Raw genomic sequence first — 280,835 nt, forward strand, 5'->3', positions numbered from 1 at the left:
AATTATCTTATTATAATTCTATTTACTATTTCGAAATATTGAATAGTATGAAAGCTGCCCAAAGAAATGTCTAAACCTTACACTGAAAAGTATAGTTCAGTTTGGTGGCATGTTTGGAAACAAACATTCCGTAACATATCTTCATTTCCTTGTTGTTCTACAAGTGACTTCAAAATTCTCGTATCATCAACGGCATTATGAAGTGAAAACTTTTCCGCTGGTAAATAAAATGAAGCGAGGTCCTTTAACTTGTGATTTCTTAGAGCTGGTTTGATTTTTTTAAACATCACACAAGTGTCTGCAAAACCTGTCACGACAGAAGAAAAAAGCTCCCATAGTTGAAAATCAACTAACTGCTTATACAAAATCTGTGCATCATATTTGTGACAATAGTGTGCAGCTAAAATGATTGGTCTTCTGAGGGATTTTAAAAAGTGTATAAAATCATTCAAGGCTTCAGGTGGCTCCTTGCTTGTAACTTCTTGTCCTCTATAACATAATGTTGATGACTTCCTGTCATATTTGAGGTACGTGTTTTCCAAAGCCCATGTCATCAGACTGTGCAGCAATCTGGGTCAACGATTCTGTCTTGACATCTATACACAGAAAATGAAATTAAAGATAAATTACACTGTGAAGATTTGTAATTCAAAATATGAAGGAAGAAAATCCTATGAAGTATGAGTTTTACAATAAACTTATTCTGAAATACTAAATTCCATGACACACAGCTCATAAACTTGGCAATTAAACACATGACGTCAGTAAAGTGGAGATAAGCGATTACCTTACTTCAGATGTTGCTCAAATTACATGCCATGTGATCACTTTGCTTACATTTTATTTTATAATATTTTAGAGCAACGGGTTTACTACTAGGTGTAACTTTGTGTAGGTTGGAGAAGATAGGACGAAGTTAAAAAAAAATATTCATTTGGCCAAATACATTTGGAGTAATGTATATATTTTTAATTATGGTCGAATTTCCAAAAAAAATCAAATATAAGGTTATTCACGCTTCTCAAATAGTATATTTCAATGTCGCTTTGTGGAATCTTGTATATTCGAAGAAAGGTGCTGTAAATATTGATCCACATCGTTACGTCTGTTCGTCCGTTTATCTGTCTTATAGAATAGTGTGTATTATCGTCTTTATTAGTGACGTGTTTACATTAATTGTCAATTGCAATGAATTGAGTATTCTTATATTTAAACTTCATTAAAACCATCATCATCATCACCATTGTATATTTTGTTTGTTCATTTAATATACATGTTTCACCTCTCTCTAATTTCAGGGTGAGGGTTTGGCGCCAACAAACAAGTTTAGTCCCACCACATGTCTGTCCCAAGTCAAGAGCGTGTAATTCAATGGTTGTCATTTGTTGCTGTATATCACATTTATTTTCCGTTTACTGTTTTGTAAATAAATAATACTGTTAGTTTCTCAATTGACTTGTTATACACTTGTCTTTTTTTAGCCTTTTATAGCAGACTATATGGTATAGGCTTGGTCATTGTAGAAGGCCGTACGGTGATCTAAACTTGTAAACTTCTTTTGTCATTTGGTCTCTTGTGGAGAATTGTCTTATTGTCTCATTGTCAATCATATCTCATTTTCTTATTTTTATACAATCTTCCTTTTTCGTCTTTTTATTCCTATTCTGTAGGTATCTGCTATTTTGGTTTGACAATTTGTTTTTGACATTTCCGTTTTGTATTCAGATATGAACATCCCAAATTTTAATGAGCCAGATGTGCATTTCGACTATAAATGCTTCTCCAGTTATGCTCGAGGCTAAAATATTTAAAAATCCAAAACTCATTGAAACACTGAACTGCTTATAAACTAAAAGGACAAACGGTTTACCCTGTAAATATCGTATTGTAATGTTAATGAGAGTTCATTTAACTATCTTTCTTATCCTAGAGGATACATACCTAAACCTGTTGTTTCAAGGTCAAAGTACACAATGATTGGTGGTTCGTCTGTTTTTCTTTTCTTTTCTTAAGTGTAAAAATATAGTTAATTGCAAAAATCCTATCATAAAATATCGATGACATTTTCACATATTCTTAATGCTATCCAATGGTAATTAAAACGATTGAATAAACGAATAAAAGGTGTTTGTTATAATCACATGACTTCAAAGGCATTAATACCTTATCATATACCATGACGAAAAGTATATAGACATTATGTACGCTATTGGTGTCACATTTCGTAACGCCGTTTGCTAACGTCAAAACCGTTCATGTTCTATTGACGTGTTGTAATATTACATTCAAAATCGCCAATAACCTACACTCAGGCGAAGTTTTCATAAACAAATTAAGTTGTTATGAGTAAGTTAATACTTTGTTATTGCTATATATGCAAAAGAATGCATCGCATTCTGAATTATTTATGAGAAATACGTTAATATACAAAATACAAATAACCAAAAAAATCGGGCAATAATTAAATATTTACTCATGCATGATAATATTTACCTTGTGTGTTTTTTTAATTACCGATTTGTCACTATCAGGACGATTGGAATCCATTTATGTTAGGAATAAACGCAAATTTCAATCAAATTGAACAAATGTACATAAAAAAGAAAAAAACGTAATAATGACTTGAATTCTTTATTGACATAGCAATATATAGTGTTCTATGAACGCAATTTCTCAAAAATGTATTTTTATTTTCAGTTTCCAGTTTGATTAAGATAACCTAATTGTAACCCGTACATTCAAAAATAAAGTTATCAATTTACAGTACAAAGGTTTGGTCGTGTTCATTTAAGTACAAATGTAAAGTATTCCAGTCATTTAAAATAAAAATTGGTTATCTCATGGTTTTTTTATTTACATATTTATGTTAATTCGTAACAAAATGTTCTGAAAAGTAATGGAAAAACAAAGACATCGGAAAACCTTAAAAACGATGATACAAAGCCATGTGTAAAAAGTACAATTCAAGTTTCTAGTCAATTTTGGAAACCGGCCAAGGTACACAATCGTGAATCTGTTTGTTTGTTGAATGTTCATAAGGTAACGACCGTAAATTTTCATATATTCCAAAAACAATAACACAAACATTGTATTGAACACGTTATGTGAGTTGCAAGTTCATGGGACAACAACTGTATGATTAACAATCTTGAAACAAAACTTTTACACAATGCATTTACGTGTTCAGCTAAGAACACAATCTGAAAAAAACCTTAACTAAGCATATATATTTTTCAAACGTAGTAGGTGGGTTTCACGATTTATATGATTTTTTTTTATCAAATCGTCCAATTTTGTTTTTCGCATTGCTTTGTACAGTGGTATCTCATCCATTTATGCAATTTCGCCCGCCTCCTTTTCCAAAATCCCTGGTTTTCTAATTTATCACATTGACGTGAACAAAGACTGCATGTTCTAGCATTTAAATTTCAAAACTAATGCAAACCCAAATGTCTGCCTAAATCAGGACAGACAAACGGTCGGACAAACGGATTTACACATACCCAAAAAGATCCAAAACTTAATACTCTATACTTTCGTAGGGCTGAGCATACAAATATTTCAAGCAGACACAATTTAGCAATGTTTATTCAAATACACAATGTACTAACATTTAGCCAAAAATGTACCGCTTTTTATGAAGCCCATGCACATTTACAAATATTGATTAATTAAATGAGTCAATATATTTGCATTACATAGATGTTCATAACAAAACGCCATCATTTTGATTGGGAGATAACCATTACTCGGTACTTTAAAATGAAACCGAAATCATCAAATCATTGATATAACTCAGATAATCCCAAAACTGGTGGTTAACGAATTAAAGATAGAGCTTAAAATTTCACAGATGAACCAATAGCATAAATTGGTCGATTTAGAAGTAACAATTGATCTGCCCAGTAAGCAATGCACCACTAGAAAGGATCACATTCAGTGGGAACTTGCGGAAATTGCGGTTTGTACTTTGAACCAAAAGTTGCCTTTTGTACAGGACAATTTAAAAGACAAGAAAAACATGTTTTAAATGAATAGCTCATTTTGGTGGTTTTCATGTAAAAAATAAAATCAAGGTCCTGGGTAAACAAAATAATACGAGAACAAAAAAAGGAATATATATATAACAAAATCACCAACTATTTTTGTATGAGTTTTTTCTTTATAGTTTTGTGTAATGAAATATACAAGATATAGTTCATAAACAAGATTTTTTGTAAACATAGCATTTTATTTTCTGTTTCGATCCATGTAACCTGGTTATTTAAAAGTTATATATCAATGTATGTCATCAACATCTTTGAAGGACAAGGTACAAACTATGTTTGAAGGGCAACCTACAAATAAGAGAAAACATGGATACTAAATAATATTTCATAATGCCTAATAATAAAGGAAATATTGACTAATTGTATAACTTTTAGTGTAGTCATGGACAGCATTCGCTGATCCTATCTTGTCCTTTACAATGACTATATAGCCGTAGTTTCAGTGACAGTTAATTGAAAAAACGACAATTGTGTTCTTTTCCAAGTGCTTTTGGTCTAATACATGGTCTTGTTGATGATCATTGTTACTGACGTTGTTAATCATCTTGATTACGTGTTATAGTCCTCTTTAATTTGTCTTTGTAATTATTAACCTTTACTGTTTTGTTCATTTTTGGCAATATCCTTTTGTCATGGTCGGTACTTATACGTCCTTCCATTGTATCATTTTGTTGAGGTCATTATGTTGATTAAAACACAATGTTGACTGCCGTACCCCTTTTTTTTTACATTTTAACCTATTATTTCTGTTAATTTTGTTATTAGATTATTGTCAATACAATGGAATTTTATGAAACTGTCACACAAGTGAGAGTTTTACCTAGCTATAAAACTAGGTAAAACCGTAATTTTCTACACAAGGAAATACATGTACCAAGCCAGGAGAATGACATTGGTTTCCATTTTTTTTATTTGTTGAACTTTTGATTTTGCCTTTGGTAAGTAACATTTTGAAATTTCCTTGGAGTTTGATATTTTTGTTATTCTACTTCATACGTATGATCTCCATGTTTGCATCCGATCAGATTCATTGTGTATATTTTATTAAATTTACCAATTCTACATATTAGATTGTTTGCAAATGCACTTTACTCTGCGAATAGAGCAAAATGTCACATCATTATACTTCACATTACGAATAGTGTATTTATCTATTTTCAATTTTGGATAAGGTTGATGTTCGAGTTTCTGACAACAGATCATGAACCATGCCATTTTTAAATATGGGATAAAGTCCATGTTAATTAAAGATCACATCTAACACTAATATTTTGCCTCCTATCAATCAGGAAGAAATGAGCATCGATTGTAATACCTCTCATAAATCATTCTCACTAAATTTGGGTAAATTCGACAAACACTTCTAAATTATAATCCTGGTACCTTTGATAACTATTCAAAGAAGGAAATGTGATTTTCTCTTGGAAATCTCTTTGCCAAAAATAACAGCAAATGAGGATCATTCACAGTGGAAATTTTCAATAATTTTAAGCCTTATAGATTTTTTAAAATGAACAATCAAATTGATATGATGTATCTGGTAGCCCTGGTTTAAGAGGAGACCATGGTTATTGTCTGCATCAATTGGAGGATAACTGACAACAGCTCACATTGTCCTTAGAACAAGCTAGGGTAACTTAAAACTACTTGAAATCAATCAATGACTTAGGAACCATGAGATTTCAATTTTAATTGGACACAATAAGAAACTGACATTGAGGATACTCAATGTATTATTCTTGCATAGTTGGGATTAATGATTTTCTAGAATATACAAAAGTCTCTATGCAACATAAACTCACATGTAACTTTACCAGAAATGAAATTCAACGATCAAATATAGGTTTTGTGTGAAATCAATTGTCATTCAACAGTTCGAACTCCCCAATAGACATTATAAAAAGGACTTTCATATTTCACTATGTTTCACACATAATTAAGTTGAGGCTTTTCCACTACTTTGGGAGAAGATGAAGCATTAAAAGTGATAGAATTCTTATCTTTGGTTGGGTTGTTGTCTCTTTGACACATTTCCCATTTATATAAGCTCAGAATAATGCTTTATGTCTCTGGAGTCATAAGAAATATATATCTGATTTTAAAATAAAACAAACAAATTTGAATACACATTTTATTATTGTTCTTTCAATGAAATAAATAACCTAATCTGTCATCATGTGGTTTCTCACTCACCACCGATAATATATCATCAATAAAAATTAAATCGCCTTCAATTTGTATATCACACAAACAGCAACCCCAGAAAAATGGCATAAAAAACAAACTTTACATCATCATATAGCTTACAATAAGATGGGTCTGTTCTTTCACATGGACTTTTGATTATAATTTTGTCTACCAATAACCTAGTGATTAAGTCCTGGATATAATTTACCAAGTCTGTTAGGGAAATAACTATAAAACAACAATACTTTTTTTTAATGTAGTTTAAGTATAAAGTAATCTAAGCTTTTGACTATAATATGGAGACGAAGTCCCCAATAACAGTAGAAAAATCAATAAAAAAAAAAAAAAACAATCGGGGAAACTCACCCGAAATTTTCATTGTACTAATGAACTCAAAATCGTTCAATTTTTTGGATGTCATGTTTTGAATTCCTGCATCTGCGCAGAAATGTACAATGTACTTCCTTTTTCCGGTCTCGTTTGTATGAAACTTTGAGTAAAATATATATTTATCAGTCTAGTATAAAATAGAAAGGAACGCAATACCAATTTCATTTTTAATAATTTCTTGATATGAAAAAACGTACCTGATGATAGCGTTTCTTTGTTTATATTGCATATGACGTCATAACTTAAATAATATCACAACTAAAATCCTAACAACAGAATCAAAATTGGAAACGTTACGGTATTTCCGTTTCTTTTTTTTAACAAATATTTAAGTTACAAAAAACTAATTCATACAGACTTGTCCCCATTTACAGGTAATGCCTGCCTCATATTATAATCTTATGAGGTTTACAGCTTATTTTCAGTGTTTGAAACAAGTCAGAATGATTCTTTTAAATATTTCAATTCTATTAGATGCATACATTTTTAACATTTCTTTTTCTTATTTTAAATGTCGGATGATTTTGATATGGATTGAAAGAAGAATCTGCACAGGAAGGTGTAGCTTATCTTATACTGAAGTTTGACATAACTTTTACCAGAAACAGGCATTGAAAATGTTTCAATATTACAAAAATATTATGTAATTATATGTTATTTAACATCATGTCTATTTTATTTTTAAAAGAAAATACATTTCCTGTATTCAAATATAAATGTACAAATACTTTAAGCTTTTAAATGGAAAAATAAATTATAAGTTAATTTGAATACATGCTAAAGAGTAGAAAATAACATATAGCATAAAGTATCTGAGAAAATGTTCAATCATGAACAGATACTTATCTAAAAAAATCCATTCTTCACAATTTATTCAGATATGATTGATTGTTGGTTGCTTAAAATCCAGACGCATTAGGATTTGATATTTCATTGTTAAATAACTTCAGTAAATCATATACAACAATGCTTATCAAGTCAATATATGTAAAATCTCTAACTTCATCTACATTGTAGTTTAAAAAATCCTCATAAATTAACATCATATATTTACAACTGAGTATGAGATAAAAGAGTCTAACAAAAATGTCAGGTAACTGTTCACTCGTCATATCTATACATCCATATAAATAACCTATCCTAGTTGATACCAGAGTGTTAGGAAGGATTCAGTTTCTTTCTCCCCCTTCCTTGACCTTTGACAGGACTACTTTTAGTTGGACTGTTTTCAGTGGCCTTTCTTTTAGTTGGACTGTTTTCAGTGGCCTTTCTTTTCTTTGGACTTCGTCTTTTCTTCTTTGGACTTTTTCTCATGTTCTTCATTGTAAAGGTAATACACTTAAATGGATTAAACAACATTTATAATACATTAATTATTTTACATTTCAAATTTTCAGGTAATTTTAATACCTTGTTTTAAACTTAATTGTGAACAACAGAAAACCACTGGATAGAAATCTTTCATATTGCACATCTCTGTAACTTCATTTCCCATTCAGTCAGACTTTCATATCCAGCAATCTCTAAAAGCCTTTGAAATCAAGCAAAGATGTAACCCTACAGGAGGGACCATAATTAATTCAAACAATGTAATCAGTATATTTTTCAATACCGATCTGTTCCATGAATAAGGCCTTTAGTTTTTTCGTTTGATTTGTTTTACATTGTCATTTTGGGGCCTTTCATAGCAGACTATGTGGTGTGGGCTTTGCTCATTGTTGAAGGGCCTACAGTGACCTATAGTTGTTAATTTCTGTGTCATTTTGGTCTCTTTTGGAGAGTTGTCTCATTGGCTATCATACCACATGTTCTTTTATATAAATATGCATTTTCTGTTTATCAATCTTGACAACTAAATAGTTAACTCGAAGATTTGAGTTTGCAATGAATCTAAACTTTGCATTTGCTAAGAGAAGACAACTAACAAAATCAAGCTAAATTCATCCTGATCATAAAATACTTTCATCAAGGTCAAAAGTATAAAATATTTAAATCTTTTCTAAAACTCATTCTTAAGACATTTTGTAAATATAATTCATGTCTTAATCAAATTTTTCCATATTTTAACTATATTCTCATGAATGGGAATTAGAAAAGAACTCACAAATCATTTTGATTTCTTATATTTAAATATAATCTGCATATTTCCATTTAAGAATAGTTTAGGATACACTCCAGTTAGTATCAATTCTAAATTAATCTTCTAACCTTATCATCTAAGAACTCTTTCAGCTTTTCCATAGAACATTTTATCTCTGCCTCAGTAATCTTCTGTTTCAATACATCCAACTCTAAGGGCTAAAAACATAATATTAAACATTGTTTATCTTTTTACTTAAAACATTCAACATACACATTAACAATACATATATCACTGAGTAATATTGAATTTTAAATTGAAGATTTAATACAAACCTACGTACAAATAAAACAATTGATTTCACTATAAAATCTCAAGACATAAACTACTGGTAGGTATAACTTACAATTAATTTTATTTTTGAAATATTTTTTTCAGTTAAAAGAACCCTTTATTTTGTGTTGTTTGTGCAGTTTATTTTATAGATAAATAATGTAAAAGGTGTCCAAATCTTAAATTTTACAACTTGTTTAAGTTACTTCTCTATAAAGGACAGCAACTCAATGGATTTCAATTAAAAAATTATAGCAATTCCAATTTTATGCGACTGTCATACAAGTGGAAGTTTAGCTAGCTATAAAACCAGGTTTAATCCACAATTTTCTAAATAAAAAAATGCCAGTACCGAGTCAGGAATATGACAGTTGTTATCTATTCCTTTGATGTCTCTGAGCTTTTGATGTTGCCATTTGATTACCGACTCTGTTTTAAATTTTCTTCAGAGTTTGGTATTTTCCTTATATATCTTTTCAGTAGTGGTCTTTTGTTACTGTATATCAAATTCATATTTCTTTTTTTGATTTGTTCATTTATCAGGCTTTGTTTGACTTGTTTTACATTTTGTTCTGTTTTTCCTTTATAGTTTTGACAACTATTTGAATAAAAAAATAAAGTATGAGACACAATATGACATTACATAGCACGTATTCTACAACATTCAATAAACCATGTCAGCAGTTTAAAAGTTGGGGTTCCAAGCGCCTTAATTCATTTTGTACACGAAGACTTTCAGTGGGGAAACACCAAAAACCATTTAGATATAAACAATTCACCAAAGTTTTATGCTAATTGGTTAAAGTGTTTTAACCTAAGTGAACAACATGTTGACGATGGACACATGGATGAATGTACAATGGTAAACCATAACAAATCCTATAAACAGGCATACAAACCAGTTGAACTAACAACAACAAAAATACAGAAAGTGCAAAATACAATTTGATACCATTCAGATTTTAGAGAGTTTTGTTAGAATTCAATTACTGATTTAGCCGAAAGTGTTACTGCCAAAATGAAAGTATATAATGGTACATTATTACCCTGCTGCTGTAAGTGTTGGTATATATATAATAATAACATATTACCTCATACATAAGTATTCTGACTTGTATGTCAGGTTGTTTTCTGATAAATTCCATCAATTTGTCATTTAAACTCTGCTCCCCAGGCTGAAATACAAAGTATTATTATATATAAAAAGTGTATTTATATGAACTTTTAAATCTTAAAACATAAAAACAATTATTATACTGGAGTTAATTATCTGGGTCCTGTGTTTGGTTACTTTAACAGAGTATATGAGCCCATATAACCTGTGAACTATAGTAAAGATCAACATAGCAATTTATTAAATATCAGAACACTCTTATAATTGTTATTCTGGCTTTACAAAAGATTAAAGGGGTTTAAAGTCCCTGCAGGTGCCCCATCTCCTCTTTGATAGTTGGCTGAGGGGATATGAAAAACATAGAGGGAATATGAGCTCAAATGTGAATAATATAGAATTGCATAAAGTGAATTCATTTATTTTCGTGGATACCAATTTTCATGGATTAAGGAAAACTTACATATTCATGGATATTTAATTTCATGGTTTTGCCCAAGTCTGCATTGAAGCCTTTAGAAAATTTACGTTTTGTTTAACATTTAATTTTGTTGTTCATCTGTCAAATCCATGAAATCCACAAAAACTGGTATCCAACAAATAATAATGAATCCACAGTATTGACACTGTCCTCCACATTATTATTAAATATAATGGAAGATAGTTATTTAAAAGACCATACTGTTGATGCTACTTCATAATAAAATGATTTAAATTTTCTATAAATATCTTTCTTTTAATATTTTGATTTATTATTATTTGTAGGGTACTAGTTTTTGTGGATTTTGCAGGTCTAGGTGGATTACAAATTTAAATAGTCAAAAAATATCAATACACTCTAGGAGTGCAGACTTTAGAAATTTTGTCTAAACTACAAATTTAAGTATCCACAAAGATACAACTTTCTCTCAAACCAAGAAAATTGGTACCCATGAAAATAAACAAATCAACAGCATACATGAAAATAAATGAACAGTGGCGGATCCAGGGGGAGGTTTCCGGGGGTTGGACCCCCTTTTTTTTTTGGACGGTCAATGCATTTGAATGGGGACATAGAGTTGGAAACCCCCCCCCCTTGTCCTGGGTTGGGAACCCCCTTTTTTTAAATGGCTGGATCCGCCCCTGAATGAATCAACAGCATACAGATTAATTAGTAATCATCTTTAATGTAAACTAGTATCCCAAAAAAATGAATAGGAATTAAATCCATTTATATTTTAAATTTTTTAAAGCTACCATATAGCTTGTTATTTTTCGCAGTGTTGGAACAAAATCTCCAAAATAAATTCCACCAATATGAAAGTGCACATGCACATAGGTATTGAAAAAGTTTGAATCTGCCAAAATAAAAACTGTCAAAATATTTCGTTTACCTTTTTCAATGACAATGGTGAAATTTTAGACCCACAAAAATAACCCGCTATACAGTATGTTTTTATCTATATTAAAATACCTCTAGAGGTTGAGTTTCTTCTTCTGTACAAATCATTATACTCTCCTCTACTAAATCACTGAAATATTTATAAAACATTTGATAGTTCTTTCCAGATATTAATTGCCATCCTAAAATTTCAAATGCTTATTTCAAAATATGAAAAATTGATTACTATCAGAGAATAAACTGTCATTGCCACTTATATAATATGAGGCAGGTGATACTTGTAAAAGGGAACGAAGTCTGTATCAATAATTTGTTTTTTAATTCTAACATTTTAATGTTCAAAAAGAAATGGAAATACCATAACGTTTCCGATGTTGGTCCTGTTGTTAGGAATACTCAAAGTCTCACCACAAACGAAACTGGACGAAAGAAAGATTTCTGAGCAAATACAGGAAAATATAAAAGTTAGCAAAAAAACGATTTTGAGTTCATTAGTACATTGGAAATTATATGTATATTTTATTGTTTTTAGAAGAATCAAGAACGTGTACAAAGTTTTAAGTTGATTGGAATTTAACTCGATCAAAAACTATCTTGACCAAAAACTTTAACCTTAAGTGGGACAGACAGACAATCCGAGGAATAGACGGTTGCACAGACCAAAAAAACAATGCACCCTCTACTATTGTATGTGATGCATAAAAATGAAGAATGAGTCTCCCTTTAGCATATCAGGTTAAAACAGGACAGAATTAGAAAACAGCAAAATCGACACCATCATTCAAACTTAATCTGTGAATTATGGTAATAAGCTTTGTGTACAAGTTTCAAAACATTTGATGAAGGCAAACTAAAGTTATAGAACAGAAACTAATTTTGGGATGTATGTAAGGATGGAGAGACAAACAAAGGTAAAACTTAATGTCCCTTCAACTCCGTCAGGGGCATGAAAATTGGTAATAAAACCAGAGAATGACAGAAATTGATAGCAATATAGATTAGAACAATATAATTTGTTCTGGTAATATCATATATATACCTGTTCTGTGATTCCTGGCTGTCATTCAAACTGTCTTCTAATTCATCCTCGTCGTCATCATCATCATTATCATCTACATTATTATCAGTGTCAGCCTTTCTAATATCTGTATTTTCATCAACCTCATCTTCAAATTCACTGTCTGTTTCATCTAATTATTACAATAAAACTTTATAAATTGGACCTACATAATAATTATTTTGATATTTCTAATCCAACTATTGTAGGTTATCCCTATATAATCTGCAAGGGGAACTTTGAATAATTTGATTTTTAGAGAGAAAAATTGTGTCGTATAAATATAAATTTTCAATAGATTTATGATGTATTTGTGGTATATATCCTTTTTTGTAGCATTATACCTATAATAATGTGTTTGGTGGTAGATATTTTTTTACAGTATTCTTACATTAGTGCGTTTTACGGTAGATGTTTAACAGTAGACCTGGGTTGCGTTCAATATCTTAGCGGCTGCATAGATTTATGACTATTGAACTTCTAGCTAGCCTATAGCTTCTACATAGATATTGATAGCAGCTAGGTCAAAATCTATGTAGCACTACGTAGCCACTACGATATTGAAAGCAACCCTGGTATATGGGAGAAAACTCTTACACATGTATTAAAGTCATTTGTGCGTTTAAACATAGCAGTAATTTAAACAGTGATCAATCATATTCATGTTGTTTACATTTAAACAGTATACTAACATTGATGTGTTTTGTGGTAGATATCCTTTAGTTAAACAGTATATTTACATTGACGTGTTTTGTAGTAGATACTAGTTAAACAGTATACTTACATTGATGTGTTTTGTGGTAGATATCCTTTAGTTAAACAGTATACTTACATTGATGTGTTTTGTGGTAGATATCCTTAGTTAAACAGTATACTTACATTGACATGTTTTATAGTAGATATCCTTTAGTTAAGCAGTATACTTACATTGACGTGTTTTGTGGTAGATATCCTTAGTTAAACAGTATACTTAAATTGACGTGTTTTGTAGTAGATACTAGTTAAGCAGTATACTTACATTGACGTGTTTTATGGTAGATATCCTTAGTTAAGCAGTATACTTACATTAACATGTTTTATAGTAGATATCCTTAGTTAAGCAGTAGACTTACATTGACGTGTTTTGTAGTAGATATCCTTTAGTTAAACAGTATACTTACATTGATGTGTTTTGTGGTAGATATCCTTTAGTTAAGCAGTATACTTACATTGATGTGTTTTATGGTAGATATCCTTAGTTAAGCAGTATACTTACATTAACATGTTTTATAGTAGATATCCTTAGTTAAGCAGTATACTTACATTGACGTGTTTTGTGGTAGATATCCTTAGTTAAACAGTATACTTACATTGACGTGTTTTGTGGTAGATATCCTTAGTTAAACAGTATACTTACATTGACGTGTTTTGTGGTAGATATCCTTAGTTAAACAGTATACTTACATTGACATGTTTTGTAGTAGATACTAGTTAAGCAGTATACTTACATTGATGTGTTTTGTGGTAAATATCCTTAGTTAAACAATATACTTACATTGACGTGTTTTGTAGTAGATACTAGTTAAGCAGTCTACTTACATTGATGTGTTTTGTGGTTGATATCCTTAGTTAAACAGTATACTTACATTGATGTGTTTTATGGTAGATATCCTTAGTTAAGCAGTATACTTACATTAACATGTTTTATAGTAGATATCCTTTAGTTAAGCAGTATACTTACATTGACGTGTTTTGTGGTAGATATCCTTTAGTTAAACAGTATACTTACATTGATGCGTTTTGTGGTAGATATCCTTAGTTAAGCACTATACTTACATTGATGCGTTTTATGGTAGATATCCTTAGTTAAGCAGTAGACTTACATTGACGTGTTTTGTGGTAGATATCCTTTAGTTAAGCAGTATACTTACATTGATGTGTTTTGTGGTAGATATCCTTTAGTTAAACAGTATACTTACATTGATGCGTTTTATGGTAGATATCCTTTAGTTAAGCAGTATACTTACATTGATGTGTTTTGTGGTAGATATCCTTCAGTAACTTTATCATTCTCTTCTTGCCCACAGGTTTTACTCCATAGTTTTGTACTTTTTTCTATAACAACATTGATAAACTAATGACTTTCGATTTTTTTTTAAATTCGGAATTCAGTATTTTTGTGATTTCACTTTTAACAAATCAGATATATCAGTATATTTGAAAAATTGCATCTACAATACAATTATTGAGACAATCTGTGATGCCAGTGAAACGTTTGGTGAGAGATTTACAAGTTACAAATCATTATGTTAAAAAAATTTAAATATCAAAATTTTCAAATATAAAAACTTAATTTACATGAACAAATAGATGAAAGAATTAGTTTTTATATTTTAGTACTCTACTATATGCATTTGAGAAATTTTACACTTCAGAAATTTAAAACCAATAAATGTCAAGATAATTAGTAGGATTATACAAGTAAGAGTAGGAATAGCCTACCTTTATATGAGGCGTTGCCATTGCATCATAATTTGGCATAGGAGTAAATGGTGACGGCTCCTTCCATGTTTGTTTAGTTCTCTGTCTTTCTTTACTCATAACTGGAGTCTTGAAAGAGCGCTGAAATTAAATAACATTAGGATTTTCAGAAAACAAAATCATATATTCTTTTGAAATTGAAAGTATATCTTCTTAATCTAATAATTGAATATCACAAATTAAAAATATCTGTATACGGTAATAAAATCAATATAATTGCATAGACACTCACTTTATAGCATGAAAGTGTTCTCGAGTTCATTGTTTTCTTAATCTGGAAACTCTTTATCAGTTACTTTATGCATATATCTATAAATATACATAAACACATATATTTTATGTGTGTTGTCTTTAGCATTAACAATCTAAATAGTTGTTTGGTGCCCTTGGATCAAGCATGCACATGACTAAATGAATTAAAATGGTACCATACGAATAGCAATAGATAAGTACCTGTACTGATGTAGATGTAAATGTGTTCTCATCAATTGCAAAACTTTCATCACAAAAAGTCAGGTTTTCTGTCTCTTCAATCTGATCAACTGGCTCTTCAAAGTCTTTATTCTGATCATGGTTATCTTGATGTTTGTTTCTGTCAAACATGGCAGAACTCTCATTTCCTATTGCATTCGCACTTGGCAGAATTTCCTTTTGCTGTTTTAAAAGATTTCAATAGGATTTTTATATCAAATGAATTTATACAGATATAAGAAATAAAAGGGATTGTACTATGTTGCAATTTTAAATTACAACCCATAAACATACTTCTAGAATTAAAAGGTCTTTCTTTATCATGTTTATTGTTTTGACATATTTTGGAAATACTAAGATATTCCATATGCTAATTATGAAATATAATTTTCCATTGTAAAATGCAAAAAAAGAGCAAAAGACAAACATTTTGTTTAAAATGAACGGAATAGGGCGAAGAACTCTTTTTAAGATTTGCCAATAAACCTGATATTTCAATTTAAAAACCTTTGACTTGATTAAAAACTCAGCCAGAAAATGTGTTAAAAATTCAAAAGTGCTCTGACACAAGTATGTTTTACTGTTCTACATGTTTTATGTACCTGTCACAAACTAGAAATCTGTTATCCAGTTGTTAGTTTCTTTTTATGATTGTTTGATCTTAAATGGATAGTTGTATGAATGGCAATCATATCATATCACCTTATTTCAATTCAGATTCCAAGTTATTATACAGCTGGTTATTCAAACTCTTTTAATTCAGAAATTTTTGTGTGCATTTATTATTGCAATTTTTTTTTATCAAAATATAAAATGCAAGATTAGTGTTGTTGTGTTTTCAAAAATTGTAACTTAAAAATAATGCTATCAAACTCGATATGTTTTACAAAACCTTTCCCATTGCAATTTTAGCAATAATAAAAAAACATCTTCAAAATTTCTAAATTTACAGTGTATTTTTGCATTGAACAACATTTATTATGTTTATAAGATCAACTAATGAAAAAAATAACTTTTCCCTCCATACCTGATTAGTGACGGGCTTACATGGTGTTTTACATGCTATGATTCCATCAAAATCGTCCCCACCACAATCATCAAAATCTTCCCAAACATCGTCACATGACACACCATCTGTTTCTATGGCAACATTCATATCATATTCCAAGGTCACATTAGTATCCTTCCTCTCAATGTCAGATTCTCCACCGGTGATAAGACTCACTTCATCTTCCTTCTCATCATCAGAGGATTTGTGCTTGTCATCTATATCCCCATGGAACTGAGATTTGGTTAAATTCATTTCAAATCCACTATCATTCAAATTATCAGTAGTATAAGTTACTTCTACTGTTGTGGGATGCTGTGCTGAAGAACTGCTATTCAAGTCTTGTTTATTGGGCAAATCTTCATGATTTTTCAATATATCATTAGATTTAACTGGACCAGAAAAAGTAATATCTTGACTTTTCATAAAATTTGACCTAGAACTGAATTTCCATTTCTTCTCTCTTGCTTTACATTTTGGGGATTCCGATTCTTGAGAAGATAATTGGTCAAAATTATCTCCAATAATTGAAATATCATTATCCTCCATGTTGGTTCTAATCTTTTTGGTTAATGGAGATTTCTTTGTCGGTGTTTCCATTTCAGTAGTTTTTCTTTTGGATTTTCTAAAAGAAGGAGACGTTATTGTTTCCAAATCTGAATTTGTAATTGCAGAACTAGTCTCACCTGGATCATTGAGCACCTCCTGGGATAACTTCAGTCTACTATGGCATGTTTTTGTTCTCTGAATAGTCGGAGAAGGACTGGCAAACAAATCACCACCAGAAATATTTAAACTAGAATTTAAACCCTTGTCATTGTCTTTGTAGCTTTGATCATGAGGGAAATAACTATCATTCTCATTGGTCAGGGCAAATATCAACTCATTGTTACTATGGTTACTATCCTCTGGATCAACAACAATTAAACTACCATTACTGTTATCAAAACTATCATGCATAGTTTTATTAACATCTGTACTGTTATCAGGCAGAATGATTTTGTTTCCATATTTTAGGGCAATGTCTTTGTCAGTTGCAGCATTTTTGTTGTTAGTAAGAGATGCTGTTCCACTGTTATCATCATCTTTTTCATTGCTATTTTTTCTTACTTTTTCCTTCAAAATGTTGCTAGTTTTATTTGAACTTTTTGCTTCTTCTGTATCTATTTTCTGACTCTGATGTTTCTGTTCTTGCCTGCTATCTTTTCCTTGAATATTTAAATTAATATTTTTAATAGTATTTTCTCTAGTTTGCCTTGAAAGTCTTGATTTTCGTGGACTTTCTATTAGAGGTAAATCCTCTAGCAAATCTTCAGAGTTCACACAATCATTATGTATGTATTTAGTCACATGACTATTATCAGAGACTGCAGAAAGAGATTTCTTTAGATCTGACTTCTCTGTGATGTTCTGAGAGCTCTGAATAAAAGGGATTTCTGGTGAATATGCCTGATCAATGTCCGCTATTACTGTAGGACTAAATGATCTTTTTTCTGGACTTTTATTTTTAGAATTTTCACATTCCAATTCCAAATTTTTTACCGGATGATTTTTCTCTGGTGATTTCTCAAATGAAGAACTCACATTATATATGTATGTATTTTTTACATTTATAGCTTCTGATTTTCTGGGACTATAATCACAATTTTCCTGCACATATTTCAAAGATGAATTTAATGCTGATTCAGTATCTAAATTTCCAATACTTGTTTTATTCTCATATCTAGTAATCTGATTCAAAAGAGAATGTTTAATTACATCTGACATTTGACTTGACATTACAGGGGATTTCTGTTTTTCACTACTAGAACTCTGGGAGCAGACAAGTTCTTGTTCCATCCCAGAATCCTCTCCTGACTTCCTGTGACCTTGACCATCATCTTCTTCCTCATCATCAGAATCACTCCACAGCTGTTTTAGCAAACTCTCCACAGATGTTTTATTTGGTGAAGCAGACTCTGATTTTATAGGACTATTAGCCTCTGTTGACCGTGGACTGGAATGTAACATTTTCAGAATTTCTTGTAATTCTGTTATCTTAAATCTGTAAATTATATAAAATCATTTTTATCATTATTTCTGCTTTGATAAGACTGTTTTTTTGTAATAAATTTTTATAAGTGAAAAGTTGGGGTACAGGAAGAAAACATATCTCATAAAAAAGCCTGAATATACAAAGTAAAAACTGTACATTAACTTCTATGATCACTTGGTAATCTAAACCCAAAATATCTAAAGATTAACAATTTTCCTACGACCTATCATACTGATACCGTCCAATTTTTTTGTCACTATTCTAATTTTACTTAATTATTTTGTTTCTTCTCTTAGACATAGATATACTGCTTTACATAGAAAAACTCCTATTTCTGCATGAGATTTCACCAATAGAGTCTTGGACAGTTGAAACGCAAGTCTACATAAATATAGTAACCTGATGTATACTGTATAGTATACTGTATACTGTGGATTTATTCTTATTCGTGGTATACCAATTTTCGTAGGTTTCGTGGGTCACAGCGAACCACGAATTTAAGAATTCAACGAAGAATCATCCCGAGAAATGTGTATGGAGTCGGTTGTTTATTTCCGGTTATGTTATGCAGTTTTAGTATAGTGTTGACCAGCGATAAACATTGTAACATAACACATGTTCTTTATTGAAAGGAGATACAAGTATTTTGATTAAATCTATAATAAATATATCGAATATCAGTGATAATTTACTTTTTAAAATTGATTAAAACTGTTTATGGAAAATAACTGCAAGTTGTTAATTACCGTGTCATAGTTTCCATTCTCAATTTTATTTGGTTTACCAGTGATTAAAAATCAATAGGATTAAGTACGGGGATATTGCCCGTAGGTAATATTGTTTATGACAGGAACATTTATTTTCACACCTTATACTTATATCACTGTTTATTATATCGTGATTAGGGAAATGAGCTTTCAATCATAAAGTTTTGAATGCCTTATAGAATTCAGACATGAATTTATAAATTGTAAAACAACAAATAATTAGTTGTCTCTGTCCATTATTGTAATCGAAGTTATCAATGAACACTTTAACCTAGAATGACCAAGCGAGGATTTTGACAATTCACAACTTTTTCAATGAATTCCTTCTTTTTTGTTTTGTTTTATTATTGATCAAACCAAGGAGGTTATATGATCTCCTAAATCAAAAAGAAATCCAAGAATTACGTATCTATTTTTTTTTTTTAATCAGCGATCCACGAATTTAATATAAGTATACCTCGAAACGTCTTTTTTTCTCTATCCACGAAAATTGATACCCACGAAAATAAATGAATCCACAGTACCTTACAACAAAATTATTTTCATTTACCTGTGTACATTATTGTTTTTGGGGGCATTTTGTTCAAGAAATGGTTGTCTTTCTGAAATTGTTTAACATCTCACCCCTTATTTTATTGATTTTCTATTTAAGTTTTGTCATGGAACATTTTTTTTCCTTCAATGTATGTTCACCTGTGTTTATATGTCTTTTGATTAAGTTAAACCATTTTAATTGATATTTTATAGTGTGTCTTTCTATGGTGTGATGTTACACTGTTGTTTTAGGTAAGGGTGATGGTTGGTACCTATCAAAACATTTAAATCAGCTGCATTTGATTGAGCCTGTCGTAAGTCAGGAACCTGATGTTCAGTGGTTGTTGTTTGTTAATGTGGTTCATAAGTTTTTTTCTTTTCTTATACAGATTTCTCCACTGGTTTTCCTGTTACAATGGAGTCATTCAATATTGCAATTCTGTCATTTCAGACTAAAATGCTATTTTAATTTTTGTGATATTTAGAAGAAAAAATTTGGGAGTTCAAATTATTGCGATTATTGTCGCATTAGCATCAATTATAACCTATTGCATACCTATCAGCTAGCTTAACAACATCAGACAAACAGCTCTGTGTCACAGATACATGTCCACCATAGACATATTTCATTATACTGATCACAGCATCACTGGCCATGTCCTCCATGTAAATATGACCACCTTCCTCATACTGTAATTACAATGTATATGTTCAAGTAATTATAAATCAAGACTGATAAATAAAAAGTAAAATCACAAAAATACTGAACTTAGAGGAAGATCAATTGGGAAAGTCCATAATCACATGGCAAAATCAAATAACAAAACGCATCAAAAACGAATGGACAAGAACTGTCATATTCCTGACTTGGTACAGGCATTTTCAAATGTAGAAAATGGTGGATTAAACCTGGTTCTATAGCGCTAACCCTCTCACTTTAATGACAGTCTCATCAATTTCCGATATGTTTACATTGATGCGTTAAATAAACAGACACAATAAATATAATAGCCAAAATATGGGTACATCAGTCATCATCGTTTAACAATTTTAAAAGGAACAATTTAACAGAACACAAAAACATCTACTATCTACGAACACATTTATTGATTTGAGTGTCTGACGTCAGAAAATTTTATACGTCACATAAATTTGTCGTTCAATGTGCGTACAAACAGTTTTAAAATTTTCCTGGGAATGTTAGCATACAGGGTTAAAAAATCAAAAGTATGTAAGAATAAATTTAAGAAATAGACCGAGATTTAAACTAGTCCAAAAGTTATATATAGAATTAATAAGAATCCAAAAATAGTTAATTTCACTACGCGATTGAATGATTTTGACGTTTGTGGTTCAACGTATATTGTAATTCATAATAGAACTATATCATAATGACATATAATAGAACAATATCATACTGACGGGATCTTTTAAAGTACAGAGTCACGTTATAAAACATTGCCTACTCCCAACAAAGCAGTTAAGTTTTTAAGTTGTTTTTTAAGCAATAGTAAAAGAGATTTGACCTAATTCAAGTTTGCTTTCTACCAGAATGTCTTGGTTCTCTTTAAAGTTCTCAAACAATTACTTCTCCACTATATATAGTCTATTGATTATTTACAAATAAAGCACATGTCTACTTAGGTTTTGCAGAAAATGTTTTCTTGAAATATTTATGACCAACGAAATGATTCCATAAGTATTGCAACTAAAACTGCCATGTGTTATCAATAGATACATTTGTAGAAAATTTGGTTACCCCACTTTTACAGTACATACCTTCAGAATGCTCTGACATCTACAGCTAAGTATGACTTTATGACAGAAAACTATATCTCCCCCTATGGTATGGATCTGTACATCAGCATGGCTAGAAATGTTTACTAAGGACAACATAGATTTCTGTAAACCTCCTAACAAGTCTGTATTCTTTATAGGCTGGGTAAAAGACAGGGAATTGTGTTTATCTAATATTATCAAAAATGTTTGTTCTTTGGCTGAACATAAAAAAATAAGTTAGGTAAAACAATACCAGCTTTTTAAGTACACAGGATAAATCACTAAGTTCAATTTTATAGCATAAAATATTTTTTGATATATTGAGCTCAAAAGTAAAAATCTAGAACATTTTTGCATGCTCTCCAATTACTTTTATTTTTTGAAATCGTAATATCCCCAAAAAGACGATGTATATTTGTATATAATGCAAGTAAAATCAGAGACATTGTCATTATATTGATAGTTATTTAACAGTGCAGGAAAAAGTCCTTGATTTACCTGTATATTGATTGGCTGTTCTGGACAGAACCCACTACAATCAAAATCAGGGACAGATAACTGTGAAGAATCAGCTGCTAGCTCTGCCAGTACTACAGCGGTTTGTGTAGATGCCACTAACATTTCCTCTTGGGTATCCCCAGATTCTGATATAGTGTTATTTCTTGATATCTTAAAGAAGATAATTTCAGCATTTAAAGGCAATTTCTAATGCAACACTGTTTGAAACATTTATTTTGATTGGATAATGTTAAGATGCAAGCGCAGGTAACATATGACGGGTTTTGAATATGATTTGACATTGTTTTCGGTCTGACAGTATTATTAGAATGGATATATAACAATATTGTATTTTAAGCTAATGAAAGCATCAATTGGTGATTTGACGCATCGCCAGTTAACTTTCTTTGCAACCTTAAAATCACCAATTGATGCAATTTGAGCTTTTAAAGATACAATATAGTTGTCTTCTAAATGTGCAAATGTATAAACAAAACAAAATCAATTTGTCAGTACATATTTTCCAACACCAGACTTTCACTCCAAGAAATAACCTAAATTTTTTTTATATCTAAGAACTGAACATAGATGTAAAGTGAGAAATATATGTGAACACGTAAACCCATACAGACGCTGGAGGTTTGAAAAAATACCCATCAACTACTTCAGCAAATAGACATCAATTTAATAAATACACTTTTTAAGACTTAAATTTATTTATTTTCTTAAATAACGTTGTTTTTTTTTGCATTTTAGGAATATCATCCCTTGACAATTTCAGTGAAAATTGACCATGAATACTTTTAAAATGTTTAAAAAACCTGAGAATATATTTATTTTGGTTTATTTTCTTAATCTTAAACAAGTTTTTACTATTGCTGGTGGAGTGTTAGTCTTTTCTGGTATTATAAGTTCAGTAGTCAGTGCGTAAAGCTCAACTGGTTGCATGAAATGTATAAAGTGTTATTTTCATTTTCCTAGTAAATGCATGTTATTTTGATGAATTTAGAATTGTTTAGGGTTTTCTTCCCATTTTGATATTTCATTTTTATGTTTACTAATGGTAACAAAAGTTTATTCTTTATTTTTTATTTGGAAAATATCTTATTTCATTATCTTCCCAGCTGATAAAATCATTCACTAACTTACCCTTGAAACTGGTGTTTTTATTGGAGTCTTTGGTCGTAGAAATGAAGTATCCCTGCCTGGAATTTCAGACATTCTTTTGAGCTTTGAACCTGCTTTGACCTTGCTGACCTCTAAAGGAGGGACTAAACAATCAACATAATAAGTTTCTTTTTTCCAATTTTCTTTATTTTCTGACTGTAAACTACATTTGTTCCATACGCTTGGTATCTGGAATTAAAAAATAGTATCTTATATTAAATATTTCAAAGTTGTCTCCCTTTAGTATATGTGCAAATTCCTATAGCAATATAAACTATAAAGGAGGTTTTACCTAATAATGTTTAGGCCTTGAAAAAAAACAATATATTTTAGTGCCTGTTCTAAATAAAGAACTGGCCCAATAACTATGGTCATATCTATATGTTAATGTGATATAAAGGCTCGGTAAATTATTTCAAAGGTATTGTAGACTGTGGCAATATAAATGCTTTTAATTATATGTTGGTTTCAAGATGTCTTTTGGATTGTTGTCTCATTTCTTTTTTTTTATCTTCATCTGAATAAATTCAAATCATAGCGCTGAAAACACAATGTCACTTGGACTTTCTGTGTGAACAATTTTTAATTAGATATGCAAAGACTGAATTCTTCATTTGACATTTGTAATTATTTGTTGTTATTGACAAAACTGGTGACACTTTTTGATTAACAACATATAATAAATAAAAGCCCTTACATAAAAGAATTAGATCAATATGAAGTAACAATTCCACTTAAACTTATCCCTATAAATTTAAAAAGAGTATACATTGTTTGGCCTATTTCTCTAAATCTAACACAAAACATGGACAATGTTACATTGCCCATGTTTTAGTTTCTACCTGTTCTGTCTGTGAAAGATATTTATCTTCTATACCACTCCTGGCAAACTCTGGTGTTAGATCAATGTCACAACATTCCTCTTCCTACATAAAGATACACATTAATGTGGTGTAATACATTAAAACATATATTGTTGTGATAGTAATAGTGTTATAGTCACCAAACAACATAGAATATCCAAAAATAAGTACATTACATTATGCTTGTAACTCCCAAGTGGTTAGATAACCCAACTACAGTTGTTAAGTGCTATACAAATGCACATCAAAACAAAATTAAGTGAACTCTGAATAATTAAAATTTCTCAAGATCTGCCTATTTTTAATAATAATACAAATATCAGAAAAAAATATATATCTTCTATGTTGGCATGAGGTGTAGAAGGAGGTTTGAGATCTCAAAAACATGTTTAAACCCTCCTTCATTTTTGCGCCTGTCTCAAAGTCATGAGCATTTGGCCTTTGCTAGTCGTTTATGGTTTCTTTTATATATTTCGGAGTCAAGTAAGACATCCATTATCACTGAACTAGTAAATATTTTTCGTTAGGGGCCAGCTGAAGCACACCTTTCAATTGGTTGTGGGATTTTCTCGTTGTATTGAAGACCCATTTATCTTTTCCCCCTTTGGTCGGATGTTGTCTGTTTGACACATTCCCATTTGAATACAGATCATTTACACTGAACTAGTACACATCTATTATTTAGAGGCCAGCTGAGGCTCAACTCTGGGTCCAGGATTTTCTCACTGCGTTGAAGACCTATTGGTGGCTTTCTGCTGGTATTTGCTTTTTCATCTGTTGTTATCTCTTTGACATATCCCCCATTTCCATTCTCAACTTTACCACTCATGCTACTATATGCTGAAAATTCAGAAATTATTGTGATGTTTTTATAAATGCAAAATCTAGTTTGCAAAAATTAAAACTCGCAATTACAATTTCCAAAAACCCTTCATCAAAGTTATGTAATTGTATTTATTAAATTTCCACTCTTGCAAGAGGTAAAGGAGTAGCAATAATAAATGTTTTTATTAATTTTTGAATATACAGTATACAACACTAATTTTGAACTTATGTACCTCAGGAACTAACATGTTAGTAACTCTCATTGACAATCTTCTTTTCTTCTCCTCCTTGGTCATAGCTACTAACATAGTCGGATCTCCTGGTCTGTAGAAGATCATTGAAAAAAATAAGTATATTGTTTATAAATTCAAACGAAGTTATGAAATATTCTTCCTAATTATATCATATAAAATTTGAATACTTTTAAATTATAAAATATGAATATGAATATCTATTTAAAAATTTTTTTTGTTTATTGACACATATTTTATATTAAGATATTATTGAGTGCATTGTTTATTGATTTTGACTGCCAAAGGCAAGATGTCAAATCATTTTCAAAGACATATTCCATATTAATTAAATGAATGGGGGTGCAGTTTGGAAGCACAATTTTCACCAAGATCCCATATATGTAAACAGCTTTAATTAAAAATTTGTTGCACTAATATGTGAAATGTGTTTCAAAGACCTCCACATATAACCCCTATACATAGCATTGATATAATTTCTGGAAATTGATTAGGTTATCAAAATGCTTTTCCTGTGATGTCTTTACTGTTATTTTTTCCCCACAATAGGAATATTGCCTTAATTTCATAATTTACAAACTTTCATCTAACAGATTTTTAAATGATATATTTCCTAGTCTTGCAGTTCTTTACTTTTACACCAATTTCTGTACACATAAATACTTTTGAACCTAAAAATGATATATGTACCAACCCTTTCTTTTTCTTGTTTTTCTTTGGTTCAGGTTTGTCCACAGGTTTACTTTCTGATATGGATATAGCCATGGCCATTTGTAAGTCTGCATCAAACTGGCTAAAAATAGAATATGTTAAACTTTAAATAAGAAAACTTAAAAAATTATTGGGATGTTTTTAATGATACCAAAAATGGGACAGTATCAAGTCTGCAATAATAGAAACTAGCAGTCTTTATCTAATTTATCATCTTCCTTCACAAATTTGTTACAATTGCAGTAACAACATTATACAGTTAAGCATTTTCATTTGGCGAAGTATGTATGGTTTAACTTATCTTACATCAAACATAGAGTTTTGAATAATAATAGCTGACAAAAGCCAAAGTTAAGGTGGATCGGGACTATTTGACTGAGTATAATTCCATGCATAAATTACCATGAACATGAAAAGTTTGTGTCGTAAATTCACTATTATTTTTTTAATATTTTGATTGATTAAAAATGTTAAATAATGGTATTTTTTTCACTTAAATGACATTTCAACCAATTTCACCATTTTCCCACCAAAATTTTTGATTTTAGGGCGAAATATTTGTTTTTCCTTATCAGTGACCTATTTTTTTATTTGCTTATTCTTTGATGTGATATTTCAGCTTTTTATAGTAAGGTTTTGGACCAAGTGTCACAGACAGTTTTTTTTATATTCGGATAAAAATATGTCAACACCTTTATTTTCCCTATCATTTCATTGAAAAATGGTCCCTTTCACATACCTGTTTAAAAGTAATATTTTGAGCTTAAGTGGTCTGTGACCCCCTATTTTTTTCCGACCAATTTGATTCACTCTCTGTAAAGATTGAAAAAACAAAAATTATGGCACCCCAATAAATCTATTCTGTAACAATCCTTTCTAATAATAAATATTTTCCTCATTAATCCTATCATATAGAAATTTTACCTTTTAGGCTCTTTTGGAGTTTTTTTAGTTTTAGTTGAAATTGAACTTGATCTTTCTTTACCTTTCAGTTTACTGAAATATACAACATACAATGAGTTATTAATATATCTTAAAATATTAGTTTGTCATCAATTAATCTGTTTATTATTAGTCTACATCAGTCTAATTCTTTAAATTTGATTGCAACATGGAAACAACAATTCATGAAAATACATTTTTTGCTCATCCACAGTTGGTTTTCATGAGACAAAAATCTAGTGCCTCCTGGTACTTCTATTAATATTTATTTCTGAGTGAACTTCGATCAGGAGTTCATTAGTTTTCATAGTTGGCTGTCTCTCATATCTGATTTTTGGTTTATTGTTTTGTACATACATTTTAGGACATTGGTTTTGGTTTTCTTGTTTTTAACTTGTTCTACAATTTTCTGTGTAAGTTCTTGTACAGCTTACTATTGAGTAGGGTTTCACTTATGTTGAAGGTGTATACATGTAGTTGCTTAGGTCTACATCGTTTGGTCTCTAGCAGATAATTGTCTCATTCACAATTATACTTAATCTTCATATTTTTACATTAGGTAGTACACCATAGTTAATATTAACATCTGGTGTCCATATTTATTTTTATAGTAGAAATACATAGGATGAGATTTCAGCAGGATACCAGCTGCTTTCAACATCTGGTGTCCTTATCAATATCCACCTTATAGAGCAATTACCTGAGCGTAGATTTGGGCAGAATACCAGCTGCTATTAACATCTTGTGTTCTTCCTCTTGTTTTTTCATCAGTTTTAACACCTGATCTGTTGATACTTTCAGTTGTTGGCCACATTTCTTTACATGTACTTTCCTGGCCTGTTTAAAAATATTGTTGCCATGAGATAAATGTACAGAATTAATCATGACATCATTCAAAATCCTTTCACTAGGTTTGTTTTAAGTACCTTACAGTTCACATTGATACTTTTTCATAAGGACATTCTCCTTTTTCACCCTTTAGGAAAAAGGTGGTAAAGAAGTAGATCTTCTCCTGGATTTTGAACTTAACATGTATGAAATTTTTTATGGGTATTACCATTTCGCTACTGAATTTGTTTTTTTTGCTGGATTCCCGGCGCCAAAATTTATTTGCACAAGCCATTTGTCATAAATTAAATTTACTTGAAAAATATCATAGACTTAGGACAATTTAGAGTGTGACATATTATATAGGCACCTGTGCATTGCTGCCCTGTTCATTATTTTATTTGGTGGTTGCTGTCTCATGCTTTCCTTGAGTGTGGGAAGTTGGTGTTTTAATTGAGAACCAGATAAAACTAAAGACTTGAAAATTTGTATTTCCCTTATTTTCTGCTAAGCTTATTTAGGATTAAGAACAAATACTGTTCAGCTTGAAGAAATGCTGTGTTCCATGGGATTACCTTGTGAATTAACAGGTCTAGAACAAAGCAGGGTTCATATCTAAATCACATACACATGTTCTTGTCTTGTTATGCATGTAATATTTGTCACTGTACATCACAGATCCATCATTACTTATGTATACTCTACATCTCATTTACTCTTACATTAGACTTACATTTTCAGTTTTACAAGGTTTACCACACATAGGACAATCCAGTACTGCAGTTTTAGCATGTTCTAAAGCTTTTTTCTCTAAATATTTTATATTCTGTTCCTCTTCATCCTACAATTTAAAACATACACAATTTACAAAATACCTAGACTGCTGGAATGTAGAAATGGTAATTCTCTTGTTTCACAATAATTATTTTCTTCAACTTTTCAACTGTAATTAGTTTTTTAATGTAAAATTATTTTTTAAGGAAAACTTTTTGCTGTCTGTCAAATATCATATGATCTACAATTGATACCCTTACACAAGTTAAAAAACAAACCCCTGAATGTAATTATATGTTACCTTATCAATACACCTATTTAGATGCTGGGTGCGTCTGTTAGAGTTCATCTTAGACAAATCTTTTTGACAAATCTGACAAAAGAAACATTCTTCTTGTTCTACTTTAGGATCAGCTGATTTTACTCCCTGTTCAGCAACCTCTTCTTCTGATTCTTAAAAAGAAAATAAGATAAAATAATGTTTTTTATAAAGACCTTCCTGCATCACTGAATTACCAACATAACAAAACTATATATTTGTCAGTAAATACTGTGGATTCATCATTATTCTTTGGATACCAATTTTCGTTGGTACATGTGAACCACGAATTCAATTATTCAATGAATTACAAAGTTTATATAGCATGTATAGGCTTTGTATGCAGAGATTGGTAAAACCACAAAATCAAATATCCACAAAAAATGCAAGTTCTCCACATTCCACAAAAACTGATACCACCAAAATAAATGAATCCACAGTAACTAATATCTATTAAAAATTATTATTTACTTTATTAGTATATCAAATCATTCTGTTACAGCTATTCTGTTTAAAATCCTAGATATTTTCCATAGTGTGGGTTGTGAATGTGACTTGATTCACTTTTTATTTTGCAATAAGTTATCACATTTCACTTTAAAACATATGTTCTCATTACTAGTATATGGTCTCCTTCGTTGATTGGTGAATGCTATAAGTAACAATATGAAGAACAGCAATAAAGCCCTTCAGTGTGTGCATATGTAAATTTTAAAGTCTCATCTATCTTCATCAATAGAGATTTTTCAGAGCATTTCTTTTCCAGTGGTTAAGTCATTTTCACAATGGTCCCTTTTTATACGACCGCAAAAATTTTAATTTTTCGTCGTATATTGCTATCACGTTGGCGTCGTCGTCGTCGTCATCCTGCGTCGTCTTGCGGTGGAAAAAAGGAAGGTTGGGATTGATTTTGGGAGTTTTGGTTCTAACAGTTTAGGAATTAGGGGCCAAAAAAGGGCCCAAATAAGCATTATTCTTGGTTTTCGCACAATAACTTTAGTATAAGTAAATAGAAATCAGTGAAATTTAAACACAAGGTTTATGACCACAAAAGGAAGGTTGGGATTGATTTTGGGAGTTGAGGTTTTAACAGTTTAGGAATAAGGGGCCAAAAAGGGGCCCAAATAAGCATTATTCTTGGTTTTCGCACCATAACTTCAGTATAAGTAAATAGAAATCTATGAAATTTAAACACATGGTTTATGACCATAAAAGGAAGGTTGGGTTTGATTTTGGGAGTTTTGGTCCCAACAGTTTAAGAATAAGGGGCCCAAAGGGTCCAAAATTGAACTTTGTTTGATTTCATCAAAAATTGAATAATTGGGGTTCTTTGATATGCCAAATCTAACTGTGTATGTAGATTCTTAATTTTTGGTCCCGTTTTCAAATTGGTCTACATTAAGGTCCAAAGGGTCCAAAATTAAACTTAGTTTGATTTTAACAAAAATTGAATTCTTGGGCTTTTTTGATATGCTGAATCTAAACATGTACTTAGATTTTTGATTATGGGCCCAGTTTTCAAGTTGGTTCAAATCAGGATCCAAAATTATTATATTAAGTTTTGTGCAATAGCAAGAAATTTTCAATTGCACAGTATTCAGCAATAGCAAGAAATCTTCAATTGCACAGTATTGTGCAGTAGCAAGAAATTTTCAATTGCACAGTAGTGTGCAGTAGCAAGAAATTTTTAATTGCACAGTATTGCGCAATAGCAAGAAATCTTCAATTGCACAGTATTGTGCAATAGCAAATATTTTCAATTGCACAGTATTGTGCAATAGCAAGAAATTTCTAATTGCACAATATCGTGCAATAGCAAAATATTTTCAATTGGAGTTATCTTTCTTTGTCCAGAATAGTAGTTGAATCAACTTAAATCATTGTTTTATACAATGTACAGTGTATATTCACTTTTACTACCGACTGATAAATTAAAACAATCTTTACCATTCAGTGATAACAAGCACTTTATTTTACATTTTAATATTTTATGATGTATTTAAATGAGTAGTTATTGTTGCAAACTTCATTAGAAATTTAAATTGAGATCAGTTTTGGAAAAAGGGAAAGGGGGATGTGAAAAAAAAAGGGGGGGGGGAATTTTTCTCATTTCAGATTTCATAAATAAAAGAAAATTTCTTCAAACATTTTTTTGAGAGGATTAATATTCAACAGCATAGTGAATTGCTCAAAGGCAAAAACAAACTTTTAAATTCATTAGACCACATTCATTCTGTGTCAGAAACCTATGCTGTGTCAACTATTTAATCACAATCCAAATTTAGAGCTGAATCCAGCTTGAATGTTGTGTCCGTACTTGCCCCAACTGTTCAGGGTTCAACCTCTGCGGTCATATAAAGCTGCGCCCTGTGGAGCATCTGGTTATTCTTTGGAATGCTTGTCCCATTTATGAGTTCCTAAATAAATATGTGTTTGTGTGTACAAGTGGCCCACTTGGACTGCTTTAATATAGAAGATTTGTTTCTGTTCAGACAAATAACTTTCCATACACACCAAAGCTACTACATGTATTAGTATTTGTATGTGGGTACTGTAAATTTGTTTATAACCTCCACCATCTCACTAAGTTTTTACACTAGATGTGTACCTGTATGATTGGTCAAACATGTATATATATATATGCACATGCATGATTGGTTAAAATTTAACTTGCAGATTTAATGAATTACCTGCTTGAGTTTTTCCTCTTTGAAACCTTGATTTCAGGCAAGTTTGTAGATGTGAAGCCATGTCTTGGGAATCTATGTCGTCTTTACCACACGCCAAACATTTCCCTTTACTTCCTGGTTTGTCATCCTCTTCACAATCTATCTCAATTACATTGGGATCATCAGCTTCATTTTGGTTTTTAGTTTTCTCAGTCTTATTTTCAATTTTTACAGTATCCTCTATGTCCTCTGTACCTTTGTTATTTAATGTTGAACAAGATGGTTGATTTAAAAGCACTGCATTAGAGCTCTCAGTATCTTTTAACATTTCAGTTTTGATCTGAACTTTCTTTTTAGATTTTTCATTTTTGGGGGCTTTGGCAGAATTTTTATTGATTAAATTTCTCCTTGTTGACTTTCCTTTTCTCATCCCATCTTCCTTACTTTGAGATTCACTACTGCTAAAAAACTTTTGCATCTTTTCTACAGATCTGAATTCACAGGTTTCATTCAAAGAGGGTTGTTTTATAATTTCTACAAGATCTGTGCATGGTTTGTTAACCTTCCTCTGAAGAGAAAGTTTGGTTTTCTGGCTTTTTGAAATTTCACCAGAGGTACTCATTGTTAAAAGATTGATAGTGTGCTAATTTTTATTTTTTCAAATAACAAAATAACAAAATTTCACAGAAAAGTAAGACACACAAGTGTTAAATGTTTTTCTCATCATCCACACCTAATCCAAAATATAAACTAACAAAAACAATTCATATAATCATCTATTACAATCTCTATAGATATGAAAGTCAAATGTAAGTCAAAAAGTTTGTTTACTAATCAACACAATTTTAGATTTTAGACAGATTTGATTGTTTTTTTATCCCTTGATTTCTCAAGAGCTTTTAACTGACTTATTTGTTGTTGTCTTCTTAGTGTTTCATCTCTCCATTCCTGGTTTTTCTTTATCTGAACGAACAGCCTAGATTTTTCTACATCCACAAAATAACTGAAATGGATAAACATAATTACAAATGTATTACCATTCTCTGGGAGTGAGAAATGAAATGATGATATAAGACAATAACCCTGTGAAATATGTAGCGTGTAGTTTTCCCGAACATGTTTTAAAAGGTCGAGCGTAATGTGAAATATGTAGCGTGTAGTTTTCCCGAACATGTTTTAAAAGGTTGAGCGGAATGTGAAATATGTAGTGTGTAGTTTTCCCGAACATGTTTTAAAAGGTCGAGCGGAATGGCAAAATTTCAATTGTAAATCCACTGTCAGATCTTTTTTGAAGTAAACAAAATGAGAACAGTTTTAGATACTATGCCTCTACATTATGAAATGAGCTGCCAAATTAAATGCAAACCAGCCGTTTTCACAATTATTTTCTAAATGAAAAGGTCATGATGACAGCTCATACATCATGTACATGACGTACATGTCATACGAATGCTATGCCTGAAGATTCATTTATTGAAACATGTACATGTACATGTACATGTACAAAAAAATGATGTAGTTTATGTTTAATTTTGTGATGCCATTTAGAATGATCTGCTGATTTTGAAAATTACACTTAGTTTATATATTTAGTGCATATATGTTATTATGATAGATTTGGCTATTTTTGCATGTTTTGAGCATTTTTATTTTGATTCTTATAAATCGTTGGGTTTTGAAAATTTTGCTTTGAGCGTTCCTGATGAACATGATGAAGGTGAATCCAGAAAAGGGCTTCAGATGCATGAAATTTATAGAGCGTGTTGTTTTCAGTTTTATTTTCTATTTTTGTGAAAGTATGTTGTTATCCTTATCATGCTTAACAGCTCTAAGCATTAATGTTATATTTAATTTTTAAACTGCATGTGTAAAATTGAGAATGAAAATGGGAAATGTGTCAAAGAGACAACAATAAAATTGAGAATGGAAATGGGGAATGTATCAAAGAGACAACAACCCGACCATAGAAAAAACAACAGCAGAAGGTCACCAACAGGTCTTCAATGTAACGAGGAATTCCCGCACCCAGAGGCGTCCTTCAGCTGGCCCCTAAACAAATATATACTATTCAGTGATAATGAACGCCATAGTAATTTCCAAATTGTACACAAGAAACTAAAATAAAAATAATACAAGACTAACAAAGATCAGAGGCTCCTAACTTGGGACAACCCAACTTATGAACAGAAAACAGTCAAAGGGCGGCCAATGATATATATATATATATATATATGTTCTGTACAAGATGTTAAGTTTGTACAATTTGTTATTTGTACAGGGTTCTTGTACAAGTTAGAGGTTTTTTTGACACATAACATTATGAACCAGGTCATAAAAGTTTATCTTCTTAAATGAACCAGTTTAATGTCTTTAAATTAAGATTTTATACTTCAAACTAACAATTGATGCTATTCTCCTTGTCGTCAAACTGGAAATAAGGATAACAGAATGGTATAAATTCTACTTTTATTTTTCTCTTTTTATATCATTGTTTATACCAAAATCATATTCATAAAAAGTCTTTTTGTGTTCTTAAAATGTGTGTGTATACATATCGAATGCTCAGTATTTGACTGTATCGTGTACATGTAGTTGTGGAAGCATGACAGGAATTTAAAGAATTTAATATGCGAAACAAAAAATTGTGTTTGCATTATCCATTTGTGTTAAGCAATTCATAAAACACTAATAATTTGTACAAAAAATCTGTACAAATTATAATTTGCACATCATTACAACTTGTATACAACATATATATATATATATTTTTTTCTGAAGAGAATTCTTTAATTTTTCAAAATTCTGTAAAATCCAGTAAAATTGCAAGCCAAAGTTGGGAGAAAGACCACCTTCCAAAGAGAGATTTTAACAACAACCCTCTGACTAGACGTACATAGTGCTGTGGTCCAGAATCAACAGACAGGTCATTCTTGTAGAGCTTACAGTGCCATGGAAAACAAGACTAGAAGAAGCCCATAAGAGAAAGCTTGCCATGTATCAGGAATTGGAAACAGACATCAACAAGAAGAATTGGAGGACATGGTCTTTCCCAGTGGAGGTAGATGTATCAGGAATTGGTAACAGACATCAACAAGAAGAATTGGAGGACATGGTATTTTCCAGTGAAGGTAGGCTGTACAGACTTTGTTTCTCAAACATTTTGGAGAGCCTTCAGGGGTCCCTAGGACTAACTGGACCAGTAAGAAGAAGCTTGGTTGGAAAAGTTGGGAAACAGGTAGAGGAAGCTTCTGGTTGGGTATGGAGGAAGAGAGAAGAGAATGTACATGTAGCTGGTTCCTAGTGGAGGATTATTAACTCAGTCCGTGTACCCCCTGGAGATTGTCGTGGACAGCGCTGCAACAGCCATGGAGAGGGGATCCAACTAATGATGTAACCAACTGAGCAGTGCACTGTACATGTATTTAAGGTATTTATAATTTGTCCAAATTTTGTAAATCCAGAAAAGTTCTTACATTTTTATTTTCCAAAACATAAAATATATTTGAATTTTATTTATCTAGGGCATGCTTACATTGAAGTCCAGAAAAGCATGCAATCTGCTGTGGGTATTTTTGCAATTTTGACTTTTTTATCCAACATTGACATAAAAGGTGTCAATGCAAAAATCTAAAATAACCTTCCTAAGTTCCTAGACATCATGATTATTTAAACTTTTCCAGATGCACAATTGTGTAGGTACTCAGAGTAAATTTTGATATAATGTTATCAATTTGTCATTTTGGGGTAACACGAATTACCGAATAACAGTGTTATTATCCGAATAACTCATGTAATTACCGAATAACTCTTCAAATATCAATATTAACACATTTAAGTGACTTTTAAACATATATTATTGAATAAAATTATAATAGAAGTGTATTTTATAACCTAAAAATAAAAAAAAAGTTGCAGGTAAGTTAATATTGATCATTATAAAATTATGGATATCGGTGTGTACTTCCAAGATGGCGACCAAGGAAAACGTAAGAAATGAAGAAAAGAAAGATTGCATACAACCCTCAACGTGTTCATCTTAGACCACCAAAGTGGAGCCCTCACGCCACGTCACGGCAATGAACAATGTGAGGGTGGGCATTTTTTAAAATAAAATATGGAATAGTAAACTATTTAAATTAGTTTTTGTTTTAATTTTAGTTATAAAAAAAATATTATCTTTATCATATTTTTATATTTGTGATTTAGAAATGGATGTTAACTAAGCCCCTTTAAATCTATAAAATTACAACTATTAAGATATCCTGCACAAGGCACGGGCTTATCTGTCATAGTCCGCGGAAATACTTTATTTAGAATTTATTGTAAAAAATTTATAACTACTAAGATATCCTGCACAAGGCACGGGCTTATCTGTCATAGTCCGCGGAAATACTTTATTTAGAATTTATTGTAAAAAATTTATAACTACTAAGATATCCTGCACAAGGCACGGGCTTATCTGTCATAGTCCGCGGAAATACTTTATTTAGAATTTATTGTAAAAAATTTATAACTACTAAGATATCCTGCACAAGGCACGGGCTTATCTGTCATAGTCCGCGGAAATACTTTATTTAGAATTTCAACCTGAAAACATGCGAAACAATACTATACATGCATTATGTATCAAGTGCATAAAACAGCAGTGGGGAAACAACAAAAGAAAAATGCATTAAACAGAATAAAAATAAATTGCATAAACAAAACTGTATACTTACTTAAACACTAAAATAATTGAAAAAAGATAATTGAACCTGCATTGGTTGCAACGTAAACATGTACTTACCAGTATAACTACATACGAAATATACACAATAAAATTGAACATGAACAATATACGAAAATGTATAACTTTATTAAAATATCTTTTTTTAATAATTTTTTATTTTAAATAATCAAAAATTATTGGTGAAACATTGAACATTATTACCCTTTGACAGAAAACTAACATAGGATGTACATATTGTATATAGTTGTAAATATTTATTTGTGTTCTATTTTTCATTATTATAATTATTGGTGTTGGTAATGCAGCCTTGGTATACCAAGACAGTCACAAGCCTGTTTAATGCAGAGTGTCCATACTGTAATATAATTTCATTATCTCTTAATGATTAATTATGTAATGGGCACGTGTCAGTAAACAACAACCCAATTAACAATCTAACAGAAGTGTGAGGTAATGATTATTTTGTTTATTGGAACTAATTAACTCATTATCACTTTCAAATTATTCAATGTATGAAAATAAATAAAAGTAGCAATAAAAAAAACGTAAATACTAATTTTAGAAGAATATTAATTGAGTATTATTTTATTATTTTTAATTCTGATTTTTTAGTAATTTAAATTAAGTAAATTAAATACATTTTAAATGAAATAAGAAATAAATGAAATATAATAAACTAGGTGAAAGATTGTCTTCTTTGAAATTAAATATTTTATTTTATTTTTCTTGTACCATGTTTCACTCTCTATTAATAATATAAAAAAAAAACCAATTTCGCATTTGTATAGCTTATAATAAAAGGTATGTATGAAAATTACTTACCTTTCTAACGCCTTGGCCATGTCATACTTGTTGTCTGTAAAGCAACAGTCCTTACAAAGGAACTTTAGAGACGCATCTGACCAGGCCAATAACAATGCATCATCCATTGGGACACAAGCACTGTGAACCCAACGATCACAACAACTGCATTGAATGGTGCAATCAACACATTCTTCATCACATTGAACACACGGATATAAAGCCATTTTGAAAATGGAAGACAGCACACATGTATTCATGGCTTTTTATACAAAATTAAAGTGACTTGTAAAAACATTTATATTTGCCAATGAAAATCTTATATTTAGTTTTGAGAAAATTTTATTAGAATAAACATAAAAATCATCCATTCAGAAGCTTTGATTTTATTAAACAATCATTAGACAATTCTCTGTATATACAGTAAATTATTTAATACTATATTTTCATGGCGTTTTCCTTTGAAGGCATGTATGCAATCTTTCTTTTCTTCATTTCTTACGTTTTCCTTGGTCGCCATCTTGGAAGTACACACCGATATCCATAATTTTATAATGATCAATATTAACTTACCTGCAACTTTTTTTTTATTTTTAGGTTATAAAATACACTTCTATTATAATTTTATTCAATAATATATGTTTAAAAGTCACTTAAATGTGTTAATATTGATATTTGAAGAGTTATTCGGTAATTACATGAGTTATTCGGATAATAACACTGTTATTCGGTAATTCGAGGTACCGGTCATTTTGGGCATGTTGGGGTCTGTACGGCTTTTTAAAGATGAGTATGCGCTAGGCCTAGGGCTTTGTTCATTGTTGAAGGACTTCCGGGATCTTAAGTTGTTTAAAATTTCTTTGTCATTTTGGTCTCTTGTGGAAAAGTTCAAGTTATCGCAATGGCAATCATATGATATCAAATCTTTTTAAAATTTTAGATGTGATTATGGTTGATTTTCTTACTTCATTACAGCTCCTAATCCCAGGCCAAAAGCAACAACTCCGAATACGAATCTGTTTCGAAATTTATAAGCTGCTGTTCCCCGCATATATTTTGATCGCTTTATTTCTTGCCCGTCCATATCAATGCACTTATTTTTATAATTTTCATGTTTTTGTGGAGGCTGCCATCTTTGCAAGGTCTTTACATGCGGAATTTGGACAACTCGGACCAACGACATCTCGGACCAATATTTGATTCAAGATTCACGAATTGGCCAAATTATCTACGACCCTTAAGGACAGAGGCGGATTTAGATGGGGGGTTTTTTAGGGGGCCGGGTCCCCCATTTTCTGAGAAAAGTTGGTTGATTCATACAAATATTTTATTGGCACAAACGCAATTACAATAATTGGCAAAGGCCATATTTCAGTGCATTACAACAACGAATACAGCATACTAGTAGTTAAATATGTTATAATTAGGAAGCTAAAATCTCGTTTCTATGCACCAGACATTTATATATATAAGAACTAGTCACTTTCAGGACTTTTAAAGAATTACTATTAATGCAACTATTAATATTTAGCTGATTTTCACTACAACATGCAGAAAGTATATTTAATATTATATTTTTAAAGTTAATTCTATAGTTGAAAAAAACTTTCTCATTTCAGTAAAAAGTGATTTTCATCTTCTACCTCAGCTGATTTACATACATTACAAACTCGTTCATCGGTGGGTAAACCTAAATATCGCCCTTTTTCAATAGCAAGATTGTGTGCACTCAATCTAATTTTACACACAGATGACCTTTCTAATCTATTACTTAGAACATCAACATAAGAACTACGCTGATTTGAATTATGAAATTGTTGGTAAAATTTTAGTTTTGATGAATCTTGAATTTTTGATGATTGATCCTGTGTGCACTGATCAATCACTCGTTGTTTAATACTTGGTAGATATTTTTTAATAGAAAAGTTTCCCCCAGCTAGGTTTGAAAATCCTAGATTGGGCCATAAAAAAGAATAGGTTTGTTTGCCCAAACGCTACCTACCCAGAAAAGGGCTGCCTACTCAAATTCTTTTATTGTCCTGATTTGAAGACATTTTTTTTAATCAGATTATGAAGACTAATAAACACTCGATACTTCAATTTCTCTTTTTGAAAAAAGAAAAAGAAAATGCCTACCTACCTGCCCACTGTCTCAACCTTTGGGTAGGGTTTGGGCAAACCAATTTTTTTTTAATTGTGGCCTTGTTTAAAATAGAATAAAGTTTCCTTGTCCAGGGGTTATTTTTTCAGTTGCCAGAAAAACTATGGATACAAGTGTGTTTTCAGACCTTAAAATATGATCAAATAACTTAATACAAGAATTGTCTACCGAATTATCAAAAACACCCCAAACCCACTACAATACAGCAATATGGGGCTTACTAATGAATCAAATAATTTTTCTAAAAGTTTACAAGGATTATCTTCAATTATATAGGGAATTACTGAAACATGACTGGAACGGGGCCCCTTTTAGTAAGTCAATATGGGCCCCACTTATGAAAATTTCTACACTCAAATATAAAATGGTAAAGAAAGACAAACTATAATGCAAATAATTTTTTTTTAAAAGACTCACATTTTGATCAGGGTGCCGATATACCTGAAAATCTCATATGGTCATTTGCGACAATTTGTTTCAAGTTTATCATATCACATGTATGTATAATTTTGTCTTTGAAATACTCATTCAGGTATGGTATTCGACAATTGATTGATACAACAACATATAATTTGTTAGAGTCGCACCTCTTTAACTGAAACCTTTGATATAAAACACAATCAAATATTAACAGATTCATCATAAAAGAGCCCCTGTTAAAAGAGTGATGAGAGACTGTAAAACACACAGGAAAATACTTTTATATTAAATCTATAACAGATATCAATATATCTTACCATTTAAAAACACTATAATATTAAAAACGTTACAATTACACAATAAGCAAACAACATTATATTATAAACTTATTACGAGTCAGCTGTATAAAATACACTTTCTCTTAAAAAGTACTTCATCATGGCAGATTTTGATTGCAAAATAACAAACTCTGTCATCAATTCAATTCTATGGTCTGCGATTGACTATGGTGCCTCTATTTGGAGTACTATGGAATTTTCATGTATAAATGCTGCTAAACATAATTAAGGCTATGAGATTTTTTAGAGGGGGTAGATATACCCCTAAAAGAGGGACGAAATATATCAGAGGGACAGTCAAACTCATAAATCGAAAATAAACTGACAGTGCCTGGCTAAAAATGAAAGAAGGCAAACAGACAAACAATAGAACACATGACACAACATAGAAAACTAAAGAATAAGCAACTCGAACCCCACCAAAAACTATATATAGGGGTGATCTCAGGTGCTCCGGGAGGGCTACTTAGCACTTTATTGAGATACGGGATTGAAACACAGGCATTTGTCTCAGAATTGGTTTTTCCTATATATATTGTTTTATTATATTGTTTTATTAAGATATGTAGTATTTTTTTCTGAAACAAGTGTCTGTGGATTGAAACAATGTATTGTTATACACTGAGTGGCCTACTATATTTAGGACATGGTCACGATGTACAATAAGATGTCTAATTGTAGACTTAATATTAAATTAAGAAACCTCAGTGTGATGTAACATTTATAAAACAGTCTTACTTGCTGGCTCATGCATTTTCACCCTGATAAATGCACATTCTCATGAGTGTAATACAAACACGAAAACTCTTAGACTTTTCTTACAAATTACACAATCACTCTCTCGAAAAAGTTGACTCTACAAAATATTACGATTTAACTCTTCAATTAAACTAAAACTGAGATAAACATATTGATAATATGACATCAAAAGTACACAAGTCTCTTGGATTTATTCGTATAAATCTTGGAATAGCCTCACATGTAGTAAAATATTAAGCATTTGAAAAAGCTTATTTACTGCTCAACTATTTGGGATCCGTATCAAATTTCACAAATTGAAAAAAAGTTACAAAAGTGCAGCCTACTTCACAAGCAACCGCTTCCATAACACACGACCTGTTACTGAAATGGCGACAGAATTAAACTGATACCAACTTGAAATTAGGCGTTTAAGGTACAGACTTGTTTTGTTTTTTTACAAAACTATATTCAAAATTGTTGCTGTCCCTACATTTTACCTTATGAGTTAGACAATAGAACCTGACAAAGCTATCCACACTTATTTAGACAAATACAAACATCTTTTAAGACAGTTATAAATATTAATTTTATCCACGTACAGTTATGGACTGGAGTTATCTGCAACAACAAATAGTGTCGTGCAGTACAAGAGTATGATCTCAGAATCTGCTCGCATCCCTATTTGCTATCACTAGTTATTATTGTAATCAAATGTATATAGTAGAAAACTTTTATTTAAATGTTGTTTTTTCAAATGTACATAAATTATTTGTTGTTTGATTTGGTTTCTTTTTTTTTCTAGTTTCCTTGTTAATTATAAACAAATTTCATAGTCGACGTCTGGCGAATAATCTTCAATAAATCGGAAGGATCGCTAGACACTTTAAGAAGAAGTGTCTGTGCTGAGTTTGCCGGGTTATAAACTGTGATTTATAATAGTACAAGAACAATGAAGTAATGAGAATAAAGGGGCGCAATTGATGCCCATAGGAAAACCTACAACATATCGATAAACTTTATTGCCGAAACGTACATAAATATTATCAAGGAGAACATTAACAGCTCCAATCTTCTAAAGAGCCTGTGTCGCTCAACTGCATATTCAACAATGACAAAGATGTAACTTACAATTTCAGTCATCATAGTGTTTTCAAGATAACAGGCAAAAATCCATAAAAATACGTAACAATTATCATTTAATGGCAAACATCCAATAACGAGTCGAATGAAGGTTTCAGACATTATGGCTATTTAATTGTTGATCTTGTCTTGCCCCTGCTAGAGTTCACTATTCATTGCGGTTTTCAAGATAATAGACAAAACTTGCATTGTCTCCCTCTGTTATATTTTTAGCCATGGTGCCCATGTTTATTGGAAGGAACAGTCATTGGACACATTTAAAAAAAAAAAAATACCCCCATATCGATTGTGACCAAGTTTGGTTAGATTTGGCACATTGGGCCATATTAGCTGAATATCGTCATTAATGGGTATATCGATAACTCAAATAAAGGTTGTTAAACGATTGCAACCTTATTGACGCATTTGTAAATCTTGTCTTGCTGATCTTAATTCAAGTGCTGAGAATTGAACAATTTATAACAAAAGATATGAATACCAGGTAACTATTTTAAAATGGTGAAAAAGCTTGTTCTTGCGACAAATTATTTCATTTTGATAAGAATTTGCATGAAAAATCAATTTGATAATAATGTTTCCGAGGCAAATTCATCTCATGAAAACAAAGTATAACAATAATATAAAATCATAATAAATTCTTTATTTAAAGAGGGGAACTTAATTAGAACTACTCTAATTTCCATTGGGCCCTCAAACAAAATACACATATATACGGTTAACACTCATACATCAAAAGACAAATATTAATACACACAAACCAAACTTTTTAACATTTAAATGGCAACAGTTTATAAAGTTTTCAAATTGTCTCCATAAAAGTTTTTAATTTACATATATATATTAGTTTCAAAGAGAATGATTATACATTTTATAACAAAGATTCTTGCAACATCTTTTTTTTTTTATTGTGAATGGTAATTTATTTCATACCTTGCATGGTTGCAAAATAATGAACATAATTTTTTTGCATAAAAATTGGTTTGGTCTTGGACCAAAAAGATCGTTATTACAGACACACCGTAATTCGTAGTTTTTTTAACAATATTATTATTTAGTTTCGATTAGTCGGTGTCAATCCAATTATATTTTTTCACATGAAAAGTGACTGTTGGTATTCTACGCTTCTATGCCATTCTAATAGTTGTATAAGTTTTTGTTTTGAACTCAATTTCATACCGTAATTGGTCGATATCCATAAACTTAAACACTTATTTTCTATTTGCATATACTAACGGTTTTATGTATGAGATTATAGATAATAGATATAAAACTAATATTTACTTCCTACATCAACGAAACAACTCTTGTTTTGACGAACAACTGATTTATAAAAAAAACATGTTCATGTTTCAAGAATTTTTTTTTTCACTTTTATATTTTTATTAGAAAAATGGGGAAAAAAACAATAATACTACTAAGAAATTAAATTAAAAATGATATATTCACTTCTTGCCAAATGCATTAATCAATTGAGATAAACCAGAGTTAATGTTTGTCTGTGTTTTGGTAATATCAGTTTGATGTCCAAATGCCCACGTGGAAATCTGCTCACTGCAGTTCTTTGAAATTTCCATGACTTCTCCGACAACTCTAGTAAAAGAAAAATAATTCATTATAATAGTCTCAGTGAAACTGCAAAAAGAAGCACTCACTTTTAATTATTCACCAGCATTTAAAGTAAAGGTATTCAATGAAGAGAAAAAAAATCTCATTACATTTGTTGTTATCTATTTTTATCTTGTGTCGTTGGAAATGATTTTTCTCACATACAAAGTACAGAATATTCAACTCAGTTTATACTAAATAAACAATAATTATCCCGAGTAATAACTACCTGAGAGCTTATTTTATAGTAGCTGTATACAGAAGATATTCTGTTAAATACACATAAAAATAACTCATTCACAGACAATGAAATTTGCTGGACTATAGTATAAAAGTCGAACAGAACATATGATGCTCGACTACATCATTGGAACCAAAGGCGAAGAGATCTTTTCGTCATTTACGGACAATGTGAAGTTCATCAATTTTATAGCATGGGAAAGAAAGACAAAAAGAAAACATGTTCATCATTCACGGATAATGGAATCTTCATCATTCACGGACAATGGACAATTTCTCAACTATAAAAACGAAACGAGAGGCGAACAGAGCATTAGCTCATCTTACTGAAAACTGCTTCAATAACAATTGATCGAATTGTAACTTTTTTTTTTAATACACTCTTAAAGTTATAGACTAATTTTAGTCCCATCATGGACCTCAATATATGATAAATATACATAGAATTATTCCCAGTTCCCATTCAAAACAATGTCTCACAAGTCCCTCTTTTTTTCAAAATCCTAAATCCACACCTAAAACAGATCTCATGCTAGTACATTAATGTCACAAACAGTGAGGGGGGATAGGAGGGGTCTTGATCCCGAAATCCCGGACTTAAAAAAACGAAATCCCGAGGTCCCGAATTTAAATAAAGCAAATCCCGACATCCCGAAATCCGAAAAAAAGGATTCCCGGATCCCGAAAGGGTCAATCCCGAAATCCCGAGCTTAAAAACACCCGATCCCGGAGTCCCGATAAAGGTCCTATCCCCCCTCAACAGTCCATTCAGAAAAAAAAACCATATTGTGCATAACCAATGTAACTTGTGTACAAAATTCCAATACAGTAAATTTGAAATTAACAGGCAAATAAACATTTATTTTGAAACAAACACGCGACAAGACACGTGCACGCATACTCACTTTGGATTTTTGAGGATTTTCTTAACATTGTAGACGGACCACAATGCGTTTCTGTTCTCCATCAAAATATCACAAAAACCACTGCTGATGAAACATTCTGTTACTTTTTCTTCCATTTGATGTTTGACCACATCACAACTTAGTCTGTCCAATCGGTATAAAGATTTCATAAACAGTGTCAGACACTTACCAGCGTCTAATACAAACTGCTGTCCCTAAAATACAACATTTTATGTTACAGATTTTACAACAGAACTTCAAATCAGTAATATTTTATCGTTTTTAACAACATGAGAAAATTAAACGAACGACTTGTGTATAAGGAAACTTTGACATACATTTAGTGCATGTAGACCCCAGTAACCCATAGTGATCTAGCGCAGAAGACATATACTAACCGACACGAGTAACGATCTAAAGTTTGATTTGAAATCTATCGCAAAAGATCATGTTACTTATGAAAAACTGTCATCCCATTATCCCATGAAAAATATTAACTTGCAACGAGAGTGCATATGGTTAAAAAAATCTTAAGATGTCAAAATATAAACAGACAGTTATTGGAAAAGGAGATCAAATTTCTTTTGCGAAAAATGATGACAAAAATCGACACTTAATTGAAAATAAGGACTTTTAATTGCCCATAAAAGGAATACACGGATGATGAAATTGCTTAAAACACTGAAATAATTATTTTCCGTACGCTTAAAATGGTCTCTATAAGATTCGGATCCATAAAAAAAGAAAACTGAAAATTTCAAATAATCTAACGCCAATACAAATTGAATAAGCAAATAATTTCCTATTAAGCCTGGTTTGATTTTACACAACCAAGTTTTCTTAAAGTAAAGTTTTAATATTGTAAATTAATTATCTTCTCTAACCTGTGGAGTAAAACTATCTAAATACAAAGGCATATGCATTTTTTCACAGTTGTATAGGTCATATGTTTTAGGAAAGCCACACAGTCCACATGCATATCTGTCTTCGAAACAATCATAGAAAGTACAGTCTCCCAAATCTGCTTTGGCCTCACACATAGGATCTGTAGCTGTAACATTAAAAACACGCTTTGGATTATTACATATTCAATATAAGACATTTAGCTACCAAGAAAACATAAATTTTGATTATCACAAATTTGGCATATAGCTATGAACAACGAAAACATTTCAGTTCTTTCGATTATCAAACATAAGGTTTGTAGCCACAATGAAAATCATTTCGATTATGAAATCTGTGATTTGATGATTTGATAACACTAGCCATGGGTCTTAAAACATACTATTTAAATTACACAATATTGGGTCTGTATAGTTTCATCGAAAAATATATTTACTCTGTCGCCTAGTTTCAGAAAACCAAGGAAATTCCGACAGCATCTTCTACGTATATATAGCTCAATTGTATTGATATTTAACTGTTCAGTGTCCATTGACAAATATTACATGCGCATTCAGAACGATAGCATGTAAATGAGGTATGCAAATACCAATCTTTGTATTATACACAGATACAGAGTCGGATTTAAACAGCAAGCTCCATATGCACCACTACTGTTAGTTGATCCGGTCCGTTACCGGCATCGTCCTGCACTCTTAGCGCGAGGACCCACCCAAGCAAGTTATAGTTTTAAATGTATAACTTTCAGCATTACAACTTTTCACGTTTAAATATATAACTTTCAGCATAGCAACCTTTCAAGTTGCATGTGTACAATCAATATACTTACCAATCAATGGATCTTTGAAGCTTGGAGCAGTACTGCATTGCCCTTTTGTTCCCGTTATTTTGGTTAGTAAATCCCACAGAGAAGCATTAGAAAAGGCAAAACAAGAACAAAGTAAAAATAAAGCCTTCATGTTGATATTTTGAAGTAAACAACGTATTCATATGTGAGGAATGTTTTTATATGATCATGATGATGTCAATGAATCATTTGTTTTTCAGACAGTTTTATGTTATTAATCGGCTGATTAATTAGCATTTACTTCGTCATCTCCATAAAAAAAAACAAAGAAAAAATTATAATCACAACAAATGACAGGTATATATTTGGGTACATTGACAATCGACATAATGTTGTTTGTTATCTTTGTGTCCTGTGGCAATTTGTAAATTCAGTAAAAAGATGTTTCATAACTATTAAACAAATGTGTATGTATATGTATGTACATTTTATTGATTAAATAATGCAAACATATCCCAGGTATAAAACAGATAGTTTTCAATATGGGACAAAAAATAAAGATGAATACAAAGGTACACTGCAAGATACAATAAAACAGATTATGTTCACAGGATTTCGATTGCAATATATTTTGGGTAGGCACTTAAAGTTAACCATCGAGGGACGTTAACTACCGAGGGTAGTAATGAATATTCATCTTTACCGGATGATTGACAGCGATGTAAATAAAAACATGAGAGTGATTACCGTGTGTCAACGTCATATCAAATTAATTCAATTTAATTGTTAGAAATACTGTTTTCTGCTGAAAATTAAAAAATAAATAAAATGGAATGGAATGGAATGGAATTGAGCTATGTACAATACAGTAAATATTAGCAATTAGAATTAGACGGTAGACAAGCATATTTTGCCTATTGATTCTTTTTTGCATGCCTATTTGGTTATATTATAATGCACTAATTGTTTTGATACTGTTTAATTTTTAAATAAGACCCATATGTGAACCATTTATGCACTTTTAATATAAAGATCAGATTCACACAGGATCATACAGTTCGAGCTAACTATTTTATGTACAAGAGCTATTACTGAAGAAACGGTGATGCTTAGATAACCTCCCTTTGCTAGAATATGGGATGACGCAAAATGAACTATATCACTGTGCAAGAACGGAATAGCAAAGTGAATATATAAATCAAACTGTATTGGGATGATTTGGTAAACGTTTATCCAACTTACTGGATATTTTATGAAAGATTTTGCCATTTGTATAGATGAATTATACCTTTTCAAATAAAGTTGGGAGAATAATACACTAATTATAGATTTTTTGGCAACTTAAACGAACTAATCTTGTCAAATATACATCAAATTTTTGAATGTAAATTTGTTGCGTGCAATTGTTAAATAGTTAATGCGATGAGTGTCATTATAGCCTGAAATGAGATTTTGATTGATTAATTCAAACGCAATACTTCAAAATGCGAGTCTTAATTATTGTCGCAATAATAAAAACCTCGCATTAATTTCTGAATTTACAGACATCTGTACCGTCAGCGTACCGTGATCTGTTAAAGGTTTCTTTTAATAGTTAATTCCGGTGTCACTTTGTCTCTTTTAGAGAGTTGTCTCATTGGCAATCATGCCATATCTTCTTTTTTTATATAATAAAACAAAAACCTGAACGACTTTACATTATAAATTAAAATGCATCCTAGTCGTGATGGAGACAGAGTCAAATGAACAAATGGACTAGATGAAACTGAACGAAAAAAAGAAAGAAAACACCAATTTGATCTGATAGGGGTGAATTCTATTCTATTCTTTATTCAAACTCGAGTTTGGTTTGGAACCGTATCTATTGCGATTATTACCCAAGGACAGATATTACATATCTAAACTTCGATGCTCCAATTTGAAGTTACCTATTGAGACGGGTAGATGGGCGGGGATCGCGAGGGAAAATAGAATATGTACATTATGTAATGAGGGAATAGGGGATGAGTTTCATATATTGTTTACCTGTAAAAATGCTGATGTTTCTGCTCTTAGATCAAAGTTTGTACCAAATTACTATGTAATGAATCCAAGCAAGAAGAAATTCACTGGCTTGTTGTCTATATGTAACGTACAAGTTCAAAGGAAATTATCAATTTTCGTGAAGAAAATTATAAAATACTTAATCTAATTATACCAATTGTCTTTTAAAATATACTATGTATTTGTGTTTCGTTTGTCCTGTCTCGCTATATATTATTTTAAGATGGTTGTATATATTATTGTCCTCTTGTACACAAGTATGTGTCTGAGGTTATGAATAAAATCTTGAAATCTTGATACGAGAAAAGATTATATTTGCTTCGGCTTTTTCCATTTGCGCCAATCTGCACTTAATTAGCGCCTATTTTTTTATTTCTTTGCGCCAAATTTATTTTCTTCATTTGCACAAATTAACAGGTAAACACAAGTCATGAGGCATATAAGATGTATAGAATTTATTTATATAATAACAAAAATATTCCTTCTGGCCTTTTGCCACCTGCCACTTGCTCACACGTGACGGGGAGGAGGAGGGGGATTGAAAGCAGGACAAGTTTATTGCAAGTGTACATCACACTTGAAGTAGCACTTTATAAAATAAGATTGTAACTGTTTGACATAAAAAGCACATTTGCATATGCACAAATCTTTTTTAACTGAGTATTGTCATGCAACACTTCTGTTGAACTGCAACCTTGTGATATCTTCCCTACAATAAAGCATCCCCTTTTTTATCAAAATTTTTATAAGTTAAAGCCTGTTTTTTTCTTTATGGCATCGGTTCCATATATGAAAGTAAATGTTCGGGTACCAGAAGTGTGATTAAATTATGATACCCATGAGCTCAACATGTGTCTATACACACATTTATCTATATTGTAGCTTGTGTTCATTGAATTGCTGCGTTTGGTTAAACAAGTTTAATTTTATCATCTAAATTTATCAGACCTAACCTTTCGAATCAATTTGGCGCAAATTAAAAAATGTCAATGTGCGCAAATGAAAAAAAAATATGCTTTTTCAAAATTGGCGTAATTGTCATACGTACATTCACCGATCACATATTACTGGTTAGATTAAAAAATAATATATGATTTAGATTAAGAAGTACTTTAAGAAATTGATTGATTGTTGTTTGCCATCAGTACAGCCGCAAATATTTCAGACAAGTTCAGGGAGAAAACTAAATAATGAATACAATAGGGAATGTTACTGGTCAAATAAATGTCATCGGTCATTCAGAGTGAACTATAGATACGAAACTTTGGACTGTCGATTGAAAATAGTTTGTTTTGATAACAACCGCCGGTAGGTATAGACAAATACGGTTGATAGACGGTATATAGGAGCACTAAATTCTATGTTAACCACCGACAGTAGGTATAAAGAAATATTATTGAAAGACCGTATATAAAGGAGCACTATATTTTACGTTAACCACCGACGGTAGGTATAAAGAAATACTGTTAATAGACGGTATATAGGAGCACTATATTGTATGTTAACCACCGACGGTAGGTAAATTCAGATACTTCTGAGAGACGGTATATATGAGCACTATATGCGGACCATATAATACGTTATATTGACCATCGACGGTAGGTATAAATGAAAACTGTTGATAGACGGTTTATAGAAGCACTTTATTGTATGTTAACCACCGACAGTATGTATAGACACATAATTTTGATAGACAGCACTATATTTTACGTTAACCACCGACGGTAGGTATAGACAAATACTTTTGATATACAGTATATAGGAGTACTGTATTGCTTGTTAACCACCGATGGTAGGTATAAACAGGTACTGTTGATATACGGTATATAGGAGTACTATATGTCATGTTAACCACCGACGGTAGGTATAGACTAAATACTGTTGATAGACAGTATATAGGACTATATTGCATGTTAACCACCGACGATAGGTATAGACAAATACTGTTGATATACGGTATATAGGTGCACTGTATTGCATGTTAACCACCGACGGTGGGTATAGAAACAGGTTAGAAACAGTGTTGATAGACGGTATATAGGAGCACTATATTGCATGTTAACCACCGATGGTAGGTTTAGAATAATACTGATAATAGACGGTATATAGGTGCACTGTATTATATGTTAACCACCGACGGTAGGTAGAGAAAATAGTATTGATAGACGGTATATAGGAGTACTGTAATGCTTGTTAACCACCGATGGTAGGTATAGACAGGTACTGTTTATATACGGTATATAGGAGTACTGTATGGCATGTTAACCACCGACGGTAGGTACAGACAAATACTATTGATAGACGATATATAGGAGTACTGTATGGCATGTTAACCACCAACGGTAGGTATAGACAAATACTGTTGATAGACAGTATATAGGAGGACTATATTGCATGTTAATCACCGACGGTAGGTATAGACAAATACTGTTGATAGACGGTATATAGGAGCACTATATTGTATGTTAACTACCAACAGTAGGTATAGACTAAAACTCTTGATAGACGGTATATAGGAGCACTATATTGTATGTTAACCACCGACGGTAGGTATAGACAAATACTGTTGATAGACGGTATATACACATGTAGGAGCACTATATTGTATGTTAACTACCGACAGTAGATATAGACAAATACTGTTGATAGACGGTATATAGGAGCAATATATTGTATGTTAACTACCAACAGTATGTAAAGACTAAAACTCTTGATAGACGATATATGTAATAGCACTATATCGTATGTTAATCACCGACGGTAGGTATAGACAAATACTGGTGATAGACGGTATATAGGATCACTATATTGTATGTTAACTACCGACAGTAGGTATAGACAAATACTGGTGATAGACGGTATATAGGAGCACTATATTGTATGTTAACCACCGACGGTAGGTATAGACAAATACTGCTGATAGACGGTATATAGGAGCACTAAATTGTATGTTAACCACCGACGGTAGGTATAGACAAATACTGTTGATAGACGGTATATAGGTGCAATATATTGTATGTTACCTTCCGACAGTAGGTATAGACAAATACTGTTGATAGACGGTATATAGGAACACTATATTGTATGTTAACTACTGACAGTAGGTATAGACAAATACTGGTGATAGACAGTATATAGGAGCACTATATTGTATGTTAACTACCGACAGTAGGTATAGACTAATACTGTTGATAGACGGTATATAGGAGCACTACATTGTACGTTAACTACCAACAGTAGGTATAGACTAAAACTCTTGATAGACGGTATATAGGAGCACTATATTGTATGTTAACCACCGACGGTAGGTATAAAAAAAATACTGTTGATAGACGGTATATAGAAGCACTATATTGTATGTTAACTACCGACAGTAGGTATAGACACATACTGTTGATAGACGGTATATAGGAGCACTATATTGTATGTTAGCTACCAACAGTAGGTATAGACTAAAACTCTTGATAGACGGTATATATAATAGCACTATATCGTATGTTAATCATCGACGGTAGGTATAGACAAATACTGTTGATAGACGGTATATAGGAGCACTATATTGTATGTTAAATACCGACATTAGGTATAGACAAATACTGGTGATAGACGGTATATAGGAGCACTATATTGTATGTTAACTACCGATAGAAGGTATAGACAAATACTGTTGATAGACTGTATATAGGAGCACTATATTGTATGTTAACTACCGACGGTAGGTATAGACAAATACTGGTGATAGACGGTATATAGGAGCACTATATTGTATGTTAACTACCGACAGTAGGTATAGACAAATACTGTTGATAGACGGTAGATAGGAGCACTATATTGTATGTTAACCACCGACGGTAGGTATAGACAAATACTGTTAATAGACGGTATATAGGAGCACTATATTGTATGTTAATCACCGACGGTAGGTAAATTCAGATACTTCTGACAGACGGTATATATGAGCACTATATACGGACCATATAATACGTTATATTGACCATCGATGGTAGGTATAAATGAAAACTGTTGATAGACGGTTTATAGGAGCACTTTATTGTATGTTAACCACCGACGGTAGGTATAGACTAAATATTGTTGATAGACAGTATATAGGAGGACTATATTGCATGTTAACCACCGACGATAGGTATAGACAAATACTGTTGATATACGGTATATAGGTGCACTGTATTGCATGTTAACCACCGACGGTGGGTATAGAAACAGGTTAGAAACATAGTGTTGATAAGACGGTATATAGGAGCACTATATTGCATGTTAACCACCGATGGTAGGTTTAGAATAATACTGATAATAGACGGTATATAGGTGCACTGTATTATATGTTAACCACCGACGGTAGGTAGAGAAAAATAGTATTGATAGACGGTATATAGGAGTACTGTAATGCTTGTTAACCACCGATGGTAGGTATAGACAGGTACTGTTGATATACGGTATATAGGAGTACTGTATGGCATGTTAACCACCGACGGTAGGTACAGACAAATACTGTTGATAGACGATATATAGGAGTACTGTATGGCATGTTAACCACCAACGGTAGGTATAGACAAATACTGTTGATAGACAGTATATAGGAGGACTATATTGCATGTTAACCACCGACGGTAGGTATAGACAAATACTGTTGATAGACGGTATATAGGAGCACTATATTGTATGTTAACTACCAACAGTAGGTATAGACTAAAACTCTTGATAGACGGTATATAGGAGCACTATATTGTATGTTAACCATCGACGGTAGGTATAGACAAATACTGTTGATAGACTGTATATACACATGTAGGAGCACTATATTGTATGTTAACTACCGACAGTAGGTATAGACAAATACTGTTGATAGACGGTATATAGGAGCACTATATTGTATGTTAACTACCAACAGTAGGTACAGACTAAAACACTTGATAGACGATATATGTAATATCACTATATCGTATGTTAATCACCGACGGTAGGTATAGACAAATACTGGTGACAGACGGTATATAGGAGCACTATATTGTATGTTAATCACCGACAGTAGGTATAAACAAATACTGGTGATAGACGGTATATAGGGGCACTATATTGTATGTTAACCACCGACGGTAGGTATAGACTAAATATTGTTGATATACAGTATATAGGAGGACTATATTGCATGTTAACCACCGACGATAGGTATAGACAAATACTGTTGATATACGGTATATAGGTGCACTGTATTGCATGTTAACCACCGACGGTGGGTATAGAAACAGGTTAGAAACATAGTGTTGATAAGACGGTATATAGGAGCACTATATTGCATGTTAACCACCGATGGTAGGTTTAGAATAATACTGATAATAGACGGTATATAGGTGCACTGTATTATATGTTAACCACCGACGGTAGGTAGAGAAAAATAGTATTGATAGACGGTATATAGGGGTACTGTAATGCTTGTTAACCACCGATGGTAGGTATAGACAGGTACTGTTGATATACGGTATATAGGAGTACTGTATGGCATGTTAACCACCGACGGTAGGTACAGACAAATACTGTTGATAGACGATATATAGGAGTACTGTATGGCATGTTAACCACCAACGGTAGGTATAGACAAATACTGTTGATAGACAGTATATAGGAGGACTATATTGCATGTTAACCACCGACGGTAGGTATAGACAAATACTGTTGATAGACGGTATATAGGAGCACTATATTGTATGTTAACTACCAACAGTAGGTATAGACTAAAACTCTTGATAGACGGTATATAGGAGCACTATATTGTATGTTAACCATCGACGGTAGGTATAGACAAATACTGTTGATAGACGGTATATACACATGTAGGAGCACTATATTGTATGTTAACTACCGACAGTAGGTATAGACAAATACTGTTGATAGACGGTATATAGGAGCACTATATTGTATGTTAACTACCGACGGTAGGTATAGACAAATACTGCTGATAGATGGTATATAGGAGCACTATATTGTATGTTAACTACCGACGGTAGGTATAGACACATACTGTTGATAGACGGTATATAGGAACACTATATTGTATGTTAACTACCGACAGTAGGTATTAGACAAATACTGTTGATAGACGGTATATAGGAGCACTATATTGTATGTTAACTACCGACAGTAGGTATAGACAAATACTGTTGATAGACGGTATATAGGAGCACTATATTGTATGTTAACCACCGACGGTAGGTATAGACAAATACTGTTGATATACGGTAAATAGGAGTACTGTATTGCATGTTAACCACCGACGGTAGGTATAGATAAATAATGTTGGTAGACGGTATATAGGAGCACTATATCGCATGTAAACTACCGACGGTAGGTTTAGAAAAATACTGATAATAGACGGTATATAGGAGCATTATATTGCATGTTAACCACCAACGGTAGGTATAGACAAATACTGTTGATAGACGGTGTAAAGGAGTACTAATTCGTATGTTAACCACCGACGGTAGGTATAGACAAATACTGTTGATATACGGTGAATAGGAGTACTGTATTGCATGTTAACCACCGACGGTAGGTATAGATAGAATGAAATTCAAAACAGTGTGGCTGTGGCCATTGATTGACACATTAAATTCATCCATTGACTGGGACAATTTACATGAACGTTTGTCTGTAACGACCACTGTTAACGACGTACCTACGATAGACATTTAAACTGTGGGGTCACCAAAGGTTTCTTAACGCCTTTAATTATAAAATAATTCAAAAAATTAATCAGGAATAACCTTTATGTTTTGATTTACATAATTGATATAAATCAAAACATCGTGTTATTTCTGATTAGTTTTTCGAATTACTTTATTAAGTTGTTGAGAACCTTTGGTGACCCCATAGTTTAAGTGTCTTTAAAAAGTACATAGTGAGCAATGGTAGTTACATACAAACGTTCACCTTAATTGTCCCAGTCAATGGATGAAGTTAATGTGTCAATCAATGGCCACAGCCACACTGTTTTGAATTTCATTATAAATACTGTTTGTAGACGGTATATAGGAGCACTATATCGCATGTTAACTACCGAAGGTAGGTTTAGAAAAATACTGATAATAGACGGTATATAGGAGCATTATATTGCATGTTAACTACCGACAGTAGGTATAGACAAATAATGTTGATAGACGGTATATAGGAGCACTATATTGTATGTTAACATGCAATATAGTCCTCCTATATACTGTCTATCAACAGTATTTGTCTATACCTACCGTTGGTGGTTAACATGCCATACAGTACTCCTATATATCGTCTATCAACAGTATTTGTCTGTACCTACCGTCGGTGGTTAACATGCCATACAGTACTCCTATATACCGTATATAAACAGTACCTGTTTAATTAAACCATATTCTTTATGTGTTTGTCCGAAGTCGGGTGCATGGTGTTGTATAGATTGTTGTTATTATATAGGTTTTTTTTACGTTTATTGTTTTAGCATAGATCTGACCGATGGTTTTCTGTTTTGAATTGTTTTGTTATTTAAGTTTTCATATCTTCTTTTTTTAACATATACTCGTCTAATCTGATTAATATCTACATTTATCGATGTCGTAACTCGTTAACAATCAAAGATATTGGCATTATATGATTGGTGTCTCAGGTTGTTGCTGAAAAAGCCATACTTTTTACATCTTATTATATTATAATTATCTTAAAGTACTATTATAAAGATGTTTTTCCCCCGAGACTTGTTTGTAATATCGATATTGTGATGTTAGGAGTTTGTTAAACACCTTTAATTTCAACTTGACTGATATAGATATCATCATGACACTCAGTCTTATTGATTGTACTACACATTTGGTGAACTTATATTAATACTTAGTAAACAATAAAACTGATTATTATTGGTTTCATGTAAAGAATACTATTTTCTATCATTTTTGACACATTTTATATCCGTTACTATTTAGATGCAAAGAATGTTAAAATATTTGTCATCTTTGGTCTAAAAATAAACACTGCATGTGTTTAGATGCATGAAAATGTAGACAAAAATTTCTTATTACTTCTCTACATTAAGAACAAGTCACTCTACATATATGTTACCAGATACCATTTCGTCAAACTGAAAACTTTAAATGTCGTTACTCCTCTAAATTAGATCATTGTAGATTCATGCTAATGTCGTTACTCCTCTAAATTAGATCATTGTAGATTGATGCTATGATCATGTTATGCTTTGCATGGGCAGAAGTCAAAAGTCAACATGGTCAACTTGGTTTGTCAAATTTAGATCATTATCAAAACTACTGTTGACCCCCCACTTGAAATGTAATCAATTGTGTCCTCGACACATGAGTTTGGATATCTGTTGGTATATTCGTCTTTTCTTTTATAATATCTTAAGTGTTTAAACAACTTTTAAAATAACAAAAACTGATCACTCTTTTTTTTTTAATGTTTCAAGTGGTGAAGTCGGCAAATCCATCCTTTCGTTAATGTTACCCGAATGTGACCTACCAAATTAGACTTATTACCGATTTGTATTAACATGAGTAACACGACAGGTGCCTTATGCGGAGTAGGATCTGCTTAGAACCTTCTGGTGCAACTAAGATCACTCATACTCTTTGTTGGGTTCGTGTTGATCAGTATTTAGTTTGCTATGTTGTCTTTTGTGTACCCAGCTGTATCAGTGTGTATTGTCTGTTGGTCTAAGCAGGAACAGATATACTGTTCCCAGGTCTAAGTTTTCTAATTTAAATTTGCCATTGCGTTGTCAGTTAATTTTCGACTTCAATGAGTTTGAATGTCACTTTGGTATCTTTTGTCCTTCTTTGTTTCAACTTAATCATGTTAATGTTTCATCTCAAATTGTTTCATACACAAGAATGATTGACATTTATTTTTTTACATTAATCAGGACACGTGATATGTTATTGATAAATCGTATAAATAGTTATCATTGATTTAAACGGAAAACACTAAATACCCTGTTATTATTTGTAATATATCTCTTTTACCTTAAATGTGATAAAAAAAATCCACAGCAAGTGAACTTTTAGAAGGATTTCCAAATATAATTCTTCAAAAAAAAAAAAAAAAAATATTAAGTCAGCGTTTACTGTTGTCAATGGCCATTTGAAAATAGCATACACATTTTTTCTTTTCCTTCTATGTTTCTATAGTGGTTATTGTACCTTTGACTTTTAAAAAAATCATAACAATTTCATTTTTCGTCGCAGTTAATTTTTCCATAGCAGTTAAAGATTGAAAAATGATGAAACAATCTAATATCAAGAAATTTCTTTTTTAAATCAATGATTTCTGTTGTCAACTGCATTTTGAAATGCATACTCCAAACCTCCGTTCGACAGATGTCTTGTGTACAGTTTACAAATGAATCGACATAATAGAAAGGTTGACGTTATAAAAGTTTCTGCTTTGCCCACTTTCATTATTTAGAAATAAAAAGTTGTAATTGTTTTTGAAATTTTTATCGAATTTTAAGAGATTTGATACAAAAAAATGTATCAAAATGACGGTTTTTTTTTTATGAATTTGATATACCGTGGCCATGATATATTTCGATAAAAAAAATGAACAATAGAATAACACAGATACATTCAAAACCGAGGTTATGTCAATTTCTTAAACTTATGATGATTTTTTTTAAACTTGGGTTATCTCGCTTGGAAATTTCCAATATTCTTGAACATGATGTGATGAACGGTTATTGTCATGTCAAATCATCGAATCATGTCCATAAAAACCCTTAATTGGAAATAAAAGTCAATTTCATCTCTTTTGTAGAAAGTTTAGTCTTCAACAAAACCTTTTTATCTTTAAATGTTAATCGATATGGAGTATAGCCATTATAATTAGTTGTATATATGTGGTTATTATTTATAGTCGGCATGTTAGTAATTTTAGATTGATATACGTATGTTATTCTGAATTGATAATTAATAGAACCCACTTGGACTAAAATTACATAAAAGAAATTGACATAACCTCGGTTTTGAATGTATCTGTGTTATTCTATTGTTCATTTTTTTATCGAAATATATCATGGCCATGCACGGTATATCAAATTCATAAAAAAAAAATGAGTTGCCAAACCACTTTAGAACTGAAACATCTTTTACCCAATTCAAGAGTCTAATAAACTCATGGAATGGCAACTCATGCCATTGCAATGCATGTGCTTAGTTTTATTTATTTTATGTTACAGCTTGAAATATAATAGTGCTGCTTTTTGTGAATGTTTGCTTAGCTTTTTATAATTTGTGAATGCTGTGCTTTATTTTTTATGTTTGCTTTTAGTGCTTATTCTTATGCATGTATAGAATATAGTATTTAAATAGTGTAGCCTAAATGTGCATGAAATGTATGTTCTCTACTTACAATGTCTTTTATATTTTATGTTTTAATATTTGTATTGTGTATGTTTGTTATGTAAATGTATTCATTTGTCGGTTATAAAAGCTTATGTAACATGCCGACTATAAATAAAGCTTTGAATTGAATTGAATTGTGGTGACGTTTGTTAAAGTACAAAGATAAAAGTGAAATCCGGAAAGTTTTGCCCGTTACTAAACTAAAATTACTCATACCACGAACTGGATTTTGGGACAATCGGAACAACTCGGCCTTTCTGGTTGCACGAAGAAATAACTGCGTAGCGAGAATGGCCGAGTAGTTACGATTGGATTTTGGGATTCTGATCTTACATTGCTCTTGGAAAAAACTACAGACTGGTATCCAGTTGTAAACATCACACGTGCGAAAATCTCCTTGAAATTGAGTAAGAATTCTTATTGTTTGTAGATTTATAGCATATCATGTATATCCAAAGTAAACATGTCACAATCGTTTTAGTGATAGCCTTTTCGGACATTCGACATTAAAAAAAAGAGAAGAAAAACCGCTTCCACCCGCAAATCCAAATAGGAGTAAGAATTCTTATTGTTTGTAGATTTATAGCATATCATGTATTATATCCAAAGTAAACATGTCACAATCGTTTTAGTAATAGCATTGTATAAGTTTTCTAATAACTTCAAAAAAAGGTCAGCACACCTGTCACTTTGAAGGGATTCTTATTTGGGGGGTTCTGATCCCGGATCCCGCTTACTGTTTTTGGTCGGATTCCCGTATCCCACTTACTCTATGTACGTAAGCAATTCTCATTTTTTTTGTAATTTCCCATGTCCCGCTAGACCTCATTTCCCATGACTTTCCCGTGTCACACTTACAAAAAATCGGCAATCCTGCGTCACGCTTAGACCCCAATGAGACCCACTTTGAAGTAATTACTAAATTAATGTTGATGTACCATTAGTTCAAATAATTAGGACGTCTTGGAAGGGTATTTAAAATTTTTACTTTGACACCTTCCTGCAATGATGTAAGGCATCAACGAAAAAAATATAATTGCCTTTCAAGACGTCATAATTATTTGGACTAGGGTACCATATGATGATATTGAACTGACCTCATACTCAATAGACAATACTTTTGATAAGTAAAATATACATCAACAGACAACATGCAGACATCTTATACGTTCAGGTATTTCACATCCAATCTTTTATAGTAATGTTCTTTACAAAGCCCAAAAATGTCAGCATTCACCATGTTTGCCTCAAAAGCTATCCAAACATTTAAACAGACTTATTCGGAAGGGATTTACTATAGGTTGTCAGGTTATTAAGGTTAAAGCTTGATAAGTCAGAACGGATACATGTCAACTCGTACTTTCGGCAACTCGTACTCAACCAACTCGTACCCTTTTTTTACCAACTCTTACCTCTACCAACTCGTACTTCTACCGAGTTGTACCCAATATTTTTTAACATTATAATGCTTCATTTTTTATTATTTTGTAGTTGATCTACTGATAGGATTTATTTTTAAAAAAAATCCTCAAGTGTCACATTGTGCTTGATCCATAGAATATTTGAAAATGATAATTTTTACAGAATATTGCGATGGACACGTTGTTTGTTGATGTGTTACATATGGACCATAATTTGCTATTGGGCTCCGTTTCCTATAACTATAGAAAAGTGATAAAATTTGAATTACTGTAAGAAAAGTTGTAACTACATCTAAAGATGCCATTATTTTTATTAACATACAAGTGTATGCTACTCTTCCCTAGAAAAAAAATTGAAATATACGAATTTCAAAGATTCTACAACCGTATTTTTGTGTCGTTTCTCGCGTTACTTTTTGCTTCCGAAGAGCATAACGCTGACTGATTTATAGATAATCGTCACCGGCAAATTCGTAACTTTTGCTTTCAAATAACAAAGAACATCGACCAATAAGAATAGTGAGAAGAAAATGCCGAGAACTATAAGTATTTATGTAGCAGATGTAAGAACAGTGGCGTGATTTTTGTGTCCGATTTCGTAACGCAAATTTTAGATGATGTAATCTGCTTTGTTGTAATAGAATTCTTAAAAACAATATGCAAATATGAACTCTCGCGAGATGTTCAAACAGGTAAATCAGAGATGATTTACATTCTTGTTTTGATCTTCGTAATAATTAAGTAAGAAAATGACGTTATCGTTATGCGTTACATTTCACACGAAACAGAAGTCCAGTTATTTATTAAAATTGTTTTTGTCCTTAAGTTCTAATCATTTCCGGTCATACGTGAAACATGTGACTAACATGTGATCACGCCCTTACAGCCGGACATACGATATACTAGTTCTAAACATTGTTTTTGTTTCCAACGGGATGTTAGCAAACATAATCTGTAGACTTGTTTCGACTTGTTTAAAAAAGGAAAATACAATTTTCAAAGAGATTGCGCCGGGGGTCTATTATTATTCCTAAGTGCATAATGTTACATACGATCTTGTGTGAAAATAAATGCCCAATGACTTGACAAAATCGATTTCAAATTTGACAGACGTTTAAACACACTACGTTTCCCAATAACGATGTAAAGAGTCCTTGGAAAATTCAATCGAAATTACGTCTCTTATCATGTTGCCGATGTTCGTTGGATTGATTTTGCTTCAGCAGTAAATATTACTGGATATTTTAGGTGAATAAAGATAATTAAATGAAAAATGCATGTTAATATACCGTTACACTAGGAATGTACAAAGTTGGTAACTTTGTCACAATTTTTAATTATTTTTTTTTATTCATGTTCTGCAAACACTTTTCAGAAACTCAATAAACTTGTCAAAGGAAAAGTAAACTTTTACCAGGCATGACTTGAAAGGAAGTACTTTATTGATTTTAGCCCACTAAAGTAGGTTAAAATGTGGAAACCATGTAGATGGTGTACAGGTCACAAATATCACATGGTGCCTATTTTAAAGATTTTAATTCAAAGTTAAAAGTTTTTTTCTTTACTGGATTTAAAGAAGTTTACATTGCCAATGATTTGGAATAAATTTTATATAACTGGAATTTCAAAACCAAATATAAATATATTTTTTTGGCCAAAACATCAAGATACAACGATTATGGTATCCTGTATCAATGAAGAAAATATGGAAAATTCTGAATAAATTGTACTAATTGTTTTCAAAACAAGCACATATTTAGGAGTTTTATAATACTGTTAAATTTAAGATGGATTTTAAGAAAAAGTATACTGTTCAGATTATTTTAAGCAGATTTTGCAATAAAATAAAACTAAAAAAATGCTTTCGGTTTCTTATGGTTTCCTGTCACGTTTAAAAAAAACTTTAATATAACATTGAAAATAGATTTTAAATATTAACATGAAGCAAGTAACACTAGTAATGGTGTTTATTTATGCCTTTTGAATTATATTGTGCAAAATAAAGAAAATAAAGATTGGTTTCCTGTTTGGTTTCCTGTCACGTAAACGGTGAATCAAAATGTATTAATTTTTTCTCGAAAAACTCAATTGTTCCATTCATACTATTCTAACACCAACACAACCCACAAAATAAAAGTTAAAATTTTAGAACTTATAAAAAAGGATACAAAAAGAAACCAAAGGCCGAATACCAAATTATGGTCCATATATTGTTTTTCATTCATTTTTAGCTCACCTGGCCCAAAGGGCCAAGTGAGCTTTTCCCATCACTTGGCGTCCGTCGTCCGTCGTCCGTCGTCTGTCGTCCGGCGTCGTTAACTTTTACAAAAATCTTCTCCTCTGAAACTACTGGGCCAAATTACACCAAACTTGGCCAAAATCATCATTGGGGTATCTAGTTTAAAAAATGTGTCCGGTGACCCGGCCAACCATCCAAGATGGCCGCCATGGCTAAAAATAGAACATAGGGGTAAAATGCAGTTTTTGGCTTATAACTCAAAAACCAAAGCATTTAGAGCAAATCTGACATGGGGTAAACTTGTGTAACAGGTCAAGATCTATCTGCCCTGAAATTTTCAGATAAATCGGATAACCTGTTGTTGGGTTGCTGCCCCTGAATTAGTAATTTTAAGGAAATTTTGCTGTTTTTGGTTATTATCTTGAATATTATTATAGATAGAGATAAACTGTAAACAGCAATAATGTTCAGCAAAGTAATATTTACAAATAAGTCAACATGACCGAAATGGTCAGTTGACCCCTTTAGGAGTTATTGCCCTTTATAGTCAATTTTTTACCATTTTTCGTAAATCTTAGTAATCTTTTACAAAAATCTTCTCCTCTGAAACTACTTGGCCAAATCAATCCAAACTTGGCCACAACCATCTTTGGGGTATGTAGTTTGAAAAATGTGTCCATTGACCCAGCCATCCAATCAAGATGGCCGCCATGGCTAAAAATAGAACCTTGGGTAAAATGCAGTTTTTGGCTTATAACTCAAAAACCAAAGCATTTAGAGTAAATCTGACATGAGGTAAATTTGTTTATCAGGTCAAGATCTACCTGCCCTGAAATTTTCAGATGAATTGGACAACCCGGTTTCGGGTTGCTGCCCCAGAATAAGTAATTTTAATGAAATTTTGCTGTTTTTGGTTATTATCTTGAATATTATTATAGATAGAGATAAACTGTAAACAGCAATAATGTTCAGCAAAAAAAGATTTACAAATAAGTCAACATGACCGAAATGGTCAGTTGACCCCTTTAGGAGTTATTGCCCTTAATAGGCAATTTTTAACCATTTCGTAAATCTTAGTAATCTTTTACATCTTCTCCTCTGAAACTACTTGGCCAAATTACACCAAACTTGGCCAAAATCATCATTGGGGTATCTTGTTTAAAAAATGTGTCCGGTGACCCGGCCAACCATCCAAGATGGCCGCCATGGCTAAAAATAGAACATAGGGGTAAAATGCAGTTTTGGGCTTATAACTCAAAAACCAAAGCATTTAGAGCAAATCTGACAGGGGTAAAATTGTGTAACAGGTCAAGATCTATCTGCCCTGAAATTTTCAGATAAATCGGATAACCTGTTGTTGGGTTGCTGCCCCTGAATTAGTAATTTTAAGGAAATTTTGCTGTTTTTGGTTATTATCTTGAATATTGTTATAGATAGAGATAACTTGTAAACAGCAATAATGTTCAGCTAAGTAAGATCTAGAAATAAGTCAACATGACCAAAATCGTCAGTTGACCCCTTAAGGAGTTGTTGCCCATTTTATTCAATTTTTAACAATTTTCACTAATTTGGTAAATTTTTGTAAATTTTTACAAAATATTTTTCACTGTATCTAAAGGTCCAAGTTTATTATAGATAGAGAAAATTCTAAGTACCAAGAATGTTCAGTAAAGTAAGATCTACAAACACATCACTATCAGCAAAACACAATTTTGTCATGAATCCATCTGTGTCCTTTGTTTAATATGCACATAGACCAAGGTGAGCGACACAGGCTCTTTAGAGCCTCTAGTTTTATATAAATAAGGCCGTTAGTTTTGAATTGTTTTAAATTGTCATTTTGGGGCCTTTTATTAACTGACTATGCTGTATGGGCTTTGCTCATTGTTAAAGGCCGTATGGTAACCTATAATTGTTAATTTCTGTGCCATTTTGGTCTCTTGTGGACAGTTGTCTCATTGGCAATCATACCACATCTTCTTTTTTGTATGTCTTTTTTTCGTATATTTTATATATATAATAAATGCCTTTCTAATCCTTTTGAAACCATAAAGCAATGAGAGCACTGTATGTATAAAGCAAATTGCAAAAGATTTATAATATTCTTTTATTAGATACTGTAATCAATAACAGATAAGAATAACAATACATTAAATCATTCAATTTATCTGAATCAAATTTCATTTGATAACTGTTCATCACATAATTTCATATAATCAAAAAGTCTAAGGACTATAAATGATTATAATGATTAGCATTTGATAAGCTTACAATTATGATTGCATCTTATTAATAAAATCAGAAAGTTTTTTTTATGCCCCATTTATGGGCATTATGTTTTCTGGTCTGTGTGTCTGTCTGTTCGTTCGTTTGTTTGTCCGTCCGTCCCGCTTCAGGTTAAAGTTTTGGGTCGAGGTAGTTTTTGATGAAGTTGAAGTCCAATCAACTTGAAACATAGTACACATATTCCCTATGATATGATCTTTCTAATTTTAATGCCAAATTAGAGATTTCCCCCTATTTTCACAGTCCACTGAACATAGAAAATGATAGTGCGCAGTGTTCTCCACAGGCCGATATGACGCTGCGGTGCCGCAGCGCCTTCATAATATTTTCGTAAATCCCGCAGCGTCTTAATTGGCCGCTGTTCCTTGATACTTGATCCCTGAGTATGTATATTTTCACATTTTCATAGTAAATGTTGGTTGTTAAGTTGCTAATCATCGCTGAGAGGTCGGTCAGTGTTACGCAATATCTGATAATTAGTTTTACCTGAGCCACCCTTATCTCAGCCTTATCGGACTATGTTATTATGTAATAGCGTAAATGATCATCAAGAAGATAGATATTTTCAGAAGAAAATTTAAAAATTTAAAAACTTTAGTGCAGAAATTGAAGAAATAGATCGCAAATACATTGTATTTACACATTGTATGTGTGATTACTTGACCATTTAATTAAATAACGAATTTTTTCATTGGTCGAGAAGAAGAATCTATTTAAACACGACCAATGAGCGTGTTCAATACACGTGATAAATGTGAATACACATTGCGAAAGATATTTACGATGAAAATTATGAATGAGAGTATTTGTAGTTGAAAAAATTAAAATAAACTTTGATTAACGATAACAAGAAGTGATTTATTTTAATTGAAAGTGAAAAATGTTGCTTGCAAGATAAATTGGTCTCAAACTGTCATATTTTTAGAACTAAAATGATCTTTGAACATCGATCGTGAATCCTTGTGGGAAATATGTGACAATTAACACGGGTATGGAATCGTCGCAGCTTAATTCTGTATAATGTCACCAGTAAATACTTTGAATGGTCTTAACTTTAACGAAGTTTCGTTTATATCTACTTGCCAAAGATAGGTTTTAACAATAATGCACACAGAAGCGTAAATAAATGTCAAACTACGGAAAATGGTCAGCTGTTCATTAAAATATTTTTGTTTTAAAAAGTTGTATACCAAATATTAACCATATTCGATTTTTTAATTCTGAATGAACATGCTCTCTGCAAATAACAAAGGGGTGAATTCTAAGCAAAAGGCAGATGATGAAAGTAGAAGTATTTTTTCAGACCAATGACTTCTAATGAAAAGGGAATTACACCTCCGATCCGTCTTCACTCAGCTGTCAGTATACGCAGATATTATTGCTTCCCCTAATCCCAACCGAGCTAAAGTTTTACGAAGTGATAAAAGCAAGCACCATGTTTCTGGTTTCAGTGACAAGTGGCTGACTGAGTTTTCATGGCTTAGAAATGTTAAAGGGGGTATAAGCAAAAGTTATTGTGAGAGGGGGTTTTCAACCCCTAAAGAGGATAAAGACAAAGTTGAGGAACAGACTGTCCAACAAAATAGCATTATCTTGAAACAATATCCCTAGAAGGAGTAGAGAGTACAGAGATGAATATTTGTATTTTGACATCTTTAATGGACTGAATATAAATAACTTTTGTGTTTAAATCAATTTATTTCATATATATTCTTGTAATTCATTAAAGGACACCTCCGGGTGCTGGAATTTCTCGCTACATTGAAGACCTGTTGGTGACCCTCTGCTGTTGTTTTTTATTTGGTCGGGTTGTTGTCTCTTTCACACATTCCCCATTTCCATTCTCAATTTTATTTGCATTATTAAACACAACACAAAAGATTATAACTCATATTGCATGTCATGATTTATGACTGATTAATTCAGATCACAAAAGTTCAGTATAAAAAAGAGTTACGCGCCCTTGAATTTTGCGCCTTAGAAAAATCCTGGGGTTGAACACTGGTGCGGATAGGGCATCCTTGTACTGGGGACACATTCTTGTTTATTTATATGTTGCTATATAATGATATACGAAAAAAGAAAGTTACAACAACTATGCATACAAATAATATAAAATAAAGCATGTGTACGAGTTGGTAAAAATAGGGTATGAGTTGGTCGAGTACGGGTTGACGAAAGTATGAGTTGTTGTGTACCCGTCAGAACTAAGTAATGAAGTATATACATATTTAAGTAATGACATTCACAGTTTAACTGAAATTCTCGGTGGGAATGTAAATGTTTTGTTGGTCTTAATTTTTTTTTGGAAAGATGCAAATAATATGTATTATTTCTACTACTGAAAATTTACACAATTGATTTTTGTCGTATTTTTTATAGGAATGTTCTATTAACAAATGATTAATTTGCAATTTATAAGCTATGTTTTCATAGATTATTCTTTATCAAATTTTATATCCCATAAAATAACATATAAATAGCATGCAACTAATTTAATAAAAAATAAAAAAATAAAATCAAATTATTGTGTTTTTGATCAAAATGTTGCAATTCTTAAAAATGTATTTTAAATGTTAGATTAAATAAGGACAAATAAAACATAAAGTTTGCATCTTTCTTTCCAGGTTTTAAAACTCAATTGTGAAGAGGGACAGAGGAGTTTAAAACTATTAACAAGAATGAATATTCCGTGCATGAAACCTAGTAAATTTCACCAAGCTTTATCACACATCGACAATGAGTTTAGAGATCCTAAGATTCTATTAGAACAATACCCAACAGATATTCCAACAACCCATGAATTAATTTATCTTATACAATCACAGTATGGAGACATTGAAGGGAAGATGATAGCTGACCTAGGATGTGGGGTTGGTGTGTTAGGTATAGGGACAGCACTTTTAGGAGCCAGTTATGTCCTTGGAATAGATATAGATCAAGATGCATTAGAATTATGTCAAGAAAATATTGAGACATTAGACTTGGAGAACATTGATTTACTTCAGTTAGATGTTACAAATTTAACAAGTGAACACAGCAGTTCTACTGTAAAAGGTGAATCTAGTGAAAGTGGGAAAGATTGCAGTTCAATCTCGGGAAAATTTCATAAATGTTTTGATACAGTTATAATGAATCCACCTTTTGGAACCAAAAACAATGAAGGAATTGATATGAAATTTGTGCAAATAGCGCTTGATATGGCAAATAATTCAGTTTATTCATTTCATAAAACATCAACGCGGACATTTATACAGAGGAAAGCTAAAAAATGGAATGTAGGAATGGAAACACTTGGAGAAGTCAGATTTCTGATTCCACAGATGTATAAATGTCATAAAACTAAATCTGTCGATATTCAAGTAGACTTTATAAGATTTTCTCATAAATAAATAATTACAAGTTTACTTGTGACTTAGTTTTAACCCCAGAATTTTCAATGACAATTGTGTTTTCCTGGTAGTTTTAGAGGAACCTAGGTCATGTACATGTAGGTCAAGGTCAAACTCTCAAAGGTCTTATAAATAAAAATGTCAGTAAAATACTAAAAATGTAATGATTTTGGTGAAATCAGTATAATAGTAACCTCTGAGGCTCTGACCAAGTTATTGTCAGGAGAAAGTCAGAGTTAAGTTCCTTCTGCTGAACATGCTGAAATATCTGGATAAGTTAGAAGATAGACGGATAGATTACTGGTATCTAAAATCAAACACAGAATTATTTTGATGGTAAAAGTTTAAAAAAGAACAGAGAGATAGGATAGCATAAATAACTAGTGTTTTTGATGATCAGATCTGAAGTTGAACGTTTATAGTTGTAAACTTGGTAAACATAACTATCGATCAAAAAATTAAAAAAAGAGCATATATATTGATAAACATTTTGTAATGGAATCACAAATCATTTAATTTATATGTATTTCATGTATGTACATCATGTATAACAATTTTAATTGAGTAAATTGTATGAAAAATAACACTTTTTTTTAATTAAAACAAGGACTTTTTTTAAAGCATTTCTTTTGATTAATCATTTACACCTGCTTGCAATCTTTATCTTTTTAATTATTATAGTCATATTTTTATTAACAAGAAAGCTATACACCCCTTTCCTCCTTTTTAAAACAAGATTAGTTGTCACATGCATTGAATGTCATACAATGACAGGGTTCAAAGTTTAGTCTGAAAATTCAAATCAGAGGCTGATTTAGAGGTGAGCCACAGGTTTTGGTGAAAGCAAATGTTGAATTTGTTACCATGATTGTTATCTTTTTTTGTGTTGTGGTCTTGCTGTATGTATATTGAATAATGAATGGCTTTTATACCATTCAAGATGTCAGTTTTCATTAACTTCATCTGGTATCCTGCAAAAAGTTTGAGGCTTAAATATCCGATGAACCATGGAGGCTTGGTACCAGGCACCATAATCAAGATATGCACCGTAAGTAAAACAGTGGGCAGTACTAGTTGATACCAATGATGGCAAGGGGACAGTCCAAACCTTTCAATGTTGAAAAGGAACAAATTTGGCAAAAAATCAAATATGGAACAGATAAATAAAAAACAGATAACTACATGTAAATATACTAAGTGTTCAACACAGACAATAAGGGTGTTCTTTATAATGGTCATTTGTTTACCATTTTTTACAGCAAATACAAAAGCAAAAAATTATGTTTTCTGGGTATTACAGTATGAAAAAGAATAATGGTACAACAACAATAAGAAATCTTTGCTTCATATTATTTATAAATTAAACAGCAATATGCAGTAAACATAGTCCGAGTACACAGTTATCGTCCTTTGATTTTCGTTGTCCACAAATATAGTCCTTAATGTGGACAGTGTGTTACTTGCCAATTTTTGTTATACCCCTTCCAAATTTAATTCTCCATGTTTTATGCCTCATATAACAAGTTGGGGGGTGAAATGACACTGTAAAAAAATTTGGGTCATAAATATTTAGGTAAAGTAGTGATTAGGTCCAGCTGAAAAAGGTCAAAAATTAGCACTTCGGAAGCTGTCAAAAGATTTCAAGACCCCCTTAACACAAAATTGTCCATATTTTGAGTTAGAGCTGATGAAGTTTTCTATAATTTTAAAACTAATATGATATGTTATTTGTATGTTTTCTTTCCATTTAAAGTACAATAAGTACATATGTAAGGATTATTTATAATCAAAAAGCTTCACAAATTTAAAATTGCTGGAAAATATTACATCTTCATGTAAGGCTCCCCTTCATTGGAAAACCTCCATTTTTAGTCACAGGCTCATATAAATTTGACTTTTGAAAAAGTATGCTAAGTCTGATATATCAAATGAGTACTCTATTGCTTTAAATACATGATGTATTATATATTAAGGCATTTTAAAAGTATTTTTTTGCAATATTTTAATTTTAAAAGCCCCAAATGTTGATAGTTGAAATTTCTCAATTTTAACGTTTAAATTTATCACGTAAAGTTGAATATAGAATTAATCATAGTGTCTATAATATATATCCTATTGTTATGAAACTTTGTAAGCAGTCTTATAATATATTAAGCTTATGTCATACCAAGTTTTATAAAGATTGGTCAACTTTTTCTATCCTATTAGGTCCGAGTACACAGTTATCGTCCTTTGATTTTCGTTGTCCACAAATATAGTCCTTAATGTGGACAGTGTGTTACTTGCCAATTTTTGTTATACCCCTTCCAAATTTAATTCTCCATGTTTTATGCCTCATATAACAAGTTGGGGGGTGAAATGACACTGTAAAAAAATTTGGGTCATAAATATTTAGGTAAAGTAGTGATTAGGTCCAGCTGAAAAAGGTCAAAAATTAGCACTTCGGAAGCTGTCAAAAGATTTCAAGACCCCCTTAACACAAAATTGTCCATATTTTGAGTTAGAGCTGATGAAGTTTTCTATAATTTTGATATAATTTGTCCCAAAAGTAGTACAACATACTGTAAAAATGTTATTGAGAAAGCGCAGGTGGGATTTTTTTTATTTACATTTATTGTCTAAAAGAAATGCACTACGAAATAACTGTGTACTCGGACCTAAGACATAAGAAATAATCACAGAAGACTATCCAATATAGTGAATATATATACATAATAGGTATCTAGAAGATTCTAAACAGCCTTCTTATACCATTATGTACAGAAACTTTGCAGTTTGTCATTTGAAATAAAGTTATTTCCCTTTGACTATTTAAGAATAGTATATATCAATTCTTAAAAAATGGTCATTAAAATAACATTGCAGACAGCAATGCCTTTAACATGTTCACAGTTATGACAGTATGCTCTTACCAAAATGGTTACATTCAACCGTCATGACCGTATTTTCTGATGACAACATTAAAATATCTAGTCAATGAGTGTCAACCAATCATTTTGAATTACCTTAAGATTCACTTATGTTGAACTGTTTCTTCATTTCCTTGCTCTTCAAGATGACATTATTTCAATGTATCAAAGACACATTGGTGTCCTTTGGCTGTTTTCTGCTCTTTGGTTAGGTTTTTGTTACTTTGGCCTATTCCCCATTACTATTCTCAATTTTATCACTTGAAATCTTGGATTTGTATTTTGCCAGTCTCTACCGTTAAACACTAGTCTGATGACCCCAAATAGTAAAAATTTATTAGCACTATTAAGTTTTTGCCAATCACATACTAACATAGGAAAAATAGGAAGTATTGGTCTTCAGACTAGTTGTCTGAAAAGATTTGGTGCAAACTGGTGTGTTTTAATTGTATAAAGAGTTCAGGCCCTTGTAACTTTGAAAGATGGGTTATAGACCTTATAGTTATATACAATGTGACTACAGACGCAGTTGCTATTAATTAAATGTATTTTTTTCAAATCTGATTCCCTTGTACCCCTATAGGTTTTTCATTTGTACATTTAATATATTTTCAGACTTTACAATGAAACCATGGAAACGGATATTTGGTATTATTTGATGTTGTTGCCTAGTACCCTGATTGTCTTGGTTATTTGTATGTTTATTAGATGGTTAGGACTGAAGTTTTATCAGCATAATTAGTGTTTGGTAGAGAATTATACACTTGTTATACAACTACAGTATATCAAACTTAAGTAAGGTATGTTTTGGTAGAGAATTATACACTTGTAATACAACTACAGTATATCAAACTTAAGTAAGTTATGTTTTGGTAGAGAATTATACACTTGTAATACAACTACAGTATATCAAACTTAAGTAAGGTATGTTGAAATTTTTAGTAAATATTAGGATAAAAGGTTCTATCATGTTATGCATATCCATGGCTGTGTGAAATCAGACTTTTTTTTCTTTGAAAAATTTCTGCATGAAAAAAAGTATATAACTGGATACATATAATATGGTTTTCACCAGGAAATGGTTTCCTTTACCAATAAAAAATGACCTCCACATAATTATAATAGCACAATAGTGTTGAAAGTGGCGTTATACACTAATCAATCAATCAATCAATCAATCAATACATGTATTAAGAGGACCATTATGATGGTCTTCAGTAACAAAAGTTAAAAGCTTTAAAAAATATGTCACACCAGATAGATACATGTATTTTCAGTAACAATTAACATGATTAACAAATATTTTGTTTTCTTCCACCTAGATTTACAGAATGGACTTTGACTTATCAGATTGGACGGTGGATAGCAGTGCAGTACAGTTGAATAAACAATTATTTGATTCTACTGGAGGTCCCTTAATAAATGACTTATTTCAAAAGGTAAGAACAAGGTGTAAAAAGTGCTTTCACATGTTTTCACTTGTATCTTTTTGACATTGTAAATTTTATTTGACGGATCATCAACTGTCCTATAATTTTTTTTACAGCATCAACTTACTCTCTCGTCTGTTGTGAAGGTGAAAAAGAAAAAAAGAAAAAGCATATTACAAGTTGATGAAGATATACCAGTAAAACAAAGGAAGATTGATGAGGATAATAAAATAAATAATGGCATAACAGATATTAAATCTAAACAGTTGAAAACTGAAAAAAAGCTAGGAAAGCTGGAACAATTTAAAAGTGAAGGGAAGAATATCGTAGAAAAGAAACCAAGTGAAACACTGAAAAAATTGAAAAGGAAACATGATCCAGAAAATCAAGTTGATACAGTTAGTCCTGAAACAATTGAAAAAGGTAAAAAGAAAAGGATGAAAAAAATGAAGAAAGAAAATTCTGAAAATGACAATGATGTTGAACAGTCTGTTGGTGAAAAGGTTTCGAATTCAGAAACTTCTGAAATAGAAGCAAAAAAGAAAAGAAGAAAAAAGAAAAAGAATTCAAACAAGAAAAATAAGTATAAACATTTGGATGAAATGAGGAAAGCAAAAACATTAAGTTCAACTGATGAAATAGTTCATGCTGAACAAACTACAGGTGCTTGTTCTGAACATCTTAAAACATGTAAAGGAAAAAGTTCACAGAAGAAGTCAAAAGATGAATTAGTTCATTCTGAACAAACAAGTGGTACTGATCATATTAAAATAAGTAAGGCAAAAAGTTCCAAAAAGAGGTCAAAAGATGAAATAGTTCATTCCGAACAAACAAGTGGTACTGATAATATTACAACAATTAAGGGGAAAAGTTCCAAGAAGTCAAAAGATGAAATAGTTCATTCAGAACAAACAACCAATACATCATCTAAAGATATAAAATCACATTTACATAAGAAAAATAGTTCACAAAAGTCAAATGATGTGTTAAAAATTCCACAAAGCAGTAAAAAGGTTAAAGAATTAAACAAGACAGAGGAGTCTGTGAAAACAGTTCCAGAAGGAAAAAAAACATTAAGTGACTTTGAAAAGTTTAAAGCTCATAAGACTGAAAAGCATAACTTCAGAGATGATAAAGAAAGTAAAAAGTTACCTTTTAAGGTGTCAACCCTACAAAAAGTTCTAGGTGAAAGTATCAGTTCAAAGGATAACTCTAGCAGTACAGGGAAAACAGAGACTGGTTCCCAGTCTACTGGTAATCAGGTGGACAAGAAAGAAAAACATGAACACAACCCAGAGAAAGAAGAGAAAAAGTCAGGAAAAGACAAACATAAGCCTCCAGTATCATTACGTGAAAGAATGATGGACCAACTGAAATCTGCTAGGTTTAGGTGAGTTATTTAGGCAATGGTAGTTGTATAGGCAATGTTGGTTAAGTAGGCAATGGTAGTGGTATAGACAATGTTAGTTATATAGGCAATGGGCAAAATGATGGTAGTTATATTGGCAATGGTCAAAATGATGGTAGTTATATAGGCAATGGTAGTTATATAGGCAATGGTATTTTTATAAGCAATGGTATTTATATAGGCAATGGTATTTATATAGGCAATGTAAGTTATATAGGCAATGTTAGTTATAATGGATATGTTAATAATATAACATAAACAATATATATATAATAAAACAAAAAAGAAAATCAATTATGACAGCTATAGTACGCATGATATTTTTTTGGTTAAACAATTTTATTATCATATAATTTAGAGAACCAAAGACAAAAATAATATTATATACTCGACTCATTTTAAAAGAAAAACTTTATTCTGTAAATTTCGTTTGAACAATAATTTGCTAATTCATTGAATTGTAATTGCATGATAAATAAAGTTATACTGCAATCAGCTATTTTACTATACAGATAAAGCTATACGTATAAACGTTAGCTTTAAACGTCAATGACCTCAACTCACCTATAACGCCCCGCCTACTTACAGCGTCACGTCACAACCATGACAATGTGTAGTAGCAATGGTCAAACTTTTATGAATTTAAACCTGTTATGTCTTCAAATTGGTAATTTATATACCATGTTTATCAAATGTTATTAATTAAATTCATTTTCCCTTTCTAATTCCTTAAATTGTCAATGCTTACCGCCTAGACTACGCTCATAGGGAAATACCCCAAAATGGTATCCCAAGGGGGAAATTCCTAACACTTTTTTTTAATAATATTTGTTTCATATTTTTATTATTTTTTTATTTTTTTTATCGATTTCAGTATAAAAACAATATACGTATAGTGTCTTGAAATATGAAATTTATTTGTATTCGGCACAAACGGGAAAATGCTCGATAGAACCTCGCATTTTCCCGTTTCTAAGCCTCATACAAATAAATTTCATATTTCAAGACACTATACGTATATTGTCTAATTGTTAGAAATTTGAAACACCAAAATATTTTGAGAATAATTAAAAAGGAAATGCATGGTATCGAAACAGTGGTTTAAACACCATATATAAGTAATGGGAGATAACTCTTTATTTTAGATTTATTAATGAACAGCTGTATACCCAGACAGGATCTATAGCAGTACAGTTGTTCAAGGGTGATACAGAAGTAATGGGAGATAACTCTTTTTTTTAGGTTTATTAATGAGCAGCTGTATACCCAGACAGGATCTGAAGCAGTACAGTTGTTCAAGGGAGATACAGAAGCATTTAATTGTTACCATGAAGGTTTCCAGAACCAGGTGAACAAATGGCCAACTAATCCAGTAGATCTTATCATCAAACAGATCAAAGCAGAGTCAGTGTCTACTCTTTTTTCTTGTAAATACTGAATACATGTATACACACATATATATGCTTAAGTTTTGTATTATGAGGCACAGAAGGCCTTTTTTATTTATAAAGGAAGTAGGCTTGATCTTTTATTTTTGCAGACATTCAGTATTGGGCCTTTTTTGTGGGAATTTTTTATTTACATTATATCATGTACATATAAACTATGGAATAAATGATGATATTTTTGGGGAAACCTGATAGAGAGTTATATTTTTTCAGGAATTCTGGAGATGACACCCCTTTCTATCAAACTTGTACTTGTCTCATCTTTTGTTGTTTGATTATTGATTGTTGTTATTAAACATCACTTTCAAACCTATTAGCAATATTGTGGTGGTTATTTTTTATTGGTTTGGGGAAACTGGAGTGCCAAACAACAACCACTGAATAACAGGTTTCTGACCTGATTAATACCTATGTTTTCCTATATTATTGCTATGAAGATCCCAGCACAAAATCAAGATATCCAAGTTACAAAATGATGGGTATGTGTTTATCCATACTTGAAACAGTTATCAATATACATGATAAATCCTTTTAAGTGTAAAATCTGTGACAGACCACATATTTTTGTAAGAAAGATCCTTTCCTTCTTTTTCAGTGCCAGTACAGCAGTCATAGGAGATTTTGGGTGTGGTGATGCTAAGATAGCCAGAAATGTACCTAACAAAGTGCACTCCTTTGATCTTGTGGCTTTGAATGAACATGTGACAGTGTGTAATATTGAAAAGGTACCAGATTAGTTGATGGTTAGGAACCCAGTTAAAACTAATACTGGGGATTTAGATACTTGAGCAATGTTAATCTTACAAGTATCTGTTGGTTCTGGTTTCATAAATTTGTGTCCAATGTTTATTTATTCATATTGACAAACATAAAGGAAGATATTTTTATGCCCCACCTACGATAGTAGAGGGGCATTATGTTTTCTGGTCTGTGCCTCCGTTCGTCCGTCCGTCCGTCCGGTTAAAGTTTTTGGTCGAGATAGTTTTTGATGAAGCTGAAGTCCAATCAACTTGAAACTTAATACACATGTTCCCCATGATATGATCTTTCTAATTTTAATGCCAAATTATAGTTTTGACCCCAATTTCATAGTCCACTGAACATAGAAAATGATAGTGCAAAGTTCAGGTTAAAGTTTTTGGTCAAGGTAGTTTTTGATGAAGTTAAAGTTACATCAACTTGAAACTTAGTACACATGTTCCCTATGATATGATCTTTCTAATTTTAATTCCAAATTAAAGTTTTGACCCCAATTTCACGGTCCACTGAACATAGAAAATGATAGTGGGAGTGGGGCATCCGTGTACTATGGACACATTCTTGTTTCTTCAATTTTTAATTAAACTTTATATAACCAATGATAACTGTACATGCATGCATAATTTATTCTTAAGTACTTTGGAAATTAACAAAAATATAAAAAAAACAAACAGAAAAAAATTAATAAAAACCTATGTTATTGCTTTATTGAAATTAAACTACTTGACAACATTTCAAATGTACACTTTTCTTTGTTAGTTAGTGTAGGCAGTTTTACCTTTTTAAAAAATACTAAAAATTAAGAAAACAAAGATGCTTATATGAAATAAAATTGAGAAAGGAAATGGTGAATATGTCAAAGCGACAACCACCCGACCATAGAGCAAACAACAGCCGAAGGCAACCAATGGGTCTTCAATGTAGCGAGAATTCCCGCACCCGTAGGTGTCCTTCAGCTGGCCCCTAAAATATGCATAATAGTACAGTGATAGTGGACGTCATACTAAACTCCGAATTATACACAAGAAACTAAAATTTAAAATCATACAAGACTAACAAAGGCCAGAGGCTCCTGACTTGGGACAGGCGCAAAATTGCGGCGGGGTTAAACATGTTTATGAGATCTCAACCCTCCCCCTATACCTCTAGCCAATGTAGAAAAGTAAAAGAATAACAATACGCACATTAAAATTCAGTTCAAGAGAGGTCCGAGTCTGATGTCAAAAGATGTAACAAAAGAAAATAAATAAAATGACAATAATACATAAATAACAACAGACTACTAGCAGTTAACTGACATGCAAGCTCCAGACCTCAATTAAACAAAACACATATTCAACTATCCTGTTATACATTTTTTTTTTGTAATTCATTATACTCATTTAAATATTTATAGTTTAATATTGAAAGATGTATACATAAAATATGTGTATTTATATATTTTTTTGTGTTCCACAGCTTATGCACTTCTGTTGTCAACAATTTACTTCACTAATCCAGCATCTAGGGAAAGGTCCCTTGTGTATTTAAATGACATTATCAACGGAAGCGTCATTATTTTTTCCAGATTCCATTGAAAGACAGCTCATTAGATATTGCTGTGTTTTGTTTGTCATTAATGGGGACAAATTTGGTAGACTATTTGACGGAAGCTAACAGAGTGTTGAAGAAAGGGTATAAATAATTTAATGTAGACATCAATATCCAAATACTGAATAATCTCTAAATGTTGTAACATTCTTTATTGTCATGATTGTAGATTAGCAGAACACAATGAGTCGGCTTTTATTTTGCATATTTTGATACATAATGCAATTTAGCAATAAAAAGTAAAATCACAAAAATACTGAACTCCGAGGAAAATTCAATCGGAAAGTCCCTAATCAGATGGCAAAAATCAAAGGATAAAAAACGTCAAACATGTCAAACAAATGGACAACAACTGTCATATTCCCCGACTTGGTACAGGCATTTTCAAATGTAGAAAATGGTGGATTGAACCTGGTTTTATAGCGCTAAACCTCTCACTTGTACTACAGTTGCATAAATGTGATTTAATCTTAAAATCGTAATCTTAATATATTTACAAAGATAGAATATATTTTGCTTGATATTTAATTATTACATCTTTACATATATATAGGGAAGATAACTTTTTCTCTTTGGATTTATAAGTGGAATGTAGGACAGAAAGTCGCAGGATAAAAAGTCATGGACAAAAAGTCACAGACAAAAAGTCACGGACAAAAAGTCACAGGACAAAAAGTTACAACTCAGTTTTGAAATTATTTTTTTTTGGACAAGAAAACACTAATTTTGAAAAAAAAAAAAAAATTTCTTTTAACAATAATATATAAAGCAACTTTCTATTAAAATTTATTTCATCAACATCAATAATGATGAAATAATTGTTAAATATGAAAATAAGGTGTCAAACTAGCCACTTAAATGGCTTCATGGTGCCAATAGATATATCATTTACCTGATTAAAATTTAATAAATTTGCATTTATCAAAGCTTATGTACAATTTTCTAAACTTTAAAATTAATTATATATAATAAAAACAAAATATTTCAATATTTTTCTCTTGTATATTAGAAAAATTGTCATTTTATTATTTTTGACTTTTTATCCTGACTTTCTGTCCGTTTACCTACAAGTGCTACCTGTTAGTAATGTGTTTTAAATTCTAATTTTTTTTTAACTATGAAGTTTTGGTCACATCAAACTGAAACTTCGGACAATTGTACATATTTTTTTTTAATAATATAAGCCAGGTAAGGCTCTTGACCCAGATTTTCTGTTTTGTAGAACATGTACGCGGTATATGTGATTTTTGAATAGGATATTATGTACTATTGGAACATATTCTCGTTATTATTTATTTTAAAATTCAGAATGCAACCAACTCTAAAAAAATATTTGTGAAAATGTGACAAAACAGAACTATAGAATAGAATAGAATAGAATATTTTTATTTCCCAAATTACAGGGCCCATAAAGGGCATAAAATCAGATACAATTGATTTACATAATTGGTAACAACAACAATAGAGGCATATACATATATATTTGGAATATAAGCATTGGTCAGAATCAAGCTAAAAACCACATACATTGTATATATTGTGAATAAAAGAATAATAAAATTACATTATACATGTATATGTATTTATTCTCAAATTATTTACTTGACTTAGTGTCAGTGTTCATACCTGATCTCCTTAATTAAAAACAGTCACAAATATAACAGCCCAGTTTTTCCATAAGAGTAACATTTTCTTGGGTCAAGAGCCATAAAAATTTAGAAGATTTATTTAAATTTATAAAATTACAACAATTGTTAGAAATGTCTTTAAAAAAATCGTCCCTTTGAATATCATAAAGAGGGCATTCTAATAAGAAATGAAGCTCATCTTCAACTTTACCAAGTGAGCAATTAGAACAAAGACACTGAGATTTTTCTATATGCTTTTTTGAATATCTGTCTGTCTCAATTTTTAAAGAGTGAGCACTTATTCTTAATTTACAAATTGACTGTCTTTTTTTGAAGTCCTGCAATTCTAAATATTTTTCTTTTTTAAAACAATTTTTGATAGAAAAATAAGTACCAAGCTTCCCTTTTTGGGAGCTAATTGTTTGATACTTAAGTTTATTCCAAAATGTGAAATAACTTTTACATAGTTTATTTTTAACATACTGACATAAAGAACCAATTGATTGGTCAAAATTTGGTAATTCAATCTCTCTCTGAATATAATCTATACTAGAATACCATGTATTTACATTAGAGCTATGTAACTGTTTACAACATATAAATGCATCAAATAGTAATCCTTCTTTCAAATGTTCCAGTCTATGACAATATTTTAACATTGATAAAATTATAGTAAAATACATAGGAAATCTACCAAGCTCTGACATTACAGCAATATTACTTGAATTTCTATTTACACCAAGAATATATTTCATAAATTTGGTATGAGCTTTTTCAGAAGAATCCTGACCAAAGACTTTTTCCAATATATAATCATTATCTTTTTTACAAGCAGCTGAATCCGTTCTAAACATTCCCCATTTTTCACTGCCATATAATAGTATGGGTTTAATTGTATGATCATTAAGATGTAAAAAAGTGGCAATACTAGGGTTAGATGATGACAAGCATCTCTGTAGCTTAAAACAAGCTTTTAAAGATTTGTTGTATAATTCATCTTTACACTGCTTAAATATACCACTAGAAGTAAATGTGATTCCAAGATATCTGTATAATTTTGCACTTTCAATCTCTTTACCTCCAAAATGTAAGCAGCATTTTAAAAATTTTCCTGGCTTGTTAAAAATTATACTTTTTGTCTTTTTTAAATTTACATCAAAACACCATTCTAAACAATATTCATGTAACATATTAATTCTCTTTTGCAAGCCTTCCTGTGTTTCTGAAAAAATTACTACATCATCAGCATACATAAGACAATCTACTCTACGGTTATTAATATTTACTGGATCAGGACAAGATAAAAACTTGTCAGGTAGATTATTGATAAATATTTTAAAAATATTTGGGCTTAAAACATCACCTTGTCTAACCCCTATAAATGATTTAAAACATGGAGTCATTTCATTATCAATTTTAACACAGAGGTCACTTTTATTATACATATCTTTAATGATAGAATAAAACTTTCCAGTAATATTGTTTGTTAAAAGCTTATATCTGATACCCTCATGGATCACTTTATCAAAAGCCTGTTTAAAATCTACAAAACAGGCAAATAGTTTACCCCCCTTTTTACTTATATATTTATCGATAATGGTTTTTAAAACAAAAACATGATCAGATGGTCTACATTTTTTTGAAAATCCAATTTGACATGGATTAATCACTGATTCTTTTACCAAAAATTTATCTAGTCTGTTATTCAAAACAGAGTTAAACAATTTACCAACACAAGAGTTAATGGCAATGCCACGATAATTATCTGGTTTACTTGGATCACCAGACTTAAAAACAGCAGATAAATAGACTGATGACCATTGCATTGGATAAATACCAGATGAAAAAACATGATTAAACAGTTTCTGAATTAAAGGATTTAGAACTAAACTTCCTGCCTTTAGCATCTTGTTAGGTATACCATCCAGACCTGAGGCTTAAACACTTTTGAGTTTAGATATTGATTCAAATATTTCTTTAGTAGAGAATCTATAATCTAATTCACAAAAAGTTTTATTTTTTTCCATATTTTCTATTTTAGAGTTAATTTCTTTAATTCTTGTCTCACTAATTGAAGGAGATTTATTCAAATCTGAAAAATGATTAAACCAGACTTCTGGTTCTACTGACTTTCCTTTACTATCATCTGTAGACTCCTTTAAAGAATTAATAAGTTTCCAGTATTGTTTTGGATCAGAATCTCTTAAATTGTCAAGGCTATTCAGGATGGACTGTTTAAATGTGTGCATTTTCTATTTACGCAATTTATTATACTCTTTGTAGCATTTATAATATGAACCTCTGACAATAGGATCATACGGAAATTTTGACAATAATTCTCCTTTAGATACTAGAATTTTCCTCTTTACACCTAAATCAGAATCAAACCATTTACAATTAGGTTTTCTTTTTTTAGATGATTTATGGCGAAAAATATTTGCCTTTGTAGCAGCAACATTTATTATGTTTAAAAAATCAGGAACTGATCTCTCTGAATCTTCACAAAAAAACTTAGCCTTGAGCATCTGTTTTATCAAAATCTATTTAAACATGACAGTTGTGTTACAGCTATTAGACCATGACTGAGCTTTTGATGATTTAATGAATCATATCTTCCACACAGCATAGACTTAAAATGATGACAATGCATGATATTATCTTTCATGTCGTAACTTCCCTTGTGGAAAAAACAAGTTTACATAGAAAGAGCAGTGATATGATTTTGTTTTAAACTGATATAATCATTCCTCCCAATATGATTTGAAGAAATATACAGATGTTTTTTTTTTTTATTAATTTACACACATGAAACAAATATACACATTGCATTGTAAATACAAATTCATAAATCAAGTATCTAATTGTAACACTACATTTTTTGACTTTACATGAGGTTATAGTGGTGTTAATTGGTATGTTATTTATTTACAGCGGAGTTTTAATGATAGCAGAGGTAACCAGTAGAATACAGAAAACAGGAAAATTTATAAGGAATATTGAAAAGATGGGTTTCCAGTTTAGCAGCAAGGTAATGTCAGCAAGGCACCTTAAATAGATGTTTTATTTTCTGTATCATATTAGAGTCCTGGCACATCAAGGTAATGTCAGCAATGCATGTTAAATAGATGTTTTATTTTCTGTATCATATTAGAATGGGGAGTTTAAATCTGATGCTTTGTGTAAAAATAGTGTTAATTTGTTCTCATCCTGAACATATGAAGTATTAGATTCTGAATGTTGGGCAATCAATAATCAATTAATCAATCTGTCAGTTTTTCATCCTTCTGTCTGTCTGTCTGTCTGTCTTGTCTTGTCTTGTCTTGTCTTGTCTTGTCTTGTCTTGTCTTGTCTTGTCTCTTGTCTTGTCTTGTCTTGTCTTGTCTTGTCTTGTCTTGTCTTGTCTTGTCTTGTCTTGTCTTGTCTTGTCTTGTCTTGTCTTGTCTTGTCTTGTCTTGTCTTGTCTTGTCTTGTCTTGTCTTGTCTTGTCTTGTCTTATCTTATCTGTCTGTCTGTCTGTCTGTCTGTCTGTCTGTCTGTCTGTCTGTCTGTCTGTCTGTTGTCTGTCTGCTGTCTGTCTGTCTGTCTGTCTGTCTGTCTGTCTGTCTGTCTGTCTGTCTGCCTGTCTGTCGTTCTTGCAAACAAAAAACAAAAACTGGAAAGAAAAAAAGGTAGAACTGGGATGAGTTTTGAACTGTTGTTATGCATTATACGTAGATCTATATATAAGAATCAAGAAGTTCACTGTACAACCTTGAACAATCTGCAAAACCAATACTCTATATTAAGGTATACTATGCTAAACATAAAAAACAAATGTTCAAAGTAGCAAACATATGATGCACCGATTTATGTACAAAATCATTAAAAAAAATTGAAAATAATATAGAACAACAAAAGACAACCTCTGAATTACATGCCTATAATTATATGCTGCTTGGGACTGGCATACATGTATATCAAAGTTAAGATAAAATATATTTTGGAATAAATTCATGTTTTCTGTAAAAAAAATTACATAAAATCATAAAAATACCAAACTCTGACAAAAATTCAAATGAAAAAAGTCCCTAATCATATCTCACAAAACTTGAGAAAAATATTTTATACAAACAAAATCTCTGTAAGGTACAGTAGGAAAGAAGAACATTTTTGGGAAGGTTTCAATGAAAAATAATAAATAGACATTACTTAAAGGGAAACTTCGCAAAAAAATCAAAAATTGATATTATGTCCATTCTGTATAAAAATTCTTAAATTTATAGATATTAAAGTTTTATTCCGCTAGATAAGAGATCACCATGGATTTTAAATTTTGAGTATCAATTCTCTGCGGTCCGCCATTTTGTCATCTTCTACGATAATAATCACGATATGTCTATAAACCACAAAGGACCAAAACTACAGTAACCGATGTAGTCGTAATTGCGTGTCGATATCTTGTCAATCGTACGGTTGTTTTATCTGACAAACTAACTTGATACGGAAAATGTTCTTATTTTTTTTAAATAACCATAGTCTGTTATTTTTAAACTGTTGATATTGGAATTAGTGAAAAAGTCAAAGTTAAAATCTTAAATAAGTGTTCCGTGAAAATTGTTTTCGAAAATCTAATTCGTTCATAATTCTTTAAAGTAATAAATTTTATTCAAATAAATTCGGATCTTCGCTCATCTGATCACCAGCATGGCTAAAGGTATTACTCCCAAAGGTATTGTGAGGGGTGTGAGGTGACACGTCCAGGTATTCAAGCGATTTCCTGTCGGGCTTGCAAGTTCATGCATCGTTTCACTTCTGTAGGTATTGGTCAGTGTACAAGGCCGATAACTTATAACTTTCTATTTTGAACTATCAGGTATATAATATACATCTCTGTCTTGCGTGTCCGAAAGTGAGATAATATACTAGTCATTACTTAACTCATACGCTTGTTTATAAATAACATTTCTGGTGTAAAGAATATTATTTATAAAATATAAATAATACCCCAAAAAAAAGATTTAAAGAAATAAAAATCTATTTACATATTTTTTCCAAGGGTGAATTTAGGAAAATGTAATATATACTCGTTGTCAATAGTAAAGGACAGATTGAAACATACCAGAAATATTGATTTAAAAAATGTACGCACTTGTTGAAGATTCGTTTATACGCCTGGATAGAAAGTTACGGAACTATAACGCAATTTAAAATATATACATATATACATTGAACATAAGAAAGAAACATACATTTTGTGTAAATTGGGGTAAAAGATTTGTAAATAGACTAGTCCACGTATGCCAACAGTATTTAATCAACGAATTCGATAGACTATTGTATACCAAAAGAAGAAAAAGAAGAAGAGAACCAATTTGATTTTAATACAGGTCGATATATAACTTGCTTTGGTTCATCGAAGTTATGAACATAGTAAAATCACAGATTTATATATCAATTAGATTGTTCTCGAATAAAGGAAGACATTCGTCATTATCACAATTGTTCCGACATTCATGTAATAATAAATATATATGCAACTGGACGTACACTAATAATCCCAAATGGATGTGAATATTTTCTAGGAAAACTATTGAGTATTAAAGTTTCCGAAATAAATTTCGGGATTTATTTTCTTGATATTCAATGACAGCAATTTAAAGATTAAACTGCTTGTCCGCTTTAGGGGTATTCTTGTCAGTTGAACAGACTTATCATTACATTCAAAAATAGGGAAAGATGACATTAAATTCGTTGTCTTTTGTTTTTAAACATCGTTGGTCAAATAGCTAAAGTATTATACGTTGTGAGACGAAGACTATTTTAATAAGGACGTTCCCGATTATGAATAAATTTGGTTGACGTTTTTCACACTTGAAAAGAATATCTATTCGTAATTTTTCGATACCATTCCAAGAAGATCCTTAAATTTCCTGTCAATTTTTTAAAATATCTTTTTTTTTCAAATAGCTAAAGTATTCATGCGTTGTGAGATTTAAAATATTTTGATGAGAACATTAAGTAAATGATGTATCAAACGTTCAAGAATACGCATGTAATATGTGTCACTGGATAAAAAAAAAATCATTCTCAACACCTACTTCCGTATGGGACTTCCCCTTTCAGTGACCTGCAAATTTAACAGATGATGCACTTTCTAAGATTTATATGTCCAACAACGACCCACTGCTCTACATGTGTTACTAACAGCCTAAGATAGCAGTTCTTTTGTTAGGTCAATTCTCTTTCGTACAATACCAGAAAACATGGAAAATAAGTTCTTTAAATTTTGTATAATTCAACTAAATGTGAACATGAAAGAATTAAAGCAGACATATATATTTTATCTATACATATACAAAAGAATATTTTGAGCCTCAAATCTAGCATATGTCTATTTTACAACTATTCTGAGTCTGACGTGTCACTTTCACATTCGTTGAAGCCTTCATAAACACCATTTTGTGACGGAAATGCTTCCCTAATAATGTTAACAACACAAGCTGGAATAGTCACTCTGTTTCTCTTGCCATGTGGTTGCCCTTTTCTGACCCAACAAACAAACTGACGATAAGCCATTAGTCGGCTTTGGCTGTGAGTTAGTACGTCTGGAGCTCTCCCTCTATGGCGCTTGTACCTCAAAAAAAATATATAGCTGCCTTTTGTCCAATCCCTTTGTTTAAATGTACATTTGATATTTGAACAATAAAATATTTTGAATTGAATATAGCTGGTTTCAAGAACAACTGGGTTCAGGCAAACTGTTATGAAATCGATATTGTCCCTAATGCATTCACCCAATTCAATATTACCATCAAAGAGAGTAAATTCGTGGCAACAAAGACATTCCGTCAATAACGGCATAACTATGCATTTAGTACACGAACACAAATCTGTCGGTTAAAATGGCGAGGGTTGCTAAGGATATCTTGATTTCGGGAACTTTCTGCAGCTTCCATTTCATGGAGCTCTTCTTCGGTATACTCTGGCTCTAGTGCGTACCCAAATTGACCATACTCGTCAAAAGCTACCTCTCTTGACGGACTGGAACAACTGTTAGTACTATCATTCTCCGAACAAGACATTTTTAGTTATGATCTTATTTTTTGGACCATATATACACTGTCCTATAGAAACAAGCACGCACAAATCATAAGAGAAAAATATGTGAATAAGTTAATTGAATTATCAAAGTTAATATCCTTTGGTCTCGAATGTATGTTAACTAATTAATTAAGGCTAGCTCAAATCCTCATCCAAATAATATAATCTATATGTAATAATCGTTTCCTACCACACCGAGATTAAATGCCAAGCGGTAGACATATTTTAGGTACTAATTAAGTAATTAAATGAACAATAGATAACAATAATTAATCATTAATGTGCAAAGATTTAAAAACAAAAGTATTTTTTCTTTATTCGTACATATTATATTCCGCTTCGGTAGAGTTATCTTCAGATAGTTTCAGATATTAATTAATAGTTTAATACATTGGTTTCAAAGTCTAAATGTAAGTGTTCTCGTACATTTTTTGGCATGATAAAGACAATCAAAATGCTTTGGTAAAGCTATTTCTAATTTCTAAGTTCCCCTTTTTATGAGACATAAATCAAGGACAAGAGATGTATATCATTTCATTCTGACACATGAATTAAGTTTTTCCCGTCTTTAACCGAAAATTGTTTATTTCTTAGTAAATTAATTTATTTGAATTCAAATAAATAATAGCACCAAATATAATTAAATAATTCCACGGCGATCTATTTTCATTTCTCACCAACTTGAATATGTAGTTTAAATGTGTGTATTAAATGCTCCCTTGTTTTATAACCCACTAATCCCAATAGACAGTCACACCTGGCAAGGTGTGCCCTAGAGGCGTGGTTAAATATCGAAGTGCAAATAACAATTTACCTTTCAACAAGTCATCTACGAGTATTGCCACAGAACCGTGAATACACACATCGTATAAACCTAGTCATAGCAGAGACAGTAAAAGGTCAATAAGAGTACACTAACATATTGTCTTTACAGATTATTGTACTTTAATTTGTTCACCTTATCAGTCCGAAAATGCATTAATCAAAAATAAATTTATAACTTTTTGTGTTGTCTAAAAAATTAATTCGGATATATACGTTTAACATAGAAAATTTATCTCATGAATATGTACATTGGATGTCTGTGCGTTTTATCTTCTTATTATCGGCTGGTTATAAGATGAAGCATAAGTCATCGGCGCGCTTACGATTACGTTAAAATATCATTAAAAACCAAGACTTTTATTGATTGTATTTTAAATCCCAGCATGCAAAAACCAGGAGAAAACGTCACGGAAGTTGTTAATATTTTTTCATTAATTATTGAATTTCTCCTTTATTACTGCACATATAGCGATAAAACTTTGTAAATATATATATTATGTCATAATGAACATATTTAAACCATAAGTAAAAAATCGTGAATTTTCCCTTTAATCTATGATATATAAAGGATATATCATATATCAACATACATCGAGGAAAAAATATTAATTGAATTTTAAGAATTTTTTCAGCAAATATATTAAAGTCCAATGGACAATAGTTCTATTTGATTTGATTGCTTTCCCTCAGAACTGACTGTTCACTTACATACAAAATACTGCCATCTTGTAATGTGATTAACTTGACGGGTGTTGATGATAATGTTAAGATTTGATGTCATCAACAGTCTTCACGCTGAACTGCTAAATCTACAGGCCCGCAGCTCAATTTTTGAAAATATTTAGTTAGATTCTGTTGGCCTGTAGGTATGATTTTTACAGGCCAGAGAGTAATTTCACCAGCCTGGGCTGCCTGGGCTGCCACTCGTCGTGAAGACTGCATCAATATAACCATGACATTGTAGACACCTCACATTCCTTTTCAATGTACAAATGTACTCAAAAATATTATATCTAACTTAATTGACATCAATATAATGATAATAATCATTGAGTTTAACAAATACTTCAATATCAGAATAAAATTATTAATATATTTGATTACAGTTCATTGAAGATTTTAATAAGTTTATTATCTAAGAATACCAGTTTTCTTTGTATGAGATTATAATGAATCACATAATGCAAACCTGGAGTGGATTGAAATGTCTTCACTGGTTTATACTGTTTACCATCAACTGACACATGTTGTACTGATCCATCAATACACAACACATACAGACTGCCATCTTGTAGTGTAGTCATACTCAAGGGTTTTGATGGTAATGTTAGGGTGTGATGTCTGTCATCAGTATAACTGTACCAGTGCAGCTTGTTGTTGTTGCATCTATCACTGTAGAATAATCTGTCACCAGAACCATGTAACCTGCCAGGATAATGCTCATTGTGTATTGTCTGCACCACCTCTCCTGTCTGATGATCTATGATATGTAGGCAGTTCTCACCACTTACAACTAACTTGTTGTGTATAGTTGTAATACCACCCACCCAATACAGTCCAGGAACTTTTATTGATTTAAGTTTGAGTTTGTTGTGTATGTCATACATCCCTATACACAAACTCAGTGTAACAGCTACTGTAGAGTTGTTTACTGCTGTAACTCTGAATGGTCTACCCTGTTCATATATACTGTCTACCTGTGATCCATCTGTATTACAGATCAGTAGTCCCCTCTGTTCATGTAAACACATCACCAGTCTACCATCATCCATCATCACTATATCTGTTACTCCACTACTCCAGTCATCACCAACTACTGATGTCAGGTATATCTCATGGTGTTGTGTGAAGATAGAATGTCCTAGTTTGTAGGGTTTTATGCTCTCTTTGACTTGTTTTACTGCAATATAGGTATGATACTAAAAATAACAGAAACATTTTTTTTATAAATAAATACACAAATAGTAGATTTATGCTGATTCAGTTGTGTACCATGAACATATGAATAGCCTTATATAAAAAAAACAGATTGATTGTATGATTTGTTCTTACAATTTATATATTTTTTTAGATGAATTAATATTTGATAATATTAAAGTAGAAGAAACATTTATCTTTTACACAGGCAAATTTCACTCACATCAATTTCATGTGAATATAAATTCATGTGAATCTCACGTGAAATTCACATCAATTTCACCTCAAACGAGCCTATACGTGAAACTCGCGTGAAATAGTTTTTGTGAGTTTCACATGATTCTCATGTGAAACTCATGTGAATTTCATGTGAAAATCACGTATTTTTTTTTTCATGTGAAATTCACATGAATTTTTAAAATAGATTAATTCAAATAACATTAATTTTCAAATTTAATCAAAATCATGAAAAATATAAAAAGAAATTGTTGTAAATTTCACGTGAAATTTATGTAAAAAATTTCACATCAGATTCTCAATTCACGCGAAATTCACATGAAAGTTTTCACGTGAGTTTCATGTATAAGCTCGATTGAGGTGAGTCTCACGTGAAATTTTTCATGTGAATTTCACGCGAGATTCATGTGAAATTCATGTGAGGAAATTTTGGCTGTGTACCCTTTTAATAATAAAATTATCGATATTCTTTTTTGAGTGGAAATTAATTACACAAGGGTCAATTTTGTAGCTTAATCATATCAGTTACTTGTTCTTTATAAACATCACTATACAATATTTTTAGCTCACCTGGCCCGAAGGGCCAAGTGAGCTTTTCTCATCACTTGGCGTCCGGCGTCCGGCGTCGTCCGGCGTCGTCCGTCGTCGTTAACTTTTACAAAAATCTTCTCCTCTGAAACTACTGGGCCAAATTTAACCAAACTTGGTCACAATAATCATTGGGGTATCTAGTTTAAAAAATGTGTTCGGTTACCCGGCCAACCAACCAAGATGGCCACCATGGCTAAAAATAGAACATAGGGGTCAAATGCAGTTTTTGGCTTATAACTCTGAAACCGAAGCATTTAGAGCAAATCTGACATGGGGTTAAATTGTTTATTAAGTCAAGATCTATCTGCCCTGAAATTTTCAGACGAATCGGACAACCCGTTGTTGGGTTGCTGCCCCTGAATTGGCAATTTTAAGGAAATTTTGCCGTTATATGGTTATTATCTTGAATATTATTATAGATAGAGATAAACTGTAAACAGCAATAATGTTCAGCAAAGTAAGATTTACAAATAAGTCAACATGACCGAAATGGTCAGTTGACCCATATAGGAGTTATTGCCCTTTATAGTCAATTTTTAACCATTTTTCATAAATCTTAGTAATCTTTTACAAAAATCTTCTCCTCTGAAACTACTGGGCCAAATTTATCCAAACTTGGCCACAATTATCTTTGGGGTATCTAGTTTAAAAAATGTGTCCGGTGACCCGGCCAACCAACCAAGATGGCCGCCACGGCTAAAAATAGAACATAAGGGTAAAATGCAGTTTTTTGCTTATAACTTAAAAACCAAAGCATTTAGAGCAAATCTGACATTTGGTAAAATTGTTTATCAGGTGAAGATCTATCTACCCTGAAATTTTCAGATGAATCTGACAACCTGTTGTTGGGTTGCTGCCCCTGAATTAGTAATTTTAAGGAAATTTTGCTGTTTTTGGTTATTATCTTGTATATTATTATAGATAGAGATAAACTGTAAACAGCCATTATGTTCAGCAAAGTAAGATTTACAAATAAGTCAACATGACCGAAATGGTCAGTTGACCCCTTTAGGAGTTATTGCCCTTTATAGTCAATTTTTAACCATTTTTCGTAAATCTTAGTAATCTTTTACAAAAATCTTCTCCTCTGAAACTACTGGGCCAAATTAATCCAAACTTATCTACAATCATCTTTGTTGTATCTAGTTTAAAAAATGTGTTCGATGACCCGGCCATCCAACCAAGATGGCCGCCATGGCTAAAAATAGAACATAGGGGTAAAATGCAGTTTTTGGCTTATAACTCAAAAACCAAAGCGTTTAGAGCAAATCTGACATGGGGTTAAATTGTTTATCAGGTCAAGATCTATCTGCCCCGAAATTTTCAGATGAATTGGACAACCCGTTGTTGGGTTGCTGCCCCTGAATTGGTAATTTTAAGGAAATTTTGCTGTTTTTGGTTATTGTCTTGAATATTATTATAGATAGAGATAAACTGTAAACAGCAATAATGTTCAGCAAAGTAAGATTTACAAATAAGTCAACATGACCGAAATGGTCAATTGACCCCCTAAGGAGTTATTGTCCTTTATAGTCAATTTTCAACAATTTTTATAAAATTTGTAAATTTTTACTAACATTTTCCACTGAAACTACTGGGCCAAGTTCATTATAGATAGAGATAATTGTAAGCAGCAAGGATGTTCAGTAAAGTAAGATGTACAAACACACCAACATCACCAAAATACAATTTTGTCATGAATCCATCTGCTTCTTTTGTTTAATAGTCACATAGACCAAGGTGAGCGACACAGGCTCTTTAGAGCCTCTAGTTTAATTTCTTTCTTTAGTGAATTTCTTATTATAGTGTGTTTTTTTTTTATAAGTTCAATTTATGTGCCAATCAATCAAATTATGACTAAAGCCAAAATATCCCAAATTTAACTGTATCCCTTGATTCAAATGGTTATTATCTAAACAGCTCTCTAATTCAATAGGTGATAAACAAATAAAATGTTGATTTTATGATTCACTTAGCAACCAAACTATGTGAATAAACATACATTAAAATGTTTATATATATGTCACTATACTTTCACAGTAAGGCACTTTTAAGAAGTATTTCATTTATTGCTGTTGTTGGATTGCTATGTGATTGAATTTTATCCATATCTAAGGATCTGGATTTGGGTTGACAGAATAGAAAATATAGTCCCCCCAAAATAATGGAAAGAGATAAATGAGCACAAAAGAATAAAAAAAAATTAGATATTTGTGGTTCAAAGTATAAAAAATTAACTGCCAAAAAAATTATGAGAAAAAAAAATAATTGTTTTATAATTTTCACAAGAATTTTAATAAATAAGTGTTATTTTTTTTAAAATAAAAAAATCCAGAAATTTAGGACCCCTCCATTCAGTTGACCATCATATCAATATTTGCATATTCATTGGAGATAATTGTCCATAAAACATAGACATAAAAATAAATACCTTGTTGTTGACACTTGTCTATAGAACATTGACATGTTATTCCTCTTTTTGCATAATATAACAATTCCTGTGAAAAGTAAACAGGAGATATATCAGGGTGCTATAAACAGTTTCGTATAAAAAAAAAAACTAGAGGTAATTCCCAAACTAAAAATAACCATGGAGGGAAACCCCTGTTTATTTACTTAATTGGTGAAAAAGTATCATGTTTTTTGTATTTGATTGTAAAAAAAATTAGTTAATTAGCTTTCAATTAAAACAGGTTGAATAATTGAAATCATTTAAAATAATATTAATATACATGTTTTAAGGGGAGACAACACTGTAAACATCCTGTTTTTTGGCAGTGAAAATTGAAAACTTATTTTCAGCCGCTGAAGCTGTTTTCAAAGCAGGAGAGCGAACACTGGAACAAGATTTTTTTTAAAGGCCAGGTAAAAACCTATAAATTTCATACAGTTTTGATTATGTAAAATATGCATGGATCATGTCTTAATGGGTGTGCACATGACCTGATTTCAGTTTGTATGCCCCACCTACGAAAGTTTTCTGGTCTGTGCTTCTGTTCGTCCCGCTTCAGGTTAAAGTTTTTGGTCAATGTAGTTTTTGATGAAGTTGAAGTTCAATCAACTTGAAACTTAGTACATATGTTCTCCATGATATGTTTCTTTCTAATTTTAATGCCAAATTATAGTTTTTACACTTAATTTCATGGTCCACTGAAAATAGAAAATGATAGTTCAAAGGGTCCGAAGGGAAGTGTAAGAATTATATTTGTTTATATTCTTATTTTTAATATTTGATAGAAGATACATTTATATATAAGCACTAATAGTGTATAGATCGTCACTTGGCTGTCACTTTTTAATCTATAGGTAAGCTTTTTGTAAAAGCTATTTTTTCTTTGTAATAATTGACGTTTACGGCGCTAAATATATTTGCTGTATTTGTTGTCCGTCTTTATGACGTTATGTTTTCCTATGAATGTTATTTCAATTTGTTTACGGCAGTTTATTATTTGGATTTTATTTGGACACACAAGATGTTTTTTATAAGAGAGCATAATCGGTAAGAATATATTTAATCCGACTTTATCATTCATTTCTTTAGCAAGAATTGTAACAATGTTCCGTAAATGAAATATATTGATTTAATCATTTGTGCAAACTTTGTACTTTTATCAAGAAACATGTTTCTTTATATTTTTATGATTGAGAAGTAATTAATGCGCTGTATATTATTTTTATGGATAACGGAATTTAGTTTCACTGTTATTTATGATTTATAATTTATGTATTTGCAGAGAATCGTATCGTATACAACGAAATTGAAGAACTGATTTGATACGCATACTTGACTTTGTTTTTGATTTACTGTGTGGTCCAAACAGGAAGGGCCAGGTGAGCTTTTCTCATCACTTAGCGGTTGTTGTTGTCCGTCGTCCTTAACTTTTAAAAAAATCTTCTACTATGAAACTACTGGGCCAAATAATCAAACTTAGCCACAATAATTGGGGTATTCAGTTTAAAAATGTGTTTGTTGACCCTGCCAACCAACCAAGATGGCCGCCATGGCTAAAAATAGAACATATGGGGTAAAATATAGATTTTGGCTTATAACTCTGAAACCAAAGCATTTAGAGCAAATCTGAGGAGGTAAATTTGTTTATCAGGTCAAGATCTATATTCCCTGAAGTTTTCAGATGAATCAGACAACCTGTTGTTGGGTTGCTGCCCCTGAATTGGTAATTTTAAGTAATTTTTGCTGTTTTTGGTTATTATCTTGAATATATTACAGATAGAGATAAACTGTAAACAGCAATAATGTTCAGCAAAGTAAGATCTACAAATAAGTCAACATGATCAAAATGGTCAGTTGACCACTTTAGGAGTTATTGCCCTTTATAGTCAATTTTTAACCATTTTTCGTAAATCTTAGTAATCTTTTAGAAAAATCTTCTCCTCTGAAACTACTGGGTCAAATTTAACCAAACTTGGCCATAATCATCATTGGGGTATCTAGTTTAAAAAGTGTGTCCGGTGCCTCGCCCAACCAACCAAGATGGCCGCCATGGCTAAAAATAGAACATAGGGGTTAAATGCAGTTTTTGGCTTATAACTCAAAAACCAAAGCATTTAGAGCAAATCTGACACATATAGTAAAATTGTTCATCAGGTCAAGATCTATCTGCCCTGAAATTTTCAGATGAATCGGACATTCCGTTGTTTGGTTGCTGCCCCTGAAATGGTAATTTTAAGGAAATTTTGCTGTTTTTGGTTATTATCTTGAATATTATTATAGATAGAGATAAACTGTAAACAGCAATAATGTTCAGCAAAGTAAGATCTACAAATAAGTCAACATGACCAAAATGGTCAGTTGACCACTTAAGGAGTTATTGCCCTTTATAGTCAATTTTTTAACCATTTTTCGTAAATCTTAGTAATCTTTTAGAAAAATCTTCTCCTCTGAAACTACTGGGCCAAATTTAACCAAACTTGGCCATAATCATCATTGTGGTATCTAGATTTAAAAATGTGTCCGGTGACCCGGCCAACCAACCAAGATGGCCGCCATGGCTAAAAATAGAACATAGGGGTAAAATGCAGTTTTTGGCTTATAACTCAAGAACCAAAGCATTTAGAGCAAATCTGACATGAAGACAATTGTTCATCAGGTCAAGATCTGTCTGCCCTGAAATTTTCAGATGAATTGGACATTCCGTTGTTGGGTTGCTGCCCCTGAAATGGTAATTTTAAGGAAATTTTACTGTTTTTGGTTATTATCTTGAATATTATTATAGATAGAGATAAACTGTAAACAGCAATAATGTTCAGCAAAGTAAGATCTACAAATACGATTACATGACCAAAATGGTCAGTTGACCACTTTAGGAGTTATTGCCCTTTATAGTTAATTTTTAACCATTTTTCGTAAATCTTAGTAATCTTTTAGAAAAATCTTCTGCTCTGAAACTACTGTGCCAAATTTAACCAAACTTAGCCATAATCATCATTGGGTATCTAGTTAAAAAAATGTGTCCGGTAACTCGGCCAACAAACCAAGATGGCCACCTTGGCTAAAAATAGAACATGGGGGTAAAATGCAGTTTTTGGCTTATAACTCAAAAACCAAAGCATTAAGAGCAAATCTGAGAGGAAGTAAAATTGTTGATCAGGTCACGATCTATCTGCCCTGAAATGTTCAGATGAATCGGATAATCGGTTGTTAGGTTGCTGCCCCTGAATTGGTAATTTTGAGGAAATTTTGCTGTTTTTTTGTTATTATCTTGAATATTATTATAGATAGAGATAAACTGTAAACAGCAATAATGTACAGCAAAGTAAGAACTAAAAATAAGTCAGTCTGACCAAAATAGTCAATTGACCCCCTAAGGAGTTATTGCCCTTCATAGTCAATTTTTAACAATTTTCTTAAAATTTGAAGATTTTCAATAACATTTTCCACAGAAAGTACTGTTATAGATAGAGGTAATTGTAAGCAGCAAGAATGTTTAGTAAAGTAAGATCTACAAACACATCACCATCACCAAAACACAATTTTGTCATGAATCCATCTGTGTCCATTGTTTAATATTCACATGGACCAAGGTGAGCGACACAGGCTCTTTAGAGCCTCTAGTTAACAATTTTCATTAATTTGGTAAATTTTTGTAAATTTTCTGTCTGAAAATATTTTCCTCTGTATCTATAGAGAAAATTAGTTTCTTAAAATACCCTGTACCGAGTCAGGAAAATTGCCATTGTTATATTACCGGTATAGTTCGTTCTTGTGTGTGTAACATTTTAATGTTGTGTTTCTGTTGTGTCGTAGTTCTCTTATATTTGATACGTTTCCCTCAGTTTTAGATTGTAACCCCGGATTTGTTTTTTCTCTATCGATTTATGAATTTTGAACAGCTGTAAACCACTGCTGCCTTTATTTTCCATGAAATTAATATGCAAATTTTGTTCATGTAACATAACATTATTACTTCATTGTTACCATTATTTTTTTACACCAATGAGTTTGTTTATGAAGGATGAATAATTTGCATAGTATAGAATATAAATATAAAAGTCAGTCATGAAGCAGGTAATCAGACAACAAAGATAACAAAGAGAAATATATAGTTATTTCAAAAGATTTTTCTTTAACAATTTACCTCCATGGTAGCTTGTATTCCCATTACTGCTGTATTAGTTCCTGTGACAGTCTGGTCTATTCTATTTACAGCAGTTTCATTTCTCTGAACTGTTCTACATATTGCATTAGTGGTGGTGTCAATTCTTTGAATGGTTTCATCAACTCCTTGGATTGATGCACCAATCTAAAATTAGTTAAATGTGACATTTTTATCAGATGAAATAGAGGAATGATAAATGAATTCAATTGCAAAAGGAAAGTATGATCGTTTTGCTGTCACTGGGTATTCTAGGTGTCACTCATACATACATATTCTTGAAGAATCTTGCATGTTACATATGTCCATATAAATTACAGTCTTAAGCCGCCGCAGGTTCATTATACGTTGTGATTGGTTAAAAGTTGTCATGTGGTGACCCCCTTAGGATCAGTAGATTTCATAGGGGGGTTCACGTCTACTATTAATGGTGACGTCATCTATTTATGTTGTTGTACTTCATTGTTTTTTCTACAAAACCCAGCAGAAAAAGTCTTGCATGCGATAAATACAGTTCACTACTGAAGCCCTACAAATCCATAGGGGACTCGATCTTCGGCCTCATCCCGTATGGATTTTCTATTTCCGGCAGAATATAAAAATAAGGAGATTGCAATGAAGTAACTATCCTCTAAATCAATAATATTCAACCCTAAATCATTCATCAATGCGAAATAGATATAGGAAGATGTGGTGTGAGTGCCAATGAGACATCTCTCCATCCAAATAACAATTTTAAAAAAGTACACCATTATAGGTAAATGTACTGACTTTAACACAGAGCCTTGGCTCACACCGAACAACAAGCTACAAAGGGCCCGAAATTGACTAGTGTAAAACAATTCAAGCAGGAAAACCAACAGTCTAATCTAATTAATTTTTAAGCGTTTTTAAAGGCGAAGTGAAAATAATTTGATATATATATATTTTTGCGAAAAATCCAATATAACATCCTCCACAATACACAAAACATTGTCATGTAAATGTTGTGTGACTCCTGATCATGTGGTTTTCATTTGATTGATAAAGTTTTTTTCAAATCCTGAATTATAAATTCACCTGAGGGCTCTGTAGTCAGTAGCACATCATAATTCCATTACAAATGCTTGTGTAAAAATCACTTTCTTAACAACAATTGCAAAAGTTACTGTTATTATTTAACTATTTATTTTTCCATAGAAATTTCTGCAAACTTAAATAAATTCTTTTTAAAGGATTTATTAGTTGGTGATTCAGTTATGGTTCATATTTATATCTGAAGACACAACATAGCGTTCTATGACTGAAGGAGAAAATGACGTCCATTATTTTACTAGTATACATATTTTTTAGGGGCCAGCTGAAGGACACCTACGGGTGTGGGAATTCTCGTTTCATTGAAGACCCATTGGTAGCCTTCGGCTGTTGTCTGCTCTATGGCCGGGTTGTTGTTGCATTTACACATTCCCCATTTCCTTTCTCAATTTTATGATATCTATGTATATGTATCATTTTAATTTATATGAAAAGACACATTTTTAAAATAAGAGCATCTAATAATAGAAGATGATGACCAAAAAAAAGATATCTTATACTTTCATTGAGCAAATGTTTTCAAAACTAACCTCGTCAAGTTTTTGGTGAATATCTAGTAGTATAGCATTATATTTATGACAGAGTGCTTCGTCCAGTGGTCTATTCTCTATCCTAATTAGGATGTCCTCCTTTGTATAATCAAGCTGTAAAACATAAGCTGTCAGGTCTGGCCATACTGATTTGTACTCATCAGCTGTTATTGCACCTTCAGTGTTGTGACTCAGAAAATTATTTTTCATCTGTCGTAAGTTCTGAATAGTGTTATATTCATTTGATGTAAGGTTACAACAGTTAAGTAAGATTACACAGCACAAGCTGATGTCAGGGTCATTAAGCTCGACAGCATTAGCTGTGTATTTACAATGACAGTTGTGGGGACATGGACCTGGTGTCTTACTGTACAGGGTATTCCACTGCCTGTAATTCAATGGAAGGGATCCAATATGTACACAGTTATTGGTATCGTTACAGCACCAAACATTGTTATGTCTTAGATGAAATAGGATATGTTTGATCTGTGAGTTATTGAGGTAGTCTTGTAGAGTGCCAAACGCACGGAATGATTGGTCGTCCTTTATACGTTGTTGTAGTATTGGTGTGACCACTTCTATGATGACAGATCCCACCACAAAGTAACGTCTACGGTCTTCTCTGTCCATCCTGGAAACATGTTTAATTGTTATCAGTATAAGTTATTTCATGTTTTTTCAACAGAATCTTTAAAGATTTTTATTAGTATTTTTTTATATAGACCAATCTTTCTCAATTAGTTGCATTTTTAAACCAGAGATTAAATAAATTTGTCACTATCCTTATCAGACACAAAATTAATCAAGGACAAGGGAAAGGATCATATGAAGTTTAAAACGCTGAGGGATACAAAAAAGAAACCACTTAAAAATTTTCATTGATGTTTGCCTTTATTTAGAATTTTTGCCAATACAATGGATGTATAATTCAAGGTAATGTTTTGTATGGTCAAACAACTATTGATACAAACTGGTTGATATACCAGTCCCTCAAAAAGCAGAATTATCACTTATGTACCGAAGGAGGGTAAAACAAGACAGTTCATAAAAAACTGTATTGACCTTTTATCTTGTAATCATGGTTCTAGATTTAATACAGCCAGAACAAATAAAGGTTGTCTTATCAATTCTAATAATGATATAACAGGTATTTTTATGCTCCTAAGTGTTTTGAAAAGACATTTTGACTTCATTTCTTATACATGTACTCAATTTTGGTTGCTAAAACTGCAGTATTTTGTATAAATTTATTCCTAATGACTTTGTGTTTTTGGGGACCTAGTTTTTCTTGCTATTATAATATTTTTACTGGCCCCTTATTGAGCATCGATCATTGTAAGACCATGGCATTGTATATTTAAAACAGACCTATTTATGATACTTAATATATATTATGTATAGTCTTCTCAGTAAATGTCTAATTACAAAAAAAAGGGATAAACGTTTTTGTTCAAAATTAATACTTTATATGACAAATTATTATATATTATATTTATGAACCACCATTTTGGAAGATAAATGTGTGTGTATAATCAAAAGAAAATTTATAAGAACAAATACAGGCTTACAAAACGTTATAAACTTTTAAGCTTAGTACTGCACATCATCGCCATATTTGAAGATTGAAGTCTTCAGCATTACATTACAGTTAATTTGATGAAAAATGTGTTTACCTTATTTGTATGAAAAGTGAAAGTAAATCTGTCATTGAAAATTGTAAGGAATCTTATGTAGTTAGTTAACTATATGAAGACATAAAGTCTAAAGACATTAAGTCTTGAAAGATGAATTTTATATATTGAAATCATGTTTCCTTTACCTGATTTTTCCAGTTATTTGGTTGAGCAGTAAATTCTTAACAATGTAATTTAATGGAAATCCCCTTTTCTATAAAAAGTAACATTACATACCTAACAAATATATACATGTATATGTATGTTAAGAAAGACAACTCTTAATGATATAGCACATCATAAAAGTACAAACCAAGAAAGAAATAGAGTTTGTACCTAATTATGGGTTGTCATATATTCACATGTTAAAGGCAACTCACAGTATGTATCAGTCTGGATAGTTTGTGTTTGATAAATAACTACCAAATTTATTTTAAATGGAAAATGATTTTTAACTGGAATGTTTCATTTGTAAATGTGTTAAATTGAGATAAATCTTTATGCTATATATACCGGTACTGCATGTACAATGGATTTAACCTATAAAACACAGGCACTCGTGCCTGTGCTATAAAGAGTTTTAATTAGCCATAAAATATAGAATTTTTTAATCTGGCCAAATTTATACAAATTTCACATAGAAATAGTTGTAATATAACTATAAATACTAAACAAACTGTTTGTGAATTTATCACATGTACATTATAAATGATAAAGAAATGACACCTCAATTATGCATTATTTTTTTTGAAACGCGTTTGTCTTGGTAAAATTTTCAATATTTTTTTTGTATCATAATTTACTGATCCCTGTGTCTAGGGTTTATATTATCATCATTGGCAAATTTTGGATACAGAACATTTCAGATCCTGGGTTTTACATGTTTTATCAAGCCACGAAGTCAAGAATGCAAGCAAATGACAATACATGTATATTTAAATGTGCTAATTTGGCAAACTAGAACATACTCTAATTAAGAGATTTGTTTAACCTAGTAGCTTTTGAAATATATCAAAAGAACCAAATTATTGCCATTTTAAAATTTTAACATGACAAGTTGAAAGTCGAACAACTTTTGACTTAAAGTGAATCTTTTATTTTTTTTCTAACAGTGCTTCAGAGTGATATGAACTGGAGCCACATGACTGGTATCTTCTAAATATTTTGCATGTGGTTTTAAAATAAAGTCGATTGATATCAAGGGAAATTAAAAATCCTAAGTCCAAAAAAAAAATGACTGATCTTATAAGCAGATCCTGCTCCATGTATATCACCTTTGATGTTGCTCAATTTTAGTAAAAAAAGGTCTTTAGTTAGTAGGTGGAGTTTGGGGTAAAGGGGTCCATATTGTAGGTACAACATTTGGAACATATCTGCTATCATTTTTGAAACGGATATTCCATAACAGTCAACCATTCAACTTGTGATGACAAATTTATGAAGGAATGATTTCTACTTCACCACTTCGAGTTCTTGATTGAATAGCTTTCTGTGAGCAGCAAGCCTCTTGTTTATGTGTATCTTAAGAAAAGGAAATAAGATATTGTTTCAATAGAATTTTCATATGAAAATTAAAGAAAGACATGATAAGATAGACTTATAAAATCAAACTAAAATGATTAATTAATTGATGTGATTTTTTTGTTTATTTTAGGACACAAGCAATGCAATGTTTATACTGGCAGACTTTAAGAAGATTGGTTCACCAGAAGAACTAACACCTAACATACAGTTAGACCCATGTGTTTACAAGAAAAGATAATGTCACACATATACAACATGACAATAAATATGAAATAAATGTGATGATAAGACTATAGAGATCTTATAAAAAAAGTTAGCAGGCCTATGACGTTTTAAGGAATCTTTTTTATAATGTTGTTGATATAACATTGATGCACTACATTTTAAAGGTCATTATCTTAAAGTTGCTCAAATTATGCAATCAAATTGCAATCATGGCATGTATTAATGTTTTGTATTAATGCTTTATTTTACAAATATGGAATCTTAATAAGAATTTATGCAATTTCATTATTTACAATAGTTGCTTTTGTCCAAATAAAAGTACAGTAATACTACATTTTAATCCACATGTACTTGTTCTTGTTATTTTAATATTGTTATTTTAATATTTTTATTTTGATGCTTTTGAATTTTTGTGTACATATTCAATGTTAAAAAAAACTGTTTAAACATGGAAAATGACACAAGTGACTCATATTTCTTGAATATTTACTACAGCGGTACTCAAAATGTTTAAAAGAGCTAGTAAAAATACTAGAAGCACTAATGAAGTAGTTCTAGTATTACCAGATGTATTCTCATTAGTGATATTGGCAGGTGTAGTGGATTATTTTTTACTTAAAGAGTATTAAAACACTTGGGTATACTTTTCTGTTCTTTTAAAATACTACGGTAGGCAATAACCATCTGATGTTAACCATGTTGACCAGAGATTTCATAAAACATGTCAAGTCTTGTAGTATTTTCAATTTTAGTTTCTTTTATATATTTTCAGAGTTGAGTATGATGTCCATTATCACTGAACTAGTACACATTTTTGTTTAGGGGCCAGCTGAAGCACTCCTCCTAATAATGCTGTATTTAAGACCCATTGTTGGTCTTCAGCTGTTTGTCTGCTCTTTTGTTGGGTTATTGTCTTGTTGACACATTCCCCATTTCCATTTTCAATTTTATGATATAAAGTTGGGTACATTGAATACCTTTAATTCCTCAAATTACCGAAATCCATAATAAGGTATCGAAATCTAAAATTTATAGTGCATCAGATATTGCCAATAAAGACTCATTATTTTTTAAAGGGTCATGTATAATTGTATTCACTTCATTCACATTTAATATAAGCAAACTGTTTTATCAATCATCTGTTTCAATATGTATGCTAGTTCCTTGTGTAGAAAAATGGCAGCTTTAATTATGCAAAAGACAAAACTTTTCATCTCAATTAATTTATTTTATTAGTTCGGTACTTTATATTTATCAGAGATAACTACAATAACCTTAAATGATAGTGGCTGTGTTTATTGGTTTTTTTTTCATTATAGTTTTTTTGAATTTGATGTACTCCATAAAGTTATTTATCTGATGTGCCTATACTTCCCATGTAACCCTTACTTCAAAATTTGGTTACTATGTTGAAGGTGTCTATCCCATTGAATTAGAGATAAAGGATACAACAGATACAGTTAAGTCGGCCTCATATCTTGACTTACATCTAGAAATTGACAATGAGGGTCGAATAAAAAAAAACTTTAAAACAAAAGAGATGATTTCTGCTTCCCAATAGTGAACTTTTCATTTCTATGTGGCAACATTCCATCAGGGCCTGCATATGGAGTATATATCTTCCAATTGATACGATATTCCCGGGCTTGTATTTCCAATCATGATTTATATGTGGCGACATTCCATCAGGGCCTGCATACAGAGTATATATCTTCCAATTGATACGATATTCCCGGGCTTGTATTTCCAATCATGATTTCTATGTGGCAACATTCCATCAGGGCCTGCATACGGAGTATATATCTTCCAATTGATATGATATTCCTGGGCTTGTATTTCCTATCATGATTTCCTTGATAGGATTGTGCTGCTCACAATGAAGCCATCAAACCAAGAGTTCCAAATGGTGAAGTTTAAATCATATCTTCATAAATTTTACCAACGCCATCACCAGTTGGTTGACCGTTACAATTATTAGTTTCACAGATGATAGTAGATATGTTTGGTTTGTTGGAACTATAATTCCGTTCCTTTTTCATGAATATGACCTACCGAATAAAACTAACTACGGGGTTTGTACTAACATGAGCAACACGACGGGTGTCACTTTTGGAGCAATTCAGAGGGGTTGTTTGCAAAGTCTTTGTTTTTCTATGTTGTGTTTTGTGTACAATTGTTTTTGTGTTTCGTCTTTTTTAGCCATGGCAATGTCAGTTTATTTTTATGCCCCACCTACGATAGTAGAGGGGCATTATGTTTTCTGGTCTGTGTGTCCGTTCGTCCTTCTGTCTGTCTGTCTGTCCGCTCGTTTGTCCGTCTGTCCCGCTTCAGGTTAAAGTTTTTGGTCAAGGTAGTTTTTGATGAAGTTGAAGTCCAATCAACTTGAAACTTAGTACACATGTTCCTTATGATATTATCTTTCTAATTTTAATGCCTAATGATATTTTTTATCCAATTTCACAGTCCATTGAACATGGAAAATGATATTGCGAGTGGGGCATTCGTGTACTTTGGACACATTCTTGTTTATTTATGATTTTGAATGTCCTTCTGATATCTTTCGGCCCTCTTTTATGTGTAAGCCTTGTATTATGTGCATCTTTCAAATCCATGAAGTAACATTTTAACATATACATTTAAAAAAAAAGATTAATAATTTCTTGTGGATACGCACATCTAAATAGTGTGTCATTATTATGTACAAAGTTCAAATTCTGTAGTTTGGTTTCAGAGGAGTTGCAATGAAAAACAGGACTGACAGATGGGTAAAAAAAATTATACCCTACATAACTTTTTTTATGCCCTACCTACGATAGTAGAGGGGCATTATGTTTTCTGGTCTGTGCGTCCTTCCGTCTGTTCGTCCCACTTCAGGTTAAAGTTTTTGGTCAAGGTAGTTTTTGATGAAGCGGAAGTCCAATCAACTTGAAACTTAGTACACATGTTCCTTATGATATGATCTTTCTTATTTTAAAACAAAATTAAACTTTTGACCCCATTTTCATGGTCCACTGAACATAGATATTAAAAGTGCGAGTCTCAGGTTAAAGTTTTTGGTCAAGGTAGTTTTTGATGAAGCTGAAGTCCAATCAACTTGAAACTTAGTACACATGTTCGCTTTTGGTTGATCTTTTTACTTTTTAGGCCAAATTAGATTTTTTACCCAATTTCATTGTCCATTGAACATGGAAAATGATAATGCGAGTGGAGTCTCAGGTTAAAGTTTTTGGTCAAGGTAGTTTTTATACGCCCGGGACGGGAGGTATTATGGTATACCGTTGTCCGTCCGTCCGTCCGTCTGTCCGTCCGTCTGGCCGTCCGTCGTCCACACTTCGGACAATAACTCAAAAACACCTTCACCAATTTCCATGAAACTTAAGTGAATTGTTTATATCTATTGACGTAAGCTCCTTTTCGTTTTTTTTTAATTTCAGATTTTAAGTTTTGGATTTATGGGGCTTTATTCATGAAAAAAGGGGGAATTTTCAACACTTCGGACAATAACTCAAAAAGGCTTTCACCAATGTCCATGAAACTTTGGTGAATTGTTTATATCTATTGATGTAAGCTCCCTTTCAATTTGTATAAATTTCAGATTTTAAGTTTTGGATTTATGGGGCTTTATTCATAAAAAAGGGGGGATTTTCAACACTTCGGACAATAACTCAAAAAGGCTTTCACCAATGTCCATGAAACTTTGGTGAATTGTTTATATCTATTGATGTAAGCTCCCTTTCGTTTTTTTTTAATTTCAGATTTTAAGTTTTGGATTTATGGGGCTTTATTCATAAATAAAGGGGGATGTTTAACACTACGGACAATAACTCAAAAAGGCTTTCACCAATGTCCATGAAACTTTGGTGAATTGTTTATATCTATTGATGTAAGCTCCCTTTCGTTTTTTTTTTAATTTCAGATTTTAAGTTTTGGATTTATGGGGCTTTATTCATAAATAAAGGGGGATTTTTAACACTTCGGACAATTACTCAAAAAGGCTTTCACCAATGTCCATGAAACTTTGGTGAATTGTTTATATCTATTGATGTAAGCTCCCTTTCAATTTTTATAAATTTCAGATTTTAAGTTTTGGATTTATGGAGCTTTATTCATAAAAAAAGGGGGATTTTTAACACTTCGGACAATAACTCAAAAAGGCTTTCACCAATGTCCATGAAACTTTGGTGAATTGTTTATATCTATTGATGTAAGCTCCCTTTCAATTTGTATAAATTTCAGATTTTAAGTTTTGGATTAATGGGGCTTTATTCATAAAAAAAAAGGGTGATTTTTAACACTTTGGACAATAACTCAAAAAGGCTTTCACCAATGTCCACGAAACTTTAGTGAATTGTTTATATCTATTAATGTAAGCTCCCTTTCAATTTTTATAAATTTCAGATTTTACATTTCCGTGTTATGAATTTTTATGCTGAAAAAAGGGGGATTTTTCCAATTTTGGGACAATAACTAACACTTTCACAAAATTTTATATATGGATGAAAAATTAAGAAAACAAACTTAGTTAAATTTGAGGTAGCCTTAATAGTGCCAATTTTTTTGTGCATTTTTATTTATTATTTTTGGGGGGAGGGTATTTGACGGGGCTCACACTATTTCTAGTTGATCATATAAATTCATTTAAAGCATAAAAGACAAGTTAAAAGAGCAACGGGCGTATCATGCGCCTAAGCGCAGCCCTTTATTGATGAAGCTGAAGTCCAATCAACTTGAAACTTAGTACACATGTTCGCTTTTGCTTGATCTTTTTACTTTTCATGCCAAATAAGATTTTTTACCCAATTTCATGGTCCATTGAACATGGAAAATGATAATGCGAGTGGGGCATCCGTGTACTTTGGACACATTCTTGTTGTTAGGGTATTACATATAGTTGACCTATTGCTAAAAGCATCTGAGAAATAGATCAAACCACAAAATATTAAGTGTTTAGTACACCATGTATTATAAGGCCATGGTCAGATGAAATCCGTCAATCAGACAAGTACACCTTGTAATCATTCTGTGCACCGTGTATAGTTGACCTATTGCTTATAGTTTCTGAGATGTGGACTTGACCAAGAAATATTAACCTTGATGACTGATCCAGAACATAATATGAAGTCCATTCAATCGTGCATTAAATGGATCCTGAATACCAAACATAGTTATCATTTTACTCATATTATGTCAGCATTTCCCATGACAAAAAAAAATATGTGATTTTTTCAGGCAGTTTCTTAATGAAAATGAGGTTAAGGATCATGGATTCTGTACCATCTGGCATCTAAAATATAAAGATTATAACAAAAGCGTATGACTAAGCTTGATAGTACTGGTAATCCCAATGTCGGGGAATTGAAGTATGCACAAAAAGACACTCTTTTCACATATCAAGCTTATCGCACCTGCTATAGTGTAATGCCACATTGCATAGAATAAACAAAAAATATAGTAGAGAATTACAAAATATTAAAATAAAACACAAGAAAAAACAGTAAAAAAACAGTAAAAAAACATATCTTTTTTCTGACTTGAGAGGGAAATGACACAAGAAATAAATAGCACAACAGTATAATTTCTTTGTACTGAAATTTATTGTATTCTTAAAAATTATGACTTCATATTTACACAAATATAAACAAATAACAAAAACAACAGATATGACAAACCACTTCAGTTATATTTTCAAATGGTACCCAACATTGTAATGTTACATATGAAAATCGACAGTTTTATATTTATATATAGGGCAATATACATTCATATTGTTGCTTGGAAAACTAGATAAATTTAAGAAAATTTCAAACTTGTGAAAAGTTGAATATAAATTCTATTCATCATATCATTTCTTTTTCTTAAACCATAACATCTGGACATTGTGACAATAATATTATATACCTTGATTTCTATTTTTTAATTGCTCAATAGGTAGTTTATACAATTTTAGTTCATTTGTAAATATTTAATATGCTCATCAAATACTTTGCAGTTAGATCCAACTAAAAATGTGTCTTCAGGACATATTTCTGAAGCTTAATGTGTTGTTCATAAGTGTTGGTATTATTTGTATATCTACAGAGCTGTCTGTTTCATGGGTGGTGTGGTCTGTTTTCCTTCAATTTTTGGCAATTCCTATTGTCTTTTTATGCATTAATTTATAAATTACAGTTCAATAAAAATAAGAATATAAAATATGTCTTTTTACCAAAAATAAGTATATTCTTTATACTATGTTTTCAAACAATTGTAAAATACTAACATATGTTACAAGTCTGCTAATGTAAGCAGATCCCAAAAGAAAAGAAATATGTACCAAGTTAAAAAAAAGTTACATTAAAATATTTCACAATGATATTAAAGATGATGTCAAAATTGGAAACAAAAACAGTTTACATTATAAGATGTAATGCATTTCAATGCTGCTTATGTAATGCATTGTTAAAATGACAAAACAGTTCACACAGAATAATATAAACTTCAAAAATGTATGGCTTGAGAAAATAAGGACTGCTAAAAAGCTGCTATGCCAAAAAATCAAAATTACATGATTTCAGTTTAGAGGGGGTGGGGTTGATCTCTCTCTTTGAAGGTTTCAGAGGTTGGCAGGTATGGTAGATCTGAATAATTAAGGGTTGTATTACCAGACAAAAGGATGGTTGAAAATATGCTGATCCTACAGTATCCAGGAAACATTTAAAAAATATACAATTGGAAAAGACAAATATACCATCATGAATATTGCAGTAACAATTTAAACATATATTTATAAAAAAAATTATGATGACAATGTATTAGAAAGAAAACCCACAGGCATTGCAAAATATATCAATGACTGGTTAAGGGGAAATAACTCCTGCATTATCCAGATCTTCAAAATGCATTGGTAATATATTTTTTTCAGTGTTTATAAGTAAAAAAAATCTGTTTATGTCTATCTAAATAATTCTGGTTTTATGTTAATTATCTACAATAATAATAAATAAAGTTCTTAACAAAATATCTTAAGGAATGAAAGACTTAGGAATATACAGATTCTGGTATAGGGTTGTGGCTTTTTCAAAATTAAATGGATGGAGGGATGGATTAAAAGACACTTTTACTGAAGATCACCACCCATACAAATTAAATTAGAAATGTAATGCAATATAGTAGAGTTGTTTTTAACCTCACTACTGCTTTAATTTATTATTAAAATTAGGTACATTCAACTTTTCCAGCCCCCCATACAATTAATTATTAGTCTAAATATATTTCAAACTGTTTTACTGGTGGTCCTATCAGAATTCTTATTGGAAAGCAGTTTAAATCAAAATTCTATATACAGAATGAAATGTATTTCTTCTATATCTAATAAGTTCTAGCAGATTTTTAAGAAGTGCAAGACTTAATGTTTTGCACAAAATCTAAAATTGCACATTCTATAGTGTATGAAAATATTTCTTTTTTTTCTACAAAAAAGGAGGCATGATTTAACAATTTGAATTTGAGTACCTTCAGAAATATACAAGACAGAATAGAAGTCTCTCCTATATCTGTTACATGTACTGTAAATTCAGAATTTTTAAGATTATATTATTGTTGAATTTTAGATCCAATAGCTTCAGAAAAACTATAAACTCTGCATTTTAATTTTTGAAGACATTTTTGTCTTCAACGTTACCTGGAATAGCAATTATACATCTCTTGTATTTGTTCATTGTTCATTTATCACAATAAAGAATACATGGAAAGATTTCTGAATTTACAGTACAGTATCTTGTATCTGAAATTTTCCAACGTATAAACTTCCTACATGCTAGAAATAACTTCAATCCTATTGATTCATATGTTATAGATATTTTTTCCATATTTGAATATGAGAAACAACACGACTTAAAACAGATTCAAAACACAAGACCATGCTGATGTCAGTCAAACATTTATATTTCACTTAAACACATGCAGAAAACAAAATGTAATGTTTACTTTGGTCCAATATCAGTAATGACATCACTGTGGGGTATCAACACAATTGGGTCCAGATTATATCATGATTTAACTCTATTTTTTTTAAGGATAACTTTTTGTTCTATTTTACAAATTTCAATTCCATGAGATTTTATATTTGTATGTACATCACATAAATAGAAAGTGGAAAATATCAGAGAAAAAGAAAATAGAGGGTGTTTCATATTATATCTATCAGACAATGAGAGTTAACGTGAAATAAATAATTGTTTTATAGATCATTTATTGCAATTTTAATATCATTGCAAGAAATAAATCCCCAATATTCCTACTAACAGGAATACAGTAACATTTTTCACTGTGTTGAATCAGCATTATTTTCATCCAAATAAGTTATTTCTAATTGCAGTATAGGAGTTAGTCCAAGTTACAGGTGAATTTTAAACACAGATCGTTTCATTCATTAAAAGTTGTTAGAATCTCTACAAGAATGTATTGACTTATTCATTCTCTTGATTGATAAAACAAAATATATCCTGTCTCTGAATTTTTCTGTAGATCTGAGGGCAGTCCATAAAAGTCTTCTATTGTAGAGGGGTCAATTTTCTGTAATGAAAACAAATTCAAAATTAAGAATTTCATTGGACAACAGGAAACCTGTGAATCTAAGTGGATTGAGAATATAACTGTAGTGCTGTATTTTGAGAATATAATTGTAATGCTGTATTTTGAGAATATAACTGTAATGCTGCATTTTGAGAATATAACTGTAATGCTGTATTTTGAGAATATAATTGTTATGCTGTATTTTGACCAATTTTAGTGAATGTGCTATAGAATAAATGCAAAATTGAGATTTACAAAAAAAGAAAAGCAGTTGTTAAATGTATTTTTCTGTGACTACAGAACAGTTTTCAAATATTGCATGGCATAAAGTATGCTTGACTTGGAGCAAGATACTTATTCTAATGAAAAATGACTGTGTTTTGTTTCTAAGAATTATAAAGTCCTGATTCCTGCTATCTTATTACTTGCAGTTTTGAAAATGGTTAAGTACTGTATATACACAATATTTTGTAGTGAAATAATTCTCATGCAGAGCTAGAATACCTTGAATGTAATGTAAGTACCAGTAACATTAGTTAACCATCCTAAATCAACAAATTCATTTCTAATACATATTGCTTCTATAAAGTAAGAAAGAGAATAACTCCATACATATTTGTTTGTAAGACAGTTGCTATGGTAACCAATACTTACATCAACAATATCATCATCAAACAATAACCAGAATCCATCACTTTTAACAATACTGATATAATGACCTCTGTTTAAACTGCTACCTATGTGTATCACCACGGCAACAAGGTCATACATTCTATCAGGGTTAAAAGCATCATCTGACTGAAAGAACAGAAAAAGGAATTAAATACTTGAAACACCTAAGTTCATGCTGCTTTGAGACCTATGAGTTGATATCATATATGTAAATTGTATTACCAGATCAGTTTTCACATCCATTTTTAGGGATAGGAAAAGACGTATCTTAGTTTCCACAAAACTACAAAAGAATCTTCAACTGATAACTAAAATCAAGTTAAATATATTAACATTAATGTATAGTTGGGAGTAAATCCATTTAATCAATGTCTTACTCTCTTTATAAAGAATTAAAGACCAATTTATTTGTTTCACACCGTTAGTATCTCACTAAAAATACAAAATACAAAATACAATTTCTTTCTACATCTGATCATTGTACCCTGAATGGTAATTTTTCCTAAATATTCTTCGGGTTAGTAAATTTCATTTGTTTTAGATGTAAGCTATGGTTTACAACAATTATACTTACTGTATTAAATAATCGTAATTCTAAAGGAAAGACAACTCTGTATGAAAGTTTTGTAAATCTGTTCATCTGTTCCATGTATTTAAAGCGTTTTAAATGTAAGGCTAATATCTGTGGCAGTTTTTTTACCCTCATTCTGAAAATGCAATGTAAAATTGAGAATGGAAATAAGAAATATATATCAATGAGACAACAACCCAAAGCAGACAACAGCCAAAGGCCACCAATTGGTCTTCCACATAGCAAGAAATCCTGCACCAGAAAGGTGGTCCTCAGCTGGCTTGCTTTCTTAAGAATCAGTATAAAGTGCTGTGTATTAACAAAATATCAGCAACCATTTTGTGCATGTTGACTGTTTCAGTTTCCTTCGACTGTACATTTCATTACTGTCACCACAATATTTATAGATTATCAATGGGTTTTCAAACAAGAGGGTGTTTCTCAGCTACAATCTCATCAAAGGGGGACAACCCTGAGATGTTTTCAAACAAGAGGCTGTTTCTCAGCTACAATCTCATCAAAGGGGGACAACCCTGAGATGTTTTCAAACAAGAGGGTGTTTCTCAGCTACAATCTCATCAAAGGGGGACAACCCTGAGATGTTTTCAAACAAGAGGGTGTTTCTCAGCTACAATCTCATCAAAGGGGGACAACCCTGAGATGTTTTCAAACAAGAGGGTGTTTCTCAGCTACAATCTCATCAAAGGGGGACAACCCTGAGATGTTTTCAAACAAGAGGGTGTTTCTCAGCTACAATCTCATCAAAGGGGGACAACCCTGAGATGTTTTCAAACAAGAGGGTGTTTCTCAGCTACAATCTCATCAAAGGGGGACAACCCTGAGATGTTTTCAAACAAGAGGGTGTTTCTCAGCTACAATCTCATCAAAGGGGGACAACCCTGAGATGTTTTCAAACAAGAGGGTGTTTCTCAGCTACAATCTCATCAAAGGGGGACAACCCTGAGATGTTTTCAAACAAGAGGGTGTTTCTCAGCTACAATCTCATCAAAGGGGGACAACCCTGAGATGTTTTCAAACAAGAGGGTGTTTCTCAGCTACAATCTCATCAAAGGGGACAACCATGAGATGTGGCCAAGAAACATCCCAGAGTTTGAAAGACCATTGATAATCTATTTATCACTATTTTACCTACGAAAACATTAATGTTTACATTGACAACTACATGTGAGCTCTTTTCTGACGATGATTTACTATCTCAAGCATGCAGCATGATATGAAAAATAATCACAAGAAAAGAGCTGCTGAGGAAGAATGCACAAAATGGCATTAAATTTCATTATTAATCTCTATATATCAAGTTGTGTTGACAAGTAACAATATCTGCATAATTAAGGTAATTATATCTAGGCCAAGAAACTTATGAAGATGAAAATTTAAATCCTATTTAATATTAATCAATAATAAATGGCAAAAGTGTGTATGGGACATATATGATGCCCCCCACTTGCATATTATCAGATAAATCAATAAAGAACATAACTGAAGAACGCCAAAGTTGCGCTATCCCAATTTGTACTTAAATGGTTTACTTTTACAAATTGTGACTTGGACGGAGAGTTGTCTCATACCAAATCTTCTTATATCTAATATCTAATAACACTAGAACAGACATAGTGAAGCCACCAAAATTCAAACTTGATCTGCATTTTGTGGTAATAAGTATTGTGTGTAAGTTTCATAACATTTGGTTAAGGCAAACTAAAGTTAGATAATGGAAACCAACTTTTGGACATACATACAGATGGACAGACAGATGTTCAGACACAGGTAAAACTTAATGCCCCCTTCGCTACAACAGGGGCATTAAAATGTTGTACTTTTAAAATACCATGTATTTCTAGACACTGAACACTTGCCAAAATGTTTTTAATACAAATGAATTTAATCTTTTCAGCAAGAGCTGATGCATTTAAAATATATCACAGAGAATGTTAATACTGACCTTTTCTGGGCTTCCTGTTTACTACAGCATACTTCACAGTAATACTTCTGTTCAGCACACAGTGTCTCAGTACTACTGAATCCTCTAAGACAATGGGTAATTGAGGTATTTTGTTCTACATCTACAGAAAGATCTAAAAAGTCTTCATCTTTGCTGCTTACCTGTAAAAAATCAAGACACCCTGCTGATAATTTCCCTTTAAAACTTTTTATCTAAAAAAAGATTTTCAGGAAAAACGTAAAAAATATATAAAATTGTTCATTAAAAGACAATATCTGTATAAATAAGGATTCAACTGATGATTTCAGCCATGTTGACTTATTTGTTGATCTTGTCTTGCTCCCTATATATATGTTTGATGTTTATAAGTTTATGTCTGTCTATTAGAATTTTTGAGATAATAGGCACAAATTTGAAAAATAAATAAATGGTAAAAAGTGTGATAGCTCGTCTGACAGTTTTGATTAAACGAACAACAGGAAGAGCTCAACATTATTAACAATTTAGCACTCCCTGTTAGGCCACACCAATTTAATTTCTTGTTCTACGGATTTTTGGACTCCAAAATATGGGGCGAGCGAGCGATTTGAAAATTTTAATAAAAAAAATATTAAATTTGCAAATTTTTGAGGTGAAGCTTGAAAAGTAAAGGCGAGCGATTATAATTTTTTTTGTTGTAAACGTTAAAAAGTAGATTTTGACAATATTAAAACTTGATTTATCACTTGTACGTTGACATTTCTTTAATTTCTGATGTATTTTTTCCCTGTTCACCAAGAAATAGTTACATCTGGTCTATGTGACAGTGTGTGTGACTGACAATGAGACAATTCTCCATTCAAGTCATAATCAGTTTGGGGGCAACCCCTTAATGTTATAAATATCCCTTTTACCTGTTTTATGAGGGACCAATATAAGTTATAATATATTTGTTTGTATAAAAGAGCTCATATTTTCTCAAAGAACTATATATCTATCTGGTATTAAATGGTCAAAACATGTCCAAGAATTTTGTAATATTCCTGGACTTTAACCATGTTAACACATTTACTTTAACAGTTTAATATTATTCAAAATAAGTGGACCCCTCTTTTAGAAAAAGTTGTTTAAAATATGATGCAACTCTCCTCTATTTGAGTACAAAATTCTAAGTTTTCAAAGGTTTTGTATAGAAGAACTATACAAATCCTTGGTATTTCTGTTTTCTTTTCTACATCAATAAAATGACCCCTTATCTGAGGAAGGGTTGTTCTCAACCTGATAATAACAAACACAGGTCAAAGTACGGCCTTTTACACAGGGCTTTGATACAGACCAAACAGCAAGCTATAAAGGACCCAAAAATTATTAGTGTACACAATTGGAACAGGAAAACCAACGGTCTAATTTATATATATATCCAAACAGGAAAATACCAAATTATGAACAACATCAACAAACGATAACTGCTGAACGACAGGCCCCTGAATCAATCAGGACAGGTGCATAAACCTGCAGTGGCTATAGATAGTTTTGTTTCGCCAGCATACAATATTATTGCAGTTGAAGGCAAATCCTTCAGAAGTTCTTCGTACTTTATTCTAACAACGAACATGTTTTGATAGGGAATATAAGTAAGGGGGAAAGAAACCAATTGTTTGTTCTTTACAGGTATTTCCGCGCTGTTATAAATTTATATCGGAGCACTCCCTCTTTGGATAAATAGGTTTCATGCTGAAGCAAATATTCTCACAGATATTTACACCTTGTGGTGGGGTGATTTTATGTTTAAAGTCGTTATATACAGGTTAGACTGTGATTTTAAAACAAATGTTGATATCTTTTTATAATATTTACAAAAACAACGGTGCGGAAAATGGACATGATTACATTTCCAGATGCGGGAAGCAAGAATAAAAAAAATAAAAAAATTATGTTTTGAAAAAAATACCGGTAGGTGCGGGTGGGTCCGTCGAACAAAGTATCGAATTGGTGTGGCCTTAGATTTTCTATTTTTGTAGCGGTTTTCAAAATAATAGGCAAAACTTGCATTTTATCCCTATGTTCTATTTTACCCTTGTTGGCCATCTTTATTGGCTGGCTTGGTCATCGAATGCAATATCAAAAACAAATACCTCAAATGTTTGGTTAAATTTGGCCTAGAACTTTCAGAGGGGAAGATTTTTGTAAAAGTTGACAGACAAAGCCATTTGCCAAGTGATGAGACATGCTTGCTTGGTTTTTTAAGGCTAGGTGAGCTTAAAATAACTTACTGTTTCACAATTAAGACATCTAGTTTCGTTTGTAAAGGTGCCCTGGAATAATTCCTCCACCCAGGTAGGTTCTGGTTTACTTTGGATCTCAGGGTTATTCACAGACTTTGGTTTGTTGCCTTGTTTTTCTGCTAATAGCATAAATAAATAAAAGAAAATTGAGTCGACATTAATCACAATTTACATAAATATTTTTTAACATGAGCTGCAAATAAATATCAGTACATCTGTTTACATATTTTGAGTCAAGAAAATCTTTGCAGAAATTCTGTAACTTTTGAAAATTGAGTTGTTATAAGAATCCTACAAAACACCATAATTCATCTTTTTCTTCATATTTGAACATTACAAAATCAAATGATTTTAATATGTTTCTTTATTTGTAACAAACTGTTTTAACAATAGTAAGTAATGTGTCTCATGATGTATGTTTTTTAATAACAGACGCTATTATTTATTTTCAACTACATAACTAACCTGCAAAAGCAGAAAGCTTTTAGTGTATTTTAGTAAGGTGTAGACTAATTTACCAAAGAGTAGATGTATGAACATAATAATTCATAGAAAATTTACTATTCTTTTAAGCTGATTCATAGAAAATAAACACATTTTCTACCATGATCTTTTATGTTTGTCTTATTCTAAGACGAAACTTGAGTTTTCCTATGAAAGAAGTCATACAGGATACATTGTGCAGTCCCCACTAATATGGCTTACCTTGTAACAGCTCTGATACTCTATTTAACAAGTAATTCAAGAATTCATGTGCATCCTGCTGCATATAATTATCAAATAATTCTGAAAAAAACAAAATGAATATTGACCAAAAATTTATGAAGCATTTGAATTAAAGTACTGACTAATCATGCTTACAATATCATTACTGTAACTCATTATATATTCCATTTAGAATATGGGTGATGACTTATTTTGCATAAATAACACATAAATGAGTCAAAAGAAGTCCATATAACAAAGATCATCATACATTTAAATTGTGGATATGTTGCTAAAAGATAATGGTTAAACTCATTCTAGAAAGACTTGAAAATACTGGATAGAATGAGTTGATCTTCAATTGTTAGGTACATACATGTACTTCTGATATATCATCATGATCATGTATATCTGGTATTCAGCTTTTTGACAAATGAAAATATGTGTTTTGGTTTATTTGTTGTTATCAAACTAAAGAGATGACAAAAACCAATGATTGATTGTTGCTTGCTTAATGGCAATTATAACTCACATACTAATAATTAAGGATAAACTTAATAAATAGAATTCTTTGAAAAAGGAAACAAGATTTTATATGCATTGAAACTTCTTGCAGCTACGTCGACGATGGACGTGTTTAACGACCTTGACTGGCTATAGAGCCCTTGCATGCAGCTGATCTGTTTAGTTCCTTTTTAAAGTTTGTATAATACTGAATTTTCTATGTAGTGTTTAGTTAAATGTTGTTTTAATTTCTTCTTTTTCTTTCACTGTTGTCTGTTCTTTTTAAACTTAAATTAGAATTGCCCCTTAATTTCTTCTTTTTTGTGATTTTTTTATTTTTAATTTAATTTTTGTTTATCTCTATTTTGTTCAATTCCTCCAACTTAAAGTACATGTAGCTAACCTAAAAGTTGTGGTAAATAAATTTGCAGAATAGAATAAGATAGAGGTACACAAAATTTAAAAGACATTATTTTAATAGTAGTTCCCACATCCTTAGTTAGCATATAATGTGTGATCACATACCATACTCTTTTCTCAGTCTTGTGATAAATTTCTTCGGGGCAATGGTTCCCACTTTTTTCTTCTGTGTAGCTATACTATAGAAAAGATCAGCCAGGCAAGTCAATAATGTCTCTTTCTTATTATTCTTCTGGTGTTGTTTAAATTGTAAAACTTTCTCTCTGAATGGTCGACAAAAATACAAAGCTTGCAGCACAGAGTTACCATAACATGTGTTACCAAACTGCAAACAAAAAATAAGCAAGAATGTAAAAAAACGTTTATTTGTATTGTTTTGATAATTGATATGGTCATAATATTAATAAATCAAACTAGAGGCTCTAAAGAGCCTGTGTCGCTCACCTTGGTCTATGTGCATATTAAACAAAGGACACAAATGGATTCATGACAAAATTGTATTTTGGTGATGGTGATGTGTTTGAAGTTCTTCCTTTACTGAACGATTTTGCTTCTTACAATTATATCTATAATGAACTTTGCCCATTAGTAACAGAGAACTATATTTGGTAAAAATTTACATATATTTACCAAATTAATGAAAATTGTTAAAAATTGACTATAAAGGGCAATAACTCCTTAAGGGGTCAATTGACCATTTAGGTCATGTTGACTTATTTGTAGATCTTACTTTGCTGAACATTATTGCTGTTTACAGTTTATCGCTATCTATAATAGTATTCAAGAAAACCAAAAACGGCAAAATTTCTTTAAAAATTACCAATTGGAGGGCAGCAACCCAACAACCAGTTGTCTAATTCATCTGAAAAATTCAGGGCAGATAGATATTGACTTGATTAACAATTTAACTTCTTGTCAGATTTGCTCTAGATGCTTTGAATCATAGTTATAAGCCAAAAACTGCATTTTACCCCTATGTTCTATTTTTAGCCGTGGCGGCCATCTTGGTTGAATGGCCAGGTCTTCGGACACATTTTTCAAACTAGATACCCCAAAGATGGTTGTGGCCTAGTAGTTTCAGTGGAGATTTTGTAAAAGATTACTTAGATTTATGAAAAATGGTTAAAGATTGACTATAAAGGGCAATAACTCTAAAGGGGTCAACTGACCATTTTGGTCATGTTGACTTATTTGTAGATCTTACTTTGCTGAACATTATTGCTGTTTACAATTTATCTCTATCTATAATAATATTCAAGATAATAACCAAAAACAGCAAAATTTCCTCAAAATTACCAATTCAGGGGCAGCAACCCAACAACCGATTGACCGATTCATCTGAAAATTTCAGGGCAGATAGATCTTGACCTGATAAACATTTTTATCCCCATGTCAGATTTCCTCAAAATGCTTTGGTTTTTGAGTTATAAGCCAAAAACTGCATTTTACCCCTATGTTCTATTTTTAGCGGTGGCGGCCATCTTGGTTGGTTGACCAGGTCACGCCACACATTTTTTAAACTAGATACCCCAAAGATGATTGTGGCCAAGTTTGGATTAATTTGGCCCAGTAGTTTCAGAGGAGAAGACTTTTGTAAAAGATTAATTTAATTTATGAAAAATGGTTAAAATTGACTATAAAGGGCAATAACTCCTAAACGGGTCAACTGACCATTTTGGTCATGTTGACTTATTTGTAGATCTTACTTTGCTGAACATTATTGCTGTTTACAGTTTATCTCTATCTATAATAATATTCAAGATAATAACCAAAAACAGCAAAATTTCCTCAAAATTACCAATTCAGGGGCAGCAACCCAACAACCGATTGACTGATTCATCTGAAAATTTCAGGGCAGATAGATCTTGACCTGATAAACATTTTTATCCCGTCAAATTTCCTCAAAATGCTTTGGTTTTAGAGTTATAAGCCAAAAACTGCATTTTACCCCTTTGTTCTATTTTTAGCCGTGGCGGCCATCTTGGTTGGTTGACCAGGTCACGCCACACATTTTTTAAACTAGATACCCCAAAGATGATTGTGGCCAAGTTTGGATTAATTTGGCCCAGTAGTTTCAGAGGAGAAGATTTTTGTAAAAGATTACTTTAATTAACGAAAAATGGTTAAAAATTGACTATAAAGGGCAATAACTCCTAAACGGGTCAACTGACCATTTTGGTCATGTTGACTTATTTGTAGATCTTACTTTGCTGAACATTATTGCTGTTTACAGTTTATCTCTATCTATAATAATATTCAAGATAATAACCAAAAACAGCAAAATTTCCTCAAAATTACCAATTCAGGGGCAGCAACCCATCAACCGATTGACCGATTCATCTGAAAATTTCAGGGCAGATAGATCTTGACCTGATAAACATTTTTACCCCTGTCAGATTTGCTCTAAATGCTTTGGTTTTTGAGTTATAAGCCAAAAACTGCATTTTACCCCTATGTTCTATTTTTAGCCGTGGCGACCATCTTGGTTGGTTGACCGGGTCACGCCACACATTTTTTAAACTAGATACCCCAATGATGATTGTGGCCAAGTTTGGTTTGATTTGGCCCAGTAGTTTCAGAGGAGAAGATTTTTGTAAAAGTTAACGACGACGGACGACGACGACGACGGACGACGGACGACAAGTGATGAGAAAAGCTCACTTGGCCCTTTGGGCCAGGTGAGCTAAAAAAAATTACATGTTTGAACAAGATACATGTACAACTTTAACATGTTCATGATGTTATTGTATATTTAATTATATCTTATACATGTTCATGAAAACTAATGACAGAAGCAGGGGTTCAAAATTCTGCAGAAGGAAGAACAAATGAAGAATAAAAATCTGATGATAAAAATATGCAGATCTAACATTGTGTGGCTAAATTTGAGATGAATTTAATATTTATCATATTTACAAATAATACTCTGAAGTCAGGAAGTGTATTCCCTTGAAAAAGTGTGATTTAATTTGCTTTTTTTAAATAACATCTCAACCTCCAACCTCTTGATTACGTAGTTGACAACTGTAAAAGCTTCTCTTTTCTTGTTGGTCGTGCAAAGATGTTTAATAAATTTAAGAAAAACAATGCAATACCAAGATAATTTATGCATACATGTAAGTGAGTATTATGCTGATTTTATTTTTATGTATTTTGACATAATAGAGGTCATAAAAAAAATATGCATTTTGTCTACAATGTGTCAACAAGGTAGAGTGGTTTCTTATGGATATGCATGAGTTTGAAGACCATAAATGGATAGATATTTCTTGTCCAAGTGATATCTATTTCTCACTTATTACTAAAATTATAAATTATAAATATTAAAAATATTTCTAAAGTGATAGTTATAATTCATGCAATAACACGTATGTTACTTGTAAATTGTTTCATATCAGCATTAACCTATAATATTACTTGATAATTTCTAAATTTGTTATCACTTATATTGACCAGACCAAAGTAATGTTCATTAGTGGGTAACTGTTTTGTACCTATTTCTATATTTATCCCTTACATTGACCAGACCAAAGTAATGTTCATTGGCGGGTAACTGTTCTGTACCTATTTCTATATTTATCACTTACATTGACCAGACCAAAGTAATGTTCATTGGCGGGTAACTGTTCTGTACCTATTTCTTTCTCCAGCTGTGAAGGATTATTCCCCTGCAAACAGAAAATAATGGAAACATACATGTACATGTACAAGTCAATACATTTTCCATGTGCATTACTACACTGAAATTCTAAAATTTGAAATATCCTTACAAAAATAATTACTGGTAATTTGTTTATTCAGTTTTGTGTTTCCTAACATTCTATACATTGTTACTACTGAAACTACCATGTATCCCATCCATCTTCATTTTTTAAAATCCTTTACGTATTGAACATTGTACATGTACATTTTATTTGCATGAGCAGATACATGTCTAAAAGGAGGGTGTGGCTTGTTTCCGAGTTTGTAATGTATGCAACATTTTCAATGATGTTTACTTGTCCTGATCAATTAGTTAAAATAAAATTGGGATTGCTTATTGAATATTGGTAAAACCCTTTGAACAGAACACTGAAATTGACTGAATGACTGATAATTTGCTATTTTAAATAAATCTAAAGTGTCCAAAAATAAAAAAAAGTGACATACATGTGTGCTAAAAATGTAGTGTCTCATATGCAAACAGACATGACAGATAGCTTGATCATGTTAACAGATGAAAAAAAGTAGTAGAAAATTAATGTGCTTGCTGGATTTAGAGTATTTTGGGGTTGTAAAAAGCTTTTTCAAAATGTAGAACTTTATGTTCATTTCCTTCAAGAAACAAAAAGGCAAAAGGGAGATGTCCCTTAATTTCCTGTTTTAACCCGTTTTTAATCATACCCAACATGCCAGAATATTCATTATGTTGAATGTGGGCAGTATTTGGAAGAAGAGTCCCAGAAAGCGTCAATGCCCATTTGTCGAATGGCGTAAATTCCTGATAGAATTTTTATATGGGGACAAAGTCTCCAATAAAGGTAGAAAAATCAATAATAAAAAAAAAATTCCGAATTTTTCATTTTACTAATGAACTCAAAATCGTTACCTTTTTTTTCCAGATCTACTTCCTGTTACGGTCTTGTTTGCATGAGACTTTGAATAAAATGTATATTCATCAACATATCAACAAATATAGGACGGAATTCAACACCCAACCATTTTAAATAATTGTGTGACGGGATTGCTTCCCTTAGAAAAACTTAGTAGATACTCAGTCAGCCGTAAGTGGTTGAGCTAAGGAAGTACTTCTTTAGCTCAGTCGGTATACACGCTGCCTTGTAACACAGAGGTACCAAGTTCGAGTCCCGGTGGAGACAAGCAATTTTGTAATGAAATTCGTGCTCTCCAGTTACAATTGTTTGATATGAAAAAAACGTTACCTGATAACAGCGTTTCTCTGTTTACATTGAATATGCTTCACAACTAAATCCCTAACAACAGAACCAATATCAGAAATGTTACAGTATTTCCGTTTCTTTTATCAACATGTTTGAATTAGAAAAAAATGAATACAGACTTCGTCCCCATTTACAGGTAATGCCTGCCTCATATTATTTTAATTTCAACTATGACTATAGTATGAGAGCATTAGAGCAAATGTCTTGAAATCCTCAGATGTTTATTCATTGAAATTTGATACCTATTATGGGTTATCAAGTAAATATTTATGAGGATCTGAGTGATTCTCCTTAACCTGTTTTATTCAGAACGACAGACATAATTTACAGAAGGCTTGCAGTTAATCACAACATCAGTTGTGACGTCTTGTACGGCTTTTTTGTTTTCATTTTCCCTGAACACCATCCTTCTACGTCAAAAAACATTAATATGAGTGTGTTTAAGAATTTATAATTTCAATTTACCATCTTCATTCGGGAAAAATCGTATAATTTAAACTTGCAGGCTCAAGTCAATAAATCTGACGTCCATTTTGAAATCTAAATTATTCTAAACTTAAACCAATAGTCGGATAGGAAATTAGCATATATTTCGGAATTTCGAATACTAGTTTCGGCCTTCTACATTTCGGTCCTAGTTGGTCCATCTGATTTTTTTTTTTTTTTACTTTTTGCAAATGATTATGTTGCTAAAACATCGCTGACAACAACATATATGTGAATGACAAGTGCTCAAGGAAGCTATTACTAATAGATACTCAAATGGGTCAGCATTAAATAAATTTATTGTTTGGCACTGATTCTATATTAAAATGAAGAATTTGTTTCTAAAAGAATTGTTAAAATAAATGTAAAAAATCAACTGGTAAAGATGGTTTATCACACAAAAATTTACACGTTGTTAAGTAAACCTGTTGTGAGTAAACCTATCACACAGCTTGTTGATTTATCATTATCCACTTGTCAGCTCAAGTTCACTGATTTCCACCATTTCCTTTCGGCTTTTCGATCACGCTATGACAACATTACTTAACATTTTGGAAGATTGGGAAAAGTCACTGGACAATAATGAATACTTAGCCGCAACATTAATGAATCTCAGTAATGCTTTTGACTGTCGTCCTCGTGATCTACTTCTTTGTAAACTGGGAAAATAAGGTCTTAGTCCATCTGCACTTGAATTACTCAAAAATTATCTGACTATACAAGAAAACAGTTTGTAAAATAGGTAAGAGTATCAGTCAAATGCAATATATTTATAAAGGTGTTCCTCAGGGATCTATACAGTAGGCCCTATATTATTTAATGTATTAGAATAGAATAGAATAGAATATTTTTATTTCCCAAATTACAGGGCCCATAAAGGGCATAAAATCAGATACAATTGATTTACATAATTGGTAACAACAACAATAGCGGCATATACATATATATTTGGAATATAAGCATTGGTCAGAATCAAGCTAAAAACCACATACATTGTATATATTGTGAATAAAAGAATAATAAAATTACATTATACATGTATATGTATTTATTCTCAAATTATTTACTTGACTTAGTGTCAGTGTTCATACCTGATCTCCTTAATTCAAAACAGTCACAAATATAACAGCCCAGTTTTTCCATAAGAGTAACATTTTCTTGGGTCAAGAGCCATAAAAATTTAGAAGATTTATTTAGATTTATAAAATTACAACAATTGTTAAAAATGTCTTTAAAAAAATCGTCCCTTTGAATATCATAAAGAGGGCATTCTAATAAGAAATGAAGCTCATCTTCAACTTTACCAAGTGAGCAATTAGAACAAAGACGCTGAGATCTTTCTATATGCTTTTTTGAATATCTGTCCGTCTCAATTTTTAAAGAGTGAGCACTTATTCTTAATTTACAAATTGACTGTCTTTTTTTGAAGTCCTGCAATTCTAAATATTTTTCTTTTTTAAAACAATTTTTTATAGAAAAATAAGTACCAAGCTTCCCTTTTTGGGAGTTAATTGTTTGATACTTAAGTTTATTCCAAAATGTGAAATAACTTTTACAAAGTTTATTTTTAACATACTGACATAAAGAACCAATTGATTGGTCAAAATTTGGTAATTCAATCTCTCTCTGAATATAATCTATACTAGAATACCATGTATTTACATTAGAGTTATGTAACTGTTTACAACATATAAATGCATCAAATAGTAATCCTTCTTTCAAATGTTCCAGTCTATGACAATATTTTAACATTGATAAAATTATAGTGAAATACATAGGAAATCTACCAAGCTCTGACATTACAGCAATATTACTTGACTTTCTGTTTACACCAAGAATATATTTCATAAATTTGGTATGAGCTTTTTCAGAAGAATCCTGACCAAAGACTTTTTCTAATATATAATCATTATCTTTTTTACAAGAAGCTGAATCCGTTCTAAACATTCCCCATATTTCACTGCCATATAATAGTATGGGTTTAATTGTATGATCATAAAGATGTAAAAAAGTGGCAATACTAGGGTTAGATGATGACAAGCATCTCTGTAGCTTAAAACAAGCTTTTAAAGATTTGTTGTATAATTCATCTTTACACTGCTTAAATATACCACTAGAAGTAAATGTGATTCCAAGATATCTATATAATTTTGCACTTTCAATCTCTTTACCTCCAAAATGTAAACAGCATTTTAAAAATTTTCCTGGCTTGTTAAAAATTATACTTTTTGTCTTTTTTAAATTTACATCAAAACACCATTCTAAACAATAATCATGTAACATATTAATTCTCTTTTGCAAGCCTTCCTGTGTTTCTGAAAAAATTACTACATCATCAGCATACATAAGACAATCTACTCTACGGTTATTAATATTTACTGGATCAGGACAAGATAAAAACTTGTCAGGTAGATCATTGATAAATATTTTAAAAATATTTGGGCTTAAAACATCACCTTGTCTAACCCCTATAAATGATTTAAAACATGGAGTCATTTCATTATCAATTTTAACACAGAGGTCACTTTTATTATACATATCTTTAATGATAGAATAAAACTTTCCAGTAGTATTGTTTGTTAAAAGCTTATATCTGATACCCTCATGGATCACTTTATCAAAAGCCTGTTTAAAATCTACAAAACAGGCAAATAGTTTACCCCCCTTTTTACTTATATATTTATCGATAATGGTTTTTAAAATAAAAACATGATCAGATGGTCTACATTTTTTTTGAAAATCCAATTTGACATGGATTAATCACTGATTCTTTTACCAAAAATTTATCTAGTCTGTTATTCAAAACAGAGTTAAACAATTTACCAACACAAGAGTTAATGGCAATGCCACGATAATTATCTGGTTTACTTGGATCACCAGACTTAAAAACAGCAGATCAATAGACTGATGACCATTGCATTGGATAAATACCAGATGAAAAAACATGATTAAACAGTTTCTGAATTAAAGGATTTAGAACTAAACTTCCTGCCTTTAGCATCTCGTTAGGTATACCATCCAGACCGGAGGCTTTACCACTTTTGAGTTTAGATATTGATTCAAATATTTCTTTTGTAGAGAATCTATAATCTAATTCACAAAAAGTTTTATTTTTTTTCCATATTTTCTATTTTAGAGTTAATTTCTTTAATTCTTGTCTCACTAATTGAAGGAGATTTATTCAAATCTGAAAAATGATTAAACCAGACTTCTGGTTCTACTGACTTTCCTTTGCTATCACCTGTAGACTCCTTTAAAGAATTAATAAGTTTCCAGTATTGTTTTGGATCAGAATCTCTTAAATTGTCAAGGCTATTCAGGATGGACTGTTTAAATGTGCGCATTTTATATTTACGCAATTTATTATACTCTCTGTAGCATTTATAATATGAACCTCTGACAATAGGATCATACGGAAATTTTGACAATAATTCTCCTTTAGATACTAGAGTTTTCCTCTTTACACCTAAATCAGAATCAAACCATTTACAATTAGGTTTTCTTTTTTTAGATGATTTATGGCGAAAAATATTTGCCTTTGTAGCAGCAACATTTATTATGTTTAAAAAATCAGGAACTGCTCTCTCTGAATCTTCATTGTCATATTCATGATTCATGAAATTATTTTAAAGAGATTTGAAAACAGGGTGGCAAAGTGCATCTTGAAATTGACTTGTTGATGATTTTGTCCACTTATAACCACCTGGAAATGCATTCATTTTAAATTTATTAATAGATAAATGTGAAGAATAAGTTGCTAAAATTCCAAAAGACAACTTACAATGACAATTTGAAAAATTTGGGATGTATTCATAATGACATCTTTCTTTTGTCAAACCGAGTGGGATTGATATAACTATACTGATGATAACAATTTCTCAAAATAAAGTACAACTTTGGAATCAACCATTTAACCCTTAGATGAAGACGGTAACTCCCTAATATCGTGGTTGAATTCATGGTTCTCTTTCAACAAAATGCAGGCAAACCCAGAAAAATTTCAGGCAATTCTCATAGGTAAAAACACACACTCAAAACATGGTCTTCAACCTAAATGGATTCAATATAAAATGTGACGACGAGGTTAAACTTCTTGGTGTAACATTAGACTTTAAGGTGGTATATGGGAGTCTAAAATAAAAATGATAGAATTTGTTCATACTTTGCCAAAAACGTTGCCGTATCTATTGATACATGTTGAAAAATATAATAAAAATGATAGGTCACCGCGCATTTTCTCAAGCTACAGGACGGGACAAAATGACACATTTTGTATGGATTATACAGGAAAAAACACCATTTTGTGATTAGAAACTAAACAAAATGATAGAATTGTTAAATACTTCAGGAAAAGATAGCTTTCAGACATTGCTTTGAGAATATCAAAAGAAAAGATAGGGTCACCGTACGTTTTTTCCGGCTAAAATACAAAATAGGAAAATTCCATACAGAATCCTTCAGAAAATGCACTTTTTTAGAGTTACCTCCCCTTAAAATGCCAATTTAAAAAAAAAACCAACAAATTCAAGAATTAAAGAGTAGTCATGGCCATTTATATATATTGTAGGAAAGCCAATTGTAACTGATATTTTACATTTTTTTATTTTTTTTTTTCGTTGTGCTGTCCTAGGTTGGGTTCATTGGGGAGAGTTGAGTTTATGGCCACCACATTCATGACATCAGTGTTTATGTTCCAATGCCCATTCTAAAGCCAGGAACATGCAGTACAGTGGTTGTTGTTCATGGTTCATGTCTGTCAAGTTTTTTTTTTTTTTCGTAAATTATTTTGTTATCAATTAATAAGGATGTTAGTTTTGTTTGAATTGTTTTCAAATTTTTATTGTCGGGGCATTTAATAGCGGACTATATGTTTTTTTCATTGTTGGAGGCCGTACGGTGGCCTTTAATTACTTACTACCACGTCAGTGTAACACAGATGGATATTTGTATCATTAGTGCTGGATCGTGGTCAACCCGGCCTTAGCACATTTAGGACAGACGGGATAATTTGTAGATCTTGTACAGCTCACACTAATGGGGGTAGTTCCTGTACTTTAATTCCACGTCTCCCATGCCTGTTGGAGAGGGTTTACATATCTTCTTTAGGTTTGATGAAGTGTCATCCGTATCGGACTTCTCCATGTAAAGTCATTTCACCATTGTATGTCGGAGACATCATAGACGTCTGTCCAGGTAACAATCATCAAATCGACAAGACGTGGTTTAAGTAATTGGGTTCATTTAGTCATGGATACCAAGGGTTCACGAAAAAGAATGGATGTGATCATCACATCAGCATGTACTTCGTGTGTATGAATATAAAATGTATCACGGTACATGTATATATAAATATATATCAAATGTATACTAACACGACTCCGTAAAGCTTTGGTACCGCTAAACTAATAAAAAAAAATGTTTTATTAGGATAAATATTTCTAACTGACGTCACCGACGTTATATATTACAAGGGGAAAACTATCTTCTTATGCCGCAAAGGGGAAAAGGGGGGTGGCCTGATCCTTGTTTCCCCCCTATAACGCTGAGAGGGAAAGTTGGATTATGCCAATTTTTCCGGGGGGAAATATTGGATCGATCCAGATTCCCCCCCCCTCGGAAAAATTGGCATGGGGGAAGAATGGCTATAGGACACCGGCACACAGTGTCACCGAAATTTGAAAGGCATCATGCTGCAAGATTAATGATATAAGTTTAAGTGAAATGTTGTACATGAAAGCCTTTATATATTTACTGTTTATAAGTGTATTATTTCAGAAGAATATAGAAGAAAGCATTAAAATTTTAAAATGATATTGCATTAAAAATTGTATCATGGAAAAATGAAGGCCGAAATGATATCTTGGGCCGAAATATTGAGGACAGAAATTTAGTTGATTTGCGCATGTCTCTTCCTTTTTCTTCCGGTCAGAAATCAGAAAGGTTGTTGCACGTGTTTGTCGGAATATTTTTTCCATTTTTACCCTTTTAAACCGTTTTGTTTTGTCAATAAATATTCACTTCGACAAATATTTATCACAATTATACAAATGCTAAATGTATATCACAATAAAATCCTGTGTTCTACCAGATAGGCACGATTTTTTTCTCCGCTTTGGCTTTGACCACATGCAATTATCACATTATCATGATTATGTTTGAAGTACATTGTACTAATTTCAAAAATGTCATTGCAATATTTCCATTTGGAATTTGATTAAATCATTTTAACATAGAATTTTTAAAGTTTTCGTATTGAGCTGTTGTGTGCATGGTTAGCCCAATAGTTGTGGAACTGTAGTTCTTCCTCTTACTCTTAGGGGCTTGTTTTATACAAATGTATTCTTGTAACAACTAACAATTAAGAAAAAAATATCAAAATTTACCCTCTTAGAAATTGCCTTCCCCCTTTCAAAGCTTACTGATTGTGTCATATGTTCACAGGTACCTGTGTAATCAGAATCTTCTAAAAATTTTATATGAAGTAGTCAAAATGGTAAAATATAATTTTTTTTTTGGTCTATGGCAGCAATCGGCATATTTGTGTTAAAAATTGCAAAAAGGGTGAAAAAGACGTCTCATATTTCCCAAAATATTTACCAGAAGTAGAATTTCAATCCATAGCTTTTCTGAAACTGTTTACATATGTAACGTAACGGCACAGGGGCTTGTTACAATTGCCGGGTTTACTATCCATACGAACCCCTAAAAAACACAAGGGAGGAAGCTCATTTGCGACAATGCTTCAAATTATTGCTGTAAAATTTTTCTAAGACTTTCACTTACTTTGTGACCTGGATAAATCTGTTCCCACTTGAATTATCTCTTCAATGACATATATTTATTACCTTAAGTAACCTCTATAACTATTGTAATCCTTAAAACAAACTCGACATTTCTGAAATAGAACGAATCGAGGCCCTAGATTTGAAAATGAAAGTACAAAAGCGACACCTACCGGAAAATATATTTTTGGCTCTATCGGGAGTTTACCACAATATGAAGATGAAAGACAGTGTGTACCTAATAATTCCCGCCAATTTTTACATTATTGAAATCTAAAATACAGAAGACTTCCGAAAAACATAACATTTATGGTACCACCCGAGAGTGCCGAAAATATATTTTCCGGTAGGTGTCGCTTTAGTACTTTCATTTTCAAATCTAGGGCCTCGATTCGTTCTATTTCAGAAATGTCGAGTTTGTTTTAAGGATTACAATAGTTATAGAGGTTACTTAAGGTAATAAATATATGTCATTGAAGAGATAATTCAAGTGGGAACAGATTTATCCAGGTCACAAAGTAAGTGAAAGTCTTAGAAAAATTTTACAGCAATAATTTGAAGCATTGTCGCAAATGAGCTTCCTCCCTTGTGTTTTTTTAGGGGTTCTATGGATAGTAAACCCGGCAATTGTAACAAGCCCCTGTGGTAACGGTACCCAAATTGCACAGAGTACCCAAATTGCACCTATTTAGCAAAACTAGCAGCGAAAATCTTACAAGATTTCATAGAGACTAAACAATTTGTATTTTTATGATTTGATACTAATCACATCTTTCAACATAGGTAAAACTATTTAGATATGCACAAAACGTTCACAGTATTTATCAACAGATGAAGTATTTACTGAAAAAGCAAAATGTACTGAAACGACGTCATCAAAACGTCATCTTTTTAAAATGAGCAAATACAATATGTTACATATATCCATTTAAAAAATAATGAAGAGTAAGCATGGACTAATATCCAATTGTTCAAAATATTTGAAGAAATTAAACAAAAGCTGTGTTATTAGACTTTTGACATTGTGAATTTAAGCATGGATGCAATTTGGGTACTCCTCATTTCAGAATTATTGATGGTTTGGAGGTCAGTTTAGACCAATTTTTCTATGATTCCATAAGGAATAAAAATCAAATTGGTGTACCTTTATAATAAAGAATGATACGGCTACAAAATAAACACAGAATAGACATTTTTGTCGAATTATAAAAAAAAAAACGTAGATGAAAAAACTGTCAAAATAGGTGCAATTTGGGTACCGTCACGTTACATTTATATCCATCAAGAAATCACTCAAAATTAAGTCTTGTCTCATTTTTTTTGGGGGGGTATAATTGCATATTCTTATAAACCATCTTAGATTGCTCAAAATTTAGTACTCCACTGTCTAAAAATTAATTTGATTGCACAATAACTATTATATTTGAAAAATCCACCAGGCCGAAATGCGAACACCAAACCTTATTGTGATCTTTGCTCAATCAGTTTATTTTTGACAAAAATGAGATGAAACATAAAACTCGAAATAAAAAAATTTGAGCTAACCACAGAAAAATTGTTAAAGGCATGTTTATACATCTCAAAACTTTTTGTGGGATTGTGATTTCTTTTTCTTAAACGGTATCAGGTCCGTTCGCGCCCAATATACTTTCGCACCCTACACCTCGCACGTTCGCACCCAAGGTCCGTTCGCACTCTACACATCACGCCCAATTTTAATTCAAATTCCAGTTGAATAATTGGAAAATCATGATTGTTGTTTTAAATCGTTTTGGTGTAAATACTGAATGAGTAAAACATTGAAGATTTTAAATGAAAAACACACAGCTTGGTCCCTTTGATCTGAAACAATGAAACAATAAAATATAGCAATACACTATTATAACCAAAACATGATAAAATTTAATCAACACACAAAAAAAACGTAGTCAGCTATGTCACTTTATTTTGAAACAAGTCAATGAAACAAAGTAATAGTTATAGCAAAAGTACACTAACCAAAGCATGATTAAGAGTACTGTTATTCAACACAAAATAAAACTTTGACAGAATCCCACTTTATTAAGAAAGGATTATCAGGCGTGGATCCGGGGGGGGGGGTTCTGGGGGTTGGAATCCCCCCTTTTTTTTGGACGATCAATGCATTTGAATGGGGACATGTAATTGAAACCCCCCTTTGTCCTGGGTTAGGAACCCCCCCCCCCCCCTTTTTTTAAATGGCTGGATCCGCCCCTGATTATCATTTTTTTTAACAATAAACACTATCCAAAACATCATGATTCAACACATAAAAATGCTGTCTCACTTTATTTTGAGACAATGACAACAATTATACTTATAAGAATACACTTGCAAAAACTTGATTACAAAGTTATTAAACACAAAACCAATTTAATTTGGCACGAACATGTAGCGGGGTACGAAAGAAATTTGGGTGCGAACATGTAGGGTGCGAACGTGAAAGGGGGCGAATATGGGTGGGCGCGAACAGACCCGGATTCTTCTTAAACAAGTAAATTTTTGAGAAAATTAAGGGTGAGATTTTTCAAACATTAAAATTACTTAGGCCACGGTTTTTTAATTTGATGGTTTACGGATTTTCCCCATGAAAAAGTCGGGTCGGTCGGTCGGGGAAAAAAAGAAGAAAAAAAATCATCTTTGAAGACAGAAAAATATGCAAAATCAATATATATTTCACCTTTCTAACAATATGTTTGTTATGCTATTTTATCATCATTTCTTAAATTTTAGTTCGATGAAATATTATTGCTCAAATGTTATAAACATCGCATGACATTGTCTAATAAATTACAGTAAAAAAAGGGGGGTGCATGGACAAAGACGAAATTAAATCGTCATATCAGAAACAAGAAAAATAAATTCGCGTAGCTCTTTATCAATTCCAGAAAACTTGGTGAATAATGATCTTCAAGCACGAAAACTGATGAAGATAAAAATGTAAAAACGTCGTACGAAAATAAGTTTCAACACGCATGTTAAAAACCTAATAGACTCGTCCACTGGAAAACGAATTATCGGGTTAATCTGTTGTCTAGCATTCTCTTTTTTTATCCAAATGGACGATATTTTTTTTATTATCTATGAAACAAGAAAATTCCAAATGATTTGTTAATATTCAGTACTTCAACTTGATGCCTTTACCCTGTCCACATTTGGACAAGTCTATTTTTATGAGATGATGATCTTACGGACTGATGACAAATAAGGGAAACAAACTTATTGTGTAATTGGTTTTAAAAACAAGTTTCGTTCCGCAATATTATTTGCGCAAACGACATTTCAAGGTCAGTTATAATTGATTTGTCTATTTTTAGAAAAAAAAGTGTTATCAATTTTGTTGGTGATTAATGCATTTCATTTCATAAAAAAAAATTATTTAATTATTTTTCAGGGATAATGCATTTGTTAGGGTCGGCGGGAATAAAAAAGCATGAAAAGTCAATTTTATTTTTATTCTGGAAATCGGAAAAATCGGGTCGGCGGATCCGTAAACCAACAAATTAAAAAATCCTGGCCTTATGCATTTATATTTTATTTACTTCTTCAAGTGAATAAAGATTTTCTTGTTCAAGTACAAATATCATATCATTTGTTTTATTCACTACAATATAAACTTGGTGTGACTGACACTGAGACTATGATTTGAATTTTGGCACACAATTTTTTCCAAATTTTACTATCAGTGATTTTGATCACTTTTGAATTAATTGTTGAAGATTCTCAATAGACTTTAGCTGGAAGTTAAAAATTGAAAAAAAATAACACTAGAAATTTTAAATTTGTAGAAAAAATGATGAAAACAATGTTCTACTTTTGAGCCTGGTCTTTTTTGTTTCTGCTTTTAATTTAGATTGTGACTGTTTATTAATTTACTTTTTGAGCCATAATCACTTACCCTTAACTTTGATGGCGGTGTTAAAATTATTTACAAAATTTATATAATGTATTAAAAATGTGCAGATGATTTAGAAAAAATGTTTCCTACAAGCTTTAAAAATTGGTTGGATTACTGCAGAGAAAATGCTTTGATATCTGTATTTTACTAATATAAGATAAACTTGGATTTTTGCAGTCCATGTTAACTTTTACACAGCAGTGACATGGTTCTCTCTAACCATGATTGAAGTTTTTCAGTACATGATTATATGATCCATGGCAATCCATACATGTATATATAATAATTTATTATCTGGCATTTATAGACTTCATCATGACCAACACAAAGGGATATAGGCGTGGTACACGTTATATGTTCTCAAGACCATTCAAGAAGCATGGTGTTATTCCACTGTCTACGTACATGAAAATATACAAACGAGGAGACATCGTCGATATTAAGGTTTGTTACAGTAATATTAAAAAAAGGATACATGTACCATTAAAGAAGCAAGTAACAATAGGCACTGATTATACTAGTTGAGTGTTGAAAGTATATCTAATAAAGTGGCCCAGCCGAATTTTATTTCTGTTCAACCTTCTAGTGGCTAACTGGGTTGTCTAAAGATAGTTTATTAAATAATGAATATTAGATGGTGACAAAGGAGAAAATTTAAATTGAATAACTACAATGAATGGATGAATGGAACCCTTTGATGATCAAGGTTTACCAGTTTATATCGTGTATCATTATTTTTGATAAAAAAAAAATGCACAGGTTTATTTTGAAATGCTTAGACTTGAGTTTTCTTCAAATCTTTATCCATCAATTTGAAAAATTTTTAACTAATGTATGAATTATTTTCAGGGTCATGGTGCAGTGCAAAAGGGTATGCCCCACAAAATATACCATGGGAAAACTGGTCGTATCTTCAATGTTACACCTCATGCTGTCGGTGTTGTTGTAAACAAAAGAGTAAGGTAAGTCTACTTACATGTGACCACTGGTCATTGTAGGGTAGGATTCACATCCATTATTTAATATTTACATTTTATGTCTACTATCTTTAGTTTTCTCAAGAGCCTATTAAGTGGTGAAAATTATAATTTTATATACTGAGTATACAAATGTAAAATGACAGGTCAAGCTACTTTTGATAATATGGGGGGGGGGGGGGAAAGAGATTAAAGTCGCAAAAATACTGAACTTGGAGGAAAATTCAAAACAGGAAGTCCCTAATCAAATGGGAAAATCAAAAGCTCAAACACATCATACGAATGGATAACAACTGTCATGTTCCTGACTTAGTACAGGCACTTTCTTATGTAGGAAATGGTTTAACTAAGAAGTATTTCATACTCGAGGGATCTTTGATTTGCTGATTTTAGCAATGTACTTATATTTTGGATATTGGACCATAATAGGTAAATGCTCAACTTCAAAATTTTTAGTTCTGACCACATTTAATTTGTGTCACAAACCCATGCTGAATCAAATATCCAATCACAATTCAAATTCAAGGATTTCGGTAAATAAGTTTTGAGCGGGAAATACAAATATAAGATTTTCGATAGGAACGAATAAAATAAATTAAATATTGCTGGGAAATTCAAATAAAAGATTTTCAGTCGAAACAAATTTATAGGGTCGGTCAGTAAAGGGCAAACAAACAATATTTTAATTTAAGCCTGAACTAATAAAAATTGACGTTAAAATTCCAATTATTTTCAGAGAACGAATTCTACCCAAGAGAATCAATGTAAGAATTGAGCACATCAAGCACTCAAACTGCAGATTGGATTTCTTGAAGAGAGTCCAAGAAAATGGTGAAAAGAAGAAGGAAGCCAAGGCTCAGGGTGTCAGATTCAACCTTAAAAGACAGGTAGGTCAAGGGTTAGAGGCATAACAATGACCTCATATATCTTTAAAACAGCAACACAGAACATCATGCAGGGGTTTGATTTCCACCCAGGGCAAACCAAAACTTGAAATTGGTATTTTCTGCTTTTACTTTTAACTGCACAGCATTTTGAAGTAATAACAAAAAGGAGTTGTCTTAGGAGCCAGAGTCATATTAGAATCACATCAGCATGTAGATATACTGAAGGTCTTTTAACTGTAAACAGAGGCATTTCAAATCTTGTGATTATTCTGTGCTGATTTGATTAATTGTTAGTTCCTGAATTAATTTGTCCCAAGTATTTCCTGATTTATAAGGACAAGTTTTACAATAAATTAGTTAGGTTGGGTCACTAAGGATGATGTGAAAAATTGGATAGCTACTTCAAATTTCTAATCCATTTTGTAAGTTTTGGGGAATTTGTAAGATTTATATTTGTATGAAGGGGAGTAGACGGACATGTCTGGGAAAAAAATTACAATTTAGGAAACACTTCCACCCTGCAAGTGCTATTTTATGTTATGGCTCTTCATGTACAGTCCTGATAATTGTCTCAAAGTTTATATTGCATGTGCTTGTATTGACCCTTATGTATCTGTTATTTCATAATATTTTCATACGACTGCAAAAAATATTTCGTTGTATATTAGTATCACATCCTTGTCAGTGTCATCCAAAGACATTTGGTTTCTGGACAATAACTTTAGTATAAGTAAATAGAAATCTTTAAAATTTATACACCAGGTTTAAAACCACAAAAGGAAGGTTTGGAATGATTTTTGGAGCTATGGTCCAACAGTTTAGGAAAAAGGGGCCCAAATAAGCATTTTTCTAGTTTTCAGACAATAATTGTTGAACAGTGTATGAATCTGTTTGAAATTATACCATTAGTTTCAATAAACAACATTTTATTTTTTTCTTTATTTAATTGTGCTTGTTTTGTTTCTTTTCAGCCCAAACAACCAATGGGAGCCAGATTTGTGAGGACAAAATATAACAAGCCACAGATCTTAGAACCTATACCCTATGAATTTATTGCATAAGGACTTATAATAAAGTGGTCTGATATGATATTGGTTCATTTTCTGTGTCTTTCTAATATGATATTGGTTCATTTTCTGTGTCTTTCTAATATGAAATTTTGAAACAGCATATGCAATGCTATAATAGTTTTGCAAAAGAAAAAAATTGTTAAGACCCCGGCTACCACTTTGTCTAGTACTTTTAAATATGAGTAGGTAAATGCTTAGCAGGACAATGCCTGCATTCTATTTTCACTTTGAACAATTAAATAGAACAATATTCATGATTTAACCATTTAAATGTTCAGAGGATTAAACTTTCAATAACAAAGGTTTCTATATAGTAATGCCTAGAGAACAAGTCAAAATACATTATTATCATATTGTGAATGTTTTTATAAAGATATCTGTTTAAGTCACCTATCGACAAATTCAAAGAGGTCTTTAGGTTTGCATATCTGTCTGTCCATCAGTCCAACAAATCAGTTTTCCAAACTTTTTTTCTTTGTACTTGAAGATATTGATTTGATATTTGGTGTACAGCTGGTGAATCATGACAAGTTACTGACAAAGTTCAAATTTTGTTCGTCTGATGATTTTGTGCAGAGTTATGGTCCTTGAACTTTACTTAGAATATTGACTCGAATACTCAATTTCCACATTTCATTTGTAATGCTAGAAGAAATTGATTTGATAATTAGTTTAATGTTTTAGTATGACAAGTTACTGATCAAGTTCAAATTTTGTTCTTGTCTGATTGTCTTGATTTTGCGCAGAGCTAAAAATGTATGGTCCTTGAACTCGCTCTGACACTCAAATTGTTTTGGTAAGGTTGAATATCTAGATATTGACTTTATAATAGTTATATAGCTTTACACAATGACGTTATCATTTTGTTGAAGTTCAATGAATTTTGATCTGGTAGGGGACTATTTATTACCAGGCAATTCTCACAGAATGCTATTTTAAATGTTTTAATTGTGCTTTGCTTTCCCTCTTTGACGAGCTAAATAGATGCTGGTACTGGTGTAGCAGTATTTAAACTTAAAATAGAAGAATAAGGAGATGTTGTACGATTGACAATGAAACAAATATCCACCAATGTTTAAATGAAGTGGATGTAAGCAAATGTACGGCCTTCAACAATGATAAAAACACATAACCTATTGTGTCCTGTATTAGGCTTACACAATGAAAAATATAAAACCATTCAATTTAGAAAAATAATGTTCAAATTATAACCATTTAAGACAAAAAAAAACAAGACACCTGAAGCAATGGGACTATAGGACAGGCACTTAAAGAATGTGGCAGAGTTTAATATGTTTGTGAGCGCTAAACCCTCTCATAACCTTGGACCGTGTTCAGAGTGGTGTAACAGTACAACATAAAACAAACACTAAAAATCAATTAGAACATGAATGTGTCCATAGCACACGGATGCCCCATTAGTTAGCACTTTCATTTTATATGTTCAATGAAACTGGGATCGAAACTTAATTTGGCATTAAAATTAGAAAGATCATATCATAGGGAACATGTGAACTTAGTTTCAAGTTGATTGGATCTCAACTTCATCAAAACCATAATGCCAGTACAAGGGGCATAAAAATGTTTTGAATAACAAAGTTTGCTAAGTTCTGCACTATTTCTGAAAGATATAATGTCACAAATTATAGGTCAAAGTGACTAATATTTGCAAGTTAATGCTAAACTACTCCCAAGATAGTGCGGTGACAGAAGTGTAAAAAGTCGTCTAGATCGCGAGTTTAATCTCCCCAAATAACACACGGCTAAAAATGGTCTTAACTTAAAGACAAATATGTCTTCTTTAGTTTTTGCCCTGTCGTCAGAATTTCGTACGGTCACTTTTTTCTAAAAAGTCGTTTTAATGACTGGTAGTATATTGGAGAGTTTCAACCCCCTTTTTCAAAATGAAAAAATGTGTATGTTTGCTTACATTTAATTGAAATAGTTTTTCCTAAAGCTATTTTTATATGTCAAAGTATTCCATTCAGTATTTTATTTTCTTCTAATCTATAAAATTTGCGAAGTTTAGACTATTTGAAATTGAGGTAATTTTAATTGCAAATTCAGACTCAAACTTTAGTTTCCTCTTCATAGTAGTAATAAAAATTATCCCATAATATTTTAAGCATATAATATTTAAGTAAACTAATTAGTGATAAAAATTTCGGAACCAAAATATGAAAAAAACCTTAAGAAATCAATGGAAAAAGAATGGAGTAAATATCTTCAATTTCAACACGGAACTCAATCACATACCTTCCGTCACATTTTGTGTATTAGTCAATAATTTGCTCTCAAATGATATATGAAATTACTACCTTTTTCGCTATTATATACACACATTTTCAATTACAGTGCACTGATATATGCCACATACTTTGTTTGTATATGTTTATATTCTATGTTTTTTCGTTATAAAACATCAAATATACTTTGTCAGAAAAGTCTTATTGTAAAATCAAAATAATTGACGGATAGTTTCAGTAAATACTCCGTGATATGTCAAGTCCTTTGCAACTTGCTCCATTAAGTTCAAAGAAAAGACAAAAGTCGTTGCATTTTATGCAGTGCATAATATGCCAAATAAAAAAAAAACCTCGATTGAAATTTTGAGTCAATTTACCAGTTTAGGGAAGTCGATTTTTGTATCTGCATTGCATACAAGATTGGATGAGGTGAACACCAAGCTGTTTCATGCAATAGCTGTTAATTTGAAAAACTCCGTACAGGCAGTTATTCATCGTTCATGCTACAAAACTTACACAAGTAAACATATTTGTTCCCCCTTTTAGAGCGAGGAAACTTCTTGTCTAATATTTAATGACGACATACAATTATCTGACTGTTGTCCCGCAGTTTCGGGTATTTGTACACGTTCTAGAATGCAGTCGTTCAACTGGAGCGCTTGTATATTTTGTTGCAACAAAACATTTTAGAAAGTAGAAAATTACTCAAGTTTGAATCAGATGAGCGTATTAAAAATGTTTTATCCGTGTCAGATAAAGTTAAAGTTGAAATAGTTTCCCGTCCATCTTTTAAACTTCAATCACTCTGTCATTTTTGTTGCATTACAAATTATTTGCTTAAAACGTAAAAAAAAATCCAAACCCGTGGAAGCAGATATCTCAAAACACGATACTGCTTTTAGTAATTTTATTTTGGCTATTGACAACGATTCCTCATTGGTCATTCCTCATGACACCGTTACTCGATAAATATAGATCATTTCTTCCGGCTGATTCTAAGTTAAAATATTCTACATGTAAAATGCAGTCTAAACTAATTTATTTCTATAGGAATTCAGTTGTTAAACAATTTCAACAAGTTCAAGGCAAATGTAACATAATATCTAATAGCAAAATAACTATTTAAGATGCCATATAAGCTTCTAGTCAATTGAAAACTGACCTTAAAATCTCAATGTCAACTGTAATAGACACAAATAACGGACAGATATTTCATTCCGCTGCAAGTTTACTTAGAAAAGACATCGAAACTTTAAAGAAGACTACCCAATTTCGGATGAATTGTCTCTTCGTTCTTAATTCAGCCAATGGCTTCGTATTTATTGTAATTCATGGTTACTCAATGAAAATGCATACAGCCAAGACTATTCTCAGGAAATGGCACCAGAGAAATTGTGGAAATGCTTAAGCAATTGTTGAGGCAATCGTTTTTGTTTTACTCCTTTTCATTTAGGATTGGCTTTACAAATGTACCATGAGTTTGGTTCAAAACATCTTGTTGAAACATTGAATGCCAATGGATTTTATGCTTCTTAAAGTAAAGTGCGACGCTAGCTAATGTGTTGCCAACCATGAAATTGAGCGAATTCAAGATAGTGCGTACGTCTCGTATAATGTTTCCCCAGTATCTTTGCAGACAAGCATATGGATGTCATCACACCTTCCAGGGCCGTAACTACATTGAGGCAAATGAGGCAAATGCCTCATGTTGGAAATTTCAAAAAAAAAAAAAAAAAAAAAAATGAAATAAAAGATTGTCTTCATATCAAATTGTTTTCATGGAAAGGGTCTTGCAATAAGCAAGTTTTTTTCACTCTCTGATGTCGCCCGTGCATGTTTTCGTAATCCATGTTTCTGTTTTACTTTTAGTTTTCAGAGATGATGGTCTATTGTATGTACTTCAGTGTCCCGGATTTGTCTTTTGTTCATTTAATGTCCTATTTTATGTCTATAGTAAAAGTGTTGATTTTCATTTGTAAATGTGTGGTTTTGCAATGTTGCATGTTACAAGCACAATACAAGACAAGAACAGATATACATATCCGGTTTTAATGATTATGAGAATTACGATTTTTGCTTTATCCTACATATCGGTCTATTAATGTTGGCCCTACAACCTTCAAGTCTTAAATTACAATGAATCTATGATTTTGCTTTGAGACCAGAATAATGTCGAAAAAAAAAGCTAAAATCAATTGGGTTTCAAAGTAAAAAATAGTCTTTGAAACGCTCAGAATGCACGATTTTGCGTTATTTTTCTTAGAGCTTCTGGGGGCCTTGACGCCCCCCAAGACCCCTCGCCAGAACTTTTTCGCCTCGCTTCGCTCGGCAAACATATTTTGCCTCACTATAAAAAGAGGCTAGTTACGGCCCTGCCTTCCTAAACCCCCTTTTAGATCTATTTTAAAATATTGGATGAATTGATAGGGATGGTATGAAGCTGGTGTTCGGACTTCCTACAATACCTTGTCTGTGCTTGTAAAGAAAAACTCAAAATAAAGTGTTTGCTTTGAGCAGAACCTTTCATGTGCAGACCTGTGGCCATGAGTGAAATGTGTAGAAATATTAAAACATGTCTTGTGACGGTTGATGAAAATGAAGATGATGGAGATAACGGTTGGTTTGGTATAAAGCTTGTTGCACTGGTACACACGGTTCCAGTCCGAGGTTAGGGGTGTGTTGACGTGCCCTTAAAAAAGTTAAACCCCGCCAATATCTGTATGTGTCTGTTTCAAGTCACGAGACAGTAATGCAGTGTTTCTATATACTATATTTGTTTCTTTCTTATTTATTTTGTACATTAATCAGGTCGTTAGAGTTTTTGTTTGTTTTACATTATTCATTTCGGGAATTGAAGACTATGCAGTATGAATTTTACTCATTGTTGAAGCCCGTACGGGACCTATAATTGTTTTATGTCTCATTTGGTCTCATTTGGAGAGTTGTCTCATTTGCAATCATATCACATCTTCTTTTTTTTATATGGAATACTTTTGAAGTTTGGGGTACGTTGCAAAGGATAAAAGGGGGGATATAGTTAAAAAAAACCTATAATGTAATCGATATTAACCAGAGTTAAATACACAACAAAAGATAATACTATGGTAGCAGTAATAATTGTGAAAAAAAAACCAAAAGCAACGAGTAGTCTATAAAAAAAAACTGAAGTATCCGCAAATTCAATTTGAGGTCATATTTGACTGTAGTGTTCTATGGCTTTGTTTTGATGACTCACCCACTATGATAGTTTAAAAAATAATTTTAAAGTATTGTCCTGCATGACACTTGATTTTTACCTGAAATTGATATTTTTCATAAGGTTAAGGTGCTTTAAACATTTTATAGGTTGAAAACTTGATTTTTGAAGTTTTGTTTATAAAACGTCGTTTTAGGATTTTTTTTGATAAAAAAAATCTTATGATTAAGGTTTATGTATAAAAACAAACATTACTAAAGCCAAAACAGTATCATTTATATATAGGTAGAGTTTAGAAATAGAAAAAAATGTCAAAATTGAAACCCTCCCAAACTTTCACAGATTTTTACATATGACCTTTGACCTCAATTTAAAAAAAATGTGACCACATCAAGTCCTGACGACAGGCATATTATTATAGTACACGATTTCCTCTTTCCAATGATATATTATGTAGGTGTGTGTTCGGTGGGGAGATTAAATTCCAAAAAATCTGCCTTCAGTCACCGCACTAAGATACCTTTCACTAAAAATTAATTCAGCTGGCCCCTTAAATTTTTTTATACTAGTACAGTGATAATGGACGTCATATTAAACTCCAAATTATACACAAGATACTAAATTTAAAAATCAAACAAGACTAACAAAGGCCAGAGGCTCCCGACTTGGGACAGGCGCAAAATTACGGCGGGGTTAATATAAAAAAGGAGATCTGGTATGATTGCCAATGAGACAACTGTCCACAAGAGACCAAAATGACAGACATTAACAACTATAGGTCACCGTACGGCTTTCAACAATGAGCAAAGCCCATACCGCATAGTCAGCTATAAAAGGCCCCGATAAGACGATGTAAAACAATTCAAACGAGAAAACTAACGGCCTTATTTATATAAAAAAAATGAACGAAAAAAAAATATGTAACACATGAACAAACGACAACCACTGAATTACAGGCTCCTGACTTAGGACAGGCACATACATAAATAATGTGGCGGGGTTAAACATGTTTATGAGATCTCAACCCTCCCCCTATACCTCTAGCAAAAGTAGAAAAGTAAACGCATGACAATACGCACATAAAAATTCAGTTCAAGAGAAGTCAAATGTCAGAAGATGTAACAAAAGAAAATAAATAAAATGACAATAATACCAGGGGCGTAGCTAGGTATTCTGTCAACTGTAGGCACCAATCGGCAGGGGGTCTGGGGGTGGCTAAAGGCCTCCAGTAGGTCCAGGGCAGAGCCCTGGTAGGGGGTTGAGGGGGGCTTGGCCCCCCGACGGAAAACGGTTTTCAGCATTTTATCTGCAAAATTTTATGTACAAAAATATTATATTTACTGGTTATTTTATAATCATGATAATTATAATATACATGATGAAAAGTTCGAAAAATTATGAATAATTCACTATAACATCTGACTGGTGAATTAGATAACGCGCAGTATAATCGAAAATATGAAGACAAAAATATTTACAATATCCCTTTAATTAAGCAGTTCACCCTGTTTGGTATTTTCATATCTATACCGTTCTGATTGATATAGATATAGGAAGATGTGGTGTGAGTGCCAATCAGACAACTCTCTATCCAAATAACAATTTATAAAAGTAAACCATTATAGTTCAATGTACGGCCTTCAACACGGAGCCTTGGCTCACACCGAACAACAAGCTATATGTACGATTGTGACGATCCTTCATTAAAAAAAAATAGGCGCGTAAACACTGATATTACTACATAATAAAACTATCCTTTTAGCTAGACAAAAACCATCAATCTTTTGATTCTTAAACCTTCACCCTAGCCACACATACACACATAGTCGATGCCTAATGCAAAAGTTCTGTTCTGTTCATACTATCGTAACAAAATTCAAGAAATTCGTATTGCTTTATATCCTCTACTGTTAAATTCCTACCTGCTTAGGAATTTGAATAATTGTGGTCATTGCACGCAGATCTGAGAGTACTCAAAATTACTGGAAGCTAGTTGATTGATTGATTTTTAAACATCCAGTGTCAAATATTTATGCAAGTTCAGGACAAAAAAAATATTACAATAAATACAAGAAGGAGCTAGGTCCTGTAATAGGTGTCGTCCAGGACGAAGGTCTGGAAATTTGAAAATGCCATGCATTGTCAGGCATAGATTACCTTAGCTGTATTTGGCAAAACTTTTAGGAATTTTGGTTCTCAATGCTCTTCAACTTCGTACTTTATTTGGCCTTTTTAACTTTTTTGGATTCGAGCGTCACTGATGAGTCTTTTGTAGACGAAACGCTCGTCTGGCGTATATACTAAATTTAGTCCTGGTATCTATGATGAGTTAATTTGGAAAATGAGGGACTATTGGATAGGAGCAGAAATTTCGCCTTTCAGTAGCCATCTACGAACTCCTCAAAGAGTGGCATTCTCTCTACAATTAGGCATCGGATTTAATGTCCCCACTCTGACCAGACGTGACTGCATAGTTATACATCCTGTACAGCCAAACGGACGACCAACATTGGCAAGTCCGGTGAAGACAAAGCGGAAAACTAGTTGAACACTAACAACAACTTATTAAAAAAATCATGTTTCTAAGTTGAGGTTAATTCAAGTTTTTGTTGATAGAAGTGAAATGATCTGAACCAAAGTTCTAGTTTATAGTTTCTATATAAGGTAAAATCATAAAAAACATTCAATTCTATCCAATATTTTATTCACTAAGAACGAGAGACTGGCGTTCATCTACATATAACGTTGTTTATTATTTTTTTTCATAAAAAAACAAAATTGTGAAAAAATTATGTGTAGGCACGTGCCTAAAGTGCCTAACGGCAGCTACGCCCCTGAATACATAAATAACAACACACTACTAGCAGTTTACTTACATGCCAGCTCTAGACCTCAATTAAACTGATTGAAAGATGAATATGAATATCAGGCACAATCCCTCACCTGAAGTGGTGATTGTACGGTAGGGTATCATAGAGAACATACGTACTAAGTTTCAAGTTGATTGAACTTCAACTTCATTAAAAACTACCTTGACCAAAAAGTTTAACCTGGAGCGGAACTAACAAACGGACAGACGGAAGCGCAGACCAGAAGACATAATTCCCCTCTACAATTATAGGTGGGGCATAATGAAAAGGCTAAATTCGTCAGATCGAAGCAGAGAAATACATCTACCAAGGTAAGCAAAACACCGTGGACCGGTTCTTTTACACCCCAAAAAACAAAAAGATTGAAGTACAAATCTGAGAGTTATCACAGTTACTGAACTATCTCAAAGCCAATAACTATTAGTTTAAAAAATCTTGTATCTAGCACTCAACCAACATACGATAGATTTAGTGCAAACCAGTCATTGGTAGTTGGAGAAAAACACGACCTTTTAGGCTTCTACAATTCTAAACTATTATAGGTATCGACAGATTATGGTACCGTCAGTACTGTCCTTGAATTACACTTGTGTAAAAATTAGTAATGTTCAAATTTACTGATAACAAAATCAATATTTATACCAATAAAAAAAATATTCAAAGATGTAATTACAGTGTTGAATCGGTAACCTTTTAGAATAAGATTATTCGAAGAATCGACGGCATTGCGAACGAGTTGGGACACGGGCGCTCGTGATTTCTTTCCATTGGAAGGTCGACTGTCCATATGTAATTGGTCCCCTTCCGACGAAGTCAAAGGTGACTAGGTGTACACTCCCTCCCTCTGTCTGTCCATCTGTCAGCCCGGGAAATCAGTTTTCCACATTTTTTTCTTAATATTTGAAAATATTGATTTGATATTTCAAATTGGTATATTGTTTTATCATGACAAGTTACAGATCAAGTTTTAGTTATGGTCATTGGGCTTTGAAAATTCAATCAAATATTTTAGTTTTCTTCATTTTATTCGTCATGATTGGAAGATATTGATTTAATAATTGGTAAATAGTTGTCAGACAAGTTTCAGATCAAGTTTTAGTTATGGTCATTGGGCTTTGAAAATTCAATCAAATATTTAGTTTTCTTCATTTTATTCGTCATGATTGGAAGATATTGATTTAATAATTGGCAAATAGTTGTCTGACAAGTTTCAGATAATGTTCGAACTTTGTGTCGGTCTGATGATTTCGTGCAGAGTTATGTTCCTTGGATTTAGAACATCATGAGTTATTCACATTTTTTCGACATGCTTCGAGATATTGATTTGATTTTGTTATATAGTTTACACAATGAACAGTCAAAGATCAAGAACGCATTTTGTTCCAACGCAGTTAATTATTTCAACTGGTGATATAAGCGGGGACTATGAATTGCCATGCAATACTCTCAGAATGCTTTTTACATAGTCGACCTTCACACGGATAGAAACAAATGCCTGTGAGTTGGAATATATAAACTTCTAATCCTCAGAATTCACCTAATGAAGGTGTTTTCCTGGAACATGTGATGTGTGCATGGAAATCACCATACAATGTATAACTTTTCACCATCAGTTTAAAGATCTGGACATTGTTAAATATGATTAAGATATTTCATAAATAGTATGGCTACTGTAAAGATATTTTTTTGCCATATGTTGGGCTGTTTACTTTTTTTTTTTATATTTCTGATACATAAACTGTTTGAAATGATCATCACATGATAACTCATCATTGACAAAACAAAATGGTCACATTTGCTATAAATATGCTTACTTTTACTTCAATTTACATCTTATGATCCATGATTGCAATCAGTATGATTGGTAAAATTAAATAGAACCGCGAGCCTCTAAATGAAAGGGTTAAAAAGTCGGAGGGAATTGGAATCTTAATTTTTCTGAATTTATTAACGAACACGTTTGTTACAAATCATGTCCCTAACAAAGACTTGACTACTAAGGTGATGAATAGCCAACCAGCAGATTTTACACTATTTTGTACTATATATGACCCATGCGAAAAGGTACAAAAACGAAAAATTTACGAAATTCTAAAAAGTGTGCATAATAATTGTAAGTAGACTTGTGATTTATAAAACACATTTACTTTTCCTCATATCATCAAGTTGTGAGCTACATGCACCTGCAAGTGTTGAGACCCTCCCCCTTTAGTTTTATCAAGATTTTTAATGAACTATTTCATATATCTCAATCATTTTCAAAGTACAGTTTAAATGGCTTGATTTGCCAATTGATAATGTTAACCCCGGTAGCAGTGGGGATAAGGCTCTCGCTTACAATGCTGATATCAATGCAATGATACCGGGCAACGGTTCGAATCCCGTGCAAATAAGGTTGATTTATATATAAATATTAAAGAACTTAACTTAACTTCAATTTCAATTTCTAAAACACAAAATGTCTTAGTTTTTGTATTTTCCCTCATGTTTTAATGTTGTCTTACTTTCTTTAAACCTGTAGAACTGACGGAAATGATTGACCCTTGTCTCTGCAGTGTCGTAAATTTTTAAGTTTCTGGTCGGTATAGCATTAGTCCGGGGAACAAATGATTTTACACTTGCTCAAATACCAAAAATTCAGATATTTCTATGTCTTTTTCTGTTTTAATTGACAAATTTGGGATAGAATTGACAATCTTATGAATGTTTACATTAATGTAATTTTTTTACGGATAAAATCGTTTTTCAAAAATATTATAACTAACTTTGATAACGTGTCCTGTAAAGTTTATCAAAAGGACTTTTTGTACCTTTTCGCATGGACTGGCTCATATGTCATTGTAACTCTAAATACTTGTAAAATTTTATTTATTTAAACTGAGTTATGTCCCTTTTACCAGTATTTTGAGAAAAATGTTGTATCAGTTCTAAATTCGACTCTACAGACGTCACAGTCTCAATTTATTGAAATTTATATTGCTTGTTGATATTCTATGATAATATAAAACTTGTTCAGATGTTAATATTTGGTATAAAGACAGACACTCATCACTATTATACTAGGCGCAGACCTACTCAGTTCAGCATTACAGAATATTTTTTTAATTATGAGTTCTGTCCCTTTTCTAAATATGTTCAGAAAAAGGCAGCATCAGTAAATGCATCTTGTCTCAGTGTAAAACAATTTCCTCAATGATATGACAGTCGGGACCCATTTACCAAAAATTGTAACATATATAAGTGAGAAGATATGGTATGATTTCCAATGAAATCACTCTCCACAAAAGACAGAAATTAACTATAGCTAGGTCATCGTAAGTCCTTCGACAATGAATAAAAACCATAACACAAAGTCTGCTATAAAAGGTACTAGAATGAAAATCAAATATCATGTACATCACAAATAACAACCACATAATTAATGGCTCATGACTCGGGATAGTAAAATAGGGTTAGGGTTAGGGTTATTAGGGTTTGGGTTAGGGTTAGGAACCCGTGGTAGCCCGCTAAAGGCCGGCCACGTACCGACCCGCGGTTGGGGTTAGGGTTAGGGTTAGGGTTAGGCATTGGGGGGAAAAATACAAGTCGTGCTTATGTCCTGACACGAAAGGGTTAGGCTTTTGAAATTGGGGAAAAAAATTACAAGTCATGCTTATGTCCTGACACGAAAGGGTTAGGCTTAGCACATACTGTAACCCTAGCTTATGTCCTGACAACCCTAGTTCAAACCTTCGCGAAGGTGTCGGACGCAAGCACACGGCCGATCGAGAGGGTGTACGATGCCTGCCTTCGTTACATGAAATTTTATCTTATCATCGAGAGACCTGCTGTAATATTCTTACGTGCGGCTTCCCGATGACAAAAAATTGTCACCATGTAAGAAATACTTTTTGACTGGGGTATTGTTGGCCGGCCTTCGATGGTCGAGACACTTACGTTCGGCTTCCAAATGAAAAGTTCCCAAGGGTCAACATTTTTTACCGACGATAAAGTTGGCCGGCCTCGATGGTCGAGAGACCCGCGGTAGCCCGCCCGCGTATAACGTGCGACACCTCGATGAAAATTTCACCCACGTAAAAAAAATTTACCGAGGGTAAAGTAATAATAATAATAATAATAATAATAATATCTTTATTTAGAGAGAGTAACTTATTTGGATTACACCAATTTTCAATAAGGCTCTCTTAAAACAATAATAATTACATTACAAATAAACAATGCATCAATAATAATGGTAAATAAAGATTATGTACAATTTAAAATACAATAAACAATTATGATATGGCATTACAGTAAAAATATGATGGTAATGTTAAAAGTACATAGATTTGTATTTATGTTTAAATTCGGATACTGTATTTGATTTTTTTTTTATTGAATTAGGAAGAGCATTCCACACTTTTGGTTCATTGTACGAGAAACTAGACTTATACAACTCTGTATTTGGTTTTGGAATAATAAAATTATCTGAGGATGGAAATCTCGTATTATATTTTTGGTTTGCAGAAGTTGATACAATAAGACTGGACATATATTCTGGAGCTAAGCCATGTTTTGCCTTATACATTAGTAATGATTTGTGATAAAGTATTCTTTGTGTGATAGGCACAATGTTACATTCGTGAAATAATTCTCTTGAAGGTTTGGTGTAATCAGTTAGCCGGCTTCGATGGTCGAGAGACCCGTGGTAGCCCGTCCGCGTCTAACGTGCGACACCTCGATGAAAATTTCACCCACGTAAGATTTTTTTACCGAGGGTATAGTTTGCCGGCTTCGATGGTCGAGAGACCCGCGGTAGCCCGTCCGGGTCTAACGTGCGACACCTCGATGAAAATTTCACCCACGTAAAAAAAAATTCCCGAGGGTATAGTTTGCCGGCTTCGATGGTCGAGAGACCCGCGGTAGCCCGTCCGCGTCTAACGTGCGACACCTCGATGAAAATTGCACCCACGTAAAAAAAAAATTACCGAGGGTATAGTTTGCCGGTCTCGATGGTCGAGACACCCGCGGTAGCCCGTCCGCGTCTAACGTGCGACACCTCGATGAAAATTTCACCCACGTAAAAAAAAATTTACCAAGGGTATAGTTTGCCGGTCTCGATGGTCGAGATACCCGCGGCAGCTCGCCTGCGTCTTACGGGCGACTGACTCCTCGATGGCCAAATGTAAGCAAGGGTAACACTAGTTCGAAGGCACTCGCCTTTAACAGTGGTGTCCCAGTGCAACATAAGAAACAATTAAAAAAAAATCAGTTGAAAAGATCTCAACTCATCTCATAGATAAGAAATCAGTATACATCTTACAATAACAGGGTGGACGCGACTCGATTGCTAATGAGAAATTCTCAATCATAAACCAAAATGACAGAAAAAGAGAAACAAGAGATAACAAATAAGAGACATTCAAACTCATATAAGTCATAAATAAACTGGACAACTTCTTTTCTTCGTAGATTTAGGTCATCGTACGTAGTTTATGATATAACATGTGTTCAGATGATTATATTTTATATTTTAATATATACATGGTGCCTACAGTTTTCCACCCCGACCACCCGTGAGGTTTACAATCTAAATTATAATACAATTAGCAGAGACCACTGCTACTGTGTTGATTACACTGCGATTCAAATACAACTTATTTTCATGTATTAGTAGATTTTCGTGAAATTCATTTTCGACACCTGACCAAAATAAAAAGTTCTACACATATCGGTCATACATTTATAGGGCATTATAGTATAACGTTTCAATATTCTGACTTGTGTTTTTGAAGATGATTTTGACATCAGTACTACAGACATAACAAAAATAGCTATGAAACACAACACCGCCGCTTCGTTTATAATTTAAGTGAATCGTGTATGTTGCTGATGAAATTTATCTTTATTCTGATGTCCTATAAGTATTTTGTCGAACCTGCGACATTTATGTCGTGAAAGCTATACAACGACCTTAGATTTTTTCTATTAGACATCAGATACCATCTAACCTACATGAAATTTTATGTAAATTGGACACAAGCCTTTATGTAACCAAAAATTTAGTATCCAGAGTAAAATTTAGAAAATATTTATTTAGATTATTCTGTAATTTACTGATAACTGAGTTTTGTTTACAGTCTTTACAGTTATTAGATTCAGACTGAGGTTTAGGTTTATCAGTCATCTATAACTTTGTCAAAACTACATGGAATTTTATGAAATTTGGACAGCTAGGGTGAACATTAACGAATTTAGAAAAAAATCTTTCTTCATTTGAATTTTCGTATTTCACTTAAAAGTGAACAGTTTGGGGGTTTAAGTTTGTTGCACATCTATTGCTTTGTCAATGCTTCATAGAATTTTAGACAGCCGATTCGTGGACTCACTTTTTAAGTCAACATTACACTTTTACACTGACAGCAGCAATCACAGGCATTTCCCTTTCTTAAAAAAAAAAACCCACACACGAGTCCCTTGAGAAAATAAAAGTACATTTAATAACAATCTTGACATAATTAAGTGATTGTTAAGCATCAGTTTAAGATAATTTATCATACATTAAGTATATATATATATCTCACTAGTAGTCCTGACAGACATATCAAACAGGCTGGTTATGTAACTGATCTGGTAAAATCAATCATCACGTCAAATGTTCTGTACTCTCCAAGGAAGAAGAATAAGGTTGTTGTTATTTCATCTTCAGCTGGTTTATTTAACGTTCTGTAAACTGTTAACTCTTTCGATGCAGCGCAGAAGAGTTTTGGATACATACATTTATACATTTCGTTTTTTATCGACAGTGGAACACCCGTTTGAGCTAGAAAGAATGTTCTATAGTCGCCGTCACGTAAAATTGGCACCATGATTTTTGTCAAAATTTTCTAAAATATCGACCGCGTTTACTCGAGATCATGTTTTTCAATTAGCGGGATAAAAATCCAATCCAAATATATACTACTGTCCTACCTTTTATTGTGTTTGCACAGTATAATCCTGACCTTCACAAAATCCAGGATTATTTTGTATGGTGGAATCCGACATTGTTATTACCGGAAGTGTTGCCGTGGAGTCCACGTGCTCTCAATTTTCTTGTGTCTCTCGGAGCTGTGCGTCATCTCTATGTAAAAAGCGCGGGAAATCGTATCATCAATGACAATGATATTACCTGGAGAGTAACGAATGTTATGTAGTAAGGGATCCTCATAGAAACCAAGATGGCGGTTTTACAATGAAAACAATCTTGAAAAATGTGAAGGTCAGGATTATACAGTGCAAACACAATAAAAGGTAGGACAGTAGTATATATTTGGATTGGATTTTTATCCCGCTAATTGAAAAACATGATCTCGAGTAAACGCGGTCGATATTTTAGAAAATTTTGACAAAAATCATGGTGCCAATTTTACGTGACGGCGACTATAGATGTTGATTTATAGGTACCGAGATCAAAGAAAAAGGATCGAACAGACACTGCAAAGTCAGGGGGGAAAATCAAAAAAAAACATACTGTTCCGTAAATATAAAAAAAACATGCACGAAGTCTTTGCCAAACCTTTATTGATAATGTACCATGGTCAAAGAAAGACATTTCGACATTTTTTTTGTCAATATTCAGTTGCAGTAAAAAAGATAATTAAATGAAATTTTGAACTAAGCCTTGAAAAGCATTTTTTTCAGGTAATCGTATTTACGTGCTCAGGCAAATCTGATAAAATATCAGAGCACATCAATTGTTGGCTAGATGTAAGCTAGACTGGAATAATTCGCCGGAAATTACAAACTTGTTCTTGGTCAGGACGTTTGTGTATTAAAGTTTTCAATATATCTTGCATATACACCTGTGCTTCGATAAATTCTGCATCTGTTAAAAAACTTAGCTTGAGTGCATTTTTTTACTATAATTTTACATCTTGAAAATTTCTCTTTGAATTTCTCTCTTTATCACGATTATGTGAAAAGAAGTCGAAATCCCTTGCCGATTTTTTTTTTTATAAATTTCAAAGGAGTCTCTTATATTTTCCAAATAACAAACATTTATAGTTAATTGACAGACATTAAAAATTCGATTTTAAATATATATCGCGGAAGTTACGGCCGAAACGGTATATTTATGCATCATAAATTGCAAATTTTGGTGAAAATATTTAGTTTTAGTATTCTGGTTGATGTGTTTGAAAACTTGCGCACAATTTATATACATATTTATAGGACTCATTATCTTACAAGCATGAACTGTCTTATCTGGCCGACCAAGTTTATGACTGATTCATGATTGATAAAGACACCAGAAAAGTGTATATTACAAAAGTTTACAATAACCTGCTACGTAATGAACATAGTGCTTGTAATATTGTGTTTATTTGTTTGTGTCGGTGATTGCAATCAGTCAAAACGACTTTTGATTAATACGGATCAATCGGCATTAGAAGATCGTTTTAGTCGATTAGAATCAGAGATACTCAACCAGAAAACATCACTTCAACATTTATTGACTGAAAACCAGCATTTGACGCTTGAAAATCAACTTCATACATCCACTGTCCAACAACTAAGTTCAGAAGTCCAGAAACTGTCGTTACAGCTGAAGACTTTATCGACATTGTCTAATACTGAATGTAAGTGTTTTGTATTATCGAGCGGGCCTATACTCGGCTTCTGTAAGTGTTTTGTATTATCGAGCGGGCCTATACTCGGCTTCTGTAAGTGTTTTGTATTATCGAGTGGGCCTATACTCGGCTTCTGTAAGTGTTTTGTATTATCGAGCGGGCCTATACTCGGCTTCTGTAAGTTTTTTGTATTATCGAGCGGACCTATACTCGGCTTCTGTAAGTTTTTTGTATTATCGAGCGGGCCTATACTCGGCTTCTGTAAGTTTTTTGTATTATCGAGCGGACCTATACTCGGCTTCTGTAAGTTTTTTGTATTATCGAGCGGGCCTATACTCGGCTTCTGTAAGTGTTTTGTATTATCGAGTGGGCCTATACTCGGCTTCTGTAAGTGTTTTGTATTATCGAGCGGGCCTATACTCGGCTTCTGTAAGTGTTTTGTATTATCGAGCGGGCCTATACTCGGCTTCTGTAAGTGTTTTGTATTATCGAGCGGGCCTATACTCGGCTTCTGTAAGTGTTTTGTATTATCGAGCGGGCCTATACTCGGCTTCTGAATGATAATCATTTCATACGGATTCAGAACATATCCAAAGTCAAGAGTTTGAGTGAGTATTGAAGATCGAGAGACCGTCCAAATTTTAACATTCAATGATGACAATCCGTGAGTCGACGTTGACATAGCAGAAATCATTATACACGTGTGTCTTAATTACTGACCGAGAGTCTGTGACCTTAATGAAACTCAGTATTCAATTATTTTTATTTGTATTAGTCTTCTTATATTTAAAAGTCATTTGAGTGTTAAGTTGGAATTCCAAAATGAGTCCTATTATTGGGGACCAAACAAATATCCCGAAAAAGTCGCAGAAATCTAATAATAAATATATATGTTTTTGCAATTGCGTTTGTGTGAAATATATTGCAACACATAAAACATTATATGTAGACTATATTTAACAGCACATGGTACAACATACGTACGATGGGCCAAGACTTCCTGTCCAAGTAACAATACAGAATTAGTTTATTCAGGTAAGCAGACAAATCTTCAAATACAGTTGAATGCTAAACAAGATTCCACAGGAGCAAATATACATTTGTAGTTCTAACAAAAGAATAATGAGCAGAATAAAACATATTCTAAAGAGTTATCCCAATCTTTTAGCACTTTGCTCTTGAAAACATAACCAAGGCATACATGAATTGATTAACGATATATCTGTACGTATATAAGTAACTTGCTTTACATTTTCTTCAATTTCTTTCATTTAAGGTTATTTGTGGTGTGAGTAAAGAATTGAGGTTTCTACATTTTTAATCATAGATACCTAAATCACTTCTTCCATCTGCCTTCTGTAGTCTCACTTCGAAAATGTTGCCTGTTCGAAATATATCCAATTGTATATTCTTTTTTGTTATTCAAAAGAATCCATCAACAAGAGTTCTACAGTGATCCAAAGTCCCCAAACTTTCATATGATACATAAACTACCCTAATATTTCACCTATTGACAACAAAAAAGCTATGCGTAGGAACTAGTTTGTTTAAATTTTGTATGTTCTTTCTGGCCGGGCCCACATTAGTGGTTCTATACCTAGAAAATTGAATCACACTTTGCTATTGTTTTTGCTGACTGGTTATGTGATCTTTAACCCTGCGGAAGTGACAAACAAAAACTATGAATTGGTAAATCTAAGATATCTATAATAATATTATCAAAAAAACATGCAGTTTATGGACAGAAGCCTTCTTTGATCATCGGTTTCATGTTTACTCGGCTATGTTATACTAAATTCAATAACGATTTATACATTAAAAACCATTTGTCAATGTAATGAAGTCAGTTTCACTGCTGTTTTTTCTTACCATTATCATGAAGAGTTTAATAAAATTGAAAATGGAAATGGGGAATGTGTCAAAGAGACAACAACCCGACCATATAACAGACAACAACAGAATGTCAAAAACTAACGCTATCCTACGTCCCTGAAATATGTAAGATTAAATTTATGCATCTTTTTATAACTTTTTGAAGGATTTGTTGGAGGAGGAATGTATAACGACAGAACTGCTGCTCCAGAGCCAGTATGCCTCCCTCTTGATCCTGATTTTGAAAGGACTACAGGTAATGATGCAGGTCGCATGTATGGAGGAGAGTACAATGATAACTTCTTTATTCAAAATGGCGATGGATTAGACGTTCCGTGTGCTGTTTGTCGGACGAGACTTGCATCTAGTGTTTTATTGATACCTGGTAAAACCCGATGTCATCCCGGTTGGAATAGAGAATATTACGGTTATTTATCTGGTAGTAGCCACGTCTATGTAGCTTCCGGTTCCTATGTATGTGCAGATATCCACCCAGAATACCTTACTGGCAGTGGAACTCACAGCGATGGAAAGCTATTTACAGCTGTATTGGCAAAGTGTGGATCACTTCAATGTCCACCATATAAAAACAATTATCCACTGACGTGTGTTGTCTGTTCTAAATAATGATAACTTGGAGACATTTATTATTATTAAAATACAAAATAAGAAATACAAGTTTGTTTACAAGATACAACACAAAATCTTCCCTGAAACTACTAGGCCAATTGAACAATTGTTGTCTTTTATTTCGAAACCGCAATGAATAAAGAAGTTGGACTTGTCAGAAATGGTCAAAATATTGAGATCTATCTACTCGACTACCACTTATTAAAGGAATAATTTCATCTTTTTATTTTTAAACAATTTTCTTATTATCTTAAAAAAAACATGCCAGATAGAGAGAAACTTTTAAGGAAAATTTATCAGCAAGACAAGATTAAATTTTTTTTTAGAATGCATGCCATGGTTGAAAACTTGCTCTTAAGCTGGGGTCACACATACACGATTTTTACTGCCGTCCTTGACAGGACCATTCCCGATTAAAATTTATTAAAAGTCTGATCAAGATCCTATGAATCGTGGATGGAAATTCAAACTTTAATTAAAATTTGTAAAAATTTTTTTTAATCACGACAACAATCAGATATTGTTCAGGAAGCGTCGATATTCAACCGTTTCCAAGCGAATTTATCCCGATAATCCCGTTCTAAATCCGCTTTTAATCCGATTTGTATCTTTCGCATGGTACTGAAAATTCGACCGAAACTGCCACGACTGCGTCCCGATTCTACCGAATGTAATTCGACAGAGATCAGATAGTGACAAGACAGGGAACCGACGCTGACGGAAGTTATCCGTTCGAAAACTGTCGACATACTCAGGATGATCTGGTACTGTCGGAACGTAATCCTATCACGGTCCGCTCTATCGCATTGCAAACGGCTTTGTCTGGTCTCAGTCGTATTGTATTCTGTAATTGTCGGGACTCTGGCGTGGGTATCATTGACGAATTTAGAATTAATAACGGGACTGTTTCGGAACGGCTTCGGCAAAAACGGTTCGCAATCGACAAGATCTGGATGCAATCTGGACTCAATCGGCAGAAAAACAGCAATGACAAATTTCGCCAGATCATTCCCGTTCCACAGGACACCGTCCCGAATACACAGAACATTGTTAGGAATTCGATCAGATACAGTAGAATCTGTCACGACATAGGCACGATTGTAATCCGACTAGACAAAATCGGCTGAGTTTCCCCGAATGTTACGGGACGCACCTAACTGTCGGGGTGCTTTGCCGAACTATTCGGACCCTTTCCGACCAGTATAGGAATTTGTTACGAACTAAAACGACTGCGTTCAGACAATAATAGGACATTCCAGACAATTGAGGATACTAATCCGACTTTTTCACTTTTCGTGTCGTATCGCTGTCTGATCTCAAACGGGAGCAATAATCGGCAATGTGTGAACCCCGCATTAACGACGATATCTCAGTCATTCCCAAAAAAATGGGTACAATTACAAAATTTCAGTGTCGCCGACAAATAACCACAAAATGCAAGCTTAACATATGTCACAGATAATCTTTTTCGTGTTCTAAGTGATTAATATGTATACTAAAATAAAATTATATTCTTTTGTGATGTATATCGTAAATATATTTGTGTGATTTTCTATTCAATATACGGAAATCACACGAATTCCGAATGTCGCCAAGAAAAACTCCAAATATCGGTGTGAATTAAAATACTTCATTTCATCTAAACCATGATTAGATTTGCTTTTTTTATTTGACACTATATTGATTTTTATCCACAAAAATATTTTAGAATCAAAAGTTATAATATACACTTTGATTTACCCATTAAACCAATGTCGCCGATAAACGTATAACCTACCGTAACGTATCTTTAGGTACAGTCAAAAAATATTTATATGATTGGAAATCATGCCCAAAGTGACTTTAAGCAAAGTTGATACATCAAATTTTAAAATCCTGCCTTTAACTTTTATTGCAATGAAACGAAAAATTAAAAAAAATCTTCTCTTTTTCTTTTTTTCGATTGTCGCATATAAGAATCCAACCTACGTAACGCGTATTTTGGAACGCACTAACCAAGAACAAATCAAAATGATGATTATTTCATTGAAAGCACCCATAAAGCTTCTCAATAATCAGTTTTTAGAAAGCAACTCAACAATATTGTTACATATTTCCATGTATAATGTAAATAAAACTAACCTCCGTTTAAATAACCTCCGTGACGCAGTTATTTACAGTTAAGTTGTCAGACTTTTTTTTATCAGTATCAGCGTCTGCCGACACTGCCGAAAGTCATTTTTGTAGCAGACATCATTTATTTTAAAGAAAACAGACAAACAAAATACAGATTTTGAGAAAAAAAATGTTGTTTTGAGAAAGGTAGGTTAACTTGTTTTTTCCCTATTATGTGAGCAACATTATAACGTTTAATAAACGTTATATCAGCCATTTTCTTATATTTAAAATAGTCTACAACACAACTTGTGTAATTACGACGACAATCATAACTTTAACAGCGGTTTATGGCAAACATTTTCAAGATCATTTAGGACTCATCAATGTAACGGAGGTTATGCAAATAAAAAAAATCTAAAGATGCATGTAAACACGATCATACCAATTTAAATTCTTGTACATTGTTATAGATATCAAATAAGTCCATCAATTATCACTAATAAAAATCAAAAGGTGATGTCAATCATAGACGACATCATTGATTTACGTTACGGAGGATAGAAATTTAAGGAAAAAAAGTTTTTTTCTCTAACAGGACTTTACTCTTTTTAGATAACGATTTACTAAGAAAAATGTTTAATTCTGTTGTCTTGTTTGTCATTTAATTCCAATATTTACATTCATTTATATGTTTGCTGTTGGTAAGAACTTGCATTGTCCGTTATGGAGGTTTTAAATGTCGTTACGGAGGATAGAAATTTTCGAAATGAAACTATTTTGACTCCAAAACTTCATAGTTGAGTGTAATACATACATTATGTTGTGAAGGAAGATGACATTATCTGTATAAAGCTAACAAGAGTGCACACGCTGAAATGTCTCGCCTTCTATACTAATCATTGATATTATGTTGATAGTCCTAAGTATAAAGCTAAGCTTTATTACAACTGTCACATAAACTTAACATTAACCAAGATAACTAAACAAAGACACCAATGAACCTTGAAAAAGAGGTCCAGGTCAGATGAACCATGCCAGGCAGACAGGTACAGCTAACAATGCTTCTATACAACATATATAGTTGACACATTACTTATAGTTTAAGAAAAATAGACCAAAACACAAAAACTCAACACTGTGCAATGAACCGTGAAAATGAGCTCACAGTTAAATAAAACCTGCTCGACTGACATAAAGATCATAAAATATTTCCATACACCAAATATAGTTGACCTATGGCATATAGCATTAGATAAAAAGACCAAAACTCAAAAACTTAACTTTGACCACTGAACCATGAAAATGAGGTCAAGGTCACATGACATCTGCCCGCTAGACATGTACACTTAACAATCATTCCATACAACAAATATAGTAGACCTATTGCATATGGTATGAGAAAAACAGACCAAAACACAAAAATTTAACTATAACCACTGAACCATGAAAATGAGGTCAAGGTCAGATGACACCTGCCAGTTGGACATGTACACCTTACAGTCCTTCCATACACCGAATATACTAGCCTTATTGCTTATAGTATCTGAGATATGGACTTGACCACCAAAACTTAACCTTGTTCACTGATCCATGAAATGAGGTCGAGGTCAAGTGAAAACTGTCTGACAGACACGAGGACCTTGCAAGGTACGCACATATCAAATATAGTTATCCTATTACTTATAATAAGAGAGAATTCAACATTACAAAAAAATTGAACTTTTTTTTTCAAGTGGTCACTGAACCATGAAAATCAGGTCAAGGACATTGGACATGTGACTGACGGAAACTTCGTAACATGAAGCATCTATATACAAAGTATGAAGCATCCAGGTCTTCCACCTTCTAAAATATAAAGCTTTTAAGAAGTGAGCTAACGCCGCCGCCGTAGCCGCCGGATCACTATCCCTATGTCGAGCTTTCTGCAACAAAAGTTGCAGGCTCGACAATAAAATTAAGTTGAACAGTATTCGGTTTAGGTAAAACATATTTTTGAGTGAAAGTTCATGAATCGTTACGGAGATTTTGACAAGAACAAGCCCATTTGACTAAAAGAAACATATAACTTGATAGAAAACAGTTTTTTTAGTTTGTAATGTCAATAAATTGTTTAGAAAAGCTAGCATTAAAGAGTTAAATGTTACTATGTATCAGCATTCAGATACTGGTTTGATATCAACCTCCGTAACAAAGATGGGGGTGTAGATTAATACAAGCATAAAAAATACATACAAGTGATTCAAAACATAAATAATAGGGTTTTTTTCTGGAAAGCTGTATTATGAAACTAAAATAATATACAGCATAACATTTCATTAGTTTAAATTTATTACTAAATAAGTTGTGAAAACTACTTATTTGAATTATTTTTTAAACACTATATTAATTCAGACCTTAAAATTGGTATTTGCTTTCAATATATACAGAATAATACGTATGAATCAGTTTGCTATGGTGGTAAATGTAACCCATTTCACATGAGCCTGGATTTAAATCTTGTGTTTTTCTCTAATGCAATTTTTAAGATGACTTTATACAACACTAACCTCCGATACGTTCATACTTACCTTGTCTTACAAAAAATACTAAAACTAGAAAACAACTAAAATGGTGTAAGTAAAAATTAAAAAAATGACAGACTAGATATAGACACAGAAGAAAACAACACTCTCTCTCTGCTCAGTTGAAATTTATTTTTTAACAGTGTCTACATTCGAATTGTACCCATTTTTTGGGAATGACTGATCTATACTATTAAACGAGAAGACCTCATTTTGTGTGTCTCTTCTCTTCCTCCCACAATATATTACTCATGATGCCTCTGTGTTATATTTGCGTTTATCTGCATGTATACTATGATTAATATACTATTATAATATATAGAGACTCTCTATACAATATAGCAGTGAGTTTCCGTCATCAAACCGACTTTTAAAAGTCAGACATGACTACCAGTTTTAACATTGATAACCAATCGTATGATAGATAAAAAGAAATGATAAATAAATAAGCCAATCAGAGCGTTGTCCATATCGTGGTTTTTAGATCGTTAGAAACACTACTATTATACCTCGGTTTTAACTTGCACACAATTTTCATATTAAGTACTCGGACGGGGACAAGACAATTATTTTCACGTTTATCTGCATTATCCACATGTATACTATGATTAATATACTACTATAATATATAGAGACTCTATATAATATAGCAGTAACCGCCATGAAGAAGAAACTTTATATAGTTAATAGAAAATTAAATACACTTTAATATTTATAATATAGATATGAAACGTATGTTCAAAGTATACAGAAACGCGAAAGTAATGGAATGTAACAGAAAACAAAATAATAACTGACTTTTGAAAAAAAAGAGAGGGCTTAGAAATATTGTCATGTCTCCATGTATTGATATCATTTCTTTTAAAAATTCTCTAGAATTATTATTTTTACAAAAAAATTAGCCTAAAATAGTTAACATACTTTCAACCAAGCTTAAAATGTCTGCAATTTCGTTTTAAATGTAAGTCAAACAGGACGTCCGGTTTTAAACTTGCACATGATCGAATTTCATAAGAGTACTCGAGGACAGGACAATAATTATAGCGTTGATAGAGACTCTGCAAATAATATAGAAGGGATCATCTAGGAGAAGAAATTCATAGTTAATAGCAAATACACTTATTTATAGTATACGTATGTTCATAGTATACAGAAACGCGAAAATCTCACAAGCTCTAATTTCGCGGGTGTGTTCTAGTTTTTTTTTAAACTAGAAAACATCGAGAGGAAAGCAGGAACAATTATCAGCAACACACGATCAACAAAATTGAGATTTCTGTCATTTATCTATTCAAGTCTGCCATGTTCGATGGTGTCCCTTGTTCTAGATGCAAATAAAACCTGTAGGTAAGCTACACATATTCTCATGAGTCTCTATAGTTATTTCACACCAATGACGAGGTAACCCAACACAAAAAGTTTTCCAAACATATTAAGATTTAGTTCTTAGTCGCAAACAAATACTTAGCCTGCTCCTTCACTTACTTACTATATATATACAGATAGAAAAAAATAAGATATGATTTTTTTTAATCATTAATGAAGTAACTCTCGCTGGTTTTCTGACATTTTAGCAGGTACTTTTCTCATGTTACCTATATATGCTTCTCAAGGCAAGAGAATGACTGAAAGTTAAGAAATTCGACTGTTACCTACATGCTGCTCAATACAAGTACTAGTAAGAGAGATTGACTCTACTATCGACTACGCGGTTCCTTATCTACTGTTACTTTCAAGCTGCTCAATGCAAGTACTATAGAAAGGGATTGACTCTGGCAAAGTTTCAAATTTGAGATTATGTTTGACAACTGTAATACACAAGGAATGATACATTTTAAGTTGTCAATAGGAACTTAGTCTAAATTTAATATTTTATATATTTGAACTTTAAATGAAAGTTCATGCACTAGTCAGATGACATTGGCATCCTATCTAAATGGTCAAGTTTTGCATCAACATAAAAATAAAAGTACACCTAACATATATAATCACTGCGAAACAAAGATCGAAGGTACCTACTCGTACAATTAGTCATGGATTAATGCCATTATATTTTTAACTACATATTGAAATGTAATTGAGGCACATACGGGTCATTACAACATATATCTTATAAAACAATTGGATCGGAAACATAAGGTCATTGTAGAAGGTCAAACAGATAGTTAACCTTAATGATGTGTGTTTATGTAATAAGAACAAACTGAGGAGATTCAATTTTCCGAAGAAGAACAAGCGTATCCATACATAATAATAATGTTTTAATATCGTGCTTGTATTAAGAAATATGTATATATGAATGAACGAAAAGTGGCGCGGCAGTCCCAGGTTAGACTAAAACAAATTCTCAAACTCAAAAGACAACTTCGAGACTCCATTCTAAATTCATAAAATCCCCAAAATAATCTGCGAGGCATCAACAACTGCTATTTGTAAATGTTCATACGTGAGTAAAAATAAAAAAATGTATGATGTAAAATTACGGTAACTTGCTTTATCAATTAATAATGATATGCCTGGTGATAATATGGTTTTATCATTCTTTTTATGATAATGGATGCGTTTTAGATCATTTTTCTGTCTTTAACGTAATGTAAGAGTGATATAATAAAAGTAAACTAAAACCTTTATCAAGGTTCTTTTTTTCTCTCTCAAATGTTTATCAAAATGTATTACATAACACAACATATAAAGGGAATGGCCAGAATATGTGTCTGTTTTATTTTGGCTTTAAAGTAAACGTCACTAACACGTATGGTTTAAGGTGTGATGAATGTGTTTTTCTTGATTTGCCTGCAAAACCCTAAAATTAATAGATAAAAAAAACTCCTTACAAAATGTTATAACAGTCATATAAATATTCGTCACTTTTCGCATACTATTTCTAAAACCATAATATTTTGAAGAATTATAGTTGCATGGATAATTCAAAATGGCCCTGGTAGAGAGTTACACACTTTATTTATAAAATCAATGCAGATATGAAGCTTTTCAATATATATCTCACTTTTGTTTTCGTACACTTCTGTATAATTGCAGGAAAAGGAAATAAAACTAGTTTTGTAATTGCTAGCAATAACGGGTGGCACCCTCATTGCCAGAGTAACGGCAGTATTGAAAATGCTAACGTCAAATAGTGAATATACACATCGCGGCAAATTTGTAGGATTTAATAATGTCCTCCATGAAAAAATGTCCACTGGACACATTTTGACAATATTTACTTATTTAAATGTGTCCTGGACACAATTTCCTATGAAAACATGTCATCAGGTATGAAAAAGTGTCCATGAACATGGACATTATTCACTACCATAATATTGTCCAGGTGGACATTTTTTTTCACAGGACATTGTGTCCGCCAGGGCATTTTTTGATATGATTAAAGTATTAAATGATATCCATTGCCTTGTTATTACTGGACGCATTTTAACTTAAATTACAAACTTGAATTAATTGTTACTTTGACATAAAAATTGTCTCGTTGGCACTCATACCATCCTTATCTTCATATCTATATTTTTTAATATAATTATATACATGTTAGATGCTGTTCCATTTTATTTTACTTTGAGGACACAATTAAATAACATTCACTACGAAAATTTGTTCTGCAGATGGACCATATTTCATAACTGTTGCTGTAAAATGCTGTCCACTTAGGAGACAATATTTCATGGCAATGGACATTTTTTTACATTTTTATCGGGGCCTATTATAGCTGACTATGCGGTATGGGCTTTGCTCATTGTTGAAGGCAGTACGGTGACCTATAGTTGTTAATGTCTGTGTCATTTTGGTCTTTTGTGGATAGTTGTCTCATTGGCAATCATACCACATCTTCTTTTTTTATATTATTTATTTTCTATTGCCTTCTTATCTGACATAATAAATATTATAAAGTTCTTCATATTTGATTTTACACTTCCTTCTTATTGTTATTATTTCATTGTCATTACCATTTGCTGGGAATTTCTTAGAACTTAAATTTCTCTATATTCACTTCCATCCATTATTCATTTGTTTACATTTGTATATTGATCAATTTCTCATCAATCCTTCATATTTTAATTAAAATTCAAGTATAATAAAACTTTGTAATGACCTTTGTATTACTTCCCTTGGAGGACACAATTTAATAGCAACTACTATGAAAATTTGTCCTGTGAGTGGACACTATTTCATATTGTTAGCAGTAAAAATCTGTCCTTTTGAGGGACACCATTCTTTGGCAATGGACATTATTAAATATCAAATTTCAATGAAAAATTGTCCATGTGGACACTTTTTCATAGGACACTATTATGTCTTACAAATTAACATTTTTGCAAAGTTTCATTAAGTTTGGAGCATTTTGAATTTTTGCTGATCCCATGGTAACAGCGGTCATTTTGAAAATTCTAATATCCAATAACAATTCTGCACATACCAGGTACGTTTCTGTTAATTTCAGAAGTTTGGAACATTTTGAAGATTTTGAATTTTTTGCTGTTTCCGTGGTAACAGTGTCCATTTCCAAAAATCCTATGACAGATGCAACATTGGGGCATGCTAAGTTACATATCCATAGAGTTTTATTGGATTTGAACTTATATATATTCTTTAAGAAAATGTAGCTTTCAAGTATTTTCCCATAGGGTCAATGATAAACTTTCGTGTTTCAATGACAATGACTGCCATTTTGGAACTTCTAAATACTGTCTGTGTATCTAGGTATACTAGGTAACATTTCTATAAAGTTACATTATATTGGATCTTAGAATAAAGGATTTAGATTATTATTTTTTTCCGACGTAGTCGGTATAGTTTCGGTTTGTGCCCTTTGAACTTAAGGATGCTTAACTATGGCAACAGAATACGCATGCTCGAAAATCCTTTCTGTGATTGGACAAAATGCTGTCATGGTGGGTGATTTGGTTGTGTTTGAAAAAACGTCTCGTTAATTATATCGTGATGGAAAGCAAGTGAAAAACTATAAATATTTGAACTAGATCTTACAAAGATTTATATTTTTATTAAAATAATTGTTTCTCCAATAGCTCTTTGCATCCGTGACAGCTGTTTATTCGGGACAATTATATAATTTTTAATGTAAACTTTGTTGTACTAACGTACATGACTTTTAGAACGCACCTACGCATGTGAGATTTCTGCGGGGTTTTGGTGAATGTAAACAGAAAGATACAAGGACCGAGAATACTGAACACAAATAGAGAAAACGTTATTTAAATGGTATCTTTGTGCTTCTGAAGGTTATCGAAATGATAGTTTTAAACATATACTCAAATTTAAATACGTCGAATATCTTTTTTAAAGATAGTTCTTGTTTTACAATTTTTTTTCATGGCAACCGTGGCCATCTTGCACATTCCATAGTCACATGTACAACTTCACATACTGGTTAACATTATGGCATAGTTCCATCAACATTGGTACATTCAATTCCGAGAACAGGCAAGAACATAATGTGTGGAAGAACATTAAAAATAAGGAAAAAAAGAAACGTAGAAAAACAATAAGTCACCCCAACGCCATTGAGGGTGCAATAATTTGACAAACAAACAAAACCGAAACGAACAAATAAGCAAACAGAAAAGAAAAGGCAAAACAAATAAACAAGCAAAATTCAATAAACTAAGATTCCTTATTTTGATTTACATTATGAAAGGTAATTTGAACAGTTTGTGTAATTTGTAAAAAAAAATTACTAATGATAATAACAAAATTGAGAATGGAAATGGGGAATGTGTCAAAGAGACAACAACCCGACCATAGATCAGACAACAGCAGAAGGCCACCAATGGGTCTTCAGTGCAGCGATAAACTTCCACACCCGGAGGCGTCCTTCAGCTGGCCCCTCAACAAATATATATATATATACTAGTTCGGTGATAATGAACGTCATACTTAACTCCAAAATGTGCAAGAAGCTAAAATTAAGAATAATACAAGGCTATAACAAAGGCCAGAGGCTATTGACTTAGAACAGGCGCAAAAAACCCTCCCCCTATACCTCTAGCCAATGTAGAAAAAACAAACGCATGTAACAATACGCATAATAAAACTCAGTGTAAGGGAAGTCCGAGCCCGATGTCAGAATAGGTAACAAAAGAAACTAAACAAAATGACAATAATATACATCAATTAACAAAGGACTACTAGCAGTTACTAACATGCCAGGTCCAGACCTCAATTCAACTGATTGAAAGATTATGTCTTCATCATATGAATATCAAGCACAATCCCTCCCGTTAGGGGTTTAGTATTATATCATTATTAACTATATGAGAAGAACATAGCTCGTGTCATGCCAACAACTGGTTTTAAAATAAATATGTTTTATTCCGATGCAAAGACCCTATAAGTGAATCAATATTAAAGCCTAATATGCAATCTTTAATGACATGACAACAGTATTGTAACTATATACCTTATTAATAAATCCGTTTAAGAGGTTTGTTAGCTTTTGAGGTGAATACTGACATGTTTGTGCTTTGTAAAGAATATTACCATGAAAGATAAGATGTAAAATACCTAAACGTATATAAGATGTCTACATGTTGAGTTATTTTTACGAATGATAACCTCATGCCGATGATAAAGTTTAGTAAATGTTTTGACAAGTTTGTGATAGCGAAAACCATGGTGTAATTATTTTTCGATAATGCATAAATGATAAAATGTTATCTGGTAAAAATTAAAGTGCAAATATAGTATCAAAGCATGTCCAATTGACATAGTTTTTTTGTTTGTAATGAAATATACCACCAGAACCATAAAATTGTTATATGAATGAAAAGCAATCTTTTATTCGGTTAAGGGATGTAACTAGTCCAAAAATGTGCGATGCATAGGAAACGAATAATCGATATTTCTGAGAATAAACTTGTTTTCGCACAAGATGAGATAACTGCAAATAAACCTGTTTTTGCAAAAGATAAGATACCTCCAGAAAAAAACATGTTTTTGCAAAAAATTGTTATTGCTGAAAACAAGACTGTTTTTTTCATATATTTATCACTAAAATTCAAGCGACTATGATAACTAATGTCTATTAATGTTGGTTGTTCTTTTATATTCCAAGATGAATGTGGACCTTTATATAACAAACACAAAGAATGAACCAAGGTACTTCTTTGAATAAATAAACTCACCTATATGTTTTTGCTAATGGTTGGAAAAGAGTTACCCCCTTTTCAGGAAAACCAAACAAAATGTCTCATTAAATTTTCCTGTCTATATATTTACGGAGCCCCGCTGGGGACATGCAAAGAAAAAATTATATTTTGTGCGCACAAAATAACATATTGTGCGCACACCCAAATATTATATTGTGCGCACAATTTAAATATATTGTATTCCTGCAATGACCATTTCTTAATCTCATAAATACAAATTGACGATGGGTACAAATGTATGTTACATGCAGGTCAAGAAAACACATGCGCGTGTTGCAAAAATTAGCTTATGTTATATATACTTATTTCAGTAGAGTATCATTTGTATGACTTATAATTTAAATTGACCAACAAACTTCAATATTTCCATGCAACCTGCGTTTGCTTACTTTTCTTCGATTTTACGATCTTAAACTGGGCAAGGCTACTGTATAAACCAGTTACTAAGTAACGGTTTTTAAGTACAATCTAAACGTAAAACAACATATTTATCATGTTTTGAATGTAAATCGAATTAATAAAAGAAGAAGATTTTATGTATTTATAGAAACATAAACTTCAAATTATCACTGATCCACGCAGAGGAAAAAAAAGTAAGACATAACACAATCAGAAGATGTTAAATATAAAAGTAGAATCTATCTATAGACGATATCATGTTATCATAGTTTCTAAAATCGTCTGTTTCCCATCAGTCAAACCCTGTCGATCTTTATCGCAATGCCAATTAACGTTACATACAAACAGTATATAACACGGCCAGTAATCTTTACATGGGGTACTTATTTGTTAAGGAGTGAGGGGTGCTACATATCAAGATAGCAAGACACTTTTTTGTATGGTCTTTTCCTGTTCTTTGTCTTCTGATTTCAGTGAACGAATTTAACCTTCAAAAGATGACCAGTTTGGTATTGATATACGAATTTTGTCGGATTTCGTTGATTTCTTTCTAAGACGTCATCTTCTATTTGTACTTTTCAGGCGACGAATTTTCAAACAGATGTATTTAAAACAAAAACAAAAAAGGTTTTATTAACAAATATACCATTATTAATTGTATCGAATTTTGTTGATTGTTTTAAGCTGTCATCTTCTCGTACTTTTCATGGGACGATTTTCCAGCTGACGTCTTTAGAACACAAAAAAGAGAGTATTTTTTAAAACAAATAAACATGACCCTTCATGCATTAAAATTATAATGACTGCTTTCGAGTTTTCAATAAGCCTTTTTATTTAGAAGAAAATAGGCAAAGAAATTCGCTTCAAACGCACCTTGATAGATTTGATATTTGCCATTATTAACAACAATATAAACAAAAGAAATATTTGTTTGACCAAATAGATCAAATTTTCGAGATTTTCCCTCCAGGTAGAACATTTGATTGTTGCAGACGACTCAAATTTTTCCAATGCAGTTACCACCCCTCAAATTAAAAATCGACTAAGTTTGTTTTTAAAAATACATTTCTAGAAAGAATTTTCCAGTGGAAACAACGATAACAAACGATACAAACAATACACTTTGAATTTAAACTCTCCTGGTAAAAGTTATTACTTAAAAACCAATACAATTTCAAGGTACATCATTTTTATATTTAAAGAAACTTTTATCAGTAAAGTTTCAATGCAGAAAGAAGTTCACCTAAAAATCAGATGTTAAAAATAAAGAAGTTATCTATTTAATATGTTGTATTTTCATAGATAAAATATACCAGATGCTATATTTACATTATATTCGAACTTTGTTGAGTTCAATCATAGAAACATGTCTGTTTGTAAATTATTTTTGTTAACCAGTATATGTGGTACAGTGCCTGTGGTGAGGTCTGTTGTACTGTCCACTTTTCTAAACATCTCTTTCTTATCTTTTATATTACAGGGTATATTATTTATATAGATGTATATGTAGACTTAGTTTATATTTTTTTCCCTATCTTACTGCTATTAATATGTTTCAATTTTTTTTTGTGCACAATTGGTGCAGTTAGAGAATTGATCACTATTGGACTAGGATAAAAATGCTTAACCAGATATTTACTCCAAACGTGATTAAAAACTAAAAACTGCGTACGCGACATATTATAGGTGCACGCAATAAAGGGTAATATTTGGTATGATTACCAATGAGAAAACTATTCACCAGAGATCAATTGGCGTAGATGTAAGCAACATGATAGGTCCACGCACCTTTCTTTATTTTTGTTATCTTAGAATTTTGATTGAGAAAACAAGCACTTTTACCACAGAACTTTTATATCAATTATGTTATATAATAAAAAGCAGCGTAATAATAGTTAGTTCCTAAGGTGAATATCTATGTTAAAATTCAGTTAATTCATTATTATGACGACGAAGATATTAAGATAGTGCCATCTCGTAAAATTATGCATTGATGCATTTCATTCCATTAACATAAATATATAACAATGTGATATCAGTTTATCAGGTATTTATGACGTCACTTATGAGCAAAACAAAACAAAAAACAAAACGAAAAAGAAAGGAAATAACAAACAATTTGTAAATTTGAAGTTCATTTTTCGGTTACTCCTGCAACTAATGTATGTTACGCAATTAAACATTTCTGTAATTTAAGATGCATAATTATCTCCATGGTCAACAAAGAGACGCTTACTTCAAAAAGTTACAAACAGATATATAATAGAAAATGAGACGGAAACAAAAGAAATACTATCCGTCATACTAGGGTACTACAAATTCCTCACTTCTACAGCCATGATATTGTCTGGTTTCTATAATTTATTGATTTTTTATAACTAACTTTCTATCTTCTAAACTTTTTACATGAATAAAATAGAAACTCATTTTTTGGGGGAAGAAAAACAAAAATGTTCAAATTTTACATTAAAGATGACTTTTTTTAAGAGTGAATACGATTAAGGTAAGGCAAATCCGATTATCATTGGGAGAATATACGATTGATTAATGTTGACCTGTTTGATGTCCAGTGACAAAGTATACGCCAAATGATGCAATTAACAGGGACATGGGCTGGAGACCACCTAGTGTAAAGCAATGGACATGTGTCTTCAGGCACTGGGCAAGATGTAGTGTCATAACCAATGACAGAATAAATTATAAAGTGTTCAAATGGTCACATAAAAATGCTGTAAACAATAAGAAAAACTGGTGTAATAGAGCCATGAAAAAAAATTTGTAATATTGATTTGTATACTAATATTGATTGTGTGCTGCATAAGAATATTGTTCGAGAAATTGGAAATGTTTTATTTAATAGATATATTGTAGAATGGCAAACAAAATTTTGTCACAGAGTAATGGTAAAATGCTTCGTACTTATAAGCTATATAAATCTCAATATTGTACAGAGTTATTATATTTAAAACAAAATATGTCTATTAAATTTAGAAGTGCTTATGCAAAATTTAGATTATAAGTTATCTACGTTCATATCCGTAGATATGGATATTTTAACACCATGAAGTACCCCAGTACACCATGAGGCGTAGCCGAAGGGTGTACAGGGTACTGAAGGGTGTTAAAATATCCATATCTACGGATATAAACGTAGATAACGAATTTATCCCCGGTCTTTGTCCGAATCGGGCTATTTTTATGGAAATTCGGGTACAAACTGTAACGCGAAAACAACGTTTTTTTCATTATCTAAAAAACTTTTATTGAAATTTGGAAATTTTACATATTTTTTACGGGGTGTAGGGTACTACCTTTGGTAGAACCCTACAGGTAGTCAAATATAAGTCGTTTTTAATACGGAGACAGAGAAACTGGATAGAGTCAAATTTGGCGCTCAATGTTGTGAGCGTTACGCCATAGATGGTGTGACGTCAACGTGGGTCATTTGCATAGCTAGGTCAGTAGTCCCATTCCTTGAATATGTTGCAGTCAAGTGATGCATTTAATGAAATGAATGTAAATAATCGGCATAATAGGACAAAATCGTTAATGAATCAAATATTTAATTACAAACATTATGGATAATCTACAGAATTCAATATTTCACAAGGAGCAATCATGGAACTAAGGAAAACTTGCGTGAAGTTCCCCGGAATAATGGTTAGCAACGTCCGGGGATATGGGTTAGCAACACCCAGGGGCTATGGGTTTTGTAACGACGTGCGTTAACCAATCAAAATCCTGGATATATACTAAGCCGGGGATAAGTGGTGTTGCGCCACTTAAAATAGAAACAGGACGTTATGAGAATAAACCAATAAATGAAAGATGTTGTTTTATGTGTAAAAATGAAATTGAAGACGAAAAACATGTATTTACTTTATGTCCTTTATATGAAGACCTTCGAAATATATTGTATAGTGAAACAGTAACACATAACGATCTATTTTATAACTTGTCTATTGACGAAAAGTTTATATTTTTATTCAGAAACGAAGAACTATGTCTGGTAGTTGCTTAAACTTTTTATTTGTATATAGCTGATGATATATTTTAAATCGTAGATATGTGTTGTTTTATAATTGTATAAATTTTGTATATAAATAATCCTTTAATATTAGTCTCTCATAATTCTTAATAGAATGGCACTTGTATATATTTTATTATTTAAATTAATGATATTTTACTGTTAGTTTTAATATACAATATGTTTTATAAATGTTATCCAATATTTCATGTTATACGCAATGTTTTATATATATGTTTATTGGAATGTACAATGTTAAACAAGTGGTGAGACTTTTAAACAGATATATCATGTTAAGAACATGATATATCTGTTTAATTACACCGAATGTTAATGTTCTAAAACGCATTGATGATCGTGACGTTACAAGCGTCCAGTCGGATAGAGTATTTTTTGGCAAATACCACGGCAGAGAGGGTAAAAAAGGCAAATCCTTTTTGGCAAATACCCCGGCGGAGTTAAAAAATGAACGATATTCGTTTGATAACAGTGAATTGGTGAAAAATACACTGGCTATCAACCAATCAAAACCCAGGATTCTTACATAAGGTGTAATTAAATAAAATATTGAACAGATATATCATGTTAAGGAGGGGTATTTGCGAAAAATACCAGTCGAGAGAATGTTAAATTTCACGAGCCGTAAGACAAATACCCCTCAATAACATGATATATCTGTTTAATTACACCGAATGTTAATGTACTAAAACGCATTGATGATCGTGACGTTACAAACGTCCAGTCGGATAGAGTATTTTTTGGCAAATACCACGGCAGAGAGGGTAAAAAAGGCATATCCTTTTAGCAAATACCCCGGCGGCGTTAAAAATGAACGATATTCATTTGATAACAGTAAATTGGTGAAAAATACACTGGCTATTGACTAATCAAAACCCCGGATTCTTACATAAGGTGTAATTATGAATCTGAATCTATATGTATAGTCTGGATAAAACCACATAATCAACAATGTAATAGGAGATACTGAAAGGTCGACAGGTAAAAAGGCGGGAAAATTTGGACGGATTATCACTGCTACTAAGAAATGCATAGCAATACGGACGTACCACTAAGCAATGTTTTACTGCTGGACGATATCAGTCCAGGTTTTTACCATATTTCTATAATCCAGTTAAACCAATTAATAACATTAATATATGAGAAATATTATTAGATACTTTTAGATCAATTTTTATGGATTAAATGAATAACTATTTTAAATTCACAACCAACTTCCTGTTAGACTCGCTGTGATTTTAGCTTCACATCATAGACCACATATAAGATGTTTATAACATCACTCTGCTTGAGGCAACGAAAATGAATTAAATCTATCATAATATTGATTGACACAGCAGCTTTCACTCAACCTTAAAAGCTAGAAATTAACCAAATATAAGTCATTCTCGGCTTTAATGAAAATTGGCATTATTACAATGTTAATTAAAGTACAATGAAAGTCTGCGTCTAATGTAAGTCTATAGATTGTATTTAGTCTACCGAGAAAGGCGGGAGAAAGTGTCGTTATATGTTTCATTCCGATTTCTATTAAATGGATGTACATCGGCACATAATTGATCATTGATTAAAAAGTCTCTTGCAGAGGAATTCGAACGGATTAATTCGTCTTTCCACTGTTAGATTTTGTCTTGTTCGGATAAAGCCTTGATGAGATTTTAACGTACGTTTTTCTTGCCTCGCCGTCGAAAAGAATAAAAAAAATCATCAACTATTCTAATTTGAGCATTGAATGTTTCATGCCATTTTCGCTACAATTGATATATAAAAGTTCATTAACGTCTCACTGAGAAAAAGAGAAAAGAATACAGAGAAATACGCAGCATGAACATTAAATATAATTTGATTTTACTCTTTTTTTTATCATATAACAAGTCATGTAATTGTAATCAACTAAAATATCACGATCAGGTTATCAGGTTATCTAGTGGCGCCTGAAATGGAAGAGGAATCAACTGGTGATTTTACAAAAAATCACATCAACGAAAAGAGAATTGCAGTTTTACCACACTCTTCCTCAAACATAAATCATCTATGCTATCTGATTACCATTGGTAACTCACCTGGATGTAGTATATGAAGTTAGTTTCGGATGAAATATATGAAGAGTGTTCGTACTTATAAACCTATATATAATACAGCTATTGAAGTGAAAGTGTAATGTGTATTCCGTATGATTTATGTTATGATTACTATGATTGATGTTATGATTACTATGATAAGCGTGTTTTCATGTTTATGTCTGATATGATTTAGAATAAATATAATCTACTGATAGAAAGAAGGGAATTGATGCATCAAAGATAATTATATAACACAGAAACAAGACGCATGCCTTAAAATCGAACACTTCAAAGAAAATGTAGGCTCGCTCAAATAATCGGCATCAAGGTGTTTTACCAAGACTATGATTGTGATTTAGGAATTATTCTTCCAAAGAGTTGTTTTAGTTTAGAGATTCAGTATGGAAAGTGACTTTGCCAATAAGAACTGGTAACGATTTACATGATTCTGATAAGAAATGAAAGTATTCTTCCATATATAATTAACTATTTAAAGATATTGATATGAAGTTGTAAGCAGTGTTAAAAAAAACCTGGCGTTAAGATAGCAGAAAGGATTTACCAGGGCATGAAATAACAAAAATGAGGAAAACAATCAATGTGCAATTATGTAAATTCTGGAGAATGTTAATGGTATACAGTTATGTGTGAAACAAACTCCAGGCAAATTTGAGGTGATTTTACTTCGTAATAGTTTGATATTGACTGTGCTGTGCACTTTAGATTTAAGTGAAATAATAAAATAAATTCTGCAGGCAGTTTAAGCAAAGTAAGGATAATGTTAGTTTTCAAAGAAATTCCATCTTGAGATAAGATAGTATTCGAGATTTTTATCGTACAGATGCTGACCACAAAAGAGTGCACGTGTTTGTATTAACTTTATATTAACAATTTATTATTTCTGAAGGAGCTTGTTTGTTAATTTGATTCCGTTTGCTTTTATGTGTATTGGAAAACGTTAATTGAAATAAGTTTTATTATACTATTTATAAATTATTGTAGGAATTGGCACCTATATAACAGTGTGAAAGAAGTAAAGCAAAGAAAGTGTCAAATTTCTACAATTAAAAGATAAGATGTGACTGCTAGCTAGTTTAAATGCATATACAGTGATTTTAGTTGTTAAATGTTTTGAATCATTATGGGATACGATTTACTTGGCAACCATGAAACTACGGTGACCTTAAATGATACTTACGACCTTGCGAATAACACAGACCTTGATGGCAACGAAGCAATTGCGAAATTTGTCAACATTTCAATAAGGATAACGACTAGTACGAACCCAAGTATTTCCTTGTATACTGGACCACCTCCTAAGGAGTTACCTGTTCCTTTGTTGATTGCAAGCCCAGTGGCTGCTGTCTGCATATTGATATTCGTATGTATAGCATATTATTGTCATGCACTGCAACTCGATTCCCGCGCGCGGGAACTCTCAATGAAAATGGCTACACAGGATGTAGAAGTGCAGATGACAAAATCGGAAACAGAAACATCAGTGGTGTCAACATGTGAAACTGAAATTCTACCAAAAAGAAAAAGTACAATAGCAATAAGGACACCATCGCCTTGCAATTCATTCGCTTCATTAAAACCACCAGGGCGATCCCCCCGACCATCAATGAACTGGGGAACATTTGGGGACCAAGATGTACTGGCATTATCAGCGTCACGACGCCATTCCACCTTTTTAATATGAACTTTTTCATGTAGGATAATGTAGTGCTTTATTCCATGTTGGATCATGATCTTCAATGAAGGGTGAAATATTTGACCTTTCAGTTAAATTACCAACAATCATTGGATGATATAATGTTGTAATTATGTGGTACATTCTAAGGTTGTGATTATGATTCATTATATACTGAATAACGTTTTTTGGATTAACGGATTGTAACATCTGGTATGGTAAAATAATCAGACATCTGTACAATGTTTTAAACAAGTAAAGTAAGTGTGTTTAGACAGGAGTTCTAACTCAATCAAACGTAGAGATTGATTTATATAAACGATGCATTGTAATTCATTCTTCAACTTGATTATCATTTCATATAGCTTTGACGTATAGAATAAAATGTATATTTTCTCAGGTACAAATGTATATTATGAACAGTTGTTTATACAGAGCTTTAACTTGTCCCCCCCTCCATATATTGTTACAGAACAACCTTTAAATACACCCCCGCATTGGCTATGATTTATAGAGTTTTATACTTTTTGAATTTGTAGCAGATAAACTTAATGTAATTTTTTTTCAAAATCCTGATATTCCCTCAGAAAGCATTCGAATTGATTTTGATTAGGGAGCTACCATTTGATTTTTAGGGGGGGGGGGCTAGGATGAAAAATTTTGTCCTGCATTTTTTTTTAGCTGTAATCTCTGTACTGTCTTTTTATTTTTCACTCTGTTTTTTTTTTTTTTAGTTTATTCTGACTTTTTTTTACCTAAATTGTCGTCCTGACTTTTTTTTTATGGCAATTGTCTCATCCTGCCTCTTTTTTTACTCAAAACTCCTGTCCTGCCTATTTTTTTAAAATTTCATCCTAGCCCCCCCCCCATAAAAATCAAATGGTAGCTCCCTTAGTAGTTTTAGATTTGACTTATTTGTCGTATGTTATGATGGCTTTTCATGCATATAACTTACTTCCCTGTTTCTCTATCTCTATCTATAATAATGTTATAACCAAAAACTGCAAAATTTTCCTATAAAATTACTAAATTAAGGTGCAGCAACCCAACAACGGGTTGTCTGATTCATCTGAAAAATTTCTGTAAAATTTAACGAACGAAGACGACCATACTGTAATTGGCCTTTGAAGTCAAATTTAAAACTTTTTCGTAAATTTTTGTAATTTAAAAAAAAAGTCTTCTCCTGAAACAACTGTGACAAATTTAACTAAACTTGGCCACAATCAGCATGAGCGTATCTAGTTAAAAATGTGTCCGATGGCCCTGCCTGCCAACCAACATGGCAGACTTGGCATAAAATAGAACTTAGGGGGGAAATGCAGTTTTTAACTTATATCTCTGAAACTAAAGCTAAAGTATAACGGTTGCGTTATTTCATGCATCAATTGGAAATAAAATATCAGGTGAGCTGAGCGACACACACAGGAGCTTCTAGTTTATTGGCTTCTTTGTCAATACACCACCAGGTTCACAAACATTATTACTGGCGTCTTTGTCAACATACCACAAGCTTCACCCACGTTTTAGTCCCCTACCGAAGAAGTCTATGGGGACTTCAGGTTTGCACTCCGTCTGTCTGTCTGTCCATCCGTCAGTCCAGCAAATCAGTTTTCCAACCTTTTTTCTTCGTTCTTGAAGATCGATATTGATATTGTTTTATAATGACAAGTAACAGATCCAGTTCGAACTTTCTCCCGGTCTGATGATTTTGTGTAGACTTCATAAAATTTTGTCAATATAGCCATGATAGCAGAACTATAAACAATTGTCATACAAGTAGGAGGTTAAACTAGCTGTAGAACCAAGTCTAACCCATATTTTCTTCAGGAATGTCTGTCCCAAGTCAGAAATAGGGACAGTTGTGTTATACTAGTTCCGTTGGTTGATCACGTTTGATTTTGTCAATGGTTGTGGACCCCCTCCCCTTCTTGAATTTACCTGGGAGCTCGGTATTTTTGCTTTAGTACTTTTTTTCTTCTCTCGTAACGATCTTTTGAGATGTTTTGAGTTGGACCAATTGCAATTTCTTTTGACAGTCTTTTCTTATGTTGTGTAGTTAGGTTAAGGGATACTTGAGTGCCCAGACTCGTGTTACACCTCGCAACATTCTTTGTGAGCCTGTTCAAAGTCAGGACTTGTCATATGTGGTTTTAGTTATTAAATTGTTTTATTATAAAATTATACCAATAGTTTTTTAATTTAGACAATATTTCATGTCGGGTCCTTTTATATACGGTATGGGGTTTTCTCATTGTTGACAACCGTACGGTTGCCTATAATTGCTTACATCCACTTTATCTGAACTCTTTTGGATAGTTGTCCCATTGCCAATCATACCACATCTCTTTATATTGATAACATATATTACACACGATTTTTACTAAAATACGTTGTAACATTGTTTTTCAATACCAATTACTGTGATGTTTAATTTGTTTTGTATACCGTATGGGGCGTATATCATCAATTATTTCAACACCGAGCATTACAAAAGAGGAAAGATATCAAAGGGATATTCAAACTAACAAGTCCAAACAAACTGACTATGCCATAGCAAGACAATTCAAACAAACTGACTATGCCATAACAAGACAAAAAAAACGACCAAAAGACAAATAGTAAATACAACACATTTTTTTAAAGAAAAATAACACGTATTTTGATGTAGAGTAGCATTGTATTCACTAGTTTAATATCAAAATATCAGAAGTTGAATATAATGTTTTATATAATTGTCAAAAACTTGAACGAATCGAGCAACAATAAATGTATAAAAACCCACTTCACGTTTGGTTTGGCTTTATGAGGTTATTTCAATTTGTTTTTGAAAATACACTTTTATCCCAACAGTTCTGTTTCTGACGGTCAAACTTCTGATTTATTGTAGAATACTAAAGACAGAAACCCTTTCACTGCAATACGTTGATCGTATACAATAAGCTTCTGAGGCTTCATATGTCTTTTATTTGTTTTTGTAGTTATTTTGCCGTCTCAATGACGTAGACACGTATCTACCCCTTTCATATATCTATACAGTCGGAACCTATTCTTCTAATAGGTGGTTTGCACATAACACAGCTCAATTGGTTGGGACAGGCTGACCCGATCTCCTGGTAGTGCCAAAAAGAACCTATAGGTCATCGACACGATTAACAAAAGCAAGAAAGAAAAAAGAAATAAGGTATACGTCAAGCAGAGTCAACAACCAAACGACACCAAAAACCAACAGATCCACAAACTGATCTCCGTTTCAAATATTCTTGCATAAACTTTATTATATAATATTTTTTCAGCGGAAGATGATTTACTCATTATTGTGACGTATTCAATTATATGTACTTGTGTTGTTCTATTTCTATACATACTTTCGATTTGTTGTGATATATTGCATGCTTTCTCCGTTCTTAAACACTAATTAGTTAACTTTGATTAATCTTTGTTTTTATCAACATTTACAAAGCAGACATACATTTTGTGTGTCAGAGATATGGCAGCGACCCATGGTTGAAGGTCACGTTTGTTCTTGTTTTAAGTTTGATAGGAAGATACAATTTCTATTTTTTATCTCTAGAACAAAGTTGCATGTTCCTCGCATCTTTAAACTCAACTGTTTAAGCAATTACACTGCTAGTTTTAACAACATGTTTTTCAGTTCAAAGACATAAAGCGTAGTCTTTAAAAACACACTCAAAAGTAAGTATATTTTAAACCAAGGACATATTTATATACAAATTTGAAATCAAAATAAAAGGAAGTCTGGTCAATAAGACAGCCCCTTCACCCACATATAAAAAATCCATCAGCACAACTGAGGAAAACTTGAGACTGAGCAATACGAACCTTATGTACAAAAACTAAGAGGTCATCTCGTTTGTTTTGGAAGGGTATGCATATCATTCGTTGTGGTCCGCATGTAAGTAAACATTTTTAATACATATGATAATCTTAGATACATGATTGTTTTTTATTCGTTTTTTTGGGGGGGACTAGCTTTACCAAGTAACTGCGAGTGCTCTCAGATCTGTACTTTGTGTCTTTTGAAGTTGTTTTTAGCTTAGCATAGATCGGATGAGTTATGTCCATGTCAACTGATTTTTGTCGAGCCTGCAACTTTTGTTGCAGAAAGCTCGACATATAGGGATAGTGATCCCGGCGTTAGCTAACTTCTTAAAATCTTTATATTTTAGAAGGTGGAAGACGTGGATGCTTCATACTTTGTATATAGATGCCTCATGTTACGAAGTTTCTGTCAGTCACATGTCCAATGTCCTTGACCTCATTTTCATGGTTCAGTGACCACTTGAAAAAAAAGTTCAGAATTTTTGTAATGATGAATTCTCTCTTATTATAAGTAATAGGATAACTATATTTGGTATGTGCGTACCTTGCAAGGTCCTCATGCCCGTCAAACAGTTTTCACTTGACCTCGACCTCATTTCATGGATCAGTGAACAAGGTTAAGTTTTGGTGGTCAAGTCCATATCTCAGATACTATAAGCAATAGGGCTAGTATATTCGGTGCATGGAAGGACTGTAAGGTGTACATGTCCAACTGGCAGGTGTCATTTAACCTTGACCTCATTTTCATGGTTCAGTGGTTATAGTTAAGTTTTTGTGTTTTGGTCTGTTTTTCTCATACTTTATGCAATAAGTCTAATATATTTGTTGTATGGAATGATTATAAGGTGTACATGTCTAGCGGGCAGATGTCATCTGACCTTGACCTCATTTTCATGGTTCAGTGGTCAAAGTTAAGTTTTTGAGTTTTGGTCTTTTTATCTGATATTATATGCCAAAGGTCAACTATATTTGGTGTATGGATATATTTTATAATCTATATATAAGTCCCGCAGGTTTTATTTGACCATGACCTCAATTTCACGGTTCACTGCACAGTGTTAAGTTTTTGTGTTTTGGTCTGTTTTTCTTAAACTATAAGTAATATGTCAACTATATTTGTTGTATGGAAGCATTGTTAGCTGTACATGTCTGCTTGGCATGGTTCATCTGACCATGACCTCTTTTTCATGGTTCATTGGTCTTTGTTTAGCTATCTTGGTTAATGTTAAGTTTATGTGGCAGTTGTAATAAAGCTTTATACTTAGGACTATCAACATAATATCAATGATTAGTAAAGAAGGCGAGACATTTCAGTGTGCGCACTCTTGTTATGTTTTGTTCTAATGTTTTTCTGTTACACTACTGTTTAAAAAGGTTTGGGGACCGAGGGTTTAGTGCCAGCAAACATGATTTATCCCTCCACATTAATGTTTGTGCCTGTCCAAAGTCAGCAGCCTATAAATTAGAGGGTTTATTTTTTGCTGTATATCCTATTTGTTTTTGTATATTGTTTTGTACATAAATCAGGACTTTATTTTTCTACGTCTAACAATCCGAACTTTTTTTGATTGGGTTCCATTTATCTATCTATTCCCAGAACTAGCATTTACAGAAACAACAAACACGACTTCCACTGCCTGATTTTTAGACTTATTCCTCGAATTTAGCATGCACAGTCATCTCAGTACCAGAATCTATGACAAACGAGACGATTTGAAGTTTGAAATTATCAATCTTCCCTTCCTTAGTAGCAATATACCAACTTCACCTGCATATGGGATATATATTTCCCAACTTATTCGGTATTCAATAGCGTACGAGTGTAAAATATACATTTACATGACATACATTGTTTACAACAATACAAATTGTGTAAATTAAACAATGCACAGCAAGAGAAAATTAATGACAATGAATAATATGCTATATTACTAAACAAAAATAGAACTCCCACAACTTATGCAGGTCGACCAACATGAAAACGGCGCTATTTATTACAAATCCGACATATATATTTCAAAGTGCTTTTGATAAATAACAATTAACATAGGTTCTAACGTATTTTTATATTTCCATCAAAAAAGAATTATTATTTAGAATGCAAAATATGCAAAAATGATGACATTTTGTAAAATAAGAAATTGTCTGTACTTGACCTTTCATCGTGGTTTGACGGAAACTGAAATATAATAAAAGAAAGATGAAAAGAAGAAAGATGTACACTTAATTCAAAATAATGAATACACAGGGGAAAAAATGATTTACTTTTCAATAAGTAATTTGTTCCTCCCCCACACCCCCTTTCTAATTTTTTTAAAAATTAATTTTTGAAGACGTGTCGCATCTTAACAAAGTCTGATTGATCTGCAGCTTATATCATTCATCCACTCTCGCTGTTTTGGTACAAACTTAAATATGATCCCCATTAAATTCGACCCCAAAATAGACACTAAAACGCATACAGGTCTAAATAGTCCTAATAAATTGCATTGAGCAAATTCATCTAGGGTGATATTTCCCCCTCGTGTGTCAATCTATAAAGGGCAGTATGTTTATATTAATGTTTCCTTTTGTTAATATTTGTGTTGTTTTTCTCTCTCACACTTTTAGCATTTATATAGACATGTATATATATACAAATAACAAATCACAACCATCATAATTTGAAAGAAGGGAGTAAAAATAAAACTGCTGGTATTGAAAATAGAAAATATAATTGTTCCGATAAAGTTATTTCTTACATTAAAGCATAGCTATAAACACTTATTTGCGTCAATTTAATTAATATCGATAAACAAACAATGCTGTTCTGACGTCATACCGATATTAATTTAAAACATATACTACAAAGACTTTACCCACGTTTTTTTGGTACATTTCTACCCTCTTACATATCAGTACTGTTCGGCAAGACTAAAAACTTCTTATGTCATACATAAGAAATAATTCATAGGGGCTTGAATTTATAATGATTTTACCACCGATTGACCCTTTATGCTAAATATTTTACCACGAGCGACAGCTGATTCATAAAAAAAAAAAACATATGACGTGGGAGTACTGATTAAGTCAGAACTGTGTATACGTATATGTATATGTAAATTGTTATTGCTTAAAAAAATACTTTCATATTTTTATTCATGAAAAATTAAATGATTTATTATGTTATTTTCCCCGTTTATAACAAATTTTGAAAATTTCCGTTGCTATTGAAACGATCGGATGGATCGAAGGACACAAGAGCTGACCTGCACAACCAGTTATTATAATTCTGGAGGTCATCATAACTATTGTTGTTAGTCGGATCGAGATTTATGGTTTGTATAACGGGCTGTCTTCCGGTTTGGCAGTTTCGTGGTTATGTGTTGACCTTGAGAGCTGTATACATGTGACATTTAGAACTGGACTAGTTAGGTCTAAGTCCTAATAAATTCCAATCCGACGACATGCATTTCTTTAAAATATTAACCGTTCCAGAGCACCTGAATTAACTCCCTGTTTTTAGTGGAGTTCGTATTGTTTCTTATTTATTATTTGTAACTGTTGATGTAAATGTCTTTTGGTTTTATAAGTCTTTGTTAACTCCTTGGTTTTGATTGTTATTGTCTTAGACTAACGTCTGTGTTATTTTAGTATGATAGTCTTATATGTTAAGTTCGACGCAACATTAGTTTATCTATACTCATGGTCAAGATCCCGTCGACCGATTCCTTGTTTACGATATACATTAATTCCTACGTGCTCCCATATGTTTACCTGAAACATGCAACGCGGCAGAAGCTACTATTTGAACAGGAGTTATTTTAAACCCTTTTCGATTCCCTGACCCCAGTCCGTTTTATTTGTGTGGTACATTTAGCTTGTTGTTTTTTCTATGTTGTGTACCTTTGCCTTTCGTTTTACCATATGGTTTGTTCAAGGTGTTGCCTGTATTGCTTTGAGTGCTTTGTTTTTGTTCGAACCTTTCGTTCCTTGTATATTTTAACATAATTAGTATATAGGTTTATACATTAATTTTGTTATGGCAGATTATAGAAATCTGTCAGCAAAGCATCATTTATGATGGAGATTAAATCATTGAAAAGTTAATAACATTTATAATGTAATCTTTTGAAGTTTAGAATTGAAGGAAAACTATCGACAGATATCCACTCCACATTAAGAAGTTAACTACTTTTCATCAGTTACCAATTTAAAAGCAGATCCTTATCAAATACATCTATTTGAAACAACCTATCTTAAATACTCTAAGATCTGATCGACTTTTATTATTTTAATTATACAAAACACTATTCTTAATAAAACAAAACAGTATTCGGAGAATACTACCAGCTAAAGCTATGTACAACATTTTATATCATCATATTTCTGATTTTAGTACGTTCTTTTCAAATTTAAAGTTCAAAATTACCGTTTAAGACTAAAATTCATTTATGTTAATGGAACCATGTTATTAATGTTCAATAAGTTTTAAAATATATAGTATTTTCAATTTTGATGAGTCAAACAAAGGGGAAATTGACAGTAAAAAAATAAAACTGTAGATGTCTATGCTTTTTTAAATAGACCGATGTCAATGAAATGTGTAAAGCTCGAAATTGCCCCATGCGTGAAAAAATTAAACCCAGACTATGGTCAAATTTATCGTTATCCAATTTGTATATTTTATCAATTTTTAATTACATTAGAAATTTATAAATCCCTCTCCTCCCTATTAACGCTGTCAGTTTATTTACTAGCTATATTTCTTCCCTAATAGTCATATCATTCTAATGAGAAATACACGTATTAGATGTAATCATGAGAATACTTACGATTGCAAATTAGTTATGATAGATTTTTTTTGGTAATTGGTAACACACGAATAAACAGAGTAATATGTTTAAAAGATTAATTTACTCCTAATACAATGTAAGATATTATAGAGGATAGTTAAGTTTTTTGTTAATAATATAAGCTTCAAACAGACAATTCGTAAGAAAGCTATTTAAAATCACCGAAACACATTTGCAATATATTATACTACAGTTGATATTTCTTTTCATCAAATATTGAATCAGTAGTTCTATTTTAAAGATATTAACCTTAAAACGTTCCCCACTGTACATTGATATATATTTCAAATACAAGATAAACCCTTTGTAAAACATCATACAGATTGCAACAAAAAGTTATCCGAAACTAGTTTAATCTAAGATGCTTGCATTGATTTCTTGACTGACAACATATTTGTTACATTAGGAGAACGTGTTTTCAATAGACAATCGGCATTCTAATGGAAACCACATGTGTCCCTTTTCTTGCCGATTTGTTTCCTGTATTCTAATGATGCTAACCTCATACAGGAACTTCAGGACAAGAAGTTAGCAGTATCCTATTGTTGTTGTACCCCTATTTGTGACATATTGTTCACGCATCATTGTCGATATAATGGAATTTAAAGCTACTGTCATACAAGTGAGGGGTTTAGCGCTAAAAAGCCAGGTTAAATCCACCTTTTCTACATTTGCAGATGCCTGCACCGAGTCAGGAATATGACAGTTTTTGTCCATCGTTTGATGTGTTTTATCATTTAATTTTGCCATTTAATTAAGGACTTCCCGTTTTGAAATTTTCCTCGGAGTTCAGTTTTTTTGTGATTTTACTTTCTACATTACTTTCCGCTATACATAGATAATAATAAATAATTCAAACTTTGGGCTTTTAAACCAAACGTTCCCACTAATGAAGTTCAAATCATTTTTTCGTAAATTTTACGGACGCCATCATGAGCTGATTGACCGTTATAGAATATTAATTTCACAGATAAAAGTGGATATGTTCCTTATAAAGACAACAGTAGTATATCACTGTTCAAAAGTCATAAATCGATCGATAAAAACCAAATCCGGGTAACAAAATAAAACTGAAGGAAACACATCATCTATAAGAGGAAAACAACGAAAGAACAGAAACACTGAAGTGCAACAAAAACAAACGACATTACATGACGGGTACAGTCCAAATAAATGCCAGAACACAAAAACAGAGAAATACATTCATGAATAATATGATAGAACATATATGATAGTAAAAATGGAGATGAATCGAGATAAGGTTTCTAATTATGTTATTTGATATATTTTATAACAATTATAAGATATTAACATAGAATTGTGAAAGCTGTAATGCAACTTACTATGTCGGTATTCTTCGAAATTAAAACTGTGAGAATAAATAAATCCTGTGCACATATATAGTAGCTTTAAACTAAAATCATACAAATGAACCTGTTGACAAATTGTCTCCACTTTCATACGAATAGAAAATAAACAAGAATGTGTCCATAGTACACGGATGCCCCACTAGCACTTTCATTTTTTTCTCTTTTTTATTCTTATCTTGAAATTTAAATTAGAAAGATCATATCAAAGAGAACATGTGTACTAAGTTTCAAGTTGTTCGGACTTTAACATTAAAAACTACCTAGACCAAATCATTAACCTGAAGCGGGACAGACGGACGAATGAAAGAACGGACGGACAAACGCAGAGACCAGAAAACATATTGCCCCTCTCGGTGGGGCATAAAATAGAATCACAACTCCAAACGATAAGACAGAAAACAATATCCAATCAAAATTATAAATGAAATTAAATACATTGACCCTGGATAAACCAATACCGAGACACGTTTTATAGCAATACGAATTCACACTCGGCAAAACAGTTTTTTTCGGGGATAGGTCACGTTCAGTACTTCAAAAACCAGACGAAGTAAAAGGTCAACCACAATCTTAGACGTGGAAAACATGCCCTTCGTTATTTTAGACACAGAAACATCGTATGATAAAAAGTAAATCACTGAACTCCGAGGAAAATACAAAACGGAAAGTCCCTAATCAAATGGCAAAATTAATAGCTCAAACATATCAAACGAAATGATAGCAACTGTTATATTCCTGATTTGGTACAGGCATTGTCTTACGTAGAAAATGGTGAATTGAATCTGGTTTTAAACCTGGCTAAACCTACCATGTGTATGGCAGCCGCATCAAATTCTATTATAATGACAACAATGTGTGAACGAAACAAACAGACATTCTTATGTTGTACTGTTACACCTCTGTCCTATGGTAGGGTGAGGGTTGGGATCCCGCTAACATGTTTAACCCACCCCATTCTGTATTTATGTGCCTTTCCCAAGTCAGAAGCAATTTATTTAGTGGTTGTCGTTTGTTGATGTGTTACATATTTGTTTTTGTTCATTTTTAGTTGTACAAATTAGGCCGTTAATTTTCTCGTTTGAATTGCTTTACATTTGTCATTTCGAGGCCTTTTATAGCTGACTATGCGGTTTGGACTTTACTCATTGTTGAAGGCCGTAAGGAGACCCGTATAGTTGTAAATGTCTTTGTTATTTAGTCTCTTGTGGAAAGTTGTCTCATTGACAATACTACCACATCTTTTTTTTTCACATATTAAATAGGTAAAAATGTTAAAATAGGGGTAGAGTAGTCAACATAGTGCCACAATCCTATAAATAATAAAACCCAATTACATTTGTAACAAGGAAGCACAAAAAGGCATATATTAAATTTAACAACCTCATTCATTGCATTTATATATACGATTTTAATTACTTGCACCGAATCTTACGATGACGGGTACATGGTTACTATGACGTAGTATTGTGTGTTTGACGTCACACAGGTAGATATTTAATAATTATGTCGTTCAAAGATTAAACAGAATATAGTCTATTGTTCTTTTAGGCATTTCCTCCGCATAATCTAAATTAAAAGTTTCCATTGTCCTTCTTGCTGCTGGTTGATTTGCTAATTGTGCAATTCATCTAAATAAGAGCAAAGAAACACCAAAAGAGCATATAGACAAAGCACATTAGCAAAAATTAAAGACAAGAATACAAAAATTATCACAGAACAACAACACAAAGTCGGGATATGTAAGTACAGAGCCTCAAATTAGCAAAGACCCATGTTACCATCTTATTGTGTTTTTAGCGAGAGAAATGTATGCATAATGTTATAGATATTTCATATCTTTTGGATAGTTTTGTGGTGTATCGTAAATTATACCATAGCTTTTGTTGAAACCCCCGGCAATAACCTCACGAGACTTCGAAATATCTGTTTTAACCTATCGCATATATTGCTGTTTAAAAATGTGTATTTCATATATGTTTGTTAGTTTACTTTAAAAATAGTTTTATAAGAATCAGTCAAATTACCCTTTTTGGACCTTACACATTAAGCTCCGCCTTCTTTCTGAAATAAGCCCGGGCTTCTTTAACAGCGGGAACATCAGTAAGACAAGATTTTTTGACAGCGATGGATGCACATCTACATTGGTGACGGGTAACGTTACAGACAAAAGAAATTGGATGTTCTGCATATGGCTGCAAGAGATATTTAAAAAGTTTTCCGGAACCCCAGATTAAAAGTTGAACTGCAAAGGGTTAGTGTATTTTTTTATTTTATCAAAATGTTAAATGTTCGAAATGTTTAAATTTTTATTGTTAATTAATTTTATAATTCTGTGGAAATTTGAATCTCAAGAATCTTTTAGTGAGTTTGGATGAAAAATTCCACGTTTTAATTTGTACCAGAAGCCCAAGTCATGCATTAATTAACAAGGATTTCAAAATGTCCACGATTAAAATCGCATGTGATGTATATTCTAGATAATTTAAAAAAAATGTTCAGCTTCATTTAAAGAAACCTATGTTCAGCTTCATTTAAAGGAACCTATCTATTTTTAATTCTCAAACATAGTTGTTATTACTTAAGCAACCTCGTTAACAGTTTAGTTTTATATCAAATTTGATGAGAATCCAGGATTTTTAAAGGGGGAGGGGTCTAGCAAGTCAACTTTATTTAAAAAAAAAAAAAAGGACTACGCATCAACCATACATGAAGCTCCTTGAAAAGTGCGTGCCTTCCGCTCCCTCTACCCAAAAAAAATCTGCCTCGGCAATTTTAAAACCTTTTACGCAATATACTCATGTAGCTGTACAGTGGAGGCTATGGGACTACAATCTAAGTAGACATCTGAATCACCGAAAATCAACTTATATAAAAATGTATAATTTGATAATTAAATTTTAACACATTTGTACCTTTTTTTAAATTTGTTCTTGACAATTTTTTGTTCATTGAAAAATATAGGGACAACGGAGTTGGTGTACGTGGGTTCGATTCCCACCCTAGGCATTCATTTATATCGGCTGGTGCAAAGCGGGCAGTTTAGCTTAGTGGCCCCACATTGACTCTGTTGTTCATATGTCAATTAAAATTTTCAGGCGGCCTCGTTCAGGTCTTGCCATCTTTGTTTTTCTTTTCGAAAATCATACACAACAAAACCATGGTATAATTGTGAAAATTATATCATAGATAGCTATGGTATAATTTTCGGTTATTGAGATTTATACTCTTGTTGCATTCCCATAGTTTACATTGTACAGCTATAGGTTAATGAAAAATTATTACACCAGGGTTTTCGTTATCACAAACTAGTCAAAACATTTACTAAACTTTTATCATCGGCACAAGGACGTCATATGTATCAAAGAAACACAAAAAGTCATATAGACAAAGCAAATTAGAAAAAAGAAAGACAAACATAATAGAAAATTACGCAATGACGTGAAGCATAAGTATAGAGTCACGTCAAATGAATATCAACAAACACAAACTTAACAGTAAAAGTAATATTAATAAAGACAAATAAAAGATATTCAGAACTCAATGGACGTACTTGATAAATTGCATGCTTATATCGGTGATTTTGAATCTGTTCAAAGTTTTGATTTTTCTACCCTATATACCACATTGCCTCACATTCTTATTAAGAAATAATTCAGATACCTTATTAAATGGACATTTAAAAAGTCAGAATGTGAATATATATGTTCAAACTCCATTAATTCATTTTTTAGTAGCAATAAACAAAAAAAAACTATATCAATTGGACATGCTTTGATAATATATCTGCCCTTGAATTTTTACTAGATACATGTAACATTTGTATTCGCTTTGAAGATTCCGTATATCGTCAGGTTATCGGAATTCCAATGGGGAATAACTGTGCACCACTTATTGCGGACCTGTTTTTGTATTGCTATGAGTTACAATGTTTGACAAAAATTAGCAAAGACCCATGTCACCATCTTATGGTGTTTTTAGCGAGAGAAATGTATGCATTATTGAAAAATTATTACACCAGGGTTTTCGTTATCGCAAACTAGTCAAAACATTTACTAAACTTTTATCATCGGCACAAGGACATCATTCGTAAATATAACTCAACATGTAGACATCTTATACGTTCAGGTATTTCACATCTAATCTTTTATGGTAATATTCTTTACAAAGCACAAAAATGTCAGTATTCACCTCAACAGCTAACAAAACCTTTAAACATACTTATGTATAAGGGATATAGTTACGATACTGTTGTCAGGTCATTAGAGATTACATATTAGGCTTTACTATTGATTCTTATAGGGTCTTTGCATCGGAATTAAACATATTTATCTTAAAACCAGTTGTTGGCATGACACGGGTTATGTTCTTCTCATATAGTTTATGATGTTATAATACCCCTAACGGGAGGGATTATGCTTGATATTCATATGCTTTCAATCAGTTTAATTGAGGTCTGGAGCTGACTTTTACTATGCGTATTGTTACATGTATTTGTTTTTTCTACATTGGCTAGAGGTATAGGGGGAGGGTTGAGATCTAAAAAGAATAAACATGTTTAACCCCGCCACATTTGAAGTTGTGCATCTGACTTTGGAATGTGCAAGATGGCCACGGTTGCCATGGAAATTAAAATAATCTAAAAAAGACCCATCGAAACAACATCTGATACGCAAATTTAATAATACTATTAGATATTTGGACGATATTTTGGCTCTCAATAATGACGACTTCAGTATGTATTCTGAAGGAATTTATCCTGTTGAACTTACTTTAAACAAAGCTAATACTAACAATGACCTCTGTCCTTTCCTCGATCGTGATATCAATATCATTAACGGAAAGCTTATACTAAAATTTATGATAAAAGAAATGATTTCTCATTTCCTATCGCTAATTATCCATTTTTAGATGGTGACGTTCCCTTGGCACCATCTGACGGTGTTTATATATCCCAACTTGTACGTTTTGCTCGTGTATGTAACAATGTTTTAAATTTTAACGAGAGAAATTTTTGTATTACTGAAAAATTATTACACCAGGGTTTTCGATATCACAAACTAGTCAAAACATTTACTAAATTTTATCACCGGTATAAGGACATTATTCGTAAATATAGTTTAACATGCAGACTTCTTATACGTCCAGGTATTTCACATCCAATTTTTTATGGAAATATATTCTTTATAAAGCACAAAAATGTCAGTATTCACCTCAGAGGCTAACAAAACCTTTAAATAGACTTATTAAGAAGGGATATAGTTACGATACTGTTGCCAGGTCATTAAAAATTGCCTATTTTGGCGCTAATATTGATTCACTTATAGGGTCTTTGCATCAGAACTAAACACATTTATTTAAAAACCAGTTGTTGGCATGACACGGGTTATGTTCTTCTCATATATGTTATGATGGTATGATACTAAACCCCTAACGGGAAGGATTGTGCCTGATATTCATATGATGAAGATATAATCTTTCAATCAGTTTAATTGAAGTCTGGACTGGAGCTGGTATGTCTGTTCACTGCTAGTAGTCTGTTGTTATTTATGTATTATTGTCATTTTGTTTATTTTCTTTGGTTACATCTTCTGACATCAGACTTGGACTTCTCTTGAACTGAATTTTAATATGCGTATTGTTATGCGTTTACTTTTTCTACATTAGCTAGAGGTATACGGGAGGGTTGAGATCTCATAAACATGTTTAACCCCGCCGCATTTTTGCGCCTGTCCCAAGTCAGGAGCCTCTGGCCTTTGTAAGTCTTGTATTATTTTTAATTTTAGTTTCTTGTGTACAATTTGGAGTTTAGTATGGCGTTCATTATCACTGAACTAGTATATATATTTGTTTATGGGCCAGCTGAAAGGACGCCTCCGGGTGCGGGAATGTCTCGCTGAATTGAAGACCTGTTGGTGACCTTCTGTTGTTGTCTCTTCTATGGTCGGGTTGTTGTCTCTCTGACACATTCCCCATTTCCATTCTCAATTTTATTTAACGACCAATTCGTAATAATGTCCATAAAATTTACGGAGTGTAATTTTTTATCTTTCCTCCTCATAAATAAAGCCAAATCAGGGTTACAAACTAAAACAACTAGAAACCTATCAATTATAAGATGAAAACAACAAAACAAAAGAAACACTAATAAAGTGTAACAAAAACAAACGACAATGTAACACACAGAGAAACAAACTATACGGTGACCTATAGTTGTTAATTTCTGTGTCATTTGGTCTCTTGTGGAGATGTGTCTCATTTGCAATCACACCACATCTTCTTTTTATATATAAGATAAAAACTGTCATTTTCAAGACTTGGTACAGAATATTTAAGAAAAATGGTGGATGAAACCTGGTTTTGTGGCTAGTCAAACCTTGAGCTCTTATGGCAATGTAAAGGACTATATTACATAACGGGACTTCAGTACAAATAAATGCGATAACATTAAGGACAGATAATACACAAATAAACAATACAATAATACATTTTATATGCTAATAGTTAATTTAGGTACCAGACTTATAGTTTAATACGACAGACGCCCGTTTCATCTACATAAGACTCACCAGTGACGCTCAGATAAAAATAGTCAACAGCCGAAAAAGTATAAAGCTAAAGATCATTGATAACAAAAAATTCTAAAAAAGTTATGCTAAATACGGCTAAGGTTATATATGCTTTGAATAAAAAAAATCCTTAGTATTTAAAATAATTCATACTTTTTCAAATAATAAATTTATAGAAAATTTAATTGACATTTATGTCAACACCGAAGTGCAGATTAACCACAGAATAAAAGACAACACGTAAAACAACCTAGGGTAGCACATAAAAACAGTTCAGCATACCCACGCATTGTCTATCATACGACGAATTGACGATATATAATCATGCGACAGGTAGATTTCTTAAAACAAAAATGATATACAAATTGTTGTTCAAGATTAGGTTTGAAATCATCGTATATGATGTATATTATAACAATTACAAGACTCTTAATATAATATTGTGTTAGTAATTAGATAATTAATTGTATTATTTTAGCTACGTCGGTATTTCTTCTTAATCAAACTATAAAACAAATAAATCGTGTACGTTTAATTGCTTTAAACTAAAATCTTATAAATAATCTGGGTGATTAATTATCTATACCTTTACATACGAATAGAACAAATGATAAAAGAAAATTAAAAACCAATTGTTCAGAGAACAATTGAACACAGAAAAGTGGAAAGACCTAATTAGAATTACAACTACAACAGTCACTACAAACGATAAGACTTTTAACCATATCCGATAAGAATGACAATTACAACATAACCTTGTTGGAGCAGTTTTTGCTAAAGGAGTACACTCCCCCATATGAAGTACTTATAGTGTGAACATGCACGATCATAACGTTTCAACTGAGATATGTAATCACCATACGAGGGTCAGAGAATATGTTACTGCTGAGAAATGGGTAATTGATAATTGGAAAGTTGAAATCGTCTCGTTTGCCATAGATTTTAGTGTGAATTCATACATCTGTGTCAATATTGAGGAAGATATCAAGATATGAAGCAGTCCATCTGGTATCAGTAGTATCCTTAATTTCAAGTTCACTGGGATAAATTAGAAGTACTGGGTCGAAATATGGCCATTATGGGTTATTCAGTGATAAGACATCATCAATAACTTATGCGCTTCTACCACCCCATCCCCTTTTTACGAATGTGACCTACCGAATTAGACTTGTTACTGACATAAGATAAACGACTAGTGCCACATGTTGAGCAAAATCTGGTAACCCCTTCTGGAGCACCTGAGATCATTCTCATTTTTTTGGTTGAGTTCGGGTTGCTCAGTTTTTATATTTCTATGCTGTGTTTTGTATACTATTGCTTGTCTCTTTGTCTCTTTTGACGTTGTCAGTTTATTTTCAATTTATGAGTTTGACTGTTCCTCTGGTATCTTTCGTACCTCTTTTGAATTTTTCTCTGGTATCTTTAAGAAACGTTATCCAACGTTTTGTATTTTAAACATATAAGGTAGTCTTGAGTGGGATATCGGGTAACTTTGTTCCCCGAAAATTGTTGTCAATTGTACGAAGTTAAATTTGGCGCTGTTTGTGAGGAATAATTGTCCTGCTGTCTCACACTGGCAGTTCTATATATATGTTATTATATTCCGTCCATAAAGCGGGACAATTTCCGATCGCTGTACGTTGGTTCTTTCATCCCTCTTGCTTCTTCACTTCTGCTTCCGAACCGATTGACAAAATTTGTGTGGGAAATTTGGCAGAATTTTAATCACAATGTGTTCCTCCTTTTCCATTTCTTGATGTGAATGAATTCTGTAGTTAACTATGGAATGAAAAACACTATGGAGTTTTAAAGTCCAGCTTTTGGTATAAAACTTTCATAATAAATCTCTATATATTAGATTAAATGCAGTATTTTATTTTGTCCAATATAGGATTTCCATACTGTAAAATGCTACAAACATGTCATCAACACTAACTGGTAAACGAAAACTACATGATAAGGCGCAAATCGAAATGCTAGGACAATTAATAATTACAAAGAAGAAGTTGTATCGTCTGTCCCAATTTTAATTTCTTTTAAAGTTTTCTGCAAAAAAAAACCACCAAAAACTTTACACAAATTCGAAATGTAAAGTTATCCAAGTGTAGGAATACTTTCATAGGTGTAAAGTATAGTTTAGGGTCTTGCGTTTCAGTAGCAACGTTACAATTAAGTGAAAGCATTAGGCTGTAAATGCTATAAGTTTTAAATTAAACAAGTGATACGTGTACACATATTCTTTACAACTTTTTATTGCCAAAGACTATTTAAACAGACTAATGAACGAACTATGTTGTTCTGTACATGGTAAAAGAAAGACGACTCCGTTTAAGAAAACATCCCCTAATGATAATAAACTCACACGAAATAAAGCTAGTCTTGAATCATAAGGTCAATGATAGACTGGTCTCTATACCAATAAGTCATGCTCCAAATCTCAAAGATTCTTTATACATTGAGAAAAATTTCATCATTCACTTTTATTTAACTAATCCTTCATTACTCAATTTCTATGAAAAAGAGACAAATACATGACACTGAATAGAATTATTTAGTATGACAACATATATATGTATAAAATTGAGAAAGGAAATGGGGAATGTGTCAAAGCGACAGCAACCCGTATGCATGTGTTATTGACGCTCATTTTAATGTTATATTTAACAATGCCATCAAAGTGCGAGGTTTGGCATGCCACAAAACCAGGTTCCACCCACCTTTTTTTTCTTTAAAATGTCCTGTACCAAGTCAGGAAAATGGCCATTGTAATATCATAGTTCGTTTCTGTGTGTGTAACATTTTTACGTTGTGTTTCCGTTGTGTCGTTTGTTTTCTCCTATTTTTGAGTGTGAATTCACATTACTATAAGACGTGCCACAGTACTTTTCTATCCCAAATTCATGTATTTGGTTTTGATGTTATATTGGTTATTCTCATCGGATGTTGTCTAATGCTTAGTCCGTTGCTGTGTGTGTTACATTTTAATGTTGTGTCGTTCTCCTCTAATATTTAATGCGTTTCCCTCAGTTTTAGTTTGTTACCCCGATTTTTTGTCCATAGATTTATGTGTTTTGAACAGCGGTATACTACTGTTGCCTTTATTTATTAATAGTTATCAAAGGTACCAGGATTACTATCATTTAATACGCAAGACTACATAAGACTCATCAGTGACGCTCAGATCAAATAGTTAAAAAAAGCTAAACAAGTACGAAGTTGAAGAGAACACTAAATTTCAAAAAGTTGTGCCAAAAACGGCTAAGGTAATCTATGCCCTGGATAAGAAAATCCTTAGTTTTTCGAAAAAAAATCATAGTTTTGAGAACAGGAAATTTATAAAAATGACCATATAATTGATATTCATGTCAACACCGAAGTGCTGTCGACTGAACTGTTGATACCCTCGGGGACGAAACGTCCACCATCAGTGGCATCGACCACTATGTTAAATTGTAAAATTGTATATTCTGTTCTATGGTAATATTATGTATGTATCAAGCCAATTAAGTAACACTCCATATTGTTATAACCAACATATAAATCGTTTTAAGAAAGGTTAATCGCAGCTTCTTTTTATACCATGGATACATTAACATCAATTAGTTTTTTTGACATCTAAGATGTATATATATATAATAATTGCAAATATTTCGCCTCGACAAATGTCCTTCTTCGGTGCAAATGGTTTAACAATACTGATATATAATGTATAAGGTGTAAACATAGATCAGTAATAATACAGGTAAGTTTTTGGTCGATTGATTTTAATCCAATATCCTGAATATAATATAAACACTAGACAGTCTAGTGTTTATATTATATTCAGGATTTTGGCAATACTGGCAAACAATTTTACCATGGTGTTGTCTCTTTTTCCTAAAAGTATATAAAAAATTGTAACTTCTTTTAAAATAGAGAAGAAAGTATAAAGGATATCCATCCATGACACAAAATCAGTTTATGCAGAGGAAAAACACAAAAAGAAATAAAAAAGCGCTTTTAGTGCTTACGATAGTTTTAGTTGTGGTTTTGTAGAGTAGTATACAAAACTATCTGACCCGTTGAAGAGTGCCGATCTTTAACTAAATAATCTATGGTATGAATATCTAACCAGTGAAACAGTATGTTAAACACGGCTTATCTTTAACTTGACTGCCATATCAAAAACTAAATAGCTAGTTTAACAGTGTGAAATAGTACAACATAATTATGTTAAAGAGGGCTGATCTTTAACTAGACTGCTTTATTAAGAGCAGTATGATTTTTTTTTATCTGACAAGTAAGTTAAACAGTGTGTTATAGTAAAACATATCTTAAACAGGGTTGATCTTTAACCGGACCGCTATAAAGATATAGTATAGTAAAAGTTGAACTCTTACAGCTGCCAATACACAATAAATATATTCAACCATACTTAAACAATTAACTGTTTATCTGTTGTTTTTTTTCTGTTGTTTTATTTTATTAACGCATTGTACAACCTACCGAAGAGACAATATTGGTAAATGATTGTGAAACATTTAAATTCAAGGGAATAGGTTTTCGAAATTTTTCGTTTGAAACAGTATGTGACGTTTTATGTTTTCATGGTATCGCACCTTTTATAACACAACATATAAAAGGCAACTTTAAAGAAAGAGTGTTATATTCGATTCTTAGTATAATGTATGCATGTATAAAATCGAAATACTGAATGAAAATGCTTATTACTATTAGATTGGTAGTAAAAGAGACGTAAGATACCAGAGGGACAGTCAAACTCATAGATCAAAAATAAACTGACAACGCTACACTAAAGAAAGAAAAAGACAAACAGACAAAAAATAGAACACAGCAAACAACATAGAAAACTAAAGAATAGGCAGCAGAACTCCAACAAAAACTAGGGCACGGTGATCTCAGTTGCTAAATGGCAATACAGTAGTATTACTTTTGTCGTTTTTCAATTCTAAACTTTTCCTTGCCTAAACACTGCCGTATCAATTAGTTACTCAATATAATTTATAAATCACAACCGTGTCAAAATCAAGTGCAATGATTATTCATGAAAAGGAAACGATTTTAAACAACGATAAAATATGATTCATTCTACTGCAAAAATGTTATGATAATTTTTTTCGTTCAATTGTAATCTGATTAATGTTATATACCCTATCACGGTTTATTGATTTATAATGAAAGCAGGATAAACACTTCCTTTTGGATTGATTACATTTAATGTGTAAGTAAAATTATGATTAAGGTACATGTATTAATTATAGAGTAATAAGATATGTATTCGTTATGTATAAAAGATAACAAAATACGTTTCCCTCTGATTGCACCGACCCACACATTTGTATAACACATCATCTTTTTATATTTTATACTTATTATCTGTTGTCAACTTATTAATTTCCCGTCGAAACTGCTCATAACTTGAATCCTGAGAACATAGAACATGGTGATCCATTCCAGGAATTTCGCAACTGTTTCCCGTCGCTGCTTGATACTGCAAGCCAAGCCTTCTGTCCATTTCTCATCCTAACAATAACATTACTGGTACCTGTCATGCCATCGCTGACGGAGTCACTATCAACAGCATTTTCTGCAATTTTCCTGTCGTTTGCCACTAAAACGCTAACGAAATCTTTACGAGCATTGGAAACTGTGGTCCAGGAGAAGTGGTATAATCCATCCTCAGGACAGGTAAATTCACCTGTTGTTCCGTCATAGGCGTCACCTTCATTTAACGAAACAGTGTCAAACATTACGACTGTATTGGCAGGAAGATTATCGTGTGAAGATGATAGAGTTGCAAAAAACGCATACTTCTTCGAAACTGAAATGAGTAAAACAAAATATGTGGACTGTTCTTTAACAGAGATACGATACATAGCTTATTTTTATTTGAAACTACTTTCTGTATAATTACCACTTCTATGTGTGCGATTGACAGAGACATTTAATGGTAATATAATCTATTAAATTAAAATACGATTCTCTTAAGTTTTTTTTAAACTTTTATTTTAAACAGAGACATATTCGTGATCTATTTTTTCTCGTTTTCAGATTTGATCTGTTATGGTTTAAAAGAAGGTACACAAAATGATTATTTTAATGAAATCTTAATTAGTTTTGAGTCTAAATGTGTAAATGTGCCATCTGTAATGCGTTTTAATTGTAGGTACGGGTAAAATGTATCTGCAAGCTGAACACAAATTTCATAATTATTTTTAATGCAAGATACAAAAGTACATTGTTTCTTCTTTAATTTTCCTCATGACTTTCATTATGTTCAACGTAACATTTCACGTATTAGTAAAATTCGAAATACATACATGTAGTTGATATAAATTATGTGAAACATTTGAAATGGCAATATGCGAAATTGATTTTCATGGAAAGTCAAAATTATCAATCGTTTCACCAAGGTAAATCACTTGTTTCACATCATGGCCGTGTTCACACCAAACGCCATGTACAGTTAACATGTTTACCATACAATACAATACAAATGGAGTATGCCCGTCAGCGGAAAAACTATTATGCGTGTCTTTATGACGTCATTCACCAGATAGAGGGCTAGGGGATCTCCTTTATCCCTACACTTTAAAAATTCATCAAGCGTCGTAGTGATCGTCACTGCAGGATTAACAAGAAATAATATTTGTTCTGTAGGTACTTAATCACAATTCCCTAGTGACAGCAGTGCTGAAAGACAATTATGACAATTCAAGTTGCCGAATAGTTCGTGCAATACAGCTTTATAGTTTTCCAACCACTCGGTTAGCATTGGAACATAAGTGACGACGCCACTAAACATGCTAAACGCACACATTACGTTAACTGAAACCAAACTTTTTGACGGAAATGCATTGAACTCGAAAGATGTCTATTAGTTTAATGAAATGTACACTGGTTTCACATTAAATGAGTACGCATCTATACACCTTGTTTAATTATCTGTATATTAGATTTGTTCACACTTGTAAACTATATATCATTTAAACTTCATCACGTAGAACTGACTGCAAGTTTTTCGAACAACTTTTCTAGCAGTTAGTGAACGACCATTTTATATAAAAAAAGGGGGGATTTGAATTTTCCTTGAAAAATATTCTGATTCCCAACTTAATAAAAAAAAATTCTGAATCTAGAGTTTCACCAAACATTATAGTGTTAAATATTGGGGGAAAAAAATATTTGATTGCTAGCATCGAAAAAATCTGATAAGCGGTCGCGTGGAAAAAATTAGAACTCAGAAACAAAACCACATACCCTCCTTTTGAAGATTTGCAGTAGTTTAAAGATGTCTTTATTACGCATAAAAAACGTAGACTGCAGCAGTGTGCTTACAGACGAAGAAAAAGGATTGAGATGTTAAGGATCACTACATTGCTATCTTGTCTGTTTGTTTCAAATGGTATTTCTACTCCAAGAAGTGTTTGGCAAAGGGAGTGGGTAATGTATTTTTTTATTATTTCTAAGTGTATTTTAACGAATCTGAGATACTAAACATTTACGTGTGAAGCGTTGTTTGAGTAAAGACCAGTGGCAAATATTTCGGTGTATGTCCAGTCGATACGGGAAGACCTTTTCAAATATTTTATGTGTCAGGCAATGATGATGATGCTTTGAGTCTTGATAAGGGGTTACACAAGCTACGCAAAGTTGTTTTTTATAACAAATAAATATATCAGGTTTAGACAAATATTTCTGTTTTTTTTTCAAAACTCGTTTCTACCTTAAATATACTTGGTAAATGCTTAGTTTTGTGTACACTTAACCTACACAAGGCCTACATTGACTGTTGACTACATGTTGACAAAACATGATTTACACTACATGTAAACATTGAGTTTTATCAGTGGGAACGTAATTGTGTTTACGTGTGAGTTAAAGTTTTGTTATGTTGTTCTCATTTTAAATATGTGTGTCACACGTCTGTTAATTTGACAGAACATTTTAACCTCTTATAATCAACATTAAACTCATATTAATTATTTACTAAGCTTTGAGGAATGAAAGTAATAGAGATTGTTTAATCATTAGATATTTTACACGAATGTCGAATATGCTGCTAACTATTAATGCGTTAATTCACAAAATGTGAAGTATTTCCGAAATTTTAATTCTGAGACTTGAAACAGGAACAAAGTAAGAAATATATTGAAAACACTTGAATCAATGTTGGTATATGTACGTAACAACGTCCATACTTACAGTTGAACTTATTATTTTGATTTTATTGATCATTTTATTAAAAGTATAACCAATCAAGTTTTACACCTACTTAATAAAAAAGCGACCTTCTGTTTTTCATATAAACGTTGTAAAAGTTTTATTGAGCTATATTGAATTCATAATGTGAATTGATAGAATGATCAGAGTGTATAATGCACATAGATCAAGGTAAGCGATACATCCTTTTATGTGTCTAAAGTTTTTGTTCTTTGTGTTTACAGAAATAACTTATAAAATCTCTATTGAACTTATACATCATTGTATTTGTTGTTGCTACTTTGGGTTTGGTCTTGCGGATATGAACAGTTATTTGAATGTTTTATCAATTGGTGACTAAACTGTAGCTGCTTATTGTATGCTTCTTTCAGTTCAATATGTAGAACTGATTGAAAAAATGTATTCACAACAACAATTATTCTTTTATTCAGTGACGATATATGATGACACTTCTCTTTAATTTACCTTTTTTCATTTCATTGAGTTCTTTTTCATTATCCTGTTTTAATTTTGTCATTTTGGATTCAAAGTCTGATAGAAATCTGGACATGTTTTTGTCTATAACACTTGCTGCTTCTGAAATAAACAAAACATTAAAAAAATACATGCATTTGGTCAGTTACTCTAGCATCAGGTACAGCTTATTTCAATAAGTACTTGATACAAACAGAGAAATCTTGTTCAGCACTACTGAACTGAATTATTTCATGGGAACTTCATCTGGCATTTTCCTATCATTTTTATATAAAAAAAATCCCTCGAAGCATATAGTCATCACTAGATTTTAAACAAGACGATGTGTTTGAGTTTCTAATATTCCCACTAAAAAGTTTCTCTGAGGAAGACCGGCATGCCTCCGAAAGCTCAGTATTACTTTAAAGTAATTTTACATATATGTAAGTAATGTGCTGAATGTTGGAGGTCATTCCTACCTATGATTGACCATAAGATAAGGTAAAATTGCTATAGGAACATCTAAATTTTAAAAAGGAACTATTTTTCATGAACTGTAATATAATGCAATAAGATACATATCAGATTGCTAACGCCCCCATGGGTGTAATTAAGAGTGAAAGTTAGATAATTATAACATGAAGTCAACTTGATATGTTTAATTTCAATACAGTTATAAAAGGGTCTTTGGGGATATCGAATTTTCGTAATCTATTAAAGTATGTACTCTTTCAAAGATAGCATTAGGAAGAATATATTTTAAAAACCAAACCGGCAAAGTTTGTCTTCGTTAAAATCTTCAGAAATGCACTGCTTTTGAAAAATTGTCTTCCTATACTTTGTGACAGCTTTGTCGTTTGTTTTTACCTTAAACATGACACCACTCGTTTGAAATTATGCAATTACACATAAAAGTGAAGCGAAATCAGTGATTGAAGAAAAGTAAACTAACGTGAAATGGAAGAGAGAATTAAGCGATAGTAAAATTAAAAGTCAAATAAGTTCACAACTAGTATCACAAATTTGTAACAAATGGGAACGCGTTAAAATATGAACAAAGCAAACAAATAAATATTGATTTATCATCTTATTATTATGCTCGTGCTCCATTATTGTGTGTTAACTGTTTACCACGGTCCCGATTGAATAACTTTAAAATCTGTAAATTGATAAGCTACCAAAACTTTCGATAAAAAAATCATCGAATGAAATATTGTTGGTCTATCGTACGTTATTGATTCGCAATTAATGTTTTAAAAATGCGTATAAAGTACTAAAGGGGGAGAGTGGTTGCTTTCAAACGAGTTTAACCCCGTCACATTCTGTATGTGCCTGTCCCAAGTCAGGAGCCTGTAATTCGTTGGTTACTTTTTTGTTTTGTTTTGTTCATTATTTTGTAAGAAAACGAACTAGGACGTTAGTGGTCTTGTTTGAATTGTGTTACATTTGTCATTTTGGGGCCTTTTATAGCTGACTATGCTCATTGTTAAATGACGTACATTTATCAAGTAGTTGTTAATTTCTGTGTTATTTTGTCTCATTGGCAATCATACCACATCTTCTATTTTTTATATTAGTATTACATTTTATTCAATAATTAAAACAATGTACCATAAACTTATTTCAAGGGACCAGTGGCATATTCGCAAGCAATTCCGTTGTTGCTAACTTGCATAGAACCTTTAAATACTCCGTCACATACTGTTGTTAAGTTTACTGACTTTGCTTCAGACATCTGTTTTTGTCTCCAGTAAAATACATATACTATGCATGCATATTTGTACATATCTACAATTTCTGATGTATTTATTATTTCTTTTATACATTTTAGAATACTACAATGAGTGTAAGTATATGTGTGTCGAATTGTTCTTACATGTGCTTCTATGTGCTTTTAGTTTTATGAGCTGGCATTTGTTAATAATAATGCAAATGAACAATAGATACAATCCTAAAACTATCTACTTACATGTAACTCTCATTTAAATAATAAAAAAAAAACCAGAATATCTCTCTCATATTACTTTTAAATAAATAATCAAATATAAATGAATCAATGAAAAATAATAAGAAAGAAAAAAATAGAAAAGGGAATCAGTTCTCTTTTTCAGACAACTTTCTAAATATGCATTTATATATTTGTTTTTTTGTTAATGGCTTAATTGATAAATTTCTTCAGAGAGAATAGTTATAGTTTAGGGTTGAACCCAAGTTGTAATTATTGGCTACAGTCATTTTATTAAGTCTTTCCACTTTTCTGTGGAAAGACTTATTGTATTTCTTCTGATTATCATTATTATTTTTTTTTTTTTTTTTCCGCCAACTTCTGAAATTTTTGTTTCGCAATATGTCGCATAGATATTTTTCATATTGTATCATATAGTTTATGCGCTTTCAAATTTCACCATATAAAGGCATTTGACCTTATACAAAAGGTAAAGTGACAAATGACCTTGAAAAATGACTACCGAAAGTGACCTTGAGAAAACCGGAAGTAGTCTTTTTTGCAATTTTTTTATATAAAAGTACTCAGAATCCATATATTTGTCGTATAGATACATAAACTGATAACCGAAGACTAAAAATGACTTCCAACAAACCGGAAGTGGCCAATTATCTCCCATTCTACATACAAAAGTAAATAGAAGCTATATATTTTTGGAATCAGTGTGAAAGAAGCTATCATATGAGACCGGAAGTGGCATTTATTTCACCGGAAGTAGCATATTATCTCCCTTATTTCACTCAAAATTATAATTATACCATTATTTATCGCATCAGTATGAAAAAACTATCGTATAAAATTTTTTTTGATGTGGAAAGACTTTCAATTGTTGAACAATTGCTTTTTAATTTTATTTGCTTTAGACTTGGAAACTGTTGAAACATTTTTATAATTGCTTGTGTTCATTTATATGAAATTGAAAGTGCATGCTACTTTATGCTAAATTGATTTTTTGTGTTGCTTTGTTCAGTTGGTTGGTTATTTTTTTGTTTGTTATTGTAGTACATTTTGTACATGTAGTTTGCATCCGCCTTAAAATTAACCAACATATATAAGGAAAACATTTTAAAGTTTCAAAATATGTGTCCATTTTATGATTATGAGACCAATGTCTTTCTTTGGACAATAGGAAAAAAAATGAAATCAAAACAGGACTTTGAAAATGACCATAATATACTGACTAAAACCTTGACAAAAACATATGGTTTGCAATCTTACAATCAAGGGGTGATAATATTTTGGATTGTCTCTCTTTGATTGTTGAAATTCAGTTTTATTGGGTATACATTTGTTAGGTATTTTCCCCATTAACCCCTTTCATTGGAAACAGGTAATCCAACATTTGTTTTTATTTATAAAAATCTGAAAACATGTCATAATATGACAATCATGATTGTTAGTACTCTTGCTTTTTTTTTAAATTTATTTCAATTCTTATGATGCTTGCACAATGTTTTATAAAGATTTATTTATGCATGAAGGTAGATTTATATATTAACTTTTGAATTAACAATTGAAGGTAAAAATATAACACTTGTTAATTTATATTGACCAAATAATGACTCACCATCCTTTTATAATAAAGCAAATGAAATAATAGAAAAACTGTAACTACCAACAAGTTATTCTGACAGGAGATTTTAACTTAGTTCAAAATCAGGCATTAGATACATACAACTACCTAAATATAAATAATCCACGAGCAAGAGATAAAAATCTTTGAACTTATTGAAACTTATGACATAATTGATCCCTTTCGAGAATACTACCCAGACAAGGAACGATTTACATGGAGAAAAGTTAATCCTCTTAAGCAAGCTAGGCTTTATTTTTTTAGCTCACCTGGCTGAAGGGCCAAGTGAGCTTTTCTCATCACTTGGCGTCCGTCGTCCGTCGTCGTTAACTTTTACAAAAATCTTCTCCTCTGAAACCACTGGGCCAAATTTAACCAAACTTGGCCACAATCATCATTGGGGTGTCTAGTTTTAAACATGTGTCCAGTGACCCGGCCAACCAACCATGATGGCCGCCATTGCTAAAAATAGAACATAGGGGTAAAATGCATTTTTTGACATATAACTCAACCAAAGCATTTAGAGCAAATCTGACATGGGGTAAAATTATTTATCGGGTTGAGATCTATCTGCCCTGAAATTTTCAGATGAATCGGACAACCCGTTGTTAGGTTGCTGCCCCTGAATTGGTAATTTTATGGAAATTTTGCTGTTTTTGGTTATTATCTTGAATATAATTATAGATAGAGATAAACTGTAAACAGCAATAATGTTCAGCAAAGTAAGATTTACAAATAAGTGAACATGATCAAAATGGTCAGTTGACCCCTTTAGGAGTTATTATAGTCAATTTTTAACCATTTTTTGTAAATCTTATAATAATTGTGCACGATTTAATGCAAAACATGTCTTATCGACGCTGAGTTTCACTCATATATGTGTCATTTAATATGACACAAATTGAATAGTTTATTTCATTGTATAACAACATTGTGTATCTAAATTCCCAATATAAGATAGTTGGTAAGATGAAATTGTTACTCATTTTACCACTTCCTATATACGATATACATGTTTATGGGGTCAGTAAGTTCCATATGAGGCTCGAGTTTCGCTCTTTCATGACACATATGGAATCAACTGAACCCATTATATTGTATCACTGTGTAACTAATGATATCAATCATCATATTAACTGTTGGACAGATTCTTATATTTGTTTGTGTTACACTCAACTGAATTATGTTAAGGATGCTCGACGGTACCAAAATTTCAGATTTTTTTTTTCATTACAAATTTTATTTATTACTTTATAAGTTTTTACTTTATCATATGGTACAAAAAATAATCCAAAATAATATAATTTGTTTTGGCCCCAGATTACTTTAATATGTATATATCATTGAAAAAGCTCCAAATTATCTCAATTTGGTGCAAAAATGCCATTTTATGGCATTACAATTGAAATATATTGTTTTACTCATCGGTGGCTATATTTTTGTTTCAAGTAAGCTGTACTTAAACTAAAGTATTGAACAATTTTAGCAATTTTTGTAATTTAGTTTTTTTTTATACCTCTATTCATCCTATTAGTTCAACAGAAAAAAGTACGTTCACACTAATGTTTGCTTCTTTCGGAGGCAGATGGTGAGCTTAAATTAGCGTTTTTTTCTATTAAGTATATTGAATCCTCGGAGTTCAGTATCTTTGTGATTATTTTTACACATGTATATTAGACATATTGATGGAGATTTATTGCACTAATGCAATATTATATAATAATTAGCTAGCTATTTAGATTTATTGCACTCGTGCAATATTATTTAATAATTAGCTAGCTATAAAACCAGGTTTTCTACATATGATAATGTTGGAACTGATTCAGGAATATGACAGATGTTATACATTCGTTATGTGTATGTTTGAGCTTTTGATTTTGCCATTTTTTTAGGGATTTGTTATTATTATTATATGATAATTATTGCATATACCCCACAGAAAGTAACCAAAGGTTAGCGTGCAATAAATTCCAATAGTGCAATAAATCTTCAAAATTCATGACGTCATCAACGATAAAAACTTAATTTAAACCAATTTGTACTTTCAAATATTATATTGCTATACAATAAAAGGGTTATGGCATGCATATTTGGGAATATTGTCCCTCGTAGAATGTATATTGCACTCCCAAGCTCATGCAATATGAAATTCTACTCGGGACAATATTCCCCAATATTCATTCAATAACCCTATATTATTATGGCACCCTCAACGGAGTTGGGGTGACATATTGTTATTCTACGTTTCTTTTTTTATTATTATTTTTCTTCCACTATTTTTGTCCAGAGCAGTTCTTGGAATAGAATGGACCAAAGTTGATGGAACTATGGTATAATGTTGACCACCATGTGAAGTTGTCCCTCTGACTTTGGAAAGGTCAAGATGGCTGCCGTTGCCATAGAAACGGGAAAAATGTGAAAATTTTCAAAATTTTCAAAATGCTCCAATCTTTCTAAAACTTTACAAAAATGGTAAATGGCATGTGCTGATGTGCTCTTTGACTTTGGAATTTCAAAAATGGCTGCCGTTGTCCTGGCAATTGGGGAAGGGTGCCATCCGTTATTGCTGGCAATTACAAATCTAGTTATCATTATTATTATTATTATTATTAGTAGTAGTAGTAGTAGTAGTAGTAGTAGTAGTAGTAGTAGTAGTAGTAGTAGTAGTAGCAGTAGTAGTAGTAGTAGTAGTAGTAGTAGTAGTAGTAGTAGTAGTAGTAGTAGTAGTAGTAGTATGAGCTGAAAAACTAGTAGATATAAACATTGTCGTAATAAATCGATATATAAAGATTAATTTATCAAAAGTTCTCACCACGAAAAATCTTGGAACCAGCAAAAATATAGTAAATTGATAAAAAAAACTTTACCTTGCTGGACCTGCTGCATTCTTGAATTGATCATATTATCAACACTATTTTTTATGCCAATTTCTACACCTGATCTTATTTCCTGATCTATATAAACCTTTAACAACTGGTTCATTTCCGATACATCAAAATCGGCTTTGAGATTGCCTTTCATTTGATCTAAAAGTGGCATTGATACTGTCTTCCGACATCCCAAACCGCTACATGGGCTGTTTTCATCTAATTGCAGAGTTAAAACAACGTTCAGTAGAGTTAATAAACCTGCACAAGGTCCGAGAAACATTTTGTTTGTATTTCTTTTTCTTAACTCAACACGCTTATGTAATTTTTCACACTTTCAACTTCTTCTTATTCAAATGTATTTTAAAACGGATTGCACGGCTGAATTGTTCAGTGTTCATAAGAACGTAATGCATGTATTTTATAGTTTAATAAAACTGTCAATCCTGACATCGTTATCCATCTAAAACGTTTAACTATTGGACAGAAAAAAAACACGTGATATGACGCATGAAAAATGAGCGTTTTAAATGTCGGAAAAGTACAACGCAATACCTGCACGTTTGAAATCTTATCATTTAACATTAACTTACCGCCACCAGTTTTTTTTTTTATATATGTGTTAATGTTTACAAAGAACACCAGCTAATCAAGTTTTCGGTAACTAAGAATTTTGTAACGTGTTTGTCTTATAAACTATCTGTTCGTCTCTCTGTTTTACAGAATCTGAAATACTCCAATATCAATCTTTTAATTAACTCAAAATATATCAAAAACTTGAAGGCTTAAGTAAACACTACGAGACCAGCCATTGAACTTTGAAACTTTTAAAACAAGGAAGCAACAATATTTACACAATTAACTTTGTATCAAAAAGAAGTCTAAAACTATAACCTCAGTTTATCTTTAATCCTTTCACTGACTTTGAGGCACTAATTGATTTGCAAAATGATTTTAATCTTTCTATAGGTTCCTCCGACACCTAGTTCTGAGACCCCTAGTTCCTGCGACCTCTAGTTCATGAGACAACTAGTTATTAAAGACCTATTGTCCGCAACACGCTGTTCCTGAGACAACTAGTTCTTAAACACCTAGTCTCCGAAGCACCCAGTTCGTTCCTGAGACAACTAGTTTTTAAACACCTATTCTCCAAAGCATCTAGTTCCTAAGACATCCAGTTTTGAAACATTAAGTCTCAAAAGCACAGAGATCACCAGACTATTACAAGCTACTTGCTCGAGGAACTGCGACCATTCACGAGGGAAATTATAGTTTCAGAACAACCCGGTAGGTGGCAATTATCTTAAACATTTCTAAACGCTTGCTTTAAACCACAAGCTTTCAAATTGAACTTATTGGTTTAAAAAATTGTCAGTTGTACTTTCTTTATGTGCTGGTAATCTCTTTCCGATGCTTGACCATCAACAGCCTAATAACAAATGAACAATTCGCATAATGAATCAGTGTCTTTATATTCCAAGAGCGCAAGTTCAAACGAGTAATTTATTACGGATTACAATTAAACCCTTACTTACTAAAATTGTCTTATGCTAAAACAACGTTTAAGACTTCAGTGGTGCAATTCTGTCACATATGTACAAACTAACTATTTAAAATCGGTTATCGTACTTCGATCGTTTCAATTTCCGTACATTTGTCTTACAATAACTTAGCAAAATGTGAGATGAAATTTAATATGTCTTTTCACATATTTTGTTAAAAACTTAGAATTCGTATGCAGACTTTCTTCGGTTGAAATATTTTTTATTTGAAACTTTGCAGGGAGCAATGCATTGAACGTCTAAGTTACCGTACCATTTGAACCAACATTTTAATCATTAAAGTATTTCTTCAAATCATGATTTAAGAGGTAGATTTGAAAAAAATAAGAAGAGGAAACAAATTCAAACCCAATAGTACAAAAAGTCGTGATAAATACCGAAAAAAGGACAAATGGTGACCCTTATTTTAGTAAGTTGTTCTTTGATGAATAGTTGTTACATAGCAAACATCTCCTATTCTCTAATTCATAAGGACATATATTATGTCAAAGGCGTGTGTTTCATTATTTCAGCATTAATTGGTGTGAATTTTATTTGATACCACAGGTTCTTTTGTGTAATGTTCAAGTAAAATCTAAGCGAAGATCATGTGAACAACAACAAGCTGTCAATTCCTACAATCGTCAACATATTAGTCCTTCCATTTTTATGTCCGCACACAGCGCGGACGTTCATCATCCAATGCGACCATTTACATTTACACTGCTACTGGAGAACAAGTAACAAGCGTATAGTACGCATAACTAATGATGTAGAGGATATGCTTTGTACCGTTGTTTGTTTTATTTACAAATTGTACAAAAACGTTTTGTAAACAGATATTCAAACATATTTTATTCACAAATATATGCATAACGTATCTACACTTTCTATGCTTTACAAGTTCGAGGTATAAAAGCATCATATATTCTAGTAGACTACTTTTTAGAACGCAAAAATAAGTACTGAGTGTTTACAGAGTTAGGTGCAAAATGCTTTTTTTTATTCAAGTATAGTCAATTGATCATCAGTTACTCAAGTACTTTTGGACATGTATAATCAACACCATCTGTAAGTCAGATATAAACAATAACATTGGGAAGAGTCACTTGTCACACTTTGTGGAATAAATGAAAAATATTGGGAAGGGTGGAAAGTTTAAACTATCAAAATATGAGCTAGTTCCAGCAAGTGTGGTTTAAAATAAGATTGGTATAGATGCCATTAAGATACAGATGGATGTAAATTGAGTCTAATGCGTACAGCTATTTGAACGTTAATTGTTTAGGGAACAACCGTTAAACCACAAAAGGGGGTTTGGTGGGGTTATAGTTATTTTTTCAAAAAAAATATTCCGATCCCAAATTTATTCTGGTCAAGCAGATAACTAAAAACAAGATTCTGAATGCAGATTTCCCCAATACATTTCAGTGGGTTATTTTGAAAAATTATAATTTTATTGATAGCGTCGAAAACTAAATAAATTTGTTCGCGCTTAGATAAACATAAAAAATACCCTCTTTGAAGTTAAATGGTTGCTCCAGAAAAAAATCATATATATTTTAGTTCCCGTTTTTTTTCTTTCATCCTAATATTTAAATTATTCTAACAGCAGCCAAAAATATATCAGATCATAAATGTTTCCTTATTTGAATGACTGTGGTAGCCCTAAGAAGGATTTTGTTCAAACCAATTTGATAGAGCATATAAACGTATGTGCTATAGTCTACAGTACAATATTTTATTTAAATCACATTGTAAAAGAAGCATACAAATCAGAAGATGCGTCGCATTTCAACTTACCAAGTTTTACTCCTGTCCATCAGAAGCTATTCTATTTTGTTATTTTGTTGTTTGTTTGTCTGAATAATATCTCAATGTTAATGTGTAAAATTTAAACTTCAACCCCTTTTTCTCATCTTGTATGTTATTGTACTTGAGCAAAATCGCATCGTAAAATCTGAGTTTTTATAATGAAAATTATTATGAAGTAGGACAATTTCTGTTCATTGTCTTCCCATTGATCAAGTTTAAAAGGAGATCTCTCACATATAGGTTCAAATCTGTACTCGGTGGTTGTTTTAAGATATATCTTTAAGTTTATATCCATTAGGGAAGTTGAGTATGAAAGCAGATCTATGATAGATGATGATTTTATCAGTTAACTACTCTTTAAGATTATTGTTAGGAACTGTATGTTGACCTCTGTTTGTTTTTTGTTGTTTATGGGTTGGTTTTTTTTTGTTGTTTTTTAGTTTAGCATTTTATCGAAAGACGTTGTAGAAAGTTGTCAGTGCAACGATATACATACCCAAATCTATCCTTCTACAACAAACAAATCACTTGATAATTATGCAATTAAGATCCTGTTTATGTTCAAAATATATAGATTATAAGCAGATAATAATATGTTCACTTGATGATTTTTGAACACTCATCAAAGATACTATGCTAATTATTTGTTACACAGGATGCTCCTTTCGTTAACTTAAAACATGTGAAAAAGATAAACCTCATTTGTAATAATAAATATATTCTTGTCAGTATTCTGTACTCAATCATTAGTGGCTTCCTCGTCATATAAGCGTTATTTCGTTATTGTTGTAGTGTGAAGTCTTCCAGCTGTATCAATATTTAGGAAGAGATCAAGATATGAAGCAGTCCATTTAGTGTCAGTAGTATCCTTATTTTCCAGTTCACTGCGATATATGAGATGTAAGTACTTGGTCAGAATAATGGTTATTCAGTGATAGGATATCATCAACACCTACTGTTGATAGAGTTTGGCATAAAGGAATTATATTTAAACAATCTGGCTTAAATTATCAGCTCTAAGAATTTTACATGTAGGTGTTCTCAGGGATCAGTTTTGTGACCCTTTTTGTTTCTCATTATATAAATGATATAGAAAATGACGTTTCTAATGGTATTAGACTTTTTGCAGATGACACCTCTTTTTTTGTTAATGTAGATGATGATCATGCCATAACAGCTGTTTCTTTGATTGATGACTTGGACGTTATCTCATATTGAGCAAAATCATGGGCTGTTAAATTGCACTCTATGAAAACTAAATATATTGTATTTGCTAGAAGGGAAGGGAGCATCCACCTGTATTATTTGGGATAAATGGCGAAGAAGTTCAGAAAATAAATATTCACTGTCATCTTGGGATAGAATGCTCTTCGTCAAGTTAAACATTTATTAGATAGGACTTCCAGAACAAAGGTTAATTATGTTATTACACCAATATTAGAGTATGGTGATGTTGTTTTGAGATATTTCTCCCAGCACGAGTCTGAGCTTCATGAAAATATTCATAAAGAAGCTGCTAGAATTATTGCAGGATTACGACGTAATTCCTCGAGACAAAACATTTATATTAAATCAGGTTTAGAAACTCTCGAGAATAGACTTAATAAACATAAGCGTAGACTATTCTATAAAATATTAAATGAGATGACACCTGCACTTATATGAGTTAGTTCAGTCATATCTTTCAAGACAAACTTATATTTTGAGGAATGAAAATAACACTTTTCGCACGCCTCTTGCTGGAACTAGCCCTCATTTTAATAGTTGTATTCCTTCCACTATAAACTTTTGAATAGTGTCACTTTGAGTTTACAAAAAAAAAAAAAAAAAGAGTTTGGGTATATTTAGAAGTGGACAGGACATGTTTTATAGGACTGATGTATATTCAAACCTATCAACTATGGGATAAGGAAACTTAATATAAGTCATTGTCAACTTAGAAATAAAACTATCAACCTACAATCTAATTTGATTAATCAGTTCTTATCCGAAAACACTTTTTGAGCAAACTGACTGTAATCACTCTGTTGAGGATAACCAACATCTTTTTTATTAGCCCTAAGTACAACGATGTAAGACAGATCTTTCTTGATTCCATTTACTCCATTGCTGATAATGTTGACATAAATATTGAACTATTACTTTTTGGAAACAGATTGTTTTTATGTATTATAAACCTTGCTTTTTTCAAATCTGTTCAGATATTTATCAGTGACACTTAACGTTTTGTTTGAAAATTACCTTTTTTATTGTTTTATTTAGTTTTATTTATTTTCTCCTTCACTTCAACATTAATTTATTTATTCCACTAAGCAAGCTTAGTGTCTTTTTCAAGCCATTATATGATTAAACACACTTTTTCTAGAGGTTATTGATTTGTAAACCGGGGCGATTAACTCACAAACTGAATAAAAGTCCGAAGGACTTTTATGTTAAGTTTGTGAGTAAGAGACCAGCCTTACACATCAATAACCTCTAGAAAAAATGTGTTTAATCCTTATAATTCTTCAGCCAAACATACGCCATTATTAATTTACATTATTTGTTTGACGGCTACTATAATGACATGTCGTAACTAAGGAGTACGCCGCCATCTTGACTTTCTAAAAACAATAAATGTGCGATAAATGCAACAAAATCTAAAATGAAACACCACCTACCCTTCATTTTAATTAGATATTATCCGAATTTGAAGCGTACACGTAACGAAATAATCTTTCCCTTAAAAATTTTCCTTCGTGTGACGTCGTGTTTTGCTATGACGTAAATTCGTCAAATCCTTCATGAAATTTCGCGGAATTTGAATAAAATTTTATTTTTATACATTTTCGAAGCTTTAGGGCATTTATTTTATTTCTTTTTTTTTGTTATATATGCAGTAGAATAGAAACAACTGTTACGAAATTGTTTTATAATCTCAATTAGCTGAAAATCTCAGTATCCTTATTGCGCATGAATAGATTACGAAAGTAGTTTCGACAACATGGTTTATCGAAGTGTAAACCAAGAGAAAAATTCTAATTGACCAATCCTATTCAAGTATTTATAGATATGCAAATGATATAAGAATTATATATATATATATTCCTAATGACTTATAAAGGATATTGGCATGTTTCAAGGTACCTGTATAAATGATGAGTAATAGCCTATTTACCTAAATATACTTTAGATTTAGTAAGTAACACTGTTAACAATTATTTGTTGGTATGTGTGCACAAGTAGCATGCATGTTCAATTAAATTACATTATTTTAAATACAGTTGTAATAATTGAATAATACCTTGTAAATGTAATAAAGAGAGAGCTTTTATAGGATTACCTGTTGCTCAATCCTTTTCATATCTTACATTTGTCTTAATGAATAAAAATGTTTAAAATAAAATCAATACCTTATATCGTTACTACCATTCCTTTACGAATGTGATCTACCGAATTAGACTTGTTACCGGGTTTGCACTAACGTGAGCCACACGACTAGTGCGACATGTTGATCAAAATCTTATCAACCCTTCTGTAGCACCAGAGATCATTCTCATATTTTGGTTGGCTTCGTGTTGCTCAGTTTTTATATTTCTCTGCTGTGTTTTATATACTTTTTGTTGTCTCTTTGTCTTTTTTGGCATTTTAAGTTTTTTTCGTCTCATAAGTTTGAATCTCCCTCTGGTATCTTTTGCCCCTTTTTCAGAAACTTTATCCAACATGTTGTATATAAAACATATAAGGTTAATCTGAGAGGAATATCGGGCAACTTTGTTCCCTGGAAAATTGTTGTCAATTGTACGAAGCCAAATTTGGCCATGTTTGCGAGGAATAATTGTTCTGCTGTATCACACTGGCAATTCTATATTTTTTAAAAATTATATCCTGTTCAAAAAGCTGGTTATTTTTCGAACGCCTGTCCCTCTGAATGTTATTTCTTCTGTCCCTCTTGCGTCTTCACTACTGCTTCCAAACTGATTGACAAACTTTGTGTGTGTGAAATTTTGCAGATTTTAATCACAATGTGAACCTTCTTTTTTATTTATTGATATGAATGAACTATGCGGTTTACTATGGAATGAAAAACACTATGGGGTTGTAAATGTGTTATAAGGTCCAGCTTTTGGATATAAAACTTTCACAATAAATATCTATATATATGATTAAATGAAGTATTTTATTTAATACTGGGAAATGCTGCAAATTGATAATGCTAAGACAATTATTAATTACAAAGAAAAAGTTGTATCGTGTGTCCCTATTACACTTTCTTCAAATATTTTCTTAAAAAACAAACCAAACACAAATTCGAAGTTTAAAGCTATCCAAGTACTGGCAACAAAGGATTTTTTTCATAGGTGAAACGTATAGGTTAGGGTCTGGCATTTCAGTACCAAGGCAACGTTATAATTTAGTGATAGTATTAAGCTATCAATGTTGTCCTTTTCAAACTAAACAACTGAAATTGTACACATATTCTTTATAACTTTAATTGCCAAAGGTTATTTAAACAGACTAACGGACGAACAATGTTGTTCTGTACATGGTAGAAGATAGACAACTCCATTGAAGAAAATACCCCAACAATGTTTCGACACACGAAAAGAAGCAAGTCTTGAAGCATAAAGTCAATGATAGACAGGTTTATATATAACAAGGCATGCTCCAAATCGTACAGATTCTTTATACATTGCGAAAAATTTCATCATTCACTTCCATTTAACCAATCCCTCATCACTCAAACTTTATTAAAGAAAGACAAATACATGACACTGAATATAATTATTAAATATGAAAAAATATGTAGGTATGTGTATTCTCTTCTTTGGTAATACTATGTCTAAATAAATCCAATTTAGTAACTTTCCGTATTGTTATAATCAACATATCATATTGTTTTTAAAAAAGGTTAGTCGTTGCTATCTATACTATTAAACAAGAAGACCTTATTTTGTGTGTCGCTTCTGTTCTTTCCACAATAAATTAATCATCATGCCTCTGTGTCCTATAGGTATAGTGCATAGTTGCATTTGTCATCCATTCATATGATTATTCATATTGAGTTATTGTGGGAGAAAAATGAGAAAAAGGCATCCGGATATTGTTTCCGTCATTGGACGAAATTGAAGTCAGGTTAGACTTCCGGTTTCCGTTTTTCTGTATATTTTGAACATACATGTACTACATGTACAAAAAGAGTGTATTTTCTATCTGCTATCATTTTCAAAGTCACCATACATAGAGGTCACAGAGTTTTATCTGCTATAATTTTCAAGTTTACCATACATAGAGGTCACAGAGTTTATCAAATAGAGAGAGTCTGTATAATATATCAATGACCGCCGTGGATCGATATAATTAGTGAACCGAGAATTGAAATTAAAAAGCAAATACACTTTATTTTAGTAATAAATGTTCATAAAGGTATTTATGTAAAGCATAAATGAATTTATGGTCCCTCAATACTGCCGGGATTGTTGCTACTGTCTTAGCAGGTTTCTTGTCTAGATCGATAGCCGATCAACCAATGACAAGTCTCCCTTTCGACAACACCTTCATATAGAGAGACAAAGAAACTAAATTTTAACACACGAAAAATTTTGATTCGTAGACTTTCTCTTGATTTGAGAATTGGTTTGTACACGCAAATATCAATTACAGTTAAAAGATTTATCGTTGAAGCTAACGCTATTTATAGATTTACATCTAAAGTTTGCTCGTTATTTACTAAATTTAATTAAGTTACTTGATTCAGTTGTGCTGACCTAGATCCACGGCGTGTTTTTGAAGCAGTGTGTTTTTTAAACTTTTTTACTGCTGAGAATGATTGTTAAAACGCTTATATTGGGTCATTCATTTATATCTGGATTTAAATATTTTATCTAAGTTAGTAAACATCGTTCCGTTAGCTTGAATATAGGTTTAGATAAATCGAGAGAGCACGTTTTATTGAGGGATTACCCAGGGGGTAATCTTGAAAAAATTAAAAGTGTGGTTTAGAGTATGTGAAGCTCTGTAAGCCTGAGATAAGTGTGTAACAAATAGGGTCAAATGACTTATGTAATTCTACAAATTCCGTGCAGGATGTGGCCAGAGGTATGATAGAAGTAGCCATGAAATTGCGCTTCTGTTTAGAGTGTTAGAAAAGTTATCATCTGTCAAATATAGGTTACAAGGAAGTAATTATTTACATAGGCGACAATGGTAGGCTTATTTGGTCCTGCCTTTTCACTATCAAAGATCCATTAAAAAAACTTTCGAATTCTAAATTATCAACACCTTTGGATGTAATTGCAATGATCAAACACATATGGCGCCGCAGCTTTTTTGATAGAAAAATGGCATTTTTTAAGGGTACTCAACGGTTCCAGAATTTTCGAAATAGTATGAATGAAGAACACCCCTTGCTTAATTTGCCACAGAAAAAGTTTCTTGTCTTAGAGAGTTTTCTCTAAATTTCTCGCTATTTCTACACCAATGGCCAACACCCATTTCTCACTATTTCAATTTTAATTTCTAATTACCAAGGCAGCAGAAAATAAATTTACTTCTACCTATTATCTTGGATGTAAAATCTAGGTGGCGCCAGTCATCTTTTTTACTTCCTTTTAACCTATACTGACACATATTGAAATAAAATCGGACAATCTTTACGTAAGTCGATTACTATATACTACTGCTGCTTAAGTTCAAATTTTGTGATTAAAGATATAATTGTTCACCATTTAAAATGACTTTCTTTACAGGTACCCCCCTTTACAGAAAACGTTACTTTTAACAGACTTGGGACCATTGACCAGCTTATTTTGACTGTGTGGTTCTGTTTAAAACGCGGTTTTTGATTAATGCAGTTCGATTTAGGTCTATCAAAGACTTTAGGCTGATGATTTGATAACTGTGTCTACATTATAAGTCTATATCGCGAATATATGGACATTGTTGCATAAGAGTCAAAATATTTTATGAAATAGACTATAAAAATGCTGAAACTAAGAATTCATCATTGCTGTTATGTGTTTTATATGAATTGTGTTCAGAATATTCAATTCGATGATACTAAGGAGAAACATGTAAAGCTTTTGAATTTTGACCTAATTTTTAATATTTTAGGGTCATTTTGGCACATTTTAGCCATTAAAAATACAAAAATGTCGCTTACATGAGCAAAAATAAGCCCCCCTTTTTCAGATATGCATAAATACATTCAGTGTTATCGAGGATGAGGAGAAATTATTAAAGACAGAGTCCTTGACAGAATTCTCGTTTTTACTGTAGATCAATGAACCCTACCCCTGAGGCAGAAGAACAAAAAAAAAACAGTAAAACTTTGATATAGACTATAGTTTCATGGCGATCAGCAATTTTCTTCTGATATAGTTTATCACTTAGTACCTTATCAATTTACCGATCCAATTTCTAAAATATCTCGAAAAATACAGTGATGAGCCGGAAATTGTCATTTTGCTTTAGGTTACAAGGAAGTAATTATTTACATAGGCGACAATGGTAGGCTTATTTGGTCCTACCTTTTCACTATCAAAGATCCATTAATAAAATTTCGAATTCTGAATTATCAACACCTTTGGGTGTAATTGCAATGGTCAAACACATATGGTGCCGCAGCTTTTTTGATAGAAAAATGGCATTTTATAAGGTTACTCAACGGTTCACGAATTTTCGAAATAGTATGAATGAAGAACACCCCTTGCTTAATTTGCCACAGAAAAAGTTTCTTGTCTTAGAGAGTTTTCTCTAAATTTCTCGCTATTTCTACACCAATGGCCAACACCCATTTCTCACTATTTAATTTAATTTCTAATTACCAAGGCAGCAGAAAATAAATTTACTTCTACCTATTATCTTGGATGTAAAATCTAGGTGGCGCCAGTCATCTTTATTTACTTCCTTCTAACCTATATCACCGTTTGTCCCCTCAAAAAGAATAAGATATAAGGTGGACATAGAGTGGTTTAATAAAAGGTGTGATGGATGGACTCATTCTTATCGCATTCTTGTTTTTGGTCAGAAAGAAGTAAACAGTTTGCATTTTGCAATGATGGGGTACATTTGAACATCAATACAGGTTACCCTAAATATTACAATAGTATTCGAGCTGCAGTTGTTTTAGCTCGTAAGAGTTAAATTTATTTAATTATTTGACAAGTGAATATATATTTAAAAACAAAAAATAAAAAAAATAAAAAAAAATAAATAAATGAATTAATCATTTGTAAATGATAATAATAATAAAAAAAAATAAATAAAAAAAATAAAAAGAATAAAAAAAATAAATAATAGAATAAAATAAATAAATACATAAATAAACCAACTAAGAATGAAAAACTGAACATTCCTGTACTTGTCTTGTATTTTTGTATATTGAATTGGATTCAGTCCTCATGGAAGCAAGGTTACCAGATGATTAAATTAGGAAAATTGAAGCTGCTTTGCAGGCTGTGAAAGTTCGACAAAGGGTTACATTCGTGAACTTCAGTCGTTGATTGGTCTGTTAAACTTTGCGTGCTGCGTTGTTGTTCCAGGGGGAGCCTTTTGAAGGCGATTGATAAATTTTACAAAGGGTATCTCTAGACCTCATCACTATATTAGGCTTACAAACGAAAGTCGTTTAGACCAATTAGCTTGGTATATGTTTATCGATTGCTTCAATGGAAAAGCTTTGATGCTCGACCATGTGTGGATGCCATCTGTTTAGTTTCACCTTTACACAGACGCAGCTGGAGCTATTGGATATGGTGCTATTTTTAAGTCGCATTGGTTTTACTTAAATTCAATTTGACTTAATTTAAACTGATACTGGTTTGATTCTGTAAGTTAAGATATTACTGAGTTGACATTAAAATGTCGAAATGTACTATGATATCAAACCGTAATGTATTTCGTGTCTTTGGTGTTCTTGCAATTATTTGTACTGTATTCCCGTCGTGTAATGATGTCATTTTAGCGGAATATTCAACATTGCTAAGAAGCGCGTAGAGTTGTCTAGCCACAAAACCAGGCTCAACCCACCATTTTTTAAATAAAAATTTATGTACAATGTCAGGAATATGACAGTTGTTGAATAATAGTTCGTTTCTATAAAAGTTGCATTGTTGCTTGTTTTTGTTATTCTGTTGATTTTCCTCTTAACGTTGATGTGTTTCCCTCGGTTTTAGTGTGTAACACGGATTTGTTTTCTTTAATCGATTTATGACTTTTGAACAGAAGTATACTACTGGTGCTTGTATTTGACAGATGTATATATACAACATAACCCATATAATCAGAGACGATATATATGATTTTAAACCATTAAACTCGTCATTCAGTGTCCTGTTTTAATTTTGTCATTTTGGAATCGACACTTGCTATTTCTGAAATAAATAAAAGCATTATGTAAACACAATTATGCATTTGATCAGTTATTCTAATCTCGGTTATCACTCAAACTAGTAATTGACACTAACAGAGAAATATTGTTGAGCACTCAACTGCAAGAAATCATTTAAAGGGAAGTTCTTCTAGCATTTCCTTCCAAATATTTGATTTTCCTTTCATTTTTATATATACATAAAAATACATTGTAGCATAATCATCATTATATCAAAAACACTTTCGGAGAACGATGTGTGTGAGTTTGTAATATGTACCAAATACAAAGTTCCGATGAATGCTATAGATTAATTTAAAGTGATCATATATATTATGAGTAATAAGTAATGTCTTGAATGTTGGATGTTATCAATGTGTTATGATTTACCATACTAAAAGGTCAAACTATTAATCATCTTCCAAATTTTAAAAATCAATACATGAATTTTGATAGCATACTGTAACAGTTTTCGTCCATAAACAAATTAAGTTGTCTAGCAGGTTTCCAGATTTTTTAGTGTTTCCTCCAAGAACTGGTGCCATAACGTTAACATAACAATTGCAAGTTTATTTACAAAGGACACAGTGTGTATATGTTATTGTTATTATTATTATTAAGTAACGACCTCAAGTAAATTTTCGTAATGTAATGAAGGCAATGTTCCTTTTTCAGAAAATATTGATGAATTACATTAGACCTCCTCCGCATTTTTAGAGTTTAAAGATCCTTTTTATTATCCTCTTAATGATCATTTGCCTTTTTAAATATATGCAAATAATATATAAATTTGAAAGTTTACTGTGTGTGTGTGTGTGTGTGTGTGTCGAGGAGCAGAGCTATTATGCAGCAGCAGATGTCACTCAAACTTTGTATGCAAAAATAAGGAAATATTTCAGTCTTAACTTTTCCTGTATATATTTCTTTATTCATAGTAATTTAAAATATTGTAAACTAGTGATATCCATTTATTAAAACATTTAAAAAATTAATAATTATAGAACCAACTATAAAAAATATATTCTTAAATAAATTTTGCACTTGTAGTCAGAGATTTTGTAAAAAAACTTAATTTTAATGATTTTATAAACTTTCGAACAATAATCAAATTGAAAATATCAAATCTCTTTTACTCATGTATATGGGAAATATATAAGAATATACATACTTTTAATAGAAGATCAAATGTTAACCGAGATATCTTCTGGTTTTCGGTTTAAAATGGATGTTTGCTTTTTCTCATATCATTATTATGATTATTATAATTTTTACAGTGTATGATTATTATCAAAATAATAATAATAATTTTTTGGAACATACGAAGGCTAATTATTTCCTTTCACAAATTATCAAAAGTATCACCTTATCTATTCAACATCACTTTTCGGCGACATTCATTTAATACAAGAATATATGAGAATATGAGCTGATAATCTACTTAATATAAATATATGCAATGTCGTAATAAACAGATTTATTCAAATAAGTAACACCACGAAAAAGTTTAGAAAAAGAAAAAAAAATAGAAAATTGATTAAACCTTTACCTTGTTTGACCTGCTGCAAGCCAATTTCCACTCCTGATCTTATTTCCTGATCTATATAAACCTTCAATAGCTTGTTCATTTCCGATACGTCAAATTCAGCTTTCAGATTACCTTCTACTTTATCTAAAAGTGGCATTGTTACTGTCTTATGACATCCCAAACCGCTACATGTGCTGTTTTCATCTAATCGCACAGTTTCAGTAGAACAAATAAAACTACACAAGGTCCTCGAAACATTTTATTTGTATTTTTTTCCCTGTGTAATTTTCAATAATATCTTTCTTTTCTTATTAACTTGTATTTAGAAACGGATTACACTGCTGAATTGTTCATAAGAACGATATGTATGTATTATATGGTTTGATATTATTATATGGTTAACCGGACATTGTCATCCCTGTAATACGTTTATTTATCTGACGGAAAAACAACACGTGATATGACGCATGATAAAGGGGCGTTATTAATGTCTGAAAAATGCAACGCAATACCTCTAGACGTTTGAAATTTCACCATTTAACGCTACCATATTTTGTTTTCAATTTTTGTTAACGTATGAAGAGAAAACCAGTTAATCAGGTTATCGGTAACTCAGAATGTACGAAATCAACCATTTAAAATCGGTTACTATACTCCAATTTTTGCGATTTCCGCACATTTGTTTTACTATAACTAAACAAGATATGAGTTCTTTTTTGTGTCTTTCTATGCAGGCATTCAGTTAATGACTTAAACGTTCTTGTATAAACTTGCTTCGGTTGAGATACTTGTGATTTAAAGTTTTGGAGTGAGCCATGCATTAAATAAACTCAGCATAGATACGTCTTAGTTACCGTACCATTTGAGCCCACATGTTACTTATTAAAGTAGTGCTTCAAATCATGTTTGTGAAGTGGTAGATTTAACAACAATGGTTGTTCAACGATTTTATATGATGTATAATGATTATCGTACAAATTCGATCGCACTTATGCAAGTATATATACAATATATTTTGTTCTGTTCTAGAAAGATAAATCATGTCCAGAAAGAACATTTTGCAAAAGGTACCATTTGAGAGAAGGTAACGTATCCTAGGCGCTAGGCGAATGAAATTCTTCTCAAGATTTTTAATATGATCCAAACGTGTGTGTTGAATGCTTATAGAATTAACATATCAATGGTTTACTCTATATCTGAGGAATAAAACGATGTGGTATGATTGCAAATAATATAACTAACCACAATAGACCAAAATAATGTATATGAGAAATTAGAATTCAAATATGACAATATGGTATTCAAAGTTCAGTATTGAGCATTCAAATATCTCTGCAGTTTAAATCAGACACTGTTTACGTTTAAAATTTAAAATTCAAATGCCGATTTTTGAAATTTAAATTTGTTTTGAAAGTTCATGTCTTCCGGTTTTTAAATCTACTTTCATATGAGTGCACTTTATTTTTTATAAGACTTAGTGATATTCATAGGTGTTATCAGTTTGAAGAGTTTTTCTTTATCATGTCAATTGTTCTCAAAGTTAGAAATCTTTACAGAACCAGTTTCGTCTCTTTGAACACATAATCAGAAAAAAATCTAATGAAACCGACCTATTACTACAGATTCATTACATATATAAACTAAACAGTCATGACATTTACAAACATCAATACTGAAATGAAGTTGATCAACACAACTTCTGACTGAAAATAATGCCAAACAAACTCTAAATGTATAGTAGATGTTTTCTCAATCCTCAATCATTTGTGTATTCAAAAGAAGTACAGTTTAGTTGGTCAAAGGAGTAGGTCCAGTAAGACCCCTTTTTAGCCCCAAAATATAGCAGTTTTACAAAATTGTTAAAATGAAAACTTTTAGTTATTTATTGGACAGTAGAATGCTTCTGCTACATAAATATGGACTGTTTTTGACAATACAATGCACCTATATCGGGTACTAGCACCATAAAGTCATTCTAAATGACTGAAATCTTCACAATTTATAGTATTTTAGTTAAATTTTAGACGGTTTTCGTGTAAAACGAAAGTGGCCGCATTCGTGTTCATCCTTAATTTTGAAATGAAAGTTGTATTTTAGTATAATACATGAAATATGTAAAGGTTGAGGATGAACACGGATGCGGCCACTTTCATTTTTGACAAAAACCATCTGAAAAGTGACATTTTCAGCATATTTGATAGATTTTTCATATTTTAGCTTGAATCGGATCGTTTTTAATGACTACATTAAGTTAAAATCTTTCACATAAACTGATTGATTCAAATGAAATAGACACTTAAGTGAATAAAAAGTGGTCAAATTCTTTCGTCAGATGAACCTGAAATTTGAGGCCAAAATCGGTCCTTATCGGACCTACTCCTTTCAGATGGATAAGTGTATCTTGTTACTTCGTTTGCTTTTCAAATTGAATACAAAGTCATCTAACTGTAATTTTTTTTAATTCTAATTTCAAGTTGAAACTCTGTATAGTTTGTTTTATTGACCGATGTTTTACATGTCATTCGATTGCTGCATCCTTCAAGATGGTTTCGAACAGCTGATCTAACAGTGTCTACCTGTTATGCAGTCTTATCGCTTCACTTTTAGTCTCTTGTTATCCTTATATTGTTATTACATGGGACATTGATCAATCATCAATCAATCAATCTACTCTTACGTGGCGTAATATGACCGAGTGGTTGGCTTATTTTACATGTAATTTTTCTTACCATGGTATTTTGTTGTGCAATGGATGATACAATTCCCAAAAAGATTTCACTAGGTTTATCTGTAATGTATTTTTTATTATCGGCTGTAACTTTATCAACACATAAAGCGGTTGTATAAGTATATGTCAAAAGATCGCGTAGAAACTCATCAAAGATACCTGACTTACAATTAGGTACGTCATGCGAGTGCTCTTCTACATAAAGGCCTATAGTGGTGCTCGAATCAAAAAGAGTTGAAGGGCATAAACTAATACGAAGAGGTAAAACATTCAAACCTAAAAGTACAACAAGTCGTGTCAAATACGGCAGATAAGGCCAATTAAATGGTGACCGATATTTTAGTAAGTTGGTCTCTGATGGATAGAAGTTTCATTGCAAACATATCCTATCTCCATATTTTATAATGACGTATATCATGTAAAAGACGCGTGTTTCAATGTGTCAGCATTAATATATTACATTTGATACCACGTGTTCTTTAGTATAATGTTCAAGATAAAAACTAAGTAAAGATCACGTGAACAACAACCAGCTGTCAATTTATGCAAACGTCGTATAATACCATTTTTACGTCCGCACATATCATGGACATTCACCAACCTATGCGACCATTTCAACAAATCACAGCTGCAAGGAATAGTTGCAAACATATAGTACGAATATATAATGACGTAGAGGTATTATTGCGACCGTTTTTACGTTTGTAAAATAACTCGCAGTAAACAAGTTTCAAAACATATTTTATTCATAAGGATAGGAACAACCTTTATGCACTTTCTTCGCATTACAAGTTCAAGCTATAAAAAAACATATATATATAAAAAACTATGTTAGTAATCATAACACACAAACAAGTACTGCAAGTAAGTACAAGTGTTTACATTGATAGGTGCAAAATGTTTGTTTTATTCAAGTGTAGTCAATTCAACATCAAGTGCCTTGAGACATGTATAATCAACACATCTATATGTCGTTTATATACAATAAGATTGGGAACAGTCACAAATAAAGGCAACAGTAGTATACCGCTGTTCAAACTCATAAATCCATGGACAAAAAACAAAATCGGGGTAACAAACTAAAACTGAGGGAAACGCATAAATATAAGAGGAGAACAACGACACAACACTACAATGTAACACACACAGAAACGGACCAAGCATCAGACAAAAGCCCACGAGAATAACAAATATAACATCAAAACCAAATACATGAATTTGGGATAGACAAGTACCGTGACACGTCTTATCGCAATGTCATTTTACACTCAAAAATAAGAGAAAACAAACGACGCAACGTTAAATTGTAACACACATAGAAACGAACTATAATATAACAATGGCCATATTCCTGACTTGGTACAGGACATTTTTAAAGAAAAAAATGGTGGGTTGAACCTGGTTTTGTGGCATGCCAAACCTCGCACTTTAATGGCAATGTTAAATATAACATTGAAATGACAACATAATATTACAGGCCTACAATACAAATAAATAGGAGAACGTATTAGACAAAGAAACACATGATTAATGAATAACAAAAAGCATCAGGTTTAAAATTCAATACGCCAAAAACGCGCCTCGTCCACACAAGACTCACCAGTGACGCCCAGATATAAAAGATCGAAAGCGAAAAAAAGTACAAAGTTGTACAGCACTGAAGATCAAAAGTTGAAAAAGGTTGTGTCAAATACGGCTATGTTTCTATGCTTGGGATAAGAACATCCTTATTATTTAGAACAATTAATGCTATTGCAAACAGTGAATTTTATCAAATGAATATAACAGATATACATAATGAAACTGAAGTATTAACTCATTACATAAAACAAACACGAATACATAATGCAAAGACCAACACAGAATAGACACACCCGACTCAGTCCAGGCCTCAACGCAGTAAATTATGAAAATGACGTCACATACGATGGTGAAAAGGCATTAACAATTACGTCACATTTGAATATATGAAATTTCTGAAACAGCAAAATAATGACGTCATATATGAAAAACTATATCTCAAAAGTAAGATAGAATTAGGATTGATTAAAGATTGAAATAGAACTAAATACTGATATTGCATTTAAACACAATGCATATTGCAATACTTATTAATAGCAATTAACTATAATATATATATGTCCAGTTTGTTATGAATCCAACTTCAAACGTAAATTATCGTACAGATTACGTTGACCAAAATTAAATCTAATAAATGACGGCGGTGATTAATTTTTCTTTCCATAACACATAAATATAATAGAAAAGACGTCAACACATTTGACAAAATCCGATGAGAATTACAAATATAACATTAAACATTTAAACTAAATACATGAATACATAGACAAGTACCGTAACACGTCTTATAGTAATGCGAATTCACACTCAGCAAAACAGTCACAATCGGGAATAAGTCACGTTTGGTAATTAAAAGATTAGAAGACATAATGACAAACCACAATCTACCATGTGGTAAAAATGTCCATAGCTAGTTTGGTTAACGACACATCGTATGGATCCACCAATTCGTGATGGTGTCCATAAAATTTACGGAGTGTCAATTTTAATCTGTCCTCCTCATAACTTTGTTGGAGAAGTTTCTGCGTAAGGAGCACACTCCTGTATATGAAGTCCGTATAGTGTGAACAAGCACGTGAATAACGTATCAATTGTGATATGTAAACACCATACGAAGGGGCAGATGGTATGTTACTGCTGAGAAATGGGAAATTGATAATTGGGAAGTTGAAATCGTCGTGTTTGTCATAGATTTTCGTGTGAAGTCGTCCATCTACGTCAATATTGAGGAAAAGATCAAGGTATGAAGCAGTCCTTCTAGTATCAGTAGTATCCTTAATTTCAAGTTCACTGGGATATATGAGATGTAAGTATTGGCTTAAGTATGATTTATTCAATGATAGAACATCATCAATATATCGGAAAGTAAAATTAAAGAATTTCGCAAGGGGCTTTTTCTTTTTGTCTTTTAAAAGGTTCTGAATGAATTCTGCTTCATACAAGTACAAAAACAAATCAGCCAGCAGGGGTGCACAATTAGTACCCATTTGAATACCGATTGCCTGTTGAAATATAAATCCTCCAAACTCAACAAATATATTGTCGATCAAAAAGTCCAGCATTTTGATAATATCATCTTCAGTATATTTTCTGGAAGATTCAGTGTGATTCTTCACAAAATATGAATTAGTGTAAGCCAAAACAAGAAATTTGTATCTACGATTCCCATTTTTATAGAAAAAGCTCTGTTTTATGAGATGGTGACGTCGATCTTTCAACTGAGCATGGGGAATAGTAGTATATAGCGTAGAAAAATCAAAAGTTTTTATGTTGCTGCAAAATTGCAAAGATTGTGATCGAAGGTTAGGCAGTAGATCTTTGGAATTTTTGAGAATCCACATCTGGTTAACACCACTGGTAGAATATATCTCCTCACAATATTTTTGAAGCCCATCTTTAACTGTAGAAAGAATAGTAGTCAGTACTTTAGAAAGATGTTTAGTCGAACATTTTGAAGAACCAGCTATGTATCGTTCTTTATATGGACTTTTGTGTAATTTAGGTATCCAGTATAATAAGGGCAAGTTTTCTTCGTTTTCTTTGATGTTAATACCAAAAGAAAGAAGGACAGATTTATGATTTTGTAAAACTTCGTCCTTGGTAAATGATGTTAAAGAATATGTAGGATTACCAGTAGTTTTATCAATTCCAAGCTCTGTAGTGAGACATTGCAAATAATGTTTTTTTTATATATGAAGACAATATTATTGGAGGCTTTGTCTGCTGGAACAACGACAAAGTTGTCATGCAAAGAGGATAAAGCATCCACAACCTCCGGATTCTTGAAAGGGTTAGAAACTCTAGTACTCATATTATATCGTAGTTTATGTATGCGCTTCTGAATGCATGATCGAATAGCTTTGATCCATTCAGACAAAGTGTCCAGTTCTTGTTCGTCTGGTTCGCGCTTTACCCATTTTCTTGCATAGTCCTCAACTGCATCCATCAGTAACTTGAAATTCTTTTTCCAGTTGATGGGCTGGGGGATTCTATATTTTGGTCCCTTGGCTAACAACTCTCTTAGTTGTTCATTGGTAACGATGCCAAGGTCACCAGTAATAATATGACCAGCTGGACTGTAATTGTATTGTGACGATGTACATGAGCAATCCGGAGGCTTGGACTTTGTATCTTTGAGGTTAAAAGACTCTAAAACTCTCTTGTGGTTGAAAATCTTGGATGCAATAGACTTGGTTTAAGTATAAGAAATAACAGGTGTAGCTTTATTTTTGAAGTAATCAGGTATAGTTTTTTGTACAGATTTTTGATGGAAAATATTGCTTATATTTACAGCATCTAAACCTTTATTGGCGAATTCTACCTTAAAAAAATAACGTTTTTCCTCACCATTGGATCTAGTGGATATGGGTTTGAATAGTCTATGGTTAGCAATGTCCATGATTATTGCAACTAATCTATACAAAACAGAACGAGAATCAGTAACGGAAGTATTTTTGGCATCTTGAAATAGTAAAGAAAGTTTTGACAATGGAATGGAGTATAATTTAGTTCTAATGTGATGAATTCCTAAAGGTTTTTGAACAGACGTTAATAGACTATCAATAGTCACGGTGTGTACAGCTGGTGATATATTTTTTCTGTGACCATGACTTCTAATTCGTCGAGCAGAAGTATTAAATAATTGTAATGTATTGACGGTACTACACCTGGGACTAGACAAAATACCTACACCATCAATTTTGTCATTGCATCCATAGGGAATGGCTGTTCCCAACTCTCTTATCCAAAAGTCTTCTCTTTGTAAACGATATGGTGTACTCAATATGGGGTCATTTGTTGGATGATATATTTTCTCTATAATCCGGACTTTCATTGAAACAATAGAATGGTCAAGTCACACTTTGTAAATAAATGATTTTAGGTCGGCAGCATTATTTCTAAATTTACATGAACTAATGTTTTATTTCCTTGTATCGTTTTGCAATCAACACAATAAACGAGTATCTCCGTTGGGGTTCTTTATCCTTTATGGCAAGGTAAAAGATTATCATTTTGTTTTTGCTGATGTCACTGAGTCAAGCTTTACCTCTATTACTTCAACGACAACAACAACAAAAAAACCCAACAAAAATAAAAGTAAGTCACTAAGTCCAGGACTGGACTAATAAATAAGTTGCTTACGTCTACGTTTTTTGGTCTCTGGTGGAAATTTTTCTTATAGGCAATTAATTATACATCTTTTCCTTGTATTTATACTAGGTATTATAGAAGAATTCAGAAACATTTTGTGAACAGTGAACATTTTAGGTTAAATACAATTTAAATATTCCCTCCGTATAGCAGCATAAGAGGTAAAGGCTGTAAACGTGATTCATTACCTTAATTATAAACATAATGTTAATTTACGTTTTTTGATTGAGTTAAGCCTGCCAATTGATATTTTATCGTGTGTTTTTCTATGTTGTGATGTTATGCTATTGTTTCAGAAAAGGGTAGTAGGTTTGGTACCATTAAAACGTCTAATCCCGGTGCAAATGTTTGCAGCTGTCCTAAGTCAGGAATCTGATGTACAGTATTTGTCGTTTGTTAATGTAATTTATACGTGTTTCTCGTTTTTTTATATAGATTAGACCGTTGGTTTTCCCGTTTGAATGGTTTTACACTAGTGATTTTGGGGTCCTTTATAGCTTGATGTTCGGTGTGAGCCAAGGCTCCGTGTTGAAAGCCGTACATTGACCTATAATGGTCAACTTTTATAAATTGTTATTTGGATGGAGAGTTGTCTCATTGGCACTCACACCACATCTTCCTATATCTATAAAGGTCAACCTACATTTTAATTGAATACCATATATTTTAAAGACAGTGTAATATGAAATAAAAATACATAAAGTTCCTCTCTATCTCATAGATCCGTTCGTCTTGGTGAATAGATTTTACATTAAAAAAATATAGTATTACTAAGATACGCTAGGGGGATCAATTGTGACATATATTATAGCATCTAAAGAAACGACAATGGGCACAGCATTTCCAATATGATAAGTTATATGGTTTTTACTGACCCTCCACGGAAACATAGATGGTATGTAAAAATCCATTGGGTGGATTGAATGTTGACTGTTGGTTGTTTAACGTCCAATGGAAAATATTTCATTCATGTTCATGACGAGAATAAATTAACAATAAATATGATAGTAAGGTCCTGTCATACAGGCCGTCTACGTGCTTGCACCGAATCAAAACTAGCATGTACTACGTGTGTATATAATCTTTAGTGTGACATGTCTAAATTTAATAAACGACAAGTCAGTGCAATCTGTCGTTATGTGGAATTGTAGAAGAGAACCGGATACATTTTGTTTTGAAATGTTCTTCATTTAAAATTCTAGATACAACTTTATATAAACAAAATCATTATTTTTGTTCTTTAAATAAATAGATTATATATGTTATAAAACCTTTTGAGATAATTTAATTTAAAAAGAAAATATTATAACTAAATTTTCGACTCTAAATTATGAGGTTAATTTCCCCAACAAAGCAATAATTGTCTGCATCTTTTTATATAGTTATTAACAGTTGTTTTGTCGTAAAATGCAGTGAAATAGGATATTCACTGAAGACGAAAGCCATGAAAAAGTGTGTGCATCTTATGTTTTCTTGTCTTTCATGTTTGCTTATGTGCTCTGTCTATATGCCTTTTTTTGTTTTTGTTAACATATTGTATATTTTTAAAGTTGTTAAGATTATAACACAATTTTACAGCTAACAGTAAAATCAGATTTATCTGGGACCGAATTGACAAAATAACATATGAGGAAACAATTAAAGGAATTTTATCCGACTAAAATCTTAAATCTTTGGACAATCTAAATACAAACAATAACGTGATAAATGCGGTCACTTATATATCAGATACCTTGGGAAATGCTGCTCTAAAATGTATACCCGCTAAACAAAAACATGAAAAACAGAAAACCTTCAGGTGAGGAACCCATTCATATCCGAAGGATATAGTGAAATAAAATTAGCAAACTTTGAATGGTACAAGGAAGGTAAACATTACTTTGATAATCCTACTCTCACAGAAAGAAAGACTTAAAGGCAGCAATTTAGGAGCGTATATAGAACAGAAATCATCATAACTAATTAAAGACAGTGAAACCTTTCACATGTTGATCCACAAGCAGAGAGGATAATTAAAATGATGTCTTTAAGATTTAGTTGTCGAAAATTAAATACTTTCTGGTAAAGAAAACATCTTACATAACGCATGACAAAATGCCAATAATTAACTATATGTATAACTATTATAAATTAAAAACCAATTCTTCAGAGAACAATTGAAGGTCTTTCCACCTTGATAATAAGAATGAAATTTAAAAAACGATGTTAGAAAATGTCCCTCCTTGTTGATGTAATTTGATTCTTCAAATTAATGTAAAAAAATAAGATTAATAGGTATATGCAAAAGACTTAATCGTTTTATTATGAACAGAAAATAATTTTTAGCAAAGGTCAAAATATAGAACGTCAAATTGACCTTTGACCTTGACCTCTATTTCAAGGTCATAGGTTAGTGATCTCAAATAAAAAGACCCAAGGTCAATCATTAGTATGGTTGTGGAGAAATACTGATTTAAAAGACATAAGGGGAGGAAACTCCTATAAGGGTTAACCAAAACACATCGACTGAAATAGGTTGAAGTTACGCCTTTTTGTAAACATTAATTTGGCAAACAAATCATATCATTAACTGTAACAGTTTCTTTTGAATAACGATAACCAGCAAAATTCAAAATTTATAACAAGACCTTGACCTTCGACCTTGATCTCAATTTTAAGGTCATAGGTCAGTGAACTCAAAACGGAAGACCGGAGGTCAATCACTTGTATGGTTGTGGAGAAATACTGATTTGAAATACATAAGGGGAGAAAACTCCTATAAGGGTTAACCAAAACACTTGGACTGAATAGGTTGAAGTTGCGCCTTATTGTAAACAGTTATTTGTCAAAAACATCATATCATTTACTGTCACAGTTTCTGTGGAATAACGATAACAAGCAAAATTCAAAATTTAGAACCTTGACCTTTGACCTTGACCTCAATTCCTTCAAATGGACCAAGGATTTCATATCAAAAGACTATAGGCCTCTACCACTTATAACGTATGAATTTATCCAACAAATCGCCTATCTTAAATTTTCAAAGGGAAATAACTCCCATAAGATGTCTTTTAATCACTCAAGTCAAAATAAACTAAATCATTCTCAAGACTAAACAAACAATTTGGTGAAAACAGTTTGCTAAAATCTTTTATGGTTTTAGAGATATAGCGATAACAAGAAAAAATGGGACGCAGGAGATAACTCCTATAAGAATAATTGTTCGGTCACACAGGGTGAGTTTTTAAACCCCCATTACTGTACAACATCATTGGCCAAGAAATCCATTCGATATGTTGTAAGACAAAAAAGCATCTCCGACGGCAGAAGAAAAAAAAATAATCAGAAGAAAAACAAAAGGTCTTTCCACGAAAAGTGGAAAGACCTAATAAAGGAAAACAACAGATAAATTCGATCATACGATTGAACATTTCCTTGAAGGAGGAGATGAGTCCTTGATTGTACACACAATACCATCCTAGCAATATATAAATCAGGAATGGTGTAAGATATTCTGTGTACAAAAACAAAGTTTTTTTTCTCGATATTAAGAATTATAAGAATTATAAAGGGATAACTGTTATATCCCTACTTTGAACAATCATCGAATCGATCCTCAAAAAACAGAATACCACCAGATACCAATGCACACTAAGGTAACCTACAACGAGGATTTACAAAAAAACTGTGCACCGATAAATACTTGTTGTATTATATAAGAGGCTGGGAGAGAAGAGTTAGATCTAGGACTACTCTTTATCATTAAACTACTAGAAGCTGAATATGCATTTTGATGTTGTAGTGTACCACAAAATGATGCGTAGATTGTATCACATGTGAATACAAGACCACCATTGGACCTCGATTAACAGCCTACACACGAATGCTTCATCATCTGTTAAATATGGAGGGCTGGTCACTGAAGTGCATTTAACAACGAGTAACCGAAGGCGGCTTTCTGAGGGCGGATTTCTATAAAACTTATGTAGACTCACTCCTACACAAATCGTGAGCACAGTGGACTTGGCATGAACATTGGGCCTGTGCGGATGACATAGCAATCAACTGTATAAATCATGAAGAAACTCAGATTCTCCTCAACATGGCATATAAAGTCAGCTGCTAAGAAAATTTTAAACTTAAATCCCAAGAGAGTGTATTTATTGAAATGAAAGATCGTAAGACTAAACATTACAACTCTAGCATTGATTTACATTTAAATACTTCCAAATGTAGATAAAGCAGTACATTTAGGCATACAGACATCGAAAATTGCGAAAACATTGAGAACAATGTTAATTACAAAATCACAAAAGCAAGAGGAACCGATTACAGTCTAATGTCTGACAGATATCATGGACATCAAATAACGGATTAGACCCCTGCACCTGTATACATATACTGAAAACATATATCATACCAACCTTAATATACGGGCTGGAAATTTTAGTTCCGGATAAAACCAATATGGAAAAACATGAGACATTTCACAAACGTAAGCTCAAGCAAATTCTATCCCTCCACAAAACACTCCAGAAGTTGTACAATATAATATCTGTACTGATTCTAACAGAAGGATATATTGGTATACAATCAATTTCTACTACCCGAAACATCCTCAGAGAAAACAAATTGCCAGGAAACAGTTTCACTCAAAATCAACGCAGATTAACTGTTTGTTTAACATATTAAAAAAGATATCCTGGAAATGTAATCTACCAGACGTTTATTTACTATTGGAAACACCATAGACAAAAATGCAATGGGAACAGTTATGGGTTCTTAAATTTTGAATCTTATAATCCCGAAAAGCACTTATATTTATGCCAACGCAATCAACTCGAGACACATATAGAATACATATCAAGGTAAAACTATTAAGTGAAACATAAATATTTCAAGCAAACCGTTCACGGTTCTGGAATTTTACTGCAGAAGACATTGATAAAGGATGTTGGCAACAATGTGGTCGACAAATTGATGGGGCATTCCAATACATTTATTAAAGTCAACATATTTTCGTTGTTATTTTGCTTTTATGTTTTTTTTTATGTTTTTTGTATTTGTTTTTCTTAGTGATTGACTATTCGTTTATACCCCTATATTGAGAAAATTTATTCGATGTAAACGTGAACGGTCAAATAATAACATTGTATTCATAATTATGTGTATTATATGGCTGTTCATATCTAGTAATGGAGTATAAACTTTAAATTGGTACATTTTCCCTCTCCCACCATTTATTTTTATCTAACATAGTTTTTCAAATTTATCATCTTCAACCTTTTAAACAGAGACGGTGAGGTTTATCGTGTGTTTCTCAGTCCTTATGTCCTATGCATCCTTTTCTGCAGTTGTGTAAAATTTGAAAGACTCCGACTTGTGACTGGTCCTTATTAAAATTCTCACGAGTCTTGAATCACTGATGCATTTCAACGTCTTTGATTAACTGTTCATATTTATAGTTACATGTACAGTATCAAGTGATTTTATTTCGTTATGGTTTAAATGAGAATTTTCAATATTACAGGTGAAGATTAATTACAAATTTGCGGGCAATTCAAATTAAGTTTTCTGCTACATTGTTACATCAAACAATGATTCTCATGACGTCACTGTTCCTTTCAGATAAACGATATCTTCAGAAAACCATTTGTCACTTGCCAGATCTAATATTTGACTTTCAAATATTGCTCAAATTTCAAAGAAAATGTAAGTTTAAATTAATCTATTAAATTGCAAATAAGTTATATCAAGTAATTGAGTTTCTAGTGGCTCACAGATTATATATTTGTAAGAAATATGTGGAAATATGACGAAATATGTCGATGAAACAACAACCCAAAACACAAATTAACAAAACAACAACATACTATTGAACATAAACAATAAACATAATACAAAAGAGTCTTTGTGATTTTTGGTTAATTGTTTTCAAAATTAGTATTATCATGTCCTTTTATATCTTACTATAAGAGTTTGGCTCATTGTTATAGGATGTATGGTGACCTATAGTTGCTTACATTTAAGTCATTTGGTCCCCGGTTGATAATTGTTTCATTGACAAAAATACATTTTCTTCTTATCTTTGAATTAACTCCATGTTGAGCCCTAAATTTCCAATTTGCAATTTGTAAATACATTGAAAGGATCAGTTTAATTTTGTTTATTGACGGAAAAATTACTTTCTCAGATACGAATACCTTGAGTTAGAAAAGACAAAACATACTCTATAGAAAAAAACCTTTCTCAAACAAAATATTCTCTGAAAATTACGTGCTTAAATTCTATATTCCAAACATAAACGTATCTATTCTTTTACCAACGTTCGACGTTCCTATAGAAAAGGGAACATTCAAACTCATAAGTCAAAAATAAACTGCTATGGCAAAAAAAAGGTCACATTCGAAAGGAAACTGTTTTCCAGTGAAGGTTCTGTTACATATATATTTTGTTCTTTTTATTGAAAACGCAGTTTGTATTAGAACTGTCAACGTTGTCAGTTTATTTTAGATTTATGAGTTTGACTGTCCCTTTGGTATCTTTTGTCCCTCTTTTATTAGAATGTTTATCACGTTTCTCGAAAAAAAAAATGGATGTCACCCCATTTCTTTATTAGGGTTAATGTTTCTCAGTAATCCGTTTGTTATGAAGAGTTATTGAAACGGTTGCGTGATTTTGTCGTTTCTTTTGTTTAGCAATGGCGTTGTAAATTTGTCATCGACTCATCACTTTAAATGCTCCTCCTCTTTTTGTATACCACAAATACATTTGCGTGTGATAAAAAAAAAACAACTTAATAAACTTTGGGCTTTGCATGCGCATTAACGGATTTATGGGACGCTCAAACTTTTGAAATTCAGGGCTGTATACACGCATACAACCGTTAGGAGCTATATGACAAAAGGGGACCTTAAGTAGCCAAATTATTCCGTAGTCAACCTTGGAGTATCAGTGTGAAATATATCTATGGAAATTTTCAACTGGTCGCGGACACATTCTATTTCTCTTTCCTTGTTACTGATTTCAGCCATTGTATTTTATTGTTGAGTGCTGTTTGTCATTGGAAATAGAACTGGTGGCACTGCTACCGCAAACACAAACTAACCATCAATTGCTCTTAACGGGGTTTTTGGTGCGTTTACGTTATTTATCTATGCATCAGTTTGATATATTTCAATCTTAGAAGTTTGTTTTTTCAATAATAACGTGTTTTGATATTGTTTGTCCTAGTTCTCTTTTTAACCGTCGACAGTTTGTCTTTTTGACATCTAAGATGCATCCATAGATATACCATCGACGGATGAAAGTAAAAATATAGAATTTGCTTGCATATATCGAGGGTATATATTATTAGTTACATGGTGTGTAAGTGACCTTATACGATATATATGGGGTCAGTAAATTCCTTACAGGGTGAGAGCGAAGCTAGAATCCCCATATGGAATTTACTCAACTCATATATATCGTACTGGGTCACAAGCACACAGTGTAACGAATGTATCTTACCGACTGACTGTCTTCACATGTGGACTATCGGCCTATCAAATTGTTTAAGTCTTCAATACTTAGTTTTAACATGTTTAAGAACCTACTTCTATTTGTATATACAAAAAATTTGTAAGGGTTCCGCGGAACCCAGTGTCTCGTCTGCTTTTGCTGTAAATCGCAGGCTCAACAAAAATGAGGAAAAAAATTAATAAAAATATTCCTCTTGACACTATCTTATTATTGTAAGAAGCTTCTGTCCAAGTTTGGTAATAATCTAGGATAGTTTATGAATCTAATAAATGTTTTGAAAACTTTAACTGCAGTCTATATGTAATGTTAACTGGAAGAAAATCTAAGTCCATTTAAAAGTAAAATACAGAAAAAATGGAGTTATCTTTTTACAAAATTGACCTCTGGATACTACCTTATGATTATAAATAAGCTTCTGTCCAAGTTTGGTACAAACCCAGGATAGTTTAAGAAAGTTATTAAAATTTTAAAAACTTTAACCACAGAGTGAATGTAATATTTCCCCGCAGAAAAACTAAGTCCATTTTAAAAGTAAAATACGGAAAAAATGGAGAAACGAGAAACACTTATGAACCATATCAACACACGACAACTACTGAACATCAGATCCTGACTTAGGACAGGTGCAAACATATGTATTTTGATCATTCATTATTAGTTTCATCGTCTGTTTAAACCTTTCAGATTTCTTTTTTGTTTTGAAAGGGAAGTAACTCCTTACTAACCCCATATGGTTGCTAACCCTATATGGTAACTAACTATGTATTTTTAGGACACACCAACACCAAATATATATGGTCACTACGTGTAGTCCATTATCCAATCATATTCCTATAAATCTATAGGAGGTACATTTGGTTACATCTTAGAAAAGGGTTAGACAAGAAGCATATACTAATCGGCTAAATGGTGAAGCAGTATCTTTACTTATGAATAATAAGTTATATGACAGTGGTAAATCGATGGTGCAGCAGAAGAACCTGGTATGTTGTTGGGTTTGTTTTGTACATGTATAGTATTTTGTAAACTATTAAAATTGTGAATGGAAATGGGGAATGTGTCAAAGAGACAACAACCCGACCATAGAAAAGACAACAACAGAAGGTCACCAACAGGTCTTCAATGTAGCGAGAAATTCTTGCACCCAGGAGCGTCCTTGTTTGTTTTGTTTTTTTAACAATTTTACCATGGTGTTGTCTCTCTTTCCTAAAATCATATGAACACTTGGTATATTTTTGAGAGAGAAGATATTACTCAAAATTAGTATACACACTGGAAAACCAGAAAGCAATTAATTTCAGATAGATAGTCAATGGCAATACAGGTTTATTGCTCATCACTATCTCTAACTCATTTCGATTTCTATTTAATTTTAACACCTTCCCTTCTGTTCAGCCGTCTGCGATCCATCTCATCGTTTTAATTCATAAATCAAATTCAGGTCATGAGAACTTTTCATGATTATAAGTGAAATGAAAACTGTTTACAAAACTTTGAATTTTTCGAAAAACTAAGGATTTTCTTACCCCAGGAGTAGGTTACCTTAGCCATATTTGTCACAACTTTTAGGAATTTTTTATCCTCAATGCTCTTCAACTTTGTATTTATTTGGCTTTTTAACTATTTTCATCTGAGCGTCACTGATGAGTCTTATGTAGACGAAACGCGCGTCTGGCGTATAAAATTATAATCCTGGTACTTGATAACTATTTAAAATATCGAGTCAACTTGCGCATTCTACATCAAACATGTCATGATTATTTTTGTCGTTCGATTGTTGTCTGAATAGTGTATTATGTATCAGTCACATCGTAATTTATTGATTCATATTGAAAGCAGGATAAACACTTCAATTGTGATTGATTACTGATGATGTATAAGCAAAAACTCAAATACATGTTTTAATTATAGAGTACTCAGATATATAAATGGTTATGCATAAAATCTATCAAAATACGTTTTCTTTTGATTAAATCAAAATGAACAAAAGCAAGTAAGATCCACATATGTGTATCAAATGACCAAAAGTAACGGAACCTAAATTGCACCGAGTACCCAAATTGCATAATATCCAATTGTTCAAAATATTTGAAGAAAGTAAACAAAAGCTTAAACATGAATGCAATTTGGGTACTCCTAAATACAAAATCATGGTTTGTAGGTCATACCAATTTTTCTGATTCCATATGGATTCAAAATTAAATTGGTGAAACCATATAGAAAATAATGATATTATGAGAACTTTTGTCTGAAGCATAAATAAACGTGGGTTAATAAAACTGTCCAAATAGGTGCAATTTGGGTACCCTCAGTTAAGAAATTAGCGTATATACACTTGTTATCTGGCTCATAACTTGAATCCTGAGAACATAGAACATAGTGATTCACTCCAGATCATTTTCAAATTCTTTCCGCGGATTACTCCAATCCATGCCTTCTGTCTCTTCATCATCCGTACAATAACATTACTGGTTCCTGTCATGGCATCGCTGACTGAATCACTATCAACAGCATTTTCTGCAATTCTGCGGTGGTTTGCTACTAAAACGCTAGTGAAATCTTTACCAGCATTAGTAACTGTGGTCCAGGAGAAATGGTATAATCCATCCTCAGGACAGGTAAATATACCCGTTGTTCCGTCATAGGCGTCGCCTTCTTTCAAGGAAACGGTGTCAAACATTACCACGGAGTTTTCAGGAAGATAACTTCTATCAGATGATAGAGTTGCAAAAAAAGCATACTTCTTCGAAACTGAAATGAGTAAAAAAAAATATGTGGACAGTTCTTTAACAGAGATAGGATACATAGCTTATTTAATTTGAAACTACTTTCTATATAATTACCACTTTTATGTGTGCGATGAACAGAGACATTTAATGGCAATAAAATCTACTAAATTAAAATACGATTCTCTAAATTTTTTCATTTTTTTTTCTTCGCAGAAACATATTCTTGATCGGTTATGGGATAAAAGAAGGTACGCAAAATTTAATTTTTAAATGTCATTAATGTTATGGAATAACCGTTTCACAAATGATATCGGATATGTTCCTTAAGTCGTAACTACAATCCCCTTCCCTTTCATGAATATGACCTACCGAATAAGACTATTTACCGGATTTGTAATCACATAAGCAACACGACGGGTGCCACATGTAGAGCAGGATCTGCTTACCCTTCCGGAGCACCTGATATCACCCCTAGTTTTTGGTGGGGTTCGTGTTGTTTATTCTTTAGTTTTCTATGTTGTGTCATGTGTAGTATTGTTTTTCTGTTTGTCTTTTTCATTTTTAGCCATGGCGTTGTCAGTTTGTTTTAGATTTATGAGTTTGACTGTCCCTTTGGTATCTTTCGTCCCTCTTTTAATTAGTTCAGAGTCTAAATGTGTAAATGTGCCATCTATAATGCGATGATGAGGTTTTTATATGTAGGTACAGGTTCAATGTATCTGCAAGCTTAACCCAAATTTCATAATTTTTAATACAAGATACAGAAGTACATTGTTTCTCATTTAATTTTTTTCATGCCTTTCATTATGTTCAACGTAACATTTCACGTTTTAGTAAAATTCAAAATACATACATGTAGTTGATATAAATTATGTAAAACATTTGAAATGGCAATATGGGAAATTGATTTGCAACCATTTTCATGGAAAGTCAAAATTATCAATTTTTTCACCAAGGTAAATCACTTGTTTCACATTATGGCCGTGTTCACACCAAACGCCATGAACAGTAAACATGTTTACACTAGACCACTTTGGAGTTTGTCTGTCACCGATAACTATTATGCGCGCCTTTTCGACGTCATTTACCAGATAGAGGGAATCGCCTTTATCCCTACACTATAAACATTCATCAAGCGTATTAGTGATCGTCACTGTGCAGGATAAACATTTGTTCTGTAGGTACTTAATCACAATTCCCCAGTGACATCAGTGCTGAAAGACAATTATGACAATTCAAGTTGCCGAATAATTCGTGCAATATAGCTCTATTGTTTTCCAACCACTCGGTTAACATTGAAACGGGAGTTCCGACGCCCCTAAACATGCTAAACGCACACATTACGATTAGAACCTAAATTTTTGACGGAAATGCATTGAACTCGAAAGTTGTCTATTAGTTTAATGAAATGTACACTAGTTTCACATTAAATGTGTACACATCTATACACCTTGTTTTGAAAAAAAAATGATAAACGGTCGCGTGGAAAAAAATTTGACTAACATACCCTCCTTATGAAAATTTGCAGTATTATTGATCGTCACTGTGCAGGATAAACATTTGTTCTGTAGGTACTTAATCACAATTAATACATCAAATTTTGTGAATTAACGCATTAATAGTTAACAGCATATTCGATATTCGTGTAAAATATAGTAATGTAGTTTAAAGATATTAACGATGTCCCGATTATGCATTAGAAAACGCAGCAGCGTGCTTACAGACAAAGACAAAGGATTGAGATGTTAAGGATAACTACATTGCTATCTTTTCTGTTTGTTTAAATAGGTATTTCTACTCCAAGAAGTGTTTGGCAAAGGCAGTGGGTAATGTATTTTTTTTATTTTTAAGTGCATTTTAACGAATTTGAGATAATAGACATTTACGAGTAAAATGTTGTTTGAGTAAAGACCAGTGGCAAATATTTCGGTGTATGTCTAGTCGATTCGGGAAGATCTTTTCAAATGTTTGTGTTAGGAAATGATGACCATGCTTTGAGTCTTGATAAGGGGTTATACAAGCTGCGCAAAGTTTTTTTTTATTACAAATAAATTTATCAAGTCAAGACAAATTTTCTGTAATGAACTTTATGAATAATTGTTATATTAAATATCAATTTCATTCAAAACTCGTTTCTCCCTTAAATATACATGGTAAAATTAATGCTATGAATGTCTAGTTTTGTGTACACTTAACCTATACAAGTACTACATTGACGGTTGACTACATTTAGACAAAACATGATTTAAACTACATGTAAACATTGAGTTTTACCAGTGGAACGTAATTGTGTCTAGTTTACGTGTGAGTTACACTAACACTTACGTGTGCGTTACACTAACACGACACTAAGTTTCGGCCAATGTGTACACGGCCTATGTCGGTTAATATTTTGTTATCTTGTCCTCATCTTTAATAAGAGCGAAATATTTTTCACAAGTCTGTTAATTTCATTTCATTCATTTTCTACTTACCACCTGAGAAATATACATACGGATATTACTTTCCTTACCAGTCCAGACTTCGCAATTAAAATAAAACATCTAGATGACAGAGATACTTCCAACCGGAACTACGTCACCTACATGCTTTACTCTACCTGTACCCCAGTTTTATTTTTTGCGCCGAAGAGTTCAGACGTTAAAAAATATTTTCAAAGTTATTTAATTTTATAAGTTTAAGATAATGAGAAGTGAAGGCTCGGATGCCTATGTCGAGGAAGACACTTCTTCTGTGTTAGAGGATAATTCAATGGCCTCCGACAAAGTCACTTCCGCTCCCGGGAAGAAAGGTAAGAAACGTACTTCTTCTCGTAGCAAGAAAGACAATTTATCAGACTTGGAAAGTCGTATGATAGCAAGAATTGAACAACAGGACAAGCAAGTCAATTCTATGAATGATAAAATGGGTAAATTATTAGATTTACTTCAAGACAAGCGTACTGACACCGGAAATGAAGTTCCAAGGTCAGAACATGAGTATCAAAATACGGTCACAGTCGAGGCATTTAGTGCTGCTCGCAGACCTCTTATCCCGTTGAATAGTGCTATTAATGAGCACCAAAATAGCGGTGATGATATTGACACACTATCTGTTCGAATTTCGGATTCGGAACGTCAAAATAGTGGTTTTTTATTCAGTGCAGAGGGCTCTGAGAATTCTAGAAATTCTGATCATGAAGATGTCAATACTTGTGACAGTAGATCAGTGTTAGTTAAATCTGGTGAACATGACAGGTTCCAGAAATATTTAGGTAACAGAAATGAGAAATCTTGTGAAACAGAGAAGCAAGATAATTCTGTGAGTCATACACTAGGTGACAAGTTTGGTCTAGATGCTTATACTTCGTTAAAGACTGAGAAAACGGGTTTAGTGTTAGAACAAAACCAAATTGATGTTTTACGTGGTTCTTGGAGATCAGAGACTCCTCACAAAATCACTAGTTATAAGGAAAATTATAGACTAAGTTTCCCAATAGATACAAGTTGTCAAGAATACTTTAATGTACCGACAATGGACAATACAGTAGAAAGTTTACTGATGAAAAGATATGGGCCAAAGGCTGCTTTTGGCAGAGTCCCAAGTTTATTTACTAAGAACTTAAAGTCACTTGAAAGGTTAGCTTATCAGGGTCAAGTTGCGGCCCGCATGGGATTGATCACGACTTGTTATTTGCAACAAGCAAGTGGAAATTTATTGGATAATTTAACATCTGATTCGCCAAATTTAGATAGTGCAATTCAGAATGTAAGAGACATTTTTGCTTTGTCAACCAAAAGTTTAGATCAGACGGCGAGAACTGGAGCTTTTCACCACATGATACGTCGTCGTGCTACCATGTATGATACAGGTCTAAATGAACTTAGAGACTATGCTAATACAATTGTGACTTTACCATTAACAGCAGATGGTATATTTGGTTCACAGTTTGATACCAAGATGAAAGAGAAAACTGACAGAAATAAACAATTAGCTGAAGTTTTACCTGATAATAGAAGAGTTACACTTGGTTCACAGTTGGGTAAAAGAAAACCAACGGCTACAGTTACTTCAGAGTCAACATTTGTAAAAAAGCCTAAATTTGACAGTAACTTTAAGATACCAAAGAAGAACTTTGGGGAGTTCAAGTCATCTGGTAAACAGACACAAGCTACCAAACCATGGGTAAGTTCTTTCTCTAATGTGAAGAAAAAGTATAGTTCCTGACGCCAAAAATCTAATGTTGTTGCCTCAGATACCAGTGGGAGGGAGGTTAAAACATTTTATTCAGGAATGGGAATCAATAACAGACGATCAATGGGTACTGAAAACTTTACAAGAGGGTTTGAAATTAGAATTTCAAGAAACTCCTCACTTGACAGGTATAAAACACACTTCTGTCAATGCGAGGAATCTACCTATTATTTTAGCAGAGGTAGAAGATTTAATAGAAAAAAATGCGATAGAGATTGTACCTCAAGCAGAGATACATCAAGGTTTTTACAGTACACTTTTTCTGGTTCCCAAGAAAACAGGCGATTTAAGACCTGTGATAAACTTGAAACCTCTCAACCAGTATCTGAGGAAGCAACATTTCAAAATGGACACTTTAACAAAAGTCTTGAATCTAGTAAAGCCCCAAGACTGGGCGTTGTCTCTCGATCTGAAAGATGCATATCTCCATATTCCAGTTCACAAAACACACAGAAAATTTCTACGTTTTTGCATACAAGGCAAATGTTACCAATTTGTAGCTCTGTGTTTCGGTCCTTCTCAAGCACCTCGAGTGTTCACAAAAATAGTTACTGTAGTAGCAGCTCATTTGAGAATCCAAAACATACGCCTAGCAACTTATTTGGACGATTGGTTGCTAGTGAATGCTCAAGAGAAAATGCTAATTTCAGACAGAGAGAAAACACTCAATCTTCTGATAAATTTGGGATTTATAGTAAATCTTCAAAAATCTTCTCTTATCCCATCACAAGAGATCACTTACATAGGGGCATTATTCAATTTCAAGAAGGAGATAGTTTCTCCAACTATGGAAAGAATTTTAAAGTTAGAAATGTTAGTGTTAAGCATAATGAAGGGACACAATACAGCAAGAGATTATCTAATGTTGTTGGGTTTGATAGCGTCTTGCATAGAATTGATCCCCAATGCACGCCTTTATATGAGGCCTATCCAATTACATCTACTTCATTTCTGGAAACCATCCACCAGAGATCTTACTTATCAAATTCCATTTACTCAACACCTAAAAGATCATTTGAATTGGTGGTTGGACAGAGCAAACACTACCAAGGGCAAATCATTACACCAGTGGTCGGCAACCCTCACAATAACAACAGATGCTTCAAAGACAGGGTTTGGGGGTCACATGAACAATCAGATTTTTCAAGGTTTTTGGTCGGTTCAAGAACAGAAACAACACATAAATCTCTTGGAATTGGAAGCTGTAATTTGAACAGTACAACATTTCCTACCACAATTACAAAATCAAAATGTGCTACTCAAATGCGACAACACAACAGTCGTTCAATATGTAAACAAACAGGGGGGCACCAAGTCCATACACCTTTGTTACAAGACATGGTGTCTAATGAGAATGGCTATTCAGAACAATCTGACATTCAGAGCAGCTCACATAGCGGGGAAATTAAACGTTCTTGCAGATCATCTGTCTCGAAACAAAATACAACCCACAGAGTGGACACTGAACAATCAGATAGTTCAATCAGTGTTTGCAATGTGGGGAGAACCAACAATAGATTTGTTTGCCTCAGTACACAATCACAAGAGACCAGTGTTTTGTGCTTGGATACCTCATCCCAGTGCTCTAGCAGTAGACGCTCTGTCGATATCATGGGAAAAAATGTGGGCATATGCATTTCCACCAATATGTCTAATTCCAAAAGTACTAAAACACATGAGTCAATTCAATTGTCGACTAATTCTGATAGCTCCAATGTGGCCAAGAAGACATTGGTACACAGAGCTTCTTCAAAAATCAGTAGCAAGTCCAATAAAACTACCAATAAGGCAAAATCTTCTTTATCAACCAAAAACAAACATTTACCATCCAAATCCCGAAGTGTTCACGCTAACAGCCTGGCTGCTCTCCACAAAAATTTCAGAAATAAGGGATTTTCAAGAGAAACTAGAAAGCTTCTCAGAGCATCATGGAGATCTGGCACACAGCAAGACTATGCTTGTAAATTCAAAAGATTTCATAGTTGGTGTAGTGAACGGGAAAAAGATCCCTATGCAGCTACTTTAGCAGAATGTGCAGATTTTTTATCTCATTTGTACACTTCAGGTTTACAATACCGTACTATAGCAGGTTATAGGTCAATGTTATCGTCATTGCTATCTCCAATAGATAATGTTCCAATTGGGCAACATCCCTATATTATTAGACTACTTAGAGGGGTTTTCAATTCTAGACCGCCTAAAGTAAATTTAGTCCCAGAATGGGATTTACAAAAAGTGTTGGACATGTTGCAAAAGTCTCCTTTTGAACCTTTATTGAAAGCTGATATTAAATGCTTAACTTATAAAGTGGTTTTTCTTACAGCAATCACAACGTACAGGAGGTGCTCAGACTTACAAGCATTGAGGATAGGAGAGGGGTTTGTGAATGTTCAGAAGAAAGGACTTGTTTTCTTGAGACCAGGTTTATCAAAACAAGATAGACCAAATCATTATGGAACTAAAATTTTTGTGCCTTACTTTGAACACAATAAAAAATTGGATCCTAAAAGAGCCATTGCGATTTATTTGAAACGTACAGAAGAAACAAGGAAAGATGAAGGAAAACTTTTCTTGTCAACGGTTAAACCATTCAAACCGGTTACATCACAAACAATTTCTAGATGGTTAGTGAATACCATCAAAATGGCATATGAAAATACAGATTTTAAAGTTAAAGCTCACAGTACGAGAGCAATTGGACCTTCATGGGCCTTATTTAATGGGGCTAGTATGAAGAGTATTTTAGAGTCCGCTGACTGGTCTACTGATACAACTTTCATCAAGTTTTATTTGAGAAATGTGGATGTTAAGGTTTTATCCTGATGTGTATATAACAGATTGTTTTTAAAATCATCAAAAAGACTGATATATTTTTAACTGTAATGTGCAGTTCGAAAAAAAAAAAAAAAAAAAGATAAAAAGACTAAAGAAAAGAAGAAAAAAAATAAAGACATTGTAAATATTGTATAGTGTACAGAAGAATGTTTTTAAAAATGAACAAGTGGTATAAAGTAAAGATTATACCCAGGATGAAGAGACGCAGAGCCATAGAAAATTACCCTACCACCAGAGAGGTAAGGCTTTGTAATCTATCCGTATGTATATTTCTCAGGTGGTAAGTAGAAAATGAATGAAATGAAATTCTAAATTTGTTTTCAAATTCAGATTTTATGAATGAAGTTTTCTACTTACCACCTGATAATTACCCACCCAACCTCCCCACGTAATTTTCTATAGTAGTAATAAGGTTACTGAAAAAAATAGAAAAAAACAAAACTGGGGTACAGGTAGAGTAAAGCATGTAGGTGACGTAGTTCCGGTTGGAAGTATCTCCGTCATCTAGATGTTTTATTTTAATTGCGAAGTCTGGACTGGTAAGGAAAGTAATATCCGTATGTATATTTCTCAGGTGGTAAGTAGAAAACTTCATTCATAAAATCTGAATTTGAAAACAAATTAAGAATTTTACAGAACATTTTAATCTCTTATTATCCACTTATATTAATTATTATCTAAGCTTTGAGGAAGGAAAGTAATAGAAATTGTTTAATCATTAGATATTTTCAAGAATATCAAATATGCTGTTATTAATGCGTTAATTCAAAAAATTTTCTGTATTCCCGAAATTTTAAATCTGAGACTTGAAACAGGAACAAAATAAGAAAAATATTAAAAACACTTGAATCAACGTTGGAATATGTACGTAACAACGTCCATACTTACAGTCGAACCTATTATTTTGATTTAATTGATCATTTACTTAAAAGTTTAACCAACCAAGTTTTACACCTACCTACTCATTGGTGGATCCAAGTGGGGGGGAAGCTCCGGTGGTTTGAACCCCCTTTTTTTGACGATCAATGCATTTGAATGGGCGCATATAGTTTGAACCCCCTTTACTCTGGGTTGGGAACCCCCTTTTTAAAATGGCTAGATCTACCCCTGCTACAAAATAAAGTTTACCTTCTGTTTTCATATAAACGTTGTAAAAATTTTATTAAACTATATTGAAGTTCATAAGGTGAATTGATAGGGTGATCAGAGTGTATGATGCACATATATAGATCGAGGTAAGCGACACATCCTCTTGTGTGTCTAAAATTTTTTGTTCTTTGTGCTTACAAAAATAACCTATCAAATCTCTTTTGAACTTATACATCATTGTATTTTATGTTGCTAAGTTGGGTTTGGTCTTGCGGATAGGAACAGTTGTTTGCATGTTTTATTAATTATAAAAAAAGAAGATATGGTATGATTGCCAATGAGACAACTGTCCACAAGAGACCAAAATGACACAGACATTAACAACTTTAGGTCACCGTACGGCCTTCAACAATGAGTAAAACCTATACCGCATAGTCAGCTATAATGGGCCACGATATGAAAATGTAAAACAATTGAAACGAGGAAACTGACGGCAATATTTATATATAAAAATTTTTTAACGAAAAACAAATATGTAACAGATAAACAAAAGACAACCACTGAATTACAGGCTCCTGACTTGGGAAAGGCACATACATAAATAGTATGGCGGGGTTAAACATGTTAGCAGGATCCTAACCCTTCCTCTAACCTGGGACAGTGGTATAACAGTACAACATAAGAACGAACTATAACAATAAGTTGAAAAAGGCTTGACTCATTAGATAGACAAAAATACAAGTGGGGTACTTGTACATTCCGACAACACAAAGACACTAGGAACAGATCTGAGAGTATTTGCAGTTATCTGACTGCAATTTCAAAGCCACTAACAACTAATGAAAAAAAAATCATGCATCTAAGACTTAACTATAAATTCGTACACATCCAACATCAAATGGATTTAGTGTAAACACGTCATAAACAGTCAAAGAAAACATGACCATGTGCAATGCCAAGTTACAGGTATCGACATATTGTAGATCCATGAATGTGTAAATGTATATAACATACTAGTAATATTTAGTTTGCTTTGAATTTACTGATAACGAAATCAATATTTATACCAATAAAAACAATATTCAATGATCTTATTACAGTGTTGAATTGGTAACCTTTTAGAAAAAGTTTATTTAAGGGAGCGATAAGTTTACAAGGATCATTTCTAAATTTCCGGGCACGGTTAACAACATTTCCGTAAAAATGAGGATGTGCTTTACAACCAAATTTCAAAACTAAATCTTTATATCTATGGAAAAATTTAGTAAAGTTTTAAGTAATTTATGGTAACGATATCCCTGGTTTAATAATTTACCCGTAATATTTTAGATTGCGTTCGTTCAAATCAAAATCGTCATAACAGACACGGGCATAGCGAACGAGTTGTGAAATTTAAACACCGTAAGATGGTGCCAAATGAACATCACCTTCAAAATATGGCAAATTAACCATAGGGAACGAAAAATCGTCCCTTTTCTCGTAAATTTTAGTTTGGAGTTTCCAGTTTAAAACCGAAATATCTTAATCCAGAAAAGGTAGTTATTACCGTATATATTTGATTTATTTAAAGTAAGTTCCTTGGGGTAAATTTCAGCAGTATATTGAGAAAATTGTTGATTATTTAACGAAAAAATATCATCAAGATAACGACAATTGTTGATTATTTAACGAAAAAATATCATCAAGATAACGATAATTGTTGTTGAATTGATTAATTAAATGCACGGGTCTTTTCTTTACTTTAATTTGTGACTTAACTTTAGCTATTCATTGTATGCTTCTGGAAGTTTAATATGTAGAACTGATTGATTTGTGTATACAAAACAATAACTCCTGTACTCCGTGACGATATATGATGACACTTCTCTTTAATTTACCTTTTTTCATTTCACTGAATTCTTTTTCATTGTCCTGTTTCAATTTTGTCATTTTAGATTCAAAGTCTGATATATATGTGGACATGTTTTTGTCTATAACACTTGTTGTTTCTGAAATAAATAAATCATTAAAACATGTATGCATTGGTCAGTTACTCTAGTATCATGTACAGCTTATTTCAATTAGTACCTGATACTAACAGAGAAATATTCTTCAGCTCTACTGAACTGAATTATTTCATGGGAACTTCTGGCATTTTCCTATCATTTTAATATAAAAAAAAAAATCCTCGAAGTACATAGTCATCATTAGATTAAAAACAATTTTAAACAAGACGATGTGTTTGAGTTTCTAATATTCCCCACTATAAAGTTTCTCTGAGGAAGACCGGCATGCCTCCAGGTCTTTGGAGATATCGAATTTTTCGTAATCTATTAAAGTATGTAATCTTTCAAAGATAGCATTATGAAGAATATATTTTAAAAACCAAACAGGCAAAGTTTGTCTAAAAAAACACGTGTACGTACAAAGATTTTCTTTTCGAAAGAAAATCTTTTCTTTGTTTAAATCTTCAGAAATGTACTAATGTTGAAAAATTGTCTTCCTATACTTTGTGGCAGCTTTGTCGTTTGTTTTTACCTTAAACATAGCACCACTCGTTCGAAATTATGCAATTACACATAAGAGTGAATGGAAATCAGTGATTGAAGAAAAGGTAAACTAACGTGAAATGGAAGAGAGAATTAAGCTGGAAGAGAGAGTTAAGCGATAGTAAAATAAAAAGTTAAATAAATTCTGAACTAGTATCACAAATTTGTAACAAATGGGAACGCGTTGAAGACAATAACAATCAAAATCAAGGAGTAAACAAAGACTCACAAAACCAAAGGACATTTACATCAACAGTTATAAATAATAATTAAAAACCAATTGTTCAGAGAACAATTGAAGGTCTTTCCACCAATAAGGATCTATTTTGATATGAAAATATTAAAATTCAGTTGAAAATGTCAGTTCCTATGGCTTAATGATGTATAAATATGAATTTTGAGCAAAGGTCAAAATCTAGAACGTCAAATTTACTGATGACCTTGACCTATATTTCAAGGTCATAAACCAGGGACCCCAAATAAAAAGACCCTAGGTCTGTAATATGTATAGTTAATGAGTTATATCACTTTACGTTTAATTCTTAATATAGGAGGGGCAAAAACTCCCATTTTATGTCTACACACCCTTTTAACCAAAATATATAAGTTACGACATGTCGCAACTAACAATTCAGTAAAAATAATTTGTCGGTATCTTATAAGGTTAATGAAAATTTGTGAAAATAGGCCAAAATCAAAATTTAGAATATGACCTTGACCTTTGACCTTTACCTAATTTTCATTTTTTTGGACCAATGATCTCAAAACAAAAGACCCTAGGTCTCTATCACTTATGGTTTTCCAGTTTAAAATACATTTCAAAATTTCAAATACAAAAGGGGAACTAACTCTCATATGGAGTCTCTATACGGCTTCGGTCAAAATAAAACAGAACATCCTGAGGATGAAACGAGCAATTTGGTAAAATAAATTTGTCGTAATCTTTTATGGTTGCGAAGGAGTAGTGGCCACAAGAAAAACAGTGTTTGGGGAGATAACCCTTACAACGTAAAGTATTTGGTTACGCAGTGGTCAGTTTTAAAAGTGCATACGCTTTACGATATCATATTCCAAATATCTAAGCGACATCTTTTGAAACATCAATACTACGCAAGAAAAGAATTAGGCGGAAGAATAAAAAAACAAATAATAATAATAATAATAATCAGAAGAAATCCAATAGGTCTTTCCACGGAATGGTGGAAAGACCTAATTAAGAAACAACACGAACTCCACTAAAAACCGGGAGTGAAATCTGGTGCTCCGGAAGGGTAAGCATTTCCTTCACCGTATACGACACCTGTCGTGTTATTTCTTTGAATATGAACAAAGCAAACAAATAAACATCGATTTATCATCTTATCATTATGTACGTGCTCCATTATTGTGTGTTAACTCTTTACATCGGGCCCGATTGAATAACTTGGTGGCAAAATCTGTAAATTAATATTTGCAGTTATCTGACTGCAAGTTCAAAGCCACTAACAACTAATAAAAAAAATCATGCATATAAGACTTAACTATAAATTTGTACACATCCAACATCAAATGGATTTAGTGTAAACACGTCATAAACAGTCAAAGAAAACATGACCATGTGCAATGCCAAGTTACAGGTATCGACATATTGTAGATCCATGAATGTGTAAATGTATATAACATACTAGTAATATTTAGTTTGCTTTGAATTTACTGATAACGAAATCAATATTTATACCAATAAAAACAATATTCAATGATCTTATTACAGTGTTGAATTGGTTACCTTTTAGAAAACTTTATTTAAAGGAGCGATAAGTTTACAAGGATCATTTCTAACTTTTACGGGCACGGTTAACAACATTTCTGTAAAAATGAGGATGTGCTATCCCGTTAGAAATAAGTTTTCTACAGGTACAACCAAATTTCAAAACCAAATCTTTATATCTATGGAAAAATTTAATAAAGTTTTAAGTAATTTATGGTAACGATCGATATCCCTGGTTTAATAATTTACCCGTTATACATAAATTGCGTTCGTTCAAATCAAAATCGTCATAACAGACACGGGCATAGCGAACGAGCTGTGAAATTTAAACACCGTAAGATGGTGCCAAATGAACATCACCTTCTAAAAATGAAAAATTAACCATGGGGAACGAAAAATCGTCCCTTTTGTCGTAAATTTTAGTTTGGAGTTTTCCGTTTAAAACCGAAATATCTTAATCCAGAAAAGGTAGTTATTTAATGAATGGCTGTTATTTATTTTGTATTTATTGAACCATAAAATTAATTTTTGACTCTTCACATTGAATAATCCGCGAAGCGGATTATGTTAAATGTGAAGAGTCAAAAATTAATTTTATGGTTCAATAAATTCAAAATAAATTATTGCCATTCATTATAAATAAATTTCTATCAAAAATAAGGCTCAAAGATGTATATAACAACGTACACAGATGTTTGCGTATGAATACACAGTTAGAGTGGGCGTGTCGCCATAAAAATTGATAACATTGAAAATAAAGCTAATTCTTTTAACCAATCAAAAGACAGTAAATACACCAAATGTATTTATTACCGTATAAATTTGATTTATTTAAAGTAAGTTCCTTGGGGTAAATTTCAGCAGTATATTGAGAAAATTGTTGATTATTTAACGAAAAAATATCATCTAGATAACGATAATTGTTGTTGAATTTATTAATTAAATGCAGTTCTGGCGGGTCTTTTCTTTACTTAAATTGGTGACTTAACTTTAGCTATTCATTGTATGCTTCTGGAAGTTTAATATGTAGAACTGATTGATTTGTGTATACAAAACAATAACTCCTGTACTCCGTGACGATATATGATGACACTTCTCTTTAATTTACCTTTTTTCATTTCACTGAATTCTTTTTCATTGTCCTGTTTCAATTTTGTCATTTAAGATTCAAAGTCTGATATATATGTGGACTTGTTTTTGTCTATAACACTTGTTGTTTCTGAAATAAACAAAACATTAAAACATGTATGCATTTGTCAGTTACTCTAGTATCATGTACAGCTTATTTCAATTAGTACCTGATACTAACAGAGAAATATTGTTCAGCTCTACTGAACTGAATTATTTCATGGGAACTTCTTCTGGCATTTTCCTATCATTCTAATATAAAAAAAAAAAAGTCCTCGAAGTACATAGTCATCATTAGATTAAAAACAATTTTAAACAAGACGATGTGTTTCAGTTTCTAATATTCCCCACTATAAAGTTTCTCTGAGGAAAACCGGCATGCCTCCGGGTCTTTGAGATATCGAATTTTTCGTAATCTATTTAAGTATGTAATCTTTAAACGATAGCATTAAGAAGAATATATTTTAAAAACCAAACAGGCAAAGTTTGTCTAAAAAAACACGTGTACGTACAAAGACTTTCTTTTCGAAAGAAAATCTTTTCTTTGTTTAAATCTTCAGAAATGTACTGATGTTGAAAAATTGTCTTCCTATACTGTGTGGCAGCTTTGTCGTTTTTACTTTAAACATGACACCACTCGTTCGAAATTATGCAATTACACATAGGAGTGAATGGAAATCAGTGATTGAAGAAAAGGTAAACTTACGTGAAATGGAAGAGAGAATTAAGCTGGAAGAGAGAGTTAAGCGATAGTAAAATAAAAAGTCAAATAAATTCTGAACTAGTATCACAAATTTGTAACAAATGGGAACGCGTTGAATACAATAACAATCAAAATCAAGGAGTAAACAAAGACTCACAAAACCAAAGGACATTTACATCAACAGTTATAAATAATAATTAAGAAACAACACGAACTCCACTAAAAAACCGGGAGTGAAATAATGTGCTCCGGAAGGGTAAGCATTTCCTGCACCGTATACGGCACCCGTCGTGTTATTTCTTTGAATATGAACAAAGCAAACAAATAAACATCGATTTATCATCCTATCATTATGAGCGTGCTCCATTAGTTATAACTGTTTACCACGGGCCCGATTGAATAACTTGGTGGCAAAATCTGTTAATTAATAAGCAACCAAAACTTTCGATCAAAAATCATCAAATGAAATATTGTTGGTCTATCATACGTTATTGATACGCAATTAATGTTTTAAGAATTCGTATAAAGGACTTAAGGGGGAGAGTGGTTGCCTTCAAACGAGTTTAGCCCTAACACATACTGTATGTGCCTGTCCCAAGTCAGGAGCCTGTAATTCGTTGCCTACTTATTTGTTTTGTTTTGTTCATTATTTTGTAAAACAAAAAACTAGGCCGTTAGTTTTCTTGCTTGAATTGTATTACATTTGTCATTTCGGGGCCATTTATAGCCGACTATGCTCATTGTTGAATTATGTGCATTTATCTGTAGTTGTTAATTTCTGTGTCATTTTGTCTCAGTGGCAATTTTTTGTATCCCTTATTCATGCATATCACACTATGTTTATTGTAAGACAAGGAATATTTATCATGCGGGAAATAATAACAAAACCCATCCGTAATACAATATATCTTTATTATTTATAATAAAAACACGATAAGCATTTGAAATCAAGTTGAACTATTATATACAAAAAAAAGAGGATGTGGTACGTTTAATGGTGCCATGGGACAACTATCCTCCGAAGTTTAAATGAAGTGGATGAAAGCAAGTAAGGTAACCGTATAAGTGAAACCCATACCGTAACGTTGATATAGTATATGCACCGAATTGGAAAATATGAAACAATTCAAAAAATTAACACCCTGATTTATAACAAAACAATTTACGAAAAATAATTGACAGACAGGAACGAATAACCACTGAACTATTACATAACAATTAGGAGATCTTAATGTAGTAGACAACTTGTTCAAAGTCATTAACAACTAATAAAAATATGTTTATCTATGACTCAGATATCATTCAGAATACTTAAAACACATTGAACTCCAAATAGATTAAGTTTAATACTGTCATTAACAATTAGATACAAACACGATCTTGTGCAATGGCAAAAAATAGGTATCGACAGATTGGGCATTTGTGTATACCAATGATATATGCTATAGTTGTAATATACTGATAAGAAAATCAATATTTATTCTAATAAAACAATATCGAAAGATATAAATACTGTTTTGAATTGGTAACCTTGGTAAACATGAATTTTAAATCAATTGTGCACGTTTTTATACGAAACATGTCTTATCAACGCTAAGTTTCACGCACATTTATCATTTAATATGACACAAATTGAATAGTTTATTTCATTGTATAACTGCATTGTATATCTTAATTTCCAATATAAGAGGGTTGGTAAGATGAAATGATTACTCATTTTGACACTGACCATATACGATATACATGTATAAGGGGTCGGTAAGTTGAGGCTCGAGGTTCGGTCTTTCATGACACATATGGAATTTACTCAACCAATTATATTGTATCACTGTGTAACTGATGATATCAATCAGCATATCAACTGTTAGACAGATTGTTATATATCACAAAGTTTAAGCCCAGTAGTCAGCACTTCTATGTTGACAGGAATCTTTGATATTGTCATAATTATAAATAATTTATAACTGTTTAGGCTTTTCTACCAGAGGAATAGATTGCCTTTGCTGTATTTGGCAAAACTTTTATGAATATGGTTCTCTATGCTCTTCAACTTCGTATATTCTTTGGCCTTTTAAAAAAAATCACTATTCGAGCGTCACTGATGAGTCTTTTGTTAAAATTTTTCATTAAAAAAGAAACTAAAGTGAAAGGTCTTTCGTGTAAAGCATTTGCACGGAAAGTCATGTACTATTAAAGATATACAAATGTTTAGTTAGACTAGATGGGGTGAGCATGTTCTGAAACACAAACATTTATCAGTGCTATTTCATTCGAACTGTTCCATGTTAACACTGAAGGTCAACTCCTATTAAGGTTTGATTATTACAATGGGAAAGTATAATTTTGTAATGTCACTCGAAGATGTGAATATGTCTCATTTTGGTTAGACCATAATTACTCCTGTTTTGTATACATTTACAGGCATTGGCTGCGTCAGCGTCGTTAAATATTCATGAAACATGACCCAAATATTGGCTGACCTATTAGTTATCGTATATTTAGTTTAATGAACCTTTTTTGTGGCTGAAAAATTATATTTCATGTGTTGTAAACAAAATTCATTAACTAAGTTTTCAGTAATATGAATTTACTCGCTAGTATCATATATTTCATATTTGTTGCGCTTGTGACTATGATAAATAAAAAAAAACCATTATTATAGGCGCTTCACGATAGAATAAAACGATGGAAGTTATATATTGAAATGATGAGATATCGACTTCTTTACATGGTAAGATGACTAACTAAATAAATCAATCTTTTTGTTCGAATAATTTATTGAAAAAAATAAAAGCTTACAGAAATAACAATAACAATTTTTCATTTCAGAATATTTGGTTAATTGTGATGTCATACGAGGTGAACAGGTTTCACATAACTGAGGGAATTAAAATATTTAATACTAGTATATGAAAACTGGGAAAAAAACATGAGAATATTGTGGAACATATTGCTAAAGACCCACACATTCATTTAAACTCAAATATAAAGACAGTACAAAGTTTTACCTTTACAAGAGGATAAATCAAATGCAAGTAGTTAGAAATTGATTGCCTTTGGTCAAGTCTTTAGGTAAAATGTATTAAATAAAGGCAACAGTAGTATACCGCTGTTCAAACTCATAAATACATGGACAAAAAACAAAATCGGGGTAACAAACTAAAACTGAGGGAAACGCACCAAACATAAGAGGAGAATAGTTATCAAAAGTACCAGGATTATAATTTAGTACGCCAGACGCGCGTTTCGTCTACATAAGACTCATCAGTGACGCTCATATCAAAATATTTATAAAGCCAAATAAGTACAAAGTTGAAGAGCATTGAGGGTCCAAAATTCCCAAAAGTTGTGCCAAATACGGCTAAGGTAATCTATTCCTGGGATAAGAAAATCCTTAGTTTTTCAATAAGTTCAAGTTTTGTAAACAGGAAATTTATAAAAAATGACCACATAATTGATATTCATGTCAACACCGAAGTGCTGACTACTGGGCTGGTGATACCCTCGGGGACGAAACGTCCACCAGCAGTGGCATCGACCCAGTGGTGTAAATAGTTATCAAAAGTACCAGGATTATAATTTAGTACGCCAGACGCGCGTTTCGTCTACATAAGACTCATCAGTGACGCTCATATCAAAATATTTATAAAGCCAAATAAGTACAAAGTTGAAGAGCATTGAGGGTCCAAAATTCCCAAAAGTTGTGCCAAATACGGCTAAGGTAATCTATTCCTGGGATAAGAAAATCCTTAGTTTTTCAATAAGTTCAAGTTTTGTAAACAGGAAATTTATAAAAAATGACCACATAATTGATATTCATGTCAACACCGAAGTGCTGACTACTGGGCTGGTGATACCCTCGGGGACGAAACGTCCACCAGCAGTGACATCGACCCAGTGGTGTAAATAGTTATCAAAAGTACCAGGATTATAATTTAGTACGCCAGACGCGCGTTTCGTCTACATAAGACTCATCAGTGACGCTCATATCAAAATATTTATAAAGCCAAATAAGTACAAAGTTGAAGAGCATTGAGGGTCCAAAATTCCCAAAAGTTGTGCCAAATACGGCTAAGGTAATCTATTCCTGGGATAAGAAAATCCTTAGTTTTTCAATAAGTTCAAGTTTTGTAAACAGGAAATTTATAAAAAATGACCACATAATTGATATTCATGTCAACACCGAAGTGCTGACTACTGGGCTGGTGATACCCTCGGGGACGAAACGTCCACCAGCAGTGGCATCGACCCAGTGGTGTAAATAGTTATCAAAAGTACCAGGATTATAATTTAGTACGCCAGACGCGCGTTTCGTCTACATAAGACTCATCAGTGACGCTCATATCAAAATATTTATAAAGCCAAATAAGTACAAAGTTGAAGAGCATTGAGGGTCCAAAATTCCCAAAAGTTGTGCCAAATACGGCTAAGGTAATCTATTCCTGGGATAAGAAAATCCTTAGTTTTTCAATAAGTTCAAGTTTTGTAAACAGGAAATTTATAAAAAATGACCACATAATTGATATTCATGTCAACACCGAAGTGCTGACTACTGGGCTGGTGATACCCTCGGGGACGAAACGTCCACCAGCAGTGGCATCGACCCAGTGGTGTAAATAGTTATCAAAAGTACCAGGATTATAATTTAGTACGCCAGACGCGCGTTTCGTCTACATAAGACTCATCAGTGACGCTCATATCAAAATATTTATAAAGCCAAATAAGTACAAAGTTGAAGAGCATTGAGGGTCCAAAATTCCCAAAAGTTGTGCCAAATACGGCTAAGGTAATCTATTCCTGGGATAAGAAAATCCTTAGTTTTTCAATAAGTTCAAGTTTTGTAAACAGGAAATTTATAAAAAATGACCACATAATTGATATTCATGTCAACACCGAAGTGCTGACTACTGGGCTGGTGATACCCTCGGGGACGAAACGTCCACCAGCAGTGGCATCGACCCAGTGGTGTAAATAGTTATCAAAAGTACCAGGATTATAATTTAGTACGCCAGACGCGCGTTTCGTCTACATAAGACTCATCAGTGACGCTCATATCAAAATATTTATAAAGCCAAATAAGTACAAAGTTGAAGAGCATTGAGGGTCCAAAATTCCCAAAAGTTGTGCCAAATACGGCTAAGGTAATCTATTCCTGGGATAAGAAAATCCTTAGTTTTTCAATAAGTTCAAGTTTTGTAAACAGGAAATTTATAAAAAATGACCACATAATTGATATTCATGTCAACACCGAAGTGCTGACTACTGGGCTGGTGATACCCTCGGGGACGAAACGTCCACCAGCAGTGGCATCGACCCAGTGGTGTAAATAGTTATCAAAAGTACCAGGATTATAATTTAGTACGCCAGACGCGCGTTTCGTCTACATAAGACTCATCAGTGACGCTCATATCAAAATATTTATAAAGCCAAATAAGTACAAAGTTGAAGAGCATTGAGGGTCCAAAATTCCCAAAAGTTGTGCCAAATACGGCTAAGGTAATCTATTCCTGGGATAAGAAAATCCTTAGTTTTTCAATAAGTTCAAGTTTTGTAAACAGGAAATTTATAAAAAATGACCACATAATTGATATTCATGTCAACACCGAAGTGCTGACTACTGGGCTGGTGATACCCTCGGGGACGAAACGTCCACCAGCAGTGGCATCGACCCAGTGGTGTAAATAGTTATCAAAAGTACCAGGATTATAATTTAGTACGCCAGACGCGCGTTTCGTCTACATAAGACTCATCAGTGACGCTCATATCAAAATATTTATAAAGCCAAATAAGTACAAAGTTGAAGAGCATTGAGGGTCCAAAATTCCCAAAAGTTGTGCCAAATACGGCTAAGGTAATCTATTCCTGGGATAAGAAAATCCTTAGTTTTTCAATAAGTTCAAGTTTTGTAAACAGGAAATTTATAAAAAATGACCACATAATTGATATTCATGTCAACACCGAAGTGCTGACTACTGGGCTGGTGATACCCTCGGGGACGAAACGTCCACCAGCAGTGGCATCGACCCAGTGGTGTAAATAGTTATCAAAAGTACCAGGATTATAATTTAGTACGCCAGACGCGCGTTTCGTCTACATAAGACTCATCAGTGACGCTCATATCAAAATATTTATAAAGCCAAATAAGTACAAAGTTGAAGAGCATTGAGGGTCCAAAATTCCCAAAAGTTGTGCCAAATACGGCTAAGGTAATCTATTCCTGGGATAAGAAAATCCTTAGTTTTTCAATAAGTTCAAGTTTTGTAAACAGGAAATTTATAAAAAATGACCACATAATTGATATTCATGTCAACACCGAAGTGCTGACTACTGGGCTGGTGATACCCTGGGGGACGAAACGTCCACCAGCAGTGGCATCGACCCAGTGGTGTAAATAGTTATCAAAAGTACCAGGATTATAATTTAGTACGCCAGACGCGCGTTTCGTCTACATAAGACTCATCAGTGACGCTCATATCAAAATATTTATAAAGCCAAATAAGTACAAAGTTGAAGAGCATTGAGGGTCCAAAATTCCCAAAAGTTGTGCCAAATACGGCTAAGGTAATCTATTCCTGGGATAAGAAAATCCTTAGTTTTTCAATAAGTTCAAGTTTTGTAAACAGGAAATTTATAAAAAATGACCACATAATTGATATTCATGTCAACACCGAAGTGCTGACTACTGGGCTGGTGATACCCTCGGGGACGAAACGTCCACCAGCAGTGGCATCGACCCAGTGGTGTAAATAGTTATCAAAAGTACCAGGATTATAATTTAGTACGCCAGACGCGCGTTTCGTCTACATAAGACTCATCAGTGACGCTCATATCAAAATATTTATAAAGCCAAATAAGTACAAAGTTGAAGAGCATTGAGGGTCCAAAATTCCCAAAAGTTGTGCCAAATACGGCTAAGGTAATCTATTCCTGGGATAAGAAAATCCTTAGTTTTTCAATAAGTTCAAGTTTTGTAAACAGGAAATTTATAAAAAATGACCACATAATTGATATTCATGTCAACACCGAAGTGCTGACTACTGGGCTGGTGATACCCTGGGGGACGAAACGTCCACCAGCAGTGGCATCGACCCAGTGGTGTAAATAGTTATCAAAAGTACCAGGATTATAATTTAGTACGCCAGACGCGCGTTTCGTCTACATAAGACTCATCAGTGACGCTCATATCAAAATATTTATAAAGCCAAATAAGTACAAAGTTGAAGAGCATTGAGGGTCCAAAATTCCCAAAAGTTGTGCCAAATACGGCTAAGGTAATCTATTCCTGGGATAAGAAAATCCTTAGTTTTTCAATAAGTTCAAGTTTTGTAAACAGGAAATTTATAAAAAATGACCACATAATTGATATTCATGTCAACACCGAAGTGCTGACTACTGGGCTGGTGATACCCTCGGGGACGAAACGTCCACCAGCAGTGGCATCGACCCAGTGGTGTAAATAGTTATCAAAAGTACCAGGATTATAATTTAGTACGCCAGACGCGCGTTTCGTCTACATAAGACTCATCAGTGACGCTCATATCAAAATATTTATAAAGCCAAATAAGTACAAAGTTGAAGAGCATTGAGGGTCCAAAATTCCCAAAAGTTGTGCCAAATACGGCTAAGGTAATCTATTCCTGGGATAAGAAAATCCTTAGTTTTTCAATAAGTTCAAGTTTTGTAAACAGGAAATTTATAAAAAATGACCACATAATTGATATTCATGTCAACACCGAAGTGCTGACTACTGGGCTGGTGATACCCTCGGGGACGAAACGTCCACCAGCAGTGGCATCGACCCAGTGGTGTAAATAGTTATCAAAAGTACCAGGATTATAATTTAGTACGCCAGACGCGCGTTTCGTCTACATAAGACTCATCAGTGACGCTCATATCAAAATATTTATAAAGCCAAATAAGTACAAAGTTGAAGAGCATTGAGGGTCCAAAATTCCCAAAAGTTGTGCCAAATACGGCTAAGGTAATCTATTCCTGGGATAAGAAAATCCTTAGTTTTTCAATAAGTTCAAGTTTTGTAAACAGGAAATTTATAAAAAATGACCACATAATTGATATTCATGTCAACACCGAAGTGCTGACTACTGGGCTGGTGATACCCTCGGGGACGAAACGTCCACCAGCAGTGGCATCGACCCAGTGGTGTAAATAGTTATCAAAAGTACCAGGATTATAATTTAGTACGCCAGACGCGCGTTTCGTCTACATAAGACTCATCAGTGACGCTCATATCAAAATATTTATAAAGCCAAATAAGTACAAAGTTGAAGAGCATTGAGGGTCCAAAATTCCCAAAAGTTGTGCCAAATACGGCTAAGGTAATCTATTCCTGGGATAAGAAAATCCTTAGTTTTTCAATAAGTTCAAGTTTTGTAAACAGGAAATTTATAAAAAATGACCACATAATTGATATTCATGTCAACACCGAAGTGCTGACTACTGGGCTGGTGATACCCTCGGGGACGAAACGTCCACCAGCAGTGGCATCGACCCAGTGGTGTAAATAGTTATCAAAAGTACCAGGATTATAATTTAGTACGCCAGACGCGCGTTTCGTCTACATAAGACTCATCAGTGACGCTCATATCAAAATATTTATAAAGCCAAATAAGTACAAAGTTGAAGAGCATTGAGGGTCCAAAATTCCCAAAAGTTGTGCCAAATACGGCTAAGGTAATCTATTCCTGGGATAAGAAAATCCTTAGTTTTTCAATAAGTTCAAGTTTTGTAAACAGGAAATTTATAAAAAATGACCACATAATTGATATTCATGTCAACACCGAAGTGCTGACTACTGGGCTGGTGATACCCTCGGGGACGAAACGTCCACCAGCAGTGGCATCGACCCAGTGGTGTAAATAGTTATCAAAAGTACCAGGATTATAATTTAGTACGCCAGACGCGCGTTTCGTCTACATAAGACTCATCAGTGACGCTCATATCAAAATATTTATAAAGCCAAATAAGTACAAAGTTGAAGAGCATTGAGGGTCCAAAATTCCCAAAAGTTGTGCCAAATACGGCTAAGGTAATCTATTCCTGGGATAAGAAAATCCTTAGTTTTTCAATAAGTTCAAGTTTTGTAAACAGGAAATTTATAAAAAATGACCACATAATTGATATTCATGTCAACACCGAAGTGCTGACTACTGGGCTGGTGATACCCTCGGGGACGAAACGTCCACCAGCAGTGGCATCGACCCAGTGGTGTAAATAGTTATCAAAAGTACCAGGATTATAATTTAGTACGCCAGACGCGCGTTTCGTCTACATAAGACTCATCAGTGACGCTCATATCAAAATATTTATAAAGCCAAATAAGTACAAAGTTGAAGAGCATTGAGGGTCCAAAATTCCCAAAAGTTGTGCCAAATACGGCTAAGGTAATCTATTCCTGGGATAAGAAAATCCTTAGTTTTTCAATAAGTTCAAGTTTTGTAAACAGGAAATTTATAAAAAATGACCACATAATTGATATTCATGTCAACACCGAAGTGCTGACTACTGGGCTGGTGATACCCTCGGGGACGAAACGTCCACCAGCAGTGGCATCGACCCAGTGGTGTAAATAGTTATCAAAAGTACCAGGATTATAATTTAGTACGCCAGACGCGCGTTTCGTCTACATAAGACTCATCAGTGACGCTCATATCAAAATATTTATAAAGCCAAATAAGTACAAAGTTGAAGAGCATTGAGGGTCCAAAATTCCCAAAAGTTGTGCCAAATACGGCTAAGGTAATCTATTCCTGGGATAAGAAAATCCTTAGTTTTTCAATAAGTTCAAGTTTTGTAAACAGGAAATTTATAAAAAATGACCACATAATTGATATTCATGTCAACACCGAAGTGCTGACTACTGGGCTGGTGATACCCTCGGGGACGAAACGTCCACCAGCAGTGGCATCGACCCAGTGGTGTAAATAGTTATCAAAAGTACCAGGATTATAATTTAGTACGCCAGACGCGCGTTTCGTCTACATAAGACTCATCAGTGACGCTCATATCAAAATATTTATAAAGCCAAATAAGTACAAAGTTGAAGAGCATTGAGGGTCCAAAATTCCCAAAAGTTGTGCCAAATACGGCTAAGGTAATCTATTCCTGGGATAAGAAAATCCTTAGTTTTTCAATAAGTTCAAGTTTTGTAAACAGGAAATTTATAAAAAATGACCACATAATTGATATTCATGTCAACACCGAAGTGCTGACTACTGGGCTGGTGATACCCTCGGGGACGAAACGTCCACCAGCAGTGGCATCGACCCAGTGGTGTAAATAGTTATCAAAAGTACCAGGATTATAATTTAGTACGCCAGACGCGCGTTTCGTCTACATAAGACTCATCAGTGACGCTCATATCAAAATATTTATAAAGCCAAATAAGTACAAAGTTGAAGAGCATTGAGGGTCCAAAATTCCCAAAAGTTGTGCCAAATACGGCTAAGGTAATCTATTCCTGGGATAAGAAAATCCTTAGTTTTTCAATAAGTTCAAGTTTTGTAAACAGGAAATTTATAAAAAATGACCACATAATTGATATTCATGTCAACACCGAAGTGCTGACTACTGGGCTGGTGATACCCTCGGGGACGAAACGTCCACCAGCAGTGGCATCGACCCAGTGGTGTAAATAGTTATCAAAAGTACCAGGATTATAATTTAGTACGCCAGACGCGCGTTTCGTCTACATAAGACTCATCAGTGACGCTCATATCAAAATATTTATAAAGCCAAATAAGTACAAAGTTGAAGAGCATTGAGGGTCCAAAATTCCCAAAAGTTGTGCCAAATACGGCTAAGGTAATCTATTCCTGGGATAAGAAAATCCTTAGTTTTTCAATAAGTTCAAGTTTTGTAAACAGGAAATTTATAAAAAATGACCACATAATTGATATTCATGTCAACACCGAAGTGCTGACTACTGGGCTGGTGATACCCTCGGGGACGAAACGTCCACCAGCAGTGGCATCGACCCAGTGGTGTAAATAGTTATCAAAAGTACCAGGATTATAATTTAGTACGCCAGACGCGCGTTTCGTCTACATAAGACTCATCAGTGACGCTCATATCAAAATATTTATAAAGCCAAATAAGTACAAAGTTGAAGAGCATTGAGGGTCCAAAATTCCCAAAAGTTGTGCCAAATACGGCTAAGGTAATCTATTCCTGGGATAAGAAAATCCTTAGTTTTTCAATAAGTTCAAGTTTTGTAAACAGGAAATTTATAAAAAATGACCACATAATTGATATTCATGTCAACACCGAAGTGCTGACTACTGGGCTGGTGATACCCTCGGGGACGAAACGTCCACCAGCAGTGGCATCGACCCAGTGGTGTAACAACGACACAACACTACAATGTACCACACACAGAAACGGGGCAGTCATCAGACAAAATCCCACGAGAATAACAAATATAACATCAAAACCAAATACATGAATTTGGGATAGACAAGTACCGTGACACGTCTTATCGCAATGTGAATTTACACTAAAAAATAAAAGAAAAAAACGTCGCAACGTTAAAATTTAACACACACAGAAACGAACTATAATATATCAATGGTCATATTCCTGACTTGGCACAAGACATTTTTAAAGGAAAAACTTGTGGGTTGAACCTGGTTTTGTGGCATGCCAAACCTCGCACGTCAAAAACGCGCCTCGTCCACACAAGACTCACCAGTGACGCCCAGATATAACAGATCGAAAGTGAAAAAAAGTACAAAGTTGTACAGCACTGAAGATCAAAAGTTGAAAAAGGTTGTGTCAAATACGGCTATGCTTTAATGCTTGGGATAAGAACATCCTTATCATTTAGAACAATTAATTAATTAATTAATTAAATTATTATGTGATATCAGGATTACGGTATATTAATGTGATGTGAATTAAGAGCCCTGTTTTGTACAGGACTAACATGACTAACATACTGAGCGGGAATACTAGTGGGCTAGTTCATATGGTAAAAGTCCACAAGAAGACATGTCAATCTTCCTGGGCATATTATTCTGACCTTAACTTAAGGAAAAGCTAGCATCATCGTAAATTTTACATAACGGAAACTTTTTTTACATATTCTGAAAATCACATAAGTGTTGTATAATTTATAGGATTCATATACAAAGAGATTTTTATCCACTAAAACATTTAAGTCAAATATTTAAACAGATAGTATGTGACAAAGTACTTCGTTAAACCCTGCATTTCATGCGTCACTTGCTTAGATCATATCTTAAATATTTTACATCGGATACCGTATTATTTAAAGGAATATATGATTTTCTACATTTTCTCAAATCTTTAGATCAAAATTAAAAACGATCAATAAATTCTGTTTGAATTTATTAATAATTCAGATATAAAGTTACACCTGAAGATGTGAAAAATTTGTTTGTCTGTTGAAAATCAGAGCTTTAATGAAGATGCATCAAAACTTATTATACAAAAATAAGGAAATGTTAGTCTTAATTATTTCAGTACATATGCCTTGTAACTTTGAAAATAATTTAAACTTGTAATGTCAAAATAAAATATATCAAGAATTATCAAACCAATTATATAAAAATAATATAATCAAGTTTTATATTTCGTAAATTCACTGGCCATTATCATTTTTTTCTTAATACTGGACGATTTAAAGGATTTTACAGAATGGAACATATATAAAATTAATATTAATCTTGTCTTTAATTTAAGATCCCATGTTAACCCCGAGATTTGTTGTTGAATGGAATTTTCAGTTAAATATTGCTCTCAATAATTATCACACATCGTTATAAAAAAGGAATTTTATACGACTGTCATAAAGTGAGAAGTTTAGCTAGCTATAAAACCAGGTTCTACATAAGATAATGCGTAATCTAAGTCAGGAACAGTGGCATATGTTATACCTTCGTTTGATGTGTTTGAGGTTTTGATTTTGTCCTTCTATTAGGGACTTTCCGTTTTGAATCCGCGGAGTTCAGTATCTTTGTGATTTTACTTTTTGCACATGCATATTGGACTTATAAAAGGATTTCAATATATTTTTAATTGAAGATCATATGTTAACCGAGATATCTTTTTGTTTCTTTAGTTTGTACATTTTGGTTTGCTTTTTCTCATATTTTTATTATTATAATTATTATTATTATAATTATAATTATGATTATGATTATGATTATGATTATGATTATAATTATGATTATTAATATGAACTTAACTATTGATATAAGCATCTGATCTTATCAAAATCACTTTTCGGCGACATTCATTTAATATAAAAACATCAAATATGAGGATATGAGCTGACAAACTACTTCTTGTAAATATAAACATTGGCGTAATAAACCGATGTTTCAAGATAAATTTATTTTAAAAAAAAAAGGTCTCACCACGAAAAATATTGGAACCAGCAAACAAATAGTAAATTGATGAATCATTTACCTTGTTGGACCTGCTGCATTCTTAAATTGATTATATTTTCAACACCATTTTCCAAGCCGATTTCCACTCCTGATCTTATTTCTTGATCTATATAATCCTTTAATAGCTTGTTCATTTCCGATACATCAAATTCAGCTTTGAGATTCCCTTTCATTTGATCCAAAAGCGGCATTGATACTGTTTTCCGACATCCCAAACCGGTACATGGGCTGTTTTCATCTAATTGCACTGCTAAATCACATTTCATTAAAACAAATAAAACTGCACAAGGTCCAATAAACATTTTGTTTGTGTTTCTTTTCCCTTCACTTTACACGCTAACTTAAATCTCAAAAAAAATATCTCTTATTCAAATGTATTTAAAAACGGATTACACTGCTGAATTGTTCATAAGAAAGTATGTATAATCAATGGTTAAATATCATTATAAAACCTGGCATCGTCATCCCTCTAATACGTTCAATTATTGGACAGAAAAACAACACGTGATATGACGCATGAAAACGGCGCGTTTTCAATGTCGAAAAAGTACAACGCAATACCTCTACACATTTGAAATTATATCATTAAACGTTAACTTAACGGTAACAGGTTTTTCCAATTTTAGTAAATATTTACAAAGAAAACCAGTTAACCAAGTTATTAGTATCAAAGCATATACGAATTAACTGTTTAAATTGGTTACCATACTTCAATCCTCGCAATTTACTCACACTATTCTTACAATAACTAAAGAAAATATGAATTTAATTTGGTATTTTTACACGGATATTTAGTTAAAGACATAAAATTTCGTGTGTAAACTTCTTTTTTTTCTTTTTATTTTTTTCCAAGAATTATAACAACCACAACACATCAAACATACATACAGTAATATAAGCAAAAAATTTGAATATCTATTTATTTATAACGATAAACATTATTGTTAATTCATTTCCATGTATATATGAAAAGATGATTATGGAAAGAAAAGAAAATTTGAGCTAAATGTGTATGTACCACATGAGAACGGTAAAGTATTTTATGAAAAAAGAAGAGGTTAACAATATACTGTCAAATTTAAATACATAATAAATTGTGCTATAAGATATAAATTATAAATTATGATATTTTTATCCATAAGTATTTGGTTAATATAAATGACAAAATTTAAAATAATTCTTTAAATGCATTCCACATGATATCACAGTGATCTTGTCTTTAGTTTTTTCTAAATTGAACATATATTTTAGCTTTTCTTTAACATGTTTAATGGCACTAAATGAAAGATTTTTTGAAAAACATCTACTGTTGTATATATATTGTTTCATATATAGAAAAATCAAATTATATGGGTCACCTTTTCGAACTTTTGATATATCTCCAAAAATGAAATTTAACTTATTCAATGACAGGGTTACCCCACCAGATAAAAACCAATAATCAATATCTTGTAGAAAGTTATCGCACAATTCCACATAATAACATTTTCATCTTCTAATTTACAAACAGTACATGAATTATGTGGTTGATCCTGTACTGAAGCCACTGTAGTTTGGTATTGACAGGGACTGTAAAATGTAGTTTGTATATAATGCTTCCAAATGAGATCTTCGCCTAATATTTGTAACCCACTTCAGCTGTAGTTGGAGTAAAATTGTTATTAATGAGTATTTTAAACATATCTTTAGAACCTTTTCTACGTTTAAAAAAGACGTGTCAGCAAGCTGGAATAAATGGATATCTTTTTTGCAATTATTTGCTGCTCTTTAAATAGCAGACATAACACTCATGTAATTCAAAAAAATGTATATTGTTATCTTTACTTTGCTGTAACATTCTAATGATTTTCATCTATTACATCATTTACATATTGAAAAACAATTGTCCAAATTTCTCTCTTTATCAATAATCATTTCCCATGCCCTGAATGCATCTTTCCAAAATCTGTTTTTGATTTATAAACTAACTTGTTTGTGTAAACTTACTTCGATTGAGATACTTGTGATCTAAAACTTTTCAGTGAGCAATGCATTAGACGTCTTAGTTACCGTACTATTTGAACCCACGTGCTACCTATTCAAGTATTGCTTCAAATCAGGATTTAAGTGGAAGATTTAAAAACAACAAGAAGCTGTCACAACGACAGCAAACCGGATTTATTAACATTTATTTGTATCCTGCCAATATCACAAGAACCATAACTGACGAACGGTGAAAGTGAAAATCGTCAATATCAAATTTGACCTCCATTTTGTCATCAGTATCAACATATTAAAATTTGAAAAGCTTAGGTTGAATGGTTCATGAGTAAATGCACGGACACAACTGGGAAAGCCATTTTTCAATCTTTCAAGAAACATAACAAATGTTGTCCGTGCATTAACTGATGAACCGTTCAACCAAAGCTTTTAAAATTTTAATATGTTGTTACTGACAACTAAATGAAGGTCAAGTTCAATAACGGCGATTTTTACTCTTACCGTTCAGGAGTTATGGTTCTTGAAAGATTGAAAAATGGAGTTTCCAGTCGTGTCCGTGCATTTACGCATGAACTGTTCTACCAAAGCTTCCCAAATTTTAATATGTTGTTACTGATGACAAAATGGAGGTCAAGTTCAATAATGACGATTTTGACTTTAACCGTTCAGGAGTTATGGTTCTTGAAAGATTGAAAAATGGAGTTTCCAGTCGTGTCCGTGCATTTACGCATGAACTGTTCTACCAAAGCTTCCCAAATTTTGATATGTTGTTACTGATGACAAAATACAGGTCAAGTTCAATAATGATGATTTTGACTTTTACCGTTCAGGAGTTATGGTTCTTGAAAGATTGAAAAATGGAGTTTCCAGTCGTGTCCGTGCATTTACGCATGAACTGTTCTACCAAAGCTTCCCAAATTTTGATATGTTGTTACTGATGACAAAATAGAGGTCAAGTTCAATAATGATGATTTTGACTTTTACCGTTCAGGAGTTATGGTTCTTGAAAGATTGAAAAATGGTGTTTCCAGTCGTGTCCGTGCATTTACGCATGAACTGTTCTACCAAAGCTTCCCAAATTTTGATATGTTGTTATTGATAACAAAATAGAGGTCAAGTTCAATAATGACGATTTTGACTTATACCGTTCAGGAGTTATGGTTCTTGAAAGATTGAAAAATGGCGTTTCCATTCACATTGTTGCATTTTCTCATGAACCATTCAATCTAAGCTTTTCAAACTTTAATATGTTGATACTGATGACAAAATGGAGGTCAAATTTGATATTGACGATTTTCACTTTCACCATTCATCAGTAATGGTTCTTGCGATATTGCCAGGACACAAATAAATATTAATAAATCCGGTTTGCTGTCGTTGTGACAGCCTCTTATTTATCGTAGGATGTTGTTGAGATCTGTCAGGGCAATAATACAGACCCAGATCTATCCTCCTACCATTAACAAATCATTAAATAATTATTTGATTAAGATCAAGTTTATGTTTTAATTAGATAATGAACAGATTATACTAGGTTAACTTGATGCTTTGTTAACACAATGGAACACTCATCAAAGATACTATGCATATAATATGTTACACCAGATGCGTCTTTCGTTATAAAGAAAAAAAGATAAACATAAAGCTATTTGTTTCATTAATAAAAATAAATATACCAGCTGAAGGACGCCTCCGGGTGCGGGACTGTCTCGCTGCATTGAAGACCTGTTGGTGACCTTCTGTTGTTATCTGCTTTATGGTCGGGTTGCTGTCTCTTTGACACATTCCCCATTTCCATTCTCAATTTTATCTTGTTAGTATTCTGTAATCAATCATTAGTGACTTCTCGCTACATAAACTTTAGTTCAATATCGCCTCTAACGATATTTTTGAGTGCAATAAGTCTGGCCCAATTATGGGCATTATGTTTTCTGGTCTGTGCGCCCGTCCGTTCGTTCGTCCTGTTTCAGATTAAAGTTTTTTGTCGAGGTAGTTTTTGATGAAGTTGAAGTCATATCAACTTGAAACCTAGTACACTTGTTCCATTTGTTATGATCTTTCTAATTTTAATACAAAATTAGAGATTTTCCCCTATTGTCACGATCCGCTGAACATAGAAAATGATAGTGCGGATGGAGCATCTATGTACTGGGGATACATTCTTGTTTATAAATTAATTTTCAGATTTATAGGTAATTTGCACATTTTCACTTTGATCTTATCGCCTGATATTTTATAGATAATAGACATAAATATAAGCTGACACTCAAAAATAATAGGCAATGACGTCATGTAACAAAGCAGGACAGTCAAGTGATCGTGTCAATCCGCGTCAATTTTATAAATGAAATGCAACCGACTTCATTCGTTCACCCGAACATCTATCATATCTTTTTCTACGCATAAAAAAAGTTTTAATTTACAACTTCATTTTATTTATATATCTTAAACAAAACCATATTACAACGACAAAATGGCTGATAAATACAGGCAATAGTAGTATACCGCTGTTTAAAAGTCATAACATGATTGAGAGAAAACAAATCTGTGTTCCAAACTAAAACCGATGGAAGCACATCAAAAAGGAAAACAACGAAACACCATAAACACATGCAACAAATGTCAAACGACAATGCAACATACATATAAAAAAACTATTAAACAGCAACTGTCATATTCCTGACTTGGTACAGGACATTTTAAGACAATGGTGGGTCGGACCTGGTTTTGTGGTTGGCCAAACCTCGCTGTTTGTTGTGCATATATATAATATATATGAGTGAGCGTAAAACATTTGGGTAGCAATACAATATATGAATTAACAGTAAAAGTCAATGAAAAATGGCTTCACATGTCAGATTGCACGCAACTCACAAAAACATATTGAGACAAAAAGCCCAAAGTATCGATCTAAAAGTACTAGAGGTTACTGAATGCTTACTCAAACCCATTTATAACTAATTTAAAATAAATCCTGTTCTCCCCGATTTATTAAGTATTAATTAGTTTACAATCAACGGATTAGGTGCAAAGATGTCATATAAAACTGTCTGTGAAAAGCATGAAAAACTAAATGTAAGACAATATCATTTATATAATGATTTAAACAATTTAGAACTGCATGACAACCAAACATCGCATCGATAGCCATCTTGTCAAGAATAGTTAGAGGAAGTACATTCTAATAATTTCCATACGCTAATATTTCAACAAAAAGTTATTTGACCCCCTACAACACGTTAAATGTGTCTAAAGATTGATGTGATTATTATTATATGCCATCAGATCTTTAATAGTTTATGATATCATTTCTTCAGGTTTTTTCTGATCTGAGACCGTTTTCCCAATTGGTCAGAGCTGTGTAATCAGTCGACCATTCACTACCCACTAAAACAAGTAACTTTTAAATACATATTATATATTTGATTCTCATATTTAAAAACTCTTTTCCAGATTTGAATGGTATTTGTCCGTAGTTTAAGCTTTTCATGGAGGTTATATAATTATCTACACGCATATAATTATTGTCAAAAACCTATAACATTTTAAAATAAAAAAAAAATACAAATTAAGAATATCTTATTTTAATTTGCAGCCGTTTCTGTAATTTCTGTTATGTTGTTTTGTTTAAATTTCGGATGCTCTTTTTTGTCGCCTATTGTCAATACGGAAGAACCAGCACTATCAGGAAAGCTCTCATTTTCTCTTCTCAATTTGTTCTGTATTCGTTCAAATGTAAATTCTCTAACGAAATATGCTGGAAAAAACAAAATATGTGTTAATTGATTTTAATGACATAATGTACTCATTTAACCAATGAATTAAGCAAAAAACTGTATTTGTATGTTATGACAGATGATACAAGCTGTAAAACAGGTGCTCTATTGAAAATGATGATAACAATGCTCGTACGTTTTAATGAAATCTTCATGATTCCTTTCAATTTACATATCTTTCCCATGAGATTGCCCACAGGTATGTAGGAATACATGCTATCTCTTTCATAGACATACATGCTAATTAATCAGATAATAGTTTGAATTACATGATATTTTACTTGTTTCTTGAATTGTTTCTTACAAGAATGGTTAATTGAATATTATAGCAAAAAAACAATTAAGTTTATGGAAGTTTCATATCTTCTCATCATGATCAGCTAGTGTTAAAATTAACCAAATAAGGCTTATAAATGTTCAGTGAGAACAGTATGTACCTTACAATACATAAAGGCTAAATGAATATCCTAAGTCTGGTTCACAATTCATCAACATGTAAAATTGATTTCCTCACTTTTTCGTGTTGGCTTACAAGCAACGGTTTACAATAAAAAAAAAAAAGATATTCAATGTAAACGGGAAAATAATTTCACTTCCGGCCTTTGTAATTAGAGAACTTCGTAGCTGCCAGACTTCAATTACACGATATGACTATGTCTTGGTTACAAAGTTCGGAGCTTCTATGTTGTAGATGGCGAGTACTCTATCATGATACTCTAATTTAATAACCAAATTTGTGTTTCAGAACTCGTTTTTACATTGTTGTGCGAACAGATTTTTAGCTTCTGTTTTTTTTTTATTCCTATAAGTTATTATATTGGCTTATAAAGTAAAAAAAAATGTGATTTAAAATCAAATTGTTTCTGCTTTATTCTGATAAAAATCATCATTGCATTATATAATTTTTTATTTGTTCTCCATTACCGTTTTCAGCTGTATAACGATGGAGCATTAGAGTTAGGATTAAATATATGATGTATTGTGTTGTGTTGGATGTTTGATACATGTACCGGTAATCTAATGGGAGTTACGTTATGGAACCTTGTTTAAAATTGTGCCACACACAATTTTTTATTTAACACTAACAAGTGTGGACACAGATGAGTGTGGATAGTATGTTTGGTTTAACACTAACAAAAAAACCTGATCAAAGATATACCAAGCTTATAATTTAACAAGTCAGAAGCGCGGTTCGTATTTCAGACTAGTGGCAGTCGAATCAAAATAGCTGGTTGGCAAAATCCAATAAGCAGTTTAATACCATTGAAATCCAAAATTCCGAAGAGCAATACATAACAATATGTGATAGAAGAATGGATAAATACCCTACCACGTCCGCTTTGTGTTGTGTATAATGTTTTTTTTCTACTTTGTATTTATCTTATGAATCAGGTCTTTTTCAACTATTTTTAAGTTTCTTCTTATTGAGCTTTACTCCACTGTATTCTAGGGAAGAGTTGAACACTCACAAACATGTTAAACCCGCCACATTCTTTATGTGCATGTCCTTAGTCAGGAATCTGTTATTCAGTGGTTGACGTTGCTTCATATCTGGTTTGTTTTTCGTAAATTGTTTTAATACATAAGACCGTTATTTTTTCTCAACTGAATAGTTTAAAGCCGAATATACGTTATTGCTCTTTCTCATTGTTAAAGGTCGTACGGTTACTAATAATTGTTTACACCATTTTATTTGAGCCAAAGTGGATAGTTGTCTCATTGGTGTGTCAAATATCAAGGTACTGTAATGCTTATTTCTGTAGTGGCAACTACCAAGTCAAGGGAAAGATGAATTGAATGATTGCCAATGAGACAACTATCCACTAAAGGATGTAAGCAAATATAGATACTGTATGACAATTAGAAAACCCATACCAGTCTGAGAAATTGTGAATGCATCTTGTTTTATAGATAATACAGCTAGACGCGCAGTACATTTTCAGGTAGTCTATAGTTGGTATTACCATGGCTTATCACAATTTTGTCAATTCTCGACTAAATTTTGTAAATTTCACTTAAATCATTATGATAGTTGAATGAAAAGCCACATGTCAATATAAACCAATAACAGACAGTTGTTATATATTTGTAATTGTGTAATTAAAGGTTGTATTTTTAGCTCACCAGGCCCGAAGGGCCAAGTGAGCTTTTCCCATCACTTGGCGTCCGGCGTCCGTCGTCGTCGTCGTCCGTCGTCCGTCGTCGTTAACTTTTACAAAAATCTTCTCATCTGAAACTACTGGGCCAAATTAAACCAAACTTGGCCACAATCATCATTGGGGTATCTAGTTTAAAAAATGTGTGGCGTGACCCAGCCAATCAACCAAGATGGCCGTCATGGCTAAAAATAGAACATAGGGGTAAAATGCAGTTTTTGGCTTATAACTCAAAAACCAAAGCATTTAGAGCAAATCTGACATGGATATGAAAGTGTTCATCAGGTCAAGATCTATCTGCCCTCAAATTTTCAGATGAATCCGACAACATGTTATTGGGTTGCTGCCCCTGAACTGGTAATTTTAGGGAATTTTTGCTGTTTTTGGCTATTATCTCGAATATTATTATAGATAGAGATAAACTGTAAACAGAAATAATGTTCAGCAAAGTAAGATTTACAAATAAGTCAACATGACCAAAATGGTCAGTTGACCCCTTTAGGAGTTATTGACCTTTATAGTCAATTTGTAACCATTTTTCGTAAATCTTAGTAATCTTTTACAAAAATCTTCTCCTCTGAAACTACTTGGTCAAATTAATCCAAATTTGGCCACAATCATCTTTGGGATATCTAGTTTAAACAATGTGTGGCGTGACCCGGCCAACCAACCAAGATGGCCGCCATGGCTAAAAATAGAACATAGGGGTAAAATTCAGTTTTTGGCTTATAACTCAAAAACCAAAGCATTTAGAGCAAATCTGACAGCGGTAAAAGTGTTCATCAGGTCAAGATCTATCTGTCCTGAAATTTTCACATGAATCGGACAACCTGTTGTTGGGTTGCTGCCCCTGAATTGGTAATTTTAAGGAAATTTTGCTGTTTTTGGTTATTATCTTGAATATTATTAAAGATAGAGATAAACTGTAAACAGCAACAATGTTCAGCAAAGTAAGATTTACAAATAAGTCAGCATGACCAAAATGGTCAGTTGACCCCTGAAGGAGTTATTGCCCTTTATAGTCAATTTTTAACCATTTTTTCGTAAATCTTAGTAATCTTTTACAAAAATCTTCTTCTCTGAAACTACTGAGCCAAATTAAACTTAACTTTGCCACAATCATCATTGGGGTGATTTGTTTAAAAAATGTGTGGCGTTACCTGGCCAATCAACCAAAATGGCTGTCATGGCTAATAATAGAACATAGGGGTAAAATGCAGTTTTTGGCTTATAACTCAAAAATCGAAGCATTAAGAGAAAATCTGACAGGGTTTAATTGTTTATCAGGTCAAGATCTATCTGCCCTGATGTTTTCACATGGATCGGACAACCCGTTGTTAGGTTACTGTCCTGAATTTGTAATTTTAAGGAAATTTTGCCGTTTTTTGTTATTATCTTGAATATTATTATAGATAGAGATAAACTGTATACAGCAATAACGTTCAGCAAAACAAGATCTACAAATAAGTTTGCATGACCAACATAGTCAATTGACCCCTTAAGGAGTTATTGCCCTTTATAGTTAATTTTTAACATTTTTCATAAATTTTTGTAAATTTGTAGAAAATATTTTCCACTGTAATTACTGGGCCAAGTTCATTATAGACAGAGATAATTGTAGCAACAAGAATGTTCAGTAAAGTAAGATCTACAAACACATCACTATCACCAAAACACAATTATGTCATGAATTTATCCGTGTCCATTATTTAATATGCACAAGACCAAGGTGAGCGACACAGGCTCTTTAGAGCCTCTAGTTTAATATTTTATCACTAAAATGGCAATTCAGGACGCGAATTTTAGTTATGAACATTTTGAAGTTTTTCACCATGTTCACATATAAAGGAGTAAGGAGTATTATAATACTTTAACATGAAGCAAATATGTTCTTATCATTTGCAAGGATTTCACTATTTCACGAATGTGAATCAACTCTAGTTGAAACATATAAACCAAGCAAAGACGATAAGCCTACAAATGTATTACCATCTGGAATTAAATGTATAAACAAGAAATACAATTCTTACCTCTGGGTCCAGTGATTTCTTCGGGGTGAGTTTTCTTATTTTTCTTTTTAAACTTGATATATCCAAAGAATAAAACAACTATAATGATTATGGTCAGTAACACAGCGATGAGAGCTCCTATGATAGATGCTATTGCTGTTGACGTATCTTCAATGGAAGAATCTCCTTCAAATGCTGTGAAAGAAATGTATTGATACAAAGACTTAAAATTGAGAATGGAAATGGGGAATGTGTCAAAGAGACAACAACCCGACCGACCATAGAACAGACAACAGCAGAATGTCACCAATAAGTCTTCAATGCAGCGAGAAACTCCCGCACCCGGAGGCGTCCATCAGCTAGTCTGTTTTACGATTTAGCCTTATAAGCATATCAATTACAAATTTAAAATAATTTATGCATATGATGATCAAAATACAGCATCATTTTTTTTTTTATATCAAAGTTGCTATATATTTGTTCATGCTCCTCCATTGTCCTCGACAAGTATTTTAAGGTGGCTCGTTGGTACAAAAATTTCAGCAAAAAATTAAACCTTTATTTGTTCATTACAAATTTTATTCATTACACTATTAGTTATAACTTTATGATATGGTACAAAAATCAGCAAAGAAAATAGATTCGGTTTGGCCCCAGATGACTTCTAAAATGTTTATATCATTGAAAAAACTCCAAATTATCTCCCTTTGGTGTAAAAACGCCACGTTTTGGCATTATATTTGAAAAATCTGTTTTAACTCATCGGTGACCTATATTTTTTATAATTGTTTTCAAATAAACTGTACATAAACTAAATAATTGTAAAATATAAGCGATTTCTGTAATTAGGTTATTTTTTTATTTCGATATTACCTCTATTTCTCCTATTAGTTCAACAGAAAAAAAAGGACATCAACAAAAATGTATGCTTCTTCGGGAGGCAGATTGTGAGCTTAAATGAACGGTGACCCCATTGTTTTATTTCATTTTTCTTTTAAGTATATGATAAAATTCATTTATAAAAAATTATAGCGAAATTCTATATTAGAAAAAAAAATTGATTTATACCCAGGAGCCCCCTTAAGGATGTATTCTAGTAATTGTCCATGCAGTGTGGCGAAGACTACATATGCATTTTTCCTTCATTCTCAGAAGGGAATGTCATAGAGTCGTCCATCTTAAAACATATAATATAACTGACTTACCTATATATAGACGATTTATATATTTATGCACATACATGTATTGTTGATTCGTGCCCAAACATATATTGTTTATAACGTCTCATATTTATTAATATAGGTATACAGTAGGGAGAAAACATCATTTAGAACCATAAATCTCATTCTATGAAAATAAGTTTAAAGATATCATAACTTTTTTTATACAGTTCAATCTAAAAATATTAAATATACAGCCTAGGTGGTCGAGAGGTCTAGCGCGTCGGGCACAATTCAATGCGATTTGTTGCCACGATATCTCAGTAGTATGAGTTCGAATCTAGACCAGGAAAGAACAAAACAAAAATATTGAAAGGCAAATTTACAGATCTAACATTGTTGGGCTGTTATTTAGACGAATTATATCATATACCAAACTTCACCTTTACCTGGAACAATAGTGTAACATCACAACATAGAAAAACACACTATAAATATCAATTGAAACGGCTTAACTCAATCAAAAGACATATGAAAACAAATAAGTGAATTTACAATGAACGATTAAATTTGATCTATGACACAATGTAAATACAAAAAGAATAAAATAAGGGGTGAGATAATAAACAATTCAGAAAGTCCTTGTATAATTGATTCTACTTGATTTATGCACATACATTTGTACATGTATTGTTGATCCATGCCCATACATATATTGTTTATAACGTCTCACATTTAATAATACAGGAATACAGTAGGAAGAAAGCATCATTTAGAACCATAAATGACATTCTATGAGAATTAGTTTAAAGTCATCACAATTTTTTTTATACTTGTGACAATTTGGTTATATATCGACACTTGTTCATTACTGAAGACTGTATGCTGCCATCTAGATGCTTAGGTTGCTGTCTCATTGACGTATAACCACATCTAATAACGATGCATAATAAATGGTCGGTATTGAACATGCCTTCAACGTTAAACAAACTTAAAAATTAAAAGAGAAAGTTAAGAGTAGTCTATATAAACTTGAAATTACACGAGAGGGGTTACTTGGGCATAAGTAGTTTCTTTTAAATCCCCAATTAGTGCAGAACATATGCAGGTCAGAGCTTTAATGTAAAACATCAATTGGCGTTTTTTCAAAGTTAAGTTCAATGCCATTATAATCGCTTAAAAATTTCTAAAACAACAGAGACTATTTATCAATTGTTCCATTTAAAAAAAAACAATATTAAACTAACATACTTACGACATGTATCTGTAATATAGTAATGGGAATGTTATCAACACATTGTAGGAACATAAAACGGTAGAAAGAAAAAACACTATAAATAGTACTTACATTAGCATGTTAGTAACCTACCGACCGTGCAAGGGGCTGTATAGCCAGTCAAGGTCGTTAAAAACTTCCATTTGTTAGTAACTGATAAAAATGTTTCATTTTTTCCAATAAATACAATTTTATGTTTAAGAATATTGCAGGACTAAATAAGAATGTAAATTTAGAAGAAGAAAAATATCAAATATAGATCTTTTTGTGATATTGAAATGTAAAACCGACACATTTGTGATTGCATATGTCAATGACGAACAATATACAAATACCCTTTTTAAACAGATAAACAACACTTTGTGCGTTTTAAGATTGAAATGGTAAGGCTACTTTCCGTAAAAAAAAACTTCCGAGTACTCTTAAATATCGGTGATTTGTGTCCATTGTTTTTATGTCAGTTGTATTTTGTGCTTTTTACAAATCTTTTAGAGTTAAAACATTTGTAACTAATTTTTACAGTTTCTTCTTATGCTTTGCTGTAACACCACTGTACTGGGTAAAAAAAAAGGGGGGGTTGAGCTCATCAAAAATAGTTTTACTCCGCCTTATTCCTCATATATACCTGTCCCACGTCAAGAGTCTGTAGTTAAGTAGTTGTCGTTGGTCTATGTCTGTCATATTCAATTTTTATATGCATTTGGCATTTAGTTTTTTCGTTTGATTGTTTAACTTTCTTCATGTCGCTGCCTTTTATTCATAGATCCTATACAGTATCGGGTTTTCACATTGTTGAATGCCGTACCTTGACCTATAATTTAGTTATTTCATTGACTACCACACTTCACCTTCTTATCATTATATTAGTAGATTATCACAATTTTAAG

At 32.2% G+C, this 280,835-nt stretch overlaps 11 protein-coding genes and 3 long non-coding RNA genes across 21 annotated transcripts; 5 read left to right on the top strand and 9 right to left on the bottom strand.

Moving 5' to 3' along the window:
• Window positions 1-7,499: 7,499 nt before the first annotated feature.
• On the bottom strand, window positions 7,500-18,209 carry LOC143085000 (uncharacterized). Of its 2 annotated transcripts, XM_076261120.1 has the most exons (10): window positions 16,607-18,209; window positions 15,562-15,762; window positions 15,070-15,189; window positions 14,595-14,682; window positions 12,571-12,721; window positions 11,604-11,661; window positions 10,131-10,214; window positions 8,835-8,924; window positions 7,893-7,964; window positions 7,500-7,862 (listed from the first exon to the last, which is right to left on the bottom strand). In XM_076261120.1, exons 1-10 carry the CDS (start codon window positions 17,585-17,587, stop codon window positions 7,785-7,787), a joined length of 1,923 nt encoding a protein of 640 aa, XP_076117235.1. In that variant the 5' UTR covers window positions 17,588-18,209; the 3' UTR covers window positions 7,500-7,784. The 2 variants fall into 2 exon arrangements, with proteins under 2 accessions (XP_076117235.1, XP_076117234.1); XM_076261119.1 differs by having other exon boundaries at window positions 7,501-7,964.
• LOC143042956 (structure-specific endonuclease subunit SLX4-like) lies at window positions 17,874-38,290 on the bottom strand. The gene is made up of 15 exons (XM_076215459.1): window positions 38,085-38,290; window positions 31,611-32,592; window positions 28,903-29,054; window positions 28,561-28,668; window positions 27,700-27,836; window positions 26,982-27,053; window positions 26,041-26,139; window positions 25,329-25,419; window positions 24,250-24,333; window positions 23,390-23,596; window positions 22,241-22,411; window positions 21,743-21,901; window positions 20,520-20,653; window positions 18,024-18,671; window positions 17,874-17,937 (listed from the first exon to the last, which is right to left on the bottom strand). Exons 2-15 carry the CDS (start codon window positions 32,209-32,211, stop codon window positions 17,874-17,876), a joined length of 2,727 nt encoding a protein of 908 aa, XP_076071574.1. The 5' UTR covers window positions 32,212-32,592; window positions 38,085-38,290.
• Window positions 38,291-42,539: 4,249 nt separating this feature from the next.
• Window positions 42,540-46,561, bottom strand: LOC143085001 (uncharacterized). The gene is made up of 4 exons (XM_076261121.1): window positions 46,402-46,561; window positions 45,554-45,720; window positions 44,670-44,884; window positions 42,540-43,509 (listed from the first exon to the last, which is right to left on the bottom strand). The coding sequence occupies exons 1-4, from the start codon at window positions 46,529-46,531 to the stop codon at window positions 43,362-43,364; spliced, it is 660 nt and encodes a 219-aa protein (XP_076117236.1). The 5' UTR covers window positions 46,532-46,561; the 3' UTR covers window positions 42,540-43,361.
• A 12,544-nt stretch (window positions 46,562-59,105) lies between these two features.
• Window positions 59,106-101,942, top strand: LOC143085003 (uncharacterized). Of its 5 annotated transcripts, none has more exons than XM_076261122.1 (9): window positions 59,106-59,203; window positions 71,659-71,843; window positions 72,366-72,482; window positions 72,590-73,863; window positions 75,124-75,285; window positions 75,925-76,054; window positions 77,656-77,762; window positions 82,238-82,334; window positions 101,502-101,942. In XM_076261122.1, the coding sequence occupies exons 3-9, from the start codon at window positions 72,375-72,377 to the stop codon at window positions 101,607-101,609; spliced, it is 1,986 nt and encodes a 661-aa protein (XP_076117237.1). In that variant the 5' UTR covers window positions 59,106-59,203; window positions 71,659-71,843; window positions 72,366-72,374; the 3' UTR covers window positions 101,610-101,942. The 5 variants fall into 5 exon arrangements, with proteins under 5 accessions (XP_076117237.1, XP_076117239.1, XP_076117240.1 ...); XM_076261124.1 differs by having other exon boundaries at window positions 71,659-71,838; XM_076261125.1 differs by lacking the exon at window positions 71,659-71,843 and having other exon boundaries at window positions 59,112-59,203.
• Window positions 59,211-68,149, top strand: LOC143085004 (rRNA N(6)-adenosine-methyltransferase METTL5-like). The gene is made up of 2 exons (XM_076261127.1): window positions 59,211-59,351; window positions 67,370-68,149. Exon 2 carries the CDS (start codon window positions 67,424-67,426, stop codon window positions 68,132-68,134), a length of 711 nt encoding a protein of 236 aa, XP_076117242.1. The 5' UTR covers window positions 59,211-59,351; window positions 67,370-67,423; the 3' UTR covers window positions 68,135-68,149.
• On the bottom strand, window positions 88,312-99,968 carry LOC143042901 (uncharacterized). The gene is made up of 5 exons (XM_076215412.1): window positions 99,848-99,968; window positions 98,175-98,805; window positions 96,553-96,717; window positions 92,388-92,454; window positions 88,312-89,111 (listed from the first exon to the last, which is right to left on the bottom strand). The coding sequence occupies exons 1-5, from the start codon at window positions 99,880-99,882 to the stop codon at window positions 88,312-88,314; spliced, it is 1,698 nt and encodes a 565-aa protein (XP_076071527.1). The 5' UTR covers window positions 99,883-99,968.
• Window positions 101,943-107,168: 5,226 nt separating the features above from the next.
• Window positions 107,169-122,740, bottom strand: LOC143085005 (ubiquitin carboxyl-terminal hydrolase 46-like). 2 transcript variants are annotated; one of them, XM_076261129.1, is made up of 9 exons: window positions 122,654-122,740; window positions 120,836-120,916; window positions 117,354-117,573; window positions 116,325-116,405; window positions 115,608-115,735; window positions 113,356-113,516; window positions 111,396-111,528; window positions 110,804-110,947; window positions 107,169-110,149 (listed from the first exon to the last, which is right to left on the bottom strand). In XM_076261129.1, exons 1-9 carry the CDS (start codon window positions 122,660-122,662, stop codon window positions 110,048-110,050), a joined length of 1,059 nt encoding a protein of 352 aa, XP_076117244.1. In that variant the 5' UTR covers window positions 122,663-122,740; the 3' UTR covers window positions 107,169-110,047. The 2 variants fall into 2 exon arrangements, with proteins under 2 accessions (XP_076117244.1, XP_076117243.1); XM_076261128.1 differs by having other exon boundaries at window positions 115,608-115,738.
• Window positions 122,741-128,592: 5,852 nt separating this feature from the next.
• Window positions 128,593-136,325, top strand: LOC143085006 (large ribosomal subunit protein eL21-like). Its single transcript, XM_076261130.1, has 5 exons — window positions 128,593-128,614; window positions 133,680-133,816; window positions 134,222-134,334; window positions 135,086-135,236; window positions 136,208-136,325. The coding sequence occupies exons 2-5, from the start codon at window positions 133,688-133,690 to the stop codon at window positions 136,295-136,297; spliced, it is 483 nt and encodes a 160-aa protein (XP_076117245.1). The 5' UTR covers window positions 128,593-128,614; window positions 133,680-133,687; the 3' UTR covers window positions 136,298-136,325.
• A 16,527-nt stretch (window positions 136,326-152,852) lies between these two features.
• Window positions 152,853-155,759, top strand: LOC143043102 (uncharacterized). The gene is made up of 3 exons (XR_012968194.1): window positions 152,853-153,218; window positions 154,173-154,244; window positions 155,248-155,759. It is a non-coding gene; the product is annotated as an uncharacterized LOC143043102 (long non-coding RNA).
• Window positions 155,760-197,555: 41,796 nt separating this feature from the next.
• On the bottom strand, window positions 197,556-207,883 carry LOC143085008 (heavy metal-binding protein HIP-like). The gene is made up of 3 exons (XM_076261132.1): window positions 207,480-207,883; window positions 201,047-201,157; window positions 197,556-198,179 (listed from the first exon to the last, which is right to left on the bottom strand). Exons 1-3 carry the CDS (start codon window positions 207,760-207,762, stop codon window positions 197,770-197,772), a joined length of 804 nt encoding a protein of 267 aa, XP_076117247.1. The 5' UTR covers window positions 207,763-207,883; the 3' UTR covers window positions 197,556-197,769.
• A 12,213-nt stretch (window positions 207,884-220,096) lies between these two features.
• On the bottom strand, window positions 220,097-222,118 carry LOC143085011 (uncharacterized). The gene is made up of 2 exons (XR_012981223.1): window positions 221,731-222,118; window positions 220,097-220,188 (listed from the first exon to the last, which is right to left on the bottom strand). It is a non-coding gene; the product is annotated as an uncharacterized LOC143085011 (long non-coding RNA).
• Window positions 222,119-239,057: 16,939 nt separating this feature from the next.
• LOC143085009 (complement C1q tumor necrosis factor-related protein 5-like) lies at window positions 239,058-268,229 on the bottom strand. Of its 2 annotated transcripts, XM_076261134.1 has the most exons (4): window positions 267,611-268,229; window positions 253,439-253,549; window positions 249,933-250,043; window positions 239,058-239,920 (listed from the first exon to the last, which is right to left on the bottom strand). In XM_076261134.1, the coding sequence occupies exons 2-4, from the start codon at window positions 253,488-253,490 to the stop codon at window positions 239,517-239,519; spliced, it is 567 nt and encodes a 188-aa protein (XP_076117249.1). In that variant the 5' UTR covers window positions 253,491-253,549; window positions 267,611-268,229; the 3' UTR covers window positions 239,058-239,516. The 2 variants fall into 2 exon arrangements, with proteins under 2 accessions (XP_076117249.1, XP_076117248.1); XM_076261133.1 differs by lacking the exon at window positions 253,439-253,549 and having other exon boundaries at window positions 267,611-268,225.
• LOC143085007 (uncharacterized) lies at window positions 242,506-247,080 on the top strand. Its single transcript, XM_076261131.1, has 2 exons — window positions 242,506-244,062; window positions 246,455-247,080. The coding sequence occupies exons 1-2, from the start codon at window positions 242,584-242,586 to the stop codon at window positions 246,494-246,496; spliced, it is 1,521 nt and encodes a 506-aa protein (XP_076117246.1). The 5' UTR covers window positions 242,506-242,583; the 3' UTR covers window positions 246,497-247,080.
• A 4,906-nt stretch (window positions 268,230-273,135) lies between the features above and the next one.
• On the bottom strand, window positions 273,136-278,021 carry LOC143085012 (uncharacterized). Its single transcript, XR_012981224.1, has 2 exons — window positions 277,534-278,021; window positions 273,136-273,328 (listed from the first exon to the last, which is right to left on the bottom strand). It is a non-coding gene; the product is annotated as an uncharacterized LOC143085012 (long non-coding RNA).
• Between the last annotated feature and the right edge of the window lie 2,814 nt (window positions 278,022-280,835).

This window comes from Mytilus galloprovincialis, chromosome 8 (genome assembly GCF_965363235.1).
Source record: "Mytilus galloprovincialis chromosome 8, xbMytGall1.hap1.1, whole genome shotgun sequence".
Lineage (NCBI taxonomy): Eukaryota > Metazoa > Mollusca > Bivalvia > Mytilida > Mytilidae > Mytilus > Mytilus galloprovincialis.

Excerpts from the sequence above, each read along its gene's own strand:
- LOC143085000 (XM_076261119.1), bottom strand. The coding sequence starts at position 17,587 with ATGCATGATAGTTTTGATAACAGTAATGGTAGTTTAATTGTTGTTGAT. Across the intron at positions 14,683-15,069 it reads TGGCAACGCCTCATATAAAG|AAAAAAGTACAAAACTATGG; the intron begins GTAGGCTATTCC and ends ATGTTGTTATAG. Across the intron at positions 12,722-14,594 it reads CTACCACAAAACACATCAAT|ATGAAACAGACAGTGAATTT; the intron begins GTAAGTATACTG and ends TGTAATAATTAG.
- LOC143042956 (XM_076215459.1), bottom strand. The coding sequence starts at position 32,211 with ATGAGTACCTCTGGTGAAATTTCAAAAAGCCAGAAAACCAAACTTTCT. Across the intron at positions 24,334-25,328 it reads CTAACATGTTAGTTCCTGAG|GAAGAGGAATGTTGTGACAT; the intron begins GTACATAAGTTC and ends ATCTTTATGTAG. Across the intron at positions 23,597-24,249 it reads ATCTTTCACAGACAGAACAG|ATACCAAGCGTATGGAACAA; the intron begins GTAGAAACTAAA and ends TTTTAATTCCAG.
- LOC143085001 (XM_076261121.1), bottom strand. The coding sequence starts at position 46,531 with ATGAAGGCTTTATTTTTACTTTGTTCTTGTTTTGCCTTTTCTAATGCT. Across the intron at positions 45,721-46,401 it reads CTTCAAAGATCCATTGATTG|CTACAGATCCTATGTGTGAG; the intron begins GTAAGTATATTG and ends TTAATGTTACAG. Across the intron at positions 43,510-44,669 it reads AAAATCCTCAAAAATCCAAA|AGTTGTCGGAGAAGTCATGG; the intron begins GTGAGTATGCGT and ends TTCTTTTACTAG.
- LOC143085004 (XM_076261127.1), top strand. The coding sequence starts at position 67,424 with ATGAATATTCCGTGCATGAAACCTAGTAAATTTCACCAAGCTTTATCA.
- LOC143085003 (XM_076261122.1), top strand. The coding sequence starts at position 72,375 with ATGGACTTTGACTTATCAGATTGGACGGTGGATAGCAGTGCAGTACAG. Across the intron at positions 72,483-72,589 it reads TAAATGACTTATTTCAAAAG|CATCAACTTACTCTCTCGTC; the intron begins GTAAGAACAAGG and ends TTTTTTTTACAG. Across the intron at positions 82,335-101,501 it reads GTTTCCAGTTTAGCAGCAAG|GACACAAGCAATGCAATGTT; the intron begins GTAATGTCAGCA and ends TGTTTATTTTAG.
- LOC143042901 (XM_076215412.1), bottom strand. The coding sequence starts at position 99,882 with ATGACAGATTTACTTTCACTTTTCATACAAATAAG. Across the intron at positions 98,806-99,847 it reads TCACTTTTCATACAAATAAG|GATGGACAGAGAAGACCGTA; the intron begins GTAAACACATTT and ends ACATGTTTCCAG. Across the intron at positions 89,112-92,387 it reads AGACAAGTGTCAACAACAAG|TAAAACAAGTCAAAGAGAGC; the intron begins GTATTTATTTTT and ends CCTATATTGCAG.
- LOC143085005 (XM_076261128.1), bottom strand. Across the intron at positions 113,517-115,607 it reads GATGTCTTAATTGTGAAACA|GTAAGCAGCAAAGATGAAGA; the intron begins GTAAGTTATTTT and ends GATTTTTTACAG. Across the intron at positions 110,948-111,395 it reads AATTACGATTATTTAATACA|TCAGATGATGCTTTTAACCC; the intron begins GTAAGTATAATT and ends CTGTTCTTTCAG.
- LOC143085006 (XM_076261130.1), top strand. The coding sequence starts at position 133,688 with ATGACCAACACAAAGGGATATAGGCGTGGTACACGTTATATGTTCTCA. Across the intron at positions 133,817-134,221 it reads GAGACATCGTCGATATTAAG|GGTCATGGTGCAGTGCAAAA; the intron begins GTTTGTTACAGT and ends AATTATTTTCAG. Across the intron at positions 135,237-136,207 it reads GATTCAACCTTAAAAGACAG|CCCAAACAACCAATGGGAGC; the intron begins GTAGGTCAAGGG and ends GTTTCTTTTCAG.
- LOC143085008 (XM_076261132.1), bottom strand. The coding sequence starts at position 207,762 with ATGTTTCTCGGACCTTGTGCAGGTTTATTAACTCTACTGAACGTTGTT. Across the intron at positions 201,158-207,479 it reads AATGCAGCAGGTCCAGCAAG|AAGCAGCAAGTGTTATAGAC; the intron begins GTAAAGTTTTTT and ends TGTTTATTTCAG. Across the intron at positions 198,180-201,046 it reads ACTCAATGAAATGAAAAAAG|TTTCGAAGAAGTATGCGTTT; the intron begins GTAAATTAAAGA and ends TACTCATTTCAG.
- LOC143085007 (XM_076261131.1), top strand. The coding sequence starts at position 242,584 with ATGAGAAGTGAAGGCTCGGATGCCTATGTCGAGGAAGACACTTCTTCT. Across the intron at positions 244,063-246,454 it reads CACAAGCTACCAAACCATGG|CAATCACAACGTACAGGAGG; the intron begins GTAAGTTCTTTC and ends TTTTTCTTACAG.
- LOC143085009 (XM_076261133.1), bottom strand. The coding sequence starts at position 267,893 with ATGTTTATTGGACCTTGTGCAGTTTTATTTGTTTTAATGAAATGTGAT. Across the intron at positions 250,044-267,610 it reads AATGCAGCAGGTCCAACAAG|AAACAACAAGTGTTATAGAC; the intron begins GTAAATGATTCA and ends TATTTATTTCAG. Across the intron at positions 239,921-249,932 it reads ATTCAGTGAAATGAAAAAAG|TTTCGAAGAAGTATGCTTTT; the intron begins GTAAATTAAAGA and ends TACTCATTTCAG.